Source organism: Culex pipiens, chromosome 1, assembly GCF_016801865.2.
Source record: "Culex pipiens pallens isolate TS chromosome 1, TS_CPP_V2, whole genome shotgun sequence".
NCBI classification, from domain to species: Eukaryota; Metazoa; Arthropoda; class Insecta; order Diptera; family Culicidae; genus Culex; species Culex pipiens.
This window is the reverse complement of record NC_068937.1, coordinates 9,447,356-9,735,713: the sequence shown is the minus strand read 5'-3', so window position 1 is coordinate 9,735,713 and position 288,358 is coordinate 9,447,356. Positions and strand designations below refer to the sequence as shown.

Genomic DNA, 288,358 nt, shown 5'->3' with positions numbered 1-288,358 from the left:
CGTCACAAATTAATAAAGTTGGGCACAAATTCCCAAATGTATTCAAAATTTACGAAGTATAAATGATTTTCATTTTCATTGAGAGCACAAATTCTTTGGAGTGGGCAAATTTATCATACTTCAGGCACAAGCTTATTTCATCTTCAGAAAAGCACAAATCAAAAATATCACATCACTTCGGAGTGCAGATTGGATTTCGCCATGTAAAAGAGGAGTGCTAATTAATCCAATTGGGCACAAATTCCTAAAAGTATTCAAATTGAACTTTTGACCCAAATTCAACAGAAGTCTTAAATCAATCAGTGGGCACAGATTGTTTTGTTTTATATTTATTAATAGCACAATTGTGCACAAATCATTTCGAATGCACATCTATAAAACAGCTGTTTAATCTTCAGGAGAGCACAAATTAATCGAATTGGGCACAAATTTCCAAAAAATACTCAAATTGAAAATTCTACAAAATACGTAAATTAAAAAGTGGGCACAAATTTTCATATTCTTCTTATGCACAAATAACGTGGATTGGGCACAAATCATCCAGTGGGCAAATTTTTCATGCTTCAGGTTACAAAAATTGGGCACAAATTCCCAAATGAACTCAAAATCATCTATGGGCTCAACAAGTTCAAAATTCATAGTTCAAACACTGGGCACAAATTATTATGCATACTCATTGAGAGCACAAATTATTAGGAGGGAGCACAAATCATTCAGACGCCATGTATAAGAAGAGCACAAATTAATCCAATTGGGCACAACATCCCAAAAGTGCCTAAATTGAGCTGTGGGTTCAAATGCAACACAAATCTTCAATCAAACAGTGGGCACAAATTACTTGGAACGGGCACAAATCTTTCAGAAGGCTCATTCAGCAAAAAAAAAATTAAAAAATTAAGCACAGATTTACCTAAATTTTCAAGTTGAACTATGGGCACTGATTCTACATAATTCACAAATTTAACAGTAGGCAAAATTGGGCAGACATTCTTCAGAGCACTGTAATGAAACTATGGGCACCAATTCTTGAAAAACCATGTTTCATAAAATGGGCACAATTTGTTTTGAGAAACGGTCACAAATTTATTGAATGTAAAAATTGTGATCAAGTTTAATGTGTACAAAAAGTTTTAATAAGGGCACAAATTACGTCAAGAGGGGCTGCCCCTCATTGGTCAAAATGCACAATCTTAAATAAAAATATGTATGAGTCTAAAAAAGAGCACAATTTTTTTTAGGCCTGGGCACAAATTCTTCAGAGAACACATTTTGATTTCTATTTTTCATAAAGTGTAAAAATGTATCAAATTGCACACAAATTCGGCAAATAATTTTCTAAAGGGCACAAATGCAACAAATTAGGCACAAATTTTCAAAAGAACTCAACATTCTAAAAAAGTAATAAATCATCTTGTGAGCACAAACTGTTTTATTTCCATTGCAATCACAAATTGTTAAGCTCTGCTACAAATCATCAGAGAGCACAAATTCTTTTAAAATTTTACGAAGAGCAGAAAATTTATCAGAATTTGAGCAAATTTCACGGAGGATTCAAATGAAACAATAGGCACAAGGTTCAGTGCGTCACAATTTATCTAAACTTGAAATAATCATTGAACAAAACTCATCAATTCTACAATTTCCATTCAGCAAAAATAATGATCGTGCAATGGGCACAAATTCATCACATTGAGCACAAATTCTTAAAAGAACTCAAAATCAAAAAATTGGCCTAAATTCACAAAAAAAAATCATAAATCATGCAGTGGACACAACTTGTTTTATTCATATTTAAGGCTACCAACTGTACGGATTTTTTCCTTACCATACGGATTTTCGAACCTCCTTGCGGATTTTTAACAGGCCGAAATTTTTGTAGGGAATTTTACGCATAATACGGATTTGTACGGAATTTTAACAACTTTTAATCATTAAATTGCTTTTTGATTTGGTCGAAGCTTTTGTTAACTAGAAATTTTTATTTTTCTGTGAGTTTGATTCAAAAAGGGAGAGTTTTCCGGGGTTTCCTCTATTCAAACTTGATTATTTATTTTATTTTATTTTTCTTTCATAAGTTAATAGGACCTTTCAAAAAACACTCTAGAATTGTTCTTTTAGAAATCCCTTACTAAACATATTTATCAATTTCTAAAGGCTTTTTAAAACTTGTGAAAACTTTTGAACATTATTGAATTAACAAATCTAGAGTTTTTAAAGGTCCTATAAACTGTTGTGATTCACATGTTATAGAACCTTTTCAATAAAAAAAACTCTGGTAAAGTACTCGTGAAAACACTAAGAACGATATTATTCGTAAAAGCAAACTTGACATTTCGTAAACTTTTAAACGTTTAACAAAAAAAAAAAAAATGACGAACATAATGATTTGATTCAAATCTCGGTTTATTTTATGAATACTTTTAAACGTGCACTCTGCACTCCGATAGCATTTTGTGAAATTTGTTAGCTGTAAAACGACACAGTTTTATATTTTTAATTCATATCGGCATATCGACAAAGTGTACGGATTTTTGCTCAGCAAGAGTTGGTAGCCTTATTCATATTGAATGTTAAAATTTTTAGGTTTTGGTACAAATTGTAAAGAGGGCACTCCTTTTCACTCATAGAAAGAGCAAAAATTGGCATTTTCTGTTAAATCGTCAATTTGTTCAGCACAAATTAATTAAGTTTGTAAAAAAACTTCAGATTACCCATACTGAGAAATGGGCACAAATTTCATAAATTCTTTTATTCTACAGAGAGCACAGAACAGGAAAATTTGTATTAAAGTTTAATTTTAGTTACAAGTTTAAAAAGGGCACACATTCCTTCAAATGGGGAACACATTTTTGAAAGCTTACTCATTGATCAACATAGATTTTTTTTTTAATTTTATGAGTCTAACAAAGAGCACAAATTCTCTAAGCCAAGGCACAAATTATCTGCGCACTTCATCTGAAAGCTAAGCACAATTTGATTAGTTTGTGCAAATATGTGATCCACTGAAAAGGCAAATCCACTAAGAGCACAAAATTGTAATTTGTCAAATCAAATCCAATAAACAAGCAAATTTATCCGACTCGCTCAAATTCCCCAGAAAATTAGGTTAATCACGGCGATAGCTTCATTCCCCGAATTAGCAAATAAACACAAATAAACAAGTCTCACTTTCCCCGCATGGTTCCCAAAAATTAACAACATCCTTATCATGACCCACGCCCTATAGCAAAAGCTCTCCCTCCAGCCCTTCTCAAAAAGTCATCATGCTGCCACCACCCACCGGTTGCCCAACCCAGCTCTAAAAAGTCCAACTTTTATGCTCACATCGTGTCCTGTGTTCACCTCTCTCTCTCTGTGTAGGTGTGTTTGTGTTGTGTATCGTACACCTTTGCAAAAGGCAATAAATTATGAGTCAGAAAGAACTTCCTCTTCCCGGCTGTGTTTTTTTTCATTCTTCTTTTTCCCTCTTTTTTTCATTCAACGGCACTAAGGCAGAGCATAAACAAAAACATAAAAACCTTACGCTACCAAACCGACTCAGAGAGACCGACGACTCTTATCAGCAAATCATATTCTCGCACACCCAGTCCAAAGTCAGTGTGAGGATAAAAATGGCACAGATGGCACCACTGCCAGTTTAGAAGAAGGCGCTGCTGGCCACACCGACTCGGGCGGGGGAGTTGCCCCTCTTTTTTATGGTCGTCTATTACAATTTTATTACTGGGAAAATGCTGGGTAGCCCCTTGGCGCGACACCGGTTTGTGGCGAGAACGGTTTGTTTGTTTGTTGGATTAAATTTGTTTGAAGTTGGGAGCAAAAGCATTTTTGTTTTGAGAGCTAAACAGGGAAGTGATTTGAAACTGCCTTACCAAAACCTCACACAACCACAAAGAACCTCTAATAACCTCACACAACCTCAAATAACCTTGCGCAACCTCATAAGTAACCTCACACAACCTCAAATTACCTTACACAACCTCAAATTACCTTTCAAACTACCTTACATAACCTCACACAACCCAAATAGAACCTCTAATAACCTCACACAACCTCACAAGTAACCTCACACAACCTCAAATTACCTTTCAAACTACCTTACATAACCTCACACAACCCAAATAGAACCTCTAATAACCTAACACAACCTCAAATAACCTTGCACAACCTCATAAGTAATCTCACACAACCTCAAATAACCTTCCACAGCCTCACAAGTAACCTCAAATTACCTTTCAAACTAGCTTACACAACCTCACACAATCACATAGATCCTCACACAACCTCAAATAACCTTCCAGAACCTCAAACAACCTTACTTTACCTCACACAACCACATATAACCTCACACAACCTCAAAAAACCTTCCACAACCTCATGGGTAACCTCACTCAACCTCAAATTACCTTTCAAATTACCTTACACAACCTCACACAACCGCTTAGAACCTCACACAACCTCAAATAAAATTCCACAACCTCACAAGTAACCTAACACAACCCACATCGGTAGAACTTGAGATTCAAAAAGAGGGATTTATACAGTGCTGCCTCTAGCGGTGGAGAGCTCCAACTTTTATAACAGATTTTATAATAGATTTAACCGAGGGGTTGATCAACAGCGCGATTTTTTCTCCAGCCTGAGCAAATAACTCGAAACACAACTTTAGAACCCCTTGACTGATAGAAACTGGCATAAACTGTTATACACATAAAAGAAAACAACATCGTAGCTGGCCATGCAAAAAAACAATTTTCTAATGTTTACAAATTTCCGTCCATCTTCAGGAACCATTTTCGTTCATATTCCATTGCGTCCTAGAAGAAACGGATTTCCATAAAAAAAATCTGATGAAAAATGTTTAGTGTGAACATCACTTGATCGAGAACCAGAGAAGTTCCATCTGAATGGATTATTTTCCGGTGGTTGGGGATAGTTGGATTTGTTACGAGCATTATTTTTATGAATCTTGTACAAAGAAGACATAAGTTGAACTGAAATAAACATTACGCTTGAAAGGTACGGTAGTTATTTGAAAACAAGTGGTTCAATGAAGCAATTTTTAATGTGCCTCCAAGTGATCACTTCTGTTGTCTTAGTTGATGTCACCAGGCCAAGATTTTTTAACTTTCAATCTGTACTCTTGTTAAGATGGTTGTTTATGGAAGACGCAAAACGCAAAACGCAAAACGCTTAACATTGCGTGTGATGGCCAGTTTAACGGAAACACATTTTCACTCAATTTTTAGTTGATAAAAAGGTGCAAATCGTGATGAACTTGTTTGTTTTGATTCGTTGCCACGAATGTCAGTCTAACTGGTATACATTTTCTTTTATGAGATCGTAGTGTGCTGAGAAATCATCCATGACAAATTTATCGTAGAACACTAATGAACTGATTTCTCGTCACACTTTTTGAGCACAAATTTGTTCAAAGTTCCACGGATGTGCACAACCTCAAATTACCTCACACAACCTAAAATAACATTTCGAACTACCTTACACAACCTCAAATAACCTTCCACAACCTTAAATAACCTTCCACAACCTCACACAACCTCAAATTACCTCACACAACCTCAAATTACCTCACACAACCTCAAATAACCTTACACAACCTCACAAAACCACACAAATAACCTCACACAACCTAAAATTACCTCGCCTATCCTAAAATAACCCCTAAAATAACTTCACACAATGTCACAAAACCTCACACAACCACACAAAACTACACAAATAACCTCACACAACCTCAAATTGCCTCACAAATAACCTCACACAACCTCAACTTCATACAAATTTAAATTTTCTCAATTTTAGTAAACTTTTATCTCACACAAAGCTAAGGGATAGCCTCCCTAAGCTGTAAAGCTGGCCAACGTGCAATATGTGGGCTTGACAAATACCAATATAGACCATTAACGGCGCGTGCCTGGTGGCCCACCTTGGCTAGCAAAAAAAACATCCAAAAAACACGAAGAAAAAGCCAATAAGAGGTGCGAATGTACCCAGCGACCATTACATCGTCCTGCACGCACGCATTAAATGCATCGGTCACCAATACTAGAAGAATGATTTTTGCGTGTGCGTAGCTTCCCTTTTGCTTCTATTGCTTCCCTCACCCCAAAAGCACGCAAGTGCGTGTCGGGCGAATAAAGTTTCTTCCCGCGCCAGGAGTTATTGCGATTTTCCCCCAACACAAAACAAAAAGTAATATTTGAAAAAGTAGCATGAAATAAAATAAACGAAGAAAAGTTGGCATGAAAGACCAAAGTTCTTCCCCCTCCCCTCTCCCTGCTTAAACGGATGATGGTGCGAAGCTCCCCAGAGATTCTGTAGAAAAAAAAAAATTATCGGGGCCACAACAGCCCGAAACTTTCCCCTTACGGTCTAGCCGCGTCATGTGAGTGTGTGTTCGTTCGCGTTGACTGTCATTTTACGACAAGTTTTCCCTTAAGAGCAAACAGGGAGTAGCGGCAGGCTATGACCAAAGAAGGACTCTGTTGATAGGCTGGCTGGTATACATTCAGGCGCAAACCCCCGGAAGAGTGTAGTGCAAACACACACACACACAGTCAATGTCCCGTCAAGCCGGCTTTCGATAAAAGGTTTTTCCTCCCGAAGTATCTCTTGAGAACGAACGTGCGAGTGTGTGAGCGGGCAATGATGGATGTGTTCGATTATAAAGTGCAGTGTAGCGCGAGTATTACAATATGGGGAGTGTGTTGTTAAAAGGTAAGTGCGGTGCCGTCAACTGACATGTGTCAAAAGTTGCGGGAAAGTTTGCCGCGTTCGAGTCCAGAAAGTTTCATTTCTGTGAAAGATTACTTGGAAAAGTTAGCGAAATTGTTTTGGAGTGATTTATTTAAGTTTGAAGAGGGTTTCCCTAACACGGACGGCAACATCGAGGTACCCCTTAACGGAAACATTACTTCTGATATGCTCCAGACAACGGATTCGCAAACGGTAAGTACTAGTGAATAGTGTAGAAAAGTATTCAAAATCGATTCCCAAACACGTTCGTCAACATTGAGGTACCTCGAATGGAGCAATTCTTAAGTTGATTTCCAGGGTTAAGGCTGGTACAAATATTTTTAAAAGTTTTTGTCACCCCCCCCCTTCAAAATTGGCCCGAAAAATCAGGGGGCAAAAAAAATATTTTTACAATAAACTTCAAAATTTCAATGAAAATTCAAGTGCAACCAGCTGAAATTAAATTAAAATACATTCTTCTGCGTTTTAAATCATTTTTAGCATGTTTGGGTTTATTAAAAAATTTAAAGATTTTTTGAAAATTTTCGATGCAAAATCTTTTTTTTCGATACAATTTTTGTTTTTGTCAGATCTTAGATTTTTTGAAAACTAATGATTGCAAAACAACTGAACTAGTGTAAAAAGCATTTTAAAACACTTTTTTCATTTAAATGTGTAGACTATGGCTTGTTATTTAAATTTTTATATTTTTTTATTTTTTTGCCCCCCCCTTGACCTCGGCCAGGGCCGAGGGACAAAAACTTTTTTAAATATTTGCATCGGCCTAAGTACTATTGTAAAGTGGTGAAAATCGAAGCTGTATCTGTTTGGGTAAGTACTTTCTGTCAACCTTCCAATAATCTGTCAATCCATCATCTGAAAAATGCTTCAGAATGATTGATTGAAGTTTGAGGAGGGGTTTCCCTAACACGGACGTCAACATTGAAGTACTCAAAATCCCATTGAAGGTAAGTAAATTCTGTCAAACTGTCAACAATCTGTCAAATGTTAGTCAATCCAAAATCTAAAAATGAATTTGGAATGATTTATTGAAGTTTGAGGAGCGTTTCCCTAACACGGACGCCAACATCGAGGTTACCCTTAAGGAAAATTTACTTCTAATATGCTCCAGATTCAAAACGGTAAGTACTAGCCAAAGAGTGTTCAAAAACGTTTCCCTAACACGGACGTCAACATTGAGGTACTAACAACAAGATCGATATAAGCATCGATTCTCAGGGGTAAGTACTAGTGTAAAGTGGTTAAAACTGAAGCTGTATCTGTTCAAGGTAAGTACGTTCTGTCAACAATCTGTCAACAGTTTATCAATTATTAATCAGGGTGACCACTCAAATCCCATTTCAAATTTCCAACTTTTTCCAGACTTTTGCAGAAAGCTCAAATATTTTTTTTTATAAATAATTAATAGCATTTCTCATCTTAAGAATTATTTAAATAAAACTCCCTATAAGAAAAGTCGATATCAACCACCCAATAAAAAAAGTGTAAATTAATTTTTAAAAATCCAACTTTAGGCAATTTGTATAAACCCAAAAACAAAAAAAAAGCATAAAAATGCTTCAAAAATGGAAATTCATTATCTATGAATCAGAAAAGAAACACAAACAATTAGTCCTCAAAAATAAATCGAAAGTTCAAGAATGCTTACAACTTTCATGTTATTTTTTTTTAAATTGGCAAACGAATAGTTTTTGATACTCCGTTTCAATTGGAAACGGCAAAAAGTTAAAGATAACTTAATTTAAAATTTCATTCCAATTTTATTTCTTCCACAATGTTTGAAGAGACATTTGAAAAAAAAATCCTGTTTTCCCAATTTTTGCAAAATGTTTGAAGAGACAAATTTTTAAACAATTTGCAATAAATCAGACATTTTTGCAACTTCAATATTTTCTTCATGTTTTCAAAACATAAACTTTTTTTCAATTTTGGATGTTATTCGATATTTAAGTTTTCCGGAAACTGATAATCAAGCTTTATCTATAAAAGGTAATTTACCCACACTCACCCATACAACACTCACAAAGTTCAAGGGCAACATTTGGAAAAAAGTATATTTGAAATAACTAATAAATTTTGTTGAACAATTAAAAATATTTACAAAAAAAAAAAAACGTTGCCAAACTCAAGTTAGAATCTGTTTTCAAATATTCAGCCTGAGTGACAAAATGAAATAAAATCATAACTCTAAGCTGAACAATTAGGCTCTTTTTTTATTTTAGTTTTTCATGAACTTTACCGCGTGTTGATAAACACAAATTAAAAGAGATCGTTTGATTCATTAAAAAAATGAAAATCTGTGTCAACTGCATCCAATGTTTATTAAGATTTTTAATGTCAGCTTTTCATACTCAAATATATTGCGCCAAACTTTTTTCAGTAAAATCGCTGTATCTCGCAGATAGTTCATTTTAATTTGAGGTCTACATTGATTATTGTGTAAAATTGTCCGGGGAACACGATGGTGATAAAATAAAACAAATAAAAATATGAGGAATTGGTCAAAACTGAATTTTAATACTTAAAACATTAAAATATAATATTAGAGGGCAAACTTGGGATTTCTGTTACCTATCGCTAGATGAACGTTCCCTCCAAGTTTGGTCCAAATCGGTGAAGGTCGAGTCCAAAAGTGTACTCAGTTGACCTGGAATGACCCATATATTGAAATAGTGAAAAGAACCTTAAATTTAAAGTAAAGCAGAATTGAGTGAATTTAATTTGAAAATTTTACAAAATATTAAAAAATTATTCAAGTTTCAACATTAATTTTCAAACAAGAATGCTTGGAATTCCCGACTTTTTGACAAAAAAAAAGATTTACAGAAGTTTGAGGTGGGTTTCCCTAACACGGACGTCAACTTCGAGGTTCAAGATTACTCATTTCTGAAACGTTCCAGATAACTGATTCGCGACGGTAAGTACTAGTGAAATGTGGGAAAAAGTGATCAAAACGATTCCCGAACACGGACGTCAAAATTGAGGTACCTTAAATTTAAATTTTCAAAAGTTGACAGGCAGGGGTAAGTACTAGTGAAACGTAGTGAAAAATGAAGCTGCATTTGATTCAGGTAAGTACTTGTGAAAAATGTAAAAAAAATTTTAAAAACGGTTCCCAAACACGGACGTCAACATTGAGGTACCTCAAATGGACCAATTCTTAAGTTGACTCTCAGGGTAAGTACATTCTGTCAACAATCTGTCAAAAGTATGTCAATTCAAATCTGAATATGGTTTTGGAATGATTTATTGATGATTTAAGAAAGCTTCCCTAACACGGACGTCAACATCAAGATACCCCCAACAGAATTATTTTTCCTGAAACATTTCAGATTATAGGTTTGCAATGGTAAGTACAAAAGAATAGTGTAAAACAGTGTTTAAAATGTTTCCCGAACACGGACGTCAACATTGAGGTATCTCTAGTGAACCAATTGTTAAGTTGACTAGTGTAAAGTGGTAAATGAGAAGCTGCGTTTGTTCCTGGTAAGTACAATCTGTCAAACTGTCAACATGTTTCTTGTGAGAGGTTAATATTTGCCTGCACAAATCTTATCCTCGAAGGAAGTCCTGCTATATGTGAAGAGAAGTCCCTACTGAGGCATTCTGTCAAAAGTCCGTCAATCTGTCACTGAATAAAGCAGCTCAAACTTACCATGCCCGTCGTCCGGTCCACCGCCAGGTGGTTCAGGGTTGAATTAAAAACTATTTGACTAACTAGTCGACTGCTAAGGTTCTCTGTGCCATTTGCAGCTCCCCCGCTCCCACTCGTCCCCGCTGTTCCCCCTCCTTTCAGCGAGGGAAAGCTGCTGCTCGCCAGTGGCTGCGCGCACAGAATCTTGATGAGGATGATAAGGATGATACCGCACCACTGGATTCGCTCCATTGCTATGAGTTCTGAAAAAGGTGGAAAAGAGAATTTGGGTTAGAATCGAACTTTTCTGCGTGTAACTTTGACGACGACGACTCGTGGGGGGTGGCACATTCCGGAACGACGGTTGTAATAGTAGGTTTCGCAACCGGCTGTGACGTTTGACGTAGTTACGGTTCTTGGATGGCTTCCCGGTTACAACCTCGTGGAAGGGGTAATAAGCCGACTCAGGACTCATTCATACGCTCAACGCACACGGTTTCCCACACACGCACGCACAGTATTTCCATAGATCAAACGCGAAGCAGACTTGGCGTAGTCATCCATCAGAGAGGGGAGTTGATGTATCGAGTTCACACGTTCGGCCGAGGAGGTTTCGAGCAGCCGCGCTCCACGGCGGAGGCAGTCAATTATGAGTAATAATTCCCGAACAAAAGAAAATCGACTCGCTTTGTGGGCCTCACCGAATCGGCGAATCAGTCATGGACCAGAGTAAGACCTGAAGGAACGTTGGGGAGACGGTAACCTGAAAAGCTCCTTAAAATGCAATAATACAACGTAGTTGGCGTTGGCTGGTCGTGTGCCACATAAGCCGCAGACGCGCGAGACATATCGTAGTGTGCCATGAGTCTGCACGACACACTCGCTAGTTTGTTGTACACACGAAATCGTAGGAGGCCACGCCGTGGATGATACCTTTTCTGCGCTCTTCGCTGTAGCGCACAACACAACATATCTGGGTTGCCGGGACGGACGGATGGAGAAGGTCGTCTTTGACGACGACGATGCTGGCTGGTCGGGCTATTGTGTAGTGCGCTTCTGCGGGCCAGCCTGGCTGAGCAGCGTATGGCTTTAGATCTCCAATTAGGAGGATTATAATGGGTCGGGGTTGTTGGTTTTCAGGCTTGGAAATTGATAACTTTGAAGAGGTGCCGCCGGAAGTGGTCGTTCAATAACGTTGTTATCTGGATCGTTGGAGGGGATTTATGGCACTAACAAAGAGGGGGGATTTCCCTAACACGGACGTAAGAGTTGAGGTACCCCCTCCTTGTTATTGTTAGAACGCTCGAAATTAAGGTAAGTTTTTCAGCCTCTCTATCACGGACGTAAGAGTTGAGGTACCCCCTCTAAAAATTGTAGTTTCAAGAACGTTCAAGATTGAGGATCCGCAACCGGTAAGTACTAGTGAAAACGGTGAAAATGTGCAGCAAAACAAAGTGTAAGTACCATCTGTCAAATTGTCAACTGTCAAAAACCTACACGTTTCGATAGAATTGCAAACGTTCCTGTTCGAACACTCGCAATTCTATCAAAACCAGCTTACAGAGCTAATCCGTTGCAGAAAGGTGGGCTAACCTCACGCCAGTTATGCAACCAAGCACGGATTAGCGCCTGTCGGATTACCAGGAAGCTTCTTGGAAACCGTGTTCCGTTTCTTTTCAAAACAACCCCCCTCCCCCTTCTTAACGCCAGCCAATTGCGTCACACCGTCGCTTTTATTAGAATAAATGAAGGCATTCGTGCAAATTAAGGCGCGCGAGCAAATGATTTGTCATCTGTCAGAAATCGCTGTCATTTGGGTGCGAGACAAGCGAAGGGTCTTCTCCCTTTGCCGCAACATCCCACAATTTAAAAGAAGAGTGAGGGGGGTACACAAAAGCAATAAATTTGATTGCTCCTCACCCCGGAAGGAGGATGAGCAGAACCGGGTGCGGTAAAAAACACCCAAAACAAGTGATCATTTTAACATAATCAACCTACGTGAGCGCGCACAAAACGTAAACTCAATAATGGCGGGGCGTTAGGGTGATAAGAATTGTATTTTTGATTTTTTTTGTGTTGAACTTCCCAATTACGGACGTCAAAGTCGAGGTACCTCCTGGTACTCACGGAAAAAATACGAGTTCAGGTAAGTTAACTATTTATAACTGTCAAATTTGAGTTGTTTGGAGCTGGAAGTAATCAGAATCGGTAAGTACACTTTAAGGTTAGCTGTCAATCTGTCAACAACCCTAGAATGGCGTAGTTTTTGATGCCCCATCAAAACCTGGTCATCCTAGCGCTCCTTTCCACTAGTGAAAAACTCCAGTGTCGGAGTAAAATGCAAAAAAGCCCCGTCGCCGCCGCCGTCAACGTCACCGTGGTCGTCGTCATTATTCACTTCGTCCTACGAAACCCTGCTGCCAGCCGACGAACAAGTTTCCAACCGAGAAGCAAAAAGGTAAAATTCAATCTAAATCAGTTTCGTTGTCTCATTTCACTCCTTATCTCTCTCTCTGGCCTGCCTCGATTTTCCCGTCTTCCGGCCCTGGCAACCGATCCGTCACCGGATAGGGCATGGCTGCCAGCGCAGCGCAGCGCGGTGAGGAAGGAAAGTAAAATCTGATGAAAATTGCATTCACTTGTGTGTGATCCCACTCCAGTGACGACGACGACGTTCGGGGTTTCAGCGACCTGTGATAGGGTTGGCAGCATAAAAAAAGAAGTTAAAAATAGTGACGCAATCTTGAATTTAGAATCGAGGGACGTCAATTTTCATCATTTCTTGGGTTGGACCTTTCTCAGAAGAAAGGAGAAACCCTATCTGGGCTGGACACATCGGAACCCTGATACAGTGAGCTATTCAGCGCGCAGTAGGCGTGTGAGTGTGTGTGTTCCTGATGAACGGACCCTCCCGCAAGGGTCGTCATAGTCCGGGGCCTTGTAAGCTGATAACAACGTGGCGACGGGAATAAGGCAGAGTTAAGGGAAAGGGAAAAAATAGTTGACATGGTAAATGTGGTGTACTGGGCGAGCTGGGGTTCTTAAGCGGGTTAGAATCGATTCGGGAGTTGGCTTTTGTCGAGGACTTCTCTATTACGGACGTCAGAATCGAGGTACTTGTGGTATGTTGAGAGAAACTGCGAAGTAAAGTTGGAGGAATCGAAGCAAGGGTAAGTACAAGTGAAAGTGGTAAGCAGCGAAAGCAACAGTGGAAGTCTGGTAAGTAGTTCTGTCAAACTGTCAAAATAAACAAGAAACAGGACTCAAGTATCTTCGGGTTATACAGCAGGTTAGAATCATGTTAGGCTAATTCTGTCGAATACTTCTCTATTACAGACGTCACATTCAAGGTATGAGTTAAAAGCACAAAAAAATGACTTCTCTATTACGGACGTCAGAATCAAGGTACCCATGTTAAGTTGAGAGTATCTGCAAAGTGAAATGATAGGAATCGAAAAAGGGTAAGTACAAGTGGAAGTGGTAAGCAGCGAAAGCAACAATGGAAGTCTGGTAAGTAGTTCTGTCAAACTGTCAAAATAAAATGAGTAGAACTCAAATATCTAAGGGTTGTATAGCAGGTTAGAACCATTTTAGGCTAAATTCTATCGAAGACTTTTTTTGGGTAAGTCGTTCTGTCAATCTGTAATAATAAGCTAGTAACAGGACTCAAGAGCCATAGTGTTCTACAGCAGGTCAGAATCATTTTTGGCTAAATTGAATCGAAGACTTCTTTATTAAGGACGCCAGGATGCAAGTGCGAGCTAGAAACAAAAAAGTTAGCTTCTCTATTACGGACGTCAGAATCCAGGTACCTATGTTAAGTTGAGGATATCTCGAAAGTAAAATTGCAGGAATCGCAAAGGGGTAAGTACAAGTGAAAGTGGTAAGCAGCGAAAGCGGTGTAAACAGCGGAAATCTGGTGAGTCGTTCTGTCAAATTGTCAATCTGTCAAAATAAACAAGAAATAGGAATCAGGTATATTAAGGTTATACAGCAGGTTAGAATCATTTTAGGCTAGATTCTATCGAAGACTTGTCTATTGTCAGAATCAAGGTATGAGTTAAACGCGAAAAAAATGACTTCTCTATTACGGACGTCAGAATCGAGGTACCTATGTTAAGTTGAGGATATCTCGAAAGTGAAATTTTAGGTTGCGAAGGGTAAGTACAAATGAAAGTGATAAGCAGCGAATGCGGTGTAAACAGTGTGAATCTGGTAAGAAGTTCTGTCAAACTGTCAAAATAAGCTAGTAACAGGACTTAAGAACCATAGGGTTCTACAGTAGGTTAGAATCAGTGTAGGCTAAATTCTATAGAGAACTCCTCTATTACGGACTTCAGTATGAGGGTGCGAGTTTGAAACAAAAAAGTTGACTTCTCTATTACGGACGTCAGAATCAAGGTACCTGTGGTATGTTGAGATGCCTTCAAAGTGAAATTGTAGGAATCGCAAAAGGGGTAAGTACAAGTGGTAAGCAGCAATCCAGTTATAGGAATCACAAAAAGGTAAGTACAGGTGATAGTGGTAAGCAGCTTTCCTGGTATCAACAAGGTAATTCGGGTAAGTAATTCTGTCAACCTGTCAAAACACCCTAGCAACCCAGGGGGCTTCCGAACCCCTGGCCTAGTTAGACAAACAAAGTTACTGACGCCTACTAGGACCTGCACGCCGTTCGAGCTCTTCCAAAACGGCTAGATTGAATGATAGCTCCGTACTCGCAGCAAGAAAAAAACAGTACGAGTACTTGGACGACGACGACGGCGCTGCGTCCGCGCTTATCTGGAAGTTTTAATCAAATGAAGTCATGAAGGTTGTGTGTCAGCGCGCGCTGCACACATTATCCAGTGTCACCACGTGAATGCTTTGCTCAATCAGCGGAATTAGGTCTGATTCTAAGTATAAATACAAACGCGTGCATTCGCGAAAGCAGGTTGGACCTTTTTTTTCTTGCTGACTGTTGCTGTTTTGTGTTGTTTGAGTCAGCATTCCTGAAGAGATAACGCGCAAAGCCAAATATTTAGCTTTCCGATTAATTTTGTTTGCAGCCTGATGCAATGCCAGGCTAAACCAATCGCCCCGAAAGTGCAGTTCAATTAAAATTCCCAAGCGCTTCGAGAGCTCCGCTTTGTTCGACTCTTTCGTCAAATACAAAAGAGCAACGTGGTGTGCGAACATCGCCATCATTCGGCGCTGAGAAATTGGCTTTTCCGCCATTTTTCCCACTCAACCGAGGGATGACAGCGAGTTGTCGTATATCGATGAGGTGAACGGTGGGTTTTGACAGGTACTTTTTCTCTCTAAGTACTTGTAAGTTGGGTTCTTAAAGCTAAGGATTAAAAAATCAAAGGATATCCCGAAAGCAAATCCAATTATCCTAAAGTTGTACCTATTATCACCTCAAAAGGCCCACCGTGCAACCAATTCTCGTCATTCTCTCCAGTAAAGTCCTTTCCCCGTTCACACAATCACACACGCCACAGACCACAGAGTGCAAAAGACTCGATCCTCTCTCCCCATTCCTTCTCTCTCCCTTTTTCCCAAAACCTCCTCGTGTTGTTGAACACATTTCGGTATATCGGTCTTTTGTTGCCCTATTATGCTTCTCCGGTCGTCGTCGTCACTTATTGTCGTCGCCGCCAACTTTGTTTAGCCTTTTTTTTCCGTCTCGTCATCCTCGCTCTCGTTTTTACTTCTCTCTCCTCGTTGCGCCACCACTCTCTCTCTCTTCTCACCGCTTGCTGCGCTAATAATGTATGCATGCATTCATTCAATCATTTCACTTGACTGCTGCGCTTGCTGCCTTCCTCTCTTTTCTTTCTTTCCCTTTATGTGTTGCACTTTTTGCACAGCTTTCTTCTTCTTCCCACTTCTCTCTCTTGTGTCAAGCCATTGTTGCAGCAGGCCATGCCACAGGGTGTGCGCGATGAATGGGTAAGCGCGATTGTGATGAAATTTCTTTCTGCTCGGGGTTGTGTGTGTGTGACTCTGGGGTGCACACGACAACAACAAAGTCGAAAAAAGCTCTCTGATCGGCGAGTACCACCCGAGTTATCTGATACAGTTACTTTACATATATTGAAAGTGAATAAATTTAGCCGCTTGTCTCGCCTACTCGAGGAATTTGCCGGGCCTGATAGCATGTCGTCGTCGTCGTCGTGTTGTTCTTGTTTATGTCTGTGTCTTAAAGTTTTTTTTTGTTTGCTCCGAAAGGTAGGCGCTGGTGGGGGCACATTATGCAAACGGAACCCACCTCCATTCACTTTTTACTGTTGGGGTGCGCGAGAAAACGGGCAAAGGTTATCGGTGCGCGATTAACCTTTGTGGAAAAGGTGTTAAGAATAATGATGTTAGTTTGATGCAGCCCCCCTGAAGAAGAGCGTGGAACAATGGCGGAAACGTCAGTTGAAAAAAATCTGAAGTAAACCATGCTAGCGAAGAAAAAAATCGCTGAACATGGTTGAAGTCAGCTTCAACCGACTTTCAATTGACAGTTTTATATTTTGACAGATTGACAGATAAACACTTTGACAGGTTGAAATTTACTTACCGATTATGATATCTCTGCACAATGCACTACACAAACTATGTACTTACCGATTATTAGTTCTCACTTCACATTACTCCACGCTTGACACTGAGTAGGTACCTTGATTCCGACGTCCGTGATTGGGAAACCTTAAGCAACGGTTGTGAAAATCATCAAAATTGTTGCTATAGGTTTCCCAAACACGGACGTTGGAATCAAGGTCCCTGCTCCCAGTCAAATTCAAGTAATGAAAATTGTGAATTATAAGGTACCTTAATACCGACGTCCGTGATTGGGAAACCCTAAGCAACGGTTGAAAAATCAACATGTTTCCCACATGTTTTTTTTTTAATTTCCAATTTTAAAATTATAGAATCTCAAATGTTTGAATTATGAAATTTTCAAAAATTTTAGCTTTTTGAAGTTTTAAGTTTTGAATTTTCGAATTTTCAAATTTTCAAATCTTTAATTTTTTTTATTTTTGAATTGTTGAATTTTTGAATTTTCAATTTTTTGAAATATCGAATTTTCCAAATATCGAATTATCAAATTATAATTTTATAATTTCATAATTTTATAATTTTAGAATTTTAGAATTTTAGAATTTTAGAATTTTATAATTTTAGAATTTTAGAATTTTAGAATTTTAGAATTTTAGAATTTTAAAATTTTAGAATTTTAAAATTTTAGAATTTTAAAATTTTAGAATTTTAGAAATTTAGCATTTTAGCATTTTAGCATTTTAGAATTTTAGAATTTTAGAATTTTAGAATTTTAGAATTTTAGAATGTTAGAATTTTAGAATTTTAGAATTTTAGAATTTTAGAATTTTAGAATTTTAGAATTTTAGAATTTTAGAATTTTAGAATTTTAGAATTTTAGAATTTTAGAATTTTAGAATTTTAGAATTTTAGAATTTTAGAATTTTAGAATTTTTGAATTTTAGAATTTTAGAATTTTAGAATTTTAGAATTTTAGAATTTTAGAATTTTAGAATTTTAGAATTTTAGAATTTTAGAATTTTAGAATTTTAGAATTTTAGAATTTTAGAATTTTAGAATTTTAGAATTTTAGAATTTTAGAATTTTAGAATTTTAGAATTTTAGAATTTTAGAATTTTAGAATTTTAGAATTTTAGAATTTTAGAATGATAGAATTTTAGAATTTTAGAATTTTAGAATTTTAGAATTTTAGAATTTTAGAATTTTAGAATTTTAGAATTTTAGAATTTTAGAATTTTAGAATTTTAGAATTTTAGAATTTTAGAATTTTAGAATTTTAGAATTTTAGAATTTTAGAATTTTAGAATTTTAGAATTTTAGAATTTTAGAATTTTAGAATTTTAGAATTTTAGAATTTTAGAATTTTAGAATTTTAGAATTTTAGAATTTTAGAATTTTAGAATTTTAGAATTTTAGAATTTTAGAATTTTAGAATTTTAGAATTTTAGAATTTTAGAATTTTAGAATTTTAGAATTTTAGAATTTTAGAATTTTAGAATTTTAGAATTTTAGAATTTTAGAATTTTAGAATTTTAGAATTTTAGAATTTTAGAATTTTAGAATTTTAGAATTTTAGAATTTTAGAATTTTAGAATTTTAGAATTTTAGAATTTTAGAATTTTAGAATTTTAGAATTTTAGAATTTTTTTTTGTTATTGTTTTAAATTTTGATATTTTTGATACATTCTCGTTTTATAAATCTTTATCGTACTTAGCTTAAGTAGTGAAAATATTTTAAACTATCGTTGAAGAGGGATTCTCAATCACGGACGTCGGAATCAAGGTACCTATTCCTGGTTTAGAATATTCAATGTGAAGTGTGAACGATAATGGGGTAAGTACTAAGTTAGTGTGGTGCAGTCGGTGAAGTTGGCAACAACAGGTAAGTAGAAGCTGTCAATCTGTCAAACTGTATTCTGTCATGTAATTAAATTTGTTTTGATAGGATAGGATAGGAAAAGATCGCTTAGAATTTAAATTGCATTAGGGAGCATTTCGAGGCAAATTTAATCAATTCCTTCAAATCTTCCCCTCTTCCAAAGCAAACCTCTTCGTTAAACGACTCCACCAACCTCTAAATAGGGTCATCTACCTCATCATCCCCCTCTTTCTCGCTGCCAAACTCCATGATGACACGCATCATCTGAAACCGAGAACGAACCCAAAAAATGCTAAAATCTGCTCTCGAAATGCGTTCCCTTGCCCGGATCCCTTCTCGGAAAAAGAAGGTAAAAACACTACCGAGAGAGCTAATAAAACCGAATCCCTCAATCGATCTCAATCTGGAAAGAAAATGTGGAAGCACCCTCTCGAGAGAACGTCATCCGTGTGACGCCGGGAGTTCTGCAATCGAGCGCGACTTTTCTGAGAAGAAGAAGCCCACGAAGAATTCTTCTCGAAAGGGGGCACAGCACCTTAAAAAGATTTACCTACTCGATTTACATTTTTCGCACGGGTCGATGAACCTTTGCGCCTCTCGAGAGTTGAGGGCGTCCTTTGACGACGTAACGGGGAAATTCCCCAACCCCTCTGGCGTCTTCTTGTTCTTCTTCTTTTCGAGGAAAAAGGAATTCTTAAGGCGAAAGCCGTTCCGTCTCGAACGGAACGGCAAAGTTTTATTGCTTCCGGAAGGAAGAAGGTGCGAAAGAATGTGTTTTTCCTTGAAGAATCTTTAACGAAGCACGAGCACACTTTGGAGGAAGAGGAGGAAGTTTGAGAAGATCAGAAGAGGGTAAAGCAGCGGCCTCCTTTGATTGTTTTCTCCGGAGCGGGGTTCAAGGTGGGTAGATTGCGGGAAGGCTGGGAGATGAATTAAGGTGGATTGTTGTAATTTGTTTTTCTTAAGCATTAAAAGTGAGGCGCCTTGATTGACGTTGAGCAATGGTGGCTACTTGAAGGTGGAACGTTCTCACGGTAATTGAAATGGCATGATTTTTTGAAGAGAAATTTGAGAGATATTGACTGGTGGCTTGAACTTTGGTTAAAAACGATAAGTTTTACTTAACCTTCAAAAACAATCAGATTTTGAGCTTTTAGGTGACACCATGCTCTCCAAAACTTAAGGACGCACTCGAGAAGATCTTGAGTTGTTTACAAAATTCTTTTCCAAACTATTCTCTCAACGTTACAGCAAAACAACGCGAAACGATAAAAACGATAACACCTCAAACAATCTCATCCGATCCACGTTGAGCCCGGCTTTTAAAAAAATCCAATCTCTTCCCATCAAAAGCACTAACACACACACAATCGCTAAACAAATTTACACGAACGCGAACATTTCACAAATCAGCGAACGCAAAAGAAAAAAAAAAGTTCAAACAGCTCAAAACAGCAAACGTGAAGCATTTTTTCCGTAAAGCTGCCAAACACCCGCCCACGAAAGCCACCTTAAGCCCTGCTGCCGCTGGAACTCCGTGCATAAATAATGATGAGTAAATGGTGTTTCGTGATTTGCGTGGAGCCTCCACACAAAAAAAAATCACTCTCACTTTAAGAATACATAAATTTAGGCGAACCAGCACCAGCTTATGATGGGAAGCAAAAAAATGCAGCAAAAGCTAGGCCTCGTGAAGACGCGATTTGAAAAATGGGATGATTGATTAGCACGGCGTGCGATTGGGAAGGTTGAAGAGCACTGCACTGAAATAACTCACGAAAGACTCACGAAAAGCTGTCGAAGGTTGGAATAATTTTAGAGTCGATTTTGGGAAGGTCGACCATTGGAAGCAACGCTTCGTAATTGAAGTCGATTTGATTGTATCGAGCAATTTTGAAGGGATTCAGTGAGTCTCTTGCGTGAGCCTTTTCAAAAGTTTAATCCTAATAACATGTTGACAGATTGACAATTGACAGTTACTTACCAGCTGTTGACGACGACTCCGCAAAACTGCTTCACACTTGTTGGTACTTACCCTTTTAATTCACACTACACCTCAAATTTCACTGAAATTAGCATGGGTACCTCGAAGTCGACGTCCGTAATCGGGAAGCTTTGTTCCGAAACTTAAGAAGCTATCAGAAGCTGTTCTAGGTACATAACCAAGTACCTTGAACTGAAATAGATCACATTGAATGTGACAACTGTCAATATCGAGCAGGAAGCTTCCCAATCACGGACGTCGACATCGAGGTACCCATGCAAAATTTCAGTGAAATTTGAGGTGAAGTGTAAACAAAAGGGGTAAGTACCGAAAAATGTGATGCAGTTTTTGGATTCATCAGCAGCTGGTAAGTACGCAACTGTCAATCTGTCAATAAGCTAGTCTGTCATAGTTGTAACTGAGCAATTTTTTACGAAATCTGTCTTTTTAAGAAAGGCTCTATCTCACCCCTGGTGGGATTAAATCGGGTTTTTTCTTCAATTTTAATTTTTGTATTTTATAATCCGGACTACACTGAAAAAAATGATACACGGTACAAAAAAATTGGTGATTTTTAAGTTCCCTATTTTTATAAATTTTCTGATATGTTTTAGGGGACATCAAATGCCAACTTTTCAGAAATTTCGAGAACGGGCAAAAAATCTTTGACCGAGTTATGAATTTTTGCATCATAACCTATTTTTTCAAAAATCGAAATATTGGTCGCAAAAATTTTTGAACTTCATTTTTCGATGTAAAATTAAATTTGCAATCAAAAAGTACTCTAGGGAAATTTTGATAAAGTGTACCGTTTTCAAGTTAAAGCCATTTTTAGGGAACTTTTAAGAAAATAGTCGCAGTTTTTCATTTTTTTTTTAAATTAGTGCACATGTTTGACCACAACTGAAAAAATATTTTTGAAAAGCTGAGAAACTTCTCTATAGTTTGCGTTTTGAACTTTGTTGATACGACCCTTATTTGCTGAAATATTGCCATGCAAAGATTTAAAAACAGAAAAAAAAATTTTTTCTAAGTCTCGCCCAAACAACCCACCATTTTCTTATGTCGATATCTCAGCAATTAATGGTTAAAATACGAAATCTTCGTCAAATTTCCTGATCTTTTCGAAAAAATATTTTCATTATTTTTAATTCAAGACTAACATTTTAAAAGGGCGTAATATTGAATATTTGACCCTTTTGAAATGTTAGTTTTGATTTGAAATAAATTGAAAATATTTTTTCATGGTGCCCAAATCCCATTCTCAGATTACCGACTTTTTCCAGACTTTACCAGAAAGCTCAAATAATACCTAAAGAATTATTTTAATAAAACTCTGTACAAGGAAAGTTAATTTTTTAATACCCCTGACTCAAGGCGGTCCTAAAAACACCCAAAAAGCAAATACTGTAAATTTGGTTTATAGGACTATAAAAAAAAAAATCCAGATATCAACCACCAAAAAAAATTAAATTAATTTTAAAAAATCTTACTTTTGGCAACTGTTATAAACCCAAAAACTGAACAACAAATTAATAAAAAACACTTCAAAATTTGAATATTTTTATATATGAATCAGAATAGAAACAAAAACAAAAAGTCCTCGAAAAAAAAAATCGAAAGTTCAACAATACTTATAACCTTTATGTTATTTTTTTAAATTGGCAAACGTATAGTTTTTGATACTTTGTTTCAATTGAAAATGGCAAAAAGTTAAAGATAACTTAATTTAAAATTTCATTCCTATTTTTCCCACTTATTTTAAGCAAAATGTTTGAAGAGACAAATGTTTTAAACAATTTGCAATAATTCAGACTTTTTTGCAATTTCAATGTTTTCTTCATGTTTCCAAAACGTTTTTTTTTTTTAATTTTGGATGTTATTCGATTTCTAAGTTTTCCGAGAACTGAAAATCAAGCTTTATCTATAAAAGGTAATTTATCATCACTCATCCATACAACACCCACAAAGTTCAAGGGCAACATTTGGAAATAAGTATATTTGAAATTACTAATGAATATAGTTGAACAATAAAAAATATTTACTAAAAAAAACATTGCCAAACTCAAGTTGGAATCTGTTTTCAAATATTCAGTCTTTGTGACAAAATGAAATAGAATCATAACTCTAAGCTGAACAATTAGGCTCTATTTTTATTTTAGTTTTTTCAAGAGGTAACTCTTGTTGATAAACAAAAAATAAAAGAGATCATTTGATTCATAAAAAAAAATCTGTGTCAACTGCACCCACTATTTATTAAGATTTTGAATGTCATAAACAGCTTTTCCATGCTCAAATATATTGAAATAGTGAGAAGAACCTTTAATTTAAAGTTATTTACTAAAGCAGAATTGAGTGAATTTAATTTGAAAATTGTACAAAATATAACAAAATTATTCAAGTGTCAAAATTAATTTTTAAACAAGTTTGTTTGGAGTTCCAGACTTTTCGCGACTTTTTGACATAAAAATCATAAATTACCGACTTTTTGCGAATTTTGACGAATTCCCGACTTCTGAAAGGATGTCAAATCTTCATGTAATTTGTCCTTTTTGTTCTACCCTTGCAGTTTGTAAATTTTAAAGTAGAAGTACCTCGATGTTGACGTCCGGAGTTGGGAAGCACCTTGTCAAAACATAACAACTATTAAAAAAAGCTTAACTATGTTACATTAGGCTTTTCACTGAATCATTAGCTCAAGAAATTATATTGGCTTGTAATTTGATTTTTTTTTCAGTGGAGAGCTTCCCAATCACGGACGTCGACTTCAAGGTACCCAAGCGGATTTCAGTGAAATTCGACCGTGAAGTGTGAACAAAAGGGGTAAGTACCGATCAGTGTGATGCAGTTTTTTGGATTCATAAGCAGCTGGTAAGTACGCAACTGTCAATCTGTCAATAAGCTAGTCTGTCTGTTAAAATTGTAAGTAGAGGTACCTCGATGTTGATGTCCGGAGTTGGAAAATTCCTAGTCAAAAAATGAAAGTCAAGCTAATATATGTCACGTAATGAAAAAAAACTGAAAAATGAGTTCAAGAAAATAGCTTGCCTTGAAATAACATTGATTCAGTGGAGAGCTTTCCAACTACGGACGTCGACTTCAAGGTACCTATGCGAATGTCAGTGAAATTTGATGTGAAATGTGAACAAAAGGGGTAAGTACCGATCAGTGTGATGCGGTTTTTGGAGTCGTCAGCAGCTGGTAAGTACGCAACTGTCAATCTGTCAATTAGTTAATCTGTCAAACTAGTGTCAAGCTGTCTATTTTTCTTCAACCTGTCAAATTTTTCCCGACTGTTCAGTGCAACAACGTCAAGTTACATTCTCAGCAGTGGGAAAAAATCTCACTTTTTTTTTTTAAGTCCGCTACGTCAATTTTCATTAAACCCACTGCAGCGCGGCAACCATTTCATCCAGCATAAATTAACAAACCGCCAAATGAAGGTCACCAGCGGTGATTTTCCGACCGAAGGTCGGCGAAATTCTAATTGGAATTTAACAACCGCAAGCTCACATTGACGAAAGTACCCGCAGAGACAGTGAGAATGACTGACAGACAGACAGAACTAGAGAGAGAGGGCGAAAATTTCCAAACAATCGCAAAACGTTAAATGACACGACCAAGACCGAGAGAGACTAGGTTGGTGGCGGAAGGGTGTTTATTTGTTGTCGTTTGTTGGTAATAAATATAACCGACGACGACGACGACGGAGTCGTCCCCCAGAAGTTGAAAACAAAAGACAGAGCGAGGTAGAAAGACACAACTTGCACGTTTTGCAGGCAGAATTCCAGGTACGTACTACCGAGCGTAGAGGTTAAGTCGGAGGGGACGAGAACGATGACGGCGAAGAAAAATAAAAGTAAAAGTAACTAATTAATGAAACAAACAGAACCTCCATTAATATGAATGAGTCAAATTTGGATGGATGGGTTTGGTGGGCGAGCGCGCGTGGTGAAGGGAAGAGGAAAGTGGAACCAACTAACGTAATTAGTTTCAGCTCCCAGAGCAAAACGACACAAAACAAAAACACATGCACCCTCTCTCTGAGGAGCAGTCGAGGCCGGGGGAAAGAACCGTAAACGGGTGTCTTTTGGCCGGATCGACGCTTGGGGGCGCACATGTGGGACGGACGACGACACACGCAAAGATCTGCCAACTTCCGGCGAAGAAGGTTTTGCGGATTGCGTGTCGAACAGACGTTTAATCATTGGAGTTTTTTGGAGGAAAAAAAACAGGTTTCTTGGAAAACGACAGTGTCAACTAAAACTAATTGTTTTTTTTTGTTTTCTTGAAGTGTTGATTCTTGGATGCTTCTCAACTACGAACTTCAGAAACAAGGTTTCAAGCGATTTTTAGTGAAATTAAAGGTGAAGTGTGAACAAAAAGGGTAAGTACCGAGTAGTTTGATGAAGTTTTCGGAGTCTTCAGCAGCTGGTAAGTACGCAACTGTCACACCAGAGAGCTTCTCAGTCAGTCTGTCCTTCTTGTCTACCGTCGTCAAGTTCATTCCATAGGCAAGCCTGATAATTGTTTAACTTTAAGTAGTGGTATCCAATATTGACATCCGGAGTTGGGAAACCCGTTGTCAAAACTTCAAACATCAACACAAAAGGCATTTTAAGGTTAAAAATAGCGTGGCTTGAAATATCGTCGTTTCAGTGGATAGCTTCCCAATTACGGGCGTCGACATCAAGGTACTCACTCTAATATCAACGAAATTTAAGATGAAGTTTTGTGGGATCAGTTGGGGTAAGTACCAAGTAGTGTGATGCAGTATCTGGAGTTGTAAGCAGCTGGTAAGTACGTAACTGTGAATCTTTCTATACACAGAAAAAAAATCATGGTAATATTACATCTGGGAAGGGGTACCACTTTTATGTTGTAATGTCACTTTTTCAGTCTAAATTGAGGTAAAATTGCATCATAAAAGAGGTAATATTCAACCTTCCAAAATTAAAGCTTCCAAATTTACATTATTTTTTTCTGTGTAAGTTAATCTATCAAACTAGCAACAAGCCTATATGAACAGCGGTAACTTTTTCATGTAATCATCTTCTTTTCTACTAAGTGATTTTTATCTTTTTTTTTTGTTTTTTGAAGTGTTGATTTTGGGAAGCATTCCAATTACGGTCTTCAAAATCAAGAAACCGTATATCCAGACGATTTTTTATTGAATTAACTGATCCAATAAGTCTAACTAGTTGATTGGAAGAGCGGGTAAGTAAAAAATCTATCCTCTGTCACAATTGTTGCTGTTATATATTTTTTTGGGCATCGTTTCGATATTTATTTTATAATTTCCAGCCAAACTGGTCGTGCATCGTTCTTGAGCGATTTTATGCAATATTTGTTAAATTTTGAATTTCAACCATCGTTCATAAGTGATTCAATGTTTTTTTTTTTTGTTTTTTTAAATCACAGCCAAATCTCTCGAGCATCATTCCCGAGCGATTTGGATCGATTTTTACAATTTTTGAATTTCTGTTGAATTGATCTATAGATTTTTTATTTTGGTTAAATCTAAACACTTTAAAAAAAATACTTAATTTGTTATGACGTAAAACATGACGTAAAAACAATATTTTTACACTTGTTTCATACCCAGACAGAGTAAAATTTGTTAATTTTTTTCAACAATGTCATTTCAGTAGGGTTCATAAAATCAATCGCTATTGAGCAATTCCAGCTCAAATCAGGAATTTTTCTGGTACTTTTGTACCCGACCCTCTTCGATTTCAATGAAACTTTGTAGACATGTTATCCTAGTCCTATATGAGCCATTTTTGTGTGTATGGAGCCAATAGTACTCGAAAATAACATTTGAGGAGGGCGTAAGGTATTTAAATATTTTTGTATTTTGTAATTTAAAAATTACTGTATCTCGAAACCGTTGCGTCATATCAAAAAGTGGTCAAAGGCAAACTTGTAGGAAATTGGACGGGCTTTCTGAAAAAAATACACTGAAACCAAAATACACGCCACATCAATGAGATTTTTTGATTTTTAAGTCTTAAACTTAAATTTAAAGGTGATGTCACGAATTATTTTTCGTTCAAATTTTTTGAAGGAATAGCCTAAGATGTAACAAAAAGACCCACGAAAAATGCAGGATGGTATGTCTCTTCTAAAAAAAATACAAAAATCATTTACTAAAACCGTTTTTTGAAAAGTGGTCTAAACGTCAACATTTTTAAAAACCAGTAGTGAGGATCGATTCTCCAGACAATTTTACATAAAAGTCTCCATATTGACCATTGTCCTATCCTTGGGAAGTTACAGCGGCTTTAAAAATAAAAATGTTGAAAAAACGGGATTTTTGGTGGTTTTTGACAATTTCTATATGACAGACTTGGTTTTTCGGTCTCGTAAATATTTTTAACGGAAAGCTCGTCCAATTTCCCATAAGTTTGCCTTTGACAGCATTTCAATTGGATGTAAGGGCTTACAGATATAAGCTTAATTACATTGCTTATAACTGAAAATAGAAGATTTTTTTCAGTGTGGTAGAAACCAGAATAGTAAATTTGATTACGTAAATATAAAAACGAAATAAATCAAAAAGCTGTCAAAGGCACACTTATGGATAATTGGACGAGCTTTCTGGTAAAAATATTTACGAGACTGAAAAACCAAGTCTGTCATATAGAAAATGCCAAAAACCACCAAAAATCCCGTTTTTTCAACATTTTTATTTTTAAAACCGCTGTATCTTCCCAAGGATTGGACATAGGACAATGGTCAATATGGAGACTTTTATGTAAAATTGTCTGGAGAATCGATCCTCACTACTGGTTTTTAAAAATTTTGACGTTTAGACCACTTTTCAAAAAAACAGTTTTAGTAAATGATTTTTGTATTTTTTTAGGAGAGACATACCATCCTGCATTTTTCGTCAGTCTATTGGTAACATCTTAGGGTATTTCCTCAAAAATTTTGAGCGAAAAAAAATCGTGACATCACCTTCAAATTTAACTTTTAAACTTAAAAATTGAAAAATGACATAAAACTGGCGTGTCATTGTCATTGACCACTTTTTGATACGATGCAACGGCTTTGAGATACAGTAATTTTTAAATTGCAAAATACTTAAATATTTAAATACTTTACGCCCTTCTCAAATGTTATTCTCGAGTACTATTGGATTCATAAAACAAAAATGGCTTATATAGGCCTAGGATAACATGTCTACAAAGTTTCATTGAAATCGGAGAGGGTCGGGTACACAAGTACCAGAATAAATCCTGATTTGAGCTGGAATTGCTCCTTTGTTTTTTGAAAAAAAAAAAGCAATTCTCATCCTTTTTAAATTATTTGTTTACTACATTTCATTCATTTCCAAATTGTGTCAATCATGAGCAGATATTAAAAACATAACTAAAAATAAAAAAATCCTCGAGTTTTAGCACTTTGACAATAGTTTGTAATTAATTGTTTTGATTTTTAATTATTTTCTGTATTGTTTCAAATATAAACATCTCTTTTAAAAATTACATTTCAAAAATAAAGAGTTTTTGAAAACGTTAAAACTTAAACAATAAGATAAAAATAAAAAGGATTTTTGAAAATATGTATTGCTAGTTTTTGCATTTTTCAAACAACAGTTCTTTGATTTATTGATAGAATCGATCAATAAAAATTATTGAAATTATTGACTGCGAACGAATTTCTGATATTTTTTACTTCAAAAAGTAATATTTAATGATAAAAACTAGCACGATTTTTTTCAAGAGCTGTATTTTTTCACACAATGATTTCATTCTGGTTGATACAGAAAAGCCAAAAAAAAATCATTTTTTTACATCAAAAGTTTGTAATTTATGTGAATATTCGAATGAAAAACTATACCAAAAAGAATAAACAAAAAAAACTGCTCACATTTACTTAAATAAAAAATACAATTTTTAAGCATTTTCAGCAACAAGTTCAAGTTTCAAGATTACTAAAAACTTCATAAAATGTTTTAAAAGAAAAAAAACTGTGTGTATTTGCATTCTTATGATTAGTAGAAGTGATTCGATTTCCTTTTTTTTTCTTATTATTAGTATAATTCTCAAAGTATATTTTGTTTTAAAACATAAACAGTAACTTGGTTACATAATACAGTCCAGACTAGATTATCCGAAGGCCTATATTCATAATCGAATCAAGAAAAAAAGTTTCTTGTTTTTATTGTTGAGCTTGAAACCCCCAAACATGCTCTGAAGTGATTCAAAACTTTAAAATCGAAGATGGCGGAGTTGAAATACTGATAAAATGTGTTTGGTATGCTAGAAGGCAAAAAAATACTCCAATTTTACTAAAATGAGATAGCAAAACGCAAATTTCATGGTAAAACTAAGAAAATTAAAAATCGAAACTTCGGATAATCGAGTCTAGACTGTAATTGTGTAATTGTTCAATAATGTTATCAATAGCTTGCATTGCATGTTTATTGAGCAGCATTAATTTTCTCAAAACAAACTTCTGTTAGTATTTTCTGTATTTTTTAATTGGTAAAGTTTTTCATTTAAATATGTTTACAAAATTTAATCTTCTGCAGTTTAAGATAATATCTTAAATTTTGCGCTATAAAAATAATTATTATTTTATAAAATTACATTCCTTTCAACAGAATTCCACCACACTACACTACAAAATATGTTTGTTCCGCCATAAAATAGAACTTTTTTAAAGGTGAAAATTCCCAAATTTAATTTTAAAACTAATCGACATTGTTAAGTGAATTTAACAAACTGCATTGTTTAAATATTTTGTCGGCCAGCCCTGCTGCGTTACGTTTACCGCAGAGAGGATTCTGTGAACGGATCACATTTCACAGAATCTACAGGGGAGGAAGGATGCGTGGACTTACCATGGACGTACGCAAACTTAAAATTTAACCTATTACAGTCTACTCTCTGGTTGTCAATATTCAAGGGACCGTCGAGGAAGAGAATCATCAGTTTACAGAACGATGCAAAATGAAGACTCGATTGAATTCTTTTTTTTTTCTTGATATCCAGCTACGGGAGAGAATCATGGCAACGTCCATCAAACAAAAACAAACTAATGTCAAACACCCTTCAAAGCTTCGTTTCGCCAAGAAAAATGTCTATGCATGCCATGAGAATGTGAAATTATTAACAACCGGAAGAGATTTTTAAAGCAAACAGAATCCAAGGGACCGTCGAGGAAGAGATCCTTCAAGCAAGGGAAAATATCGAGGAATGAAGATGATTGAAGTATGCAGATTGAAGGGACTGAAGAATTCATCTATAGATGGAGAATTATTGATATCGAGAAGATCGACAGCCAGAGAGTCGACTGTAATAACAAAATCCTAAAATATTATATTTTTGTATTGATACCAACTTGCTCAAAATGAAGGAAAAAAATCCCAAAAATTAGGTGAGTTAACATTTGTCACACTCTGTCAAATCTGTCAATATTTACTTTAAACCCCGTGTTTAAACAAGGAATTTAGATCGCAGAAATCGCTACAATTCCAGCAATTTAACCCTTCTGCACACACACACAAGCACCGCGTTTAACTTGCCTTGTTTGCCAACACGGCTATTCCATGTTGGTAAAACAAACGTTTCGATTGTTTATGTTTTTCTTTGGTAACTCTTCACAAGGGCGTGTGACTTTTGAGCTTCCTAATTACGGACTTCAAGATCAAGATACCTGTTGGTCAATTTGCGAAATTTGTACTGTCTCATGCAAGATACGTGAATCCAACTCTTTTCTTTCTTGGTAAGTAAACAAAAACCCTTTTCAGGTAAGCAAACATTTGTCAATCCGTCACCCTGTCAAATCTGTCAATATTTACCTTCAAAAACCCGTGTTTACACACAGAGGAGTTTCAAATTGCAGAAATCGCCACAATTCCTGTACACTCAACCCCCGGTGGTTGGTCACTTTTTCGTTTGACACTTTTTTAGTTTGTACCCCGTTAGTTGGTCAATGTCAAACTAAAAAGTGACGAACTGTCACTTTTTACACGGCGCTCACGCACACTATCTAAACAAACGTTTGGTAGTGTGTGTGAACTCCGTGTAAAAGGGGTGTCAAACTAAAAAGTGACCCCGTTCGTTTGACAACAGTTGGTGTCAAACCATCGGGGTTTGAGTGTAATTCAACCCTTCACGGCGTTTTAAGCTTGCTTTATTTGCCAACACGGGGGTCATCATTCCGAGCTGGTTGAACAAGCAATTGTTATCATAACCCGCGTATCAGTTGTCAGTTCCGGAAGTTGTAAACATTGACAACGTCGCCGCTGTTCACAGCCTGCTTCGACTATATCGACTGTTCGGAAACAGCGCGAGCAAGTGACAGTCGCTCGGGGGCTCCGGTATCAATTGAACACATGCGGCTGCTCTGCAGTCCTGCCTGCCAGGGGAGGTTTATCGATAATCAAATTCGATTTATTGACACTTGGAGCGGGGTAGTTTGTGACAGTTGGAATAGTCGCTGTGCGCTGCTGCGGTGATTGATGGGCAAATTGTGTGTGAGTTCCCGATGGGAGTTAAGCTGCATTGGCCTAATTATTTTGATTGGTGCAGTTGACAGATCGATTAGAGGGGGGGGGACGCATGTGTGGGGTTACAAATGTTGTAATTATTAGGTTTGAAGCGTATGTTTAAGTGATAATGGAGTAATTTGTAGCAGGAAATGAGGACATCTGGCGATATCGTGGAGATGGGTTGAGGTTGTCAACAACTCCAAGGCCGACTTTTCACATTTTTCCAACCAAAAAAAAAACGCTAACCCCTTCCGAAAAAGCACGCACCACTTCTTCAATTGATCCGAATTGAGCTTTCCAGTTGAAATAGCGGAATTTTCGCCTCTCCTCCGGTATCGGTTCCCACCTTTATACTCTTTTTTTTTATTTCCCTCTTCAATACCTTCTTCCTTTCCTCCGAGTTCCACACGACTTTCGTGAGATCGAAATCGACCCGAAACGCGCAAATCGCCTCTTTCGGGAAATATAAGAAAGACACATCAGACCAGAGTCAAGAAAGAGAAAGGAAGAAGAAAGCACATCAACTCTCGAACGTCGACGGCGGACGCAGGCAGAAATCGACTAAACAACAACTTCAACTCCGCGCGCTGGACCCCGCCAGTTGGAGCGAGAGGGCGATACCGGTTCGTCCAAAGTTGAAACAACAAAGAGCGAGACGCAAGAAGAAAAAACTGGATTACCTTCACACAGTCAGCGAACGAACGAACGAACGAGCCTTTGGCGAGCACCGGAATAGAGTAAAACCGCGCGCGAATTGCGCCAAACTTGAACGGCACATAAAAATTGAGGTGTCTCTATTCCTGCAGCTATTGCAACTTGAGACAAGTATTGCACTCACTTTCCTTCAATTTCAAAGTGTTTAACCCATGCAGCAAAAGTGCACTAAACTCACAAACTGAGTAATCCCACCTTAACCGTGCACGATGTAAACAAACCCACTTTTTGACAGCGCTTCGAGCTGCACTCTTAGGTGAACTCACGTTCGCAACAATGTGCGCGGAGGGAAAGGATTTTTTTTTCGGAATACCGTTTCTTTTAATCCGGGGGGTCAAATCGACCCCCTTTAAGGTAGGGAGATCTATTTGGCTCCGCGGAGAAATGTTCTAAATTGGACGATCAAAACGCGAGGGAGTGCTTTTCCAGTGCGATTTGAACGGCAATTAACGGGCATAGGTTAATGCAATGAAAACGAGTTTGTTCCTGTTTGCGTGGCGTGTAAGTTCAAGTGGATGAGTCAGTTTTTTTTCCTCTTTCATTATTTTGCGTTGTTTTTATTCACGCGAGAGCGTCGATCTCGGCTCGATCGTGCACAGATGGTTTTGCTTCCAGAGTGTTGTCATTTTCTATGATTTGAAACTTGATCGGATTGTTGTTTTCCAACTCACACGCACACCCATACATTGACGAACTGTGTCAATTACTTTAGGGGATACAGTATAAGATAGAGGTGTTGGATGTCTCCATGAAGCACTATAAGCTCGGATTACGGAGGACGATAGATTTTCATTGGACATCAACAACACAAATAGAAGGTAAGACGATGTGATGCAACAAATTGAAATGTTAGCTTGTCATTTAAAGTGGATTGAGTTTATTTTGCAGAAGAAGCTTGAAAGTGGCTCTTACAAGTTTAACCAGTTATTCATAACCCTATTTGTTTATATTTTGTATCTAGCTCAATCCGCAGTAACAGTTCAAAAGGGCGAATCTGCGTTTGTAAACAAGCAGTCTATCCCCCTCTTACTTGACGTGAACTGTCACTTGAGCAAAAGGGATAGACTGCTTGTTTACAAACGCAGATTCACCCTATATGGCTTTCTAGTCAGAAATTTACCAACACATTCAAAGTATGTTTACACTACAGCTGGACGTTTGTTTGCATCAGGTTTCCTATCTCTTTCTAGCAAAAGTTTTTTGTCAGGCAAATTCTAGCTGGTTTTTTGACTGGCCGCCCGATATGTCAGCAAACATACTTCGTAGGGCAGTGACAATGTTTGTATCAGGACATTGTGACGAGAGGTTCGTAATTTTTGGGTTAAATTATAATTTTTTTCACTGGGCCTAGAAAGCCCAATTATTGAACTGTTACTACGGAAATATGACCATAACTGTGGGAAAATTTTGGTCAATTTCGCCAAGGACATTACTTTGGTCACTGTTATCACTCTTGTGTTATTATAACTGCTAATTTGGGTGTTAAATAACAAATTCTGACCTCCTGACAATAGCAAACTTGAACTTTTTCAGATATTTCCACCTGCTGGAAAATCCGCCTTACCTTATCTAATCTACATAAAATTTGGCTGTGTCTTATCCCTTGCTTGGCCCAGACCAAAACTAGCATAAAGCTGTCAGACCAAAACTGTCAGACTAATATGGGGGTGAAGCTGCCAATCCCCCTGACAGACCAAAGAGAAGAAGATAAACAAACCTAAAATACTGCTTTTGGTGAAAAAATGTTTGACAAAGACAGTTTTGCCATAGAAATATATATATATGACACATTCTCCGGCAATGTACACCTTAGGATGAAATTTTGAAAAGCGTGTGTGAGCTATTTGGATATTTTTCCTCGATTCTAGACTACTTCAAGCTTCAAAAATCATGGTTTTCATTAATTGATCATTTGAATATCATTTTGTACAAGTTGGTTAGGTTATGCATCAATTCGTGATAAAATCATCGTTTTAAAACATTTTTCTAAAAACTCCTGGTTTTCAGCGGAATAAAATCCGAAAAATATTCTTTTGATTGCATTTTGTAGGTTTTTAGTTGTACTAAACGGAAATGTCATGGGTTTGCAGTTTATCTTAAGTTAAGTATTTTTTCAAACTAGTGTAAGTTTACCATTTTATTGCGTTGCAACGTCACGAAAAAGGGACATTTGTTTATGTCAACAAAAAACTAAACATTCAAACATTTTGATATTTCGGATGCTCTTTGTACTTGGAAAGAGACTTCAAATGCAATCTAGAGCGACTTAATTGGTTGTCTAGATCCAAAGTTACAACAGGTTTAAGTTTGCGTTGCAACGTCACGAAATTTTAAATCATATTGGTCACATGACAAAAAAGGTGTATGCGTAGTTGGTTGTTGAAGATAAAAGGGTACTAAATATTATATATTTGTTATATAATGTTTTCGACCATATTTACAGAAGAATTGTATATGGGTCATTCACAAATTCCGTCATTTAAGTTTGATGCAACTCGAAAAAAAAGTATTTTATGAAACTTGTTGAACAAATCAAAATAGACCGATGTTCACAAGGGGGAAAAATCTAAAATTTTCAAAAAAGTAATCACGTGGTTACTGGATGGCCCCTTTATGATAAACTGATTTACGTGAGGGTTCATTCTAATACAACGCAATGATTTTTTTTTATCCCACACCCTTATGTAAGTCAAATTACAGTGAAATGCATTAAACAATAAAAATCACGTGATTCGATTGTTTTTTTTTCACAAACTTTTGTCACTCTGTTGTTGGACAAACCCTTACTTAAATAAGTTGTATGCAACGTTTTGTTGTTCACAATTAAAAATGATATGTTGCGCAGTTAAACAGTTATATTATTTCCTCAAATTTAATTTAAAAAGCACAAAAGTCAACAAAATAAGTAACGTTGTTTTCAGATCACCCCTTAGGGGCCATTAACAAACGATATGGGCACTTTATTTATAAATTCAAAATAAGCCCTCCTGAAACTTGAAGCTCCTCACCTCCCTTCTAAAACTTCCACATGTTTTGTAAGTTGCCCAAAACCATTAAAATATTAAGGGAGCGTTCTTGCATAACGTAACAAAACATTTATATTTTTAGACCCCCTCCACTCCCTGGAAATACATTTCCGATACACTTTTGACAAAGAACTTTGTCCTAAGGGCACTGTCTACGGGTGTCAATCCAAAATTTCGCGAAGCGAAAGTGTAACGAAATTGTGTAGTCTTTTAAATGCTTATATCTTCTACCCCATTCAAGCAATCTGTATGTTCTACCCACCAAACGAAAGGGGATGTCTTAAAGTACAAGTTGACTACCTCATGAAGTTGATAAAACTTTGTTAAAGTACTCAAAAGTTAAGATGAAAAATAAAAATTCAGACCGGGAAAATCCCGGTCGCTGATTGGTTGAGCGCAACCTTTCCCGAACACATTAATCAGATTCAAGTATCTAGCACTTAGCAAATTTTGCTCTCGGCCACGCTTCGAAAACGTCGAGCCGTCACAGCCAAGCGAGGTTATAAAAGAGCGCCGCGCCGCCGGTCGAAGCTCAAACGAGTCCGAAGCTTTGCACGAGGAGGATCGAGAAGCAGCAGCAGCAGCAGCACAGCAGAGCCGCCGAGAGGAAGGAGAGAATTGAAAAATTGGAAAGAGAGGCAGAGCAAGCACGGGAGGGAAAATTGCCGGCAACTTGGAGTGTCATCATCGTCATAGGACGTTAAAATTGCCCTTTTCAGGGCCAATTCACACGAAAGAGTATTCTTTAAAAATCTGGTTGGGTACGGTAGTGAGTGTTTGTGTGTGCGGAAGGGAAATCGAGTGGCAAGTTTGGGGCTTGAAAGAGCACCAAATTATCAACGCATACACACAAACGGGCTGGGGAGCTTCATTTGTGTGCGCCTGGTTTCTGCCGTGCAACTACCCTTCACGAGTTTGCTCATCCGATCGATCTTGGGGAAAATCGATTTTCGATATTAGTGTGGTTCCGCGAACACAAGTTTAGTGTGGTTTACTACACACACACGAGCAAATCCACAGTCGATGGCGCTTTCTTGCTACAAATACACTTGCAACGCACTGTTTGGTGCTCTAGGTGGTGTTTAGTATGTGTAAAGAGAATGAATAAAAAGATCGGAACCCAAATTTTTGAAAAGCGAAATCGTTACGTGGCGATTTCCCCTCTTCGCAGACTTCCCCTCCTTTTCCTTCACGCTGATTGGTTGAACAAACCTTTCCCGATCATCCTCTCCGAGAGACGTGAGATTGATGTATCTAAAATCACCTCCACTCAAGCTCATAATTTTCTGACAGCCGAGGAGTCAACATCGAGTGGCAGTTGCAGAATCAGAAGGGTCAGCAGAAATTTCCACCGGTCAACGACGTGGTGAGGTTGCCGAAATGGCTCGGGCCGTCGCAGGAACGGGACGGATTGTCGCTGCAGGCCATCAAGGAAGAACGTTAGGGACCGATGTGGTCAAGCTGCTGATCTTCACCCGGAAGGCTCCGGTTAACGGCATCAAGAAGGGGTCTCCGTTATATCGAGAACCAGTTCCCTTTGGGTCAAGTTGGTTGTGGTTGCGATAAAGTTTATGGTTTTTGATACTGGACATGAAATTTGAAATTTCGGCAGTAGTGGTCACAATCCGGAATGGTCGGAGGCCCCGCGGATATTCCGATGGGGGACATTTGCCGAACCATAAGAGTTGAGGCAATATGGGTATCAAACTTTATGGTTTTTGATACTGGACATGAAATTTGAAATTTCGGCAGTAGTGGCCACAATCCGGAATGGTCGAAGGTCCCGTGGATGTTCCGATGGGGGACATTTGCCGAACCATAAGAGTTGAGGCAATATGGGTATCAAACTTTATGGTTTTTGATACTGAACATGAAATTTGAAATTTCGGCAGGAGTGGTCACAATCCGGAGGCCCCGGGGATGTTCCGGTGGGGGACATTTGCCGAACCATAAGAGTTAGGGCAATATGGGTATCAATCTTTATGGTTTTTGATACTGGGCATGCATCTGACCATTATCTGAAGATAAGCAGTTAAAATAAATCGCTTATTTTAGGCAGGAAGTAATAAATCGATAACTGCGATTGCCTTTTTATTGAGCCGCGGCGAAAATCTGTTTCTGAAAATGTAGAATAACTATTTCGTATTCAATTAGAGCCCTTGAAAGGGCAGTTTTAATGTTTGCTGTTGAAATTTACTTTGCTGCCGCCAATTGCTTGCAACAGCCTTGCAAAAACATTTCCGCATCTTGATAACTTTCGAGTGGTGAGGGAAAGTCGATTGATTTAACCTTGATTTCTATTGCAGCTCCATTTGCAATTTCCGTCCCCTTAGTTCGATAGGACGTTGATATTATGTCTTAAAACTATTCACAAAAGAGTTGTCTTGTGTAATTATAAGGGAATCATGGGGAAATTTGGACCGGACATTCTAATCGAAAATTTCAAGAATCATCTTGCAAAGTTCTTTGTCATACTGGTCATGTGTAACATAACCACCTGCACCTTTTTTTTGTATAAATCCTCGAACCCTCCTCCCTCCCCCTTTATATTACACCGTTACAAAATGCATGGACGTCCCGTTACATGGATAGAGGACGGGACAGGGGGGGGGGGGTTTCCTTTGTGATAATCGAATAATACAAAAAAAAATATTTTGAAAACCCTTTGGAAAACTTCGTAAATCGTACTGAAACTGTGAAAGCAGAATAGGGGGAGGGGGGGGGGGGGGTCTAACATGGGCAGGCCAATCAATTCACATGTCCTTGTACTGTCTATTAATGTCTTATAATCAAATCTTAACCTACAGTTGTTCAGCCTAACAAAAACTATGATTTATTTTGAAACTATAATTTCGTGACGTTGCAACGCAACGAAAAACCCTGTTTTCAAAAACAGAGCGTTGCAACGTCACGAAATGTAGGGGAGAGTGGGGAGACTTGATCCCCGGGGACACTTGATCCCAAGCCTTTATCTCGTCAGCATGTGGGTAAAACAATTAGCTTTGTTCTAGAAAGTTGTGCGAAATTAACTAAAACTCATTGTAGAAAACAAAGCAAAAAATTATAAAATGTTTAGATTGAGTTACACACATTTTTCTAAAACGAGATGCAAAAAACGTCCAAGAGATCTTTTTATCTTTGTTTTGATATCTATAGAAAACACTCAAAAAATATTCAAAAAAATATTTTTTTACATGAATTGTTTGATAAACTTATCAACTCCAAAACCCTTACGCATTTGATGTTAAATTTATCGTCATACTATTTTTACAATCAATTGTTTAAAAAAGTGCATTTAGGGAGACTTGATCCCTGCATTTTTACAGTCACTGGAATCAGCCTCAAGATTAATTAATTGGGCTGGGTTTTCATACATAGTTTCCTTTAGTATAGTTGTACATAACTAACTGCAGTTTGAACCATTTTTCAAAAGTTTTGTAAACAAAAATTACCAGCTTTTGTAAACATGCTCAATTTTGGCCTAAAAAAGAAAATTTTAAGTTTTTAAATATTTTACATTCTAAACTTTTATATTTTGAACACAAACGTACAGGTTTTATGTGAAATTGCTGTAACTTATAGAAAATTAAAAGTTTGGATGAATAAGAAACATTTTGCTTAAGATTTTTGCAAAATGTTGAAATGGGGATCAAGTTACCCCTAACATTTTTAAAATGCCGGTTTAAAATATTGTTTTAAAACGCTTGGCATGATTCGAATAGTTCATCTGATGAAATACCCTTATAAGCCAAACATAGATGAATGTTTAAGCTTTCAAATCATGCAAAAAGTTTATAGTTTTGTGAGAAATTAACAGAGTTATGTGAGATACAAAAAAAGGGGATCAAGTCTCCCCACTCTCCCCTAAGTGGTCTTCAAAAATCGAGGTTTAATTTTTTCGAAAAACTAATGAGTGCATTCGATTTGTTGGCCAATTTTACACTAAAAATGGAAGAAGAACTCCAAATTTGCCGTTGAACAGAGCAGAGTTAATGCCGAAACATGAATTGGGTCAGGATTGAGAAAAAGTCACGCGTTGCAACGTCACGCTACATATCCCCCTCTCAAAAATAGAATATTCGCTTTAAATAATGTTTCAACATTGTTTCTTATAGGAAATTTAATGCACTTTCCGAATCTGTAATAACATATGTACCTATTCAATGTAATTTTTGAGTTACCGCTGAAATACTGTAAAAAGAAAAGTCAAAGCGTTGCAACGTCACGGCGGAATGTGTCATATATATATTTTTTTTTTATAAAAAACTGATTTTGAATATTTTATAAAGCACATGGTTAAAACATTCCCGAAAATATTGTTCAATGTTTGTGGAAATTTTGTGGAAACAAATAGCTCCTTTGATCTTCCGATAACTTGCAATTTGAAAGGTTATTTTTTTATCAATATATATTTTGTTTAAGTCCTCTCTGCGGTAAACAAAACGTAGTAGGGCTGACCGTTTTAATTTTTGTATTACATTTTCGGGTGTTCTCGGATGTACTGCAAGTATTAACATTAACAAGAAAAGTGCTTAAGGCGTAATCTAATCTTAAGACTTTCCAGCATTCCAGATTAGATTAAATTAGATTAGCTAATTTTTTTTTGGAATGAAATCGGAATTGCATTGAATAGTAATTTAAAGATGTTTTTATTATTACTAAGAATGCCTAGGAAAATGCATTTTTTCAGTTATAATAAAAGATGGTCATAACTAATTTGGCAGTTCTGCGATTTGATGAACAAATTTTTCATTTTCTGAACGCATGTAAAATAAGATCAATCAGTTTTTTGAAACAATTTTTAAATAAAAAATCTACTCAAATTTTGTGTCCATGTTTTTAACAACTTAGAAGTGTTAGTTTGTATGAAAAGATACTTTTTTTTTGCTAAATTCGATTTTTTTTTTTCACAAAAACAGGTTCGTTACAGATCAAAACACAACGAGATACTCAAGAGAAAATAATCCGAAGCATATTGGCTCGATTTTATTACACAATTTCAAACATAGTTTTCCTGGATTATTAATTAAGAATATTTAGAATAATATTCTTATAAAACTTTAATGTTTTATTTTTAACCACAATTGAACCGGACTACAAAATTTTATTTTTTTAATGCTCTATAAACTCTATAAACACATTTTTCCCGAAACATTAAAATTTTAATGGAAATGGTAGACTTATCAACTAAAACACAACTTGAAATGTGCGCGATATTCAGAATATTTTAATTTTTGTGGAAATCCAATGTACGGTGCCGAAAAGAAATCGCCAATGCTTTGATATTTTGAAAACAAATGATTGTTGAATAACTTGACTGGTGTAAAAATTATTTCAAAACTACTTTTTTCGTTCGAATGTTTGGAATGTATGGCCTATAATTTATTTATTTTTTCAATTTTTCAACGTTTTTGGAAAAAAAATATTGGCATCAGATAATCGAGTATGGACTGTGTGAAGGGGTTGTCAGATTTTCAATATCTTTTCATCACAAAAAAAGCTATAAATCACAGCTGTCAAAAATAGTTTCTGCTGTTTCTAAGTAGTTCGAAAGATAGCAATGAACAGTTGTCAGTGAATTTCTATAACAAGTTGTTTAAATAATGAAAAACTGCATTGGTGATTAGAAAGGATCACTTAGCAAGCAATATATAAAAAAACCAAATATTTTTTTTTTTGCATTCACAGTGAAATACAGTGTGTGTGAATTTACCACTTTACTGATGTAAAGCCACTGTTTCAGTCTAAGCTGATGTAAAAATACATCATAAAAAGGTGATATTCATCCTTCCTTTTATTTACTGTGTTTGACATTTGATATCGTTCTACTGAAGGTACCGCGATTGGTTGCAATTCGATTCGAAGTTTATGTTTATCAGCAGTTATCCAATACAGTCTAGACTCGGAAAAATTTCCCTTTGGATAATGGAATCTTCGGATAATCGAATCACAAAAAAAAAATATTTTTGTTGCCTTATTTTTTATGGTCGAGCTTAAGTATGACCCCCTAAACTACGCTAAAATGATTAAGAATTTTAAAATCCAAGATGGCGGCCAAAATAACAATTGAAAAAGTACACTTTTTAATTTAAAAGGAATCGAATTTGATGTTTAAAGTAAGAACATGAAAAAAATCGAAAAACTTTTTTTTTGCTCGTGGTTTGATTATCCGAAGTCCTATACAAAACCTTCGGATAATCGAATCTTTGGATAATCGAGGCTTCGGATAATCGAGTCTGGACTGTATCTTTAAATTACGAAACTTTTCAGGCTAAACATAAGCTTCCCTAACACGGACGTGAACTTCAACCTAAATTGCTCATGAGTGCGTTTCTCAAAACATAATTTAGTTTCAAGTAACGTATTGTACAATCACTTCCAGCCAGCTGGTCTCCAGGTAAGTCTTAGCTATTCCGGCTATGACTACAACATAGCTTCTATGACACGGTCTCTTTTTCACATTTTACTATAATACTGTAAAGTCGAGCAATGAAAAGTTAAAAAAAAAACAAATTGCAAAGAATTATAAATTATAATCCATTTACCGAATTAACGATTCAATTATCAACACCACATCAAAAAGCACGTTGATTTACGATCCCCCAAGAATTAATCCCCATTCTCAAGTACCCGAAACGAACTCGAACGTTCCCCGGAACCATTACAAATCCATCCCATCGCAAAGATGATTAGAAAAGAATGTTCGCTCGATCCATTGCCCCTTCTCAAGATCCAAACTGAATCGAATTCGATCTGCGCGAAAAAAAAAACAGAATTCCATCTGCAAAAACGGATGAAACCCAACCGAAGATCGCGCAGCCTTCTCGATCTCTCTCGACGAAGAAGTAACATTTATTCATGGGCGGCTCACAGCTTGGCTCGGTCCAGCTCCAGATGTTCACTGGTATTTGTGCACCGAAAGCCTCGCGCGAGCCAATTACCTTATCGAGTCTAGTGTACGCGAATTGCAGCCAACAACAACCACAACAACTTCAGCAACAGCAACAGCCTCAATGTTTCCGGCACTACAACTCCACGATTCGCAGCCTCCTCGCATTATCCGAATGGATCAATCAATTCTTCTTACTCTTTTTGCTTTTGCTTTGTTTTCGGGGGGCTTATTTTCACTGATTACTTTTACATTAACGCGAAAGCTTCCCCAACAGGCCGCGAGGGGCGCCTCTGGCGCTGACTTCCAAATCAATCGCTACACCAACATGTTCAATCACACACATATCTCTAAGCATGCTGTGTGCACTTTTTTTCTTCTTCCCTTTGTCGTTCGATTGCTTCTGGTTTCTGTCACTATCGCGCACTGCGTGCGTCGTCTTCCCCGGGTGGGGGGTCAGAACCTTACGGGTTCTGGTCTCTGGTCTGGCCACGGAACACTGCATGCAACCACTAACTTTTACTCTGTCGTTTTTTATACACACACTCTTCTATGCATTTTACATTTTCTTTGATTTTGTGGGTCTTTTTTGTATACCTCATAAACCACCCACCCCATCCCCCACTTATTATAATATACCACACATTAATTTTACAACCCTAACCCCTTCAACACTCTACCACATAAAACCCCCCAAAACCCCACAACCTAACAAACTCCACTACAAACCCTTTAACACATATACATTTACAAATATTCCCTTTCAAAACCCCTCCATAACCTTACCACCCTTACCACAACAACACCCCGTCTCCAAATTTTCTACCCACAATCCCCACCCCCACCCCCACACCCCACCAACCCCCCCATTCCCTCCTAATCCCTCCCTACTCATTCCCTGCCCCCAATTTATTCACCCCCACCTCCCCTCCCCCCTCATATTCTAAAAACAACCCACCTCTCTAATTACACTCCATCATTTTTCTCTTCTTCTCTTCCCTCCTTTTTCACACTCTCCTCTCCCCATTACCTACACATCCTACCTACTAATCCATCCATTACCCATACAATAACTCCACTACTCCTCTCTTCATACCCAAACCACATACATTCTTTTCATAATAATATACCCCCCAATTAAATCACTTTCTCTCACACAATTCCTATTTTTTATCACCATTTATTCAATATAAGAATCATCTAAAAAAAAAAAACCCCTCCCATCAACCACCCTCAAATACAACCAACACCAAATCCACACCCCCCTATATTCAACCCAATTCCAAACTCCATCCTTACTCGCCACCCCCAAAACCCCTTAATCCACCACGCCCTCCCCCTCTCCACATACCACTCGCTAATCCTCGAGCGCCCCCCCACGCCTCATAACACGCTTCATTCCACAGTTGCTAATACTAAAATTTCAATACATCACACATTCACATCGAAGCACCTCCGTCCAAGCATCCACCTCCCTCTCATATCTTCACCTACAGCATCCGATATATCTATGCTGCTGCCCAATTTACTCCCGCGATGCCAAATCGTCAACTCGATCCCCCATTGAACAACACGATTGTTACCACGATTTTGGGAACAATACCCCGTCATCATCCAACCACTCCCCTATACACTTAGAACTACGCATTAAAAGTTTCTCTCCAACCAATCGACTTGACTCCCCAAACACCCCACCCCGTCACACCCATTTTTACAAATTTGGACAAAAATGTTATCGATTTTTCATTAAAAAAAGGTCCTACAAGCTATTGGATCATTTTATATTTAAACGACGATTTCAAATAAAAAACTTGAAAAAATCTGGAATCGGACATTGATTTTACGTGTTTTAAATAAATGGATTAATAAATGGATTAAAAGATGGAAATTTTGTGTCAAAGACACTTTTGTGTAAAATTTGATGCCCGACCTGTTGGCGTACTCAAAATTCCGAAAAAACGTATTTTTCATAGATAATAAAATAAGATTCAAAACCGCTGCAATTTCCCCTCAACTGTCAAAAATCGTGAGACGTGTCCTTTTTTGGGAAATTTAATATACCTTTCGAATCTGCATTTTCATGTTAAAATAAGTCAATTGTAAGAAAAAATAAAAAAATCAAATAGGCACAGGATATTGAGGGTTAATAAAAGCGACCACACAGTAAAACAGGTTTTTTCTTTCACAAGTTGAAAAATGATTTTTGTTGGATATGAACTTGTTTTGGATGAAATTTAAAAAAAAACTTATTTTTCTGACAAAAAAGTCACTATTCCACGATTTAATATTAAGAAGATTTTTTACTGTGTAGGTAATAAACATCATTAATAAATTGTACTAAACAATTAAAGTGCAGTTAAAAAACACAAAACAAAATAGCACAAGACAAAACATGAAACGTACTTTTCCGTGAAACAAAAATGGCTTAAATCATCTGAATTCAATAATTGGAAAATGCACTGGTTTGCTGTGTTTGCTCTATCCGAAACATATAAAAAATATCCAAATATTGTACAGTGACAGAGTTGGATCAGTATGACGAGTGCTGAAATTCCAGTTTTGCAGCGAGTTGTATATTATTATTTTTTTAATTCGGACAAACACCCCTTGAATTAAATTCTTAGCCAATTCGTATGTTTAGTCAACCGTTGGAATTCACATAAAAAATTGAAAAAGTGTTACTTTTCGATACAAGTGTTGAAAACGATCACTTTCGGCTCTTGTTGAGAAAAGTAGGCGGCTGTTGCGTCGTTCGAGCGTAACAGGAAAAGTAAGAACTGTGCGGACTCTCTCTTTGAAGGGACCGTCGAGAGCGGGAGGATTGAAAATATATCTCGACAAAATCAATTGCAAATGATTGATATTTTAGACCAGTTGTAAATTGAAGAAAATTTCTTAGTTCATATACTCTATAACTTGATATAACTTCATTTTTATGTTATAAATAAAAAGTTTTTTTTTTTAATCAGCATCTGCAAGTTTTTTTAAGGAATACTAAAACAAAGACACAAACAAACTCGCAAACTTGCAAACAACAAACTATTCGACAGTTTGCCTGCTTTGTTTGTTTACCTGCATTTGTTTGCAGAAACGTCAGCCTGCATACATTTGGCTTTGTTTGCGAATGACAATTATGCGAGTTCGGCAAACTGTCTAATACAAAAAAGTGGGAGTTTGTTTGTTTGCCATAGTCTAATGCCTCCTTTAGCAGGCATAAAAACAAGTTATTATAAAGACGAGCTAATTATAATTTATTAAGTTTGTTAAATTGTCACAACATAATTGGTTGGTGGTATTGAAAAAAAAAACAATTTTAGATCGGCTTGCTTAAATAAAAAAATTGCAAGCTATTTAAAATCCTAATTAAACTAATCTATTTGAGTATAATAATCTTGAAAGAAAGGAAACAAAGCTTTTAATTCAATTCAACTCAATTAATTTTATTAGTAAATAATCAATTCACAATTCCGTATTTCTTATAGCCTAATAGAGTTTTGGAGTTCCTTTCAACTATGATTTGTACTATAGTTCATTTTGATGCAATTGGATATTCTAACCACGAATTTTTCAAGAGAAGGAAATTAAAAAAAGACTTCTAAATTTACTGAGGAAAAAAATAGAAATAGAAAAACTTAAAGCTAAATCATAGAGTGAATAACAAAGCTTTTAAAAATCAAAGTGTGGACCTCATTTTTAAGTTAAATTTGACTAACTTTATTATATCCTCTTTTGGCCGTTGCATATTTGCCTTCAAAATGTCTCCAAATTTCCCGGGAGCAAAAAAAATATTACTGACTAAAATTTAAATTTTCATTAAATATACCATTAAGGGCGATTTTTAACTTTTATTATAACGCATATTAATGCAGTTTTGAGCGACTTTTAACTGAGTTCATAAATTTTTAATGAAATTATACAAAATTATCTTATCTTCAAAAATGAGGGTGGTTTGAAACTAAGAGGGATGGTCCAAACTTGGAATTTCTATTTCTAATTATCGAAAGATAAAAGTTCAAATCGGTAAAGTTGAGTCCAAAAGTGTACTCAGTTGACATGGAATGACTCATAGGTTTAAGCATGTGAAAATAATTACAATACTGATAACGAAAATTGAACTAATTAAAAAAAATGATTTAAGGGACGACAATATCGATGCTTTGTTTGGTTATTTCACCAAAATGAGTAATAATGCGGCTTTTAAATCAATCCAATTAGAATTCCTCATAACAACAAAAACCACTTCAGAAAACCCTCAAAAAACCGCTTTGCCCGTAAAAATTCCAAAAGCCGAGCTCCTTTTTCAAGAACTTATCATCCTTCCAATCTGACATCCCTGCATTCCGTCCGTAGGTGTCTCGCCTCATTCTCTCTTTCCCACACTCTCTCGCTCTCTCACAGCCACAAGAAGTCCGTCCGCCGCTGGACCACCACTCGCTCTCTCGTGCCTTCCCATAGAGCGCACCACACCCTGCCTGCTCCGTCTCTCCCTTCATCCGCAAATTCGCTCTCGCTCTCCAAACTCCTCATTCACTCCAGCAGACTGACTGTACAGAAATCAAAGACTAAACTGCGAGAGCGAGAAGGCGCACACAAGTCCCTTGTGTCTACCTCCCCCCTCTCCAGGCGTAATCTGTTGCTTTCGGGGGCGCTTTTTTCGCCGTTTCGTCCCGAATGTGCCCTTCGCCGTGGCCAACGCGAGCCCCCCGCACGAAAATTCCCGATTTTTACCTGTGATTTCACTACTAAATTACACGATTGCATACGCGCGCTCTCTTCTCACGCTGCACGTTCTGCCTCTGCTTCTCCTTCTCCCTCTCTTGCACTACGATTTGGGCCCTAGCCTACGGGTGTGAAAACATGGTCGTCGTCGAAGCACTGCGAAAAGAGGGTGCATCTCATCATTTTGCCGAGGCCCGTCGTCGTTCCGTCACCATCACACTAACGGCGCTTCTAATCACACACTCTTGCTCTCTCTCTCTCTCTTTCCCACACTACACACACCCGCTTGTCTTCGAACGCCACTGCCTTTTCCGACAAGAAAAAAAAAAAACACTCACACTCCTTCCGAGCCACTTCTCTTTCTTCACACTGCACTCTGTGTTAAAAATCCCGACGGCGGCGGCGACGATGCGTTCTGTTCGCGGTTCAACTCTCGACTGATCCAAGCAAGCCGCGAGCGGACGCCACAGAGCTCTGAAGAGAACGGCAAAATAGACAAAGAGAGAGCGAGCGGGCGAAAAGAAGTATACGCAGGCGAAAACGGGCGAAGCCATTTTGAATGGATGGCAAGCCTCTGGAGAGGGAAAGAGAGAGCGAGAGCGTGACTCCCATTGGAATGTGCGGCGGCGACGACGATGCTGTGAACGAAGGAGGCGTTGAATGGAACTGTCAAATCGGGCGGCAGTGTCGCGAATTGACAGATACTGGAGAATTTTCGGTGTTTTGGCAAGGATTTCGCTGAAGCGTTCGTGGAGAGTGCGCGCGTTTCCCGAACAAGGACGTCGGGATTGAGGTAGGTGAGTTGAGTTATTGGGTGATTCGTTCTGGAGCGATCACATTCTAGAACATTTTGTGAAGATTTGGTTAAACAAACAAAAACAATTTATCGTTAAGAAAAGGTCCGAAAACGAACGTCGGGATTGAGAAAGGTGAGTTGAGTGTTCGATGATTACATTATGGAACATTTGGTGGAGATTTGGTTAAACAAACAAAAGTTTCATATCGTCAAGCAAAGGTTCGAAAACGAACCCTCAAAAAGTTAGCGTTTCCCGAACAAGGACGTCGAGATTGAGGTAGGTAAGTCGAAAGTGTGGTTGATTCGTTCTAGAATTATCACATTCTGGAACATTTTGTGAAGATTTGGTTAAACAAACAAAAGCAATTTAGAGCCAAGAAAGGTCCGAAAACGAACCCTCAAAAAGTGAGCGTTTCCCGAACAAGGATGTCGAGATTGAGGTAGGTAAATTGAGAGTTTGAATGATTATTTCAGGAATGATCACATTCTGGAACATTTTTATGAAGATTTGGTTAAACAAACAAAAGCAATTCAGCGTCGAGGAAAGGAACTAATAAGTATTCGGAAATTAAATGTAACGCGCTACAAACTGAATCAGATCACGTTGTAAGTGAATTTGGTTAGAAAACTATAATTTTACGTCCGTAATAGAAGAAGCGTCTTGTTTTGCTGATTTCGAATAATAAATATTTTTATATTGGATCTTCGTAAGATTTTTTTAGGCATTTTTCATGAGGTTTTTTTTGAGAGTTAGAAATGCTTCGAATATCAAGATTAAATCAAATTCAAAGTTGCTCGATTCTCACCACCTGGTTTGTGTCTCCGCTAATGTTGCCAATCTTTTCGCCATTCTCCACGCTGTTTTGATTCTGATCTCGTCATGCGCTCTTCGAATCTCTCGCTCACTCCTCAGCCTCCTGCAGTAAACAAACTCAGCCTTCATCGACTCCACCACCCCGTCTAGCCAAGACTCGAACCGCCCGCTCTGACCCGGCGCATTTCAGCTCGCAATCCCACCCTCGGCTGGAAATGTTCGCCGTCGCTGGTGTTCACTCGACAGTGTACAAATTGGTGGTGGAACCTACACATCTCCTACGGATGGCGCTGATACACGCAAGGTAAACACACAACAACGGACTTACGGTGGGCCGTTTTGGCGGTCCGCGAACCGCCGGCCACCCGGGGGACACGGTCCACCGTCGTCCGGAACGACCCGCTGGACGCGGCCGGGCCGTTTTGCGGGCTTAAAACGGCCCGAAACGCTCCTCTTTCCGCATGACTGATTTTCACGTCCGATTTGCATCCAATAATTCGGACTGGCAGGCGTTTTACCTCCCTTGTTGTCTCGTGTCCTCTGCTCTTACGAGACGAGATGAAGGGGATTCTGTGTTGTTTTGAGTGAGTTAAGTGTAGTGTGAAAAAACTGTGAGTACTTCAGAGATTCAACCAACTTCAAATAGAAGTTCCCTTCAATTCATCGAAGAAAATCATTTCAAATCATGCGAAACGAAAAGTCGACCAAACTGCTTGGAAAGGACGGAGCCCACCACTCCGACCAAACGGCCAACCTTTTATAACCTCAACGCAACATTAGCATATCAAAGGGGCCAACCCGACTTAAGTCGAAGGATATCGAATTACAGCTTGAGACGGCGACGACCACGGTCAAGCTGCGAAGAATTCCTTTCCAAAGTGGCGGTTTAGGAGCAGCGTACACCCTGAAAAGGAGCAACATTGTCGTACACACAGCACAACAAAAAACGAACAATTCGTAATAGAATTTCAAAACGGTGCAGCACATGCGCGGTGAAGTGGAAAACGGGCGCGGAATTTAGCGACAGGAAGGTTGATTCCAGGCTAGACCAAATCAAAAAGGGACCTCTTCCAGCACTTACGCTAATTGATATGGGAAAAGAAGAGACACTCACGGAGGTTGGATGCTGCGAGCCTATCGAATTGTAAATGAATTCCTGTACACGCAGTCCCTACTGTTTTACGCCTATGTCGGGATTTATATGCAGTGTGATAATGGTGATTTCAGTGAAAAGGATGTGATTTATAAAACAGCAGTTATGGTAAATGAAAGGCAAAGGTCGCGAATAAAAATGTGATATTGGTGAAGAAAGTGGTGACAGTTGGTGTTTAGGATGGCAGTCAATAGATTTATTTTATCAAGTGTATTTTATTAATCTACATGGCATTACATCTTACCCTTTACAATACAAATTGAATGTGCAGATTGAGTTTTTAAAAAAGTACGCTGATACAAAAATCAGTTTTTCCGCATTTTTCTTATTTATCCAAGTTGCTAAACCTTGTTGGATAAATCCTACACAGAAAAAAAAATGTAAATTTACCCAACACTGAAACTACGTTTTAAATGTAAACATGCTCAATGTAATTTTGAGATTCATAGTAAAAAGTTGTATTTGATGTAAACAGCCTTCTTGTAAAATGAGATTAAATGTAAATGATAAATCTTATGTAAATTGAGTTTTTGGTTCTCGAAAATCGTAAATTTGAAAATGTGAAAAGCATGTAAATTTATTTCAGATGTAAAACTTTCGAAATGTAAACTCAATTAGCATTTAATTTCAAATTAAAAGTTTGTGTTGCAACTGACAGTTCAAGTGGAAGACAAAAACAAACCAGTTTAATGTAAGATGTTCCGTGCGAGGTGAGCGCAAGTTTTTTGCTATAAATGGTGGATTTCGTGAGAAAAACAATCACAGCCGCTCAGGTATGTTGCATAAATGATTCATGATGTAAACAAACAATAATTAGAGTGATTTTTTCTTTAGGATAATCGATATTGCAAGTAAGTAGTGCATCCCATTCAATAACATTAGATGTGGTTAGGATGCAATTGTTTACATTTTCGTCACATCTCGAACAGGTGCATTCGACTGAATGATCTGCACCTTATTAATCGCTCTGGTAACAAGAGGAAAACGGAGAAATCCAGTAGCTCTTCTAGTCCAAACCGGAGAGGCAAGCAAGATCCGGACGGAACGCCGTTTTCTAGTAAAAACTTACCAAGGAATGTTTACGTTGGTCGATTCGTCAAGACGGGACATTCCATCATCTTGCAGGTAATTGCTCCGACACGGCGATGTCACAGAATGACCAACGGCTTGGCAGGGAGCACCTGTTGGAGTCAGACCCCTTCTGGACTCAGTGCGCGGAACTTGGAGGCGGAAAAGCAAAGGAGCCTTCTTTCCGTTTGTGGATTGGTCTGATACGGGTTTGCTCCAGCAAACGTTTTTCCAGACGTCAGCCAAGGAGAATTTAGACGTTCGAACGTTCGCAGTAAATTCGAGCGCAGGTTGCTCAATTTGGTGAGGTAGCCCATGTTTGATTTAACACTTTTTCTTCGTTGTGATCAATTTTAGTTATTAAATACAATTTTTCTTCTTATCTAATCAGAAATTTAAAGATTTTTTTCTAAAGTTCGACTCTCTTCGTTTGTCCGGTTCATCAAAAGCGAAAAAAATATTTTGATGGAATCCTTTTGACAGATCCACGGCCCAGCGGACAAAGCGAAAGTGTCGGAGTTTACACGGTCATGTTGGCATACCAAGGATTTTGATGAATCTTAACTCCGACAAAAAGTGTACAATTTTGGTTTTATACAAATGTGGGTAACAGGTTGGTTGAAAGTAAAGTTTGATATCATTCAATTTTTACTTTTATTTTTGTTAATAGGAATTGCAAGTATCACGTAGCATCAACAAGACTCTTCTTTAAAGAATTTCGTCACCAACACACAGACTTCCATCTCCTCTGAAAGTCCTCGTCATTTGTGAATCGAGCTTTATTTAAAATCTAGCTAACATTTCCAAAGGGTTCTATCAGCATAAAAATCCCATGATGCAAAGGGCCCTTTGAAAAAGTTTTCTACACAATGTGCACCGTAAACTGGGTGACGATGATAGGATTTCAATTTATTTTTCCGCCTGAAAGTTTGCAAATTGAATGAACAATGTCAAATTGACCATTAGTAATGTTACTTTCAATGATTCGTTTGAAAAAAAAATACAATTAAATGTTTGTTTGAATAACTTTTCATAAAATGTATATAATATAATTTGAGGTTATGTTTGGTCAAAACTCATACGTTATTAATTTTTGCATTAAGTATGAATTGTCGATGGCACCAACATAATTTTTACAGCATGATTCATAATTTTTTCTTAAGAAACTAGTTTTATTGAAAATGTCTATAAATCTGAAGAAATTTTTGAGTTTTGTTTCAAAAACACCTAAAATTAGTAATTTAATTTTAATAGTTTAATTATAATACATTCCCTAATAAAGCAGTGTGCCTAACAACTAATTTCCCATATAGTGACAAATTATTTGTGGTATATTGACCTAAACCACAAATAGTTTTCACTATATGGGAAATTAGTAACTCCGGTTTACGATCTTAGAAAAACCAGCCCTTAGATGACGGTTTTCGTGAGATGCGCGTATCCACTGACAGACGGCAATGTAGCCCTCGTCGGAGCTTGCCAGTTTAATATGCATTTCAAATTTCGTATAGGATTTTTTTTTCTTGTCGCATTTCGCGGCACGCTCGTATTTTTAAACAAGTTTCTCTATAAAATGATTTCAAAATGCTTGTTATGATGAATTAACTTGAACAAGGGAAAGTCAATATTAATTTAAATTATTCGACATTTTCAAATGTTTGGCTGGATAATATCAAAGGACGCCTTCTTACATATATGTACCAACAAAAAAGTGAATACGCTATGATTTTACGGGTTCCCGGGCTGAGAAAACTTAAACAAACCTTACAATTTTATTTGCAGCCTTTAAAACTCAAATCAGCCTTCCCCAGCACAACCCAAAACTGGGTAGTTACCACTGAATCAGATTCACACCCCTATGAAATCTTTGACAACTCCGACAGAATCTCATGGCATTCTGCTCGCTTTTAAAATTGCAAAGTCATTGGTGGTAAATGTCAAAACATTTCATCTTTGTTGTGAAAAGGTGTAAAAACAAAAACCGCGAATTTTGGTCGATCAGATGATTTTTCACTACTTCGATTTTTTTATTCCGTTTTTTGTGAGGATCGAATCGTCTATCTGTAGGTGATGTAAGTGTCAACTGCTAGAGCTGGAATCCCACCAAGACTGGCGATTGGGACACCGCCAGGCGGAAAATGATTTCCAACCCTGATAGTCAACTGTCGCATGATGCCGGTTCCTGTAGCCACTACGAGATTATGACCTGCTGAGGAAGCACGGTCCGATTTATGAAACTTAGCACCACTGCGCGAGGCGCTCGACTAGGGCGCAACCGAATTAGTTTAACTTTCGATAAAGGTAAGAAATGGTCTCAGAAAGTTGTATAAGTTGTTATTTTTTTCTTATTTTACGCAGCACGACGCGGAAGTTACCCACGATGCGGGGATTCCGATGGATTTGGTGCCTACTGGGCCGATCTGCTGCAGCTCAACAGCCCTTTCGTATGCCGCCTAAAGTGAAAGTTGGTAATATTTGATTTCTGTTGTGGCAAGGACACACCACAGGACAAAAAGGCGCTGTACAACACCTAACGTATGCTAACTTGGGCATTTCGGTACTGCTGATCAAATACAAAACAGCAACACGGTCGCAAATGCCACCACCAAGTGTATTTAAAGTCCTGTTCGAAGAAGCGGCTCAAAAGTCGCACTCAGTTATGCTGGTAAGTTGTGGTAGATTCTCTCGAATCGGTAAATTTTAATTTTTGTGTTTTTTCCTACGCAGCTCGCCCACGGCGCCGATCAACTATCTTGCTGCAGGACGCTAGCTGGTCTCAAATCTTCCGCCACGGCTACTTACAACGCTGAGTTGCTGTTCAGCAGGTGCATGATGGTGACTACGAGCTCTCCGACGATGGAAATGTTCTCGCATTACTTGAACTTTAACTAAGTAAGTCTTGTAATTTAATAATTTCCTAGTAAATCCGCAGAGCTAAAATCACATCACAATGTACATGGACATGAAATCAAAATCAAAATTATTCCCACAATTAGTATTATTTCACATTACTCCGTTGAATTTAGAATCTGATTATATTTGTTAAGCTATGAGCCCACTGAAGTTTGAAATCATTTGCTTTTGTTTTATTTTTCTGTTTAGTAATTAACTTGAAATGATGATAAAAGTAAGCGGTTTCAATAAACAGAGAGCTCAAAAAGCTTTAACATTTACATCAGATTTAAAATTCAACGGGGTAAAAAAAAATTTGGTTTGGGTAAAATTACATCGATTTCATCGGAAAATTACATGTTTCGAGGGGATCTTTGTTCGGCCGGTTTACGTCGGATGACATTTAAATTTACAATGAAGTTGATGTAAATTAGCATCATTAATGACGTGCACTTTTGGTACATCATTAATGATGTAAATTTACCCAATTTTTTTTTTCTGTGTAGGATAAATCTGTTTCAAACTGGCTTAAAACACGATTTTAATTCAGTTTTGAAATTGACGAAAAAAATTATGTGTCGTGTAGAAACAAAAAAAAAACAAGTTTGATTATCTAGTTATTTATTCACAAAAGCGTTCATTTTAAGAAGCATTTTACATCGTTGGTTCATTAATACAAGTTTCCAAAGAATTTTGGTAGATGTCCAAAGTACCCAGTAGGGCATTGGAAATATTTGAAAATCTATATCTTAAGGGGTTACACACATGTATAAGTCAGAGGTTTGTATGAGCATGCACTTCAACTTTTTTTAATTCTTTTTTCAGGGCATTAAAATATACATCTTCACCTTCTAACAAAATAAATAAATTTCAAGTTAGTAGATTCAAAAAACAGGTACCACGATATCTCAACACTGTCTTGACCAATTCGGCTCAAAACTTTGGTGAAGACTCGTTAAACTGATCCCCTGTGCATGACGCAGCCCGATTTTCAAAAAGTTTATTTTTAAAAGAGATAAACATATTTTTGTTTTTTTCATATAAAAAAAGTTAGTTTTTGATTTAAGTATTTTTAAAAAAAGCATATTTAAAAAATTGGGCCTCGTCATGCACACGGGATACATCTTGAGAGTCTTCACCTCAAATTTCAGCCAATTAGGTCCATCCCCTCTCGAGATATCGTGGCATCCGTAAATCAACTCGGGGTTTAGAGAAAAACGCTCACAAAGCTTGACAGTTAGCTTTGCGCATGGCAAAATTTTTAGGTTAAATCTAAGAGACGATCAAGTTCGATTCAGTTAAATCATGAAATATCTCCACGAAACTTTCAGGAGTGAATAATAATCATCATTTGAGTGGATTTAACAAATATTATGTAATATAAAATTTTGTGATTTTCTACTTGTATGTAACCCCTTAAGCAAGGATTTTTAAATCGATTTGTAGTTTTCATCAAAGTTGTAATACGTTTGTATTGTATTTGAGGTTTACAGTTTAGCCCTGATTTTACTCTATGAAAATTCACCCAATCTTTAATAAAAAGACTATTATCGACAAAAAATTAGCTAAATTTCATAAAAGTGTGTATTTTTTACTGCATTTATAAAATGTTTTATTACTGAGAAATTCTCTGAGATTTCGGCCAAACAATGTTATTTTGAATTATGGATGGATGAAAATTACGCCGAAAAAATGGTAAAAAGAAAAAAAATTGTTGATTTCTTGAATCTTTTTTTCTCACTGAAATTGAACTCCACATTTTTTTTTAATTTTTATACAGTGCACCGTTTTGAAAAGTCGCAGTTTTTCAGGGCTAAGAAAATTTCTAACTTTTGCTTGTTTGAACTTTGTTGATACGGCCATGCAAAGATACCAAATCAGAAAAAAAAGATTTCCAAATAGCCCAACTTGTTTTGAAACTGAAACATTGGTTAATTTTTCTGACTGAATTTTCTACAGATTTTTGAAAAAATACTTGAGTGCTTGTTTGATAGTTATAACTAGGCTTAGTGATTTTTCACGCTCGAAAATTGCAAATTTCATGGGGACCTCAATTTCAAAACACCAAATTTCACACAAATTTCGCGGATCGATAAAAATGTTAAAATAACTCTGAAAATCTTATGTTTAAATCACAGAAACTACTTTTTATGCTTTATAATAAATTATTCTTCCATAAACTAAAAAAATCTTTAATAAATTTGAATGTGACACAAAAAATTCTCCTAATTTTAAAAAAAGATTTCACCTAGTTTATGGATAGGCTCTATCTATGTTTTGAAATAAAATGTAGGGCATGCTTATTCTCATTTAATGAATTGCTTTTTTAAATATTCGACTAATAAAAATATTTTTTTTTCGCTGATTTGCTTTATTTTTTGCATTTCATATCAAAGCAAAATTTAACAATCTTGTCCAGCAAGAGTGAAATAATTTGATTTTTTTTTGCGACATTTGGCACATCAACATTATTTGAGATTTTTATCACCCTTTACAATATTTGAATTTTAAATCAAAAGGCAAAAATCATAAAATTTGTAACGAAATCGACATTTTAATTCAAATAAAAACAAAACAAAAAGTAGAAGTTTATCTTTCACGGGAATCGTCTACCCAAATAATCAAAAATCGTTAAAATTGAACAGGACTCTGAAAATATCTGGAATGTTTTCAAAAGCCGATTTCAAAGCTTTCATTTTATTTAAATAAAACAAAGCTTGATTCTTTTAATTAATTTTGAAACTATACCTTTCAAATAAAATAGCAGTAAAATTTTCATAACAGCGGATGAAAATATTACTTAACTTAGTTACAAAAAAAAACTGAAAAATCGGAAATTTTTTTCAAATGGTTCATATTAAGCTTTTCAATTGAAAACTAATAAAATTTACTTGAATAGTCTGTATGGATGAAATATTTATTATGTTGTTACTTTAAAAAAAATAGAAAATTGATAAATTTTACGAAATTCAAGCCGTCATCGTCTAAAATCATTAACACTATGTTCGTAATTAAACAAGGGTATTCATTCGCTTAGTTCTAAAGAAGTTCATAAGATTATGTTTATTCCTATTTGAGCTTGATAAATCATTTTGAGAAAAATCGTCACAGTTTCTCACAAACATAAAACTCCTCGGGATATCACGGATAAAGCCAAATTTTAAGGATTTCACGCTGTCCGCGAAATCGTGAAATTTTACTAACCCTAGTTATAACTTTTACAAACATTTTGAAAGTGATTGTAAGTTTTTTTTTAAATCCTATTATTCAAAAAAGAAAAAAATGAATCAAGCTATCCTTTTTTGGAATATGGTTATCGAATGATTTTGATTTTTGCATAACTTGTGAAAGTAATTGATTGCAGTTAAATATAAAACTGGAGAACTAGAGATTTTTGAAAAAAAAAATGCTCGATTTTCCAGTTTTTTTTTTAAGTTGTAATACATTTCACAAGCATTTAAAAAACCAATTTTCAAAAATACTTATTTTGTCCACAAAAAAACGCTGTTCAAGTGGTATTCTTCAAAATGCTAAATTTTTCTCAAAACAACGAATTTAAAAAAAGACTCATGCTTTATTTTAGGCAAAATAAATGAATAATATGAGTGTTGAATGGTTTTTAAATTTTGCATAACTTGGGAAAGCAACTGATTTTTAAAATAATAAAATAATCCACAAAGCTTGAGATTGTTGAAAAATGCTAAATTTTTTACCTTATTTAAAAAATAATAGGTATTTAGTTATAATAAATTTTACAAACATTTCGAATACCATTTAATTTTTTTAAGATACAAATTTTTATGCTGTTTTTTAAATACACTAATTTGAAGTTTTTGATATACAAATGGGTGGGTCTCGTGGCGCAGGGGTAGCGGCTTCGGCTGCCGATCCCGATGATGCTATGAGACGCGGGTTCGATTCCCGCCTTATCCACTGAGCTTCTATCGGATGGTGAAGTAAAACGTCGGTCCCGGTTTCTCCTGTCTCGTCAGAGGCGCTGGAGCAGAAATCCCACGTTAGAGGAAGGCCATGCCCCGGGGGGCGTAGTGCCAATAGTTTCGTTTTCGTTTCGTTTCGATATACAAATAATAAATTATAGGAAAATGTGGCAGACATTCAAAATTAATTCGGTATCGATGTTATTATCGGCTGATTGAGTGATATCAAAAGTGAAAATTTTTACTTGCCAAAACATGGAATAAAACTTCAGGTTACGAAAACCAAAACACTGAAAACAAATCAGTATTTTGATTTTCTTAAAAGACTGAAAGCGAACCAAAGCTAACCTCAAATGTATGTTTATAAACGTGGAATTTTTGAAGAATGTTTGAATTCCGTTGAAAGTTTATCTCAAATATTTTCTAAAATAAATAGATCAATCAGGTTCGAGTAGCCTACATGTTCAAGATATGTCCTGTTTTTCTAAAGTCCAATAAGCCAAATATAAACATTCAGTGTAATTTACACAATCCAATTGACTTTTACTGTTGGAGTGAGCAAAATTAACTGAATATTAAAAGCTTTGGATGTTAATATCTGGAGTTTTTTTTTTTTTTTTGAAAAGGTCCAATAAACCAAAATTCCAGTTTTTGCATTTTGGGTGTTTTTTAAAACCCCTGACTCAAGGCGGTTTCAAAAACACCCAAAAAGCAAAAACGGGAATTTTCGTTTAATGGACCCTTTTTTCTAAAAAAAACTCCAGATGTTATATAAAAATGATGACAGTACTTAAAAAATATAAGCATTGCATGTTCAACAGCCTGGAACCCATGAATGCAATTCCGGCTTGAGTTTGTTTGAAATTCTAAATAGACTGTAACGGGTAATACAGGCCTGGATTCAGATTGTTGATGAAATCAAATCTGAGGTTTTCAACAAAAAACTACCTTTGTCTAATACAATCGTTACAAATCGCAAACCACCTCAGCCGATAAGGTTCTAACTCTAACAAATTTCACAAACAGATAAATTTCCCTCCCTTCAAAATCAACTCAATGAAAGATGTTTGCAGGTACCTGTTCCAAATATCCCACCCACCCTGCACAGCATCCCTCGACCACAGACGCGTACTCACACGCACTCACACAGTATGCCATGATGAGGATTATCAGCTCGACGCGATCGCCCCGAAGGGAGCGAAAATCATCTGTCCACAGCAGATTTCAACGCATCATCATCATGGCACACTTCGACTCTGACTCTGACTTTGTACAATTTTCTTTCTCCCTCTCCCCCTTTTTCTCCAATCTGTACGGAACAGACCCCCGAATGTATGCTTTCCCCCTGGTGCCACCACGTGGTGGTGGTGGTGGTGCTGGTGGTTCATCAAAATTCAACAAAATGATAATAACAATAACGATGGTTCCCCCTGTAAGTATGCAACACGTCGTCGAAGACGACACGGACCCCTCTTCGTGCAGCAGAAATGGCAAATAAATGCATTGAATTACTCTATTATTCGGTGAATTGCCGGAACCCGGGAGCACGTGGCTTCTCATTCTTTAGTTGGTTTGGTTTGACAAAAGCAGGAAAAAAAAAATCGAAAAGTGGATAATCTGCTGACAATGTTCTTCTTTTATCTCCCCCTTTTCTCGCACTCTATTAAAATCGCATTTTCACGGATTTGTAGCATGGATTACAAAAACGAAGGTAAAAGCCGGAAGGAACTTCTTTCTCACTGGATTTTTGATGAGTTTATCGTATTATTTAACACTGATTTTATTTTGTTGAACTTCCTTATGAAATACCGATTTGACAATAACCTAACCCCCAAAATTTAGGCCACAGCGGCGTCAACCAGCTGGGTGGCATCTTCGTGGGTGGCCGCCCGCTGCCCGACTCCACCCGGCAACGGATCGTGGAGCTGGCCCACGCCGGGGCCCGGCCCTGTGACATTTCCCGGATCCTGCAGGTTTCCAACGGATGCGTCAGCAAGATACTGGGCAGGTAAGTGATTTTGACAGTTTGCGAGCAAAGGCGTCACCTTCACGTTGAGTCACATTGAACTGCACCGTAAACTGTCAAAATCTTTCAGATACTACGAAACGGGTAGCATCCGGCCGCGCGCCATTGGCGGCTCCAAGCCCCGCGTGGCCACGCCCGAGGTCGTGCACCGCATCTCCCAGTTCAAGCAGAACTGTCCGAACATTTTCGCGTGGGAAATCCGCGACAAGCTGCTGAACGAGCGCATCTGCACGCCCGAGAACATTCCGAGCGTGAGTGGCTGTCAAAATTGCTTTCCAATATGGCGGATTGACGTTTGTTTGATGTTTTTGTTTTCAAGGTATCGTCCATAAACCGCGTCCTGCGCAACCTGGCCGCCCAGAAGGAGTTTAGCAAGAAACCGCACGCACAAGAATCGTCGAGTGACGTCGAGTCCAGCTATCTGGCTGCGTCCGGAAAGTCGCTGAATGACAGTTCGCCCTTTTTGCACTACAAATATGGTGGCGCCGAAAATGGTAGGCGTCAAGGTTATTAACGATAAAATTATCAATTTTAAATTCTTTCTAAAATCGACTTGATTCAACCAAATTATGCTAAATTTTCAATGATTTCACTGAGAATATTTTTTTTGAAAATGTAGTAAGTTTCACGGTATAAATACTCGAAATTGTTCACAAAGTACCGTATTATTAAAAAGAACTCAAATTTTCATGATTTACAATATGGGTATCAAGCGATGCAAAATTTTGTTTGCTTTTTCACTTCACTAGAGTTTTTTTTTTTGAAAAACACTAAAGTTTTCACAAATTACCTTATTTTTTCAAAAGTACTCAAATTTTAAAAATATTATTACAATATGGGTATCAAGCGAAGCAATTTTTTTTTGCTTTTTCGCTTCACTAGAGTTTTTTTTAAATACTAAAATTTTCACAAAATACCCTTTTTTTGAAAATACTCAAATTTTAAAAATTTGCAATATGGGTACCAAACAAAGCGAAATTTGCAAAAAAAAAAAATCACGAATACCCCAGTTACCAAATAATGTAAAATAAAAATTTTCACCTGATTCTTCATTGTTTGCCATGTATTTTCAATGAATAAACTAGGTTGACTTTTTTTTCAAATATATCGGTAAACTTTCATTTTACAGGATTTTTAGCTTAGAGGGGTATTCTGGAGGGGTATTTTTAAAAAGCATTTTTTAAAGTTTTCAGTTGATTGCACGTCTAATTTCATTGAAATGTTCAAGGTTTTTTGAAAAAAAAGGTGCAGGTGGTTATGTTACACATGACCAGTATGACAAAGAACTTTGCAAGATGATTGTTGAAATTTTCGATAAAAATGTCCGGTCCAAATTTCCCCATGATTCCCTTATAATTACATAAGACAACTCTTTTGTGAATAGTTTTAAGACATAATATCAACGTCCTATCGAACTAAGGGGACGGAAATTGCAAATGGAGCTGCAATAGAAATCAAGGTGAAATCAATCGACTTTCCCTCACCACTCGAAAGTTATCAAGATGCGGAAATGTTTTTGCAAGGCTGTTGCAAGCAATTGGCGGCAGCAAAGTAAATTTCAACAGCAAACATTAAAACTGCCCTTTCAAGGGCTCTAATTGAATTCGAAATAGTTATTCTATATTTCCAGAAACAGAATTTCGCCGCGGCACAATAAAAAGGCAATCGCAGTAATCGATTTATTACTTCCTGCGTAAAATAAGCGATTTATTTCAACTGCGTAACTTCAGATAATGGTCAGATGCATGTGCAGTATCAAAAACCATAAAGTTTGATACCCATATTGCCCTAACTCTTATGGTTCGCAAATGTCCTCTCATCGGAACATCCGTGGGGCCTCCGGCCACTCCGGATTGTAGCCAATACTTCCGAAATTTCAAATTTCATGTCCAGTATCAAAAACCATGAAGTTTGATACCCATATTGCCTCAACTCTTATGGTTCGGGAAATGTCCCCCCACCGGAACATCCCCGGGGCCTCCGGATTGTGGTCACTACTGCTGAAATGTCAAATTTCATGTCCAGTATCAAAAACCATAATGTTTGATACCCATATTGCCCCAACTCTTTTGGTTCGGCAAATGTCCCCCTTCGGAACATCCGCGGGGCCTCCGGCCACTCCGGATTGCGGTCACGACTGCCGAAATGTTAAATTTCATGTCCAGTATCAAAAACCATAAACTTTATCGCAACCACAACCAACTTGACCCAAAGGGAACTGGTTCTCGATCAACACGGAGACCCCTTCTTGATGCCGTTAACCGGAGCCTTCCGGGATCAGCAGCTTGACCACATCGGTCCCTAACGTTCTTCCTTGATGGCCTGCAGCGACAATCCGTCCCGTTCCTGCGATGGCCCGAGCTATTTCGGCGACCTCTCCACGTCGTTGACCGGGGGAAATTTCTGCTGTCCCTTCTGATTCTGCAACTGCCACTCGATGTTGACTCCTCGGCTGTCAGAAAATTATGAGCTTGAGTGGAGATGATTTTAGATACATCAATCTCACGTCTCTCGGAGAGGATGATCGGGAAAGGTTTGTTCAACCAATCAGCGTGAAGGAAAAGGAGGGGAAGTCTGCGAAGAGGGGAAATCGCCACGTAACGATTTCGCTTCGCAAAAAATTGGGTTCCGATCTTTTATTCATTCTCTTTACACATACTACACACCACCTAGAGCACCAAACAGTGCGTTGCAAGTGTATTTGTAGCAAGAAAGCGCCATCGACTATGGATTTGCTCGTGTGTGTGTGTGTGTGTGTGTGTGTGTGTGTGTGTGTGTGTGTGTGTGTGTGTGTGTGTGTAGTAAACCACACTAAAATTGTGTTCGCGGAACCACACTAATATCGAAAATCGATTTTCCCCAAGATCGATCGGATGAGCAAACTCGTGAAGGGTAGTTGCACGGCAGAAACCAGGCGCACACAAATGAAGCTCCCCAGCCCGCGTTTGTGTGTATGCGTTGATAATTTGGTGCTCTTTCAAGCCCCAAACTTGCCACTCGATTTCCCTTCCGCACACACAAACACTCACTACCGTACCCAACCAGATTTTTAAAGAATACTCTTTCGTGTGAATTGGCCCTGAAAAGGGCCATTTTAACGTCCTATGACGATGATAAAACCATGCGATGATGACACTCCAAGTTGCCGGCAATTTTCCCTCCCGCGCCTGCTCTGCCTCTCTTTCCAATTTTTCAATTCTCTCCTTCCTCTCGGCGGCTCTGCTGTGCTGCTGCTGCTTCTCGATCCTCCTCGTGCAAAGCTTCGGACTCGTTTGAGCTTCAACCGGCGGCACGGCGCTCTTTTATAACCTCGCTTGGCTGTGACGGCTCGACGCTTTCGAAGCAGTGGCAGAGAGCAAAATTTGCTAAGTGCTAGATACTTGAATCTGATTAATGTGTTCGGGAAAGGTTGCGCTCAACCAATCAGCGACCGGGATTTTCCCGGTCTGAATTTTTATTTTTCATCTTAACTTTTGAGTACTTTAACAAAGTTTTATCAACTTTGTGAGGTAGTCTACTTGCAATTTAAGACTTCCCCTTTCGTTTGGTGGATAAAGCAGGCAGATTGCTTGAATTGGGTGGAAGATATAAGCGTTTAAACGATTACACAAATCGTTACACTTTCGCTTCGCGAAATTTTTGATTGACACCCGTAGACAGTGCCCTTAGGACAAAGTTCTTTGTCAAAAAATATTTTTTTGCACCGTAAAACTTTGCAAAAGATTTGCACCGCCCTGTTTTTTTTTGCAAATTTTTGCGTTGCATTTTTTTGGGTTAATTTCTTTTGTTATTTTGCGTATTAAAAAAAAACCTATTGTTAGAAATCTTTACATTTTATGAATTTTTGGGAGGCAAACAAACGTTGAACTACCTTAAATTTGTTTCAAGAGTTAGTTTGACGTGCCAAGGGTAGCCATGTGGAAGCCTAAGAACGACTCGTTGAATAATGAGGGAAGATGTAACAATCTTAAACCTTACCACTACAGCAGCCAAATTACTTTACAATTCATTCTTGATTTTCTTTTCTTTATAGAAAATTCATATCTCTTCTGTTTAACTCTCCTTAACCTTTTTTGTATTTTTTACTGATTTTTTTTTTCCATTTTTTCCTTTATTTTGTATTTTATATATTTTTTTATACTATCATTTAAAAGAAATGTATGGTTCTGATATGTTTTTTTTATAGCTTTTTTTTTGTTATTTACTTTTGTCATTCTCTTTTCAAAGTATTTTTGTAATTTCTTTTGCTGTCTTAGATGATCCTTTTTTTCTTTTATGATTTTTTATTTATTTCCTATTTCATTTGTTAAAGAAATTTTTATTTGTGGTTTATTTTTCAGTTTGCTTTTGAAATTTTATTTTATATTTTTACAATTTTCTTTCGCAGTTTTCTTTTGTGATTTTCTTATGTACTTAAATTTTGTATTTTTCTCTGTAATTTCTTGTGTAATATGCTATCTTTTTTATGGTTTTATTGAAATTTTCTTCATTTATAACTGTTTTTTGTATTTTGTTTTTTTTTTTCTTTTTTTAAGCCTGCTTTGTAAAAAAATTGTTTTATTGTTTTGTGTTTGCAATTTATTTTGTTTTCTTTTATAATTCTCTTTTTTAAATTAGTTTTGTTTTTTTTTGTAATTTCCTTGTATAAATTTCTTCTAGTGTTATTTTTGTTTATTTTTATTTACCTTTGTTTTTTTTTGTTTATTTCTTTTTATAATGTTATTTTGATATTTTCGTTTGTAAGTAACCTTTTTTATTTTCTTTTGTAATTATTTTGTTTTGTAGTTTTCTTTTTTATTTTGCTATTATATTTTCTTTTGTAATTGGATTTTATATTTTCCTTTTGAAGGTTTGATTTATAATTTTATTTGGTGTTTTTGTTCTTTTGTTTTTTTTGTGTGCTTTCAACTTTCTGTTGTGATTTTGTGATGATATTTGCTCTTGAAATTTTCTTATGTTTTTTAAATTTTCTTTTGCACATTACTCTGGTAAATTTCTTTTGTAATTTTTTTGTGATTTTCTTATGATACTTACTGTTGTATTTTTTTTCAAACGTTTTTTTTCAATTTTCTTATGATAATATCTTTTGCAATTTCTAAGTTTTGTTTCGATGTTTTCTTTTGTGTTTTTTAAACGTCTTTTTCATTTTATTTTATTTTTCATTTTGTTTGATTTTTTATTACGTATTGTATTTCATTGTGATATTTTTTATAGAATTTTCTTACTTAATTTTTTATATTCGTCATTTTCTTTAGTCATCTTTTTTTGCTAATTTTGCTTTGTAATTTTCTATTGGAATCTTCTGATGATATTTGCTTTCTTCGTTTTTTTCAATTTTTATTGTTGTTTCTTTTGCTATTTTCTTGTGTTATTTCTTTTTGTGATTTCTTCAAGATATTTTCTGTTGTATTTTTTTATTTTTTTCAATTCTCTTTTGTTATTATGTAATTTCCTTTTGTTAATTTTTGTTTCGTTGTTATCCTTTGTTATTTTCTTAGGTTGTCTTATAATGATGTTTTTATTTATTATTTTCTTTTTATGGTTTTTCAACTTTTTTTAAACGTATTGTAATGTATTTTTTTGTTGTTATTTTTTAACTTAATTTTCTTTATGTGTAAAATTCTTTCGTAATGTTGTATTGTAACTTCTTAAGGATTTTTTAATTAAATTTTCTATCAGTCCTTTTAGAATTTTGTTTTGTTGTTTTTTCTGGTTGTTTTCAAAGTAATCATCGCTTAACTTTTTGTGCTACCTTTTTGTATTTTTTTTTTTTTGCTGAAATTACGAAATTTCTTTTGTTTTTTTTTCTGTGTTTTGCTTTTGTTGTTATCTTACCTAATTTTCTTGCGATTTTTTGCTTTCATTTTGTTTTTAAAATATCTTTTGTAATTTGTTTTTTTTTTTATATTGTGAAGGGACCATCCGCAAACCACGTGGAAACTTTTTTGGAATTTTCAACCCCCCCCCCCCCTCCTCATGTACAATTTTCCATACAAAAAAATCTTTTTTCTATCGAGCGTGGACAATCGCAAACAACCCCCCCCTCCTCAAAGTGCCCACGTGGTTTATGAATTGTCCCCAAATTTTCTCTAAGGGTCGTTAAAGTGGATTGTTTGTTTTTTGGGTAATTATCTTTTATAATTTCTATTTGTGAATTTCATATTTATTTTCATAAGTTTCTTTTTTAGATTCTTTGTAGAATTTTGTTGTTCTTCGAAGATTTTTCTTGTAATCTTCTTTTATTTTTGAACTCATAATATTTTTGTAATTTTTGTAAGTTTTGTTGTTGTTATTTCCTTATGTAATTTTATCTATGTCTATATTTTCAGCATTTTGGATTCGTCTGTACAAATAAAATAGACGGTTAACTTGCATTTATTTGGTCAAATAATTTTATATTTTAAATAACTTTGGTTTTGCACTGTACATAAAAGCATTGTGGTTTGTTAACTTTTAATGTCTAGTTCCTAGCAAATGAGACAGAGCTTTGAATTTTGTAGAAATATTTCAGCATAGAATCGAAAAAAGTGTTATACAAGATTGCTTTTTTAGATTGTATTTTATGAAAATTATAGTTTTTAACAAAAAAAAATCTAAAGATCATAAAAATTTCACTTCGTTTGATACCCATATTGCAAACTATGAAAATTTGAATACTTTCGAAAAATATGGTATTTTGAGAACAGTGTTGACTATTTATACTTTGAAAAATTAAATACGATTGAGTCCGTTATCGGCGATAAGATCTAGACGATAACGATAACCATTATCGCTAACGTTAGACGATAATATTATCGACGATAATTTATCGGTCAACAACCTTTCTAGGCTGCGTGCAGAAATCTGTTGAACATCCAGCTAATTTCGCTTTTTTTCGCCAGATATCAAACCGTCGTCGGCCGGTCCGTCGGACGAAAACAAGGGCTCTTTCGGCAAGCACTGCTTCACCAACTTGGACTCGCCGGTGGGGCTGGGAACCGCCGGCGGAGGTCTCAAACCGTCCCCTCAACAGCAGCAGCAGCAACAGCAACAACAACAACAATCGGCGCAGGTCAACTTTGACTCGGACTCGGAACGGCTCAGCCTGAAGCGGAAGTTGCAGCGCAATCGGACCTCGTTCACCGTCGACCAAATCGAGTACCTGGAGAAGGAGTTTGAGCGGACGCACTACCCGGACGTGTTCTCCCGGGAACGACTGTCTTCCAAAACCAATCTACCTGAGGCGCGGATCCAGGTGAGTCTCTGGTTTGATTTCCGGAACAAACTGATCCGTATCCCCCTCCCCCCTTCTAGGTCTGGTTCTCCAACCGGCGCGCCAAGTGGCGCCGCGAGGAGAAACAACGCTCCCAGGCGGCATCCGAGGGCGCTTCCGTGGCGGTGTCGGCAACTCCCGCACCCCCCTCCGGAGTGTCCTCGTGCATGAACCTGACTTCGCCGCTCGTCTCGCAGCACGTGTACGACTCCAACATGTGCGTCGAGGACTCCAACAGCAATTATCTGAGCAAGAGCTACCCGCTGGAACCGGGCGCGTTCGCCGGCCTCGATCCGATGAAGTCTCCCCAAGGGCACCAGCAACAGCAACATCAACAGCAGCAGCAACAGCAACAACAACATCCTCAAACCCATTCACCAATGTCCTTCAAGCTGTTCCCCTCGAATCTCACCGGATCGGGTGGTGGTGGCGGCAGCGGCGGAAGTGGCTCCATCACACCCGGAACCAGTGTGCTGCACGAGCCCAACCTGATGGACGCGGTAGCGCTGTCCAACAACGCCGGTTTCGCGCCCCCTACCTCGGACGACAAGTCCCTGTACAACCACTTTGCCTACGCGGCGGCCGCAGCCAACATGCACCACACGGCTGCGTACTCGGCCGCCGCAGCCGATCATCACCACCACCACCATCATCACCAGTCGGCGGCTGCGTCCTACAACGGGATGTACCTCAAGAACCAGCTGTACAACCTGCCGACGAACGCCGTGTCCGGCGTGCTCAGCTTCCAGTCGACCCTCGACTGGAACAAAAGTTAATGGTAAGCGTCCCGAGGCCAGGACGCAGCCAAAGGTCTCTCCCCCCTGCTTCACGAGATGACAATTGCCATAACATGATTTGCCATAAAAGGAAAAGAAAAAAAACCGACCGACATTATGGTGCACTCTTTGATCTATTCTCTCACCAACACAAACAAACATATGAAAAGGTAAACAAACAAACATGGTGAATGTTGACGAGACACAAAATATTATATATTATTATTATTATTAACTATGAAATGAAACACAAACGTGATCAGTTTTTACTACAAGTGATGGTTGTCCGTACTTATTATACATATTATAGCCAGGAGGAAACACAGAGGTGGGTACGAAAAAGTATTATTTTTTGCGTCTAAACTACGTCTTTAAAACACACACACTCACATTATATATGAAACCCTGTGACACAACATAATGTAAACAAACAAAATCGTAATGACAAGTAAACAATGTGTTAGGAAAATTTAATATTTTAAAACGATGAACGGGTGAGTAAACCCGATTTGAAGAAGTATGCATACAAAAAGAAAAACACTCTTATTGAAAATGTAGAACAATATATTCGCATCAGCTCTCTCGTGCGAGTGCGCGGAGGGCAGTAAATGAAACTGGAATGTACAATAAAGTGACAAGAAGAAAGTAAAAAAAAAACATTATTATTGAAAAAAAGGACGGCTGCGTCCATTTTAAACAAATTGGGGTTGTTGTTTTTGTTTGGAAAGAAAATGTCCATTGACATAATGGCGATTTGAAATCGAAAAATAGCAATATTTCAAAAATAGAAAAAACAAACAGAAGTTATATTGCCAAAAAGAACAAATTTGTCAAAAAGACCAAAATCATCAAAATGACAAAAATAACCAAAATGATCAAAATAACCAAAATAACAAAAAATGTCAAAACGACTAAAATGGCCAAATTGATCCAAATGACCAAAATGATCAAAATGAACAAAAACATCGAAAACACCAAAATCATTAAATTCACCAAAATGTCCAAATTCACCAAAATAACCAAAATCACCAAAAGCACCAAAATAACCAAAACGACCAAATTCACCAAAATCATTAAAATGATCATAATCACCAAAAATTACCTAAGTCACCAAAATCACCCAAATTTTCAAATTCAAATTCGGTTTTATTGGTGAATAATCAAGATACAATAAGTTCTTTTTTGGTACAAAACAGAGTTTTGGAGTTCCTTTCAGCTGTGTGTTACATCATAATCTATTTTGGAACAGTTATTGCTTGTAAATAAAGGTGTTACCAAGAGTAAGAAAATTTAAAAAAAAAACTTACTAAACTTGCTAGGAAAAGGGGATAGAAATAGAGAAAGCTTAAAACTAGATCACAGTTTTTTATCCTTTATAGATGTGCTTAATCATTAATTCCCCGAGGGCTAGAAATTGCTCCGCCTTGTTACGGCAGCTCCGAAACCGCGTCATCATCTCCCCCGCGAGAGCAAAGAACTCCGGCAGGGTAAAGAGATCTTCCCCGGTGACTTCTTGCTGGGCCGCATTGCCGCTACCGGCCGTGACCACGCTGGCAAACGATCGCCCCCAGCCAGGAGGGATCGCTGGGTTGTCCGCTGGAACCGTACGCTGGCCAGCTGCAGGAACGGCTGCGCTCGTACTTCGTTGAGGAGGGTGGGACGCTGCTGCTTTCTTCTTCCTCTTTTCCTGCTCCTCGAGGTAGGACTTGCGCGCGACGCATCCGCGGTAATTACCGGTATGGTTACCGCCGCAGTTCGCGCACTTTACGCGCGGCTTGGTTTGTTCTGCGTTTTCCCCCAAGTCCGCCTTTCGTGGCAGTGCGCACACCTCCGAGAGGTGTGACTCATCGCACTTCACGCAGCGGGGCTGGAGGTTGCAGTTCCGCGAGCCGTGGCCGAATTTCTGGCAACGGTGACATTGCGCTGCGTCCGTCGGATTTTTGGAGTAAAACCGCCAGTTTACCCAAAAACCGTCCAACGCCTTAGTCCGCCGCAGGTCTTGAATCTTGACGGTGCCGCGGTCGAAGTACAACAGGTACAGTGTGTGTGTACCTGTGACTGTTGTCTTCCGCGAGAGGACTTTTATGTCTCGCGGCGTTATTCCGGCACCGAGAGGTGCTCCTTGAGGACGGAGATCGGGCGGTCTTGATACCCCTGCAAGACGATCTTAACAGCGGTCTTCTGCACGGGGTCGAATGTGTAGAACTTGAAGTTTTTACGCTTCAATTTCTCCACAACCAGGTCGAAGTTCTTTTGGTCAAATGTGAACACTTGCACTGACGATTTACCTATTTTGAGGCAGTACACGAGGCCTTCCAGCTGCTCGTCAACATCGTCCGCCAACGTGTCCAAAACGAAAATTGGTGGTGGTCGTCGTTCCTTTGGAGTAATTACTTTTTTTGGCGAAATAACTTTCTTCCGTGCACGACCATCGTCGTCGTCGTCGTCGGTAGTGCTACCGTCGGTGTTGTTGTTGTTGCTTTCCTCGTCACTCAGTCTCGCGAACTTGTTACTGGTGGGAATGTTGGCGGATGTTGAAGCGCCATCGGTCGACGGATTGCCGGAAGTAGCTGAACGGAGCCTTATAGGGCTGCGGCCCTGGACACGATAATTAGGGTGTAATAAATTGGGATCGAATCCTTTGGCGCACACACTCCCCGGCGCGATGGCGGTCGACGCGGCGTTGGTTTGTTTACCTTTTTGCACACGGCCGGTAGACGAACTTCGCGGGTTTTTCGAGGCCGCACTCGAACTGCCACGGCCACGGCCGGCCCTTGGCATGCTGTTGGAGCAAACTCGCGGCTAGTCACGGTAAATTACGGCGAAAAACTTCGAAAAAACGATAGAGCACTGAGCACTTGACTGCTGCTTGCACTCGTGCGTACACGGAGGTCCAAAATCACCCAAATCACCAAAATAACCAAAATCACCAGAATGACCAAAATCACCAAAATGATCATAAACACCAAACAAGCCAAAATCCCCAAAATGACTAAACTCACCCAAATTACCTAGATTACCAAAATGACCAAATGACCAAAATCATCAAAATGACCAAAATGACGAAAAACACCAAAATCACCAAAATGACCAAAAACCACCATATGACCAAATTCAACAAGATCACCAGAATGACCAAAATCGCTATAATCCCCAAAATGATCATAATCACCAAACTAACCAAATTGACCAAAATCACCAAAATGACCAAAATCACAAAAGACCAAAATCACAAAAAGACCAAAATCACCAAAATGACCAAAAACATCAAAATTACCAAAATGACCAAAATCGCCAAAATGACTAAAATGACAAAAATCACCTAAATGACCAAAATCACCAAAATCACCAAAATAACCCAAATGACCAAAATAACCAAAATGACCAAAATCACAGTAATCACCAAAATGACCAAAACCACCAACATAACCAAAATCACCAAAATTACCATAATCACCAAAATGACCAAAATCACCAAAAACACCAAAATCACCAAAATGACCAAAACCACCAAAATAACCAAAATCACCAAAATTACCATAATCACCAAAATGACCAAAATCACCAACATAATCAAAATCACCAAAATTACCATAATCACCAAAATGACCAAAATCACCAAAATGACCAAAATTACCAAAATCATCAGAATCACCAAAAACACCAAAAAAGACCAAAACCATCAAAATAACCAAAATCACAAAATGACCAAAATCACCATAATCACCAAAAACACCATAATCACCAAAAGCACTAAAATCACTAAAATGACCAAAATCACCAAAATAACCAAATCACAAAATGACCAAAATCACCAAAATCACCATAATCACCAAAAGCACCAAAATCATCAAAATGTTCAAAACCACCAAAATGACCAAAATCACCAAATTCGACAAAACGACCAGAATGACCAAAATCACCAAAATGGCCATTGTTACCAAAATGACCTGAATGACCAAAATGACCATTATCACCAAAATTACCAAAATGACCAAAATCACAAAAATGTCCAAATTCATCAAAATGACCAAAATCACCAAAATGACCAAAGTCACCAAATTGGCCAAAATGACCAAAATCACCAAATTGACCAAAATGACCAATATCACCAAATTCACCAAAGTCACTATAATCACCAAAAGCACCAAAATCACAAAAAAACACCAAAATCACCAAAATAACCAATATCACCAAATTCACCAAAATCACCAAAATGACCAAAATCACTTTAATCACCAAAAGCACCCAAATCACCAAAATTACCAAAATCATCAAAATGACCAAAACCACCAAAATGACCAAAATCATAAAAATGTCCAAATTCATCAAAATGACCAAAATCACCAAAATGACCAAAATCACCAAATTGGCCAAAATGACCAAAATCACCAAAATTACCAAAATGACCAAAATCACCAAAATAACCTAAATGATCATAATCACCAAAATGACCAAAGTCACTATAATCACTTAAATCATCAAAACGACCAAAATGACCAAAGTCACCAAAAATGACAAAAATGACAAAAATTACAAAAAATTACAAAAATGTTAAAACTGTCAAGAATGACAAACAAAAAAACAAACCATCCACATTAACGACCCCCGGGTCATTTGTGGTCTCTATTGCAAGTTTCTGCTCGAACCTAGGAGTCCGAAGGCTTGAATGGGGAGAGCACCCAAACATCTTTCTACTCCAAGGAACCTTCCACCCCAGTGTTTGAACTGACGACCTTTGGATTGCGAGTCCAACCGCCGCCAGCTGTTCCACAGGAGTAGGCTTGGCGACTCCTACACCTGGAATGACTTAACAGCCTAACAACCAAGGCCGGGACCGACATTTTACTTCCTCATCTGATGGAAGGTTTGAGCAGATGGGAATCGAACCCAGAATCATCCGCTTACAAAGCGGACAGCGTAACCATTCGGCCACGCACTGCGCACTGCTCAAAAATGACACAAACGACAAAAATGACAAAAATCACTGAAATGCGAAAATGACAAAAATGGAAAAACAACAAAAATGACCAAAATGGCCAAAATGACAAAAATTACAAAAATAACAAAAATAATAAAAATGACAAAAATGACCAAAAATGACAAAAATGACGGAATTGAAGAAAATGTCAAAAATAGGTTCGATGGAAAACATATGTCCCAAATGCGAATATATGCAAAAATTGAAATCGTGAAAATAAAAAAAAAACAAAATACTACGCGAAAGAGATTGAATGAAACTCTTGTTGGGAATTTTCATTTCGGAATTTAAATCAAACAAACAATTTTTGTTATAAATAAGCATTATTACTCTTTATTGTGAACTAAACGAATTGTAATTCTATAAACTTGCCTTTTTGAAGCATACGCAGCTCTACCATGTCCTTTATCGTAGGGGGTCGTATAATATGAAGAAAATGCAGAATTTTAAAAGAGCGAACTGATCTCCTTCAGTTCCGGATCAAGTTGTAGGAATAAAGTAAACGCGTTTTATTCGAAGCTTACGGGCTAGGTTTCCTTGGAATATCTCATTGCTATACGGCGCTGTTCTACGATTACTTGTTGATCATGGAATTTCTATCCTAAAACGAAACATAACTCATGATTATTACTGTGGAGGCTTCCACTCTCAATTCTCACCTCACTTAAACGCACGGTTCCACATAATTCCCGGGGAACAACCCCGTAACGCCGTCCATCACGCCCTCCCACCACCCGTCATCATTCTTCTTCAGCACGTACAGCACCGAACTCTCCTGGAAGCTCAACTCGTCATCCTTGTCCGCGTAATAATCGTAAATAGCCACCACCTTCTCGATGTAGTTCTTCGGCACCCAGCCGGGCAGGTTCTGGTCGTCGGGCACGATCGGCGCCACCAGGCTCTGGGTGTTCCGGGGGCGGCCAAAGTCCGCGTGGTCCGACTCCTCCGGCGGCGGTGGCGGCGGCAGCGGCGGTGACTGCGACCCCGGACGGGGCATGTTCCGGCTGAGCGTGTGCATTCCGATGTGGCCGTGGTCGGGCATTTCGTGGGTCACCGTGAGCGGAGACGGCGGTGCTGGAAATTTGGAGGGGAACTTCTGAAATGATTCCAACTCTCGGGAATGGCCCTTTGCGGGGACTGCCGATTTTGCGTCGGTCCGGAGATTTTTGTTTATTTACAGGTTAGAGGGTTAGCTAAAGGTGTGGGTGTGGGGCGTGTTAAGGGTGTGTCAGTGTTGGTAAGGTACGAGTTTTGGATTGTACAAGTGCTTTTTCGGAGAGTTTGAATTTTGCGTCACTTCACGATCACGGACGTCAGAGTCAAGGTACCCTGTGAGCTGTTTTAGTAGTTTCAATGTGAAGTGTGAAATGTAGTGAATCAGGTAAGTGGGGTAAGTGATACTAACATTTTCAGGTAAGTAAACATCTGTCAAGCTGTCAATCTGTCAATATTTACACTGTTGCACAGTGTCAATTTTACTGTTATTTAAAATTGACTCCTGCAACTCTGCAACTTTTTCATTACAATCGCAGGATTTTCCTAAAGAACTGTTTTCTAGAGGGAACTTCCGGGCAATTGTAAATTCCAAACAACACACTCACTACACCACAAACACCAAAACAACAACGCAACGAAGTACTTACGCGGCATGCTGTTCCGCTCGTCGAACGTCGACTGGTGCTGGGTCGTGGCCGGTGGCATCGGGTGCACCATTCCGACCTGCGGCGGATGGTGCATCGCCACCTGGCTCGGCGGCATCGGCAGCGCACTATATCCGGGGCCACGCTCCCCGCCCGAAGTCCGTCTCGGGTGTCCCATGGGGAAGTTTGGCGCGTAGTGCGACGGAACCTGCGGCGGAATGACCACCGGTGGCGTCCGGTACTCGCGGGACGCCTTACCGAGCGTGCCCGTGTTGCTTGCGTTCTTGCCGAGCGTTCCGGTGTGGCCGGCGCTCCGAGACATTTGCGGCGGCGTCGGTGGCTTCGTGGTCGGCGGAGGACCGACCGAGATGTTGGCCGCCAGCGACTGGATCGAGCCCTGGCTCGAAACCCGGTGCTTCTTGTGGTTGTTGTTGGTCAGCGCGATTCCGTGGCCGATCTCGTCCAACAGTGCGTAGTCGATCGGCTTCCGGACGTACTTGATCGGCTTCTCCGGGTTCAGCGGCGCCACGATCTTGTACTGCCGGGTGCTGACCTTGTTCGCGGTCAGCACGCCGATCTCGCGCCGCGCCACCTTCTCCTTGTGGATCATCACCGTCTGGCAGATGTGGTTCATCTGGGACTCCATCTCGGCCATCTGGGTGGCCTGCAGGTCCATCAGCTGCAGGAAGTTGTACGCCAGCGTGTTGATCTGGTACGCGACGCTCGCCAGCGACTGAGTCGTGTAGTTCTTCGTTTCCTCCAGCGAGGCCTTCTTGTTGTCGGATCTGCGGAAGAAAGGGAGAAAGAGACACCGGTTAGAGACGACACTCTCGCTGAATTCCCACCAAGTTGCGCTGAAACAAAAGCCGGCACAAATTTGGAGCGTGGGAGATTTGGGGTTATCAAGCGAAAGTGAAAATGACTCTTAAAATTGAAGATGTGCCGACAACAATTGCCCGCCCACCGGTTAATGACTTGTTTTAGTGGTTGACTGAAACGATAATTGCTCCAATCAGCTGTATCTTTACGCTAAAAGTGGCAATTTTCTTCGGAAAGCTTTTTTTTTGCCCTTTGGCGGCAAGTTCATGGGATTTGCATGTTGGTATGAAGCGTGTATGGTAACATTGTAACGTAATTATCAGCGTTTCATGTCTGAAAGTCGTCAAGTCTTCAAGTCATCAAGTTCTCGAGTCGTCAAGTCTTCAAGTCGTCAAGTCTTCAAGTCGTCAAGTCTTCAAGTCTACAATTCTTCAAGTCTACAAGTCCTCAAGTCGGCAAGTCTTCAAGTCGTCAAGTCTTCAAGTCGTCAAGTCTTCAAGTCGTCAAGTCTACAAGTCCTCAAGTCTACAAGTCTACAAGTCTACAAGTCTACAAGTCTTCAAGTCTACAAGTCCTCAAGTCTACAAGTCTACAAGTCCTCAAGTCGGCAAGTCTTTAAGTCGTCAAGTCTTTAAGTCGTCAAGTCTTCAAGTCGTCAAGTCTTCAAGTCGGCAAGTCTTCAAGTCGTCAAGTCTTCAAGTCGTCAAATCGGCAAGTCTTCAAGTCGTCAAGTCTTCAAGTCGTCAATTCTTCAAATCGTCAAGTCTTCAAGTCGTCAAGTCTACAAGTCGCAAGTCGTCAAGTCTTCAAGTCGTCAATTCTTCAAATCGTCAAGTCTTCAAGTCGTCAAGTCTTCAAGTCGTCAAGTCTTCAAGTCTACAATTCTTCAAGTCTACAAGTCCTCAAGTCGGCAAGTCTTTAAGTCGTCAAGTCTTCAAGTCGGCAAGTCTTCAAGTCGTCAAGTCTTCAAGTCGTCAAATCGGCAAGTCTTCAAGTCGTCAAGTCTTCAAGTCGTCAATTCTTCAAATCGTCAAGTCTTCAAGTCGTCAAGTCTACAAGTCGCAAGTCTTCAAGTCTTCAAGTCGTCAAATCTTTAAGTCGTCAAGCCTTCAAGTCGTCAAATCTTCAAGTCGTCAAGTCCTCAAGCCGTCAAGTCATCAAGTCTTCGAGTCTTCAAGTCGCCAAGTCTTCAAGTTGAAGTTCAAAGTTTTTATATTTTTTAGACTCTTTAAAGTACAGTCATCCCTCATATTAGGAACTGTTAACAGATCGGCCAATGTTAAAAAAATCATAGAAAATCGATAATTGAACTTAATGATTTGCTTTTACCTTCATTTGAAAGCTTTTCTTGCGATATTTCGAATGGTGTATCGAACAACTGCAAATTTTAACATTTATATCAAGTTTTTGAAGAAAAACTTTGACCATTGAAATCCACAAATTCGGAACAGTTTTTTCTTACGGATGTAAACAAACTTTGGTTCTCTCCATGAGTACATAATTTTCACAAAATAAAGACTACACGCACTGAAACCAACGAAACTCAAGCTCAGTTATGTTTTATGAATGGTCTGATAACTTTTTTTGTAAAAATATCAGTTAAATTCAGGTGTTCCACAATTATGGAATAGGCAATTTGGAGGCAGTTTTTGCTGCTCTGGATAAAATAGTCTAGAAATGAGGTTTTTTGTTCAAAAAATACTACTTTTACTAATGAAATAGCAAGAGAATGTCCAAATAAAGGTCCTAAAAATAGTAGGGAAGACAGAATAGATGCATTTGGCATGCTATTGACAAATTATCACAAAAGTGTTCCGAATATGTGGGATGACTGTAAACAAACAGTCCAACTTGCTTGTTCCTAGTGTAAACATCAGCTGACGTAAAAGAATAGACTGGTTTGCGTTGTTTACATGTGAAAAAAAAAAAACAAAACAAAAAACATTTTTCACACATTTTCAGCACAGTGTTTCACACTGCCATTTCTGAAGAAGTTCCACATCAGGAAGCACGATTGCAAAAACCGTCAGACCGTCAAATTTCGGTCAGTTGTTTCCACTCACGCAGAGTGCATTTCTTTTAGAAAAAAAAACTGTCCAAAAGTCAAATTCAATAAACAAATCAAACAAAACCCAAACAAACGCCTATTTTGATGACAAATCATCGTGGGTGTGACCCCCCTCCAAGTACTCCACTTCCCCTCTTTTCCCCTCCAACGCCACTGGAATCCCACCAAATGTGTCAAAATATCGATTCAGATCCACCCTCCGAAACGTCCACAAATCCCAATCTTACCGATGGTACGTGTCCTCGCAGTACTCGGCCACCCGCTCCAGGTTGGTGTAGCTCTCCTGCAGGTTCTGCCGGCCCTCGGGAATCTCCGTCCGGATGAGAGTAATCAGGTCGTCCATTTTTCCAAAAAAAAAATGTCACTTTTTCGCGGAAGATTTCACCGAAAATCACCGGATCAACGCGCACGACCGACGGCTGCGACGGTTCCGGGCGGAATCGGTGACCAGAACCGGGTTTACGGCGAGGAATTTGGCGAAATTGTCGCCGAGTTCCCGATCGCTACTTTCAAGTGGAGAAAATAATTGACTTTTTCCTGGGAAGAGCAAGGTGGGCGCGATGGAAGGTGAGGAGTTACTGACGTTTGTATGGGTGAGTGTAGGAAGAAGGTATGAGAATGTGACATTTTAAAGTAATAATCTTTTTATTTGTTTGCTAATTGAAAAAATCTAGATTAAAGAAAATTTTATTAAATGTATTCAAAGAAAAATTAACAATATTCAAGCAAAAACGTCAGAAAAAACATGTGTTGTCCCCAAAACACTGAACGTTTTGAAATCACACCTTCTTTCAGTGATGCTTTGAAACCGTACTGTCAGTTTGCTCAGGCATGCCATAAAATCAGTGACTGCTTGCAGAGGGCAGAGGTAGTAAGCTATAATTTATGGCTTGTAGCTGTGTCCAATGGGACACGTGCATTGCATTTTGGATTTTTCTTATTAGAAATTGATTTAGGTTTCAACTGTTTGGGAAAAAAATCCCATTTATGTGTATGACAATATTTATCAAACATTTACCGATTATTACTCAATTCCTAGTCATTTTTTGCTGAATTTATGAAATTTTTAAGTTTAAATGTTTAAGACAACAAGAAGGATGATGATATTTGAAACGAAACGATGCTTTTAAATATAATTTGAAGACATAGTCCGAATGGACCTATCATATTTTAAAAATCAATGAAAAAACAACCGTTTGACTTTTTTAAATGTGTCAGTCATTATCACTCTCACCCAGTCGGCTTGGGTTTGATCCCAGACGGTCCCGGTGGCATTTTTCGAGACGAGATTTGTCTGACCACGCCTTCCGTCAGACGGGGAAGTAAATGTTGGCCCCGGTCTAACCTAGAGGGTTAGGCCGTTAGCTCAATCCAGGTGTAGGGGTCGTCTCCCTGGATCCTGCCTCGGTGGAGTCACAGAGTAATCCAGAGGGAGCACTGGTATTTAATTTATGGTTGCCTTACGCGGTACATCGTGGTACATCCCCCCTTCAGGAAAAACTGAGAAGCTATTTCTTTGCTATCTTAGTTCACTGGATTTTTCAGAGGCGTTACGTTTTTCAATGACAGTTTTTCTTGTCAGACATTCGAAACATTACTCAATCCGATTCAATCAGTTGAAAATTCATAATTTTTAGGTTGGTTTCGAACTGTTATCTGTTTTTTCGGTAAATAACGTCATGATTCGAATTCCCGGACGCTTCGAAACCCGGACACTTCATCTTGTTTAATTAGTTATTTGGATATAAGTTCGCATTATGAATGTCAAAACTGTGTTATTTGATGAATTTCAACATCAACTTTCATTTAAATTTTGATTGAACGCTGTAGTTAATGCCAAAACAATTAAATACAATAAAATAATAATTTTACCAAAAATGCGAAACATTTCACTAGAAATATTTCATAGGCGTTCGAAGCACCGGGAAGGCAAAGCAGAAATTTATGGTTTCGATTTCCTTAAATTCTAGCAAATTTTTATATAAACTATCGATTGATTTGATATTAACGGCTTATTTGAGACCTAAAGAATGCCATTCACTAACATTTCAGTCCAAATTTTTGCGATTCATAAGTAAAAGTCGAGTGTCCGGAATTCGAAGCAAAAGTGTCCGGATTTCGAATCAGCTTTTATCAGTGTCCGGGAATCGAAGCACAACAAGTCACTTTGATTTTAAAATTCTGATGAAAAATTGTTAGAAAAGACATAGTTTGCATGCATTTTCTTGAAACTGACTGTTTATGCTACATTCTGATGATGTTTCTACATTTACAACTTATTGCATGATTTTTTGCCAGCTATAACAAAAATGATAGGCTACTAAGTGTCCGGATTTCGAATCATGACGTTATTGGAAAAGGCGTTTCCCGAGCCGCAGGGCGTCTTAACGTCTTGGAAAAAATACCACTGAATGCATGCAGATGTGTAAGTTGACTTGCACCTCGGCTTGCACAGGTTTGCGTACGTCGCCAGTGGCTGATTAATTGCTTGATTGAAATGCTACCGAGAGGTTAATTCCAAGTAGGTGTTGGCTTACGTTTAATGACCAGAGTTTTAAGTTATCGATTCGCAGCCCATTTTTCAATCCACTCTCAAAAGTACCATCGCTCGAAGTTCCAAATTCTGTTGATTTGTGATACATTGCATTTGTGTTCCCGGCCTTGGAGGGGGGAGGGGGAGTTGATGTGACCAATGTTAACTCATTTAAACAGTTTTCTTGCTATCAAAAACCCCGCAGCTCCCAAAAAAACATGTCCCTCGTATTTTATATTTCCTTCGTTTGGTTTTCATTTGAAATTAGAAACAATTTCCATTATATAAATTAAATTTATAGCCGAGTTTATAGCCACTAACAGTTTTATTTGCCAAAATATATTCAAACATATATAAAAAAAACACATAAACATTTCTTCGCATTCCGAGCTTGGCGGATTTCCTCCTTCAGCAAAACAGGACGCTTCTTCAAAGCCGACTTTCCGATGGCCCAGAGACGAGGTCAGTTCGAGGTCTCCTTCACCAAAACAGGACACCTTCCATTTTTTTTTTCACGATCGGCCCGTCGAATATTTTTTTGCTAAACAAAACGAAAGTCAGTTTGACAGGAAATTATTTTTAATTATTGGCTACTAGATTTAATTAAAATATCCGTTCAAAAACATAACGCCTGAAAAAATAAATAACGCCTGCTACCTTTAGGAAAATCCAACAACAACAACCGTAACGCAGCCACAAAATTCGATGACATTTGTTCGGACTGCGTCCTCTGGATTACTCTGTGGTGGAGTCGCTGGTAAGCAGTTGGACTAACCATCCAAAGGTCGTCAGTTCGAATCCCGGGGTAGATGGATGCTTAGTAGTAAAAAGAGGTTTGCAATTGCCTCAAAAATCAAGCCTTTGGAGCTGTAGCGGCTTTGTGGGGGCCTTTCCTATGACCTTCAATTTTGGCAGCTGTTCATACAAATATTGTACGTAATTATTCGAAAATCTGTAACCTTTAAAGTACTTTTCTGATCAATTTGGTAATTAAACTCAATTCCCCAAAATCAGTATTTTTTTTTTTTAGATTTTTTATATGTTTTAGAGGACCAAAACCCGCAATTTTTTTATGATTTTTAGAAAAAAACAGTGATTTTTGAAAAAAAAATCGAAATTTTATGCATACAAATTGTTTGGCCTCACTTTTCATGTAAATTTGAATTTACAGATTTTTTGATAAAGTGCCTTGTTTTTAAGATATAGCCACCAAAAATTTGATTTTAGTGAAATATTTGCAGTTTTTCGAATTTCAAAAGTAACTAATCTTGAGAGACCATTTTTGAAAATATTTTTTCTAAGGTTCAGAAATTTTGCTATAAAATTGTCTAAGAGACATTGAAGATTGGACCTCTGATTGCTGAGATACAGCGGCCTAAGAAAAAGAAATAGGAAACTTGAAGTTTGCTAAGTCTGAGACATTCGTGAAATTTTGCGATCTTTTCGAAAAAAATATTTTTAGATTTTTTGAACCAAAACTAACGTTTTAAAAGGGTGTAATATTGATTGTTTGGCCCTTTTGAAATGTTAGTCTTGTTTAAAATAAAACTCGAGAGTCTTGTGTTTTTTTCAAAAGGTCCAATTAAAAAAATTGACATTTTTTGCTTTTTTTGTTTAGTGAGACAGGAGAATTTGTTTAGTGAGACAGGAGTATTTATTTAGTGAGACAGGAGTATTCTAAAAAATTACTGAATTTTCTACTAACGAAATTTCAGTAAACAATTCGGTAATTTAGATTTTTCTGAATTCTCAGTTAACTGACATTTGTCACTTTGACGGTTAACTGACATTTGACAGTGTTTCCAGTACTGATTTTTATATATTTATTTCATCAATTTTCCAAATAAAAAAAAACAGGTGGTTAGCATTGAAGCATTTGTTTTTCACATTTTTCTTACTTTTGTTTCTAAAGATCATAATACAAAATTTAAAAACACAACCTATACCGTAACCTGGGGTGAATCGGGACTACAGTCTGAATAGGGACAGCAGTTTTTAGAGCACTTAAAGCTTTTAAATTTGGAAATGGATGTATACATTTTGTTGGCCTGAGTCTGTTCTAACCGAAACCAACCAGAAAAATCAAAATATTGTGCTCCAACATGGTTAAAACTGCTGTCCCAATTCGCCCCATGTGTCCCGATTGACCCCAGTTTACGGTAGTTGAAAAAAGGATTTTCTCTCGGCAGCATCCAAACAATAAGTCATAAGTGACATTTCAGTTTGACAGATATGCAGTTACTGATTTTTCAGCAATGTTTTTGTTCATTGCCGAATTTCAGCAATATTGATGATTACTGAATCGCATTCAGTTATTTATTTTACTGAAATATCAGTTCAAAATTTGGTGTGCATGATTTGTTAATTTGTTTTGTAATTATAAAAAAATCTAAATTTTGCTTAGGGTCGATATGCTCTTCAAAAGAAAGGGGGTCAAGAAACAGCTTTACGAACGGCAGAAAAAAAAGAGAGGGAATGTTTTCTTGGGGCTTTTCTTCGCCCTTTCTGGCTTGCTTTCGCTACCGCTGCTTTCCATTTGAAAATTTTCTTGACCGGTTTCTTCCAAAGTGCATACCATACATAACCTATGATCAATGCATGAAATGCTGTATTAAATAAGCAAATACAGAGAGGATTCGTTAATTCGAATTTTGCTACTTCGAATGTCCGCTAATTTGAATGCTCGCTAGTTCGAACGTATTCGAATTAAAAAAAGAAGTACTTAAACGTCAACACCAGTTGTCAAACTGATGCACGTGGTATTAAGCTTTTGACAGCTGTCAGTAGTTCCAATTAGCGAATTTTGGATTTGAAAAAAATCCGTGGCTTATGGATCGCCCTTAAAATGTGATATACAAATAAAACAACGTTCGAAACATACTTTATAATATGGCATAATGCATCAGTTTTTATTTATCATTTAGTTATTGATTCACACATTCAAGTCCCAGATTATCGTATAATAATCTATGTGTAATTTTCTTCTTCATCTCATCGTTTTTCTCTTTCTTTCTCGCTATGCTGTTTTACACTTTTTCTTCTTCTTCTTCTTTTCGTTTAATCTCTTTTTGCTATTGTTCTCCACTCCTTCTCCTCGCTTAGTTTTGCATCATCTCTCGCAATGATTCTGTCTCGTTTTGTATTGATTTAAATTAAATATAATATGGCATCAAAATTTACATCTACTCTCACCCTTTCAGTACGTTTTCACTTTTTAGGAACTCGTCGGTCAGATCCAGCCCGTTCCGCGGCACCGGACTCTGCGAGAACTGATGGCACTCGTCGCTGTTTTGCTGCTGCTGCTGCTGCTGCTGTTGCTGTTGTTGTTGCTGGGCCTGTTGGTGAGCGTGGTGTTCCCTCATGACCGCCCTCAGATGGTCCCCGTTCGGGTCGCCAAAGGGCGGACAGTTCTCGTTGGATCTGCTCTCGTCATTGCACCTGCCCACAAGTGAGTTACCGAGCGGTCCCAGGTGGTGATGGCCACCGGCGCCCGAGTTGATGCTGCCGCCGGCATTCGAGGACACTACGGCCTGGGCCTGCGAAACGGCCAACCGGAGGGCAGCTTCAGCCTGCGATCGGAGGATCGCCTCCGCCTGCTGTATCCGGATGGCCGTTTCGGAGGAAGGTCCGCACGGGTTCTGGCCACTGCCGGTGCCACCGCCCCCTCCCCCACCTCCACCTTGACCGAGCCCACCCGCGCCCACCGGGGAATCCCCCGCGGACGGGTAGTTCTGCCGGTTCGCCAACGGGTACTTCATCTCGTTGAAGTTGATGAAATTACTCTTCTTCTTCAGCGGTCCGCCCAGATTCGGCTGCCCCAGGTGGTGATCCCCGTGCATCGAGTTGTTCTTGAACGTCTGCCCGATCCGCATGGCCGTGGCCAAATTGACAACCGCGGCCTGCACCGCCGACGAGGTTCCATCCGTCGGAAGCATCAAATCCGGATCAAACTTCGGCTCCTGCAGCATCATCATCCGCGAGAACTGGCTGTTGTTATTGTCCCCGGGAACCACCCCGAACGGATGCCCGTGGGCAGCGGCTGCGGCCGCCGCATTCGACAACCGGTGGTTCTCGAACCCTCCTCCGCCACCACCACCTCCGCCTTCGCCGTTCTTCTCGGAGCCCATCGTGGAGGAATTCTCCGAGTAGTTCAACGGCGAGATGCTGTTCTGCGTGAGTTCCTTCACGGAGATCATCGACGGACCGGAACCGTTTCCGTTTCCACCGCCGCCCATTTGCATCTGCGATTCCTTTTCCCGCTGCTCGGCGACCGCCTTCGAGAACATGTACTGGGCGGCGAACTGGTGCTTCGGGTCCATCTTCATGTGCTCGATGTGGGTGATGAGACCTGGGGGTGAGAAAAGATGAAAGTTAAGTTTTTTTTTAAATGTTTTTGGAACATGAAATACTTGAAATACTTGAAATACTTGAAATACTTGAAATACTTGAAATACTTGAAATACTTGAAATGCTTGAAATAGTTGAAATACTTGAAAAACCTCAAATACTTGAAAAACTTGAAATACTTGAAATGCTTGAAATGCTTGAAATACTTGAAATGCTTGAAATACTTGAAAAACCTCAAATACTTGAAATACTTGAAATACTTGAATTACTTGAAATACTTGAAATACTTGAAATACTTGAAAAACTTGAAATACTTGAAATACTTGAAATACTTGAAATACTTGAAATACTTGAAATACTTGAAATACTTGAAATGCTTGAAAAACCTCAAATACTTGAAATACTTGAAATACTCGAAATACTTGAAATACTTGAAATACTTGAATATTTGAAACACTTAAAACACTTTAAATACTTGAAGTATTTGAATTAAATGATACACTTCAAAAACTTTTAAAACATTCAAAATCTTCGAAAATTGAACAAAAACATCAAAAACTTTAAAAACCATAAAATATTTAAAAAAAACTTCAATGAATTAAAAAAACATCAACAACTCAAGCAAAACTATAAAAAACTTCCAAAACTCAAAAACATTAGGCGTCATCCATAAAGTATGTCACGCTCTAGGGGGGGAGGGGGGGTCTGAGCAAGTGTGACATTGCATGTTATAAGTATAGGAAAAGCGTGACAAAGGGGGGGAGGGGGGGGTAAACTTTGGCCGATTTTAGCGTGACGTACTTTATGGATGAAGCCTTAGAAACATCGAAAACATAAAAACTTAAAATAGCTTAAAAATCAATGACTTTAACAACCTGAAATTATTATTTTAAGTTGTTTAAGTTTAACTTAAAATTTAGAAACTTAAACCAACTTAAAAAACTTCCAAAAGTTTAAAAACTTCAAAACTTAAAAAAAACTTTTGATAATTGGGTAACCTTTGAATTACTTCAAAAATTTTAAAACCGTAAAACCTTCGAAATCTCAAAAAACATTAGAAACTTGGAAAAGTTAAAGTAGCTTAAAAATCAATAACATTAACACACGGGTCCCCCACAGACCGTTATTATGAAAAAAAAAAATTCCACCCAAACCAATGATTGGACATGGTTCCTGGGACCATTCTGCACCTCTGGGCCGAGTTTCAAAATATTTGCCGGCAGAAATTTCGAATACGGTCAGTTTTAGTGTTTCGAGTAGAAATTAAGGAGAAATCACATGTAAAATGCGTAGGAAATGAGCAAAGCTTCAATGTTTTAACTCCAAAACATTAGTGTTCATGGTTTTACATTGTATTAACATGTAGCAGAATGATATAAAAACGATTTACAGCACTGACTTAGCTGGATTAAGCCTAAGTCAAGTGACTTAGGTATATAATTTACAAGTTTATACCTTAATATTAAAAAAAAATTCTTACATCAAGAAATTTTAAGTCAAGGAAAACTAGATTGCACAAAAATTACTTAAAATGAGGTGACTTTGAGCCTAGGGGTGACATTTATGTTCCCACAAAGAAATTTGATGATATTGCTACGCAAATCTGCTTGTTCTTATTTAAAATTAAATTAATTAAAATAAATTTAAAATCATCTGGAATCCTCCTAATTTGAAAATAATGCTCACATCTTTCAGTTCTACTGAAATCAAATAAAACAATCAGAATAATAGGGAAACAAATTTTTGTTACGTGGCAAGTTTGTGACATGGCAGTTACAATAAAATTGTCCTTTTTGTTTTAAATCGTTCACAAATTTCAACCTTGCGAATGAAATCCGGAGAGTACTCCAGCCACTAGCGTGCCCAGCTCTTTGAGGAAGGTGGGGTAATAATATGCACGTTTTAGAACAAATTTCTGTGGATGGTGGGGCAGTTGCCCCATGTTGCCCCACCCTGTGCACGCTAGTGACTCCAGCTATCATTTAGCTCATATATTTTTGTTGTCCTGTGTAATGATTATACTTAGCAAAAGTTTAATGGCACAACTTCCCACAGGATTAATATTTCAAACCAACCAATTATTTTCCAACATTGCAGTTATCGTCATAAAATAAAATAACATTTCATAATTGAATAAAATAATGTTGATACACTCATAGTTAGGATTCAATAAAACATAATATTAATAATCAAGAACGTTCACTAATAATGTATTCATCAAAACAAATCCTACTTCTGCCCAATGTGAAAACACAATCGATCTTTTAACAAGCTTGGCATATCTTTTGAAAACATGAAAATAGTACAGTTAAATATCAAATCAAATCAAATTGTTCGCTTTACAACATTACCAGCCAAACTGGGGTGAGAGGCAACCACGTTCAACACTCTAACACCGAAACCGGTATAGTCAAGTATGTACAGGCGATGTAAGTTTTCAATGTGACTTGTGTCCTAAACCCTTGGCGGGGTCAAACGGTAAGGCTTACGAAACTAAAGCTTTATCTATTTTTTTAGTGTTTTTTAGTTATTGAACTTTTTATGCCAGAGGACAACATAATCTTAGAACAATATTTGCAACGCTTATACTTTGCAATTCAAGCTTATCGAGCTTTTTACTAAGCTATCTGGCTATTATAAAATCGTTAAATTTGGTACAATGTCACCCCTAGGCTCAAAGTCACCTCATTTTAAGTAATTTTTGTGCAATCTAGTTTTCCTTGACTTAAAATTTCTTGATGTAAGAATTTTTTTTTAATATTAAGGTATAAACTTGTAAATTATATACCTAAGTCACTTGACTTAGGCTTAATCCAGCTAAGTCAGTGCTGTAAATCGTTTTTATATCATTCTGCTACATGTTAATACAATGTAAAACCATGACCACTAATGTTTTGGAGTTAAAACATTGAAGCTTTGCTCATTTCCTACGCATTTTACATGTGATTTCTCCTTAATTTCTACTCGAAACACTAAAACTGACCGTATTCGAAATTTCTGCCGGCAAATATTTTGAAACTCGGCCCAGAGGTGCAGAATGGTCCCAGGAACCATGTCCAATCATTGGTTTGGGTGGAAATTTTTTTTTCATAATAACGGTCTGTGGGGGACCCGTGTAACAACTTAAAATTTATAAGTTTTTTTTCAATTTGTTAAATTTTGTTGAAGTTTAATTTAAAAATTTGAACTTTTTTAAGTTGTTAAAGTTTCTTAAAGTTAAACTTACAAATTGTTAAAGTCTCAAAACTTGAACCAATTTAAAAAACCATCCACAAGTTTTAAAACTTCAAAACATATAAAACTTGTAATAATTGGGTTACTTGAAATACTTCAAAAAAAATTAAGGCCATAAAAACCTTCGAAATCTCAAAAACATTAGAAACTTGGAAAACTTAAAATAGCGTAAACAATCAAAATCTTTAGCAACCGAAAAAATTGAAGTTTTTTTTAATTTGTTAAAGTTTGTTGAAATTTTACCTAAACATTTGAAGTTTTATACGTTGTTAAAGTTTGTTAATGTTTAACTAACAAATTGAAGTTTTTTAAGTTGTTAATGTTAAAAAACTTAAAAAAAATACTTCCAAAAGTTTGAAAACCTCAAATCTTAAAAAAACTTCAAATAATTGGGTAAGTTGAAATACTTCAAAATCTTTACAACCTAAAAAACCTTCGAAACACACAAAAACATTAGAAACTTCGTTAACTTAAATCTTAAAAAAGCTTTAAAAAATTATTTGTTTAAGGTGTTAAAATTTAACTCTCAAATTTGAAAGTTTGAAGTTAAAAGGCTTCCAAAGTAAAAAACTTACTTGAAATAGGGACCATCCATAAACCACGTGGACACTTTAAGGGGGGGGGGTATGGCGATTGTCCACGCTCCACACAAAAAAGATTTTTTTTGTATGGACAATTGTCCACGAGGGGGGGGGGGGGTTTCGAGATTTTCAAAAAAGTGTCCACGTGGTTTATGGATGGTCCCATACTTAAAATACTTAAAAAAAACTTCGAAAAGTTTAAAACATCAGAGACTTTGAAAACTTAAAACTTTAAATAGTTTAAAAATTAAAGACTTTATAAAGTTTTTTTTTCAAAGTTGTTAAAGTTTAACTTAAAAATTTGACGTTTTTCTTAAGTTGTTAATGTCTGTTCAAGTTCGACTGAAAAATTTGGTGGTTTTTAAGTTGTTGAAGTTCAACTTAAAAATTTGATGTTTTTTACGTTGCTAAAATTTGTTAAAGTTTAACTAAAAAAAATGGAAGTTTTTTTTAAGTTGTTAAAGTTTCACTTTAAAAAATTTAATTTGTTTGCGTTGTTTATAAACGTAAACACTTTCCAAATGTTTAATAACTTTGAAACATAAAAAAACTTTTTCACAATTGGGTTACTTGAAATAAAAAAACTTACTTTAAAACCTTAAAAACCTTCACAAACTCAAACACATTAGAAACGTCGAAACTTAAAAAATTAAAATAGCTTAAAAAATCAAAGACTTTAACAACAATTTGATGTTTTTTTTAACTTGTTTAATTTAAAAACTTAACTAAAAAACTAACAAATTAAATGAATGCTAAAAAGTTTTGGTAATTTTTGGTAGTTGTATTTTTGTGTTCTTGAAAATCATTGCAAAAAACCTGATTGTCTGTAAATTGAACAAAATTAATCAGATTATTTTAGTTTTATAGTAACATACGAGGAAAATTTACCGCTGTCATATAGCTTTAATTTAATCAAATTTAAGAACAACATGAAAACATGAATAACTGGATTTCAAATAATACTTAGAAAAAATTAAAAACTTCGAAAACTCAAAACATTAGAAAGTCTTAAATAGCTTTAAAATCTATGATAACTTAAAAAATTATAATGTTGTTAAAAATTTACTTAAAAAATTAAAGTTTTTTTAAGTTGTTAAAGTTTGCTAAAGTTCAACTTAAAAATTTGAAGTTTTTTTAAGGTGTTAAAGTTTAAAAACTTAAAAACATAAATACTTAAAAAAACTTTAAAAACTTTCAAAAGTTTAAAAAATTCAAAATTTAAAACACTTTTAATTATTGGGTTACTTGAAATACTTCAAAAACATTAAATTTTCGAAAACTCAAATACATTAGAAACTTCGAAAACTTAAAAACTAAAAATAGTTTTAAAAATAAATGACTTAAACAACTTGAATTTTCCAGAAGTTTTTAAAGTTTATCTTCCAAAATATAAGTTTTTTTTAAGTTGTTAAATTTTAACTTACAAATTTGAAGTTATTTTTACGTTGTTTAAGTTTAACATAAAAATTTGAAGTTTTTTTTCACGTTGTTGCAGTTTGTTAAAGTTTAACTAAAAAATTTGAAGTTTTTTTTAATTTGTTCAAGTTTGTAAAAGTTTAACTTAAAAAATTGTTTTTTTTAGTTGTTAAAAATTGTTAAAGTTTAACTTAAAAATTTGAAGTTTTTTTACTTTGTTAAAGTTTACTTACAAATTTTAAGTTTTGTTAAGTTGTTAAGGTTTGTTAAAGTTTAACTTAAAGCTTGTTAAAATTGAAAAATTTAAAAACTCCCAAAAGTTTTAAAACTTCAAAACTTAAAAATCTTTTAATAATTGGGTTACTTGAAATACTGCAAAAACTTTAAATCTTTAAAAACCTTCGAAAACTCAAAAACATTGAAACCTGAAAAACTTAAAAACTTTAAATAGCTTATAAAATCAAAGACTTTAATTAACAATTTAAAGTTTTTTAACTTGTTTAAACTAAAAACTTTAAATAGCTTAAAAAATCAAAGACTTTAACTAACAATTTAAAGTTTTTTAACTTGGAAAAATGGAAAACTTAAAAACTTATAAATTTATTGAATACAAAACACAGTTTTGGTAATTTTTGATATTTTGTTTTATGTTTCAATGTTACTAAAAAAATAATTGTTTAAATATAAATCAAAGAAAATTAATCATATTATTATAGTTTAATAAAAACATACGAAAAAATGTTATAAAACACCATGCAATTTCAACAACACCAGCAAAAAACCTACCCGTCTCGTGCGTAAACACCGCCTGGCACACCGAGCACGGCCACATCTGCAGGTTCGACCGGAACGGGCCGCCCACGCCCCCTCCCATGCCGCCGCCGACGCCCATCCCGCCGAGGCCACCGGGCGTGCCGCCGGGCGTCCGCGGGTGGGTCAGCAGGTGCTTCCGCAGGCATCCCTCGTTGACGTAGTGCTTGCCGCACATCGGACACGGATGGTTCGCGACCCTGCGCTTCACTGGAGTGTAAGAAATGCTATGTTTCAGTTCCTCAAGACATTTAGTGCTGTACTCTGTGACAGGCACGGGGTGGACATTTTTTTTGGTTTATGATGGGAAGGTACACAATAGTAGTAGTAGTGGTAGTAGAAGAGTAAGGTCCGGAAAAAAACAAAGGCAAAAGAAAAACGGGATTTGAACGAATCGGTTAGTATCGACCAGTTCGATTAATGTCCAACTCACTAAACTAAAAAAAACTAACTCTTAGCATAGAATTCTCAGTAAGAAACCTACCAGCCACTTCTTTGTGCGAGTACTTGATGTGTTCGTTGAGGGCGTCCACGCCGAGGAAGATCTTGCTGCAGACGTTGCACGTGACGCTGTTCGAGTTGCTGATCAGGGCCGCGTGCTGCTGAAGAACGCCGAGGTGCAGTTGCAGCTCCTGAAAGCAAAATAACCGCATTTTATCAAATGTAACTAGGGGAAATATACCCATTTTAAGCCTAATAAGCGTTCGTGTTTGAATGATACTGGATAATCTGGAGTGTTCTTTGAAATGTACTAAAACCAAGTACACCAACGAGTAGCGCATCTTTTTGTGAACATTTCTGTTTATTTTTACTTTAACTAAAAGTTATTCTATTCCTTTTACAAGCATTTAAAAAATATTTCCCAAATATATTCTAATCAGTCGAGAATGGATTGGGCCACGCCCATTTTTCTATTTTCAGCTTAGTTCTTTTTGACTTTCAGCGCTCTTTTGGGTCTGCTTAGTGCTGCCAAAATTGATGAAATTTTAAGCGAACACTCACGAAAAGTAGCATTTATAGCGAAAGTTTCCTGGCAGCACATGCTCACTCCAACAGGCACTGCACCAGCATGTTGGTGGTGTTTGTGGCCACCCTTTGTTCGTTATTTGCCTTCGCTCCTCGCTCGGTTTTCTTCAGCGTTCGATTGGAATAGAGTTATCTAAGGCCGAGCTCACGCACACTAGCACACCATTTGTTTTGCTGGGCGGTACAAAATTTAACCTCAATCTGTTTCGTGTACGTACACGCAATACATGCGCACGTAGATAACTCTATGGATATTCAAAATTGAAACGTCAAACGACTTGGCGCGTTTGTTTTTTTGATGGTGCTTGCTAATTAGGGGAAATATACCCATTTTAATCACACTAAGCCGTTCGACCAATTCTCATCACTTTTGCCGTTTTCTTCTATTAAATCAACATTTTCAGATGTTTCAACAATTGAGAGTTGCTTGCTCACTTTTATTTGAGCTATTTATTACTTTGGTATAGTCAAAAACACTTTATAAAAGCTGTAATTCATGATCAAAGTGCTGATAGGCCGATAATAGAAATAGGCTGAGAAAGGGTATATTTCCCCTATTTACATGTTTCGGGATTATTTTTCAAGTGAATGACTAACTAATGGGCAAAAGGACATGTTGCCGGTAGCTGGAAGCAATTTTATATCTTGAGCGCTTTGAAATCGTTAACGCAAGTGAAAAGATATTGATGGCGGCTTTCGTTAAGCAGTTAACCCTGAGTTAACCTCTCATCTTGCGTGTGGATGTGTGTGCCACCAAAATGATGAGAAATGGTCTCGCAAAATAGAAATTATGATCAAAAGTGCATTAAATTTGATCTTTTTGGCCAGTAAGTGGCATACATTTGCGTGCTTACTTGAGGCGGTGCTGTTGCTGGTATGTTTATACCCTGAAAAATATTTTTGGAGCTTTAATCGGTCATCAAACTTTCCATATGGCGAAGATAGGTGTTTGATTAGAAAGGGTATATTTCCCCTAATAATTGCTAAACCAAAGCCCTTAACCGTTTCAGTTTGAGTTTGCTCTACGTCACTGTTTCCTCCTTATAAATATATTGTACGATCAGTTCCTTGCTGGACTCGGACCGTCGGTTCAACGACCGACTAAATAGGCGGCGGGCCAGAAGCGGGCATAAAAATGTCAAAATTCCCTACCCCCCCCCCCCCCCCCCCCCTCACTTCGTCTCACCACCCAGCGTGCCAGAATTAGAGGTGATCATGTGATTAAAAATAAAAGTTTTTTCTCAAACAATTATTCCTGATGTGAAGAAGTGATAAAAACCCAAAATTGTAATCCATAATTTTTCTATAAATTGAACTTTTTAACTCCAACTGGGAACTCCTACCCCTACGTCTATCCAAGACCGTTTCCAATGACCGTGAGAAGATGCCAGAAAATCCAGCTACGAGCTAAATCCACAATAAGTCTCCTTAAAAATTGAAGGCTACAAGCTATGTACAAGTTTTTTAGTGCCATGGAAAAAAACTGATAATTTTTACTTCGGATAATCGAATCAGGAATAAAAAAAATATCTTTTATTATCGAGCTCAATGTAGAGACCATCCATAAACCACGTGGACACTTTTTTGGGAATCTGTTACCCCTCGTGGACAATTGTCCAAGCCTATTTTTTTTGTATGGATCGTGGACAATCGCCAGCTAAAAAAGGCAACTTTTGGCAACCCAGCCGAAGTTTAAAAATTGGCAGTGTTGCCAATGCACAATGGTCCAGATCGCAAAATTAAGTGGAAATGGTTTCCCGAAAAATGGTGAGCTCTAAAAAACAAACATTTTAAATTTTTGACACGTCGATTTGGACTGCAAATTTAAAACTTAAATATCTCGAAAAAGCGCAGGGCAAATTTTAAGCACCACATTGCATTCGAAAGATAAGATCTAGCGAGCAATTCCAGCCCAAAACAGGAATTTTTAGGTACTTTTTTCTCGACCTTCTCCGATTTCCATGAAACTTTGTAGACATGTCATTCTACGCTTTTATAAGCCATTTTTGTGTATATGGAGTCGAAACGAAACTATTGGCACTACGCCCCCCGGGGCATGGCCTTCCTCTAACGTGGGATTTCTGCTCCAGCGCCTCTGACGAGACAGGAGAAACCGGGACCGACGTTTTACTTCACCATCCGATAGAAGCTCAGTGGATAAGGCGGGAATCGAACCCGCGTCTCATAGCATCATCGGGATCGGCAGCCGAAGCCGCTACCCCTGCGCCACGAGACCCACACCCGTATATGGAGTCCACGGTGCTCAAAATACCGTTATTATGAAAAAAAATATGCACTCCGAGATTTTGGGGTATATCGATTCCTTACACCATAGTGCATCTCTGTGCAAAAAATAAAAACATTCGCTGATGTAGTTTTCGAGATACAGCCCTTTTAAGATGTTACATCCGATTTTTAATAAGAAAACCAAAACAATCAATACAATTTCAGCACTTTAAAGAATATGCATTTCGAGATAATGATGTTTTTTGCTTAATATGACTGTCAAGTACCTCTGGGCCTAGTTTCAGAAGGTTTGCTGATGTAGTTCTCGAGATACAGCCATTTTAAAATGTTATCTCCGATTTTTTCAAAGAAAAAAAAAATCCATAAAATCAATACAATTTCAGCACTTTAAAGAATATGCATTTCGAGATAATACATCAGCAAACCTTCTGAAATTTGGCCCAGAGTTACTTGACAGTCATATGAAGCAAAAAACATTATTATCTCGAAATGCATATTCTTTATAGTGCTGAAATTGTATTGATTTTATGGACTTTCTTTGAAAAAATCGGAAGTAACATTTGAAAATGGCTGTATCTCGAGAACTACATCAGCAAACCTTCTGAAACATGGCCCAGAGATACTTGACAGTCATATGAAGCAAAAAACATCATTATCTCGAAATACATATTCTTTAAAGTGCTGAAATTGTATTGATTTTATGGATTTTCTTTGAAAAAATCGGAAGTAACATTTTAAAATGGCTGTATCTCGAGAACTACATCAGCAAACCTTCTGAAACTTGGCCCAGAGATACTTGACAGTCATATGAAGCAAAAAACATCATTATCTCGAAATGCATATTCTTTAAAATGCTGAAATTAAATTGATTTCATGGATTTTCTTTGAAGAAATCTGAAATAACATTTTAAAATGGCTGTATCTCGAGAACTACATCAGCAAACCTTCTGAAACTTGGCCCAGAGGTACTTGACAGTCACATGAAGCAAAAAACAACTTTATCTCGAAATGCATATTCTTTAAAGTGCTGAAATTGTATTGATTGTTTTGGTTTTCTTATTAAAAATCGGATGTAACATCTTAAAAGGGCTGTATCTCGAAAACTACATCAACGAATGTTTTTTTATTTTTTGCACAGAGATGCGCTTTGGTGTAAGGAATCGATAGACCCCAAAATCTCGGAGTGCTTTTTTTTTTCATAATAACGGTATTTTGAGCACCGTGGAGTCAGTTTCACTCGATAATGTCATTTGAGAAGGGCGTATTTTAAATATTTTTGTATTTCGTAATTTAAATATTGCTGAATCTCGAAGCCGTTGCATCGTATCAAAAGGTGATAAAAGACAAACTTGTAGGAAATTTGACGGGCTTTCCGAAAAAATACACTGAAGGAAAAAACGCTCCACTTTTATGAGATTTTTTAACCATTGTCCCAAGTCCAATCCTTGTGAAGTTACAGTGGTTTTAAAAATAAAAATGTTGAGAAAATAGATTTTTTGATGGTTTTTGGAAATTTCTATATGACAGGCTTGATTTTTCAGTCTCGAAAATATTTTTTTTCCGAAAAGCTCGCCCAATTTGCCATAATGGCTTATACAAGCGTAGGATAACATGTCTACAAAGTATCATTGAAATCGGAGAGGGTCGGGTACAACCGATTCCCTATTTGACATGGAATTGCTCACTACAAACACTGAAAAAATCTCAGGGGTATTTTTCTTTGAAATCGAGATATCTTCATTAGAAAATGTCAAATTTTCTAGGGAAAAGTGTATGGGACCACCCGAACGAAATTCAAAAATTGTCCAACTATATGTATTTCCATGTTATTTTGCCCGCTGAATCCAAACCTGCCTTCAGAATTGACCCAAGTTGCCGAAATTTCGATTATTGGTCATATTTTTAGTTTTTATGTAAAATTATCAACTAGGTGGTGGCTAATTGGTTTAACATTGTAACTTTGGATTGATCCGATTTTTAATATAAAAAAATGAAACATGCGAGAAAATTTCTAATCTATTCAATTAAAAAATACATACATATTATTAAAATTTAATCCCAATAATAACGTCATTAGCCTATATCAAATTGCTTTGTATTTTTTTCCACAAATATTTGAAATAACCTTTTTTGAAAATTTGAATTGACTATTACTTGAGGGCAATCCATGTTAAAATGATGATAAAAATGAAGGATTTTTTTTATCTTTTGCTGTCATTAGCAAAGCTGGATATATTGATGAGGACTACATCGAAAAAAATATAGGTCACTTTTAAAATTTTACAAAAATAGCAATAGATATTTTTTAAATGAGCTATCACAGCACACTAAATTTAAATTTAAATACTGCGACATTTTTACAAAATGTTACATGAAAATGGCTATAATTTAAAAACGGTGCTTTTTATCAAAATTTGATTTACTGATCATAAATCACTTTACGCTCATAAAAAAAACTTTTTTTTTTCTTCAAAATTTCATAACATGTTATTCGTTGAAAAGATTGCACTTTATGTCCCTAAAACATGAATCAAAAATAGTGTTTGATTTGGAAATGAATTTTCAGAGACAAAAAGGTACTTCAAAAATAAGCAAAAAATATTTTTCTGGTTGTTTTTTTGTGTATTTCTTAAATTTGCTGACGACACCAAATGGACCAAACATTTTTTCAAATGATACAGATTTTTGAATTTTCACATGTCATTTTTGTACGACAAACTTGTATGGAAAATAGTATAGACAAAACTGATTATGCAAAATAGTCCTTTTTGACATACGAGCAATTCTCCAAGAATTTTTTTTGTTTATTTATTTTTGTCTTTTTTATCTGGCTGAAACTTTGTGGATATTTTCCCTGTGACCAAAGAAGATTTTTTTTTCATCTGTTGGTCTATACAGTTATTCAAACAAATTTGATAGTTGTCCATAGGAAAATGACATGTAAATATAAAAAATGTATACCCCACGAGGAGCTTTATTAATTGATTATAGTAAGGACTATGTTGAAAAATAGATAGGCGAAAAAATACGGGTTTTTAATTTAGCTTTTTGTCACTTTACAGAGAATTCATCAAAAACACTAATTTTTGTTTTTTTATATGTTTTAGGGGATGGCTAAGCAAGACAGGTTACATTTTTTTTGAAAAAAAAAAATCAAAAAAATCGACATTGCAGTTTTTCACTAAAAATATGATTAGAAAAAGGCGCAATGTTATTTTTTTTCAAAAAACATTTTTTTTTCAAAAAATTATGACTCGGTCAAATGATTTTTGTCCTTGCTGAGCCATACATTAAAAGATGGCATTATTTGTCCCCTAAAACATACCCAATAAAAAAAATTCAAATAGTTTTTTGAGTAAATCACTTCTTAGTGACAAAAAGTAAATTGGAAAATCAGTTAGCATCAGGCAGCAGCCATAGCATGACAACCAAATTTTTTTCTAATGTTGGTACCACTGCGTAATTTTGACATTTCTGGCGTGCACCATTCGTAACGCCATCTTCACTTAACAATCTAGATAGTGTCAATTTGATGATTTTGTGCTGGGTTATACGGAGAAAAATCAGTTCTTACAACCTTGAAAAAGCTTCAATGAAATTCGGAACAAGTGTTCCATGGTACATTTTTTTCCAATTGTTGATAGCCTACCTTCGAGGTGTGCGTCCGCAAGCTGGACTCGGTCGCGAAGCCCTTGCCGCACAGGTTACAGTGGAAGGGCCGGCTCTTGGCCCGCTCGACCTGGGCGTCGTGATTGCGCAGGTGCTGCTGCAGGTTCGACAGCTGGATGAACGCGCGGCCACACTCCGGCAGGTGGCACTTGTACGGGCGCTCGCCTGAGATTTTTTGGAGGTTAGGTTTTAAATTAAGGAGATGTTTTTGGTTTATATAGTTGAAAGAAAACCCAATTGCAAAAACCCCAGCACTGGCAGTGTTCGCAGCAACGATCTCTGTCGGCAATGAGGGCAATCGGGGTTAAATATGTTGCAAATCGTTCGAGAATGCTTGTATTGCTGAAATCAGTTATTTCTTGTAAAAAAATGACATTTGAAATGATTTCTTCATTAAATTTCTTCGAAATCTGTGTGGTTAATTTACCTTACACGCTAAACGAGATTTTGCAAACGTTCTGTTCTGGGTTCGTCCATCCACCTAGAGCCTGCTAGTGTCAAAACGAAAAGAAATCTGATTAGCAAAGATTGCCTATCTGCAGGCGCATCTTCCCGGGTTCGCCTACCGGTATGCAGCCGCGTGTGCTGCTGGACGTGCGACAGCTGCTTGAACTTGCGATCACAGTAGGAACATTTGTAGGGCTTCTCGCCGGTGTGGACGCGGATGTGCTGGACCAGCTTTGGGAAGGCGATTCAAAGTGTGAGGTTAGGGTTAGGTAAAGTCGGAACGCGGAATCGGCTGCAACGAAGTTAGGTTAGGTTACCTGGTGGTTGGAGGAGAAGCTCTTCAGACACTGCTGGCACTGGTGCGGTTTGTTCTCGGGGGGTGGGGCCAGCTGCGGCAGCAGGTTCTGCACCGACAGGATATCACCGGTGCAGTTGAGTTCCGCCGCGGCCCCCGGCACCGCGCACAGGTCCCTCACGTGCTGGATCTGCATTCTGACTCTGGAAAGGTTAACAGAGAGAAGGTGGGGGACCCCGAAAGGACCGATGATTAATGCTGTCTAAAACGAGACTTTAGCGACTGGGAGAAAGTCGCTGTTAAATCTAAAAATATTTAATTTTTATCCGCCATGGTTTGTTATCGATTCTTAAACGCTAAACGCACGCATTGTTTTCTTTTTAACCGTGTTGAGCATTCTCCCTCTCTCTATCTCTCTATCGGACCAGGAGTTGTTTAAAACTTGCGACCCCCTCCCCCCCTCCCCACCCTCCCAACGGTTTCGCGCCATTTTTTCTTGCTCTCTCTCTCAGCTGTTGTCGTAGCTTTTTCCGCCATTAAACAATGTTTCTGCTGCTTTTTTTTTGTTCAAAATGAATTGTTGTTGCGCCATTGTTGCCTCTCACTCGTGCTTGTATTAGTGCTAGTGCCGATGGTGGTCGTAGTAGTGCTGCGCGGAAAAGTTTTTGCCTATCATCGGGCGTTTTACACTCCCCTCCCTCCCCTCGTTGGCGCGCGAAATAGTGGGAAGTGAGGGAAAGAGACGGCGCGAAACCACACACGCACACACACCTACTGTGATTTGTTTAAAAAGCCACCCCCGTAATTAGATAATTAGAAGTCGCGCGTTCGTTGTTTAATGAAAACTTTCACCAAGATTTGTGGTGGGAAGGGAGGGAGGGAGGGGATGCTGGGAAAGCTCGCGCTCTCTCCCTCACTCTTTACTGTGAAGGAAAGGATGGGTTTTGTGATAAGGAGGGAAGTGTGTTTAATGGGCAAAGATCGAAGAAGTTTAAGCTAATCGGTGAGCGATTTGACTTGACTGGTGTGAATTATGAAGGGAGGGAACGGGGTAGGGGTTATTAGTTTCTTTTGACACGGAGGTGAACCCCTGGGAAATAATCGCGTATCGATTCGGAAACTTCTTGAATAACATGATAATAAATTAGTCATTATTAATCTTTAAAAAGTTCCAAACTTTGTATTTCATTTCCCAAATTTACCATAAAACAAATTTTGATTTTAAAATTTCATTCTTTTTTAAAAATGTTTAGCGAAATTTTGTAAAACTGAAAAGCATTTAATTTTATAAAAAAAACATGCAAAATATGAAAAAAAAAACATTATAATGGGGTAATTTTTTTCATTTTGAACGAAAATTTTCATTTTTAAATTTCGCCTTTTTCTAACTTTGCAGGGTTATTTTTTTAAAGTGTAACAATGTTCTACAAAGTTGTAGAGCAGACAATTACAAAAATTTTAATATATAGACATAAGGGGTTTGCTTATAAACATCACGAGTTATTGCGATTTTACGAAAAAAAGTTTTGAAAAAGTTCAAGTTAGATTGTAGATTTGAAAAGTACATTAAATTTCCCTTAAAATGACATGTTCCAAATTTTTTTGCGGTCAAGTAACGGAAAATAGGAGAATTTTTAAAACTTTTTTACTGTTTTTTTCGATGAAAAATACGTTTTTTCGGAATTCTGAGTACCCCATCGAATCGGGCGTCTAATTTTACATAAAAGTCCCTTTGGCACCAAATTTCTATCTCATCACCGTTTCAGGCTGCAAATTATTGAAAAACACCTCTTTTTTCGCATGTGCAAAAATGGAAGGGGTCGTACCGCCCCGCCGTCACGAGATATCAAAAAAACGGACCTCGGATTCGTGATCAGGGACAAAAGTTACCCCTTAGGACAAAGTTTCACGCAAATCGAAGAGGGGTCGGGGCAACTGCTGTGTGAGTTGGCGGAGAATTACCCATTTAATATTTTTGTGTTCTTTAGGCATGAGAGAAAAAAACTAAAAAAAACGCCTGACAAGCTTCGTTGTTAATCTTGAAGCCAAAAATATCACAAATTTCTCAAAACATTGTTAAAATTTGGTTCACATTTCAACCGTTACTTTTTAAAGTTTCTAGGTATTAACATAGTTTTTTTCGTTCGGCCATTTTTTTAATTTTTCAAAACTAGTATTAATTTAGCAAAGAAATTATCACAATTTTTTTGCTGCCCCCTTATTTTTCAAGAAAATTTTTGATTCCGGAATTTAAGAATGACCCCCGGACCTAGAAAAAAAAAATAAAAAAAATGTTTTTGTATGGAGCGTGGACAATAGCCGAACCGTCTCCCTCCCCCTTTCCTAAAGCGTCACGTGGTTTATGGATAGCCCCTTACTCTTAAGGGTTAAAAATGAAGACATAAAATAATGTTTGGAAACGATTTCTTCTTATATATTTTAAACATTCATAATGGCCTATCTACAATCACTTAGCTTAGAATAGTCAAGTAAAGTAGAATAAATAAGTAACTTAGAGAAGAACGCAACTTACGGCCGTCATCTGCAACCAACTTAGAAAACTTGCTTGGCTGATATACGTTGCTATGCAGTTGTTTATTTACCTTTGATATGGAAACCATACGTCAAGTTTCTAATTTGATTACTTTTCCATTGTAAAAGACCAGATTCATTTCTATTGATTTGAATTCCTAAGCTAAGTATAATTTCCTAAGTAAAGTGATTTTAGATAGACCATATTTTAAAAAATAACAAGTTCTTGAAGCATCTATCGGAGATTATTTTATAATTTTTTGATGTGGTCCAATGAAATTCTAGCTTGGAAATTACATCAAATTGTTGACGCAATTAAAATAATCGCGTTTTTTGGGGCCATGACTCCATAACTCATGTAGAAACTCGGGAGAGGGGGGTTAATACCGATACAAAAAAGGGGAAGGGGGGGGGGGTCTCAATTTTAAAATAAAGTGTTCACTTAGTTTAAGGATACCCCCTTTACATTAACCTTAGTTTATTTTTTAAAGTTATGAAATGTTGTTGTTTTTTCATCTTTTTACTTGTTTGTCCTTACTCAAATGTAAAAACACCCTTTGAAAATCACTCAGTTTTTGTCAAAAATGAACCTACTCAAAAATGAGTAAATGGGGCATCTGTCAGATTTGAGTGAATTATCACTCAGAATTCATCGAAAATTAGGTGAAATTAACCCATATCTGAGTGAAATTCACCCAAAATCTGACAGATACCCTATTTACTCATTTCGGAGTAGGTTAGATTTTGACGAAAACGGAGCGATTTTTAACGGACGTGTAAAAAGCAAAAACACTCAAACGTCAAATAGCTATCAAACTGATGTTTTCATTAAAATACCTTTGTTTGACGCAGGGGGATGCTAACGGCAGCCATCTTGGGTGATTGAGATTGATAACGCGCGAAAACTGCGCACAGTGAAAACAAAAATATTTCTTTTTTTAATAATTCAATTTTTGTTATAAGAATTACTTTAGTAAAAGTCAAATTACACAGTAGTTAAGTTAAACGTTTCATGTGATAAAAGTACAACTTTAAATGAGGTCATCGGCCCGATGAGTGCTTAATAATCCCAACTTAAGTAGTTTATTTTGCAAAAAAAAATGATAAAAATCACCTCACAAACATACACTAACTCTTAAACGTACATTGCGGTAAAATTTTACATAGAAACAATAATTACTTTATTTCCATTTTATGCCTGCAGTTTTTGTACTTTTTTTTACAGTGCGCAGTGGCTTTGTTTTGGTTCCGTAACGAACAGCTGTTCTTTTGTGCTGGAGCCGAAGTTGACATTGCCCTTTTGTTCTGGTGCCGAAGTTGACAACTTGTGTTGGCTGCGGGCGAGCTGCCTGTAGTGAGATATAGATGTCGCCCCCCTGGTTTGACGTCGGCAAATTTGAATGCAGTGCGTGGCCGAATGGTAACGCTGTCCACTTTGTAAGCGGATGATTCTGGGTTCGATTCCCATCTGCTCCAACCTTCCATCGGATAAGGAAGTAAAATGTCAGTCCCGGCCTTGGTTGTTAGGCCGTTAAGTCATTCCAGGTGTAGGAGTCGTCTCCATGCCATAAGTACAAACAACACACCAAACCAAGCCTACTCCGGTGGAATCGCTGGCGGCGGTTGGACTCACAATCCAAAGGTCGTCAGTTCAAACACTGGGGTGGAAGGTTCCTTGGAGTAGAAAGAGGTTTGGGTGCTCTCCCCATTCAAGCCTTCAGACTCCTAGGTTCGAGCAGAAACTTGCAATAGAGACCACAAAAGACCCGGGGGTCGTTAATGTGGATGGTTTGATTTTTTTTTGCCATTCATATTAGCGAATCTGTTCTGTATTTATCATTGGAAATGCTAATAAAACATGTCTGGAGTTTTTTTGAAAAGGTCCAATAAACCAAATTTCCAGTTTTTGATTTTTGGGTGTTTTTGATACCGCCAAAAAGCAAAAACTGAAAATTTGGTATTTTGGACTTTAAAAAAACTCCAGATGTTTTGCATGTGGTTAAAATTTTCCAATATTTTTTAATGTTTTTTTTTTTCTGAGATTAATTCCCTTTTAACTCCTTTGAATTTTTGATACAATTTTACAGGAGGGGAACCACAAACCGGAATGTTCTTAGACATTTTTGTCGCTAAGCTTGAAACTGTTAGATCGACCAAAAACAAAAACAAATCAACACCCAAAATTCCAAGTCGAGAGAATCGTTCCCTCAAAATTTATTGAGGGCTCAGTCATACATCGACATCTGAACACTCCTTAGACACTAAGCTGGGGAGGGCGAGGCAGTTAAGTCATTGGGTTAGTATGCCAAAGGTCAATGGTTCGATTCCCGTAGTTGTCACTTTTGGTTTTTTGTTTTGACGGATGAACTTTTTTGCAAATGAACCTCGAGAGAATTATTCTTTCGCCCATCTCGAGCTGTGTTCTCTGTGTCCGTAAATGGTACCACTATTGTCTTGTCTCGAGGCCATTATTCTCTCGGACTAGCACTGCCCAGTTTTGGGTGAAGGATAAGATCAACACATTTATCAAAAATCATAACCATGCAATTATGTTCCCCAGTAATGTACTATTTCAAAATTTTCATATGTTTTCTAGAAATTTTATCATAAAAAATATTCTACTTCAATTGACATTGTGAATATAGATATAAAAGTGAAATTTAGCGAAATTACCTAAATTCTTGTTTTGTAGTACTTTTTAATGATTTTTGATCCAAAAGAGAAACGGATTTTAAGAATGTGAATGAGCAATAACAAAAAATCTAGAGTTTTTTTTTTAAATGGCCTTAAAAACATTTGAAACACAATAGCTTATAGGACCTTTTTTAATTCAAAAAAACTCTGGAATTGATTCAAAAAATATGCTCAAAATATTTAAAAACCCGATTTAATATCACCAGAGGTGAAATAGAGCCTTTCTTACAAAATGATGAAACACCGAGAAATATATTGATGCAATTAATTTTTCAAAAACATAATGATACCATCCAGTGAGAATTTTACCTAAAGCTTCGAATCTAAACCTCAAATGCCATTTTTTTAGTTTCAGAAGTACATTATTTGTCGAAAAACATATTGGATTGACATTATTGGAAAAAATAAAGGGTACTCAGTCTATAATGTTAGTCTATCCCCTGTTCAACTTTCGTTGGGTTTGGTCGTCTTTCGAGCTAGCTTAGCGCGTTTTTGACGGTGTTTTGTTAACTTTCGCCGACGGCCATGGCGGCGGCCGCGACGGTGGAGAGTGAGTGGACGGAGCACAGGGCTGAGAATGGAAGGACGTTCTACTGGAACGCGGCCTTGAGGAAAAGTGTGTGGGAGAAACCGGACGGGTTTCAACCCAAGACGCACACGGAGAAAAAAGATTTCCCAAAATCGTGAACAAGCGTTCATGAAAATGAGAACCTCGAACAAAGTGTTCAAATCTCATGGTACGATTTTGAAAAACGTACCATGAAATTTGAACACTTTGTTCGTGGTTCTCATTATCATGAACGCTTGTTCAAGATTTTGGGAACTCATTTTTCTCCGTGCAGGCGGCGACGGGCATGGAGGTGGAAGACTCCGAAGGAGGAGGAGAGGACGGGGGCGAATTTCGTCCCGTGGTCAAGGTTCGCCGCAGGAAGGCTAAGGAGGAGATCAACGTCGGCGATGGCGGCAACGACGGCGATGTGGAGAAACTGCTCAGCAACAACAAGTTCAGCCCGCTAGCGGAGGAGAGCAACAACAACAACAATGCGAACCCAGCAGCAGAAAAAACCATCCCCGTGGTACCAGCAACCGGCAAGTCGGCCGGGGAGAAGAAGCAGCCGCCGCTGGTGGTGAAAGAAACGAGTTTCGCCCGCCTTGCGTAGGTGATGGCGACATGTGATGTCCAGCCGGAACACAAATTGACGCGGTACGGCACCAAAATTACGTGCTTCTCGAGCGACGACTTCGACACGGTGCAAGCCCACCTGAAGAAGAACAAGGTGCAGTTCTACACGCATGGAAAGCGCAGTGCGAGACCGCACCGGGTAGTAATGCGAGGTCTCCCGAACGTGGAACCGGATTACATCAAGGAGCTGCTCAAGACGGAACATCAGCTGGACGTCTTGGCAGTACACGCCATCAGGCGGAAGCAGCAGCTTCCCGCCATCGATGAGACGCCTTTCATCGTGCTCTTCCCCAAGGGGCACACCAGTCTGAAGGAGTTGAGTAGCAAGGTAAAGAAAGTGGGACCAGTCGTCGTCCGGTGGGTGGCCTACCGGAACAAAGAACCGCACGTGACCCAGTGCAAGAACTGCTTGCAGTTTGGTCACGGAACCAGTAACTGCCATCTCAAGCCCAGGTGCAGCAGCTGTGGGGGTGCCCACAGCACGGAAAAGTGCAAAGCAGAAGAAACGGAAGCCAAGAAGTGTGTCAACTGCTCTGGATCTCACGAGGGTCTGGACCGCAGCTGTCCCAAACGTGCGCAGTTCATCCAGTCGAGGCAGCAGGCGTCCACGCCGAAGCCGCCAGCATGGAAGAAGAACAAACAGACTCCGGCAGGAGCTGCGTTCACCGCGGCGGATTTTCCTCCGCTACCTGGAACGGTGCCGTCCGTTGAACCGGAAAATAAACATCCTCGTCCCGCAGGAAGAAGTCGAGAAGATACTAGCGCCGGCGCCGGTGCAACCCCGAAAGAGCAACATGGCGAACGGAAGCTGTACAGCGAGTCGGAGCTGTGGACCATTTACCGAGAATACAGAGCTCGCTTGAGCCAGTGCAAGACACCCGAGGAACAGATTGATGTGATCGCACACTTGCTGACACATGGCACGAGCAAATCATCTAATTCAGTTACGGTTTTTTTTTTTTCTTTTATTATTTTTTGTACTATTGATCCTCGGTCCTAACCTGGTCACAGCACCTAAAAGGACCTAATAAATAAGTTATGAACAAAAAAAAATGTTAGTCTATGATTAACTTAAAAAAATATGTATCGCTATTGCACTTTGTCGATCAATTATGAGAAGCCAGAAAGAACACTTTCACGCGCAACATAAAACGCGCAAGCGTAAAAGCGCTGGCGTTGAAGCTTCGACTTAACGACTTGTCGAGCTTTCGAGCGAGAACGAGCCGGGACTTCGAATTTGATGTTCAGTATATGATTTTGTATAAATCCAAAAATTTAATAGGAAAAATAGGGTAAAAATAAGACGAAAAACAGTAAAATCGCTATATCTCTGAAAATACATTTTGGAAAAGCTTCAAATTTTGGGCCCAATCAGTTTATGGCGCATGTTTTCGAATGGCTTTTTGTTTGAAACTGAATTCTTTAAATTTGATAGTGTTATCTGTAAAATAGTCCAAAAAATACCTCTTAAAATGGCTTTGATCACATTTACTGGTCGAAAATTGTGAATTGAAAAATAAAATGTTTGTCTCCGACCCCACGGCTACAGATCTGACTTATAAAAATTGTGGGTTTTACGAGCGGTTTTCCAGTGATGGAAGACACACATTTTTAAGAGCGGATACAGACATCGCTCATGTATTTCAGAAAAAGAGCTCTCAGAAATCAGACTTTGAGTTCCGGGTTTCGGGCCAAAATTCAATCGAAAGAACGCATCTAAACCTTCAATTTAGTAATAGGATTTTTTCCTGGGACGAATCCTCGCCGTGCACGATTTTTTTTTAGATTTCTGAAAAAAGCGTTTTTTTCCAAAAGCAAACCTTAAACCTTTCTTTTGTAAGAAAGGCAAAAAGTATAACCAAAATTTAACACAAAAAAAAACAAAAACGGAAATGACAAAAATACAAAAAAATCCTTAAGTAAGGCTGTAAGGGTTTTAGTTTGATTTTCGGGGGCAGACTTTTGAAGGAAAAAAGTACTTAAAACCAATATTCCATAACATTTGAAACATTGCTAACAGTAAAAGTTAGTGCCATTCCGAACCAACTTCGACCTCTTCCTCCGAGCTAATTTATTCAACATTATTCTAACCACTTGATATCATCTAATCTGCAATCTCAGTACTTTACATACAAGCACACACACACATGTACACGCACAAATAAACATCCATTACCCTATCGCGCACACACAGCTGCACCAACGAAAACAAATTCGCCTTGATTTTACGACTTCCCCTCCACAGTTTCTCTCTCTGCTCTGAGTCTGAATCTAGTAGGCAACTGCAACTGCTTTCTCAAAACTTTCGGAAAACGGACGTCGCCGTCATTAAAACAACTTTCTTTACCCTCAAGACATGCACACATACAAACGAGCACACATACAGAGGGGCACGCAACTTGCTCGTGGTCCTTCTCCGGTCCAAACTATTTAAATGTGAGTGTCTGTGTGCGAATGAGAGGGTAAGGACAAGACAAGAAGAAGAAGAAGCCCAACAAGTTCTCCCAAAGTGGGTGGCAGTAGGCGAGCTCCATGTTTGGGAGTAATCCCTGGGATGGCCACCCTATCAAAAACTTGCCACCTCACCCAGCCCACCCACTTTCTTAGCAGAAACTCACAGACAGAGACAGAGAACTTCTTGCGTTCGCGTGAGTGTCTGTGTGCGGTGCGGCCTGCTTGGATATCGGTGGGTGGTTAGTTGTTTAATAAAAATTCAAAACCCCCTTGTTTTCGCACAAAATTTCCTTTCCTTGCGACGACGAAGGAAAGGCTGCCGCTGCTAGGGAGAACGCAACGCAACTTACGAACGTCCCCCCACCCCCGATTGGGTGTAGATTTGTGTGTGTGTGTGGCGTAGTGCGTGGAAGGTGCGTGCGGTGGGTGGTGGGTTGAAAGGAGGGAGGAAGTGCATCTTGTGATAGGAAGGCAGTTGTTTTAAAAATTTTCGGGAGGTTTTTTAAAAAGAACTGTTTGCAGATAAAAAGGGAGGAGAATTTAGTTGAATCTTAAAACATTTGTTTAACTTAAAAAAATATTGAGATAAAGTCGGATTCTGCAGATTAAAAAACAAGTTTCATTAATTAGTCTCATATATATTTCCATTTCTCCTTATTTTTTTCCAAAAAATCCAGTTGCAACAATAAGCACTCCTACAGTCCAGACTCGATTATTCTAAGGTTTTGAAAAAAAGTCTTTTCGGAATATCGAATTACAAATTTTGTTTTTTCGTTGTCTAATTTTTGATTGTCTAGCTTAAGTATGACCCCAAAACTACTCTAAAGCATAAATTAACACTCAAACGATCGGGTAGTCATTTGACCCCTATTTTTTTTCTTAAAAATCTCATAACATTTGGTAGAATTGACCAAATTGGATGCTTCTGGTTGCAAAAGATCCAGATTTGTCTATATTTTGAACTGTCAGATGGGGAACAAATATAGTCCACTTTTACCGGAGATATTCCGGATTCCGTTGGGGTACCTCGGCCCTCCTATTTGGGGTTTTGGTCGATAGAACAAAAACCATTACACAGAAAAATGCCGTAAATGATGCAAAACTTCAAGGAATCATTCTAATACATCATTCAGCAAAAATAATTGACATGGTTAAGTCCTACGGGGCACCGGAACCAGTTCCATTTGGGCACCAATCGACATCAGCTCAGTGAACCGTTTCCGGTTGGAACCTGTTTCGGTGCCCGAAGGTCTTGGCCATGCCATGTATCTATGCAAGATGATGTATTAGAATGATGCCTAGAAGTTTTGCATCATTTCCGGCATTTTCTGTGTAATGGTTTTTGTTCTATCGACCAAAACCCCAAATAGGAGGGCCGAGGTACCCCAACGGAATCCGGAATATCTCCGGTAAAAGTGGACTATATTTGTTCCCCATCTGACAGTTCAAAATATAGACAAATCTGGATCTTTTGCAACCAGAAGCATCCAATTTGGTCAATTCTACCAAAAGTTATGAGATCTTTAAGAAAAAAAATAGGGGTCAAATGACTATCCGAGCGTTTGAGTGTTAAAAAATCCACGATGGAGGCCAAAATGGCAGTGAAGAAATGTTCAAAAAATACATTTTGTAATTAAATAGGCAATCAACTACTCAATTTTGACATAAAGTACAAACCTTCGGATTATAAAGTCTGGACTGTATTACTGAAATTTTAAATTTTCATAGAAAACTTGTTAAATCGATTGTGAATTATTCTGAAAAGATTTTTTAGAGTTAATTTTTGCAATTATAATAAATTAAAGACTTTTCCGCTTTTTTTTTTTGGATTTTGGAACAACAGATCGTTTAGGAGTTTAGAAAGTTTAGAAAAAAAAAATAGAACAGATTTTTTTGCCATTTTTGCCAGTAGCATAACTGTAGTAATGTATGAAGCATTTTGTTTTGATTTTATGTTTGCAAATTTTGAAAATCATGCATAAATTTTAATAAATAATTTTATTTTCTTTTATCCTGTTTCTGTAAGCTTTTTACTATGCCCTCATTTATGAAACTTGTAATCATATGTAACAAAATGTTATCCCATACACTTCCTAAGCTTTTTCGCCCTTTGAAATTGTCATCAAAACATCGAGGGCAAATCGAATCAAATATATTTTGTAATGCTTGCTTTCTCGATTTCGGTCAAATTAGATGAATGAATGAAAAAATGAAAAAAAAATTGTTTTGATTGCTGAAAATTAATTGCGGCAAAAGAGTAATAAAAAAAATTAAACTTCATAGTTAAATAAGCTTAAATGCAAAATAGAAAAGGAAAAGCAATAAAAAGAACAAAAAATATCAAATTTAATTACCACACATTCATGAAATACAATTATTATACTGAACATAGAATGAAAGGTAAAAAATAGTTTAATAAAGAAAAACATAGCAAAAAATTAATAAATGGAAATTAAATACACAATAAAACAGAATGGTGGCGTTATAACGGCGTTGGTGGCGTTGTCAGAATGCTGACTCCAAAAAAGTTTATAATATTGCCCCTTTTTAAAGGAGTAAATTTACATCTTTTTATATGTAATTATACTTATTCCACATAAGTTGATGTAAAATTACAACCTTCCAAAATTAAACTTTTTATACTGTGTTTAATCAATAAGTGAACAATCAATACAGTTGCATACATTTTAGAAAAATTTCGAGAAAGAAAAAAAAACAAGAAAACAGATTTTTTTTTGAAAAGTCTTGTGTCATAATTGAAATAAAAATCTAGCAAGTTGAAAACAATTTCAACAATTGAAAAATAAAAAAAGTATAAGAAAAAAAACTTAGAGCTAGAATTGAATATATAGAAAAAAAATTGCAAAACAGTTGATGAGCCAAAACAAAACATTTTCGAAATTGATTTAAAAAATCAGAATTAAAATATTATATTAAAATAGATTGAAATATACAGAATCTAACGCTAAAAATACATCAACTGTTGTACAACGGCCAGAAACTGAAGTTTTCTCTTTTACACAAGTAATATAATTTTCCACCAATCAACATTTCTTAAAAAAACACATAAAAAAAACTAAAAAAATACGCACAACTGATTTTTAAAACCGAAATAAAAACAGAACAAAGGGTTGAATAGGATAGGTAACGATAAAAACTGATGAAAAAAAGTTATTTTAGAAAAAAATAATAAATACAGAAAAAAATTAAAAGTAACTTAAAAAATATATTCAAACATTAAATGCTGCAAAACAATCGTATAATGAATGAAAAAAATGGATAGGCCTTACCAAGAAACACAGAATAGAAACAAAAAATAATGCTTGAAACCTACAAAAACAGAACAAATTCAGCACAAAAAAGCTTTCAATACATATATAAATAAATATATAAATAAATATATATTTTTTTGCAACGAAATAATTAAAAATAACAGTCTTAGTAAAAAAATTAAATAAAAGCAAATTTCGCAAAAAATACCACAAAACATAAATCAAAAAAAGAAAACCTAAATAGAAAAATGCAAAAAAGTATTTAAAAATTTCAAATTCCAATCCAAAATTTTGAAATAAACAAAAATCGCATAATGCTAAAACATTGTAACAGTCATGCTGCTGTGAAACATTTTAAAAATATCAACAAATTCATGAAAATGTCGGTCCCAAAATTAAAATTTTACTTACTTTCTTTTGATTAAAACTCAAATTAAACGTTATTCATTGTTCCCCTTTGTAATTTACAATCACAAGTTTTTTCTATGAAAAATTAATTTTTCGTCAATATTTTTTTTGCCCCTTTTGAAAGAGGAGGTGGAGAAAAGAATATTTTACAAAAATCTTTTGCATTAAAAAAACAATAATTTCACGCCAATTTTCTAAACTAAACTAAGCAAATTATTGATTAATTTATGATTACTTTTTTTTCTCATTGCACGCCTTATTCTGACCTGCTCGAGCAGACGGAAATAACTTGGGAATAACATTTTTTGATATTTGAAAATACTAGGCCAACAACATTTTATGTTATTTATGACAATATTTGTAATTCGCCGTTATGATTTTTTTTGTAATTGGGTTGTTATTGTAATAACAGTCTAATAACATTTTTAGTTATTCTTCGAACAAATCTTTGTTATTATAATCCCAATAACAGTTGGAGGTATTCTTTCATAACAAAAAATGTGATTCAAAAGTTGTTTTGGCTGACAATTAATATCAGACCATTACCAAATTTTGTTATGATAACATAAACAGTTATTAAACCCTTATGCAAAAATTGATTGTTCAAAAAAATTCCATAACAGTTTCTGTTATTTTAGCAGTATTTGTTATTGAAATGGCTTGAATTTTTTTATTACCGTCTGCCCGGGTGTTGACCTAATGTGCCATATTTGAATAAATAATGCGTTATACGATTATTGCAAATAGTGTAATATCGATTGCACAAATTTATTTTCAATGATTTTTTTATAAACATTATTTTTGGCAATTTTCTAAATGATTGCATAACAGTTATAAGGCTGGTACAAATTGTATTACCCTCTTCTTCAAAGTAGGCCTGGAAAATCAGGATGCAAAACAAATATTTTTAATTGAAGTTCAAATTTTCAACGGTAATTAAATTGCAATCAACTGAAATCAAATTCAAATTTGTCCCTGCGTTCAGAATCATCAGTCTAGGTTATTTAAAAATCATTTGAATTTTAGTAAATTTTCGAAACATTTTTTGAAAACTGATGATTGCACATCAACCAAAGTCGAGGGACACAAACTTTGAAAAAAAAAAATGCATCGGCAATAAAAAGCATAAAACAAGGAACTGAACCAGAAGCCGAGAAAGAAAAGCAAAAAGAACTTAAGAATATTTTTTGTTTTTTAAAAGGACCTATAAGCTATTGTCTTTCATATGTTTATACCTTTAAAAACACTAGATTACGGAACGGAATGGAAATATCTAAATTCCAACAAAAATAATGGTAAATAAAGAAGGAATATATCCAAAGCACGAAAAAAAAAGAATAATGAAGTGAAATATATTATGAAAAAACTATTTTCAACATAATTATAATAACTATTTTAAAAGACTTGGTGCCTTAGTAAAACCTCTATAAATGTCCAAATTTACATCTTTTACGTGTAACTTCACATAGATATAAAACACAAAAAATTTCAGTTGAAAAAAACTAAATGATAAAAAGAAACAAAAAAAGACCACAGAAAATTAAAATGCTTTTAAAAAAAACAAAACATGGATAATAAATCAATAAAATAAATAATTAACAAAATAAATCGATTTTATATTAGGCATGATGACTCTTTATATCCCTCAATCATTTTTTTTCATAAAATTATTTTTATTAGGTCCTTTTTGGTGCTGGGACCTGGTTAGGACCGAGTCGGCTTTTGTAATTACATTTGGCTTAATAATTACAGAGGATCTTGTGTGTAAATGTTAGTGGGAGGGGAGCCGATTACCCGCGGCCTACTCGGGGTATCCCTCAATCATGGTCAGCGAAGAATGTGTAAATTTACATCTTTTTCTGTGTAACAGCACTTTGTCATCTGTTATCTGAGGGAATATTAAACTATCAAATTTTAATCCTTCAAAGATTGCACTTTTTCTTATGTTTACGAAACAATCAACCACCTAAATAAAATGACTCTTCAAGAAAGTAATCCATGAAAACGCAGCGACTACTAGACCACCATCGATTTGAGCAACAATCGCCCGTTGGAAACTTTCCTCAACTCTGTTTTGTGTGACCAAAATTACAACTTTTGTTTTGCTCTATTCAGTAGTTTCAACTTTTTTTTGTTAATTTTTGCTTTTGTTGTTTGTTTGTTGATATTTCCTCACCTCGACAGCGTTCAATTGCTTGTTTGGCCGTAACAGTAGCGGTAGTAGCAGTAGTGGTAGTGGTAGTAACAGTGGTAGAAGTAGTAGCAGTAGCAGAGGTACAGTAGTAGTACTGAAAACTGCTGCCGAATTACTAGCAAACATTGGGGGGACCCGCGACGGGGTCCGAGTCTTCATCAAATACCGCCCGTGGTAGAACACGCAAATACTGCTCATATCCCCACTCTGCTTTTTTGTTTTGTTTTTTTTTTTGGCACTAGTTTCGGTTTGTTTGTGTGTTACTTTATTTTGTTTTGTTTTGCTATTGTTTTGTTACTTTGTTGTTTCGGTTTGTTAGGCTTTGTTTTAAAATAGGAGGTGTTTGGTGGTTTTGTTTGCTTTTGTAGGTTTTTGTTTGTATTTTGTTTCGTTACTTTTTTGTTTGTTGGTTGGTTGTTGATTTTTGTTTTGTGTATGCAAACCAGTGCAAACCCTGGAATCTTATCTACACTACCTCTGGGAGATTTGAGACTTTAAAATTGATTCAATCGAAAACATTTTGCTCTTTTGCTCAATTTATCACAATTGCACACCGATTTGAGCTTTTCTTGCGTTTTTTTTTTGCTTTGCTGTGTGTCGAATGGAGACGCGCGGTAGGTTGCTCTTAATTTTGAGGTTAGGGGGAAAATTTTGAATTTTTAAGCATTTTTCCTAGCGGTTTTTTGTTGTTGCTGGTTTTTGTTTTTTCAAAGCACTCTTTGTTTCTTTGCACTTTTTTATTCTTGAAAAAAATTCTTCTCTTTTTTTCACACCATTTTGTTGCAAAGCCGAAAAGTGGGAGATTATTTGCCGAAAATCTCCCAAAATGAGCCAAAAAAATCGAAAAGGGTTGCGCGTTTTTTTTTCTTCCTTCACAATTACTTTTTTCCGCACTTCCGATCGAGGGACCCCCCGACAGAGGGGGGGTTAGCAAAAAAAGAAGTGGACCTAGGGGTCCACCACCACCACCTCCAAAAGGGGGATGGTAGCAAACGACGACGACGACGAGCTCGCACGCACTTTTCTCTCGCTCGAAAGTTGGCGAAGAAATGACGGTGCCGCGCGTAAGATGGCAGTCCTTAAGGTCCTCGCGCCTGAATGTATGCCACCCTCATCACCACCCCCAGTTGTTCAAAATCCCGGGTTTGCTGCTGCTGCGAAGAAATGTGTGACACACGAAAGTTGTTTAATAACTGCATCACAATTTTACAACACAAGAGTTTACTGGCAGCTGGGGGGCAGGTCGTAGTATGGGTGGACCGGACACCAATACAGAGATACGAGCGGACGCAGCAGCAGCATCGAAGGAGGCGAATCACGGGATGAAAGTGGACACGTGGATAATGAGGTGGTGGCGCGCCACCCTAGCGCAGGCCAGTCCTTGGACTTGGAGCGTTCTTAGCTGGGAATGTGGCAGGGTTGCCGGTTTTCCGGTTTCAGTTCTTGACAAATACCAGAAAGAGTTCATTGAAATTTTGCAATTTTTATTAACAGTAGCAAAACTAATGTATTTTATTGAGCCTTTTCTGATAATTTTCGATTTGTTTTTTCAAGCTGTGCCTGAAATTTAATATTTTTTTTTATTTTTCACCTTGAAATGCAGTATTTTGATGAAAAAAAAATAACAATTGTTAGTGAAACAGCAAGAGAATAGGTTTAACAAGATCTTAAAATAAAAGAGTCAATAGAAAAGTTGCATTTTGCATCCTATTGACAAACTGTAAAAAAAATGTTCCAAGTTCGTGGAGTGTTCCGAATATGAAGTATGACTGTACTAAAATATTCAGAATAAATTCTCAAACGATTATTTTTCCATGTTTATTAGGCCGTTGCAAAGATTTTTCAAAGTTTATGTAGCCCCCCCCCCCCCCTCAAAATTGGTCTGAAAAATCAGGGGACAAAAAACTTCAAAATTTCCATGAAGTTAGAAGTCTAATCAACTGAGAACAATTTAAAATTATTTTTTCTGCATTAATTATCATATTTACCATGTTAAGGCTTGTTTAAAAATGCTTTGAATTTTCATGAAATTCCAATGTTATTTTTCGCAAAAAATTAAATTTTCGTCAATACTTAGATATTTTGGAAACTAATGAGGATAAAACAACAGGACAGGTATATAATAATATAAAACATTTTTTTCCATATTAAAACGTTGAAACTATGGCTCGTAATTTCAATTTTTAAACTTTTTTATTTGTTTTTTGATTTTTTGGTCCTCAAACTATTTGTTTTGAATGGTCAACTAAGTATCTTTCATTTGAGTCCAAGACAGCTAAAATCGGTAGAAATGGCGCAGAATTTAATTTTTTTCTAAACCTTTTTCGTCTGTTATTCTAAAATTCAAAATTTGTAAAATGATTAAAATGATTTAATTGGATGATAATAATACACACGTATTATTATGCAATGTAATTTGAATATCTTACAATCGGTTTAAGATTTTTTTTTCAATTAAAATGTTAATTTTAGTCAACAACTATTTTGTTGCATCCTAAAAGTTTTAACATCTTGAAATAAAAAAAGGTCTCCGATCAGGCAAATTTTTTTTCTAGGCACTGGGCAAAAATAATTAGACCCATATTTTTATTTTGCCATTAGGGTGACCTACACCGTGCTAGGGCGGTCCCAAAAATGGCAACTTTCCTAAATTTTCGCAAAAATCAAAATTTTTGCGATTTTTGCGAAAATTTAGGAAAGTTGCCATTTTTGGGACCGCCCTAGCACGGTGTAGGTCACCCTAATGGCAAAATAAAAATATGGGTCTAATTATTTTTGCCCAGTGCCTAGAAAAAAAATTTGCCTGATCGGAGACCTTTTTTTATTTCAAGATGTTAAAACTTTTAGGATGCAACAAAATAGTTGTTGACTAAAATTAACATTTTAATTGAAAAAAAAATCTTAAACCGATTGTAAGATATTCAAATTACATTGCATAATAATACTTGTGTATTATTATCATCCAATTAAATCATTTTAATCATTTTACAAATTTTGAATTTTAGAATAACAGACGAAAAAGGTTTAGAAAAAAATTAAATGTAGTTGAAATTGTTTGTTTTTTTAAAGGAGCGAGAACAAATCTTAATATTTCATTATTTTTAAAAAAAGCAATGAAAGCTAAAACAAAATTAATTAAAATCTAATTATTTATTATTTGAACAAACTATTTTGTTTAATTATTTGGGGGCCACCCTGAACTTTAAAAAAAAAATATTTTCAGGACTGGACAATCATGGACATTGTTTTAAAAAGTAAAGAAACTGGAATTTATCGAGAAAAATTTAACTTTGATTGGCTATATTTTGAAAATCATTTTGAATTAATAAAAAAAAATGTAAAGTATACTTTTCGATTGCAGATTCGATTTTACATTTAAAAAAATGAAGTCAACCAATTTTAAGTAAAGGATTTATTTTTTTACAAAAATTACTATTCAAAAAATCATTATTCGTCGGCAAAATTTTGGTCCTTACTTCTGAAAGATTTAAAAGAAAATGTCCCCTAAACATATAATAAAAAAAATACCGATTTTGGGAAATTGCTTTTTTTGTCAAAAAAGGTAATTAAAAAATCACCTATTTTGTTGGTGTACCTATTTTTTCTTAAAAGTCCTCATCAATACCTACAACTTTGCCGAATACACCAAATCAATAAAAAAAATTATTTAAAAGTTACAGATTTTCGAATATTTACGTACCATTTTTGTATGAACAGACGAATGACACAAAATGGCTTCTTTGGTGATAGGGAAGGCCCTTACTCAGTTTGAGCCAAATAAAAAAATACTAAAAAAAAGTCGAAAAGTTTACCAAAACATATTTCCAACCCCGCCGAACCCCCCATTGCTCTTAAATCTCCTGAACCTATTCAGACTGCATTAGCCCTAATTGGAGGTAGTGACTTAAAGATAATTCTTAAAATATGTTTTAAATATAAAACACAAAATTCTAAACTTATCCAAAGTGATATCCAAAATCCGGAATAATTTTTTTTCTTGTTGTTTTAGACAGTTGCAATGAAATTGTTTATGTATTAAAATGTTTGTATAACATGACTTTGTTATATAAATAAATAAATAAAAGAATTATATTAAAAAATGTGGTTTATTTAAATTCCAAATCACATCAAAGAACATTTTTTAATGTGTTTTAAACTATGTTCAGATTGAAGTGTAGCTTATCACCAATTAACAGTTTAAAGCTAGAAAAACGTAACAAATATTACAAAAACATAGATTTTATGACTTCAAAAATTTCCCGGGATTCAAAAAATATTTTTCCCGTTTCCTGGGAAATTCAAAACTCGGAATAATTGGACGCGCTAAAAATTTCTGAAAAAATGACCGCTGCTTTTTGAGTAAATATTGAAGTGAGAGGGGACATAAACTTTGAACAATATTAGCAAAAAAAGCAAAGCAATCCACTTTAACGACCCCCGGGTCTTTTGCGGGCTCTGTTGCAAGTTTCTGCTCATTTCTAGGCGTCCGAAGGTTATGTGTGGTGAGTCACCCAAAATCTCTTTTACGCAACACTATTAGCATCAACTTATTTAACAGTACACTGAAATTAAAAAATAGTGCCAAATTCCTTTATTCTAGGAATTTTGCCTCTTTTCCTTATTAAGTAATCTGGTTTTTTGGATTACTTAATAAGGAAAGGAGCCAAAATTCCTAGAATTTAAGAATTTAGTACTTTTATTTTTTTTCTGTGTAATAACCATTAACACTACAAGTAAATTCAATAATATTTTGGTACGATATGTTATTATCCTTTTCACTCAGATCTTTTCAATCACGCTTGAAGCAAAATGATCATCGTTCGGTCAAAACGTTCATCGTTCGATCAAAACGTTCATCGTTTGTGCAAAATGAGAGAGAATTGAGAGAAAAATTACTATTTCCGGTCTCTTTTCGCTCAATTCTCTCCCATTTATCATCGAATTCCTTCATTTTCTTGACATTCGCGTCCTACTTCCTACTCCCTGATTCCAGTTTGTGTCTTTTTACATGCATTTGAGTTCATCGCTCATCAATTTGAGTTCATTGTAAGTGCTCGTTTGAAAACCTACAAATGAAATCGAGAATATTTCATTAAACCATACCCTACGCCACATTCGCCATTAAAAACTCGCAACTTTCCAAGGTTTTCCTGCATAGTTTCCATCTGCACTATTATTCTTCCTTTATTATTTTTTCTTAACTCTTTTTTTTTCTCTCAACTTCCTCAGCAAACCGCGCGCGCGGTTCGGCTCTGCGTCGCAGTTTTATTCTTTCGCGCACGCCCCACACACCGCCGCAACCGACGAGGAGATTCAAATAAATTAAATAAACAAAGTGCAATCTGCAATAGCTGCATCCAAGCAGGCCTGCTCACACTTACACTCAGAGATTCGTCGGCAAACGCAAACTTAAATATAGTTTGTTGTGTAAATAAAAGGAGCGAAAAAAGTGTCGGAGGCAAAAAAAACGCAACACTTTTTGTTGACGCTGGAACTACTGGCAGCACTGGTCACTGGTCTTGCAAGAAGTTTCAAACTTTAAACGAGAGCGAGAAGGCAGCATGTTCCTTCGCGCAAGGACATCACCGGAAGGATTGAGGGGGGGTAGGGGGTGTCCAACCCCCACCAACACCACCATCTTGGACGTGAATCTGGCAAGGTGGAAAGGGTTTCCCACTCCACCGTCTTGACCGTCTTGCAACACTGGTCTGCCTTCGAAAAATTGCCTTCTTCTACCCAATCCAAGTAGACAATGCGTCGATGCACTTCTTTTGCATACGAGGAGCGCCGAACACATGCGAATTCTGCACACACACACACGCGCTTTCGGCCTACTGCGATTGCCGCCGCACATGTGTGTCGTGTGTGTGTATGTTATTGCGAGGGAGGTTATGTTTGTGCCTGCAAACTGACCATCGTCGTCGTGTCTTCTTCGTCTTGTTTGCCTTTAGGAATGTCGTCGACGGCGTTGCTGTTGTTGTTGTTGCTATTGTTTTGCCTCCAAACGCATACAATCTTGACCACTCGGACGCATCTCGGTTCCTTCGGACGTTCCAGCAGCATCCGGAATGTCCGAAGCGCAAGGTCCGAAGACAATTTGGCACTTCTTCGAGATCGAAGGAGTCCGCGAGGGGTTCATTCGGAAACTGACCACCGCACTGGACAGCTCACGAAGGTCAGCCTGCTTCGATTACTTCGTAACTCTTTGACAGTGTCGTTTCTTTTCCTTTTGGAGAATAATAAATTAGTTTAGTGGACACACCCGGGTCCACCCGGGTGACCTCGACGGACGGTGCGGTCCTTCGCCCTTAAGTCATCATCACACTATAAAAAAGAGAGCTGCCTGCACGTGTGTGCATCTTTTGTGTAATTTAAACCCCCTGGTCCGGAATGTCTGCAGCGCCGCGAATCGCGGCAGCAACGCACACTACGATTCACCCAAAAAAAAAAACTTACATCTAATGACAGGTAAAAAAACAATGCAATGTATGTACTTGTGCTCTTTTGTTGTAGCGTCGCCAAATGGTCAGCGTGTGTAATCCGTTTTCGGCGACGACGTCACCCGCTGTCAAAGCACTCCGCGGAACCGAAACCGTACCGAAACCGTACCCCGCCGAGATTCTCTGGCCAGCTCCGTACGCCAGTACGCCGCTGCTACTACTACTGCCAGACCGAACCTGGCTGCCTAGAACTACTGCCGCCGCTGGAAAGTATCCGCGCGGGTGTGTGTTTGTGTGACGCAGCTTTTGAAGTTTTATATTTCATCGATTTTCGCGATTCGCGCGTTCCCCACCCGTTTCACCTTAAAACGCGTCGCGTGCCTGTTACACTTCCCCTTAAAACGAGCGGCGCTCGCAGCAGGCCGTGTGTTGTTTAATAAGAATGGTATCAGGTTTTTAAAAAAGTTCGGAAAAATAAATTAAAAAAAAAATTGTTTTGTTGATTTATTTAAACATCTCAAGAAAAACAGACAAACACTTCGTTTGTTTTTGCTTGAATTGTCACCCACCACTCAAGTTTGACAGTTGACGCAAACGTCAAAACAATGCTTTCCAAGGGTCATTTTCGTTAAAACCTGCATAGTGCCACCCTCCAACATCACAGCAAGCGAGCGCAGGAGGGTGGTGGTGGGTGACGCAAATGTGACAGCCGCGAAAGAGTGCGGTGACGGCGGAGAAAGAACGAAAGCGCGCGGAGAAAGAGAGAAAGCATAGTCATAAAAAAGAGGATGGCGGTCCGTTTCTGAAGGGTGATGCTGTCGTGTTTGCTCGATTTCTTTTTCCAGATGATGGCGGCGGCGGCGCAGAATGATTTTTTATTGTACTTTCGCCGCGAAAATTGCGCGGTAGAGTTGTGAGCCGTTTGAACAAAAAAGTATGGAGTTTAATTTTAATAATAAAAAGAAGTTATATGAAACACTTAATAGGCGAAAAAAAAGGTTTAAAATGCTACTACATAAGTTCTGACTCAAACTGCCGTGTAGGTTCGATTAGCCTTGAAATGCTGATAAAACACTAAATCATGCTTGAAATAATGTTTTTTAAGGTTTCCACAGTGTCAAAATATCGATTTTTAACAAAGGGGTCGATGTTTAAAAATTAGTTTGGCAACCCAGTTCTGCCGTTTGAATGCTTTTTAATTCGAATACGTTCGAATTAGCAGACATTCGATGTAGCGAAATGGGAACTTTCTTCAGCAAATAAAAAACCTGTTTTTGTTTCGACAACAAATCAAAGTTTATTCCGCAAAGTTATGCATATGATTAATTCTGCAATCTTACATCCATCTTCCAATTTCCATCGGCATTTTCAGCGAACGGCGTATGACCTTTTGAAAAAGTTATCTAGATAAATGCTCCCCGAACATTATTTTGACAAAATTCCTTCTACATGTTTTATTAGAAAACAGTCCAGACTCGATTATTCGAAGGACTTGGAAAAAATCTTTCACTGCTCAAGGAGCTAATACACTACTTGTTTTCGGCAAACTCGCAAATAAGGCAAAATGTATGCAAAAAAATGCTGCTGTTTGGACAAACAAATAAAGCAGGTAAACTGTCAAAACGTGCGAGTTTGTTTGCCGTAGTGTAATAGCTCCTTAATTAATTTTTGTGGTGATATTCGTGACACGGCGTGGCTACTTTCAGCTTTCCAATGCGAAATGTTTGTTTTATATTCCTTTATTATTAATTGGAAACTTTTTAATAACTGTTCAGGAAACTTGCGAAAAAAATGTGTTTTATGTCTCATTTACTCATCAAAATGTGCAAAGTTAGACAACTCGGGCAGACGGTAATAACAAAATTCATGCCATTTCAATAACAAATACTGTTAAAGTAACAGAAAATGTAATGGATTCTTCTTGAAAAATCCATTTTTGCATAAGGGTTTAATAACAGTTTTTGTTATAATAACACAATTTGTTATTAGTCTGATATTGGTTGAAAGCCAAAACAACTTAGGAATAACATTTTTTGTTATGGAAGAATACCTTCAACTGTTATTGGGATGATCGGATAAGTTGTTGAAATAACCAAAAATAATAACAAAGATTTGAATTCATAACGACGAATAAAAATCTTGTTATAAATAACATACAATGTTATTGGCCTAGTATTTCCAAATATCAGAAAATGTTATTGCCAAGTTATTTCCGTCTGCTCGGGAAGAAGTAACTTTGTACAAGGCTTAAAATCAATAAAAAAATTGTTTTTTTTTTATCCATAAAAATGCTTGAGAAAGTGTTTAGACATTCTGAATTGAAAACACACGGATTTGATTGGTACCTTTAAATGCAATTTCAACGGTAAAACGTTTTATATTTCTTTTTCTTAATTATTCTCATTTAAAATATGACTTATGAAATTTGCAACAATAATTTTTCGTCCATTTTCGATTTAAAACATGTTTAGTATCCATGCACTCGGCTAATACTTGCTTAAGGAAATATGATATTTATTCATAAAAATCCAATAATAGAGACTGACTTCGAATTCCCTGCGTTGTGCTGTTGCTGTTGTCCAGGCGCTTAGAATCTCCGAAATGAATAAAACAATCGTTTTAGGTGACTGCTAAGCCAACCGTCTCGGACGAATTCAGGTTTTCTACATTTGCTTATTTTGTTTTCTCATTTGATCAATCATATAATCCAATCCTGCTATAACCTTTTCAAACAGTTCCGTTATGGTCATATTTGAAATAAATTGGCAGGCAATACTCAACTCGCGTCTTTGATCTGTGGTATAATTTAAGTTACTCATTTCTTGAGTTATTAATTCAATCCATAAATCTCTAATCATTTGCAATACTGTTACCGCAGCAGATGATATATTATCTGCCGTTTCGTTATGCCAGTCAATGGAAAGAAGAGCTTGTAGTAATTTGCCTTGTAGCGTGTCAATTCGTTTGCCAATACAAAGGTTGAAAATTTTGTGCACAAAGTGCGTATGGCCCAAACATTTACGCAAGATTTTGTATATTAAAGGATTACACTCTAGCACAGACGGAACCACTTGTAATTGAACAACGTGGGCAGCGTGATGGTCTGGAATATCTTTGCATACCCGGTCTTTAGTTTCTGAGCGACCAGACTGGAAAATGTTCGTTTTTGGGATGTTAAAATTACCTACAATGTATGTTACTATTCCTCCAACGCGAAGAAATCGTGTCAAACGACGAACCAAATGATAGCTTCCGTTCACTGTGTTTTTAATGTTTTGCGAAGTTCGCTTCAAACTTAGTTCAGACATTCCAGATTTCGGTAAGTAGGTTTTGGTCGATTCCGACGAAATTGAATCAGTATAGTGATCAACTGTGGAGGGTTGTTTGTTTTTAGATTTCTGCTTTGAACCTTTGGTTTTAGGTTTTTGCTTATGTTTCTCTTCCTCATCTTCTGAGCTTGATGAACTTTCGGTGGATTCAGAACTGGTATCGGAGTCGGAGTCACTCTTGGAACCCTCGTCAGACTCATCGCCATTCCCTGCGTCACCATCGCCTTCGCCGTTTTCTTCATTAGAAGTGCTTTCTGTACGTTCGTAGGATTCAGAACTTTGGTCATTGGAATCAGCTTTATACAGCTTGTTTGACTCATCATCATTTGTTTTCCTTCTATCAGTGTGTTCATCGTTTTTAGATGTCAATGCGCTGACAACTGCACTAGCGCCCCACGCTATCGGCTTAAAAAGCGTGCCGACTGTTTTCGTGACAATTTTCGCAGTTGTACGTGGCGCCGTTACTGCAAAAACAGCTGCGCCACCAGCAGTAGCAATGGCAATGGGAGCCAATCCCACAGCAACCGGAACAGCAAGCCCAGCGGCCACACCAACAGTTGCCACACTCTCTACGGCAGTGACGGCCAAGGCTGCCAGTGGACCAACTTTTACCGCAGTCAGCGAACTTAACAAAAATGCTTGAGTGCCGTGAAAAGCGGCAGCTCCAGTAATCAAACCGGTGGTCTGAAAAGAAGAAAAAAAAAAACAACAAACGTGTAACTTGCTACTACGACAATCCGACACATTTTGGTGGATTCGAACTGACGACCTTTTGATTGCGAGTTTAACCGCCGAACGCCGCTGGGTTTTGCTTCTAACAAGTATAATTTTCGAAGTCACGTGGTATAGTGGAAAGCATGGTTGCCTCTCACCCCCAGTTGACCTGGGTTCGGTCCCACTTGAAACTCGCAATCCAAAGATCGTCAGTTCGAATCCAGGGATGGATGAATAAAATATACTTGTAGTGAATGAGTGTGGCAGAGAAGAGAGAGGGAATGAGAAGAGAGAGAGAGTTCATGTAGCGTAATGCGAGAGCAGGCCAGCCAAGAGAGAAGTTGGGAATGTGTGCGTGAGTAAACGAGAAATAAATCAGTCGTGTGTTTTGCTTGGGCGTGTGTTATTATTTGGGTCCGAAATAATAGAAATTCGAGGGAAATCGGGCGAAAGTCACGACAATACCTACACCCAAAACTAGGCAACGCATGTCCGATAGAATTATGGCCTCAAGTCGAGAGAATTGTGGTACCATTCACAGACACAGAGAACACAGCTCGAGATGGGCGAGAGAATTATTCTCTCGAAGTTCATTTGCAAAAAAAAGTTCATTCGTCAAAACAAAAACCTAACGTGTCGACTGCGGGATTCGAACCAGAAATGACTTACCTGCCTCGGCCACCACAGCTTGGTGACCAATGCGTGGTCAGAAGTCGATGTATAACACTTGTTGAAGATTTATTGTTTCAATTAACGAATGAACACATTTGTTATGAATTCAGTGTTGCGAATGAGCGAGCGAGCTAAAATCCGTGCTCGCTCATTCATGAGCACGAGGACTCATCAGGTAGCTCATTCTCGCTCATGCTCATCGCATGCGCTCGCGCTCAATGAGTGCTCATCAGCAAAGTAGGTAGTATTGTTGCGAAAATCGACGAAAATGGCAATTTTTCGGACCACCCTAACACGGCGTAGGTCACCCTAATGGCCAACAAAAAAAATACGGGTCTTATTATTTTAGCCAAGGAACCCCCAGAAAAAGTTTGAGCCCGATCGGAAAACTTTTTTTCGAATCATGCTGTTTTCGTGCGGAATTCCTGTTTTGTTAAATTATTTACAAATAATTGATCATATAAGATGAGGTGCCCAGACATCATAACGTTCCCTATTTAGAAAAAAATTAGTAATGTATTACCAAGAAAAAAAATTTGTGTTCCTTTAAAATACTTTTCAGTTTAATTAAATAGTTGACCTTCACATGTTACTCTTTTATCAACTTTATTTTTTTATAAATCAGACTATTTCTTCAGATAACGATGATAATCCTAATTTTTCATCTCAACTCTGAATCCTCAACAAGCTTCAAAACAAATTAAAAAAAAAAGAAAAACAAAAACAACAAAGCTCTGCTCAAAAATGGATATTATTTTATACCCGTTACAGGCAAAAAAAGAACGCTCATTTTGCTCAATGAGCAAAACATGAGCGCGAGCGATGAGAATTTTCGCTCATAAAATTTATGAGCAAACATGAGCAGGAGCAAACGTGAGCCAGCTCTCGTAGCACTTCTCCTCACGAATGAGCGAAAAATGCTCACTCATGAGCGGATGAGCGCTCAAAATCGCAACACTGGTTATGATAGTGTGAGTTGGAAGCATTATTATTTCGATTTTGGCACTGAGCCCACAATGAATTTTGAGGGAACGATTCTCTTACCTCTGAATTTTGGTTGTACAGTCCAGACTCGATTATCCGAAGGCCTTGACAAAATTTCACTTCGTATGATCGAATAACGAAATTTTTTTTTTCGTTGTCTTACTTTTTATTGTTGAGCTTTCGTATGACCTTCAAAGTACTCTAATGTAATTTAGAATTTTAAATCCAAGATGGCGGTCAAAATGGCGATGATGGAATATGAAAAAAACATTTTTTTAAATTTTACATTCAATCAACCATGTAAATTTGACTAAAATGGGGTCGCAGTACTCGAATTTGATGTTTAACCCTCTACTGCCCAAATTTTTTTTTCGAAAATTTTTATTTTTCCCTTGTTCAGGAGGTCTTTTTGAGCAATTTTTGTTCTACGAAAAACTTCACTTCTCTTGTTTTATGTTTTTCTTGTTTTATTTTTAGTATTTTAATTTGCATTTATCTTGTTATGTTTATGTTTGTTTTTGGTAGTATTTGGCCTATTCTACCACCTAATATAATTACATTTTGCCTTTCTATTTTTTTCATGTTTTTACAGTCACTTTTTCAATTTTTTGCTTGTTTTTCACATTTTCTGCTATAGAATGGCACCAACATCATTTAAATTGCAAAAAAATGCGTAGAAGCATAGTCTGGGACAGTACAAAAATTACTGCATACTTCTTTTTACTGAAAATATAGGAAATGTTAGTAAAAAACACATCCAAAGTTGACCCCTAAAAAAATGACATTTTTAAAAAAATTGGCAAAGTCACATAAAACAAGTTAAATTTTCAACTCTGAAATTTTCTAAAATTTTAAGAGTTCTTCTTTCCAATGCTTTTTAAAGATCAGAAATCGGTTGGAAAATTGATTTTTGGCGATTTTTTAGATCGAAGCCCGTCTAAAGGCGGGGTTGGGTTGTAGAGGGTTAAAGTAAGAAAATAAAAAAAAAAAAATTTTTATCGAGGTTCAATTTCCCCATACAAACCTTCAGATAATCGAACTTCGGATAATCGAGTCTTGTTTTCACCTGAAGCTGATTGCACTTTGCATTTTTGGAGGGAGAGGGGGACAAAAACTTTGAAAAATGTTTTCAACAGCCTAATGAAAATTTAATACGCGATCCCGTAAACAAGACACACTATGGCTTAAGCAGTTATAATAAATTATTTGTACAAGTAAAAGGAATTCAGCTTAGCTCACCGTTTCGCGGTTCATCTTGTTTATTATTGATCACGGCACTCTTCGCACTCCACTTTTGTTCTGTGATGGGAATAAAGAAAAAAAAAAACTGATTAGAACTGGTGGTTTGTTAAACTCTCATTCAATTGTGATGAAATGCCTTTTGCAAAAATATATTTTTATCAAAAGCCATTTTAAATCGTTGATTTCTCCTGCCAAAAAAAAGTGTGATCTTCAACACAAATGGTATTGGTATGATTCGTGGAATTTGACCATCTATTACTGAACAACACAGGGCGCATTTCCATGTTTCTTTTCTCCTGCACGGGAACTTTCTTATTTTTGTTCAAGTTGAGTTCGAAATGGATTACTGAACAAAACAAATAGAACAAACCATATTGAAACAATTTTACTTACTGCGAATAATCTTACTCTTGCGGTGAACTCCAATCTGCAAACTAAATAGACATGTCCACTTCCAAATCTTTCGCACGACTAGAGAAAAGGCATACATGCGAAGTATTTTTATAATCTGCCACATTAGGGTGTCTAAAAATATTTTATTTATTTACTTATACTGCAAATCAAGTATCACTGGGACTTGTTTCATTGAATTCAATACATAATAATTAAACAATATCCAAATTTTCTGAACATTAGCAACACTGAATACTTCTTTGGATGGTTTTAAATTATACAAACTATTTGATTTTTTAGTCACCCTAGCTCGCGATCTCACAACAGTCCGCGAATATATTGAGACCAATTTCTGGGAAATCTTCATCATTCTGTTTACATTTTGGGACGATAGAATGCGTGAGCAATGTGGCGCTTATGTACTCATTCGTTTGCGCAGCACACCAACTATATAATTGCTTATCGTTTCTCAGAATGCAAAAAAAATTATTTGCTTGATATCAAAAATCTATAAACAAAAAATCACTTGAGAACCATAACTAACACAAGCAGGCACCCCGGTTCTTCAAACTCTTCGAAAAGATAAAAATGGTTGTAGGGGAATGTATTTCCATCGGACGCTTAATGTTGGCATATCCGCACTTTGGCGTTCGATTACGAAGTGTGGGTGATCCAAATTTGTGGGCCCCCACATCGGAGAGTATGACGGTGACTCTCAAGTGTTCACTCTCACACTCTCTCTTTCTCGTCTTCTCTGAACAATAACGTGTCAATCGCGAACGTTTTAAATATTCGTGTTTGCTTCAGGTTTGGCGAATTCGCGGCGCAGCGTTCATTAGGCGCTCCAACTGTGTCTTCTAGGAATATAAACCGGTTTAATGACTGTTTGGCTTATTTTTGTAAAGCTTAGTTTGGTGTAAATTTGGTAAGTAGGGTATATGACCCTATTTTGGACCTAGTACCTTTTTTGGACCTATTTAAAGGCTTTTAAAGTACGAACTCACTGAATCCAACCAACAGAAAGTGTAAGCAGGATCGTTTTGTAGCTTACCTCTTCCAAAAATGTTAACATTTTTGATTATTTCCGCTTTTTCAGCCACTTTTTCCAATGCCATTCGTATTTCCTATCATTTTCCAAGCACATCGATTAGGTCCAAAAATTCCGGCCTCGTTGCTTTTCAGATTTGGCTCGCGACACCTTGAAGATTTTTTCTGTTTTGCACTGACACTAAGCAATTTCGTCCGGTTCCCGAGCAATGTAACTGTTGTTTATTTAATTCTTTTATGTTTTTTTGTCGCTGAACCATTGAAATAACTATTCTATTATCGAAAAAAACTCAATTCAAAATAATAACGACTAATAACCGGTTGCCTTTTATGTTCTAATGCTTGAACAATTAGGTCGTAAGAATACGCAAATTGTAAATAGGACAGAGACCTGCTAAAGATGCGTGAGTTTCCATTCAATATAATTAAAACACGTTTTCAAATTCAAATCCATTGTTTTATCATAATTATTTAATTACTGAAATAAATATTTTACAAATTATAATCGTGGATAGGCCCTTTGGTGTATCAAACCGAGTTTTTGTAAGTGTGCGTGTTGCCGCCGCATGCCGCAATTAGGTTTTACGCCGACTCGATTAGGTTAGAAATTTGACAGTTCGGCTGCACTGTTTACATTCATTGCACGTGTGTCTAAGTAAAAATGTGTGTGCGTGTGCGCTCGTGACGTCACGCTGTAAAACCTATTCGAGTTGTCCAAATTTCAACCAACCAGAGTGTGGGTCCAAAATAGGTTCAGCGATGTCTCCAAAATACATTCAATAAGTCCAAAAAGCACCAAAAAAATGTGTTACTTGAAATGCTTATTACAATGAAATGGTTAAATTATTTTCAATTTTCAATAGTACACTTTGTTAAGCATAAGTTATTACTCGTCCATTCTGAGGGTTATTTTATTTTTGAGTTTGTTAATTTTTGAAAATAATACTTTAGAAACACTTACTTGGAATTGTACTGTAATTTTAACTCAAACTTTGAATCAAAGACTTGTGAGAATCGAAAAGAGCAACTTGTTTAATCTAGCTTTTATGCTTAACTGATGAGTTAAGCACACTTAAATATATTACCATGTTGCTTGACATCAAAAATAAAAATTAAACACAATCTCAACTAATACATGCATAACCCTGATGAAACTATTACATCGCTGCACCAGATGCTAAATATTCAAATTCTTGGAAATGATAAAAATGATTAGCCGCACGATTTCTGCTTCATTTGGTAAAAAAAAACTTTTATTGTAAACCAAAATTAAATAAATACTTAACAATTCGACACTTACAAGTTTAGACTTCTTCGTATGTGACAGTTGTACTGTTGAGTCCATCAATTGCCGCTGGGTCCGACCTCAGCACGGAGTTCCTCACAATCCGGATCATCATTCTAGCCTCCAGGAGTCCAACCCGTTTGTCCGGTTGTCTGTGCCAGGACATCGCGTTCCCACTGCCTGGTTTGTACAACCCGTTGAGATTTCTGAAAATATTGAACCTGAGTCATGTCACTGTTCACTAAATCAGGCAGTAGAGTCACTCACGCCGTGTAACAGTTGTCGAACCACCACCCACTGGAGTACTTGCTCGCACATCCGTACTTGTCATCCCGATCTGTCGTGGCAAACGCCATCCGGTTGTGCCGCCCCATACAGTCCTCCGCCGTTCCGTTCATAAACGACTCCACGTGCAGCCGATACTTCTCGAACTCACTGTGCACTATAAACTGTCCATAGCGGGCCGTCCTCTGCTTGCCCGCGTTATCCCTGACCACAACCAACAGCTCGTAATTGGCCGACCGCGTCAGCTGGTGCACCTTCTCCAGCCCCAACCAGAACTCCCCACTAATGTCCCCGAACCCGTTCCGGTAGTCGTTCCAGTTCCGCGTAAAGTCAACGCTGCCGTCGAACCGCCGGTGGATCACGACCCAACCTCCGCCCTCGATCTTCTGGTCGCAGTACACCAAAAAAGCTGGGATCGTGGACAGGCGAGGTTTCGCGTGGTACACCCCGTTGATCCTCACGTACGGATCCTGGCAGCCGTCGATTTCTGGCGATTCAATAGAATTTAATGTGTAACACTTCAGTAGATCATAAGCGAGCCCCCAAAGAACCTACCGTACTCGGAAATTCCATTGAAATCCTCCCTTTCTTTAGCCAGACACAGCGCGGCGATCAAGATCAAGAGCGTAAACGACTTCATGCTTTCTACAGTCTACACATCGTAAACATGCGACCTCCCAAACGATACTGACCCAGCATCAGGTCAAATCTTCGCATTAGAGAAGACTAGGCAAGTTTGGTGAGCGTAGATAAATAGGTCAGCTAAGCACAGCGAAGTAGAGAACCGGCGAGTTGTGGGATCAATTTGATTGATTGGTTTTGGGACTGGAAGCATGTTGGGTCTACTTGTCTAAGGAGTTTTAATTTGTTATCCCATTCACTTTTCTTACCTTTCTGGCGTCGAAGGTAGATGTTGTTTTGCTGAAGTTGGTATGATGTTTCACTTTCTAAAGACTATAGAATTCGTTGGTGAATAGTAGGGTTTCGGGGATATATTTTAAATATTTTGTTTTTTTGTTTTTTCATCGTTGATTTTGTTCGTAGGATGGTCTTCGTCCTACCCTCATGAAGGTTGTTGAAGCGGCTTTGACTCCGTGTTACGTGTTACTCCGACTTTGCCTCTCCTAGAAGACCCGACTCCACCTATTCCGGCTCTACAGCCCTGATATCGTTGTTTTTTGATCTTTTTTGAACTTTTTGATTATACAGAGAAGATTCGTTATTTCGAATTTCGCTACTTCAAACGTCTGCTGATTCGAATGCTCTCCTATTCAAACGATTGAAAAAAAAACTCAAACCTCATTTGAAACCATGGGAAAATTTTGACCAATTATGGCCAATTTTGCGCTAAAATGATGTCCCAAAGCGAATGCTATTATTGAAAACCGAGATTTTCAAAGTTGATTTTCTAAAGAAAACATTTAAAAAAATGTAAACCCGTTAACATTTCTCTAAAGTCGGGATAACAAATGCTTTCATACATTTGATAATAATAATATTTTTTTTAAAGCACTAAAAAATTGCCCAAAACTACGTATTTTCAAAAAAAAATACTGAAATAGTAGTTTATGCAACAAGTTGCAAAAAGAGGATTTTTTCAGCACGAGTCGCACATTTATCCAACGAGGTTCACCGAGTTGGATAAATACGAAGAGTGGTGAAAAAATCAAGTTTTGCAACGAGTTCCATACAACATTTTTTGCAATTCCGAAAAACGCTTCTTGAATGGAATTTTTTGTCAAACATTCTTGTGTTTAGTAAATTCACCGTTCAAAACAAACAATATTGAAAAATGTTACTTTTCGATACTAGTGTTGAAAAGTTTAACTTTTCAGCACCCATTTCAGTGCTGAAAAGTCGAACTTTTTAGCACTGGTATTGAAAGGTATAAATTTTCCATTTAGTTATTTTTGGTAGGGAAAAGTAGGCCGTTTCAATGCTCCAGAAGGACAGGAAATGTTGACAGTTTCACAGCGAAATTGCAAAAAAATGTTTTTCGCAATATGAGTACCAGATGAACGGGAATGTTTCATACATGTTGATGGAATCAATTTTTTTTTGAAAATAAACAAAAAAATATATAAATCTTCGTATATTTGAAAAAGTACTGAAAAAATTGTCCTTACAAGATGCGTATCAAATGATCGGGAATTTTCCATACATTTCGAAAAAAATAATTATTTTTTTGAAAATAGAAAATATTTTTACAAAACTAAGGCCGTTTCAAAAAAATATCAAAGTTTATATCAGTCCCAAAAAACAGGCCAAACATATTTTTTCAAAAAAACTTCAAAATTCGGGTGGAAATATAAGTCTAAACAACTTAAATAACAATCTGAAATGCATTTTCCAGCGTTCAAAATCATATTTTGCATGTCTGGATCGATCAAAAATATTCTGATTTTTTTTAAAGAAAATCCGTTACACAGTATTGCATATAGTTTTTTTCGGCGAAAAAAAATTCGTCAATACTTAGATATTTTTAACTAACGATTGCAAAACTACTGGAAAAATGTCAATACCATGGCTTGTTATTTCAATTTCTATATATTTGTATTGTTTAGCCCTCCCAGAGTCGAGGGACATAAACCTCAAAAAAAAAAATTGCGGTGTCCTAAATAATATAAAAAAAATGCCCAAAATTTTAGTTTTCTTCAAAATTTGGTATCAAACGATCGGGAGTTTTTCATACTATTCGATAGCAGAGCAATTCTTGATTCTCTGAGATTTCGGTCATTCGAGTTTTTTTGTATTTTTTAATCCAGCTGAAACTTTTTTGGTGCCTTTGGTATGCCCAACGAAGCCATTTTGCATCATTAGTTATCCAGATAATTTTCCATACAATGGCAGCTGTCCATAAAATCTATATCTTTTGAAGGATTTTTTTGATCAATTTGGTGTCTTCGGCAAAGGACTACACTAAAAAAAATGATACACGGTAACCATTTATATTTTCATGATTTTTAATATTACTTTTTGTCACTAAAACTTAATTTGCAAAAAAAAAACACTATTTTTAAATTTTTTTTATTTTTGGTATTTTTTAGGGGACATCAAATGCCAACTTTTCAGAAATTTCCAGAATGTGCAAAAAATCTTGGAATTTTTGAATCAATACTAATTTAAAAAAAATCAAAATATTGTAAAATCAATTTTGCAATCAAAAAGTTCGTTAGTGAAATTTTGATAAAGTGCACCGTTTTCAAGTTATAGCCATTTTTAGGTATTTTATCGATAATAGTCGCAGTTATTCATTTTTAATATTATTGCCCATGTTTGCACAATTTCGAAAAAAATGTTTTTGAAAAGCTAATTTTTTGGTCCGATTTTCAGTATTAAAATATGAAGCATTCGTGAAATTTTTCGATCTTTTCGTAAACAATATTTTATTTGATTTTTTTAAACAAGACTACCCGAGCAGACGGAAATAACTTGGGAATAACATTTTTTGATATTTGAAAATACTAAGACAATAACTTTTTATGTTATTTATAACAAGATTTGTTATTCGTCGTAATGAAATTTTTGTTATTGGATTGTTATTGTAATAACAGACTAATTACACTTTTAGTTATTCTTCGAACAAATCTTTGTTATTATTTTTTTGTTATTTTAACAACTAATCCGATCATCCCAATAACAGTTGGAGGTATATTCTTCCATAACAAAAATTGTTATTCCAAAGTTGTTTTGGCTTTCAAACAATATTAGGCCAATATTAAATTTTGTTATGATAACATAAACTGTTATTAAACTCTGTGTGTGTGTGTGGTTATTAAACTGTTATTCAAAAATGGATTTTTCAATAAGATTGCATAACACTTTTTGATATTTTAACAGTATTTGTTATTGAAATGGCATGAATTTTGTTATTAGCGTCTGCCCGGGATAACATTTCAAAAGATCAAAAATTTCACAAATGTTTCGAATTGTTTTGTCTGCGTATTTTCGAAAAAGTACCCCAAATTTTGTATGGGTATTAAACAACTCGATAGTAATAATATTTTTTTCAGAGATTTTCACAAAAATAAGTATTTTTAAATAAAAATAAGTTTTTAACAATATTGGTATAAAACGGTCAGAAATTTTTCATAATTTTCTGAAGTTATAATATATTTTTGAAATACTAAAAATATTCAAGAAAACTACGTATTTAAAAAAATACCTGAAATTTTAGTTTTTACAGCATAAAAAAGTTCTATTAAATTAATTTTGAAATGTTTTCGATCATCTGTATGATTTCTACTCAATGTTTGAAAAATCCAGGCCATTTGATATATAATTGTGAAAACTTTTTTTTTTTTTTAAATACGTTTTGTGCAAATTTGCAGGGTTTTCCAAAACATGTTTCTCTCACTTTCTAAATATGTGAAAAAATCCCAATCATTTGATATCCATAAAGTACAATCTAAAATGCTGTGTTATTTTTTTGAATACATATTTTTGTGAAAATGTTGAGCTTTTTCAAAAAAAATATTATTCTTTTCGAAATGCTTGAGAATTTACCTATCACTTGAAACCCATATTGAGTTGAAAATGATTGCCGCTAGTGATGGAGAAGAGCTGCACATTGCAAAAAGGCCTAGAATCGAGGAGAAATGTGTTCGTGGTTTGCAGCATTAGTATTATGCAAAATTTGGAATAATTAATGTGTTCAAAATTAAAGTATTATGTGTTATTAACTGATTTAGGTACTATTATGTTTGTGTGAATTTATGTTGTAAACAAAAAATACAGTAAATTAAATCTAAAATAATAAATTAATTCTAAATCATATTCCAATCCTTAAAAAAGTGCAGAAATAATACCAGTGAGAATTCTTAACCGGTATTCCGATTGAGCCAGGCGCTCATTCATAAAGTATGTGTGACTCACGGTGTGTTTTTTAGAACAAACTAATGATAAAAATTCGGTATGTCTGATATTTGGCACCGTGAAAGAAGGGCTCTTTCCCGACATTTTGCGGGGTATACCGAAATATTTCGTCGGGGGGTCTAGAGTAACTTTTTTTTTAAAGATTATTTTTCGATTTTATGGGATATTTGCAAGATATTTGTTCAAAAAAGTCACAGAAAATCGGTGCATTTATGTTGGTATCACTCAAATTTCTTATGAATATGCTTTGGAGACTCTAATCAACTATATTTGACCAATATTTGACCTTTACTAAAAAAAATCGAACCAAATTTTCTAGATCTCTAGCTTTCTTTGAAATTACCTCAAAATCCAAGCTGAAAACCCCGAAACGACCAAAAGTAAATCTTTTCTTTGTAAAATTTGTCATGAAAATACTGCAACTTAGTGCCCGGATACGAATTTGAGCATTAAACAATGCAAAACATGGATTATTTAATTAATAAGCTGTTAATTACCAAATAGGCTCAGAATAGTAGCTTATGCAACAAGTTGCAAAAAGAGGATTTTTTCAGCACGAGTCGTACATTTATCCAACGAGGTTCACCGAGTTGGATAAATACGGCGAGTGTTGAAAAAATCAAGTTTTGCAACGAGTTCCATACAACATTTTTTGCAATTCCGAAAAACACCCATTGAGTGAAATTTTAAGTAAAATTTTCATGTGTTTTGTCAATAAATCGTTTAAATCAAAAAAATGTTGAAAAGTGTTACTTTTCGAAACAAGTGTTGAAAAGTTCAACTTTTCAGGACCCGTTTCAGTGCTGAAAAGTAGAACTTTTCAGCATTTATTTTGAAAAGTGTTGCTATTCGATTCTGTTATTTTTGGTTCAGAAAAGTAGGCTATTTCGTCGTTCAAGAATGACAGGAAAACTAAGTAGTTTCACGACGGAATTGCAAAAAAATATTTTTTCAATCCTCTGTTACATTTCACCATTACATTTTAAAACATTTTAGAATCAATCACATTGTGGAAAACAGTTTGCTGAACAAGTTACATACAAAAGTATCAGTTTTGGTTCAATATAAGCAGAGATATGCCCAATTTCCTGAAATAAATATTGCCTTTCTCGAAAATTTCTTAATTTAATTACCTTTTTACATGATGGGCACTGTCTACTATGATATTTTTTATGATGATAATATTTTTTTGAAACATAAAAATTATAACAAGTTTTGACGAAATTCATGAAAATTATTCTATAGCATTCATTTCAAAACTCTGTAGGCAGTGCCCATCATGTGAAAGGTAATTAAATTAAGAAATTTTTGAGAAAGGCACTATTTATTTCAGGAAATTGGGCATATTTCTGCTTATATTGAACCAAAACTGATACTTTATAATGGAACTTGTTCAAAAAACTGTTCTCTACAATGTGATTGATTCTAAAATGTTTTAAAATGTGATGGTGTAATGTAACAGAGGATTGAAAAAATAATTTTCTGAGCCTATTTGGTAATAAACAGCTTATTAATTAAATAATCCATGTTTTGCATTGTTTAATGCTCACATTCGTATCCGGGCACTGTGTTGCTGTATTTTCATGAAAAATTTTACAAAGAAAAGATTTACTTTCGGTCGTTTCGGGGTTTTCAGCTTGGATTTTGAGGTAATTTCAAAGAAAGTTAGAAATCTGGAAAATCTGGCTCGAATTTTTTTTAGTAGAGGTCAAATATTGGTCAAATATAGTTGGTTAGAGTCTCCAAGGCATATTCATAAGAAATTTGAGTGATACCAACATAAATGCACCGATTTTCTGTGACTTTTTTGAACAATTTTTTTGCAAATAACCCATAAAATCAAAAAATAATCTTCAAATATCAGACATACCGATTTTTTTATCATTGAGGTCTCGAAAAAATACACCGTGGACTCAGCTTAAGAATTATGGAATCCCCATTTGTTTGCACTAAAACAGTGAATAAAATAGTGACTAGGGTGACAAGGAATAAAAAAAAAATGTTCAAAATCCTATTTTAACAGTCTTGCTTCAATATAAAAAATGTTACTTCTCAGAAAAAATAATAAATTAAGGAATGACAAGTTAAGATCTACTATACAGAATTAGGAGTAGTGACGCCCTAATCGTTCACCACTGTTTTGCACCATCAGTCATCAGCTCAGCGCCTTGCAAAGAGATTAGTTTAGTTTGATAGTCGTGATTGTTGATTCAACAGTGATAAGCTTGTCAGCAGACAAAAGTAAATTATTTGAACAAAAGAATCTTTAATTCCAAATTAAATCCACCATCAAATTTTCAGCAACTCTCGCGAAATGTCCGACGTGGTAGGAATCGGCAAGAAGACGGTCAAAACCGTGGCCAAAACGACGGAGGCTGCCACCGAAGTGGCCGTGGGCAGTACGGCGGCGGTGGCGGGATTTTCAACGAACTGTGCGCGAACGGCCGGCAATGTCACGGCCAAGGGCGCGACGGAAGTGGCCGACCAGGTGATCGCACCCGGTGTGGAAGCCAGCGCGGAAGTGGCCAGCAGTGCGGTGGATAGAACCGTGGATGTTGTGGAGGATTTAATAAAGTTTTGAAAAAAAAAAAATTAATTCGGTTGGAGAAGTTAGGGGCACATTCAGAAATTAAGAACGAAATCAGTTTTTTTTTCAGTTTTTGAAATCATTTAATGATAGGTTTCAACTTTACAGTACATGTACAGTTTTTGTCTTAGTACTTAGCGTGTTTTTTTTTTTCGAAAGAACAGACTAGATTTTTTTCACTTTTCCTTTAATAATAATAATAATAATAATTTAATTTAAATTAAATTTGGTTTAAAATGCAAAGAAAACCTACTAATCCTTACAAGTTAGTTTCTGTTTGTCTCACAAGCTTTCGTGAATAGCCACACACCTACGTTTTGTTTTTTTGTTGGTTTTGTTTTATGTTGTTGCCCTTTAGTACTCTGATTAATCCTACTAAATGTGTTTCTCATATTGTGTTGTGTTTTTTTTTGTTTTATTTAACTAGCGCTTGCATTTCCTTAAGGTTTTTTTTTCTTTTCTTTTCGCGTGTGAATTAATTTAAGTTCTTGCACTTTCCATTGTTTTTTTTGCTTTGTGTGTCTTTTCTTTTAAATGTTTTCTTTGCCTCTTTGCTAAATTAGATTACTTGTTTTTTTGTTTACTTCCTCCTCAGTTGAGGACGTGCTGCTGATAGTTGTGTTCCATGGGTCCCCCGTCGGACGCGAACGACCCATCGTACAGCCCCTCGTCCTCCGAGTCGTCCTTCAGGTGCTCCAGGATAAGGTTATCGTTGCTGTTGCTACTGTTGCTGGCCCCGCCCACCCCGCTCATCATCCCCAGTCCGCTGAGGCCACTTCCCCCACCCCCTCCCCTGTCGTGACTTTCACCTTTATTTTCCCGAGACTTTGCCAAGATTTCGGATGAATGCAAAACACGTCTGTTCACGCTCAAACAAAACACACGACTGATTTATTTTTCGCTCATTCACGCATACAACATCAACTCCTCTCTCGGCTAATCTCTCTCTCATTTCCTACACGTACTCTCTCGTTTTATTCTCTCTCTCTCTCTTCTCTCTGCCGCACTCATTCACTACATCCTCGTCCTTCCCTACTCTTAATTTTTAATTTGCTATTCTATTTTTTTTATAGGAAAGCTTATAATCGGTGGATTTCTCATAAACACATATTCAGCAACCATCCAATGCTCTGCTTGGTGATCTGTGATATCTTGAAACACTACGCATCGCAAAATCCAGCTTCAGCAGATGCTTCTTCAGTCTCCTTGATCCTAACACGTACAGGCCCAAACGTCAGCATGAATACCTGTAATTAAAGAAATAAAAAGAAAACGACAGCTTCTACAGCCCTCGTGTAATTAATTGATAAAATATACCAGAAATTGGAATCTCACTGTAAAAAACATGATAATTTGACATCTGGAAATTCTGCCAATTGTTTTTTTTTTTGCTCGTACAACTGTAAATTCACATCATTAAATGAGTACTTACACTTATTCCACACACGATGAGATAAAATCACCTCGAAAAAAGGATAGCTAGAAGGATAGTGTCAATTACAAAATTTTCTAAATAACTTTCCAATCAATTGATAATATTTATATTCTATTACATCTTCCCTGAGATTCAATCATGAAGTCAAATTAAAGTCCTGTTGGTTACGAACCTATCGTTGCCTAAATAGTCACTTCAGAACGAATGAGAATCTAAAATTCTGTTACAACTTCAAACAATTGATCCTATCCATATTTTATTCATAACCGAGATCAGAAAAAAATATGGTCAAAGTTTTTTTTTTTCTAAATTACCTGTAATCTCAATCGTTGGCTCAAATTTAAGGTCTCAAGGTTTAGAGCCTGTCGTCTCTTAAATATTCACTTCTTAAAGACTGAAATCCAAAAACAATCTATGTTCAAAGTTTTCTTTTTTTTTCGCTTTTGAATTTTAAGATCTAAAGGTTATTCGTCTATCGTCTCTTAAATTTTCACTGAGAGCTTTAAACTCCAACATTCACGCTCTACCCTCTCAGGGGACTCAAGGGCAAAACTCCAAGCATCATGCTCTTCCCTTTCAAATTGACACAAGCTCAAAGTTCCATCACGCTCTTCCCTCTCAAGGGGACTCAACCTAAAAACCTCTAACACGCTTTATCCTCTCGAAGGTATACAAGCTCAAAGTTTCAGTTTCCACCCTCTTAAGGGACTCAAGCTCAAAGTTCCAACAATCACGCTTTCCCTTCTCCGGGGACTTAATTTGTGTTATTACTGTTCACAACGATAAAGCATATTTTTCTGGGTACAATGACCCTTTTTACGACCTTCCATCGGATGAGGAAGTAAAATGTCGGTCCCGGTCTTGGTTTTTTAGGCCGTTAAGTCATTCCAGGTGTAGGAGACGTCTCCATGCCATAAGTACAAACAACACACCAAACCAAGCCTACTCCGGTGGAATCGCTGGCGGCGGTTGGACTCGCAATCCGAAGGTCGTCAGTTCAAACACTGGGGTGGAAGGTTCCTTGGAGTAGAAAGAGGTTTGGGTGCTCTCCCCATTCAAGCCTTCGGACTCCTAGGTTCGAGCAGAAACTTGCAATAGAGACCACAAAAGACCCGGGGGTCGTTAATGTGGATGGTTTGATTTTGATTTTTTTACCCTTTTTACGACCGCAAAAGATTTAAAATTGATTTTTAAATCAATTTTGAAATATTACCTTCGCGGTCCTTCTTGACAGATAAGGTCCTACTTGACAGCTCGTTCCAAGGGGACCATAGTTGATCCAGCGAAAAAATGTTGTCTTGTCAGAAATGGGTTTTAATCGTGCTTTTAACAGTTGTACACAACAATTTATATAGGGCTTTAGAACCGTATTTCGCTCTGCCCTCGCAGGGAACTCAACAATCACGCCTTACCCTCCCAAGGGACTCCAGTTCAATACTCCAACAATCACGCTCTATCCTCTCAAGGGACTCAAGCTCAAAATTCCAACAATCACGATGTACCCTCTCAGGGGACCTCAAGCTCAAAACTCCATCAATCACACTCTACCCTCTAAGGGGGCGCTCCAAAACTCCAACAATCACGCTTTACCCTCGCAGGGGACTCAAGCTCAAAATTCCAACAATCACGCTTTCCCATCTCAGGGGAATCAAGCCCAAAATTCCAACAATCACGCTTTTCCTTATCAGGGGACTCAAGCTCAAAATCCATCAATCATGCTCTACCCTCACATGGGACTCAAGCTCCAAAAATCCATAAATCACGCTCTACCCTCTCAGGGGACTCAAGCTTAAAAATCCATCAAGCACGCTCTACCCTCTCAGGGGACTCAAGCTCAAAAATCCATCAATCACCCTCTACCCTCACGGGGGACTCAAGCTCCAAAACTCCAACAATCACGCTCTACCCTCACAGGGGACTCAAGCTCCAAAACTCCAACAATCACGCTCTACCCTCGCAAGGGACTCAAGCTCCAAAACTGCAACAACTACGCTCTACCCTCGTAAGGGACTCAAACTCAAAAATCCATCAATCATGCTCTACCCTCACAAGGGACTCAAGCTCCAAAACTCCAACAATCACGCTCTACCCACGCAGGGGACTCAAGCTTCAAAACTGCAACAACTACGCTCTACCCTCTCAGGGGACTCAAGCTCAAAATCCATCAAGCACGCTCTACCCTCTCAGGGGACTCAAGTTCAAAAATCTATCAATCACGCTCTACCCTCTCAGGGGACTCAAGCTCAAAAATCCATCAAGCACGCTTTACCCTCTCAGGGAACTCAAGCTCAAATATACTTCTTTCAAGCTCTACCCTCTCATAGGACCCAAGCTCAATGTTCCAACAATCACTACACGCTCTTCCCTCACAGGGGACTCAAGCTCTAAAATTCCAACAATTCGACGGTAACATTTCAAAAGGCATCATGTACATTTTGACACTTTCTGGGTTATTGTATATTCTGAAAGTACTTCTAATAAGCTACCTCTCCACCAAAAATGAGCAAAAGTTACTTCAGTAAAGTCTGTTTAATCATGATTTTAAATAAAGTAACATAAACAAAATCTCTGCCATCAGCAGTCCCTGTTTATATAGCCCTGTCAACCTGCCAAACAAAAGGCTACATAAACCTCGTGACGAAAAAAAAAGCAACATGAAAAAAGCGCCATGTACATTCGGCGAAGAAAAACGAATCATAACAAAGCGCCCCCCTCAGTGACAGCAGGGTTATATCGACGTTGGTGATTTCAAAAGAAGTTATGTTTGTTTTTCTCAAATAAAATTACGGAAATAATGTTTTATTGAATATGGATGATCAAGTATCAACAAAAGCAACGTTTTTCATCGTTTGTTATCATTAGAACATTTTATTTTGCTTTTATATAAAAATGGTAATTGAAAATGGATGCTCAACATTCAAATGCGTTTTTCTCAAAACGCATGGTTTGTACATGATGCTTTTTGAAATGTTGGCATCGAATTAAGCTCTACCCTCGTAGGGGACTCAAGCTCAAAAAATCCATCAATCATGCTCTACCCTCACAGGGGACTCAAGCTCCAAAACTCCAACAATCACGCTCTACCCACGCAGGGGACTCAAGCTTCAAAACTGCAACAACTACGCTCTACCCTCTCAGGGGACTCAAGCTCAAAAATCCATCAAGCACGCTCTACCCTCTCAGGGGACTCAAGCTCAAAAATCCATCAATCACGCTCTACCCACACGGGGGACTCAAGCTCCAAAACTCCAACAATCACGCTCTACCCACGCAGGGGACTCAAGCTTCAAAACTGCAACAACTACGCTCTACCCTCTCAGGGGACTCAAGTTCAAAAATCCATCAATCACGCTCTACCCTCACGGGGGACTAGAGCTCCAAAACTCCAACAATCACGCTCTACCCACGCAGGGGACTCAAGCTTCAAAACTGCAACAACTACGCTCTACCCTCTCAGGGGACACAAGCTCAAAAATCCATCAAGCACGCTTTACCCTCTCAGGGAACTCAAGCTCAAAAATACTTCTTTCAAGCTCTACCCTCTCATAGGACCCAAGCTCAATGTTCCAACAATCACTACACGCTCTTCCCTCACAGGGGACTCAAGCTCTAAAATTCCAACAATTAAGCTCTACCCTCGTAGGGGACTCAAGCTCAAAAAATCCATCAATCATGCTCTACCCTCACAGGGGACTCAAGCTCCAAAACTCCAACAATCACGCTCTACCCTCGCAGGGGACTCAAGCTCAAAAAATCCATCAATCATGCTCTACCCTCACAGGGGACTCAAGCTCCAAAACTCCAACAATCACGCTCTACCCTCGCAGGGGACTCAAGCTTCAAAACTGCAACAACTACGCTCTACCCTCTCAGGGGACTCAAGCTCAAAAATCCATCAATCACGCTCTACCCTCCCGGGGGACTCAAGCTCCAAAACTCCAACAATCATGCTCTACCCTCGCAGGGGACTCAAGCTCGACAATCCATCAATCATGCTCTACCCTCACAGGGGACTCAAGCTCCAAAACTCTAACAATCATGCTCTACCCTCGCAGGGGACTCAAGCTCGACAATCCATCAATCATGCTCTACCCTCACAGGGGACTCAAGCTCCAAAACTCCAACAATCACGCTCTACCCTTGCAGGGGACTCAAGCTCCAAAACTGCAACAATCACGCTCTACCCTCTCAGGGGACTCAAGCTCAAAAATCCATCAATCACGCTCTACCCTCACGGGGGACTCAAGCTCCAAAACTCCAACAATCACGCTCTACCCACGCAGGGGACTCAAGCTTCAAAACTGCAACAACTACGCTCTACCCTCTCAGGGGACTCAAGTTCAAAAATCCATCAATCACGCTCTACCCTCACGGGGGACTAGAGCTCCAAAACTCCAACAATCATGCTCTACCCACGCAGGGGACTCAAGCTTCAAAACTGCAACAACTACGCTCTACCCTCTCAGGGGACTCAAGCTCAAAATCCATCAAGCACGCTCTACCCTCTCAGGGGACTCAAGCTCGACAATCCATCAATCATGCTCTACCCTCACAGGGACTCAAGCTCCAAAACTCCAACAATCATGCTCTACCCTCGCAGGGGACTCAAGCTCGACAATCCATCAATCATGCTCTACCCTCACAGGGGACTCAAGCTCCAAAACTCCAACAATCATGCTCTACCCTCGCAGGGGACTCAAGCTCGACAATCCATCAATCATGCTCTACCCTCACAGGGGACTCAAGCTCCAAAACTCCAACAATCACGCTCTACCCTCGCAGGGGACTCAAGCTTCAAAACTGCAACAACTACGCTCTACCCTCTCAGGGGACTCAAGCTCAAAAATCCATCAATCACGCTCTACCCTCCCAGGGGACTCAAGCTCCAAAACTCCAACAATCATGCTCTACCCTCGCAGGGGACTCAAGCTCGACAATCCATCAATCATGCTCTACCCTCACAGGGGACTCAAGCTCCAAAACTCCAACAATCATGCTCTACCCTCGCAGGGGACTCAAGCTCGACAATCCATCAATCATGCTCTACCCTCACAGGGGACTCAAGCTCCAAAACTCCAACAATCACGCTCTACCCTTGCAGGGGACTCAAGCTCCAAAACTGCAACAATCACGCTCTACCCTCTCAGGGGACTCAAGCTCAAAAATCCATCAATCACGCTCTACCCTCACAGGGGACTCAAGCTCCAAAACTCCAACAATCACGCTCTACCCTCGCAGGGGACTCAAGCTTCAAAACTGCAACAACTACGCTCTACCCTCTCAGGGGACTCAAGCTCAAAAATCCATCAATCACGCTCTACCCTCCCAGGGGACTCAAGCTCCAAAACTCCAACAATCATGCTCTACCCTCGCAGGGGACTCAAGCTCGACAATCCATCAATCATGCTCTACCCTCACAGGGGACTCAAGCTCCAAAACTCCAACAATCATGCTCTACCCTCGCAGGGGACTCAAGCTCAAAAATCCATCAAGCACGCTCTACCCTCTCAGGGGACTCAAACTCAAAAATCCATCAACTCGCTCTACCCTCACGGGGGACTCAAGCTCGACAATCCATCAATCATGCTCTACCCTCACAGGGGACTCAAGCTCCAAAACTCCAACAATCACGCTTCACCCTTTCAAGGCTTTAACAATTAAACAATCACGCTTCAACTGTTAAGCGCCTTTCAAAACGTATTAAGCAAAAGGTCTTCAAAACTACTCTAAATTTTCCAAAGACGATTTTATATTAAGAGTATACAACCAAGTATTATCATAAACCAGTTTGTGCAATTTCTTTCAAAGTTATAAACCTTATACATTTTTTTCTTATTCAAAAACAACTTAAACTTCCAAAGCCAGGACACAGTATATATGTACCATGACATAAAAACATCTCTGAATAGAACGAAATTCTCCTAAAAAATCACACATCCACCTCTTATTATTGATGAAACAACAAAATTCAACGAATAAATTTTCAACTTAACCTTTCCATTCTGTGGTGGTTCTACAAAAACTATAAAATTACGTCTGACATCAGCCCAACATCAGTCCGACAGTATAGCATTCATTATATGGAGATCGTCACACGAGTCGGTCCTACATCGACCAAACATTCTACTGTCTTACCTTAACAGGGAAAATGAAACTAAAAATGATGGCGTCTTGTTTGTTTTTTTCTTCCTTTAACACGATTAGCTGCCGATAAAAACATTTACAAACCTGTTCAGGATCTCTAGCAGCCGGTAACGGCAAAAAGAACTTATTTTTTTTACAACCGACAAGGGACGCTGACGCCATCTTGCCTGTCACTACACAGCAGCCAGGACGCCGACGCCATCACAGTAGCCAAGAACCACAGCAACAGAAACACAAAATCACTCGAAATAAAACGCACTCATGAAACTTTTCCTTTTTTTTGTATAAAATCGCGGCGGGAGCACTGCGCCATTGTCGTGACTTTCACCTTTATTTTCCCGAGACTTTGCCAAGATTTCGGATGAATGCAAAACACGTCTGTTCACGCTCAAACAAAACACACGACTGATTTATTTTTCGCTCATTCACGCATACAACATCAACTCCTCTCTCGGCTAATCTCTCTCTCATTTCCTACACGTACTCTCTCGTTTTATTCTCTCTCTCTCTCTTCTCTCTGCCGCACTCATTCACTACATCCCCCTCCTCCTCCTCCTGCTCCGCCGTTCCGCTTCATGGCGTCGTCCTTCCACTTGTCCATCGAGCGGCGCCGGGCGTTCATGAAAAAGTTGCCGACCGTGGTCGGTTCCAGGCCCAGCTGCCGGGCGATCGTCACCTGCATCTCCTTCGAAGGTCTCTTAGTTTCCTGCGCCAGGAAGGTGAAGGGAAGAGTGAAAGAAATGGGGGGAAATTGGGGTCATTCTCAAATGCGAAAGGTGATGGGCTAATTGGGGCATTTTGATTGAAACTCAATTTTGAGAACCTATAAAATTTTGATTATGTTTTAAAATAATTCAAAAAATACAAAAATTATAGCCTTTCCTAAGTGAGGAAGGCAAAAAACCAGATTAAAACTGTTTTTTTTTTAAACTGAAGTCAAGGTAGGCTTCCCGTTTCTCATTTTCTTTAGAAAAATATTATTAAACCAAATGAGCATGTTTAGAAACAAACATTTTTTGAAGGTTTTTGCAGCGATTTCGACATTTTTTTAAATTCTCCATTTTCTTCTAAAATATTGTGTATATGTTTACTGTAGGTAAACATGATATACAGGCTAGGGATCAAGTCTCATCACTCTACCCTATGTAAAATATATCTGTATTTCCAATAAAATTTAAAAGATTTTTATATTGCAAATGAAGCATTACTTTTGAATGTTCTCAAACCCTAAAAAACTTATTGATTTTGGCTTCTCATTTTTAAACAATCTGAAATCATTAAAATATTTAAACTTTATAATGATTAGAAAAGTTTAGGAACCCTTTCCAGTCCTGGAAGTAATTTATATTTGCTTTACAAAAAAAAACTTTATTTTTAGTTTGCCATTATCTTATTGGAAAATTGCAAAAAATGAAAAATTAAAAAGGGGTAAAAATGTAATCAAATCAAATCAACTGGAAAATTGCAAAAATGAAAAATAAAAAATAAAATAAGGAAGTAGGAAGGAAATAAGAAATAATTTTAAATTTTTGAAATTATTTCTATAAGGTAAATCGAAATATTCGACAGTAGTCAAAAATGCTCAATTGATGAGAAATATGAAAATGGGCGTTAATTAGTATACTAAATAGTTTTCACCCAATTGTACAAGTTTTTTCAATATAAATTCAAATTTTTAGCAATGATTTTATTTGATCCTTGATTTTTCGATGAAATTTGAATGGAGGAAAAAATATTTGAAACAAAATTTTGCTATGGCCCTAAATCAAATTCAAAATTAATTTAAGAACAAAGGTTAGGCAGTTTTAAATATACTTATATTAAAAATGGTTCGCTTTTTATTGACTCGTGTTTAATTAAAGACGTGAGTTAAGTTTTCCAGTTCTGTTTCTTATGTAACAAAAAATCCTTTGTGAAATGTTTTGCATTAGATTCAACTGCATTAAATTTTACCTCAATAAACATTCTCTACGAAAACAGCATGATTCGAAAAAAAAGTTCTCCGATCGAGCTCAAAATTTTCTGGGGGTTCCTTGGCCAAAATAACTAGACCCGTATTTTTTTGTTTGGCCATTAGGGTGACCTACGCCGTGTTAGGGTGGTCCAAAAAATGGCAATTTTCGTCGATTTTTGCAAAAACCACATTTTTAAAAAAATCATATCTCCGCAACATTTCAACCAATTTCAGCTGTCTTATACGCAAATGAAAGGTGATAAGAAAAATAAAAATAGTAAGAAGTTTTTAAAATCCAGCCGAACATATGAAAAGGTCAAATGAAAACTTGAAATGCTCTTTTGAAGGTCTCGGAACCAAAGAGCCTGTGTCTGAAAATATTTTTATCGGACTCCTCGGAAAATTTTACATAACATATCAAAAAATGCTAAAGTTATGTTTTGAATATTCCGAAATATGATTTTTAGAAAATAAATATCAAAATTTTCGTGATTTCAATACGCTACTTTTGGTACTCAAAGATGTATAGGTCATCGCTGAAATTTTAAAGTTATCGCAGTTTTAGTGAAAAAGTAGTTTTTTCCCCGTTTTCGTCATTTTTCCGTTTTTGCGCGCGACACGTCGAACAACCCAGTTTTATTTTCAAAAAATAATATCTCGGAATATTGAAAACGTAACTTTATCATTTTTTGATATGTTATGTAAAATTATCAGAGGAATCCGATAACAATATTTTCAGACATAGGCTCTTTGGTCCCGAGACCTTCAAATGAGCATTTAACGTTTTCATTTGACCTTTTCATAGGTAAGGCTAGTTTTTAAAAACTTCTTACTATTTTTCTTTGAAAGGCCAACTTATCACCTTTCATTTGCGTATAAGACAGCTGAAATTGGTTGAAATGGTGCGGAGATATGATTTTTTGAAAAATGTGGTTTTTGCAAAAATCGACGAAAATTGCCATTTTTTGAATCACCCTAACACGGCGTAGGTCACCCTAATGGCCAAACAAAAAATACGGGTCTAGTTATTTTGGCCAAGGAACACCCAGAAAAATTTGAGCCCGATCGGAGAATTTTTTTTTCGAATCATGCTGTTTTCGTGGGGAATTGCTGAAAATATTTAATTATTGAGTAAAATTTAAGCATAACTATCATGTGAAAAAAAAATATTTTTGATATTTAAAAATATAATTTTGAATTAAAAATATTTAGCAATATTTCTTTTGATACAAAAGTGAAAAAAATCCTGCTGAGCCAAAAATTTTAATCGAATTTTAAAACAAAACAACTCAAAATTTAGGAAATAAATTGACTGTTTCAAATGTTCAATATTTTACAATAGGTCCTACACAGCACGAAAATTTCCGAATGTTACCACAGTAATGATGCAATTCTTTTACACGTGATTAAAGATTGAAAATTAAATAAAATTTGATGTCAATTTGCAACATGTGGTTAATCATTTCCTCACTCGACACGGATTCACAATTTTTTTCTGTGTATGCATCATTCACAGAAAAAAAAGATGGTAATATTCATCAGGAAATGGTGACAGATTTTGTGTCAAAAATGTGTAATATTACATCAAAGAGTGATGAATTTTCATCAGTTTCTGGTAAATATTCATCAGATTCACATTTTTACAATTTTTTTTGGGAATATTACTGAAAAAAGAGGTAATATTCAACGTACCAAATTTTCAACATTCCAAAATTCAACTTTTTTTTGCTGTGTGTTTCAACAACAGTTCCTAAGTAGTTAGGTTAAGCTTAAAAAACGGACGTAGAGAATAATGCTTTCGAGCTCATTTTTCTAAAGGTCCTGTAAGCTACTGTGTTTCATATGTTTGTAGGACCCTTAAAAAAGTCTAAAAAAAGAAGTTCGCCATTACAAAACAAAAAAACATTATGTTTCTATAAGGGGAATCGAACGTAGAACCCTTACTCACAACATATCTCAATAACATTACTGCCTTGGCTATCATATCGGAGATTTGTAAGTATTAAAAAAAACTGCTGTTCCTTTTTCAGACTGTAGTCCCGATTCACCTCAGTTGACGTTTTGTGTTTCATCAAAACTTTAGAAAATTTGCCTTAATTGAAATACTGATCCGAAATTGGGTTGAAAAGTTCATATTTGGCATTCTTGCAATCGTTATTTTACCCAATTTTGTAAATTTTACCGATGTTTTACTTTTGTACGACCTGTAAACTGAAAATAGCGGAAAACTACCGATTTCGGTAAAATTCAAACAAAATTATGAACATAAATCATTGTTCATCTTACAACCGATCTTAATATTTTATATTTTAACATTGACAGAACGACCATTTTGGTCGAAAATGAGTGACAATTTGATGATGACGTTTTGATAAATGCAATAAGCAATACACGATGCTTTAAATCCCGGGTTATCGCAATACACCAATACACCTTGTAGACTAATTTCTCATCAAAATGATCGTGCACACTTGTGACACGTCATAGGGGAAATATACCCTTTTTAATCACACTAAGCCGTTCGACCAATTCTCATCACTTTTGCCGTTTTCCGCTATTAAATCAACATTTTCAGATGTATCAACAATGGAGAGTTGCTTGCTCACTTTTATTTGAGCTATTTATTACTTTAGAACAGTCAAAAATACTTAATAAAAGCTGTAATTCATGATCAAAGTGCTGATAGGCCAATAACAGAAATAGGCTGAGAAAGGGTATGGTTCCCCTATGTATTGTTGAAAAATACGGAAAATTTCTGTCATTTTTCACCCACTACACCACCTGATACACATTTTTTAACAGCAATTCCATATTTTTGTTTACCCGAGCAGACGGAAATAACTTGGGAATAACATTTTCTGATATTTGAAAATACTAGGCCAATAACATTTTATGTTATTCATAACAAGATTTATTATTCTTCGTTATGATTTTTTAGTTATTTTTTTGTTATTGTAATAACAGACTAATAACACTTTTAGTTATTCTTCGAACAAATCTTTGTTATTATTTTTTGTTATTTTAACAACTAATCCGATCATCTCAATAACAGTTGGAGTTATTCCTCGATAACAAAAAATGTTATTCCAAAGTTGTTTTGGCTTTCAACCAATATCAGACCAATAACAAATTTTGTTATGATAACATAAACTGTTATTAAACCCTTGTGCAAAAATGGATTTTTCAAGAAGATTCCATAACACTTTCTGTTATTTTAACAGTATTTGTTATTGAAATGGCATAAATTTTGTTATTACCGTCTGCCCGGGTACATTATTTACTGTATCTTTCAACTAGTGTAACCAAATTAGTTGAAACTTGGAGCGTTTGTTAAGTGATGGTATACGAACCGATTGCTTCAAAAAGTTTGACTCCATCATGCATAGTTATGAAAATATTTACCATCAAACTTAAAAAACCAATTTTCTCAAAAAATACTAAATGGTCATTGTCACAAGATAGTACATAACAGACAAGTTGGTTTACGAATTTGAGCTTAACTGATTTTTCAACTACTGATTTCGGTGATAAAAATTTTTTAGGTATGATACAGCTTGAAATTCGCTTGAGCATGGTTAGTTAGTGTTAATAAAATTAGTTGAAATATTTTTTTTGTTTAAGGAAAATTAGATAATTCTAACAAAACAAAAAAGATTTTTGAAACCACTCCCTGTCAACCCTGGAAGAAGCATACTTTGAATATCGCCTGAAGTGTCCTCCGCTGCAGATCGGTAAACACGAGCCGGGGCTTCTTGGAGTGGCCCATCGTCATGACGTTCGGTTCCGGTTCCTCGTGCTTTTTGGCGTTCACCGCTGTGTTAGTGTTGCGCATTGTATTAGTGAGAGCGGTAGGTTAGAAGAGACAGAAAAAGAAATGGCGTATGCATTTGTTAGTACTGGTTAGCTTTCTTGTTAGCGACGAATGCGTGAAATGAAATATATGATTAGAATTGTTAAGTAACCTGGTTTCGCCGATTGGGTTGCTTGAAACGAGAAGAAAAAGAGAACGATTTGGAGTTAGTTTTGGGGGGTATTTTGGGGAGGGGAGTTTGGACACATCTACTTACACTGCAAACGAAATGAAAAGAAATCACACTTAAACGTAAACGACTACAACAAAGCAACTTAACGACTAAAATAAAACAAAACGAAATAAGGTTCGAACATCTTTAATATCACAGATTGTGCTTAAGGTAACAACAACAAAAAAAGAAACATTGTGCAGGGTAGCTCTACAAATCGTCACAACATCAAGTCCATCAATACCTGCCAGCCGGAGCGCGGACATCCGCTGGTACTCGGGCTCCTGGATCCATTTGTACATGCGCCGGAACGTTTCCCGGCCGGACTTGAGCTTGGACCACGGTTTCGGGTTGCGCAGCAGGTCGGACAGCGTGCCCTGGGAGCGACAGAGGACGCGCTGCGCAAAGATGGCCTGCGGGATGCTGTACCGTTTCAGCTCGGAACTGATCCGATGGGCGAGCTCTTTGGTGTTGATCTCTTCGCCGTCGCCACCGCTCGAGCTTCCGCCGCCGAGCCCATTCATGCAGCCGACTTCACTGAGCGCCGAAGACGAGGAGGACGACTTGTGATGACCTCCGACTCCGAGCGAGACGCCGAGCGAATCTTCCAGCTTTTTCTCCTCGAGCTTGACGTGATCCAGCTCGGACTCTTCGTAAACATCATCTATAACAATTTCTTTACACAGATTAAGGTCGCTTATGTTTGCTTTTGAACTGAAAGACTTGTTGAGAAAAACGGCCGTGCCTTGGTGGTCCTTGACGACGGAATCGACGACGGAGCCGTGGATCACGTCCGAGCCGCTCGGCTGATCCAGATATTGCACTGTGCTGGTGAACTGGTCCACCGGATCGACCACGACGTCGATCTGTTGCTGTTGCTGGTGTTGCTGCTGGTTGTGGTGCTTTTGCTGGTGTTGCTGGTGCTGGTGCCGGTGGTGATGGTCCGATCCGGATTTGGGCGGTGAGGACGCCACCGACGTCAGGAAGCGATCGTCCACCGAGCTGAGATTCGAGGGAATCGGAGAGGCACGCACCAGAATGCAGTCGTTCTTGCCAACGATGCCAACACTGCCGTCCACCACGTCCACGTCCTTGTCCACCGGACCGGGACTATCCCCGTGGTGACCATGATGGCCATGGTGGTGATCACTCGGCGATAGTTCCTGCACCGAGTTGATGTGCACCGGCGAGTGGATCACGCCCAGCTTCTCCAGATTGTAGCACGAGTTGATCTCGATGTTGACCCCCACCGAACTGTTGGTCATGCCCGGGAACGCCTCGCAAATATTGCCCCCGATCGAGTACGCAAACTTGTCCGACATGGTCGAGATCGGCGGAAGCGGCTGCAACGGGGTCAACGTCGCGTACGACGTGTTTCCCCCGCTGATGCTGACCGGCGAGTCCCGATCGTGCATCGGCGACAGCGTCTGGAAGTCCGCGGCGGACATGATCGAGTCCACCGAGCCCGGGTTGCCGGAACCGCTCAGGCACATGGACGTGATCTGCTGCATGCCCTCCTGCGGGTGGATGATCACCGACAGGGCGTCCTGCTTGTGCTGCTGCACCAGAATGACCTCGATCTCACCGAGTGAGGACTGATCCACGCCCACGGCCGACGGACTGTGCAGGTTCGGGTCATGCTTCTGGGTCAGGTGCTTGCTGATCGGCGGTGGCGAGTGCTGCACGGACGAGATGTGCTGCGGGTGCTGGTGCTGCTTTTGCTTGTTGTTGTTATTGTTCTGGGACGACGGGAAGAAGTTCCCGCTGCTGATCACGCACGGACGATCGTTATTGCATTGCTCCATACTGGACTGCGGGTTTTCTTGATACGAGAGAGCGAGGGGCGCGTCGATTTGGTACCCGTTTTCCAAGGTTGTTCTGGATTTTCTCCAGTGGTCAATTTGAAGCCCGCCCTCGACGGTGCTCGATATTAACGGTTTGCCACACAGACACGCGGTATTATGGTTTCATGGTTCTGGAAAAAAGTAGAGAACAAAGTTTTAGTGAGGCTGTTGTAAATATTTTTTTATAATATTTGCTGCTTCCCAAGCAGAAACTGATAATAGATCATCAAGTTAATGTTTTGTTATATATTTCAGTCCAAATATCCGAAGCCTAGATTTTCCGCTCTTTCGATTTTCATTAGTTCATTTATCCGAAGGTTTCTTCGGTTTCTCCGTGTTTTCAAATATTTTTTAATCAAATATTTCAGCGACCCCCTCTTAGTCTTATTGGGATGGTTGATTTCATTACCAAATGCTTGTTTCATTTTCGCCATTTTGGCCGCCATTTTGGATAACAAAGTAAGTAAGATTACTTTAGAGTAATTTTGAGAAAATATTTCAGCTCAAGAAACCAAAATAAAACAAAAAAAAACTCTACATATAATTTTTTTTTGCATTTTTCATAAATATTACATGATTTTCGTATTATAGCAAATCATCGAATTTTGATATGTTTCTAATCTAATCTAATCGAACACAAGCGCAGCCAGTCCGAAGAAAGCATCCGGGAAGAACTTATGGTTAGATTACGCCTCAAGTTCTTTCTTGTCATTATTAATGATTGCAGTACTTTCGAGAACCCCCGAAATGTATTACACTCACTAAAGCGGCCCGGCCTACTGCGTTGCATTAACCGCAAGAGACAGATTCTATGAACGGAACCCACATTTCATGGAATCATCAGGGGAAGAAGAAGAAGTGGGGACATACCGTACCAACCACTTCGAGTTATTTATAGAATATGGTGTGTAGTGTGTGTAGGGGAATCGTTGGGAAAGGGATTGTTGTATTATATAGTAAATGACCTTGTGACATTATTTCACCACTACGGATTAATTCACTCAAGGGGTGTCAACCCCTCGGTGGCCGAGTGGCTAGAGCATCTGATTACCAATCCAAAGGTGTGAGTTCGAATCCCACCTGATTCCATGCGTTTTTTGTTCATATTCAAAGTTCAATTATAGTCGAATAATTTCAAGGAGACCGGTCGGGAATCGAACCTGGAACCTTCCGCTTATGAGGCGGGAGCCGTAGCCATTAAGCCACGGGCCGGTCTATAGTTTTTCAATTTTTCTAGAACAAACATTTTACAACGTTAGTTTTTGCCCTGTAGACCAAGAAGACGGCACTTTTTGGTCTCAATTTTGTCATATTTGGAATCCTCGGACAATTTCACGTAAGTTAGAAGTATTGGAGTTGTAAATTTGATTTAAAAAATAATTTAATAAAACATTTTTGAAAAAAGAAATAGATCTTGTTTACCCTATGATCAATACGTCAAAAGCTGTATCAAGTGGGCGAAATCTGTTTTACCCCTAACCCAACAAATTGTTAAAAAATATTTTAATTCATTATAAATGGCAATTTTTCCAATCAAAATTACAACTCCAATACTTTTACTTACGTGAAATTGTCCGAGGATTCCGAATATGACAAAATTGAGACCAAAAAGGGCCGCTATGGCGGCCTACAGGGCAGAAACTAACGTTGTAAAATGTTTGTTCTAGAAAAAATGAAAAACTATGAGAAAAACTACGATTGGCCAAAAAATTAATACTGTAGGCTTATAGTGCATGAAATTACCTATCTTTTGACCTATGGGAGTATGGGTGTTGGAGACTGTTGCAAAAAGATATGAAGGTTTTAAAAAAATCTATTTTTGACAGTAATTTGCAAAAGCTATGAGAAAAAGTCAAACCAATCCTGGATGTCTATGGCACATTTGAAAGGGCTTCAAAAGACCTTTCGAAGGCATCCAAGAGAGTTGGAATTAATAAAGTTTTACGCAAATGCGAGCAATTTTAGGATTTTTTTTGGTTTTTTCGACCTCAAACTTCAAAGCCCGTTTTACCCCACTTCCTTTTGTCGTAGAGGGCTTATATTTGGCATGAGTTCATCTCATGTATAGACAAACAAACGCTGAAATTTTCATCCAAATCGGAGCACCTCGATACGACCTGTTACACATTGGTGAAAAACTCGCTCTTAATATTTAGATTAAGCTTAGGTTATTCTCGGCCAACTCACACGAAATCGGAAAAATAGCCCGTAGCCTCTTCGATTTTCGTGAAACTCTGTCCAAACAGGTAGGGGAGAGTGGGGAGACTTGATCCCCTTTTTTTGTATCGCACATAACTCTGTCAATTTCTCACAAAACTATAAACTTTGGGCATGAATTGAAAGCTCAAACATTCAACTATGTTTGGATGATAAGGGTATTTCATCAGATAAACTCTTCGAATCATGCCAAGCGTTTAAAAAAAATATTTTAAACCGGCATTTTCAAAATGTTGGGGGTAATTTGATCCCCCTTTCAACATTTTGAAGAAATCTTAAGCAAAATGTTTCTTATTCATCCAAACTTTTAATTTTCTATAAGTTACAGCAATTTCACATTAAACCTGTACGTTTGTGTTCAAAATATAACAAGTGTAGCATGCAAAATATTTAAAAGCTTAAAATTTTCCTTTTTAGACCAAAATGGAGCATGTTTACAAAAGCTGGTAATTTTTGTTTACAAAACTTTTGAAAAATGGTTCAAACTGCAGTAAGTTATGTACAACTATACTAAAGGAAACTATGTATGAAAACCCAGCCCAATTATTTAATCTTGAGGCTGATTCCAGTGACTGTAAAAATGCAGGGATCAAGTCTCCCTAAACGCACTTTTTTAAACAATTGATTGTAAAAATAGTATGAAGATAAATTTAACGTCAAATGCGTTAGGGTTTTGAACTTGATATGTTTATCAAACAATTCATGCATAAAAAATATTTTTTTGAATATTTTTTGAGTGTTTTCTATACTTATCAAAACAAAGAAAAAAGATCTCTTTGATGTTTTTTACAGCACTTTTTAGAAAAATGTGTGTAACTCAATCGAAACATTTTTTATTTTTTTTCTTTGTTTTCTACAATGAGTTTTAGTCAATTTCGCACAACTTTCTAGAACAAAGCTAATTGTTTTACCCACATGCTGACGAGATACAGGCTTGGGATCAAGTGTCCCCGGGGATCAAGTCTCCCCACTCTCCCCTAACTTAACCTTTCATTTGCGAACTTGCGAAAAAAGACGTGTTTTTTATTCATTTAGCTCGAAATGATGATTGGCAATTGTTTGTTTTAGAAAAAACATTAAAATCTCGATTCAGAATGCATCACTCGAAAAATTAGTTTCTTTATATTGTTTGTAGAAGCATTTTAGATATCGTAATTTATTTTTCATTTCAAATTACTACTGGACCTTGAATTCAGAATCATCAATGACAGTCATAGCTCCACAAGCGAATAGCACCATCTACGACCTTAAATGGCGTACTAAAAATTCCAAAAATCCAATTTTTCACAAAAAAAAATACAAAAGTAGTTTAAAAACCTCTGCCATTTTTCTTTACTCAACTTTGAAAAAACTTGAGTCACGTATGTCGAAGAAAAATATAATGTACTTTGATAGGATCTGCAGTCCGGGCAGACGGTAATAACAAAATTCATGCCATTTCAATAACAAATACTGTTACAATAACAGAAAGTGTTATGGAATCTTGTTGAAAAATCAATTTTTGCATAAGGGTTTAATAACAGTTTATGTTATCATAACAAAATTTGTTATTGGTCTGATATTGGTTGGAAGCCAAAACAACTTTGGAATAACATTTTTAGTTATGGAAGAATACCTCGAACTGTTATTGAGATGATCGAATTAGTTGTTAAAAAAACAAAAAAAAATAACGAAGATTTGTTCGAAGAATAACTAAAAGTGTTTTAAGTCTGTTTTTACAATAACAATCAAAATAACAAAAAATCATAGCGACGAATAACAAATCTTGTTATAATTAACATAAAATGTTATTGGCCTAGTATTTTTTATTAACAAAAAATGTTATTCCCAAGTTATTTCCGTCTGCTCGGGGTATCTCAGAAGGGATTTTTTAATTTAGAGCAAAATTTATCATTTAAAATTTTGTGTATTTTGTATCTTGGTGTAAAAATGTTGTACAAAGTTGTAGAGTTGTAGTTTTGAAAGCTATTTTTTTCTAAATTCCTAAGTCTAAAGAAACATTTTAAATCGATAATTGAACATAATGATTAGCTTTATCCTTCATGTGGAAGCTATTCCTGAGATCTTTCTCTCGATGTATGGATCGACAATACATTTAAACATTTTACGTGATCATTTTCAGAAAAGTTTTTTCTTACATAGAAGAAAAATGATGGTAATATTCATCAGCAATTGGTGAATTTTCAGCAGTTTCTGATGAATTTTCATCAGGTTCACATTTTTACACATTACTTCAGTAATGTTACTCAAAAATAGAGGCAATATTCAACCAAACATATTTTCAACATTCCAAAATCAACTTTTTTTTTGCTGTTAACAGATGTATACAAACTTGTTTTCTCTCCAGTATTAAATATTTTCAACATATTAATAACTACAAATGCTGACAGCAAGCTCAACTATGGTTTTGTAAGTGGCCCAAACATTTTTTTTGTGAAATTCTCAGTTAAATTGAAAGGTGTTTCATGATTATGGGAGGAACAATAACATCCCACAAAGTTTGGTCCTAAAATTAAACTTCACAACGATCACAACGTTCACAACGAATAAGTGTATTTTTCTGAGTACCATGACCCTTTGTACAACCATAAGAGTTAAAATGGATTTTAAATCAATTTTGAAAAGTTAACTTCGCTGCCCTTCTCGACAGAAAATATTTTACTTGACAGATCGTCCCATCGTAAAATATTGTCATGTAGAAAAAATCTGTTAAATCAAGTGATCAAAAATAGGTTTGAAACGTGTTTTTTACAGGCCCGTCATATCGGTCATCCAAATTCAAATAAATATGCCTTTGACATCAAACTTTCAAATCGTCACCATTTTAGGTTTTAAATTCAGGGTTGAGGGACCAAAATTATCCCTTAGGACAAAGCTTTACGATTTTCTGTGAGTTGGCAGAGAATTACCCTTAGCAAACTGAGACTAAGACTTGTCTTATTTTAAACAATTCTACAATAAACTGAAATTATCAACAACTTATTATCGCAGTGTCCCGCCCGTGTGGATCAATCGGACCGCGCACTGGACTCATAATCCAGAGGTTGCTGGTTCGAATCCCGCGGCGGGCGCTCTAAAAATTCTTTGTGTAAATATGGGTATCCGGCGCCGTCGCTCCGTGCCGTACTCAAACACTTAGGAGCCCAGGGCGGCGAAGTCCTTGTAGATGAAAAGGAAGACACTAGTAGTTGGTACTAGCAATGGTGGCCGACAGCTATAAAGTCAACTTCGTTTATTATCGCAGTTTCTGAAACTCCACTTCAGAAGCCGCCTTTTTAAACAAACAACCGTTCTAAACTAGCAATTATTGCATTAATCGTCAAGTTTTCGATTGAATTGGTCTAAAGTAACGCAATTCCACGTTATCAGCTTTCCGGTTTCCACACGATTCCCACGGCTTAGTAGGCTCATTTCGGTGGCGGATTACACGGCCACCTTTCAACAACCGTCCCATACGCCACACAACTCCACCAATTACCCGCATTCTACTTAAGCCCTATTTCCCCTCACCCCCTCACTATAACTCTTAACAAACACACACACACGCAGTAGGCCCCCGTTGCTCAATGGAGACGCATGGCTTCTAATCTCCCCGCACTTATTCGCCTACTATTCTCCACACACCAACACCACCAACACGGAACGTGGAAAACTCACACCGGAAGAGTCCCCTTCATCAAACACGCGCGAGAAGGTGGGGGGGCACTTCACCCCCTCACTCACACACACTTCCTCGTAATAAATGGCGTCAGCTCCTAGAAGTTCAGACGACCCCTACTTCTGCTACGGGCTAATGGTTCCCGAAGGAAGGAAGTTTTATTCTGGAGTTCGACATCCTGGAGAGGAGGGAACACACGCACACAGTCGTGCGGAAACATGACTTCATTCTGGCACGATTCTTTTTTTTTCGGAAACTAATTGCCTTCGTAACCCTTTTTAAGTAGATTTCCCGGAAGCTTACTCCTTGAAGTTGCGTTGATTTGGCGATGGATTCCCCACTTTAAGTGTCATTTTCCGGCTTGAATGCTAGTTTTTCGTGGGTTGATCACAAATTGCGCACTTGGCTGTGTTGTTTTTTCCTCCAAAAACCTTCAACAAACTTGTTTTGACCACCATTTTTCACCTCACAACCCGCGCGCACACACGTTTGTAGCAATGAACTTTTCCTCAGGTGCATTGAATTGTTGATGATCCCTTCTTCCCTTCTGCTGGTGTAGATTTACATAATTTCCTGTATGTGGATGGCCCCCTTCACGGGCGACACGGCACCAATACACTCGCCCGCTGGTGTGCTACACTGCTGCCAAAACATACACATACACCTGCAATCGTAGTAGTCGTCGTCGTCGTCTTCGAAACGGAGAAAAGATATCCTTTTACGAAGATCCTGAAGTCATCAAAGTAGCCGCAACTCCTTGCGCGATCACTTGCGACAATCTTCCAAACGTCAAAAAATGGCACATCGGTCCTTTTGCACACCGCAAAAGCAGGCCGTGGAAAACGAATTTCCACCACCAGTAGTGTGCGCGTGTGTGTGTCTGTGTGTGCGCAGCACACAGGAAGAGACGGAGTAGGCGACGAAAAACTTTGCAAAACTCCAAAAAAACCCACAAAATCCACCGATCCGCCAACCTGCACTGCCTACCTGGGTGCGCGGCCCCTCGGGGGACCTCCTGGCGGCGAATTCGACACGTTTTCCGACCGTTTTTCACCACTCCGGACGTCGACGTTGATCGGTGGAAAATCTGCTGCAATAACAGTCGTCCACCATGATATGGTTCCGTCACGCACGCACGCACGCACACAGTTGTCAGAGTCGTCAGTGTTGGCGATAGGACACTCTGCCGTAGACTGAACAAGTAAGAAGGAAATTCGAGTCGGAACAGGAGTTAAAAGGAGTGAAGAGAGTAGTGTTATGAGGGTGTCCTTTTTTGGCACCCTTGCCCGAGCGCTGCAAGAGTATGAGAAAATGGAGTCGCTCGGTAGGTGTGTGAGTGTGGAAAGTCGTAGCAGGTTAGACGCAGGGTTGAAAGTCCTGAATGGGCAAGGAGTCGTGGTGGAAATGCGCAGGGTTGTTGGTTGGATGGTATGAAATTTTGAGGGTTAGTGACAGTTGACGCAGGGGTGGAATTAGATAATAGAAAATTCATGATAATCATTAAATTTAAAGATTAAAAAAAATTAAGAACTTTTTTTTCGATATCTCGTGACGGAGGGACAGTACGACCCCTTCAATTTTTGAACATCCGATAAAACACGTGTTTTTCATTAATTTGCAGCCTAAAATGGTTCCGATAAAAAATTCTAGTAATATTACATCTAGGACCCTTCCTATGTCATCTTTCATGTCAGAAAAAATGTGTAATTTTACCACTGAAAATGTGTAATTTTACCACTTTACTGGTGTAATGTCACTTTTTCAGTTTTAATTGAGGTAAAATTACATCATAATAGAGGATATATTCAACCTACCAAAATCACACCTTCCAAATTTACAAACAATTTTACTGTGTGGGGGTTTGGAAATTTTGGGGCATGTCAATTTATGGGAAATTTAATGTATATTTCGAATGTGCAAAAACTTTAGAAGGGTCATTTTGCCATTAAGATTAAAATTTTTATTATGAAATTTCGTGTTCATGAAAAAAAATAGGTAAATGCTCATTTTTTTCACAAAACTACCTATTTTTGAAAAAGTACTCAAAATTTCAGTTTTTTACAGCATGGGTATCAAAATATTGGGTTTTTTCATACATTTCGAAAATTATGACACAATTTTTTGAAAATACTCAAATTTTTCACAAAACTGCATATTTTTGGAAAAAAAAACTCCAAATTTCAGTTTTACAATATGGGTACAAATCTAGAGTTTTTTTTTTTATTACGTCCTATATACATACGAAAGACAACAGTTTATTGGTCCTTTTCAAAAAAAAAACTCTGGAAATGATCAGAATTTTCCAAACATTACGAATATATGAAAACAATTTTTTGAAAACTTCCATAAAACTACGTAGATTTGAAATAAAAACTTAAAATTTTAGTTTATTTTACAATGTAGGTATCAAATGATCGGGATTTTATCGTATATTTCGAAAAAAGGTAAAACAAATTTATGAACATACTTTTAAAAAATCACAAAACTACGTATTTTTGAAAAACATACTGAAAATTTCAGTTTTGAGCTGAACTGAGTGAAATTTTTTGAAAATTGTATGAAAATACTCAAATTTTTCACAAAACTATGTATTTGTGAAAAAAATACTCAAAATTTCAGTTTTTCACAGTATGGGTATCAAAATATTGGGTTTTTCCAAACATTTCGAAACTTATGACAATTTTTTTTGAAAATACTAAAAAATTTCACAAAACTACATATTTTCGAAAAAAAAACTCAAAATTTCAGTTTTTACAATAAGGGTACAAATGATTGAAATATTTCATACATTTCAAAAATATTATTTTTTTTTTTAAATATTTCCATAAAACTACGTATTTTTGAAAAAAGAATAAAATTACAGTTTTTTACAATATGGGTTTCAAACGATCGGAATTTTATCGTATATTTCGAAAAAGGTAAAACTTATTTATGAAAGTACTAAAAGTTTAACAAAACTACGTAATTTTTGAAAAAAATACTCAAAATTTCAATTTTGAACTGAACCGACTGTAATTTTTAGTACTTTTTTTTAGAAAATACGTAGTTTTGTGATTTTTTTAGTATTTTCAAAAAAGTTGTTATTATTTTCGAAATGTATGAAAAAATCCCAATCATTTGGTACCCATATTGTAAAGTACTGGAATTTGAGATTATTTTTCGAAAATACATAGTTTTATGAAAATTTTAATTATTTTCAAAAATTTGTGTTATTATTTTTTAAATGAATGAAAAAATTACGAACATTTGAGACCCATATCAAAAAAAATCTGACATTTTAAGTATTTTTAATCGAAAATAAGTAGTTTTGTGATTATTTTTTGTTAGTTCAAAAAATTATGTTATTAATTTCGAAATAAATCAAAAAATCTCGATCATCTGATACGCATAAAAACTTAAATTTGGAGTATATTTTTGAAAACTTTTCGGGGCTGTACGTTAGAAAGCAACAATGTTCTACCAAGTTGTAGAACAGAAAAAAGATGATAAATAATCATAAGAGGTTTGCTTGTAACCATCTCGAGATTTCACGAAAAAAAAGTTGTAGAAAAGTCGTTTTTTTTCAAACACTAGAACATTGTAACACTCTAAAAACTAACCCTGAAAAAATACAAAAAACATGAAATTTTAGCATGAAAATTTTGATTCTAAATTAAAAATTTATCCTTCTCGGTTATAACACATTCAAAAAGTACATTAAGATTCCCATTTTGCAACAAAATTTTTTTTGCGGAGCTGTAAATTGAAAATTCACTAAAACTCAAATTATTGCAGTTAAAATTGCTTTAAAATTTTGAAGCTTCTCGAAAAAAAAAAAAAAATCCTATAATTTTTAGAACCATCTTTAAGGGGAGGTAGAGACTTTCAAAAAAATTTGCAACGGCCTTATTACTTGGAAATTGATAAAAAAAACACTATTTAATATTTTTTTAAATTTAATGATATGTTTTGAGGGCTCATTTTTTCAAAATATTACAGAACAGGCCAAAAAACTTTTCCAAAGTCATGAACTAAAAAAATAGTAAGGCCGTTGCGTAAAAAGTGTTTTAACATTAATTACATTAAAAGTTGTTTTCAAATTACTAATTTAAAAAAAATCTAAAAATCAGCTAGAATTACTGTACATTGGTATTTTATAATGCCGGGACCGTGGTGTAGGGGAAAGCGTGGTTGCCTCTCACCCAGTCGGCCTGGGTTCGATCCCAGACGGTCCCGGTGGCATTTTTCGAGACGAGATTTGTCTGATCACGTCTTCCGTCGGACGGGAAGTAAATGTTGACCCCGGACTAACCTAAAAAGGTTAGGTCGTTAGCTCAGTCCAGGTGTAGGAGTCGTTGTTTGTTATAGTCTAATACCGCCTTCAGAAATGAGTAAATCAAGCAAAACAATGTAAAGGGGCCAATATGAGTTTGTAAACAAAGAGTCTATCTTGCTGTAGAGCGAATAATTTGATTTTTTTTGGTATTTCATAAAAATAAAAAAAAAATGTTTTAACTGGTTCAATCAAGCGATTTCTAAACCTTCGAAAAAAAAAAATAGAAAAAGACTATACAAATATGACTCACTATTTTTTTAAAAGAAGTTCACAACTACATTCGTGATATTTTCTGAAAATAATTTCATAATAAAAACTCTGAAAACCATTAAATTTCATCAGAGGTAACTTTCCTATAGGTTTAAATTAATTATTTTATAGTTTTTAAAATGTTAGGGTTGCAAAACCATTTGTTCCCAAGATATCGGTGATAACAAAATTTACTGCTCCTAAATGTGATAAACCGTAATGTGGAAACTGTATTAGCTCAGTTGCAACTTCAGCCATTTAAAATATTTTTGAATTTTGTGCTTGTGCAGTTGTTCAGCTTTGTTTTGTTGTCAGTAGTTTTAAAATATCGAAAACTTATCAAAAAAGAAGACATAACAAATATTTCAAATATGGTAAACTAAGTTAAACTGTTTTTTGAGATGTTTCCAGTTGACGGTTAAACATTAAGAAGTCTATTGAAAAAAAATAACTGGAAAATTGAACGCCCTCCTTAGCCTACTCCGCTCGTCTTCGACGCTGAAATAAACGAACAGGCTCAGAGTTGAGTGGAGTACGCACTGTCAATTCAAAATTTGTATGGTCTAAGTTTTTGTAAAAGTGTCAATATTTATTGTGTTAACGAAATTTGTGCTAAATGCTTTTGAGAACTTTAATGGAAAGCAATTGAATCGATGATTTAATTACAAAGTGCAATTACATCCTGTCAGAGCCAATCACGTACTAGCCGATCGGAGAGAGGGAGAGCAGAAGAGAGAGAATTCAGTAGTGATTGGTGGTACAGTTTAGCGTCGCGTCCGATTTGTGCTCGCGAGTGTAGCGAAGGAGCAGTCAGTCCACATGATTGAAGTCGCGTAATAATTTTTAATACTTTTTTTATATTTTCGATTGACTCAACTTGTTTTATTGAAAGTTAAATATTTCTGCAGTAAAAAATAAAAAGTAATAAAATGAGTTTAATATTATTTTTATGAATGTGGTGCTATCTAGTGTCAAAATTGAAAACTAAACACCATAACCCTGCTCATTTGCAGCTCTCCCTGCTCACTCATCGCAACTGCTCGAATTCGAGCTCCGCTGCACCCGAGAGAGCTCATCGGAGCAAGTGTGCCGTGCCGCCGCGGGCCCAGTCAATGTAATCTTAAGAATAGCAAACTCAACAGCTTCGTTCGGTGCGCTCGCTGGCAGCCAGTTTTTCGAATGGTTCTGGATCACTTTGGCTAACTATAACTAGTGTTAAGGGGTAGCTTGTAGTGTGGGGCGCATAAAAGTGTTGAAATTTGGTAACGCCGACGGTGAAAAGTGGTCCAAACTGGAGGGCAAAGTTTGGGCCATTTTTTCCCCCAGTCGCAGCAGGCCAAGATTTTTCACCTCTTTGGTGTAAATTTTTCATTTCGAGTTTGCGCCGGTGTGAGTGCAATCGCAGTGTGTGCGCGCGTGAGTGTGAGTGAGTGTTTGCGATTTTTTATTCGTCTCCCTCTCGGTTGGTTTCGAGTGAGGGTGGTTCTTTGTGTGAGTGAGTGAGCGAGTGAGCGCGAGGGGGGTGCCGAACGAGATTCAATTAAAGCATCATTTGATAATGGATGACACTTTTTTTTGTTGGCTCTTCGTTTGATGGTGTGCGTGTGTGCGCTCGCGAGCAGCTCGTGTGTGAGACAGGTTTTTTGCTCGAGCTCAGTGTTCATCGGACAGTTTCGGGCTAATGGCTGTTTTTTCAACACCTATTACGTGCACAGTGCAGCAGCCGAGGACATGAAAATTAAGGCGAACCGTGCCCTTGCACCTTAACCACGCACCGTTAACTGATTATCGCCGAGCCCACCTGTCAAACGTCAAAGCAATAGACGGGGAAAAAAACGAGGATTTCCAATTGGAATCTGTAAGTGAATCTCGCGAGGAGTGCAATTTTTCATCGGGGAAAAAAAACGCAAAAAAGTGAAGCTTCTTTCCGTCATCTTGTTTTTTTTCGCCTTCCGAAGCTCATTATCATAAAAAAGAGTCGTCCCACGATAAAAGAAGAAGAAAAAAAATCATCACCGCACTGTATGTGTGTCCGTTACGCGGCTTGCGTCAAGTGTGTGTGTTTGTGCAAGTGTGCCCGAGTTAATTAGGGTGGCGCAGATTTGGACGGGGCTGGTTGAGGATTTTAATGAGATAATTGGCTTCCCCCTTAATGAGATAATGTGCGCTCCCATCATGGCGGCGGCGATGACGGCGAAGATGACGACGGAGTAGGCCCTGGACTGTGGTCATTAAGCCGGATTAACGTGCTAGAATCGCTGCGGTAGTAGTAGGCTGTACGGAAATGGTGTTGTTGTTGTGGTTGTGGACTGTTAATGAAAAAATCTGTACGATCATGGTCGGAAATTACGGTTCATGCGGGAAAGTTGCGGCAGTGATAGGAAAATTAGAGAGAGTTTTGTGTGGAGGAGGAAACGAGACGGAAATGTTTGTAGATACATGAATATGATAACTTGAATTAAGAAAAAATAAGTTTGTGATATCATGAAGAGTAACTAAGGTCGATAAATCAGTTTCTGGCTCATTTTACAAATTAAAAAAATGGAAACTTAAAATGTTTTCAAAAAATCTGTTTAACATTTCTAGAAAAAAAAAAACCAAAATTAGCTCTGAATTCTTAAGATCTAGAACTAATTTTGTACCTGTCTAGAAATGTTGAGGGTTGATTGCAAACATCCAAAGTTGTCGTGGAATTAATCTGGGAATGTAGTTATACTGTTTTTTGTGAAGTATGGGCAACTTCATGGAATAATGGCAACAAATTTAACAACATTTCACTAATTTAGTTTTTCGAAACATTTTTGAATTGAAGAAATGATGCACAAATCGATTTTTCGACCTTTTAAAATACTTTCTTAGTTTGCTTTTTGGACCTTTTCAAAATTAACAGTCAAAATATGTTCAAATCAGGTCAAAAGACTTAAAAATAGAACTTTTCACAACCACAATAAACATCTACACTTAATGAGTTTTTTTATAAACAAATGGGGAACATTAATCGCCCCAATTCCATCCACTGGAACCGCCCTAATTACAAAAAAAAAAAATAATTCCAGCAAACTTAAGGGAGCGTCTCGTGGATGTGGGAGGAGGGGGAGACCACCAATGAATGTCATTGTGCCGTGATTTCGTTTCAAAGTCCTCATCAAAGTAGTCGTCGTCGTCGCCACAGCGGAGTCGTTCATTATTGGGGAAGGTGTGAAAGAGCAAGTGAGAGAGGGTGAACCTGATTTGCCTACGTCAAAGAAGGAAATGTTTGTGTGAGTGTGAGAGAGAAAGGGATGGTGAGAATGCTCGAATGTTGACAGTGAGCGAGTGCTCGTGCGCGCGTGAAGAAGGAAATTATAATAGGGCGCGTTCAATTAAAAATTCTTCTTTGTGGTGAGGAGTTTAAGGGTAAAGGGATGGAATTTTGGATGGGAACTTTAAATATGGTGCACGTTAAAATAAAAAAAAAACAAATGAAAATTCTAATGTTTTTGTTTTAAAAATTAATATATCGTTAGAATGTAAGTTTGATTTTACTGATTTACTTGAAAGTCTCAGCTCAGTTTGAAACCTTGACCGGTTTGTGCAAATATTTTTCAAATTTTTGTCAGAATTCTATTAGAAAATACTTTTAGGTTTCATCATTGTCTTTTTCAAACAAAATTTTGATTAAAAATGTTCCATAAATAATTCTTAGCATTCCTTATTATTCAAATTTGTTAATTGTGGATAGTCATCAAACAAATATTTTTGTGGAGAAGTTTGCAAAACATTTTTAATTTGTTTTTAAATTCATGCTGTTGGTGAAAAGTTTTTATCATGATATCTTATTTTTATTCAAGTTGATTTTAAAAATCATTTACCACCAAAAAAACTCTTAAAATAGTTTAAAAAAAGTGAAATAACTTTAACTCACATAAATGAATAACATTAAAGCGATTTTTTACAAAATCCTCTCTTAATTATTTTTTTTTAAATTATTCTGATAAAAGGTTGGATCAGTTAAAATTTTGTTCACAAAATTAGAACTGTTTTCAATCCAAAACTCTTAAAATCCACGACATACTATTTAAAAAAAATCTGTTTTAACGTCAAAAACCAGAGAAAGTTGTTCTCAATTTACAACATATACCTTTGAGAACGACAAGTAAAGTAAAAAAAAATGATTTTGACAGATATTATAAATGATTTGGAAAAATTCCAGGGGCACACAAATCTATTTTTACTGAAAATATAGAGATTTAACTCACATAAATGATTAACATAAAAGGGATTTTTTTAACAAAATTCTCTCTTAGAATTTTTTTTTAATTATTCTGATAAAAGGATCAGTTAAAATTTTGTTCATAAAATCAAAACTTTAAAAAAAATCTCTTTTAACGTCAAAAACCAGAGAGAATTGTCCTCAGTTTACAACATTTACATTTGAGAACGACAAGTAAAGTTTAAAAAATGATATTGACAGTTTTTATAAATGATTTGCGAAAATTTCAGGGGCAAATTAATCTATTTTTACTGAAAATATAAAGATTTAAAATACACTCTGAAACTTTTAGTTTTCAAAATGATTATAAAAATTGCATTTTCCTTATTTTATTTAAAAATATAAAATATGATTAAAACTCTTAAACTAAACAAAGTCGTACAAAAATTGAAGAGTGATATTTTTATGTTTTTGGCTTGTGCAAATTTTATTTAAAGTTGTGGCAAACAAACATTTTTTCCAAATTTCAAGCCAATTTTTGAAAATTTTGAAGAAATTATTTTTTACATTAATACAGTTACCACAAAAAAAAATAATTGCAAAATACGAATGAATTTTTGAAAAACAAAAATTTCTTAGATTTTAATGTCTTTCTCCGATTTATGATCCTTAAATTTAAAATTTGCCCTAAATCCAAAAGTGTACTGTTTTATTAAAATAAAAAAGAGGACGTTCTAGAATGTATTTTAAATAGTTTAAAATAGCTTAAAATAGTTTACAAACAATAGTTTTTTTATTAAACATTTAAATTTTCAGTTTAATTTTTTTTAATATTAAAAAAAAGTAACAAAAATACAACGGAAATAAAATTGAAAATGCTGTCAAATTCTTCCTACACAAATTCTTGTTGTTTGTCTGAGTCTCGTTGAAACCGAAATTGAAATTAAATTAAATGAATTGATATTTTGAATTCTTTGCAAGAAAAATCTATGTAAAATAAAAAAACGAAAAAAAAATTATCGGGCAATTTTAACTTTTTACCAAATTAAAAAAAAAATCTTAAATCTCAAGCAGCTGTTCAAGCAAAGCTAGAAATAATTATTCTGAAGTTACAAATTTGCTTGTTACAATTAAAAAAAATGTTGATTCCCAAAAACTTAATAAAAAGCGTTAGTCCGATTTACAATGTCAAAATATGAAACATTCGAAAAAATTTTCGATCTTTTCGAAAAAAATATTTTCAAAAATTTTAAATCGAGACTAACATATTAAAACGGCGTAATATCGAATGTTTGGTCTTTTTGAAATTTTAGTATTGATTTAATTTTTTTGCGACCAATATTTTGATTTTTTGAAAAAAGTTGTATTGATTCAAAAAATCATAACTCGGTCAAAGATTTTTTGCCCATTCTGGAAATTTCTGAAAAGTTGGCATTTGATGTCCTCTAAAACATATCAAAAAATTTAAAAAAATAAAAATAGTGTTTTTGTGCAAATCAAGTTTTAGTGACAAAAAAATAAAATAAATTAAAAATTACCAAAAAATATTTTTACCGTGTATCATTTTTTTTCACTGTAGTCCATATCCATACCTACAACTTTGCCGAAGATACCAAATCGATCAAAAAATTCCTTCAAAAGATACAGATTTTTGAATTTTCACATATCATTTTTGTATGGACAGCTGCCAAATTTGTATGGAAAATTATATAGATAAACTAATGATGCAAAATGGCTTTTTTGAGCATACCGAAGGCACCAAAAAAGTTTCAGCCGGATTAAATACCACAAAAATTAAAATTAAAGAAAAATGACCGATTCCGTAGAGAACTGCTCATGTCGTTTATTGAAACATTTTAAACTGAAATTTCTAATTATTTTACTGAAATCGTCTAAACATTTTTAACTGAAATTTATTCAAATATAAAATTATCACATGATATTTTTTTTCTTTCTAATTTTTTACTGAAAGATTGAAATAGAAATTATTATTGCAAAATTATAATATTCTGTAAGCTCAAATCGCTCATTTTTCTGTATTTTTGATAACTAAGTCACACATTTTTTTCAGAGTTTTCGATTTTTAGACAGACGGATTTAAACAACGGCCAAAAATAAACATATTTTTTTATTTTTAAGCAAAAACGTTTACTCAAAATTTGCTGTAAACATTTCAAAATTTTTACAACCTGTACAATTTCACATATTTTTGTTTGTTTGTTTTTATTTTAAGTTTTAAGAAAACCTTTTGATTTTTGAGAAAGCGGGAAAAAATTAAAAAATCCAATAAATACTTGTGATGATCATATTAAGAAAAAATATAATTAAATAAAAAATACAGTTTATATTAGGAAATGCCAAAATTTGGTACAGTTACCCCATGTTACTTCTCTCATTTCGTTCGACACTTTCGTACAAACGATAAATTCTTGACTTTTTTTTGATAAGGTCCTATAAACAAATGTAAACATTGAGTGTATCCCTTTCACACCTTATGTCAAAGTCCATCGGAGTAAGCGGGATACACTCAATGTTTACATTTGTTTATAGGACCTTATCAAAAAAAAGTCAAGAATTGTGTTTACGCTTTCGCCCCCTGGCACCAGTGCCGATTAATGTGTGTTGATGTGTATGTATGTGTGTGTGTGTGTGTTTGGTTGAATTAATTGCTGTTCTGGAATGATTTTATTTTGTGCGAGAGTGTGATTGCTGTTGAAGAAAGCGAATGGTTTTAATTTAAATGCCTCGCCTACATTTGAAAAAGATCTTTCAATCAAAATTTATTAATTTTGATTGTAACATTTCTCAAATGTAAGGCATCAATATAACTAATCCTTGCATAAATTTACCAAATTTCAGCAAATAAAAAAGAATTCTTTCATTAAGTAACAAGCGTCGGTTTCTGCTAAATAAAGATTGTGTTTCTCCTGCAAATAAATTCTGTGTTTTATTTACTAGATGATCATATTATATACAACTACATACAAAAAAAAAGTGCTGCTGGCTGCTAAAACAAGTGTTTCTCGGCAAAAATTAAACAGTTTTTAGCAAAAAAAAAAAATTATATTCTCTTCCCACAGGAACATTAAAAAAATGGCTGCTTTTAAAAAAATCCTCAATCTTCCCCTTCCAAGTGAAGACAAGAGGGGGATGAAAAAAACATACATATCTCAACATTTTCTTAAAACTCACTCTCTATATCTTTCAGCTCATTATATATTCCGCACCAAGTTGCTTGCTGCGAGGAAGTTTGCTCGCGGACTTTTACATACTAATGTCCTCTGACACCTACACCACATTTTTTTCCCGAGCAGTGTATATAGAAAAAAAAACTGCGAGGAAAAAGGAAAATTTTCACCCCTCGCAGTTTTTTTTTTCTTCTTTCATTTCGTTTCACCCTCATCCTTTTTTTTGCTTTCTGATGGGGAGAAGTTTTTTTATTCTGTGTTGAATTTGGGAGAGGGTGCAGGAAGCAATTTATAGCTGCCAAACCTTGGCGCGCTGCAAAGTGTTTCAAATTTTCGGGGAATTTGCTTAATTTTTTTTCGATTTGGGGTGCTTCCACCCCAAAGGGAGGATGATGTTTTTTAATTTAGATTTTTAAATATTTTTAATTTTGATTTTCAAACATTTTTCATTTTGATTACTTGACGCTGCTGTATTTGCTTTTGCATAAATATTCAAGAATATGTGACAAGTAAACATTAGAATGATTAGAGTATTTTTTTTGAGATTTGTTTTCTCTGAACATACGTAAATTTTCTTATAAAGAATCGTTTAAACAGTTTATAAGGAAACTTGAGCATAATTTGAAAGATAAAGCATTTTGGTAATTCTCAAGCTTGAGGTGGCATTTTTTTTTCAAAACATATACACAGAAATTAAATCCCGTAATCGTAAAATGTGTTCATTAATTTGAGAACCAGGAAGGAATCTATTCATGATTATGGTGCATTTGCACTATAAACGTGAATATATTTCTTCGCGGTTCCCATATTTATGAACACAATTCACGATTTCGAGAATTGACTTTTTTTTCGTGTAGTGTTAACCGATAGCTTGGCTCCCAAGCTCCCATTTCGACGGTAACATTTCAAAAGGCATCATGTACATTTTGACACTTTCTGGGTTATTGCATATTCTGAAAGTACTCCTAATAAGCTACCTCTCCACCAAAAATGAGTAAAAGTTACTTCAGTAAAGTCTGTTTAATCATGATTTTAAATAAAGTAACATAAACAAAATCTCTGCCACCAGCAGTCCCAGTTTATATAGCCCTGTCAACCTGTCAAACAAAAGACTACATGAACCTCGTGACGGAAAAAAAGCAACATGAACAAAGCGCCATGTACATTCGGCGAAGAAAAACGAATCATAACAAAGCGTCCCCCTCAAAGACAGCAGGGTGATATAAACGTTGGTGATTTCAAAAGAAGTTATGTTTGTTTTTCTCAAATAAAATTACGGAAATAATGTTTTATTGAATTTGGATGATCAAGTATCAATAAAAGCAACGTTTTCATCGTTTGTTATCATTAGAACATCTTATTTTGCTTTTATATTAAAATGGGAATTGAAAATGGATGCTCAACATTCAAATGCGTTTTTCTCAAAACGCATGGTTTGTACATGATGCTTTTTGAAATGTTGGCGTCGATTTAACACTTAAAGTTTTGAAAAAATAAATCAAATTGCCTAAGAATTTAAAAAACAAGTTCTAGCTGTCAAAATGCCTAACATCTGCTGCTCCAAGGGGGTCAAGATGATAGATTTTTCAGAATATGGACTTTCGGTTGTTTTTAGGACCTCCAAAAACTCCCCACAATTTTGAAGCGATTGATGGCGTCCAAATTTTGCGCATTACATTTCAATTTTGTATGGGAATTGTATGAAAAACTCGTTTTTACATTTTGATTTTTATCCATTTTTTTATTTTTATTGATAAATCCACTTTTTTTCAAACCAACACAACTTTCCCGAAGAAAGTAAGGTTTTTGCTCGAAAATTGCGTTTTAGACCAAAAAACACCAAAAACCATATTCTGATTTGATTTGATCCTTTTAAAAAAAATCATTATAACTATGAGCCAATCTAGTGTATCGAGGCAAATTTCAACTGATTTCGATAATTCTTCCTGCATTTGATCCGAAAGGTTCTCGAAATTGTTATCCAAAAACGTAGTTCCAAAAGTATTCATTTCCCCCAAGTTGTTAAAACATCTCCACTTAAAATATTACTAAATGCCGTTGAAAATTGTTTATTGTAATCCTCAATGTAACGCATTGCTGCATGAAAAAAAAACAAATTAACTTATCAGATCAGAAGACCCAAAGATCTTAACTACAGGGAGTCCTAGGATGATGCTGGACATTTCAAAACATTAACAAAGTAGTCTACCATACTCACTGAAGCTATGCGGTTATGATCAGTGGTAAAAAATCACTGACCTCTTGCTTGTTACGGCGGTAAACCCACCGGTCTTAACTCCAAGGAGTTCTTAGATGACCCAGAACATCTCAATAAGTTGTTACAAGAATGCACTGTAGCCTTCCATACTAACTGAAGCAGTCTGGGTAGGATCCGTTTTCAAAATCTTCAAGTTTCGACTTGTTTCTAGGGTAAGGCTCTTGCACAAATGGTTCAAACGTATAAAGACAAGAGAAGTCATGTTTCAATCATGCTAAAACATATCAGAACTTATAGTTTTTGCTGATAAGCGTCGAATGAAGTCAAGACGATCGAAATCTATAATAAAATAAGGATTTTATGAGTGACTTTAGAAATAGCAAAAATACGATTTTTTGTACATTTTAACCCAAAATACTCAAACTTCAACAACTTGTTACTTTTGAACCCCGGGGTTTAGAGATTTCGTCCAGAAGACTTTTTTTCATGTCTCGGCGAGATCTTCCGAATAAAGTTTCTCCCATTCGTGCACAGAAAAAAATGATGGTAATATTCATCAGGAAATGGTGACAGATTTTGTGGCAAAATAAATGATAAATTTTACCTCAAAAAAGAGCTAATATTCAACCTACCAAATTTTCAACATTCCAAAATTCAATTTTTTTTTGCATTTTGACAGCTAGAACTTGTTTTTTAAATTCTTAGGCAATTTGATTTATTTTTTCAAAACTTTAAGTGTTAAATCGACGCCAACATTTCAAAAAGCATCATGTACAAACCATGCGTTTTGAGAAAAACGCATTTGAATGTTGAGCATCCATTTTCAATTCCCATTTTAATATAAAAGCAAAGTAAGATGTTCTAATGATTTTTTGCTTGTGTTGTTATTTGTTCACTAAGATAATGCTTCACTCAAAAAAAATGAGTTCGCGTAAACGTGAACCGAGTTTATGCCAACGGGAACCAGGAAGAAAACTGTTCACTTTCATGGTGCAATGTACTATAAAAGTTGAACAATTTTCTTCCTGGTTCCCGGTGGCATGAATTTCTGTTCACGTTTACATTTTTTTGAGTGTTATTTTTCTGAGTACAAAGACCCTTTGTACAACCTAAAGGATTTGAAATGGATTTTTAAAGCAATTTGAAAAAAATTAACTTCGCCGCCCTTCTTGAAAGCACGTTCCAAGGGAATCATAGTTGATCCATCGAAAAAATGTTGTCTTGTAAATTTATTTTTTTGCATTCAAATTTAAAAAAAGTGATCAGAAATGGTTTCACTAAACATAAAAATTTACATTAGGCTTTAGGACCCTATTTCGCAAACCTCTGGGATGCACATGGGGAGCGTTTTTTAATTACGTAACGCAAAAAATAAAAGATTTTTGGCCCCCTCCCCTCCCTCATAACAAAATTTTCATACAAATTTAAAAAAAAATGTACGGGGCGTAACACTACCTTCAACACCTTTTTTGCTTGCATTTGGCTTCTCGGTCAGATTCGAAAAATCATTCGTTCTGGACGCCATTTTTGACATTCCTGAAGTTTTTTAAAAGATCTTATAAGCTATGGGATTCCCTATGTTTATAAATCCTTTTGAAAAAAAATCTAGATTAATTAATTTATAATTCTGATGAACAACATAAATTGTTAATTTGGATAATTTGTTGCCTGCTTTGATCATTCGAGTAATTTTTGATTTTCAATCCAGAGTATTCAGACTCAATTCAGAGTACTTTATGACAAAAATAAATAAAATTGCTCAAATCAAAAAGTATATGAGATTACCCGAAAGAGTACTTAAAATGGGGCCTCCAAACCAAATTTCAGCCCATTTGGTTGAAAACACACTACTGATCGAGGCAGCCTTCTTAAGGAGCCATTACACTACCGCAAACAAACAAACAAACTCGCACTTTTTCGTGTTTGACAGTTTGCCAAACTCGCAAACTTGTTTGCGGCAAACTCGCAAACAAGGCAAAATGTATGCAGGCTGACGTTTGTACAAACAAATCCAGGCAAACAAACAAAGCAGGCAAACTCGCAAACTGTCAAAAAGAGCGAGTTTGTTTGCCGTAGTGTAATAGCTCCTTTAGTGTGCTTTGATTTTTCCCTGCACATTTTGCAGGGGCTAGAGAATTTTGGCATCGCCAGAATGAATCTGCTCCAAGGCAAGACCAGAGGCCTCGGATCGTCTTGCACCCTTAACGAATTGTTCCCCAGACCATCCCCTTGGACCCCATGGTATACAAAAATCGTTAAATTTCAACGACAGACTTGTTTAGAGCAGTGTACCCAAACCCCGGATTTAACATGCATAATGAAATGAAAATCAGAAAATGAAGTCTAGACCCGATTATTCGAAGTACCAATTACCAAAGGTTTCAAAGGAATTGCGGGCAGAAGAATCACGTTTCAATTCATTTTCTTATTTTTAACATTTGTTCGAGCTCAATGGAAATGGCAATATTTTTTTTCAAATTAGAAAGGTCGCCACCTTGAATTCAATTCGGTTGTATTTGTGAATAAACATGTTACAATAAGGTTCATTTGCAGTACATAACAGAGTTTTTGGAGTTCTTTTTAGCTGTGTGTTAAATCTCGATCCATTGTGGAACGATTATTCCTTATAACTAAGAGATTACCAAGAGTACGAAAAAATAGAAAAAAAAAACTTACTTGCGAAGGAAAGGGGATAGAAACAGAAAAAGCTTAACACTAGATCACTGATTTTTTAGAATTGTCGCTTACCAAATGTATTCTCTCAATATTTCATCACCTCCATGTTGGCCGCCATTTTGGATTACAAATTTGCAAATCACTTTAGAGCATTTCTGGGGTCGTATTTGAGCCACAATAAAAAAAAATCCTTATCCAATGATTCGGTAATCCGAAGACTCGGTTATCTAAAATGATTTTTTTCCTAAGACTTCTGAGTATCGAGTCTGAACCATGTCAGAACTTTATTACAATATTAATTAGGTTTGTAACAAATACTTTTAATTGAAGGTACATGTTCAACTTAAAATATGTCAAATTATTGTAAAATACCCCTGACATTTTTCAGCGTTTGCAGAGTAAGATTTCTCCTTTCAAATACATGCAGGTTGGATCACATTTTGGAGATATTTGGTTTTTAAAAGTGTACACTTTTATCTTTTAAAATTACTGTAACTTTTGAATGATATTTAAATCCATAATGATATTTAAAAAAAATATAGAGTCCTTCTTTAAAACAAAAATCAACCCTTGATTGCTAAGTTCAAGCAACTTATTTTGGAATATTTGACACATTCTTCCGTGACGTTACGCTTCAACACCTTAATATTTTTACAGATTTTGAAAGTACGTTGAATTTGCAACTTTGGATTAAGAATTGCTGAGTCGAATGGGTTCATCGAATTTTGAAAAAAGAGCTGTTTTTTGCACTCGCTGTACATTTCTTGATATTGTGTTCGATAAAACTTTCATTATAACACATTATAACAGTTTTCGTTTTTATAAAGTATATGAAAAATTCATAAAGACCATGCGTCTCCATCTTCGGTAAGCGGTAGAATTGGTTGAGGAGACGCATGGTAGAACGAAATAAGTAAGATCTGTTCTAGTTCCTTGTTGTTACTTTAAAGGAGTAATGCAGTTTTATTTTAAGTGCATTCGATTATTTTTAAATATTTTTCATGAAAAATGTAAAAATCCAACAGTTTAAATGAACATCCCATGGTTCAAAATGAATTAATTATTTAGACCAGTCAAAAATCAAAATAGCATTTTTATGAAAACACCAACATTTGCTTTTTTTAAACGTTCCTTACATTTGGAAATCATACATCATTAAAGCTTTTTTGTGAGTAAAATCCATTGATAAAATTGAAGATTTTTTTAAATATAGATTTTCAAATTTATGAGACGTTGGAAATTACAGCCAATTAACTATTGTGTAAATTCAAAAAGGGTTAAATGTTCACCTTCTTGATTTTTTTGTTAAACCGGAATTTTCAAGGAATTGGTTATCATAGTTGAGCTAAAGAATAGAAAGTGAAAAATTGAATATCTTTAACGACACCATGAATTTTATGAACATTTAATCCTATTACTAACAAAAATTCAAAGTTTAAAAATCTTTATGCTCGTTTGCTTTACGTTTATTTATTTTTTTGTAATAATCTAATTTTATTTAATCGTCAAAAACCGTCTATATTTTGTATAGGTTGGGAACTAGCTTTTTGATGAAGATCAATGCAAATCATCAGACATTTCCAAATGGAGACGCATGGTGCTTTAAATTGATTCAGTCTTTCAAAGCAATTATCCTAACTGTAGTCTTTATTAGCAAACAAAAACATTTTCTCAAAACTGCAGTTTGAATTCGCTGCATCGGTTCCACCGGAGCATTTAAATTCAGAAAAAATGGCTGCTCTTCGACTTCGGTCTCCGGTGGTTAAACCAAATAAACCCACGCATAAAAGAAGTAACAAGCTTTGGCTGCCTGCTCCTGAGGTGTTTCGCTCTGCAGTCCCCTGGAACGACCATGCTAACGGTTACCGTCGGTGTCCCCACTGCCGGACTCTCGATGGTTCGCCTTGTTATTCTTCTCTTCCCCCGAAATGGTTTCTTCCACAGATATCCCGTTCGATGAAACAAACACACCTAGCTATAATGAAATTACGAGAAAAAATACATTTTAAGATTTAAACTTTAGAAAAAGTTTTACAAAATCATAAACCTCGCATTATTTATAAATTAATTTTAAACTATAATTAAATTTTAAACAAAAACAAAATTATTATATATTATATTAATTAAACAAAATTGTAAACTAACACACGTAACTCGCAAAAAACACACACAAAAATTCCTAACACACACACAAAACCAATAATCAAACAAACAAAATCAAACAAAAAAATGGCATCCTCGCGGAAGAACGCAAAATTCTCCACCAAAATCCAGTTCTATCTGAAGCACAGGGAGTCGCGGATACTGAAGCTGTGCAACGACACGCTCGGCCCAGTCCCGAACGACTCGCTGAGCAGGGCCATCTTCAAGCTGCTGTCGAAGCCCCAGGTGGACAACCGGCGGATCATACAGCTCCTCGCGGACAAGGTGAGTTCGATCAGGAAATTTAACGGTCAATTTGAATGGTTGGCAACTCACCACGGCGATTTTGAATTCACCATCGCGCGTTTGCACACGCGGTTGACAGTTGAATCTGTAAGCATTCAAAATGGCCGTTAAATTGATGTTTTGTGGATTTTGTATGAGTTTTGAGGACAAAAATGAAATATTTGCCTTCCAGAAACGCTCCTCCACCAAATCGACTGCCTCGCACAGCACCCTGAAGATCAGCAGTAGCAGCAGCGCCCCTTCAGCAACGTCATCCACCACATCGTCCGCCGCAGCCAGCGCAGCCGCAGCGGCGTTATCAGCAGCCGTCGCAGCCGCCGCCTCGACACCGGCGCCTGCCACCAACGCCAGCAACGCCCCTGCCCCTGCCACCACCGACTACCAGAAGGACGTCGAGCGGTTTCGCGGCCGGATCATCTGCCAGGACAACACGTGCATCATCGACCCGGCGGCCTCTCCTAAGAACGACAACAATTCGAGCTCCTCGAATCCTCGCACACACTCGTTTCGAATTGTCTCGTTCAGCAAGGAGGGCGGAACGACCGCCGGAAGTAGTAGCAATGGAGGGGACAGTGGATCGACGACGTCTTCACCACCGCCGCCACCGGCACTGGACCCGAACTCGACGGCTGGGCCTGAGCAGCAGAGCAGTCCTCAGAATCTGACCACGACCACCAGCACGGGTGGTCTCAAGCCGATTCTGATGTGCTTCAGCTGTAAGCTCAGCTTCGGGACGTGCCGGTCGTTCATCGCTCACGCCAAGATGGAGCACAGCCTGGTGCTGAACGACTACGAGCGGATGCTGCTGGAGAAGAACTACAGCAGCGCCATCATCCAGACTGCGACGGAGAAGCAGTTTTACTTTCTGGTTCCTTTCGAGGAGAAGTCCTCAGCCAACAGCGCCAACAACGGTAGCAACAGTGGAAGCGTTAGCAGTAACGTTAGTATTAAGGAAGAGGAACGGTTTAAGGGAAGCAGTAGCAGTAGCGGTAGTAACGGGGCGCAATTGTCCCCGCAGCAACAACACCAGCAACAACTTCCACCACAATCAGTAGTGCCAGCGCCCGAGAAGAGTCCAAACGCCTTTGACGCAGCCAGTTTCCCGAAGCTCACGCCCAGCAGTATGCTCTACGACATGGACAACAAGCTGCAGGCAAGCTGGAAACTGGCCGCGGAAAAGTACAGCAACGCCATGAACGAGGCCGCAGCCATGGCTGCGGCACAGCAGGAGCAGGAAAAGAACGCAGCCGCGGCCGTGGCGGCCGCAGCCAGTGGGAAACTGCTGACGGATTTCCTCACCCAGCAGAAGATGTTCTCCGCGGCGGAGAACCTGTACAGCAAGCAGAACAAGTTCCTGGAGTTGATGAACTCGACGAATCCGCTGGCTGCGGTCGGAAACGATTCGCAAATGGCCGCCAAGAAGTACAATGCAATGGATCTGTACAAACAGCTGATGGCGGCCAACAACTTCCGGCCGGAACCGTTGGATTTGAAGGAGGAGTTGAAGGGCGGTGGGATTGATCAGCAACAGCCCCAGCAGCAGCAGCAACCGCAGATTAGCGTGAAGAAGCTGGAGACTGATCCGTCGGCAGCGGCTGCGTTCCGGAACGCGAACAGCTTCGCGCCGAACATCTCGACGCGGAACTCGTGCAAGACGCTCAAGTGTCCCCAGTGCAACTGGCACTACAAGTACCAGGAAACGCTGGAGATTCACATGCGCGAGAAGCATCCGGACGGGGAGACGGCTTGCAGTTACTGTTTGGCCGGTCAGCAACATCCGCGGCTGGCGAGGGGAGAGTCCTACACCTGTGGGTACAAGCCGTACCGTTGCGACATTTGTAACTATTCGACCACTACCAAGGGCAACCTGTCGATTCACATGCAGAGCGACAAGCATTTGAACAACATGCAGGATCTCAACGGTATGATGGGAAAGGGTAATCCGGGTTTCTTGAATTTGGCAACCCTGCAGGCTACCGAAGCGAAGGTTAACACGTCTCGCAACCAGTACATGCAAGCGACATCGCCGATGTCGTTGTCCACGAAGATCGGACAGGTTCAGCAACAACAGCAGCAGCAGCAGCAACAGGTACAACAGCCACTTCAACAGGCGAAGGAATCTCCCGGAAGTTACGACCAGCAATCGGGTGGTAAGTCGTTCCTCAAGTGTGACATCTGCAACTACGGAACGAACAGCCCGCGGAACCTCCGGATCCACATGACCAGCGAAAAACATATCAGCAATCTGAACTCGCTCCAGTCTAGCTATGCCCAGCTGAAGAACCTCCAATCCATGCCGGACAACCTGGACTACCTGAGCGCGCTCAGTCTGAACGCCCTCAAAGCCCAAGAGCAGGATCCCTCGTTGAACCGCGTTGAAGACTACAGTGCCAACTCGCTCAAATCCCTCTCAATCCCCTCGTCCCCGTTCGCTCCGATCGACCCAACTACGGCCAGTACCGCCAACAGCGGCGCCCCCACCCCAGAGTCCCTCTTCCTGAACAACCCCTCGCCCTTCTCCGCCGGCAGTGAACCCGATCGCAGCAACGCCGCCGACTTCCACCAGCATCTCCACGCACAGCAGCAGGCGCACCACCACCAGCTGGACGAGGACAAGAACCCACTCCACTTTGAACCCCCGATCCGGGTGTCGCTCGATCCGACCTGCTACTACACCTGTCTGATCTGCACCGACTTCGACACCAACAACCTCGAGGAACTCAAGAAGCACGTCATCAAGGACCGACTCACGTCGAACATTGCAATGGATTCGATCGTGATCTCGGCCGCCACCGGCGAATGCATGCTCTGCTCCTTCCGTTCCTCGTCGGCCGACCTCGAGCGGCACCTCAAAACCGAAACCCACCTCAAACGGCTCGACCTGATGATCCACCTGCTCGAGGGTCGCGAAAAGGCCATCTCCAAGCTCAAATCCTTCACCGGGCCCGACCTCTTCAAGAAGCTCTCCCTCATCTTCCCACTGGCCGCCACGGCAGCCGCAGCCGCCGCCGCGGAGGAAGCGAAATTTCCGTACGAAGAAATGCCAAGCATTAGCGATATTTCGCGTTCGCCGCTAACGCTGCTGCTCGAGCCCAAAACCGAACTCGTCGAACGGGGGGACGGCTACAGCAACGGCGGGCTCGACAGCACCGCCACCGATCCGGACAACGTGCAGATCAAGTGCAACTGCTGCAACTACTACACGACCTCGCTGGAGAAAATCGGCATCCACAGTCTGTCCGAGAAGCACATCTTCCGGCGGATCTGTTTCGACTACCTGCTGCTTATCTCCAGCGAGAAGAACGGCGCCGGCTCGGGCGGTTCGCTCAGTCCGCTGAACTTGCTGAAGGGAGAGGGTGAGTGTTGAGGTCGCCGCAGTTTTCGTTCGAATCCAAAAGCTAACCTCAATTTCATTTTGACAGATAATCGCGCGGGAAGATCTGCCAACGGGCAACAGCTGCAGCTGACGTGCGTGCCGTGCGGGTTCAAGACGGACCACATCTACTACATGATCCACCACCTGAAGAAGAGCTGCAAGGTCGAGCAGAACATCAACCTGCTCGGGCTGAGGAACATCTTCAAGCTGACTCCGAAGGGTGAGTACCGGCAAACGAAGAGGTTGTGAATTTGTTCGTACCTTTTCTGAATAAATTTCATGGAATCATCAATCAATTGGTTTGTGATTTAAAATCATGACATTTTAGCAAACTCAATTTTTCAAATTTGATATCTTAAAATTGTTCGATCTGCTAAAATTCAAAAATTACCACATAAACCAAACTTACAAAAATTACCGAAATGTCAGAAATTACCGATATTACCGAAATGTCAGAAATGACCGAAATGTCTACAATGACCAAATTACCAAAATTACCAAAATTATCAAAATTTTCAAAATTATCGAAATTATCAAAATTATCAAAATTATCAAAATTATCAAATTTATCAAAATTATCAAGATTATCAAAATTATCAAAATTATCAAAATTATCCAAATTATCAAAATTATCCAAATTATCAAAATTATCAAAATTATCAAAATTATCAAAATTATCAAAATTATCAAAATTATCAAAATTATCAAAATTATCAAAATTATCAAAATTATCAAAATTATCAAAATTATCAAAATTATCAAAATTATCAAAATTATCAAAATTATCAAAATTATCAAAATTATCAAAATTATCAAAATTATCAAAATTATCAAAATTATCAAAATTATCAAAATTATCAAAATTATCAAAATTATCAAAATTATCAAAATTATCAAAATTATCAAAATTATCAAAATGATCAAAATTAACAAAATTATCAAAATTAACAAAATTATCAAAATTATCAAAATTATCAAAATTATCAAAATTATCAAAATTATCAAAATTATCAAAATTATCAAAATTATCAAAATTATCAAAATTATCAAAATTATCAAAATTATCAAAATTATCAAAATTATCAAAATTATCAAAATTATCAAAACTATCAAAATTAAGAAAATTATCAAAATTAACAAAATTATCAAAATTATCAAAATCATCAAAATTATCACAATTATCAAAATTATCAAAATTATCAAAATTATCAAAATTAACAAAATTATCAAAATTATCAAAATTATCAAAATTATCAAAATTATCAAAATTATCAAAATTATCAAAATTATCAAAATTAACAAAATTATCAAAATTATCAAAATTATCAAAATTATCAAAATTATCAAAATTATCAAGATTATCAAAATTATCAAAATGATCAAAATGATCAACAAAATGATCAAAATGATCAAAATTAACAAAATTATCAAAATTAACAAAATTATCAAGATTATCAAAATTATCAAAATGATCAAAATGATCAAAATGATCAAAATTAACAAAATTATCAAAATTAACAAAATTATCAAAATTATCAAAATTATCAAAATTATCAAAATTATCAAAATTATCAAAATTATCAAAATTATCAAAATTATCAAAATTATCAAAATTATCAAAATTATCAAAACTATCAAAATTAAGAAAATTATCAAAATTAACAAAATTATCAAAATTATCAAAATTATCAAAATTATCACAATTATCAAAATTATCAAAATTATCAAAATTATCAAAATTATCAAAATTATCAAAATTATCAAAATTATCAAAATTATCAAAATTATCAAAATTAACAAAATTATCAAAATTATCAAAATTATCAAAATTATCAAAATTATCAATATTATCAAAATTATCAAAATGATCAAAATGATCAAAATGATCAAAATGATCAAAATTAACAAAATTATCAAAATTAACAAAATTATCAAAATTATCAAAATTATCAAAATTATCAAAATTATCAAAATTATCAAAATTATCAAAATTATCAAAATTATCAAAATTATCAAAATTATCAAAATTATCAAAATTATCAAGATTATCAAAATTATCAAAATGATCAAAATGATCAAAATGATCAAAATTATCAAAATTAACAAAATTATCAAAATTATCAAAATGATCAAAATGATCAAAATGATCAAAATTATCAAAATTATCAAAATTATCAAAATTATCAAAATTATCAAAATTATCAAAATTATCAAAATTATCAAAATTATCAAAATTATCAAAATTATCAAAATTATCAAAATTATCAAAATTATCAAAATTATCAAAACTATCAAAATTAAGAAAATTATCAAAATTAACAAAATTATCAAAATTATCAAAATTATCAAAATTATCAAAATTATCACAATTATCAAAATTATCAAAATTTTCAAAATTATCAAAATTATCAAAATTATCAAAATTATCAAAATTATCAAAATTATCAAAATTATCAAAATTATCAAATTATCAAAATTATCAAAATTATCAAAATTATCAAGATTATCAAAATTATCAAAATGATCAAAATGATCAAAATGATCAAAATGATCAAAATTAACAAAATTATCAAAATTAACAAAATTATCAAAATTATCAAAATTATCAAAATTATCAAAATTATCAAAATTATCAAAATTATCAAAATTATCAAAATTATCAAAATTATCAAAATTATCAAGATTATCAAAATTAGCAAAATTATCAAAATTATCAAAATTGTCAAAATTATCAAAACTATCACAGTTATCAAAATTATCAAAATTATCAAAATTATCAAAATTATCAAAATTATCAAAATTATCAAAATTATCAAAATTATCAAAATTATCAAAATTATCAAAATTATCAAAATTATCAAAATTATCAAAATTATCACAGTTATCAAAATTATCAAAATTATCAAAATTATCAAAATTATCAAAATTATCAATATTATCAAAATTATCAAAAAGGCCAGAACGGTCAAAACGACCAAAACGACCAAACGATCAAAATGGCCAAAACGACCAAAACGACCAAACGACCAAAATGGCCAAAACGACCAAAATTACCAAAGTGACTAAAATTACCAAAATGACCAAAACGATCGAAACGACCAAAACGACCATAACGACCAAAATGACGAAAATGGCCAAAATGACCAAAACGACCAAAACGACCAAAATGGCCAAAATGACCAAAATGATCAAAACGACCAAAATGACCAAAACGACCAAAATGATCTAAATAGCCAAAACAGCCAAAATGATCAAAATGGCCAGAACGGTCAAAACGACCAAAATGACCAAAACGATCAAAATGGCCAAAACGACCAAAACTATCAAAACGGCCAAAACGACCAAAACGATCAAAACGACCAAAATGACCAATATGACCAAAATGACCAAAATGACCAAAATGACTCAAATGACCAAAATTACGAAAATGGCCAAAATGACCAAAACGATCAAAACGGCCAAAACGACCAAAATAACCAAAATGACCAAAACGACCAAAACGATCAAAACGGCCAAAACGACCAAAACGATCAAAACGACCAAAATGGCCAAAACGACCAAAACAACCGAAACGGCCAAAACGACCAAATTGACCAAAATGATCAAAATGAACAAAATGACCAAAACGTTCAAAACGACCAAAACGACCAAATGGCCAAAACGACCAAAATACCAAAATGGCCAAAACGACCAAAACGACCAAAATAACCAAAGTGACTAAAATGACCAAAATGACCAAAACGATCAAAATGACCGAAATGACCAAAATTACGAAAATGGCCTAAATGACCAAAACGATCCAAACGGTCAAAACGACCAAAACGATCAAAACGACCAAAACGACCAAAACGACCAAAATGGCCAAAATGACCAAAATGATCAAAACGACCAAAATGACCAAAACGACCAAAATGATCTAAATAGCCAAAACAGCCAAAATGATCAAAATGGCCAGAACGGTCAAAACGACCAAAATGACCAAAACGATCAAAATGGCCAAAACGACCAAAACTATCAAAACGGCCAAAACGACCAAAACGATCAAAACGACCAAAATGACCAATATGACCAAAATGACCAAAATGACCAAAATGACTCAAATGACCAAAATTACGAAAATGGCCAAAATGACCAAAACGATCAAAACGGCCAAAACGACCAAAATAACCAAAATGACCAAAACGACCAAAACGATCAAAACGGCCAAAACGACCAAAACGATCAAAACGACCAAAATGGCCAAAACGACCAAAACAACCGAAACGGCCAAAACGACCAAATTGACCAAAATGATCATAATGAACAAAATGACCAAAACGTTCAAAACGACCAAAACGACCAAATGGCCAAAACGACCAAAATACCAAAATGGCCAAAACGACCAAAACGACCAAAATAACCAAAGTGACTAAAATGACCAAAATGACCAAAACGATCAAAATGACCGAAATGACCAAAATTACGAAAATGGCCTAAATGACCAAAACGATCCAAACGGTCAAAACGACCAAAACGATCAAAACGACCAAAACGACCAAAACGACCAAAATGGCCAAAATGACCAAAATGATCAAAACGACCAAAATGACCAAAACGACCAAAATGATCTATAGCCAAAACAGCCAAAATGATCAAAATGGCCAGAACGGTCAAAACGACCAAAATGACCAAAACGATCAAAATGGCCAAAACGACCAAAACTATCAAAACGGCCAAAACGATCAAAACGACCAAAATGACCAATATGACCAAAATGACCAAAATGACCAAAATGACTCAAATGACCAAAATTACGAAAATGGCCAAAATGACCAAAACGATCAAAACGGCCAAAACGACCAAAATAACCAAAATGACCAAAACGACCAAAACGATCAAAACGACCAAAACAACCGAAACGGCCAAAACGACCAAATTGACCAAAATGATCAAAATGGCCAAAATGGCCAAAATGACCAAAATGTTCAAAACGACCAAAACGACCAAAACGATCAAAATGACCAAAATGACCGAAATGACTTAAATTACCAAAATGACCAAAATGATCAAAATGACCAAATAAACCAAAATGACCAAAATGACAAAAATGACAAAAATGACCAAAATTACCAAAATGACCAAAACGACCAAAACGATCAAAACGACCAAAATGGCCAAAACGACCAAAACGACAAAAAGGACAAAAATGACAAAAATTACAAAAATGATAAAAATGACAAAAATGACCAAAATTACCAAAATGACCAAAACGACCAAAATGACAAAAAATGACAAAAATGACAAAAATGACAAAAATGATAAAAATGACCTAAATGACAAAAATGATAAAATGACAAAAATGACCAAAATGACCAAAATGACCAAAATTACCAAAATGACCAAAACGACCAAAACGATCAAAATAACCAAAATGACCAAAATGACCAAAACGACCAAAACGACCAAAATGGCCAAAACGACCAAAACGACAAAAAGGACAAAAATGACAAAAATTACAAAAATGATAAAAATGACAAAAATGACCAAAATTACCAAAATGACCAAAACGACCAAAATGACAAAAAATGACAAAAATGACAAAAATGATAAAAATGACCTAAATGACAAAAATGATAAAATGACAAAAATGACCAAAATGACCAAAATGACCAAAATTACCAAAATGACCAAAACGACCAAAACGATCAAAATAACCAAAATGACCAAAATGACCAAAACGACCAAAACGACCAAAATGGCCAAAACGACCAAAACGACAAAAAGGACAAAAATGACAAAAATTGCAAAAATGATAAATATGACAAAAATGACCAAAATTACCAAAATGACCAAAACGACCAAAATGACAAAAAATGACAAAAATGACAAAAATGATAAAAATGACCTAAATGACCAATATGACCAAAATGACCAAAATGACCAAAACGACCAAAACAACCAAAATGGCCAAAATGGCCAAAACGACCAAAATGACAAAAATGACAAAAATGATAAAATGACAAAAATGACCAAAATGACCAAAATGACCAAAATTACGAATATGGCTGAAATGACCAAAATTACCAAAACGATCCAAACAACCAAAACGATCAAAATGACCAAAATGATCAAAATTACCGAAATGACCAAAATGACAAAAATGACAAAAATGTCGAAATGACAAAAATGACCAAAACGATCAAAACGACCAAATCGACCAAAACGACCAAAACGACCAAAATGACCAAAACGACCAGAACGATCAAAACGACCAAAATGACCAAAACGACCAAAATGGCCAAAACGACAAAAACGACCAAAACGACCAAAATGACCAAAATGACAAAAATTACCAAAACGATCAAAACGACCAAATCGACCAAAACGACCAAAACGACCAAAATGACCAAAATGACCAAAATGACAAAAATGACCAAAACGACCAAATCGGTCTAAAAGGCCAAAACGACCAAAAAGACCAAAACGACCAAATCGACCAAAACGACCAAAACGACCAAAATGACCTAAATGACCAAAATGACCAAAATGACCAAAATGACCAAAACGACCAAAACGGCCAACATGATCAAAGCGACCAAAACGCTAAAACGACCAAAACGACCAAACTGATCAAAATGGCCGAAACGACCAAAACGACCAAAATTACCAAAACGGCCTAAACGACCAAAACGACCAAAATTACGAATATGGCTGAAATGACCAAAATTACCAAAACGATCCAAACAACCAAAACGATCAAAATGACCAAAATGATCAAAATTACCGAAATGACCAAAATGACAAAAATGACAAAAATGTCGAAATGACAAAAATGACAAAAATTACCAAAACGACCAAAATGCCCAAAATGACCAAAACGACCAAAACGACCAAAACGACCAAATTGACCAAAACGACCAAAACGACCAAAATGACCTAAATGACCAAAATGATCAAAATGACCAAATAAACCAAAATGACAAAAATGACAAAAATGACAAAAAATGACCTAAATGACCAAGATGCCCAAAATGACCAAAACGACCAAAACGATCAAAATAACCAAAATGACCAAAATGACCAAAACGACCAAAACGACCAAAATGACCAAAATGACCAAAATGACCAAAATGACCAAAACGACCAAAATGACAAAAATGACAAAAATGACAAAAATGACCAAAATGATAAAATGACAAAAATTATCAAAACGACCAAAATGACCAAAATGACCAAAATGTCCAAAATGACTAAAATTACCAAAATGGCCAAAACGACCAAAACGACTAAAACGACCAAAACGACCAAAGCATCAAAATGACCAAAATGACCGAAATGACTAAAATTACCGAAATGACCAAAATAACCAATATGTCCATAATGACCAAAATGGCGAAATGATCAAAATGATCAAAATGACCTAAATGACCAAAATGACCAAAATGATCAAAATGACCAAAATGATCAAAATGACCAAAATGATTAAAATGACCAAAATGATTAAAATGACCAAAATGACCAAAATGATCAAAATGACCAAAATGACCAAAACGACCAAATGACCAAACGGCCAAAATGACCATAATGGCCAAAATGACCAAAGTGACCAAAATGGCCAAAATGACCAAAATGACCAAAATGACTAAAATTACCAAAATGATCAAAATAACCAATATGTCCAAAATGATCATAATGACCAAAATGGCGAAATGATCAAAATGATCAAAATGACCTAAATGACCAAAATGACCAAAATGATCAAAATGACCAAAATGATCAAAATGACCAAAATGATTAAAATGACCAAAATGATTAAAATGACCAAAATGACCAAAATGACCAAAATGACCAAAATGATCAAAATGACCAAAATGATTAAAATGACCAAAATGATTAAAATGACGAAATGATCAAAATGATCAAAATGACCTAAATGACCAAAATGACCAAAATGACCAAAATGATCAAAATGACCAAAATGATCAAAATGACCAAAATGATTAAAATGACCAAAATGATTAAAATGACCAAAATGACCAAAATGATCAAAATGACCAAAACGACCAAAATGACCAAAACGACCAAATGACCAAACGGCCAAAATGACCATAATGACCAAAACGGCCAAAATGACCAAAATGACCAAAATGACTAAAATTACCAAAATGATCAAAATAACCAATATGTCCAAAATGATCATAATGACCAAAATGACGAAATGATCAAAATGATCAAAATGACCTAAATGACCAAAATGACTGAAATGACCAAAATGACTGAATTGACCAAACTGATCTAAATGACCAAAATGATCAAAATGATCAAAATGACTAAAATTACCAAAATGATCAAAATGATCAAAATGACCAAAATTACCAAAATCACCAAAATCACCAAAATTACCAAAATTATCAAAATGACGAAAACTACCAAAATAACAAAATGGCCAAAATGACCAAAGTGGCCGAAATGACCAAAATGACTCAAATGACCAAAGTGACAAAAGTGACCCAGTAACTAAAATGGTTTGTGATGCATCTTCTCAAGTTTTCTCGATTTTTAGTTATAGAAGTTTAGCATTCTTTTCAAGATTTTTTATAACAAAAAAACTGGTTTGTCAACATTTTTATCAAAGTTTCAAATCGTTCATGAATTTTCTGGCAACAACTGCCAGCATTTAGTCGTCACCCAAACCTTTTTATGCTATCCCTGCGCGTAATTTCGCAGCACCCTTCGCTGCTATCTGGCAGCCATTTTCATTCAGTTCAATGCTAATACATTCATGCTTGCAGTACAATATGCTCTCCCTTTGCCTCCTCTCTCTCTCTCTCTCTCCGCACTGCCAGCATACTCTCCGCTCACCGCTCTTCAACCCCCTCTGTCCGGATCCCGATCATCATATTCGTCATCGTTATTGTGTCTTCTTCATAATTTCATTTCATTTCTCTTCTCCTCTTCTTCTTCTTTTCCCTTTGCCTGCCTTATGGTCTCGCCTCTTCTATCCAGTTCCCATTCAAATAGTTCTCTTCTGCCTCTTCGTTTCGACGAGCAAGCCAACAACGCACATTCCAGCTCCTTTTGTTTACTTTTGTAGCAAAAGCCCGAGCCGAGGGCCCTCTTTTTCGGTTCGTTCGTTCGTCAGTTCGTCTGTTAATTCGGTTTTTAGGATGATGGGTTCGAACGGGCTTGCACCTCCGGCAGGCGTTTAGTTACCAGCAACATTTAGGATAGTCAAGAGAGAGAGATAAAAAACGAATTCAAGGTTTTGCTTCGTTTTTTTGTTTGAGGAGTAAAAGTTATCAAAATTCAAATAATTCTGGATGACACGACTGGATTACGAGGCGCTAAGTGAGTTAAAAGTGGATACATGTTAAGTTTTAACTTAAATCTAGTGAAACACATTTTCTAAAGAAAAAATCTTCAACAATTGTCGAAAAAATTCCACGCAATTGAAGCACCCCTTCGTAACGAGCCACATCCGATTCAATAATTGTGGATGATTCGAGTTTTTAAAAAAGAAAATGGAGAACGAATTCACACCCTTGGCGCGCGCACACACAAACTCATCAGCGCACGCACACACACTCAGTTACACACACCGCCAATGAGTCACGGGAAATTGGAAATTAATCGAATTTAAGCCCGCGATTTTGCGCGCCACCCTTTTCTTTAATTGCAAACGGCGGTTTTTTCGAACCGGTTTCCGTTTCAAAAGGGCAACAAGTAGGCTGATTCATCGTGAGTGAGAGAGTGAAAATCACGTGGAGCCTGTGCCCACCCCTCGATCGCAGCAGCCTGCTCAGAAGAGAGAGAAAGTGGGGAGCACGCGCGGTGGCTTTTGTTTTTGTTTTGGCGCTTCTTTTGTTTTAGTGCGCGCGGTTCTCTCGCGAGCGAAAGGAGGGAAGAGATTAATTTTAAGGGTTGCTGCGACGACGACGACGACGACGCGCGTCGATTGGGTGGCGTCGCGTGCTGGGAGATTTGGATGAGAGGGGAGAGATTTGGCGAAGGAAGATACGTTTTAAATGTTTTTAGAAATTATTATTTTTTATGATGTCGATGAGTAGTTTAAGGATATGTATTTATAAAAAAACTGTTCACAAGTATTCAGGTGGCATCATATTTCGTCATCAACTTAGAAGATCTGGTCACCAAACTATAGCCACTTAAGTGATATTTATGTATCTGTAAACTTGATTAAACTCTTGTTCGATTCCATCTCTCGAACCGTCGTTGTTAATATTTTTGAACGACTTTTTGAAAGAGCCAAAAACAATTCAATAAAACTACTTTTTAAGGTGTGATTAAGCCATTTTACCAAAAAAAATAAAAAAATAATGGAATCCATAATAAATTTTCACCTGTTGTTTTTGGCTCCAGGTCAAAATTAAAAAAAAAACTAGCCAAGTGCCGAAAAAATCAGGACAAATCTGGCTAAGGAATTTTACCAAAATTTATTCAAAATTAGAGGTGGGCAAAACCGCTCTTTTTTAGGAGCCACTCATTTTTGTTCGCTCATTAAAAAGAGCCGCTCTTTTGAACGGATCTTTCGCGCTTTTTCAAAATTTGGATGAAAAGGTTTTTTTTAAAGAACTGGACTTTTTTAAATTATTTCATAAAAAAATTAAAACTGAAAGCGAGAAGATGCCCTGGAAAATCAAAGGTCTTGGTGGTCTCTATGTCAAGATTTTTACTCAAACCAAAACAGTAATTGAATGGCATCGAAACTTAAATCTAAGATGCTGGAAAAATTGCTGTTATTATTAAAAATGTGTTTATTTCTGCAAGAATTGAACTAATGCTGATATTTTATTTGTAGAAAGTATTCTGAAAATGTTTTCTACATTCTGATTTATTCGATAAAGTTTCAATCGGACAAAAGGATTATTTTTTTCCAAAATCTCTAAACTATTTAGTAGATTTTTGGTAATATTTGACAAATGATGCAATTTGAAATGCTCAAATTTGTATTCCGGTAATACTTTAATGTACAATCAATTATGGAGTTGTTTTTGAAAAGGCCTATAAAAATATAAAAAGACAATAGCTTATTGGTCCTTTAAAAAAAACTATGGAATTGTACAATAAAAAGTTTTTTTCGGTCCATTACTTTTGGGATTAATTTTTATAAGCATTGAAATACTTGAAATTACATTTTAAATTCCCAAAAACAAATTTAATACTACATTTTTTTTAATTCTATAAATCATACTTATTACAAAATCATGCCATCTTGAAACGGTTCATTCAAAAGACCGGAGTTAATAAAAGAACCGCGGTTCTGGTTCTGGAGTTGCTTTTTTAATCTTTAATTCTAATACAACAGAAAATAGTTTAATTCGTACCATATAAATGTAATTCAAAAGCTCAAAAAGATCCTTGAAATGGCTTTTTAATCCATTCAGGGTGTTTTCTAAATCTGCAATTTTTTTAAAAAGTCAAGGTAATTATTAGAATCTTTATGATAAACGTTCAGAAAACTTGTCAAATTATGTATTTTATATGTCATTTACTTATCGCAATGTGCAAAATTAGACAAGAATCAATTTTGTTATAGGTTGCAAATTGCTAAACATTTTGAAAGCTTGGTTTTAGTTAAGTTTTTGTATATTTGGGATTTTTTTAATAATTAAAATAATAAAACCTTATTAAATTATAATATTATCAAGAATCAATAAATTATTACATTTTTGTAGCTGATACAATCGAAATTTTAGCAGTTTGTTGATTGTTTTAAGAGGGTTTTATTGGATGTTTATGAAAAAATATCCTCAAACAAGCATTAACCAGCTGCATGGATACAAAACATGTTTTAAAATCCAAAATAGACTACATATTACTGTTGTAAGCTTGTAAATTTCTTCATGAAATATTACGTCCTTTAAAGCATTGGAAAGCTGAGAAAATTTCCTATTAGACACTTTTGAAAGAAGCCTTGACTATTTTTTTCCTAAAGGTTGCTCAGAAAACACACCGTGCTCTTTTAATAAATTAATCAAAAATCAATATTTTCAACCATTTTTAAAACTTTGAAAAAGTTTGTGAAGAAAAATTATTATTATTTTATAAAGTTTAGAGTTTGTTGGTTTGAATTACTTTAATGTGACTTTGCCAATGTTTTGAGATAATGTCATTTTTTGGCGCCAATGGCCTTTTTTTTTGTCTTAGATTCCCTATATTCACTGTCAAAATCAATATGTATGCTTTAATCTTTGTAATGGGCCCGATTTTTAAAAAGGAATTGATAAAATCAAAAAATTAACAAAAACACACAATTAAAATATAAAATGTGGAAAAATGTAAAAAATCATCACAACCCTAATGATATCAGAACATATCTTAACCAGTTAAATACAACTAGAAATTCAGCAAATCACCACGAAAACTGAAAGTTGCGTCTTTCAATTACGAAAATTTTGGTACCCAGACATGCATAGGTCTGAAATTTTAAAGTTATCGCAGTTTTAGTGAAAAAAGTTGATTTTTTGCCGATTTCGTCATTTTCCGGTTTTTGCGCGCGGCGCGTCGGTAAACACGGATTTTATTTTCAAAAAATCATATCTCGGAATCCTGTAAATGAACTCTTCCCATTTTTTAGTATGTTACGTAAAAATCCGTTAAAAATATTTCCAGACATATACTCTTTTGTCCAGGCACCGTCAAAATGGCATTTTAATGTTACATACGCCCTTTTCATATGTTATCCTAGATTTTTGAAATTTCTTATTATCTTCTTATTATTTTTAAAAGGCTGACTTATCACCTTTCATTTGCGTATAAGACAATTGAAATCGGTTGAAATGGCGATGAGTTATGATTTTTCGAAAAAAGTGTTTTTTGCGAAAATCGACGAAAATGGCAATTTTTCAGACCACCCTAACACGGCGTAGGTCACCCTAAAGGCCAAACAAAAAATATGGGTCTAATTATTTCAGCCAGGGAACCCCCAGACAAAATTTGAGCCCGATCCGAGCACTTTTGTTTTTTCCATGCTGTTTGCGTGGGGAATTGGATACTAAAGCCCTATGTCAATTGGGTCCTAAAATGAAGCTTAGATTGCTGATATTATTGTTTACAGCGATAAAGCTTATTTTTCTGATATAATGACCCTTTGTACGACCACAAAGAGTTTAAAATGGATTTTTAAATCAATTTTGAAAAATTAACCTCGCGACAAAAAAGTTCCTACTTGACAGCTTGTTCCAAGGGGACCATAGCAAACTGAAATGAAACATCATGTCTGCAAATGTCATTTTGCTTTTCGAGTTCTACAAGCATGTTGCATTGAGGTCAGAATAAACTTCAAAATGAACTGTTCGTAAACCGTTGCTAGATTTGGCATTTGTGTTACACAGCCATGTTGAACAATGGTTTTTTGGTCAAAATGTGAACAATAGACCAAATTTTTTGACACTTGTTCAATAATTAACGAATAAAAACACTTATGCAGCAATTGTTGAACAACAAAATAAGGAGCGATGTTTTTCTTGCTACTTGGGAGTTGATCCATCGAAAAAATGTTGTCTTGTCATTATTTTTTTGCATAAAAATGAAAAAAAAAGTGATCAGAAATGGTTTTTGATCGTGTTTTTTACCGTTGTACATAAAAATTGACAAAGGGCTTTAGTACCCAATTATGTACAACAATGACAAAAAACACGATTAAACCATTTCTGATCACTTTTTTTCATTTTAATGCAAAAAAAAAAATATTGACAAGACAACATTTTTTCGATGGATCAACTTAATTCCCTTGGAACGAGCTGTCAAATAGGACCTTTTCTGTCAAGAAGGGCCGCGAAGTTAATTTTCAAAAATTGAATTAAAAATCAATTTTAAATCCTTTAAGGTCGTTCGAAGGGTCATTGTTCTCAGAAAAATAAGCTTTTTCTTTGTGAACAATAATATCACAAATTTAGGCTTAATTTTAGGACCCAATAGCTGAATTTTAAAATTCCGAGAAGATAAACATAAAACTAGATTTTTTATTCCTCTGGAAAATTGACAGCATAGGGTAACGGTGCACTAGACTTAGATAATGTAACTTTAGTTGATTTATACGAAAATACATTCTTGTAATCATGAACAGCTTTCATGAGTGAGTTTGGGAATCAAAAAAAAAGTTCATGAGGGAACAGATTTGATTTTTCTGGTTATCAATAGATATTTTAAGTTCTTCGACAAACTTAAATAATTTTCAATATGCTAACAGAAATCGAACTTTTTTTTTCGTCAGGCGCCGATTCCCAAGATGCAATGGACTCGGCATCGGCGGCCATCGGAGACAACAACCACGGCACCGGTTCCGCCGTCAGTGCGCTGTGCAGCATCCTGCAGGAGAAGAAACCCTGGAACGGGGAGAACTGCAACGGCAACAGGAATAATAACAATAACAACAACAACAATGGCAGTGGAAACAGCTCGGCGGGTGGTGGATCCGGTGGAACCGGTGCCGACGGCGGAGCGGGCTGCAAGGATCGCTGCCTGGTGTGCAGCGTGTGCAACAACTTCTCGTCGAAGAAGATCAACGTGATGCAGCACCTGCTGGCGAACCACAACGTCGGCAACGAGCTGCTGGCGCAGGACTTTCCCAACCTGAACGTGCCGTCGTCGGCGATCCAGAAGAAACCGTTCGACTACCTGCGGACGCTGACGGAGGCGCGCAGTGCCCAGAACCTGCGACTGATCGAGAAGGTCACCTTCATGAACGACACGTTCGCTCTGAAGGAGAACTGCAACGATCTGAAGCACGGGAATTTGGCGGAGATTCTGGAGAGCGTGATTGGGGGTGGGAAGGGCGGCGATGGGGAGGTGGGGGATGGGGGGAAGTTGGAGAAGAACCAGGTGCAGACGGTTTCGTGTCCGCTGTGCCCGGAGACGTTCCTGGATCAGGTGAACGTGGAGACGCACGTAATTCGCGTGCACAACATCAAGATGGAAGGCTTGAACCGACTGCTGAAGCTGGTTGATACCTCGCAATTTCTTAAGACCACCAAACAACAGCAGCTTGGCAGTCCGGACAAGTCACCGCCGGCGAAGAAGGAAGGCTCGCCCTCGCCCGAGATCAAATGTTCCTTCTGTAAGGTTTGCTTCGACTCGATGGTAGACCTGAAGATACACTGCAACGAAAGCAATCACTTCAAACGTAACGCCGAATCGGAGGATCTCGCGTGCTTCCTGAACGACTGCAAGGACGCATTCGACAACCTCACCGATTTGCACCAGCACTTTAAGGCGAACCACCTGAACTTCCTGATCTCGGAGAACCACACGTACAAGTACCGCTGCAAGCTGTGCCCGTTCGCGTTCAAGACGCACGAGAAGCTGAACCGGCATCTGTTTTACCACTCGCTGCGGGAGTCGACCAAGTGCTTCTACTGCGATGCCCACTTCAAGAACATCAACTCGCTGACGGCTCACATCACGGAGAAGCACCCGCAAGAGTCGCAAGCGCAAAAGGGCGAAGCGAACCCGCAGGACGCCAGCTCGATACTGTTCTTTAAGGATTTGAAGCGCAAGATGATGAACAGCGGAAGCAACAACAAGAACGGCATGAGTCCCAAGTCGGATCGTAGCCAGACGCGGGACAGCGCCGACGAGGATCGGCTGAGTGAAAAGTCCATGAGCAGCAAGAGCAGCCTCTACTACGACAAGAGTCTGGACGGTTCGATGGACGGGGGTGGGAAGTTCTCGTGCAGCGACTGTCGGTTCAGCTTTACCGACTCGGCAGCGCTGGAACGACACGCAACTACGGTGTTCCACATGCCGAAGGAGAAGGACTGCAAGGGGGTGGGTGGTGGAGGTGGTGGGGGAGGGACGGATGGAATCGGTGGTCTCGCCAACAAGCAGCAGCTGTTCTACGACATCAAGTCGGAGAAGTTTACGAATCCGAATCGGCCGTTCAAGTGTACGATCTGCATGGAGAGCTTCACGCAGAAGAACATCCTGCTGGTGCACTACAACAGCGTCTCGCATCTGAACAAGCTGAAGAAGGTCAAGTCGGAGAAGCAGCCGCCGTTCCCGTTCTCGTTCGACGGAGGAGATGCGTGCGAGCACGGGGAGAAGCAAGACTTTAAGAACTTTGGCTTGCCAATGTTCGGGGAAGGGGGAGTGGGAGGAGTAGGGGAGAAGCGGAAAGACCTGGACGAGAAAGAGACTGCCCGGAAGAAGTTCAAGTGTGACATCTGCAACGTAGCGTACACCCAGGGAAGCACGCTGGACATCCACATGAGAAGCGTGCTGCATCAGACGCGAGCTTGTCGACTGCAGGAGCGGAGCATGTTTGGGAACGTTGGAGGGGTTGTTGGGGAGAAGAAGCCGTCGGACTTTCCGCTCATCAAAACGATACCGGAAAGTCACGAGTCGCCAAACTTTATCGACGATACTCCGATGCGTAAGATCAAATCTCCAGCGGAGCAGCAGCCGCAGATGCCACCGCAGCAACAACAGCAACAGTCGCCTCAACAACCGGTTCAGCTTCCGCAGCAACCACCGCCGATGCTGAACCCGATGCTGGGAGCACTTGGGATGGGAGCGGCTCAGCTTGGAGGCATCGACAAGCCGGAAATCGTCCTGTGCGAGTGCTGCTTCCAGGTGTTCCCGAACAAGGCAACGCTGGAAAATCATCTGGAACTCAGTCCAGAGTGTTTTGCGCTGAAAAAAAAGATGCTGGAGAGCAACGCCATGCCGGAGACCTTTGCCGACAACTTCCAGCAGCAAGCGCTGAACGAACTCGCCAAGGTGAACGCTATGCCAGGGTTCGACCTTAATCCGGAAGCCCTCCTCGGGAAGACCCCATTCCCGATGGATCCGACAGCGAACCTGATGGCGGATCCCAACTTCCTGAAAAACGCCTCGCTACTCCAGTTTGCGACCGACCCGAACAACAAACTCGGTCCGAACGCCCTCAACGTACTGAACTTTATGCACTTCCACCACCTGATGTCGCTGAGCTACTTGAACCTCGCACCGCAGCTCAACTTTGGCGGAGTTCCGCCCAAAGGTCAAGACATCAACGCCAAAACCGACCTGGAGAAGATCATCCCGGTGGACAAGACCAAACTGCCCCAGGTCAACCTGCCGCAGAATCTCAACGGCAAGTCTCCGCTCGATCTGAACATGATGCAGCACGCAATGGACGGCAAAATGCTGCCCCAACCGCCGCAACAACAGCCGTGCACCCAGAAACGCGCCCGAACTCGCATCACCGACGATCAGCTGCGCATTCTGCGGTCCCACTTTGACATCAACAACTCGCCAAGTGAGGAAAGCATCCAGGAGATGTCGCTGAAGGCGAACCTCCCGCCGAAGGTGGTCAAGCACTGGTTCCGGAACACGCTGTTCAAGGAACGTCAACGCTCCAAGGACAGTCCGTACAACTTTAGCATTCCGCCGTCCACGAAGCTGAACGTCGAGGAGTACGAGCGCACCGGCGAGACCAAGGTGACCGACCTGGACGCGTCGTTCAAATCGAACGACTCGCAGGAAACCTCGCAGAACTCGGCCGATTTGAAGATGAACGAGATGAAGCAGAATTTTAGCAAGTCGTTGATCGAATCCTTGTCCAAGCACCAGGCTAGCCAGGAGCTGGGAAACTTTCAACTAAATAAGAATCTCTTCCCGGACAACTTCAACGCCGACTTCCAGGTCCAGCACGAGCAGGCCCAGTCCCAGCTGCAGGCCAACGTGGCAAGCTTCTTCCAGCAGCAGGCTTCCGATCTCAGCAAGGAACTCATGTCGAACAAGAAGAAAAAGATCAAGTCCGAATCGTCGAACGAGTCGCCGATTCCGGCCGATCTGCAGATCGATTCGACCACCTCGAGTCCGCTGCCGATGCGGCCGCCGAGTGCGATCTCGCTGAAGAAGCACATGGAGAGCAACCGTCAGCTGGGTGGAACTCCGGGCCTGCTGGACGACATGAAGATTCCGAGTCCGATCGATAGTCCGGTCATTTCACCGCCCGGCTCGATCACCGGTGGAATGATCTCGCAGATGGGCGGCCAGAACCAGTCGATCACGTGTTCCAACGGCAAGCGGGCGAACCGGACGCGCTTCACCGACTACCAGATCAAGGTGCTGCAGGAGTTCTTCGAGAACAACTCGTACCCAAAGGACAGCGATCTGGAGTATCTGAGCAAGCTGCTGATGCTCTCGCCCAGAGTGATCGTCGTCTGGTTCCAGGTGAGTACGCTAGTGGCCACCAGCTGTCGCTAGAACTGGTAAGGAGACACGTTTGACATTGTTCTCTTCTTTTCCCTAGAACGCCCGCCAGAAGCAGCGCAAGATCTACGAGAACCAGCCCAACCCGACGTTCGAGGCGGACGACAAGAAGGCCATCAACATCAACTACACCTGCAAGAAGTGCAACCTGGTGTTCCAGCGGTACTACGAGCTGATCCGCCACCAGAAGAACCACTGCTTCAAGGAGGAGAGCAACAAGCGCAGCGCCAAGGCCCAGCTGGCGGCGGCCCAGATTGCGCACTCCTTCACCAGCGGCAGCGAAGACTCCGACTCCAGCATGGACGTCAGCCGGCGGGAATTTCAACCACGGGAAAATGACTGCCCCTTCTAGGACGATCCCGCCGTTTTAGTTCAGCGCCCCTTTGCGCACCTTTTCTATCACCCCTTTGACCAGTGACTTTTATTTTAAAGACTTGTAGCGTGCTTCATTTCTAGCAAAACAATGCAAAAGAGCCGTTTTAGGTTTGTAAACAAATAGCGTATCTTGCTCATACACTCTTTGTTTACAAACCCACTACGGCCATTCTGCATTGTTTTGCTAGAATTTGACACTTTGATAATGACTTTACTCCACCTCAATGATGACGAACATTCAATTCAAGGTCAAACAACATTCAGGTAACGTAACGTCACTCACAAACTGTCAAATTTAAGCGCAAATAGTACCAGTGCAGCCAGTTTTCCTTTATTTCGCCCCTTTCTCAGGATTTAGTTGTAGCATTCCCTACATTTTCCCAGTGATTCAAACATTCCAGTAATATCTTATGTTTTTAGTAAAATAGCGCTGGCGCAATTACTTTCGCCCCTTCCTTCGGTTCCAAAATTTCCTAACCTATACAAAAAAAATCAAAACATTCCTCCTAACCTTACTATTAGCGAACAAATTATTTACAAAAAAAAAACAAAAACACTTCCACACACTCAAATCTCGCAAACAGAACGGTGAAAAACTTTTAAGTTTTCCTCTGAAATTTTTAGGAAGAGAAGCATATTTTTTGATATACACAAAAAACGCAAATGAAAAGAAAGAGAGAGAAACGATTCCCCGCATCAAATGTAATGTGAAAGTTCCTAAACGAAACAAAACAAAAATCAACTAAAAGCAACAAGCAAGAAGAAGAATAGTAAGAAACACACACACTGTTTGTAACTTATTTGCCATAAATCGTGAAACAATGCATGAACGTGAACGCGCGTGAAGAGAGAGCGCAGACGCAAACAGGAGAGAACAATCGAAACAGCAACAACATTCAGCGACTGCTAAGCCTAGTGAAAGAGAGAGAGAGCGCGCGATAGATAATTATATTGTTTTTTTGTCAGTCTTTTTTGTATTATTGAAGAATTTTATTGAAAGATGAGAGAGAGAGAGAAAGAAGACAGAGCAGAGTTAAACATTATAGCAGGCGATCCAAACAACATCATGGAGATTGTTATCGAAAAAAAAACACTAAAAACAAATGTGAACGTGGCTTGCTTCGATCCGAAATGTCCCGCCGAAAGAGTTGCTATAAAATTATGACCTGCGGAAATAACAACGCGTTTGGTATTCCGAGAATGCTGAATGATTTTCACATGCCTCAAATCACGCCATGCTGCGTTATCCCATCGGCATTATTGAAATATTTTCAAACGTCATCGCAGCGAAACGTAAACAAAGTTACGCGACAGTCGGTCAGCCGCCATTATGGCAAAGTTGCAGCGCGCTGATTATTTTACTAACAGCCAACGAAAGTGCATTGAGAAGATTATTTTGAGCAGTTACATAAATGACGTAAAAAGATTTATCCACGCACGTGGTCTTGTTTTGTATACATGACGAGAAAGAATGTTGATAACAACGCTCTCACAATTATAGCATCGTCATCCGAGACGTTCTGTTGCTGTTTTGAAAAAAAAAACTAATTGAGCATGTTGTTGTTTTAAGGTAAAGTTTTCTAGTATGTTATTGTTTATGGATTTTGCTATAAATGCTGTCAAACTGTCATTTATCAATTTATAGCACTTAGGATGAGCCGACAATGTCCGTTTCTACCCTGCCAAAATGATTCACTCAATTGTATAAATATCAACCCACTCGAGACCAACCGTTTAGTCCAACTCCATCTTTCACCATGATCGCGTCCGCTCCAGCCAAATCGTGCGCTATAAAACGCGCCTCGCCGGAAGTGCAACTTCCGGCCGAACTTTGGGAAAAGGTGCTCCTCAACCTCAACACGTACCAGTTGGCGCAAGCTCGCGCCACTTCCCGGTCACGAGAAATTCTAGCAGAGTTTGTTCTGCTAGAATCCTGCTAGAACGGTTCTAGCAGGCCTGCCAGAATTATCTAAGAATTTTGTTAGAACATTCTGACAGAGTAAAATCTGTCGAAAATGACGTCATTTTCGCCAAACCGCATTGTTGTCGCCATCTTGGAAAAAAAAACTTGTTGCCAAAAGTGGCAATTTTCCCATCAGTGAAAAAATGTCGATTCGGTGGCGTTCCGTTTCTAACCTGATCTTCCGGAGTTTGGTAAGAACGCGTTACATTGAAACAACTATTTTGTTTATTTTTATATATTTCACAGGTACTAATCCCATTACATACGCCCGGAAGACGCGTCAGAACATCACCAACCACAACCAACTTCGATCCCAGCAGCCGTTTACGGACATCATTTCTGGAATGCCCTCAGGCCTGCTACGATTTTTGAGTCCAGGTTGGTAAGAGATGAGTCGTAGAGTTCGGTGCTTCCGCTCCTGCCATGTCAACGCGGACATCAACCGTAGAAGAATTAAGAATCAACCGTAGTGAAGTAAATGGTGCACAAAAAAAACAAGTGTAAATGAGACCGTTGTATTTTTCTGTGAATGTTTTTGTGAGTAATAAAAGATTAAACATCTTGTTGTCTTTCATCTGAAATCCAACAGAAAAATTACTTCTTTTTTCTTATCAATTTTTAATTAAATTATAGATTCTACCAGAAATATTAGCTGGAACATTCTTACTGAATTCTAGCAGGATTCTAGCAGAAAATTTTGCCGTCTCGTTCTAGCAAAATTCTTACAGAATTCTAGCAGGTTGGCCTGTCAGAATACTCTAGCAGCATTCTAGCAGGATTCTTACACAACCGGTTGATTTCGCCGTTCCTGCTAGAACCGGTTATTGCATTTGAGCTAGAATTCTTTGAGAATTCTTACAAAGATCTGGCAGGATGATGGCAGTGTTCTAGTAAGAATATTTTCGCTCTGTTAGAATTCTGTAAGAATCCTGTGAGAACGCCGTGACTGGGTTGCCGCCAGTGGAACGAAATTGTCCGTCGGTCTCCGGTTCTGATGAACCGGTTCGTGGTTCACTTTCCACAGCGTTCCACGCTGGAACCGGAAGCGGAGTCGGTGCGGGTGTTTGCCGGGTCGAAAGCTCGATATTCGCGGGTAGTGTTGGATTCGTTGACCATTACGGAGCAGGTGGATCGGTGGTGGCCCGTCCTGGGGCAGGAACTGGAAACGCTAACGGTGGAAGGGTGCCGCGTTTCGACGGAAACGGTTCTGAGGATCTTGAGCTTGTCGCCGAAGCTGAAACGGTTCACGTTTCGGTGCGGTTCGGAGCATGATTTTCGGAGTGGTTCAGTGGCGGATTTCAAGCTGGGAAAGCTGGAAGTGTTGCGATTGGATCGGATTGAACTGCTGGAAGTTTTGCGGGGGTGCTGTCCGGGACTTAGGCTACTCAAGCTGGAAGATGGCTTCAAGCCAATTAGTGAGGGTTACGAGAGAACTGTGCTGGAGTTCGTCGAAACGGTTCAGGATACTTTGGAGGGAATCAAACTGGAGCAAGTGTCCGCTTTCCTGTTGGAGAAAATTGCCAACTTGAGCCGGTTACACCTGCAGCGAATTTCTCTGGAAGGTTCCGGTCAGTACGGCGAGCAAGATTTGATTGAGTTCAGTCGGCTGCAAAGCAGCATCCAGCACTTTAACGTGACCAGCCTGGAGGCGATATCTGACGCAGTAAGTCACTTATCTTGAGTTTCAGTGATTCACGAGATCAACTGTGTAGTAACAGCTGACGCAACATGCTTCAAGTGGGGCGTCAAGCTTTCTACGAGGTCTGGCTTGACCGTTTTTCTATTTTTATCTCAGTCTGGACTTTCGTTCTGAATCGAGACCGATTAGAATAACCCGTTTAAAGTGTCTTTCAAGGCTGCCTCTTGTATTGCTTACCTTGATCATTTTGACAGCTCAAAATCTTAAATTCTAAAGGTAAGTAACTGTCAATTTCATTGCAGGGACTCCGAGCAATTGGGACAAACTTACCGAACTTGAAGCGTCTAAAGATCAGCCTACGCGAAGTGTCCACCCCCTTGCCCCCGGTCCTGTTCGCCGTAGAATGCCTCGCGATCCGAAGTTCGCGCACTTTCAACCACCTTCAGATAGATTTCGGTGGCCACATCAACTACAACCTGCGCAAGATAACGCTCGCCGGAATGCGAATCCCGCGGAACAGCCTGATCCGGCACATGATCGACTCGCGGAACATCCGCACGATCCACTTTGAGCGCAACTTCTTCGAGAGCGGATCCTGCCTGTTCGAGGCTGTCCGCTCGCTGAAGTATCTGGAGAGTCTTACGCTGGAAGGAATCAACGTGGACCGGATGATGGACTGCCTTTCGGAACGGTCCACGGATTCGAACGTCCAGCGACTTCATCTGAGCCGGTGCGTCTTCCGGAAGGAGGTACTGGTGGCACTGTCCCGGTTATTTCCCTGGCTACAGGAAGTTCGGCTGACCGGCGTCCGGCACGTGGAGGCCAGCGAGATACTTCTGTTGTGGTGCCAGGGATTGCCTCGGTTAAAGCGGTTGTCGTTTGAGGATTGCGTCGGGTTCACAGATGCCTCCGCTGGGCACATCCGCCGGTTCTGTCCGGTGCTGGAACGACTCAACCTTTGGAACTGCCACGGTCTTTCGACGAGCAGTCGAGAACGGATGACGGCCATTGCAGGAGTACAGGTCGATATCAGACCGGAACTCTGCTTAGAACTGTGAAATTTCTCAATATTTTCAATTTCCAATCGAAATAAACCGTAAAAAATCACTTTTTGTTTTGATTCACCACGCTTCACACAACAACAAAACCCACGCGCGCCAAACTGTCAAACTGTTATACGATTCTCTCTCCGGCTTCAAATGACGCCGCTCTCTCTTCCACGACAAACAGAGAGCATGACGTCATGGCGGCGGCACCGCCGCCGACTCCAGAATCAAAACAACTGAAGCGTAAACAAACCGTGCCGGAGCCCTGCGCATTTTGGCATGGCATACTGCTCCGCTGTGGAGGTGTGTAGAACAGTCAGAGCGAACGAGTCGTAATACGGGACGGGTTTTGTGGGTTTTTGCACTTGCTGGTCGTGTTCGTCGAAAATAAAAGTGTGAAATAGTTATGCAGTTTTAAAAAAGTGGTTTAGAAATACGAAATTTTGTTACAAGTTTGTGTAAAGTTTAAGGTGACGCGTGTTGTGTGAAACTGGAACACATTTGTGCAAAGGTTTGCTGGGAAATTTTCACCTTCTCGATTTGTCAGGACCAGGATCCTTGCCAAAGAAAAAGACGTTTTGAAAGATGTTTGAATCCGGGCTAATAAAAATCGCAAAAATCGCTTTTTTTCTACGTGTTTCATTTCAAATATCCCCAATAATACAAATATCCAACCAAAAATTAGCTGATGAGGTTCTAACAAATCAGGGAAAAATCCCTGCCAAAAAGGGACGACGGAGGAATGGCCACGAAAAGGGAGCACGTGTTACGGTTGAGTGGCGCCAGTACGCGCCTGTCAGATTGCAGCAGTACCGTTCGTCCTTTTTGGAGGAGCAACAGCTCCTGGCTGGTATATATCACGGAAATTTAAATTTGATTACCCGCGCCAGGCAGAGCCAGAACATATTTTATGCTTGGGATTTTGAAATAAAAAAGGGGTTCGCTCCAGTCAATCGGGGCAGCAACGTAAAAGTGGATGTCCTTTTGTGTCCTGGAGGGAAGATTTGCTGGAGGGGCAAATCTTGAGATGGACTTTGATTTATTATTTACCGGTTCGATACATTTCAAAATAGGAAGAATGTGCAGGTTGATCAAGGAAAGAATTTCGAAGCAGATTAAAGAGAGATCCAACTGTTGAGAAATCTTAGTTATAAAATCTCTGGTTTTGAGATTAAATCATTTAATTTTGCTCATTTGATATGATTTTAATCATTTGATCAAAAAGGCATAAAACTACTTAATTTTCAGCTAATATGTAAATGATTTATTTTTATGCATAAATATAGTTTTGCAAAAGTTTAAAATTTCATTCAAACATAAGGCAGCGAATGACAAACATGTTAAAGCTGCCTGAAATAAATTAACCACCACCACCATTCAAACATAAACTTAAAAAAAATTGCAATTGCAAGGGATGAAATAATCGTAAAAAAATCATTTTCACTTGCGAACTTCCTTCACCCGCGAAAAAGAGAGGAAGCGAATCACGTAAAAGAAAATCGCTCCCGAACTTCTCCGAAAAAATTAGTCTATTGAGGATTTTTTTGTGAATTTCCTTGTCAGCACCACTTCAAATTGTTTATTTCGCTTTGTTTACACATTTTAAAAAGCGACAGGTCTCTTTTCGACGTGTGACATTACACTTGCAAGTGTTGTAGTGAAAAAGATTTTCCATTTGATTGATTTTTGGAGATTCCTTTAACCGAGTTTTCGTGCGCGAGAGAGGAGAGCCATGCATCCTACGGATTTTTTCTCTTGATGAACGTCAAAAGATTTTCTTTGATGATGATTCTTCCATCGCTGGTCTCAATGCAATTTTTTTGTGTTTGAAAATTGATATTTATATTGATTTTATGGATTGACAGCTAATATTGTTTCATGTTTTTTCATCGACATATTTTTTTTCTTTTACCCTTGTTTAATATTAGAAACGAGGCCTGAAAAAATGAATCTTTAATTTTATATTTCAAAAGCTTACGCCTTTCTAAGACAAGTTGAAAATTGCCTTTGGCAATCTTTGTACAATTGAGTCCTAAAATTATGCCTAAATGTGTGATGTTATTGTTAATAAAGATAAAGCATATTTTTCTGAGTTCAAACGAGTACGACCACAAAGGATTTGAAGTGGATTTTTAATTCAATTTAAAAAAAATAAGCTTCGCACCCCTTTTTGACAGAAAAGGTCCTACTTGACAGTTTGTTCTAAGGGGACCATTTTTGATCCATCAAAAAAATGTTTTTTTGCATTAAAATGCAAAAAAATGTTTTTTTTTTATCATTAAAATGCAAAAAAGTGATCGTAAATGGTTTTTAATCTTGTTTTTTACTTGTTTTTAACTTTTGAAGACAAAAATTTACATAGGGCTTTAGGACCGTATTGAATAATTTTTTATTTTTTACAATTCAAACAATACGGTACAAAAAATTATCATTCAATTCAAATTTATCTTTTCGATCATTACTGATATATTTAAGAAATAGTAAATATCAAGTTTTTGTAAATGATTTAAAACTTTTTGAAAATTTGACTTGACTTCAAAAAGTTTTGATATTCTTATCTGATCAATCAGAAATTTTCAAGAATTTTTGACATAATTTTTACTGAATATTGGACGCACTCAGAAAAATTGAAAATTAATTTAATCAAAAATTGTTTATAATACTTTTCGATTGCCATTCCGATTTTATGTAACAAATTAAGCATTTCTAAATAGTTTACAAAAAAATATTCCGAAAATTCTGGATTTTTGTAACATACTGTGCCCTGTAAAAGATGTTTTCTTTAATACCAGTTCCGACACCCTAACCTTAAAAACATCCATTTGCTTTGAAAAAAAAAAAAACTAAATGAAATGTGGCTTTTGTCGTTTTTACTTTTTCTTTCAAACTTTGTTAAATTTAAGTAATTTCTATAAACTTATTTTTTGTTATTTATTTTATGTAAAATATAAAACGTTTTTCAGCTAATTACACTACTCGACAAAACAAAACTTGTGTCAAGGGATTGACGATATCTCATCGGTTCCTCAGAGAAAAGGCATCCCCGAATCCGATGCAATCGACAGAATTTGATTTTATGTCCACGCGGACTGACGAGAAGCTGGTAAATTTTTTAACATAAAAAAATCGAACAATTTAAAAAAAACTTGCGTCTCCTCCCAACTATATGAGCCATCTACAAAAATATGGAGGCGCCTGGTGCATAGCCATTTCCTTTAAGCACAACGGAAACAACCAATACAAATGTATAAAAAAGTTGTCAAGTTCGGGGGGTCCACAGCTAGCATTTTTTGTACGATTATAAAAATAAATATTAAAAGTTTAAAATTAAAATATTTGAAAAACATTTTTTTTAAATATACTTGTTTACTAAAATTTTATGTTTCTCAAAGGTCTATGGGTACTTCGGGATGTCCATGGTAATCCAAGGACTCCCTAGAGTTAAGATCTATGAGTCTACCGCCGTAACAAGCAAGAGGTCGTCGGATTTTGACCCCGGATTATGTGCGTATAGCATCAGTGGATATGGTAGACTACTATATGAATGTAATGGGATGTACATGGTCATCCAAGGACTCCCTGGAGTTAAGATCTACGAGTCTACCGCCGTAACAAGCAAGAGGTCGTCGGATTTTGACCCCGGATCATGTGCGTATAGCACCAGTGGATATGGTAGACTACTATATGAATGTAATGGGATGTACATGGTCATCCAAGGACTCCCTGGAGTTAAGATCTACGAGTCTACCGCCGTAACAAGCAAGAGGTCGTCGGATTTTGACCCCGGATCATGTGAGTATAGCATCAGTGGATATGGTAGACTACTAAATGAATGTAATGGGATGTACATGGTCATCCAAGGACTCCCTGGAGTTAAGATCTACGAGTCTACCGCCGTAACAAGCAAGAGGTCGTCGGATTTTGACCCCGGATCATGTGCGTATAGCATCAGTGGATATGGTAGACTACTATATGAATGTAATGGGATGTCCATGGTCATCCAAGGACTCCCTGGAGTTAAGATCTACGAGTCTACCGCCGTAACAAACAAGAGGTCATCGGCTTTTGACCCCGGATCATGTGCGTATAGCATCAGTGGATATGGTAGACTACTATATGAATGTAATGGGATGTACATGGTCATCCAAGGACTCCCTGGAGTTAAGATCTACGAGTCTACTGCCGTAACAAGCAAGAGGTCGTCGGATTTTGACCCCGGATCATGTGCGTATAGCACCAGCGGATATGGTAGACTACTATATGAATGTAATGGGATGTACATGGTCATCCAAGGACTCCCTGGAGTTAAGATCTACAATCGATGTAAAGTTATCGAAATATTTAAGTTTGAACGATGAACAAAAGTCCTTGCTTACCACTTTAGCCAAACGGCGACCTCTTTTTTGTTACGGCGGTAGACTCGTAGATCTTAACTCCAGGGAGCCCAACACATTTATATAGTAGTCTACCATATCCACTGATGCTATACGCACATGATCCGGGGTCAAAAGCCGATGACCTCTTGTTTGTTACGGCGGTAGACTCGTAGATCTTAACTCCAGGGAGTCCTTGGATGACCATGGACATCCCATTACATTCATATAGTAGTCTACCATATCCACTGATGCTATACGCACATGATCCGGGGTCAAAAGCCGATGACCTCTTGTTTGTTACGGCGGTAGACTCGTAGATCTTAACTCCAGGGAGTCCTTGGATGACCATGGACATCCCATTACATTCATATAGTAGTCTACCATATCCACTGATGCTATACGCACATGATCCGGGGTCAAAATCCGACGACCTCTTGCTTGTTACGGCGCTAGACTCGTAGATCTTAACTCCAGGGAGTCCTTGGATGACCATGGACATCCCATTACATTCATATAGTAGTCTACCATATCCACTGGTGCTATACGCACATGATCCGGGGTCAAAATCCGACGACCTCTTGCTTGTTACGGCGGTAGACTCGTAGATCTTAACTCCAGGGAGTCCTTGGATGACCATGGACATCCCATTACATTCATATAGTAGTCTACCATATCCACTGGTGCTATACGCACATGATCCGGGGTCAAAATCCGACGACCTCTTGCTTGTTACGGCGGTAGACTCGTAGATCTTAACTCCAGGGAGTCCTTGGATGACCATGGACATCCCATTACATTCATATAGTAGTCTACCATATCCACTGATGCTATACTCACATGATCCGGGGTCAAAATCCAACGACCTCTTGCTTGTTACGGCGGTAGACTCGTAGATCTTAACTCCAGGGAGTCCTTGGATGACCATGTACATCCCATTACATTCATATAGTAGTCTACCATATCCACTGATGCTATACGCACATAATCCGGGGTCAAAATCCGACGACCTCTTGCTTGTTACGGCGGTAGACTCATAGATCTTAACTCTAGGGAGTCCTTGGATTACCATGGACATCCCGAAGTACCCATAGACCTTTGAGAAACATAAAATTTTAGTAAACAAGTATATTTAAAAAAAATGTTTTTCAAATATTTTAATTTTAAACTTTTAATATTTATTTTTATAATCGTACAAAAAATGCTAGCTGTGGACCCCCCGAACTTGACAACTTTTTTATACATTTGTATTGGTTGTTTCCGTTGTGCTTAAAGGAAATGGCTATGCACCAGGCGCCTCCATATTTTTGTAGATGGCTCATATAGTTGGGAGGAGACGCAAGTTTTTTTTAAATTGTTCGATTTTTTTATGTTAAAAAATTTACCAGCTTCTCGTCAGTCCGCGTGGACATAAAATCAAATTCTGTCGATTGCATCGGATTCGGGGATGCCTTTTCTCTGAGGAACCGATGAGATATCGTCAATCCCTTGACACAAGTTTCGTTTTGTCGAGTAGTGTTATTGAAGCCAATATAATTTTTATTTTATATTTCTGTCCTGGTTAACTATTTACAAAATGCTTTATACTTCAATACAATGGCATTTGCATTTTATCGTTGATTACAAATAAAATAAAAATGTTTATACATTTAAATTTGTAAAGATTTTTATTTTATTTGTAAAAAGACTACATAGTTTAATCATCATACGATTTGACAAGTTTTTTTTTCAACTTTTTTTTAGCAATATAGTATGTTTCCAGATCTTTTGATACAATTGTGAAAGTATGGAACAACAATTTGAAATAAAATTTGTATCAGTCTCTCGTTATATTATTGACATTAAATGTAAATTTAAATTATCATCAACTTGAAATGGATTATAATCTACTGAACAAAATTCAGAATTTAACATCTCTAACCACAAATGCACCTGACCCTTTTCCAGCCTTTTAAATTCCAGCACCACGCCGCCGAACAATGCTCTTTTGGCTGTCCCTTCATTCTCCTCTGTTTCCTCCACGAAACCCTCAAAACAAACTCATGACACCCCGCTCTCCCTCCCAGGAATATGATCCCTTTTCCCAAGTTCCAATTCCCTTTCATCTTCCTCGAATCGCGCCAAAAAAAACAGAGTCAACGGACGAAGTCTCTCACATTTGTACGGAGTCTTTGGAGGTCGCCCCGTGAGGCAATATCCGATTTCCAGCCCGATTCTGAGGTTGCTGGGACAAGCCGCGTGAGGTTCTAACAAAACCAACAAGTGTCCCCCCTCCGAACATTAACCGCAACTTTGATCTCTCTCTGTCTCGTTTCCTTTTGTTCGTTTTTCCCTCTGCATTTTTTTTTCAGCTGCAGACAATGCATTACAATTCGTTCAATTGTAAGCAGAACATCCTGGAGTACTACACCTGTAAGTTTTCCTACGGCCTAGCTTGAAAGGCAATGTATTATAAATATGCTGGAGGGTTGCTTGCGGGGAACGGGGGGAATGGTCTCAACAGGTTGAAAAGGAAGAAACTACTGAATGACATTTGCATCTGGTTGGATGGTAACACGTGGACGATGGAGGGAATTGGTTGAATCTTGTATGGAATGAATAATTCAATAATTGAGCTTTGCTTAGCAAGTTTGGTATTTAAATTCTGAATCAGTACAGTTGTTTCAATAATTTTTTTTTGAATAATTATATTTTCTCATGAAAAAGTAACTTCAATTGTTTGCAAATTCACAATGGATCGGTTTCAATTTGTTTATTTGAAAAAAAAAACAAATTATTCATTTGAAAACATTATTTTTCTAAACTAAATTATTTTTTAGCCTGGTTTGAAATATCAGATTTTTTAAAGTTTCCTATATTTTTATATTGTTATATTTGTATGACTCTTTTTTTTTTGATAATATAATTATGGTTTGAAATGTTAACTTGCCTTTTAATATATTTTTTTTGCTCGATTTATTAGGTTTTAAATTTAATTATAAATCTGTTATTTAGTTATGATAATATAAAACAAACAACTCTATGTTTATTATCTAATTGGACAATTTCAGAGAAAAGAACAAAAACAATTTTTAAGTCTTTTTCTCTTTAGATATATTCTCTGTTAAATTCCATTTAAAAAAAAGATTGTTATTTATTTATTTTTTTTTTTCAATAATTTTGTATAGTTTTCTTATCTGTTTCAACTTCTATTTATCAAAATTTTATTTTTGAGTATTTTTCAGTTCATTTCAGATAATTCAAGTGCATTATTTGCATTTAGTCATCAGAAAAATCTAACATTTCAAGACTAAATTAAGAATGTTCTACACGAGCTTTCAATTGTCTCTATCTAATAGTAACTAAATCTTTCCCAGTTCCTGAGGGGAACACCCTTAAAGAGTATCGGGGCCGGCATTTACAAAGCGGATTCAGTGGCAGTTTCATTCTCAACGTAATGTTAACATGGGCCTTTTTAATTTTTTTTTCTATCTTTTTCCGGTCATTTTATTATATAACCATTATAATTTAAATTATAAAAAAATTTGTAGAGGCATAGCCTGGCCGTTACAAAAATAACTGCATGCTTATTTTCATACTTAAAATATAGGAAATGTCAGTAAAAAACAAAGCGAAAGGTGACCCTTAAAAAAGCATTTTACAACATTGACAAAGTCACATAAAACTAGTCAAAATTACAACCTAAAATAAAAAAAAAAGATTTCTTCTGTCCAACGCTTTTCGACGATCCTTAATTGCTGGGTGCTGAATAGTGGTTCGAAAAACGGCCTCAATTTTGAACTGTCAAAGTGGAACCAATTTACTGTTCGCCAAAAGTGGAGAGTATTGTTATCGATCAATTTTTGTTTTTTTTAGCAAGAATGATTTCTTTTGGCTTTTAAAGTCAAGTAATCTTGAGAACATTGAAGGCGAGTTCGTCATTTTTTTATAATTATGAATGGAAGTGTTTATAGATTCCGTTTTCAAATCTACTGATTTAGTCAAAATCTTTTCTGTTTGTTGGTTCAGCTTTGCTAGAATTAGCGATGATTTTTCGCTGGCCCAGGAAGAGCTACATGATTCCAAAATAAGCCAAGGTATTTATCTTTGACATCGCAGAATGACAATTTCGTCGTAGTTCTTCGTCATCCGTAAAATAGTTGAACCTTACACAATTTTCCAGCAAAATAATGTAGAAAACTAGACATAATAAAACGCATACCACTAATTATAAAACAGCTCATTTACCAGCAAGAAAAAAGTCATGCTTGTGCTTGAACAGCCTCCTAGTTTGTAGATGTAAACAAAGTGGGATCATTCGAAAATCACGTTACGCATTCTCTCTATTCATCACCCAGCTAAATTGTTTTAAAATAGATACTTATATCAAAGCCCGCCTAGAAGCGAGGTCAGATTTCTGAGATTAATAAAATTTTCACATGTCGATTCCGGTGTGCTTTTTTGTACTAAACTTGCTGGGATTCCTATCTAGATAGTACAAGAGAGAACACGGGCATCAATATATAGAAGAAAAATAATCAATTTTTTAGCAATCTACAAAAATCATTTTTTTCAAAAAGTCATAACTTGGTGGAACCCGAGCAGACGGAAATAACTTGGGAATAACATTTTTTGTTATTTGAAAATACTAGGCCAGTAACATTTTTAGTTATTCTTCGAACAAATCTTTGTTGTTATTTTTTGTTATTTTTACAACTGATCCGAACATCCCAATAGCACTTGGAGGTATTCTTCCAAAACAAAAAATGCTATTCCAAAGTTGTTTTGGCTTTCAACCAATATCAAACCAATAACAAATTTTGTTATGATAACATAAGCAGTTATTAAGCCCTTATGCAAAAATGGATTATTCAAGAAGATTCCATAAGACTTTCTGTTATTTTAACAATATTTGTTATTAAAACCGCATGATTTTTGTTATTACTGTCTGCCCGGGAAGATTTTTTTTACCATATTTCTCTATGGCTCAAAAGTTGTGAATTTTTGTCTGCTGCATGTATTTTGGGAAAGCTATTTTTTTGTGAAATTAAAGTTAATAACAAAATCGGCATTTTTTATGTACCTATTTTTCTGAATATTCCTCAACAATACCTACAACTTTGCCGAAGACACCAAATTGTTCAGAAAATTCATTCAAAAGTTACAGATTTTCGAATATTTACGCACCATTCTTGTATTGACATCTGCCAAGATTGTATGGAGACTTGTATGGGTGAACCAATGACACAAAATAGCTTCTTTGGTCATAGGGAAGGCCCCAACAACGTTTGAGTCAAATAAAAAAATACAAATAAAATCCATTTCCGGTTTTTGTAGAGAATTGCTCATAATTATTGTCAAAATAAAACCTCCTTTATGGTATCCTCAAATCTTATTAAAATATGGGTAAATCTCCATGAATTTCACGACTGTCGTAAAAAATCCATCAAAAAAATAAATAAATAAAAAGTTTAAAAAATTAAATTACGAGCCATGGTTTCAAAAAAAAGTGTTTTAAAATGTATTATACTGAACTGCATTTATAACTCAAAAGTGATGAAAATGAAAATCTGTCCAGTTGTTTTGCAACCATTAGTTTCCAAAATTTATAAGTACAGTCTAGACTCGATTATCCGAAGTTTCGATTATCCGAAGTTCGATTATCCTAAGGTTTGAATGGAACTTCAAAACGAATCTGTAACATGTTTTTTATCTTTTTCTTGTTTTTGTTTAACATCAAATTCGAGTTCTGCGACCATTTAGTTCGATTTGAATAGTCACCGCCATATTGGCCGCAATTATGGATTTAAAATTTTTGAACCACTTGATCGTATTTTAGGGGTCATATTTAAGCTCGATAATCAAAAATTAGACAACATAAAACATTTTCTCCTGATTCGACTATCCGAAGTGAAAATTTCCGAGGCCATCCGAATCGAGTCTGGACTGTATTGAGGTATTTTTTTACGGAAAAAATGGTATTTGCTGAGCTATACACTGGAATTTAATAAAAATTCAAAATATTTGAACATGTTCAATATGATTATCAACCCGGGCAGACGGTAATAACAACATTCATGCCATTTCAATAACAAATACTGTTAAAATAACAGAAAGTGTTATGGAATCTTCACGAAAAATTCATTTTTGCATAAGGGTTTAATAACAGTTTTGGTTATCATAACAAAATTTGTTGTTGTTCTGATATTGGTTGAAAGCCAAAAAAACTTTGGAATAACATTTTTTCTTATGTTATAAATAACATAAAATGTTATTGGCCAAGTATTTTCAAATATCAAAAAATGTTATTCCCAAATTATTTCCGTCTGCTCGGGTAATGCAGAAAAATGCATTTTAAATTATTTCAGTTTATTGGACTTCTATTTTCATAAAAAAATTTGAAGATTTTTGAAAATAAAAGTTTTTGGAAAAAGGGGGAGGGCGAAATAAACTCCAAAATGTGCAAAGTGTGTCTAAATCACCCACAAATTACATGCCAAATGCAGCTTTTCTGTCGACCCTACTATTTTTAGGACCTTCATTTGGACATTCTCTTGCTATTTCACGGGTAAAAGTAGTACTTTTTGAATAAAAAACCTCTTTTCAAGACTATTTTATCCAGAGCAGCAAAACACTGCCTCCAAATTGCCTGTTTCATAATTGTGGAATGTTATAACATATAATATATTGTGCCTCCCACAATTGTGGAACACTCGATTTTCACTGATATTTTTACAAAAGAGTTATGAGACCATTCATAAAACATAACTAAGCATGAGTTTCGTTGATGTTAGTGCCTGAAGTCATTATTTTGTAAAAATTATGTACTCATGGAGAGAACCAAAGTTTGTTTACATCCGTAAGAAAAAAGTGTTCCGAATTTGTGGATTTCAAGGGTCAAAGTTTTTCTTCAAAAACTTGATATAAAAGTTAAAATTTGCAGTTGTTCGATACAGCATTCGAAAGAGCGCAAGAAAAGCTTTCAAATGAAGGTAAAAGCAAATCATTAAGTTCAGGGATGGCTGTACCAATCCCACCCCCTTTTACGGTACCATCCAACCACTTGTTCCTTCCGCCAACCAACCAGCCGGTCAGGCGCTCCCTCCTCAAAAGGACACTGCTGCCTTCACAACTCGCGCTCTTTTCAACGGACTTTTATTATGTTGCTTAGCCACTTGCCTGTTTATGCTCGTTTTTTTTTTTCATTTCATTCTCCCGTCTTTTTTGTTCTTTTTCCCCCTTTTCCTCCCTCACCGGTTACCGTTACCACCGCAGGTAGACTTACCTGCGCATTTCAAGTTGCGCTCTTTGCTCTTTCTCTCGATTCGTACGCCATTTTAGCCGTTCGCGCATCGCGCTAGTCGGAGCGGCCAAGTCAGTCTCTCAGTGGTCGTGCTCGCGGATCGTCGTCGTCCAAGTAGGCGCGCACGCGTTACGTCGCGTTGGTTCTTTCGCGCAAACAGCAGTGCACAGTGTGTGTTGAGTTGAGAGTTCCAATCCAAGCAACCTGAAGTCCGTTCCGCTTGGAGTGTTTCCGTTCGTCGGTTCTTTGGCCGCTTACTACGATTATTGGAAGGAGGATTGAAAATCTCCGCCGCGGGCGTGTGTTTGTGTGGATTTGGGTTCGAGAATCGCGCCTGTGTGCTGGGGATGTGGTCCGGGATGGACACTTTTAGTGATTCGCGGAGTAGACGGAGACGGAGACTTCTCGGGAGAGGCGGCTGCAGCCGCCGTCGCTGAACAACCGGATTAGTACCCTCTAGTAAATGTTACAAATTGCTAAGTCTATTGCTATACCCTGAGTCTATTGCTAACCCAAACTAAGGTGTGGTGAACAACCTAAAAAAACAAAAAGCTTTTATTTCGGGTCATAATTTTCGGGGTGATCGGCTTAGTAGACGCGCGGTAGTCGCGGCGGCGTGGATGAATCAACAGGTCATCCACAAGTTCAAGGTCCACGGACTCTACACAATCTATACGCCACCACTACGCCCTGTGTGCAGAACGCTGTACAGCAGCGGTGTGGTGAAGAGCTCTCCAGAGAGCTGTACAACACGTTTTTTGCTACTCTACGAGTTGAAGTTGGTGTCGCTTAGTCGGACTCTTCCTGAGCCCGACTAGAGGGCTACACCACTCTGCCTCAGTTCCCCCATTGTTTTGTCGACAGCGCAAACTTAGAGAAGTGATTCTTTTCCGTTCCTTACCTGGAACTCGGCGATGGGTTGAGTATTATTCATACCCAGCTTCGACGATCCGACGTCGTCGTCGTCGTCACATATTACCGAGCAGTTCTTCGTTTTTAGCTTCGTTTTCGCTTCTTCCCCCCACTCGGTTGAGTTTGGTTCACTTCCACACTTCTTCTCCGGTTGAGCTGGGGGATCCAAGGGGAGTGAGCGGTGTGACTTATGCTCTACCCAGCTTTGCGGTTGATAGTGCCGTCGGAGTTGCGATGAGTTTGGTTTCAGCAATGGAGCATGCCTTGACATTCGGAGGCGAGACCTTGCCGTTTGTAGCGTTTGTAGCGATCGTGGATTACTAGATCGATTTTAACTTGGTGAAAATTACTAACGCAGTCTAAATTTGACTACCACGTGGTTTCGAATTGGAAGAGAGCACCTTCTGCGCGCTGTTCAATTAAAAATTTAGATTGACCGAAGCGTGAGTAATTTGAAGTTGTTGTTGCATTTTACTACCCATCACATTCGAATTTGGTGCACGGAAATCAACAACCAGGGGAAGAAATTGAAACTCTGAATTCAATCTATTTTGGGGGAAAATGTTTTGTTTATTTTATTTTCGAAAACTGACGGTTATCATACGTGGAATAATTTCCTAAACTAATCCAATTGATGCTCAATTTGATTTTTTTAATCTTGTTCGATTTCATCGACTCATCGAAATTTAAAACAATTTTTGATAGGTATAACACAGACTGTGAGTAAATCATCCACAATTATTGCGTTTTTCTGTGTTTAATAACAACATTACAATAATTCTGTTAGTAATTTTTAAACAACAATAAAGGACGTATTAGACAATGACAAACAAACAAACAAACTCGCAAACACACATGTTTTTTTTGACAGTTTGGCAGTTTTCCTACTTTGTTTGTTTGTCAAACAGGAAAAAGTGCGAGTTTGTTTGTATGTTTGCCATAGTCTAATACCTCCTTAAGAACACTGGGCAAACCAAATTTGAACTCAAATTTGGCAAAAATATAAAAGCAGAAGGCATCGCCAGTAACCAATAGAGTTTTGTCAAAAGATCAAAATATCAAAGAATAATCAAAATCTGTTTTAAATTTTCTGAAGAATTCACATTTTGATAAAAATAAAACATTAAGAATAATACAATTGTTTGAATATTATTAAATTTCAGAAGGTACAAAAAAAAATATTATAATTCTGAAATATAGTCTCGGTCGAGGGTCGAGAGGGGAGGGGGGGTTGAGGGCAAGTACATATAAAAAATATAAATTGAAATAACAAGCCATAGTCTCAACACTTAAATGAAAAAAGTGATTTAAAATGCACTAGTTCAGTTGTTTTGCAATCATTATTTTCAAAAAATGTAAGATTTGACGAAAACAAAAGTATTAAACATATTTGTACCAGCTTTACAAAATTACAATAATTCAGTTCGCTCTATTAAACAACAAAACACACAAAAAATTAAATAAACTAAATTTAAACTAAAATATCAAAAAAATATAAAAGCAGAAAGCATCGCAAAGCACATTTGTAATCAATGAATTGTTAAAAGATCAAACTATCGAAGAATTGTTAGAACATATTTTGTTTTCTAGTTCCATGGTTCAAATAATCATTATCGAAGTTAAACGTTCTAAAGAAATTATATTTCATAATTTTTTTTTTTAAATGATAGGGAAGCTACAAACAAGTTAATATTACAATACAGTAGAAAAAAAATCGTAAATTTAATTTATAAACGTTTATTCATTAATTTTTCATCAGTTTGACCACCTGTTGAGCAATTTTTGATCTAAGACATCAATATTGAAAGCAGACTTCAAACATGGTGGAAAGTATATTTTTGTATTTATATGAATTTCGTGGACATTTACAGTATTATAACTGTAATTTTGTTTCCTTCGAATTTCGCTGTTGTATTTTTTATAAGGTGAGCAATTCTCTGAGTTTTCGGTCATTCGATTTTTTTTGTATTTTTTAATCCGGCTGAAACTTTTTTGGTGCCTTCGGTATGCCCAAAGAAGCCATTTTGCATCATTAGTTTGTCCATATAATTTTCCATACAAATTTGGCAGCTGTCCATACAAAAATGATATGTGAAAATTCAAAATTCTGTATCTTTTGAAGGAATTTTTTGATCGAGTTGGTGTCTTCGACAAAGTTGTAGGTATGGATATGGACTGCACTGAAAAAAATGATAGACGGTAAAAAAAAATTTGGTGATTTTTTATTTAACTTTTTGTCACTAAAACTTGATTTGCAAAAAAACACCATTTTTATTTTTTTTATTTTTTGATATGTTTTAGAGGACATAAAATGCCAACTTTTCAGAAATTTCCAGAATGGGCAAAAAATCTTTGACCGAGTTATGATTTTTTGAATCAATCAACAAAGTTCAATAAAGCAAAATATAGAGAATTTTCTCAGCTTTTCAAAAATATTTTTTTCAAAGGTGGGCAAACATGGGCACTAATTATAAAAAATGAAAAACTGCGACAATTCTCAAAAAAGTTACCTAAAAATGGCTATAACTTGAAAACGGTGCACTTTATCAAAAATTCACTAAAATACTTTTTGATTGCAAATTCGATTTTACATCGAAAAATGAAGTTGAAAAATTTTTGCGACCGATATTTCGATTTTTTGAAAAAATCAGTATTGATTCAAAAAATCATAACTCGGTCAAAGATTTTTTGCCCATTCTGGAAATTTCTGAAAAGTTGGCATTTTATGTCCTCTAAAACATACCAAAAAATAAAAAAAAAATTAAAAATAGTGTTTTTTGCAAATCAAGTTTTAGTGACAAAAAGTTAAATAAAAAATCACCAAAAATTTTTTTACCGTGTAGCATTTTTTTTCAGTGTAGTCCATATCCATACCTACAACTTTGCCGAAGACACCAACTCGATCAGAAAATTCCTTCAAAAGATACAGATTTTTGAATTTTCACATATCATTTTTGTATGAACAGCTGCCAAATTTGTATGGAAAATTATATGGACAAACTAATGATGCAAAATGGCTTCTTTGGGCATACCGAAGGCACCAAAAAAGTTTCAGCCGGATTAAAAAATACAAAAATTAAAATTAAAGAAAAAAGACCGATTCCGTAGAGAACTGCTCAGGTATTGCAAATTTTATTTCAGTTTTTTGCCCAAACCCCTGCAAAAGTTTCCAAAATATCAGGAGCAAAAATTATTGACTTAAATTGAAAATAAAATCTTAAAAAATAACTGAATTCATAAAACAATTTTAAAAATTATGAAGCAAAAGGTATTTTGTTATAATTTTTGCTTCAAATTAAGCATCAGATTAGAAATTTATTCATTGTTACAGTTATGCTTCTATTCAAAATTAGCTTAATATCTTTGAATTTTTGAAAATATATTTCAAATTCAAGTTTTATTTTCTTTTTTGTGGTCCCAATAAATTTTTTTGACAATAAGTTGGATAAGATTTATCATACAAATTTTAATTTTCAGCAACACTTTTTATTTTCTTATTTTTGTTGATTTTTTTAAAACTAAAGCTAGTAATAAAATTAGCAATAGTCTTCTAACTTAGTTGGTCATTGAACAAAATTAAAGTTTTTGTCAATTGACTTTTTTCAAATTAAGAACAGTATTCTACTTTTATATTTTAGAAGTTTTATATAGTTTTTTTTTACTTTATACCGTTTTATAATTGTTTTTCAATGTTTGAAAATAAATAACTGAGTAAAATGCGATTTTATTTTGATGTTTGTTTTTAACGCGATTTTTTTAATCTGCCATTTTTTTATGTTTTGCTTTTAATATTCTTATTTTTTGTTAATCAGAATTTTTATTCAATTCCAATTGAAAGTTTTTAGATTAACTTGTTAAGTGATTTGCTCAGTTTTTATTGTTCAACAAAACAATTTCTAATAATATTTGTTTTAAAGGTTAGGCCGATGCAAATATTTAAAAGGGCTTGTTCTCTACTCTGGACGAGATCAAGAAGGGGGATAAAATAATGAAATCACAAGCCATCAGTTCAGTTGATTTGCAATCATTAGTTCAAAAAATAGATTCAATAGATAGAGGAACAGCATCGAATTCCATCGTGCCTTTAATGTTGGCAGATCAGAACTAAAACTTTCAATTACAGCTCATAAAAAGCGTTTCCAACTAACATCGAGTGCTAAATAGCTCAATATAAAGTGAGCAAACAAGCTTCTATCAACAGTTTCACAAAATAAGTAGTTTAAATAGTAAAAATCACCAAATTTTGGAAAATTCAATGAAATTCAAATGATTTTTGAATAAATCCGAACACGCTAAACATTATTCTTAAAGCATAGAAATGAATTTCATTTCAGCTGATTGCATTAAAATTTCCTTTGAAATTTTGAAAATTTTTAATGAATATTTATAATGTCCCTAAATGTTTAAGCCTTCTTCGTAGGGGGCTGACAAAAGTATTGATAAATATTTCAAACAGCTTTAAGTTTTTTGAAAATCTACACGAAATGAGACTATTTTTAGATAGTTCCCAATTAACAAAATAATTCTAAAATCATAAAAAAAGTATTTCAACAAATTTTGTATAAGGTGGTCAAGCCCTCCGTTACTCAAAAAATTTCTACAAACAATTTTGAATAAATTAAAATTAAATGTTTAAAAATTTCAAGTAGTTCAGTATGTATTTAACTATTCAGCTATCTCAATTTTGTTTAGTTTCTATACAGTAACATTATTCAAATAATACATCGAAATATCAAAAAACAAACGCATCACACTCTACTATTTGCTAGAAAACCATTAAAACGAAATGTAACTGTTTTGTTTGTCTTACAGCAAAACTAAATTTTCGGTTTTGCGAAGTTTAGGCATAATTCAATTCAAACCTTGTTTAAACGTTTTCAATGTAACATGTTAAAGCTGAAATAAACAAATTGAAATTTGATGAGAACTAACATGAATTTAATCGAATTATTTCTCAAACTACTCGAGGTTTTCTTTATAATAAGAATTCATGCTAAATAAATTTTCAAGCAAGATTTTTGAATGAAATTCATACTCAGGATTTTTGACTTTTTTACTGCTCCAGTAACATTTTTTTATTTTTATTTTTTTCGTTTTTGTTGTCGGGAGGCAAAAATGACAAAAATTGATTTAAGCTTAGTTGAAGAACAAGGGAGTCGATTTTCAACTATGAGAATACATTTGAAAATATTTTTTTTACATTTTGTATCAATCACAGTTCGAAATATGACGTATAACTTTAGGAAATAATGGTAAAAAAATTCTTAGATATTTCAAATGTAATCGACAGTAACAAATTTCTTACCAAACATTTTTTTGAAAAATGATGTTAAAATTCAAGTGGTTTATAATGGATTCAAGTGTTTTGACGATATTTTCTTTAAATTTCCCACCCGAGAAAAACTTGAGTTCGTCACTTCCGCTCAATCACCTCCGTCGAAATCACTCTCGCTCACTCATTCACACCAATCGATCCGCCCTTCTCCCGTTGGGCATCAGCTCTTCGATTATCTCAATTAGGTTAACCTTTTTCGCGGTTGAGCCGGTACTGCTTCCCCAGTCCCAACCAAACTGAACCGGATCAATTTTCCGCACATTCTTGCTGCGGCCCTGACCAACCCTATTCGGATTCAAACACACTTTTTTTTCCAAAGCCTACTGTTATTTTTTTTTCGTTTCTTGCGAGGAGCACATCCCTCTCCAGAAAGCTTCAAAACCTCAACTCCATCGGCGCAACAGTTTTCTCCAGGCCTACTTCGCGCCAAGGGGTCGTTTAATGAGACCCTTTTTTCCGCTGCCAGACCCCTCTAATTAAGGCAGCACCTCACTTCCACACAAACACATATGTGATGTGTACTTGTGTGCCACACCCTGCACAAATACACACGCAATGTAGAGGAGGACGTGAGGGACCCCTCCTTCGCCTCCCCCTTCGATTTTGAGGTTATTGTCGCCTCTTTGTGTGTTTGTCTCTCTCTCTCTCTCGTCATCATCAACGGATTCGAGACTCTTGGTCGTCGTTATTGTGTTGGAGTTTTTTTTTCGGTTTCTTCCACGAGGAAGAGAAGCCACTCTGCGACGACGCTGTTGATGTGCTTTATTAAAATACACCTCACCCATCAGTTTCTTGTGCTTCCTCGTGGCCTCGCACCCTCGTGCAAATTAAGTCAACGCACCTACCGACGTGCGAGGGGTCCACCAACACGAGCGCCGCACAGACATTGTTGGAGGTCAGTTCTCTGGGAAAATTAATCGGTTACCCTGAATTCAATCAGACGATAACGTTTAACTACAATTCCAGAATTTTTTTTAAAGGTCCTATAAGCTATTGTTTTACTTTTCTTCGACCATTCCTTTTTGAAATTGATGTATAAAAATAGATTGAAGAGATTAATTTTTTACCTATAACACCTAAACTCCAAAGCTCGAGAAAAAGGGGAATTTGTATGGAAATTTTCTCTTTTTCTGCAGCTTCCATTATTGTCTTTAATTGCCCGATAACTCAACATTAAATCTGCAGGATTTTTTTGAAAACCATAACAATTTAGAAACATTTGAAAAATTAATAGTAAAATACGAAATATTCTTTTGCCTTGTATCTGAATTCATTTTCGCCTTCAAATTTTCAATCATTTATAAATCATTCGAATACAAAATTTAATTTTATCGATGCTCATTAAACGACTTCTAAACTTCATTATAGACAGGATTTATACTATATTTGTGGCATTTGAACCCCGGAAGAATCTATTCAATTTTATGGTGTAAAATCTTGTACAAAAATAATTTCAAAAATCAAACTAAAAAGTGACCCCGTTCGTTTGACAACAGTTGGTGTCAAACCATCGGGGTTTGAGTGTACTCAACTGTAAAAAATCTGGGACACATCATGTTAAGGGAAATTTAATGTACATTTCGAATCTGCAATAACCCAGAAGGATCATTTTTTCATGTAGAAAAAAAAATCAATTTTCTATTTTTTTGTTTTTTTGTAACATAATTTTTTATGATATTTAAAGTATCGAAAGAATTGTTTTCCAAATTTTGCCAAAAAATAATGTTACGTTCTTTGAATCAACTTGATTTATGACTTCTATTTTTTTACCAAAGAAGCAAATATTTCGCAAAGTTATCGCTTAATAATTTCAAATATTCTGCTAAGAAATGTTTTGAAAAATCTTGAAAATTTATCTAGATATTCGTCTTCAAGCTGCTAGTTTGTTTTTGATTTTACTACAATAAATATACATTTAAAAAAATAAAATTTGATGATAAATTGGAAATATATACAAAATATACAAATATATTTCCAATGCATTGGAAATTAATGCTCATCATCAAATTTGAAAAAAAAACTTTTTGTGCTTCCTGATTTTTTAAGTTTTAAGTTTTTATTCAGGAATCATTGTTTTTTGAATCATTGGTTGAAAAGAATAAGTACTATTGAAAAACATTTTAAAATATGTATAAAAAAGAAACATTTTATATTATACGAGTATTTCTTCCTAAACAAGAGAGTAGGAAAAAGATATTATTTCAAAAATCAGCCCAATTCATTTCAAAGAAGTAATTTGAAAACAAAAATCATTATTATCATATTTACAGATTGTCTCGCTGTCATTTAAAAAATAACCAAAAATCTTACGATTAAAAATAAATAAAAGAAGAAAAAATAATATATTTTTCATAAATAAATTATATGTTTTCAATTAACTAGAGCTCTTTTATTGATAAATAAATATTTTCTAATAACAAATTCAGAACATCCATAAAACTTGGTCAAATATATTTTTTTAAATATTTTTTTTCAAGCAGTATTATTTAACGTTATTATTTGATAAGCTTTGAATATGAAAGTTAGAATTTTTAATATTTTTGCATTCTTCTTCTTAAAATCATTGCAAACTTTATTTCAAGTTGTTGTCCCCCCCTTAAAAATTTCCCTGACAAATCAGGGGGCAAAAAATAAGTTTTGACAAAATTGACATTTTCATTGGAAAAAACTTATTAAAACGATTGTAAACTATTCAGAATACTTTGCCTAACGTTTGTTTGTGTGTTTTTATTCAAATACAGGATTGGTATTCTTTTCACATTTTTTTAATTTTGAGGCAACAGACAGATTGATAATATTTTTTTTCATAAACTCTTTGATAGTTTGCAATTTTTTTTATAGTAGTACAACTGTTACAGTAGTGATGGGTAAAACATTTTGTTATACTTTTCGCCCAAATTAAAAAAAAAAATGCTTGAAATTTGGAATTTTGTTTTGGTATTAAATACAACCAAGTCAGAATTTAAAAAAGGATATTTTTTTTCATGACTTCAGATGGTGTTGTTTTTATTTTTGTAATCAGAGTTTTCTGTTGCTGACCACGTAAAGTAAAGCAAGTCATTAAGAACTCTAAAGAAAAAACAAAATCTTAACAAATTGAAAAATTAAAAAAAAAATTATCGCAGATTACTACGAATTCTTTTTTATTAGGATGGTAAGATAATTTATTTATGCTAAAAAAATAATTTATTTAATGCAACAAAAATTAAAAGTTCATAACAAACATAACTTTATTAGCAACAGGTCCTTTGACCCTAATTACAAAAAAAGCGATTGATTTTTTTTCAATTATTTTGATAGCAGGGTTTTTTTTATTATTACATTAATCTTTGATTTTTGAAACCATTGAAATATATAAGAAATCATATATTTTAAAATCATTAAATTTGATTTAATTGCAAAAAGCTCTCTCAATTGCAGTTGTTCAAAAGTTTCTAAAATTCTTGATCGAAAGTTTGTTTAGTCAATGGTTTGTGAAAAAGAATTAAAAATAAATTGAAATGAAAATCCCAGCTATCAAAAAAACTTCTGCTATCCAATTCAATTCAATTTATTTTATTAGTAAATAATAAATTGACAATTCCGTATTTCTTATAAACTAATAGAGTTTTGGAGTTCCTTTCAATTATGATTTGAACTATAATTCATTTTGATGTAAATGGATATTCTAACAAAGGATTTGGCAAGAGAAGGAAAAATAAAAAAAAAACCCTTCTAGAAACCCCTGCGATCCAAATAATTAAAAAAAATCATTTGCTTATTTTTTTGTAATTACACAGAAAAAAATATGTGAATTTACTCGACACGGAAAAAATGAATCACATGTAAACTCAGTTGATTTAAACTTGAGTATAATTTGTTGCAAATTTACATCAAATTGCATTTAAATTTAAATGTTTAATGACGTGCAAAAGTGTTACATCATAAATGATGTAACATTCGGAAATATTTTTTTGTGTGTAGGGTCGAAGGACCTGTAGCTGATAAAAAGTTTCTTATTAACTGTAAATGTGTTTTAGTATTGGTTTTCCTTTTCTGCGTAATGAAATCTTTAATTTGAATATTTAACTAAAAGTTTCATAAAAAGACAACATCGCCCTAATTGTAATTATTTTTCAATATTAAATAAATTTCTAACAAAAACCCATTTTTTAAGTAGTAAGATTTTACAAGTTATAATTTTAGTTTTTTTATGCTCCCGGATTTTTTGACGGAAGAAAGTGGGCGGACAAAAACCAGGAAAAAATTGTAATATTTTAGTATTTTCTACTTTGACTCGATTGTTATAATCAGGAATGATTAAAAAAAACAGGTAAAAAGACTTAATCGATTTTTTATTTTTATTTTTTACTTATTGCTCAGATATTTAAACAGAAAAATAAAAGGAATCAGTCTTTCAGCTTTTGAGCCAATTTGTTTAAAAATTCTGAGATATATCTTGATAGTTGCGCAGGAATTGTCACTCAAAAAATTATTAGTTCGATTCATTCAAAACGTTCCAATTTCCCAGAGAATCCCTCCCGTTCACCGGAAAGGAAGATCAACGATCAGACACTGACTTGGCTCCCGGTGGAAAGGGCTTCTCGTTTTTATTTTTTTTTCAACTTTTTTCGACTGTTCCTTTTTCACGCGCTCAAAATTGTACGTCTGTTTATAGGTCGTAGTAGGCATTTATTATCGCACACACACAGAAAAAAACACATGAATTATGTGTTTAACCTGTCGGTGCGCGCCTGCTGCGATGTTTAAATCCCCCCTTCCGATGAAGTGCGCCTGGCTCTACCTGGTGACTTTTCAGTTTTTTTGCTCTTTTTCCCTGCTCAATTCCTTTTTTAATTCGTTTTTTTTTGCTGTTGTTGTTGCTACCTTTGCATGTGTGTTGGCTCTGCCATCACCGCCGCGCAGCCCATGTTTATTTATTCACGTTAACTTCGTTTTTTTTTATCCATCTTTTTTATATTTTCTGATTATTATTCCGACCCCACTTCCGTCGCATAACTTTACATTCGATTTTATGCTTTTGTAATGGAACATCTTGTCTATTGCGCTCAAATGTGTGTGTATGTTTCATTATAATAATTTTTGACCTTTATTTTTTAGCAGCCGTCTTCCTTTGTGTTGATACCCAATTATGAATATTTTATTTATTAGCCGCTTTAAACCGTTATATATGTTCTATTTACTAATTTTTATCAGATTTCTCATATGTTCGCTTGCATTTATGTAACCATTTATAACCAAATTTTTATTTACTAAATTTCCTCAACCCCGCCAACCAACTTCACCCTTACTAATCGAAACTTCTTCCCCGTTTTTTTCTTATTGTTGTTATCGTTTTTCTCCCACAAAACGAAAATCTCTCCCAAAAAAAAAACAAAAACAGGTCACGGTGGAGTAAACCAGCTCGGCGGAGTCTTCGTCAATGGGCGGCCCCTGCCCGACCTGGTCCGGCAACGGATCGTCGAACTCGCCCACAACGGGATCCGGCCGTGCGACATTTCGCGCCAGCTGCGCGTCAGCCACGGCTGCGTGTCCAAGATACTATCGAGGTGAGATTTCCGCGCAAGGGCGTCTATGTGATGTAACCCTTAGTCCGCAAACAGTGCTATAAAAACTCGCTTTTGCCTCCAGATACTACGAAACGGGCAGCTTCAAGGCGGGCGTCATCGGCGGCTCCAAGCCGAAGGTGGCCACCCCGCCGGTGGTGGACGCAATCGCCGCCTACAAGCTCCAGAACCCAACGATGTTCGCGTGGGAAATCCGCGACAAGCTGCTCGCGGACGGCATCTGCGTGCACGACAACGTCCCCAGCGTGTCCTCGATCAATAGGTAACGAAATTCGCCATTATGGCAAAAATTATAGCAAACTGACGTTTCTCTGTTTTTCGCACAGAATTGTTCGCAACAAAGCGGCGGAAAAGGCCAAGTACAGCTCCCGCATGGACACCAGCATGGACGGCGGTAGCCCGCGGGGAATGTCCCGCGGACAGGGTCAGCAACAGCAAGCTCAATCTGGACAGAGTGGATCTCAACAGCAGCAGCAGCAGCAAGCCTCCGGCCAGGAGTGCATGAACCAGCAGTCCATGTCCGATTCCGAGGGAATGATGAAGAGTTCGCAGGCTTCCGGCGACAACGTCGCCTCGGCTTCGTACAGCATCAACGGGCTGCTTGGATTGTCGCAGAAGTCGCTGTCCGGAAGTAGCTCGAAACGGCGCAAAATTAAAGAGGATCCGGGTTGGTTTGCCATAAAGGTTGCTATAAAAGTACTATTTTCTCACGTTTTCTTTTGTTCGCGCAGATTTGAAATCAAACATTCTTGGCTGTATTAAACGGGACAAGGTACTGAATCCGCACGGCTGGCAATCTGTAAGTTTCGGGATCTTCTGGAAAGATATCTCAAAACTAACCTCAACCTTTTAATTTTGACAGGAAACCAAAGACATGCAAGAAATGGCTCACGATGGCGGACAGGACAAGGGAAATAACAACAATAACAACGATATGTACGTGGGGGGGCCCGTGGACTTTGTCAGCTCGATGGCCATGGCCAATGAGGACAACTCGGACAACCAGCAGAGCTTCTCGTTGAGAGGTACTTAACCTCCAAAACCCACTTGACAGATTGAGGTTAATTTCAAATTTCCGTTTACTTACCAGCTGAGAAACCGCACAAATACCACCGGGAGGACGCCCTCTCGGTCGGGGTCATCATCGAGGACGACTCTTCCGGAAGGAAACACCAACAGCAGCATCACCATCCGCAGCACCCGTCCGACCTGGGCAAGAGCCCGGGCGGGGGAACGGCCGGCGGCTACGAGAAGATCCTGACCAGCGAGATGCTCGCGTCATCGGCAGCCGCTGCAGCTGCGGCGGCGGCAGCGGCGGGCGTCGGCATTGGCCTCAAGCGCTCCCAGGACGCGTCCCCCTCGATGGCCCAGTCCATCGAGTTCCTCAGCGACATGAACAACAACATATCGCAGAACCAGAGCTTCCCCACGACGAGTTACGAGACGGCGGGTGCGGGCGGAGGCGGTGGGTATAGTACCGGAGGGCCGGGCGAACCCGGCGCGGAAACGGCCGTCCTGAACCCGCACATTGCCTGCTCGTCCAACTACTCGGCGTTCCTGCAGAACACGGACCAGTTTGCCGGTGAGAGAACTATGCGTTTTTTTTATGGTGAAATGTGACAGTTGAAGTCTCACTTTAAGTTTCTTTTGTTTACCTTTCGTAAACGTCAAACGTTACAAACCTGCTAGTTGATTTTTTTCTGGATCAAATCAGATTTTGAAAAAACGAACTGGCACAAAGTTCTATGTCTGAGTTCGACGGATAACCATATTCTAATTTTAAAAGATTATATAAGTTTGACGTTTGAGTGAGGTTAAACAAAAAGCTGTCAAAATATTCAGCTGAAACCTTCAAAGCCAATTGAGCAATTCTCTACGAAATCGGTCTTTTTTCTTCAATTTTAATTTTTGTATTTTTTAATCCGGCTGAAACTTTTTTGGTGCCTTCGGTATGCCCAAAGAAGCCATTTTGCATCATTAGTTTGTCCATATAATTTTCCATACAAATTCGGCAGCTGTCCATACAAAAATGATGTATGAAAATTCAAAAATCTGTATCTTTTGAAGGAATTTTTTGATCGATTTGGTGTCTTCGGCAAAGTTGTAGGTATGGATACGGACTACACTGGAAAAAATAATACACGGTAAAAAAAAAATTGGTGATTTTTTTATTTAACTTTTTATCACTAAAACTTGATTTACAAAAAAACACTATTTTTAATTTTTTTTATTTTTTGATATGTTTTAGAAGACATAAAATGCCAACTTTTCAGAAATTTCCAGGTTGTGCAAAAAATCACTGACCGAGTTATGAATTTTTGAATCAATACTGATTTTTTCAAAAAATCGAAAAATTGGTCGCAAAAATTTTTCAACTTCATTTTTCGATGTAAAATCAAATTTGCAATCAAAAAGTACTTTACTAAAATTTTGATAAAGTGCACCGTTTTCAAGTTATAGCCATATTTAAGTGACTTTTTTGAAAATAGTCGCAGTTTTTCATTTTTTTAAATTAGTGCACATGTTTGCCCAGTTTTGAAAAAAATATTTTTGAAAAGCTGAGAAAATTCTCTATATTTTGCTTATTCGGACTATGTTGATACGACCTTTAGTTGCTGAGATATTGCAATGCAAAGGTTTAAAAACAGGAAAATTGATGTTTTCTAAGTTTCACCCAAACAACCCACCATTTTCTATCGTCAATATCTCAGCAACTAATGGTCCGATTTTCAATGTTAATATATGAAACAATTGTGAAATTTTCCGATCTTTTCGAAAAAAATATTTTTGGAATTTTCAAATCAAGACAAACATTTTAAAAGGGCGTAATATTGAATGTTTGGCCTTTGTGAAATGTTAGTCTTGATTTGAAAATTCCAAAAATATTTTTTTCGAAGAGATCGGAAAATTTCACAAATGTTTCATATATTAACATTGAAAATCGGACCATTAGTTGCTGAGATATTGACGATAGAAAATGGTGGGTTGTTTGGGTGAAACTTAGAAAACATCAATTTTCCTGTTTTTAAACCTTTGCATTGCAATATCTCAGCAACTAAAGGTCGTATCAACAAAGTCCAAATAAGCAAAATATAGAGAATTTTCTCAGCTTTTCAAAAATATTTTTTTCAAAACTGGGCAAACATGTGCACTAATTTAAAAAAATGAAAAACTGCGACTATTTTCAAAAAAGTCACTTAAATATGGCTATAACTTGAAAACGGTGCACTTTATCAAAATTTCAGTAAAGTACTTTTTGATTGCAAATTTGATTTTACATCGAAAAATGAAGTTGAAAAATTTTTACGACCAAAATTTCGATTTTTTGAAAAAATCAGTATTGATTAAAAAATTCATAACTCGGTCAGTGATTTTTTGCACAACCTGGAAATTTCTGAAAAGTTGGCATTTTATGTCTTCTAAAACATATCAAAAAATAAAAAAAATTAAAAATAGTGTTTTTTTGTAAATCAAGTTTTAGTGATAAAAAGTTTAATAAAAAAATCACCAAATTTTTTTTACCGTGTATTATTTTTTTCCAGTGTAGTCCGTATCCATACCTACAACTTTGCCGAAGACACCAAATCGATCAAAAAATTCCTTCAAAAGATACAGATTTTTGAATTTTCATACATCATTTTTGTATGGACAGCTGCCGAATTTGTATGGAAAATTATATGGACAAACTAATGATGCAAAATGGCTTCTTTGGGCATACCGAAGGCACCAAAAAAGTTTCAGTCGGATTAAAAAATACAAAAAAAATCGAATGACCGAAATCCTAGAGAACTGCTCAATTTGAAGACCCCCTGACGAAGATGCCTTTAAATTGCTTCGTGCAAACGATAATTTCTAGCAATACAAAGAGTCTAACTATCCTGCTCGTTCCTAATGTAAACATTAACTAACGTAAGCAGGATAGACTCTTTGTTTACACTTCAACATTGTTTGATTTACATTGTTTTGCTTGATTAGGTCCCTCAATTGAGTTTTAAAGGATACTTTTCAAAGCCCAACAACATTCTGAACGTCTACAAAAGGTTAAAATTATTTGTTTGATTAATTACGAAAAAAAAACTTTATGGTCTTTCGTGCCAGATTGTCACTTCTTTGGCAGCCTGTTCCACTACACTGAAACCCCGATGGTTTGACACCAATTGTTGTCAAACGAACGGGGTCACTTTTTAGTTTGACACCCTCTTACACGAAGCTCACACACACTTCCAAACGTTTGGTAGTAAATGTGAGTCCCGTGTGAAACGTGAATGAGAAATTGTTTTGCAAAGGCATTTTTTTTTTCAACAATTTGCATGAAAATTCCAAAGAAAATTTAACAATGTCAAACGACCACTATGACGTTTGCTTGAAATTTACTTGATCTAATAATAATCTAATAATATTTTTCTTTTTTGACAGGAGTAAAAATAAGTAACGGTGTCAATTTTGAGCTAAATCGGTTAAGGTTTAAGGGTCGCTTTTGATCGTTGAAGTTTGTATGGGAAAATTTGCAAAAATGTCGGGAAAAGCAAAAATTTCAAAAATCCTCCAGAATGGTGCGTTAAATGTGTTGGATCATTGTCAAGTATGGAATTCTTAAGTAAAATTCTATGACAATCAACTTTGTCTAAGACCGCAAAACGATCCGAGGTAACCCTGACGAGTTATTAGCGATTTACAGAAGACGATTTTACATAAGTAGATTTTTTTTCATCAACTTTAACGATCTATAGCGACCCTTAAAACTTATCGGAATTGGTTCATAATTGGCACAGTTACTTTTTGTTGCCTAAGGTAACAAATTTTATTTAAAGTTTTTTTCTCTGCCCCCCCTTCAAAGTCGGCCCGAAAAATCAGGGGGCAAATTTTTTTTATCAAAAAACTCTAATATTTCGATGAACATTTATGTGCAATCAGTTGCAATCAATTTAAAATGCATTTCCCTGCGTTTAGAATCATTTTTAGCATGTTTGGGTTGATTTAAAAATCTTTTAAATTTTTGGAATTTTTCGATGTTTATTATCCCAAAATTTATTTTTTTCCGATTTTTTTTTTGTTTTCGTCAAATTTTACTTTTTGAAAGCTAATGATTGCAAACTAGTGTAAAATGCATTTTAAACCACTTTTTCCATGCGAATGTTGAAACTATGGCTTGTAATTTCAATATTTATATTTGTTTATATTTATATCATAGAAATTCATTATACTATGAGTATTAAAAAATTCAAATAATTTGAAAAAAATAAACCGGAATTAGGAATTCGAAAATTTGGAAAGAAAAAAACATAAACATTGAAAAAAATTAATTAGGAGAATTAAAAAAATTAAATTTTCAAATTCAAATTTCAAAGTACAGAAATTAAAAAAAAAAACAATAAAAATCCAATATTAAAAAAGTCAAGATTAAAAAAAAATAAAATCGTTTAAAATTTTTGTTGTTGTACATTGGAGTTTTCCCAAAAATTATATGTTTTTTGATCGATCCTAAACATGCTAAATCTGATTTAAAATTCAGAAATATGTATTTTAAGTTTCTGGAAAAAATATTTTTATTGCCTCCTGATTTTTCTGGCCGATTTTAAACTTTGAAAAATATTTTCAACTGCTTAAATCTAAAATTTAAATAATTGTAAAATTTAAAAAAAATACATTTTGAAAATTTAAAAACAGATTGATCATCCAAAGTCCTCGCCAAAATTTTACTGTGTAAATTTGAACTGCGATTTTTTTTATCTTTCTCAAATTTCGGATTTCGAGCATAAAATATATCTCAAAAAGTGCTCCAAGATTGAGGTTGATTTTATATTTTTTGAGATGGCAGACAACATCGAAGTATTCATGAATTTAATAATTTAAGAACTAAACGATTTAAAAATAAAGATTAGAAAATCCAAGATTTTAGACGTTAGGAATTTAACCCCTTTCCGCCTAGAGCAAATCGAGATTTTTTTTTCGTTTTTCTACATAACTCGTGACTTGATCGAACTTATCTAGGTTGAACCAAGATGAAAAAATGCATGGTTGCAGAAAAAAATAATTTTGACTGTAAATATTTGTGGGGCTCTGGAGTAACTATGGTGGGCGTTAGAGGGTTAAGGATTTAGGAATTGGTTAATTTAGGAGTTAGAGAATTTAAGAAATAAATAAAATTTAAAAACTTTAAGAATTAAAAATCCAGAATTGGGTCCTAAAATTAAGCTTAAATTGCTAATATTATTGTTCACAACGATAAAGCTTATTTTTCTGAGCATAATGACTCTTTGTACGACCGCAAAGGATTTAAAGGATTTTAAATCAATTTTATGAAGATAACTTCTCGGCCCTTCTTGACCGAAAAGGTCCTACTTGACAGCTCGTTCCAAGGGGACCATAGTTAATCCATCGGAAAAAAATTTATCTTGTCAATTGGGTACTAAAGCCCTATGTCAATTTTTATGTACAACGGTAAAAAACACGATAAAAAACCATTTCTGATCACTTTTTTTTCATTTTAATGCAAAATTTTTTTTTGACAAGACAACATTTTTCCGATGGATCAACTATGGTCCCCTTGGAACGAGCTGTCAAGTAGGAGCTTTTCTGTCAAGAAGGACCGCGAGGTTAATTTTTCAAAATTGATTTAAAAATCCATTTTAAACTCTTTGTGCTCGTACAAAGGGTCATTGTACTCAGAAAAATAAGCTTTATCGCTGTAAACAAAAATATCAGCAATCTAAGCTTCATTTTAGGACCCAATTTATTGTTTGCGTTATAATAAAAATAAGTGATCAGAAACGGGTTTTAATCGTGTCCCTATTGAGAAATTTGTGAGTTGAAGAATCTAAAAATTTAAAATCATGGTTTCTTTTAAATTTTAAAATTCAGAATTTCCGATTTTCTGAATAAAAATTTTTTAGGTTAAATATTTTTATTCTAATTTTAATCTTTTTAATATTTGTTGCACTTTTGAAGTTTTAAAAGCTTTATGTTCTTACATTTTTGAAATCATTTTATCATTTTTATAGAAAATTTAACTAAAAACAACTCCCTCCCTTCTTCCAGCAAACCCGGAGCTCATCTTCCCGACCGCCTACACCCAGTACGCGCCCGGCTACGGCTCGTTCAACTACAACGCCCCCTTCACGAACCAGAACCTGTGCCGGGACCTCGGTCAGATCCACTACCCTGAGGAGCAGTGATGACCGATCTGATCGGGTGACAACTCAACCAACCAACAATGAATCAATGAATCAGCACAAAGAAGAAGAAAAACAACAAACAAAATCAGATTTGAAACATGACAAATTATATAAGTGACATTACAAAAACAAATTGGGAATGTTTTGACGTTTGTGCTTTTGAAAGAAATGTTCGGATTGGGAGGGAAAGGCCTGCTTCGATCTCTCTATACTGCTTTATACGCTTTACTTTTCTCTTTTGTTTTGTTTTATTTTTGTCATAATTCTTGCTCATCATTCGGGGATAAATTAAGAGTTGAGAGTAGCGGCAACAAGCTCTATTGCTGCGTCAGCGTCTGCGTCTTCTGGTTGCGGCGGCGGTTGTTGGTTGTTGGTAATAGTAGCATTATTAGGAGTAGTTGTAGTTGTAGTAGTAGTTGTGGTAGTTGTAGTAACAATAGGAGCATTGGTAGTGACATTGTTAACAATAGCACTCGTCGATGTGTTGTTGTTGTTGTTGTTTTGCTTGCTGCTATGTTGCTGCTGGATATTCTTCTTGGATGCGTTTTCGGAATGTTGCTCCCCCTTCCAGAGGCCGTCGGTGGAGTCGTCCGAGTCGTCAAACTGGCTCTTCCACTGCGAGGCCAAGGTCAGGGCGCCCTGGTACTTGGGCGTCTGGTGCTGGCTAGCGTTATCGTCGTCGATGATGGCGTGCTGCGTGATCGAGTAGTCCCGACAGCTCTTGTCGTCCGCCACGCTGCGGTACTTGGCCGACTGGGTCGCAAACGACCGCAGACTCTTGCCGCCGAGGTGCAGCGATTGCCGCTGGGTCAGCTGCGAGTTGCCCAGGCCCTGCTGGAGACTGTCCGGGCCGCACGTGCCCGGCGACTGACCGTCCGTATTGCCCAGGCCTGGCGTACAGCTGACGTCGTCCCCGTCGGCGTTGTTGCCCGCCGACGTCATCTTCAGCTTGGCCCGGGTCGCCTCCGACAGGTTCAGATCGTTGGCCTGCGAGTGCTGCTGGTGCAGGCTGGCGTCCATCGACGACGCAAAGTCTTTGATGTTGACCGGCGGTGCCGTCAAGATCCGTAACCGGCTACCACCGTGCTTCGACGACGGCTTGTTGACATCCGTGTGGGCTCGCAACAGCGGAATCTCCGGCTGAAAAGAGATAAAAAAAAGTTTCCCAATCACGGACTTCAAAGTCAAGCACCCCGCAACAGTCACACTCGCCTGTCGACTTTCCTCAGGTAAGTACGTGTCAAATGTCGCCGTTCCCACTGGTAAGTACAACTGTCAAAATTCTGTCAACCTCTGTCAACTCACCTTCACCTTGGTGCCCGCCTCCTGGCTGGCGATCAGTGCGTCCTTGAACGCTTGCCGCAACCGCGGATCCAGCGGATCACCGGCGGCGTACTTTTCGTTCTGCCCGTTGGCCTGTGCCGTGGTGATTCCGTTGCCGGTTGCGGTCCCATTAGCCTTGGCCACGGCATTGTTCTGTTGCGCCTGCTGCTGCTGCTGCTGCTGGAGCAGCTGTTGCGGCTTTATCGACTCAATGGGTTCGGTGTGCATCACCTTGACCGAGTCTGGAATCACTTTGCGTTTCTGAAAAGTATCCTAAACTTAGCATATTCATCCCGACAGAGTAAAAGTCGGCCAGAATTACCCTCACCTCCGTCAGTTCGATATCTTTGTGTTTCTTAATTAGTTCACTCTTTGGTACGGCTGCGTTTACTACTTTGGCTTCGCCGCCGACGTGGTCGGCGTTGTTCTCCTCCACCTTTTCCCAGTCGAACGGATCGGTTTCCTTGACGCCGCGGCGCTTCATGCACCGCTCAAACAGGGTTACCAGCATCTTCAGCAAGAAAAACATCAATTTAGTTCAATCCAGAGTCAAGAAGACTTCTAGAAGTAGCAAATACTCACGGCATAGTCGGGCTTGTCGGCGTAGTTTAGCGATTGAATGTGATCTAAGAAGTACTTGAAATCTGAAGGCAAGTGCTTGAGTAGCAAACGATGATCGTACTTTTCCTTTAACAAACCAACCTGAAACGGAGTGAGACGCTTACAGATCTATTGGCAGTGGTACAGGGAGTTGTGCGGGGGTGGTGACGGAATGAGGGAAGCTGCTAAGGGTGGGTTTTTTTTTTCATAAAATTATTTTTATTAGGTCCTTTTCGGTACTGGGACCTGGTTAGGACAGAGTCGGCTTTTGTAATTACATTTGACTTAATAATTACAGAGGATCTTGTGTGGCGATAGGTTTGTTCGATAGTTGATTAGTACATTTTGAAATCAATTTTACATCAATTGATACATTTTTGAAAAAAAATCGTCCCGTTTTCTATGGATTGATTTTCAACCTACAATATTATCATTAGCATTTTTTTTTCAATATTTAGCGCAATTTTTTTTTTCAAATCATACATTTTTATCAAGAACCAGATTTATTAGTTTAAAGAAAAATGTTTGAAATAAAATATTTTTGTAAGTTCAAGACAACAGCTCTTTTTTTTGGAAAATAGAAAATCTCTAATTCCATTAAAATATGTTAGCTTTGAAAATAATAATAATATGAATATGAAAATATTGTTAAAAAAATATTCAAACTGGCAAACTTTTGAACATTTTCGGAGGGGTGCCACTCAGATGCTTTACCTAGGTCGCCGTGGACACAATATTTATTAAAATTTATTCGAACAAATTTATGAAGCATGCTTTGAATCCAATTAAAAACAACCATAGCAATTTGAAAACATGATTTTTTTTTATTTCGTGAACAATTTTTTAATGTAATTTTTTAAAACAGTAGTTTTCTACGTTTTCGCAAAATGATTTTTCATTGTATAAACTATCAATTTTCCAAGTTTTCCATACAAACTTGGCAGCAATATATATAAATTGCTATGAAAACGTTCAAAAATCAGTGTCTTGAGAAGAGAATTTCCGATCGATTTGGTATCTTTTGCAAATTTGTAGGTTACGATTAGGCTGGTACAAATATTTTTAAGAGTTTTTGTCACCCCCCTTCAAAATCGGCCCAAAAAATCAGGGGGCATTTTTTTGTCAAAGGCTTCAACATTTCAATGGAAGTGTAAGTGCAATTAGCTGAAATCAATTTAAAATGCATTCCCCTACGTCTAAAATTATTTTTAGCATGTTTAGGTTAATTCAAAAATCCTTTGAATTTTTGAAAATGTTTGGTGTACAGAACCGCAAAATTTTTTTTTCGCTAAAATTTTTGTTTTCGTCAAATCTCACATTTTTTTAAAACTAATGTTTACAAAACAACTGAACTAGTGTTATATACATTTTAAAAAACTTTTAAAATACAAGGCCAAGGGACAAAAACTTTTTTTTAAATATTTGCAATGGCCTTAAGACTTTACTGAAATAAAGGTTTCCCAATTTTCACAAATAATTCACAAAACTAGCTAAAACATGTTTAAAATGATTATAAACGAAGGGCAATGCATTATAAATTGTTTTCAGCTGATTGCACTTTAAATTCCATTGAATTTTTGAGTTTTTTTTCATATTGTTTTGCTGGCAAAATCTTCAAAAATATTGGAAAAAGAGTTCCAAAAAATACTTCAAGCCTAATTTTTTTTTACCAAAAGCATCCCAAAAAATTATACATGAATACAATTATGCTACCGTCAAAAGTACTTAAAAATATCAATAAAATCATGAAAATATTGTTTTTTTTAAGTGTTGTGTAGTGCTCTACATAGTATTTTTTTTTTGTGAATTTGGAAGGTGTAATTTTAGAAGGATTCATATCACCTCTATTATGATGTAATTTTACCTCAATTTAGACTGAAAAAGTGACAACACAAGAAAAGTGGTAAAATTACACATTTCCAGAGGTAAAATTACACATTTTTTCTTACATAATTCTAATCTAATCTAATCGAACACAAGCGCAGCCAGTCCGAAGAAAGCATCCTGGAAGAACTTGTGGTTAGATTACGCCCCAAGTCCTTTCTTGTCATTAACGACTTATATATTTAAACATGTTTTAGTTAATTTTCCAAAACTATTCAGATGTTCAAGTAAATTTGCCAAAACTTTTCAGAAAATAATATTTAAAAAAACAAATAAAAAAAATCATCTTCAATAAAAAAAACTTCCTCATGCACTTTAACTCAAAAATCGGCAAATGGTCCCAAAATATAACAAAAATAAGAATAAAGAATAGGATAAATTTTACTTGTCCTAATCGTAACCTTCTATTTTGCAGTAGATTGGTAATGATTAAACCAAACAAAAATCGTGAGAGACATTCCGAAAACTAGAGAATTCCGTAGTCAATCTTCAAAGGGCAATACCTTAGATCACGGGTATGAATCTTCAAGCAATTTCAATATGGCGATTTGTATCAGAAGGAAGTGAAGCATTTTCGCTAGTTCTCACTGTTCTGTGTTCTGCGTGCACGTCCGCAAACATAGACCACACACATACTAACACAAAGCGCCACCAAGAGGCAAAAGATGATTGCAAATATTTTTGACACTTTCGTTTAAAATATGCGGTTTAGCAAAAACAAATAACAAAACTAACTTTTAAGTGTAGTTCGACTGTCAAACTTGTAATTCGTTGCTGATTTGTACGAAAATGTGTTAAAAATAATAAGTTTTTTTGCAGCATTTATTTTGGACGGACATTTCTGTTGTCACCTTCTGGTTCCTTGGATTGGCCATGGATAATTTCACAGTGTAATAAACAGGGCAGCTACCACCACGTGGCGCCACTGTTTCGAATGAGAAAATGATACAGGTTTTTCAGACGAGTTTCAATCCCGTGCTTAGATTCAACTTAACGTGACAGTTCACTAGAGCAAGAGGGATAGACTGTTTTTTTTTCATCCAAGGTTTCGTCCTTTTGAAAAGTTATTGCGGAATTGTTCAGTAGTGGTTTTCCACTAATTCGAATCCACATCAGGGTGACAACAGAGACCCTCTAAATCATAAACGATTTGTCTCAACATTGACACAGATACACTTATGATTTTCTAAAATTTTCGTTTTTCATTGTTACCCTAATCCACATCCAGTTTAGCTCCATTTGGTCAAAATTTTATTCTTTGTTATTAAGTCATAGTTGTAGCCTTTCACTTTACAGATAATTATTTAATTCTAAAACGACTCATTCTAGTAGGAAATCTCCTCACCATTACAGTTTTGTAAGGTTTTGTTGAGTTTCAATGGAGATAAATACAACGATTTTTCCAAATAAGCATTTTTTCCTAAATAGCTTGCATGCAAGTTGCTAACGAGAAAATGTAACTTTTATCAGCGTTGGAAGAATCTTTATCAGAAGAAAATCTTTTGACGCTCATCAACAGAAAAAAAAATCGAAAGGGAGTATGGCTCTCCTCTCTCGCGCACGGAGGTTCGGTACAACCAAACTAAAAAAATCATCATAGGGAGCGTTCTTTTATTACGTAACGCGAAAAATCGGACTTTTAGACCCCCTCCCCCCCCCTCGTAACAAAATTTCCATACAAATTTTAAAAATTATGTATGGAGCGTAACACGGCCTCCGACCCCCCCTCCCCCCCTACTGCGTTACGTAATAAAAGAACGCTCCCATATGGAACTTTCGGCGGAATCCCGATTTCACTACTACGTTTTCAGTTGTAACATCACACGTCGATAAATGACCTGTCACTTTTCGTAGATGAACAGTGTTTGTAAACAAAACGAGATAAATGAATCTAAATCTTGCTAACAATGAATATAGAAAAATACAAAAAATCATCCACTGCTTGATTTTTTTTTCGAAAAGTGTGTTAGCGACCTCATTATTTGCCCATTTTGAAGTTCTTGGCGAAAAAAAAAACTTTACGATCATACGGCCTTCTTAAATTGCCTGTAATCAAGCAATTTTTCACCAGTGCTTCAAAAATGATAAATTCAAAAGCGTATTTTACCAGCAAAACAAGGGCCATGACCCGATGTGATTGCAATTATTATCCATGATACCAAAAGTATTGAGTAAACAGAAAATCAAAACTCTGTTCTCCGAACTCACCTGCTCCTTATCCTTAATTTTACGCCACGGAAGCTGGCCGGTAACAAACTCAACAAGCATATAGAACAAAGACCACAGATCGTCCTGCCGACCCATTTCCCGATTTTTGTGCGCGTTCAGCGATGCATATCTAAAAAAATAGAATTTGATATTATTAGTAATACTAACTTTGAATAGAAGGGTCAATTTTACCTCACAGTACCACGGAAACCAGCGGCCGCCCGGGGACATCGAACCTCTCCGGTGCCGGTAGTATACTGTCTAGCTAAACCAAAATCCAACATGTAAATTTTACGATTATTGCACGGTAACCTCCCGATGGCAAAGTTGCTCTGAAAGAGGTTAATTTTTTAGGGTAGAATTACATCGTCTAAACAGGGTGCCAACTCAACACGCACTGGCTTAATATCACGATGAAGAAACCCGACCGAGTGGATCGACTCGATCGATCTGAGTATCTGCAGCCCGATCCGGAGCGTGGTGCTGAGGGAGAACGCCCCGCGGGCCTGCGAGCGCCGCAGCTCGGCCAGGTTTTTGCCCTGCAGCTGCATCACCACGTAGTTGAAGCGATCGTTCCGGCCACACCCGATGAACCGGCAGATGTGCTCCTTTCCTGAAAGTTGTGGAAACAAATTTAAGCTTTGTTTTTAAACAAAGTGCAATTTTAAGAACTCACCCTGCAACTTCTTCAGGACGGCCACCTCCATTTTGAGGACCTGCTTGGGCTGCCGGGCTGACTCGACCTGGAATATTTAAGAAGGTTTTTTTAAACCAATAATTGAAAATTAAATTTGAGAACACGTTACCTTCAGGGCGACCTGCTCTCGAGTGATCAGGTCCTGGCCCTCGTAGATCTCGCCGAAGCCACCGCCGCCGATCTTTTTAAGGACCTGCGAGGGAAGAAAATCAGAGATATTATTATTAGGTTTCATTGATTACTCAAAATTGGTTATTATTAAATAATAAAGCATTCTATCGAACTATATTTTATTGAGGAATTTCTATTTAAGAAAATATTTTAGACATTATTAAATAATTTGGCTTGATTTTTTTTATACATAAAATTGCGTTTGTTTTCACCTTTATCTTAAAATTAGAGTAAATCTCATATCCTAAATTGAAAAAAAGTAGGGTTTCCAATAGTGAATGTGATAACCTAAATTTGAACTTGATGATCTCTAAATTTTATTTTTGAATTCACAGAACCAAGAGTGAATTTTTTCGTTTGTTTTAAATATTCGAGATACGAGTAACTTAATCAATTACCAATCAATTACCACATTTTATACGGAATAATTAAGCGTTAATTAGCAGTATTTTACCGCGGAATATTTTGTTAGCAGACTCCACAAACACAGCTCTGAGTCACGAAAATAGTTCAACCTGAGTTTCCTGCAATGGAATACCTCCTTTATTAAGGTTCTAATTCCACGAAATGCAAAATGTTTGGCACACTTGCGTCCATATTGGGACATAAATTCTCGAAACTTTCAAACCAAGAATCCTGAGATTTTTTTGTGTTTTTTCTAGTCTTTATTAAAAAAAATAACAGTGAGTTTATAAAAATGCCAGTGCAAATGTACCTTCCTTTAAACAAGAAGAAACGAATGAGTTGTTTGTTTTGAAGTAGTTAACTTTTTTATTATGCTTTATAAAACATAACAAGAAACGAAATATCATAATCATACCACATTGTCTGTGATCATACATTCGTTTGACAAAAGGTCAAATGCCATAAGGTCGAATGCCAAAGGGTCGAATGGACAAAAAGGTCGAATGGACAAATCGACGAAAGGAAAAAAAGGTCGAAAGTTTTAAATATTTTAGAAGTCAGACATTTTATTGAAAGAACTGCTCATGTTTGAAAAAGTGGAAAATCTCATTTTTTTAGGAGGATCGAGAATAGGTTGTTTTTAAAGAATGGAACATAAAAAAAATAGAAGTAACTTTTTCCAATCCAATTTTTGTCCATTCACCGATTGGTCCATTCGACCTTTTGTTCACTTTCGACCTACTATCGATTCGAATATATGTCTTTCGACCATTTGGCATTTGACCTTCTGTCAATTCGACCTTCGGCACACATCCTATACTGAAAAACTATATTATTTAAACTGGTTTAAAATTCAGATATTGGCCTTTTCAAATGTTTTTGCTTGTATATTATTTTTAATAATTTTAATTCAAAAAAATATTTTTTTCAAAATTTAAAATCAAATCAAATGATTAGACGACCCGTCACAAAGAACCTTTTTTTCTTCATTAAAAAAATTATATATGAATTATCTAAAAAACAACGCATCTTATTTCAAATAAAATTGAAAAAAATGATTGTTAATGTTTTATCTGAGCAATTCTTTGAGATTTTAGTGATAATTAAAAAATCATTAGCTTGGAAGGAATTGTTGGATTGATTTGGTGTTTTCGGCAAAGTTGTAGGTGAGGACTACACGGAAAAAAAATATACACGGATTTTTTTGTTAATTTTTTTAATTCACTTTTCGCAACTAACATTTTTTTCCCAAAAAAAAAAAAATTTTGTGTTATGTTTCAGGGAACTTGAAATGCCAATAATCTTTGACTTAGTCAGAAAATATGAAAAACAGCGATTTAAAAAAATCAAAAAATGTTCAAAATACATGTTTACTTTATTTTTTATATAAAATCAAATTTACAATCAAATAGTATAATGGGCAGCTTGGGTAACGTTTTCAGCCTCAAGGCCTCAAAAATTCCCTATATTTTGCCTTTTTGAACATTCTTGATTCGGCTTAAACAAGATAAAAAAAAGAAGAAAAATAAAAAAAAAATTTCTCGGTGTTGCTAAACTACCCCACGTGTTTTGAACACCGATATCTCGGAAATTAAAAGTATAGTTTTCAAATTTAAAAAAATGTAACAATCGTGAAATTTTCTTATCATGCTAAAACCAATAATAAATGAATTTTCTTAGGTTATTCAAAATATTAACTTTAAAAAAATCATAATTTGGTCAAAGATTTTTAAACAAATCTGTTATTTTATGAAGAGATAAAAAAAACATAAAAAAATAGTATTTTTTGGAAATATTTTTTGAGTAACAAAAAAAAACATTTTAAAATTCATTTTAAAAATCCTTGTATCAAATTTGTTCCGTGTAGTCCTCATTCATACCTACAACTTTGAAAAGATAAACCATATCGATCAACAGTTCTTTCAAAAGAAACAGCTTTTTGAATTTTCACTAGCAATTTTTGTTGTGGACAGATGCCGATTTTGAATAAGCACATGGAATGTACCCACAAAGTTTAGGCCAGATTAAAAAAAATACAAAAAGTGAAATTTAAAAGTATGTTCATTTCGTAGAGAATCACTCAGTTTATAAATAACATGTAAATACTGTTTTGAGGAAAATTTCAATCCTTATGAAAATAAAAACTTTTTTTATGTTAACAATACGAAATATACGAAATTTCGAATTCCGATCACCTTACTCATGACTGCATTCAAATGATTGCTCTCACCACGCGGCACCCCACAAACAAGAAAGAAAGAGAAAGAGCATGTGCCGTGTGGCTGCTTGAGTGTCGAGCTCAGCATTCGTTCGTTTCCACTTCGTGTGCGTTCGCTGACGGTCTCCTTGGTAATGACGATCATGACAGGCGCGCAATCGAAACGATGATGAAAGCTGACGGGCAATCACTGTCATTTTCCTACAACTTTGCTTAGTATATCAAATTTATCAGAATACAGCTATTTAAAAATATTTATTTACAATTTTTGCATGGACATTTGTCAAAAATGTACGAACCAATGATGCAAAATGGCTTGTCTTAGGGAAGATTCCAACAATGTTTACTTTAATTGTTAAACATCAATTTTCAAGAGCTTCAAATAAAATTGAACTGACAATTATCATGAGGTAAAAAAATAAATTTCTGAAAATTCATTTTTCATTTTTTTTAATGTCGCATAGTTCAGAAACCAAAATTGTTGATCAACAAAGTTTCAAAAATAAAATTGTCAAAAATTTACTTCATGATACAAGTATCAATAATTTTCAAATTCAAACTCACCTTCCACCGCTCCTTGACGACGTGGCCGCCCTGCAGCAGGTCCTCCATGGTGTTGTCCGTAATTTTGGGGCCGTTTGCTTTATCGGTCTGCGTCGCGAATTTGGTTTTCTAAGCCGCTTGCAACACGCGGTGCGAGCGGCCCTATTCCGGATAACTGTGAGAAAGAGAGGTTGGTGGCTTTTAGGGGATAGCCGCCGCCGCCGCTGTCGTTTTCGCAGAGTTCCGGAACTTGGGATTGACGTCGTCCGCGACTACTAGCCTGTCAGTTTGCCGAAGACTGCGATGCGATCCGGTTCCCGTTGCTTCTTCTGCAGGCAGTGATGACGACCGTCCAGTCACGGGGAGCAGCATTTGAGTGAGGGCTTGAGATTAGTTGGCTTAAATTTCTACGGAGGGGGTTTACTACTACGTAATTAAATATTATTCTTGAACGACAGGTTGGCGTACACTGTCTGCTTGATACTCGTGGCGAGCGGTTGGGGATCACTGTTTTGGTCTTATTTTTAATCTACTCCTAACTGTCATGTTCGCTCATGCAAATATCACACTGTTTTTGTTGCTGTTACAGAAATTTTGTAAACTTTATTCGCTAATTAGATCGTTGTACGATTGACTAGATTTGGGTCAGTCCGGGTGGCACGCTAGAACGAAAGAAAAAACAAACAAAAAACAAAATATAAATAAAAAATAAACAAACAAAAGTCACTAACTCTTATCACACTTCACAATCACAGCAACCCACGGAATTCTTCGCACTAACGTCGCCAATCAAAACACCGATCGAAACAACCAGCTGCTGCCTGTCGAACCAACTGAGACCAGACAACACGTTGAAGCTCCGTTAATGGCTCCCGCTGACCACAAGGTTCGGCCCTTACGCCTTGACCGGAACGACGCCGCCGCCGCCGCCGTCGGGACATTCTTTGTTCTCTTATTCTAACTGATCAAATTGTCTCTCAGCACAAGAGACGAGATCATCGTCCAAGCGAAAGGGTAACGTCACCTTTGGTCGCCATTTTGAAGTTTCTCGAAACGTCAAAAAGGTAAACAAACCTAACCTCACTTTCAACCAGTCGTCCCAAACAGTCGAAAATAGGAGCATCCACCCCCGCGGAAAATGGGGGAAAATCGGAAAACCCTCATCTTCATAATGCCAGAAGTGACGACAGACCAATTCAACTGCCAATTGCGACCACGTGCTACCGCTACCGCGCTCGTGAAACGTAAACAAATAAACAAAAACAAGCGAGAGCAAAATGATAACAATCACACATTGAGGAGGCGAAGTGGCGCGCGGATCATCTCGGACAACGCGGCGGGAAGGGGTTGAACGAATCGCAGCAACCTTGTTGTGTGGGAGGTAGACTAACAGGGGGGGAGGAAGGGGGTAGATTTCCTCAACCACCACCCCTCCTGCGCCAACTTGGATTGGATTGGGGCAAAGGTGATGGCAGCTGGTTGATTATTTTGTTAATTGATGGTTTAATTGGATTTCAGGGGTGGAGGAATTTTTCGATTGCAATTTTGTGGGGGGCTACCATAACTGCCATTTTTGGTGGATATGACAAAATAGTAATTATAAAAAATATGACCAAACTAGCCCAAATTGTCGTACGGTATTGTTCAATAATTCTCTATGTCAAAAGAAGCCATGTTTTAACTTTTCCATACAAAGTTCTATAAAATTTGGCGGGCTGCTAATACAAATTGGTCAAATTTGAGTTGTTGATTGCCTATTAAAAAATAATTTGATTTTTCAATCTTGCATCACCGCCATTTTGGCCGCCATCTTGGATTTAAAATTTTTAAATCTTTTTAGCGTAGTTTAGGGGTCAAACTTAAGCTCGACAATCAAAATTTAGACATCGAAAAAAAATCGTGATTCGATTATCCGAAGTGAAATTTTTCCGAGGCCATCGGATAATCGAGTCTGGACTGTATTAGAAAATCTGATCAATTTGGTATCTACAGAAAAGTTGTAAGTTTTTAGGAGTTTTCGAAATCCGAAAATAAATCTACGGAAAAAAGATCCCATTTTTTTTGTTTAAGTATCATCAAAAGTTGAATTCATGAAATAAGTTATTTTTATTATAGAATTTTTTTGATATAATTCCAATATTTTTTTTAAACCTTTTGCACTAGAGCTTAGGGTGGTGCAAAATCTGGTACCGGAGCAATGGTTTTTTGAAAAAGTTGTGATTTAAAAAATTTAAACTTTCACAATATAATAACTAGCAGTCCGAACAACAAAATCAAAAAGAAAAAAATAGGAAATTTTCTCAGCTCTTTGAAAATATATTCGCAAGGGTTGCTTTTCCATCATAAAGTACTTTTGACCGATTCTTAGCGAAGCTACACCAAAATGGCACTTTTTTAAATTTTCTTTGTGATTTTTCAAATGAAAGATTTTATTTTTATTATGATTCAATAATTGCAATGTGCTTTAGATGTGTTTTCTTACCTCAAATGCCAAAAATATTAACCAACTAAGGTCTGCAAGCGATTGAATGGAAGTGGGAGGTTTTTTTTCATAAATCTATCCCAACGAAACACGCAAATATCTGGCAAAAAAACAAATTTCAAATTTTCGTTCTGTTCAAGGAGCAAAAGATTCGACAAAAGTCTTTAAAAAATGGTAAAAATCAATTATCTTTCCAAATAAGTAAAACATTAGAGGTTTCTTCTTTTATTGGTTTTTTAATAATTATAAAAAAAAACATGATTCGAGTACCAGATTTTGCACCACCCCAAACTCTTCTCATGATTTCTTCATGATTTACAATATGGATGTCAAACGAAGCGAAATTTTGAATGTTTTTTTACTTTTTTATAGTTTTGTTTTATATATACTATTTTTTACAAAATGCCGTATATAATAAAAAACTTAAAATTTTCAAATTTTGTAAAATATTTAGTTTTTAACCAACAAGAAACTCTAGAGCAATTCTCTGAGATTTCGGTCATTCGACTTTTTTTTGTATTTTTTAATCCGGCTGAAACTTTTTTGGTGCCTTCGGTATGCCCAAAGAAGCCATTTTGCATCATTAGTTTGTCCATATAATTTTCCATACAAATTTGGCAGCTGTCCATACAAAAATGATTTATGAAAATTCGAAAATCTGTATCTTTTGAAGGAATTTTTTGATCGATTTGGTGTTTTCGGCAAAGTTGTAGTTATGGTTATGGACTACACTGAAAAAAAAATGATAAACGGTAAAAAAAATTAGGTGATTTTTTATTAAACTTTTTATCACTAAAACTTGATTTGCAAAAAAACACTATTTTTATTTTTTTTTATTTTTTGATATGTTTTAGAGGACATCAAATGCCAACTTTTCAGAAATTTCCGGGTTGTGCAAAAAATCTTTGACCGAGTTATGAATTTTTTAATCAATACTGATTTTTTCAAAAAATCGAAATACAGTGGACTCTCTCGTTGTCGATATTGAAGGGACCGTCGAGAGCGGGAGTTATCAAATTATAGAACGGAAAATCAAAGCAATCTATTTGAAGGGACTGAAAAATTTATTGACAGCTGGAGCAATATTGATATCGAGAAGATCGACAGCCAGAGAGTCCACTGTACTAGTCCCAAAAATTTTTCAACTTCATTTTTCGATGTAAAATCAAATTTGCAATCAAAAAGTACGCAAGTGAAATTTTGATAAAGTGCACCGTTTCTATATATTTTGCATTTTTGATTTTCGTTGATACGACCCTTAGTTGCTTAGATATTGCCATCCAAAGGTTTAAAAACATGAAAATTGATGTTTTCCAAGTCTCACCCAAACAACCCACTATTTTTTAACGTCGATATCTCAGCAACTTATGGTCCGATTTACAATGTTAAAATATGAAACATCCGTGAAATTTTTCGATCTTTTCGAAAACAATATTTTCAAAATTTTAAATCAAGACTAACATTTCAAAAGGGCCAAATATTCAATGTTACGCCCTTTTAAAATGTTAGTCTTGGTTAAAAATTTCGAAAATATTTTTTTTCGGAAGGATCGGAAAATTTTACGAATGTTGCATGCAATATGATCCATACTCTTAGACAAAGAAATCTGCTTGTGTAATAATTGAAAAACGCAAATAAAAAAAACTCCTCCAGAATTTAATCATCATTCGTCGCATTTAGCTCTTTTTTATCCTGTTTATAGTTTGGTTAATCCTGCCTGAAACATGCCATGTTTTCTTTCTCCTTTTGTTATGTTTTGAGTAAAGCAATCAATTATCCCACCAAAAAGATTTTTTTTTTTGTTAATTGTTTTCTTGCTTTTTTTCAAAATAATATTAAATTGAATCACGATTTTTTTAATAAATTCGACCAGCTTGGATTTATTCAACTAACCAAAAATAGCCAGAATCCCCCTAAAATTCGTACATATTTATCTCTCTTAGTGAAATTAATTTTCTCCAGCTTGTTTTGCACCGAAGCGTCTTATACCTATATATTGATTTATCTTGGCTGTGGTGACATCGTCGCCTCGTACGAGTCACAGGCCCTTTGCGTGTGTGTTACGGTTAGTCACTCCGACTAATGGTTCGTGTTGTGTTTTTGTTTTTCGGGCTTTGGGCTACGCCATTCTAGCCAGGATGGCGTGACACAATTCCGTCGAGGTAGCTTTACATAATTGACTTCTTTTTTTTGTGGCAAAATCGAGCAAAAGTTTAGCACGACAAAAGATTGTAAAAGTTTTAAAACTTAAAAGTTAGAAATAATTAGTTGAAATACTGACAGGGAACGCAACGCAAGTAAATAAACCAAAAAGGGATCAAGTTTCCACCTATCAGCACAGCCTACTTGGTTCGTAATGTCACCGTCCATGTGCACACTCACGTGGGAAACGGGTGAAAACAGAAACCATGTTCGTTTTTCTGTACCCTTTTTATAGTTTCTAGTTATATACCTCTACTTAATTAGATCAAGGTTGGCTCTGGCTCCGGTAACTTGGCGACCAACAGGGAGGCCAGTATTACGGAGGTTTGCTTGCTGGAATGGGTAATTAATAGGTGGCTCACGAGCAGGATGAACATTACGTCAGCTTTGGACCTTCTTGCGGGATATTGTATTGCATCAATTTAAAACTCATTAAGGTGGGATTGAACAATGCTTGAAAAGCTTTAAATTTCAACCAGATAATCAATCGTGCGTCTCCATCACCCCTCCTCAAATCGATGCTAAAAATAACCCCTTCGAGTGCAACTAAGTCGAATTGCCCACCTTTCCCTAAAGTAGGTGAGTGAGTGCTAACGATCTTAAACGGGATGCTTCGCGGTCTCAAGTGGGATAAACAAAAACATTATCTTAATGCGGTCGGGTTTTATCTTTAGTACGAGCGAAAAACCACTTGAAAAACAGACTCACACAAAAATACAGACACTCTCAGCTTAGCACAGGTCGATTTGTACACGCGAACGCACTCTTCCGCAAGATTTGAGGTTAATTTTGGCCCCGAGTCGGGTACTAGGTATATATGCCGGCACGCTCAGAACATTCAAATTAAATTTTAGTATGTTGGATTTGTTGGATCTCGTCGCTCTCTGTCTCTGTTTCAGTGTGTAGGTTGAAGCGTGTCAGTCGTTACAGGTTTTTCAGGTGGGAAAAGACCACCCTTCCGCCTACACGCAGACGATTTTTTGACACTTGGACGCACACGTCACAGAGCATCGGCGTCATTTTCATGCAACAGTGAAAAAAGTAATTTTACATGATTTTTTATGCATCTTTTATGTGTATTTCCAAAATCATTGGGAAATAAACGTTTATTCAAAATCAATTTTTTTCTCAGTGCACCCACTGGCCACTTGTCATCGCAGCAACGTCATCATTTGAAACCTGCTTCTTTTTCTCGCTTGCTTCTTTTTGTTGGGGGGAGCGAAACGGAAAAGTGTTGTTTTCCTCATTTTCCAACCGCAAATTTTTGTATCGGCATCCTAGTAGACCGGGTGGATGCTGCTGCGGTGGGAAAAAGGGGTAAAGTCACGAGGAAAATTCCTCCCGCAGTGATGGGTTTTGAGCACTTGCGGTGAACGCACAGACACTTTTTTCAATGTTTTTTTTTTTGCTGATTACAGTGAACTGCAAAAAATGCGTTTTCACGAAATTGTGATTTTTTTGAATTTTGAAGATAAATATTTTGTCAGGAATTACAATTCCTATATTTTCAAAATCAACTATATTTCCTAACAGAAAATTGCCAAACAACATTTTTTACTGACCAGTGTAAACCTCAAAACACCGCCAATCTTTGGTGCATTGCTCAACTTCGGTCAACATTTCATCTAGCATCTTCTGGTCAAGCGAACTCTACGGCTACTGCGATTTGAAATGTCGCACAGTTTGAGATGAATGTTTTTCGAGTTTTTTTAGTGAGTTTTGAATTCACAGCCAGAAAACCTGGTCACGAAGAATTCGCTTGTTGCGTGAGGTACGGGATTATGTTTTGAAATGTGTTCGAGGTGAAATGGTGCATGTTTAAGCGTTTGTAGTTTTATTTATTGCAACATAATATGCGACGAGGTGGAACTCCTCTGCGTTTCGGGTACCTCATTAGTGCTTTGAACTAAATATATTTGGAAAATCATTCCTGAAGATATTTATTAAGTACTTAGTACTTAGATTTAATCTCGTAAAAAAAAATTATATTATATTTATGTTCAAAAGAAACAAAATAATCAAAAACATTCAACTTGAAAATTACAACTAATTTGACAGCTTTTGATTCTAAAACTTTGAAATTTTCTCTCACGTGAATTTCCCTTTTACATTTAACACCTTGCGTTTTTGAAAAATTCAAATTTATTGAATTGCCAAGAAAAATAAAAATATCAAATTGAAAAAAAATGGTTTCAAAGGAAAAAAACAAAAATACTCTGAAACTAATTTAATAACCGTATTTTCGAAAAAAATATTTTTATTGCAGCTTTTCCTTAAAAAACAGCGCGAAGTTTTAATTCAACGAAAAACCCAATAATAAATCTTTGCAAAATACATTGACAACAAAATATGGTTTTGTTATCATTTTATTTGCGATAAGAGAATTTCACAATTTTAGAGGTTAAGAAAAATTATGTCTTAAATATGTTTAGGCTGTTGCAAATATTTTTCAAAGTTTATTTCACCCCCCCCCCCCCTTCATAGTTGGTCCAAAAAATCAGGAGGCAAAAAAAAATATTTTTTTCCAAAATCTTCAAAATTTTTAATGAAAATAGAAGTCAAATCAACTTAAAACAATCTAAAACGCATTTTTCTGCATTTATAATCATATTTAGCAGGATTAAAAGTATTTTGAATTTTTATAAAATTACAATGTACAGCACCGCAAAAACTTTTTTTTGCAAAAAAATATATTTTCGTCAATACTTAGGTATTTTGGAAACTAATGATTGCAAAACAACTGGGCATGTGTAAAATGCATTTTTAAACACTTTGTTCATTCAAATGTTGAAACCATGGTCGTAAATTCAATGTTAAAACTTTTTTTTTGTTGCTCCCCCCCCCCCTCGACTTTGGTCGGAGTCGAGGGACATAAACTTCAAAAAATATTTTCAACGGCCTTACTAACATTAAACAAACATGAGACAAGCTAATCATTCCTTTATTTTGAACTTTAAGAGCAATTACAATTCAAAAATCAAAATTTTAGAAAATTTTCAGTTTTTTAGTCATATTTATAAATATTTTTTTAATTTAAATTAAAAAAAATTTAGTTGTTTAACATATTTTTGAAATTTACCATGCATGCAAAACAATTTAAAATAGTTTTTTTTTCATTGAAATGTTAAAATTCTGGCTTGTATTTTTTTTGTCCAGACCTCGGCCAGCCAAGGGACAAAAACTTTGAAAAATACATTTTTACATTGGTCTAGCCAAAAAATACATTTAACTTGAAAACAGAGCAGCTTATTCAAAAAATGTAATATAATTTTCAATTCAAATTTTTACTTTAATGTTACTTTAACAAATTTTTCCAAAATATTCTCATCAAAAAAATATAGTTATTATATTTTTGGTCACCCTACTTCCCCCATGAAAGTTGGCCCAAAAAGTTTTTTTAATACTTTATATTTTCAATAGAAAAAAATAAAAGTCTATTCAACTGAAAACAATTTAAAGTGCATTTTCCTGCGCTGATAATCTAATTTAGCATATTCAAAACGACACCTAATTTCCAAATCATCACCATTTAAGGCTGCAAATTATTGAAAAAAACACGTATTTTTTATGTTAAAAAACGTCGTACCGCCCCTCCGTAACGAGATATCAAAAAATTAAGCTCAGATTATTGATTAGGGATAAAAAATACCCCTTAGAACGAAGTTTAACAAAAAACAAAAATATAAATATTGAAATAACAAGCCATAGAGTTTTAACATTTGCATGGAAAAAGTGTTTTAAATTGCATTTTACACTAGTTCAGTTGTTTTGCAATTATTAGTATTAAAAAAATGTAAGACTTGACGAAAACAAAAATTTTAGCTAAAAAAACCTTTTGCGATAATAAACATCGACAATTTTCAAAAATTCAAAAGATTTTTAAATCAACCCAAACATGATAAAAATGATTCTAAACGCAGGGGAATGCATTTTAAATCGATTTCAGCTGATTGCACTAAAATTTCTATTAAAATTTTGAAGTTTTTTGAAAAAAAAAAGTTTTGCCCCCTGATTTTTCGGGCCAACTTTGAAGGGAGGAGATAAAAACATTGAATAAAATTTGTACCAGCCTTAGAGGTTTATGAAAAAAAAAAAAAAAATAATAGTAAAATTGTTATAATAACAAGACAAGACTAAACAGTACCACCCTTTTTTCGATGAAGTAACCAAAAACCAATCAAATCGACTCACATGACATCCCGAAAAAAAACCTAATCGAAAAACCCTTCGATCTGTCATTTATCCTCCAACAGCAAGAAAGCAAAAAAAAACACCACAACACACTCCCAACTCAACCAACCAAATCGACTATCCACCACCAAACAGGACCAACTCCCTGTCTCTATCTCTCAATCTCTCTCCCTTTATATCCCGTTGTCACGACCCGACCCGACACCAGCCACCACGGGTCAACTTCTCTGTGCTGTTGCCAGACGTGCATCGGCACTCAATAGCACTTGACAGTTTTTCTTAGGCCATGGCTTGGCAAAGGCACCAAATCAATTTGTTTTATACAATAAGTATGTTTTTTTCATTGCACTATAAGTTACTGAACGACCGAAACCTTTATCTTCACTTATTCGCCAGTTTTAGCGATGAAGTGCTATTTGAGTGCTAAATAGCACATTTAGCACTTGAAATATTTGTGTTATTCAAATCACTACTAATTTGTTGGTAATGCGCATTGTATAGTGAAAACCGATAATTATAGACATCGAACTAAAGTTTGATGTGTTGCACAGTGAGCAAAGATTCACTCTGCCGGTTTGCTTAGGCCATCATCTCAAAATGTGGTGAAGTGCTATTAAGTGCCGATGCACGTCTGGCTGTTGCTTCTTGTTCGTTTTTCTCGGGTTTTTGCTCCGAATTTTCTTCTGCTCTATTCGCCCAAATTGTGGTGGCCCGCAAAACAACGAAAATTTTCTAAACGCTTGAACGAACCTTTTGTGTCGCACTCCACGCGTCCCCAAAGGGGAATTCTCGCTTTATTTTTGGATTTCACTCGCAAAATCGATAAACTTTCAATTAAATCACACTAAAAATAATCACTTTTCACAGTAGGCCACTGTTTTTCCCACACACCACAGCCTTCACGACTTTCACTTTCGGCCTTTGTTCCTTCAAGTCGAGAGCCTGCCTGCGCCTGCAGGGTAGGCAACTCGCACTGCACCGAAAAGCCACCACGCCTGCTACGTTATGCGGACTGCGGACGACTCCGCAAGGTGCGGTGCTTTCCAGCACTGCGGTCAAAATCAATAATTCTGGAGCCTGCTGCGATGTCCTTTCTCGTGCAGCCGCTTCTTCGTGGTCGATTGGTCCCCGATTCTGACAGCTGCTGGCTGCCAGAGAAGGGACAGTGTTTTGGGGGTCACCAACGCTGGACTAACGGCGCGGACTTCAGCTGTTCCGTCCGATACCCTTGACGAACTTTTTTTTGTCAGAACTTGCGCGAGAGAGAGAAGGCTCTGTCACATTTTTCACGAGAAACACAAATCACGAACGCACACGAACACACGTGCGCCCATCGCAGTAGCCACGTACGTCATCAATCCTTGCTTTGACAGAGCTGTCAAAAGGTCCTTAAGGGCGCAGCGCTGGAAGGCTCTCACGAAAGAAAGAAAAAACACACGAAAAAGAAAAGAAACCCTTCAGGACGACATGGGAGAGCTAGTAAAAACACTTATCAGGGTGGAAAAAATCTGACTGCTAACGTCATCCGGGGTGGAAACCACCCTCTTCCTAATCGCCCGCACATACACACTCACACATTGACACCCTCACATTGTGTGACACATGCTGGAAAAAAGGACGAAAAACGTGCTCGACAGCAGCAGCACACTCACACTGGGAAGAGGGTCGCGCTCTCTCTCAGTAGGCTGAGAGAGGGAAGTAAAGAGAGAGAGCGATTTTCCTTTACGGAAGGACATGAATCGGAAAAATTTTTGCACACAAAGAATTATTTTTGGAAAAATTGAGAGAGCGAGAGAGAGACATTTAACCCTCAACAGCCCAATGAACTTCAATAATTCGTTGTGAATGTGCTGTATTGTCACATGTCACTTTTTGACGTTTCGGAAAAAAAAAACTTGCTTCGATTTTGGATAAGATACCAATACGAAATCAATAAAATTTTAAACGATTCCTTAAACAACTTTTTTTTTTAAAATTATGCCCCATTGACTTAGCAAATCGACTTATAAGATTTCTAAGTTTCACATGATTTTTTTTTTTTCAAAAAAACGCACTTGCGACAATATAATTCGATTGCGACGAATTGCTGTGACGACAATGTTGCAGCATATGCTTTGAGCCATAAAGGCTTTAATAAGAGCACAAAAGTGAGAGAGTTTTCCTTCTATTTTTCCAGAGAGAAGTAGAGAGAGAAAACAAGGAACAGGCACATGTGCAACACCACAATGACGTGACAAGGATGCACGGAAATCAATGTTTAGAAATAAATAATTCTAGATTAAATTTTCAACACAACCTATCCCTCATGGGTTTCCTATGAAGATAGGGCCTTTTGAAAATTTAATCGAGAATTAACTAAAAAAAATGTGCACTTAAAAAACTCTACTAAACATATTAGTCAATATAAGAGCGATTTATATGATATTTTAAAGTATTTTAGAGAATTGCTTTTCCATCCCACGGAAAAAAATGTTGTTATAATCAAATTTATTAACACGTGATAACTATTTTTTTTATCATGAAAAAATGCGTTTAGCTTAAAAACTTGAATTAGTAAATTTAAAACAAATTTTATTCATTCGCCAGAACGGTCAGTCCTCTTAATTCCTTTGGAAAAGATCAATCTATGTTCAAATCTATGCAAAATAAATCATAAATATTTAGTTAAATAATTCTAAATCTCAATCAACTCAAAAACGGCCTAGTGTCCTCGTATTTTTAAAAAGGATTTAAAATGTTAAGCATGAAAAAGTACTTCTTAAGGGGTTACATACGTGTAAAAAATCTCATAAATTCATATTTCCGATTATTTATTAAATCCTTCCAAAAGCTTATTTCCAATCACTCCTGAAAGTTTCATAAAGATATTTCATGATTTAAGTGAGTCTAAGACGATCTAAGTTGACACCGAGTTGATTTGCGGATTGCCACAATATCACGAGATAAAATGAACCAAATTGGCTGAAATTTTGAGTATATCCCGTATGCATGAAGAAGCCCGATTTTGAAATTTAAGTTTTTAGAAAAATCAAAAACTGGCGATTTTTTATGTTAAAAACAGAAAAATAATTTTATCTTTTTTTAAAATAAACTTTTTGAGAATCGGCCTTCTTCATGCACACGTGACTCGTTTAGTGAGTCTTCACCAAAATTTTGAGCCGATTTGGTCAACGCATTGTTGGGATATCGTAGCATCCGTTTTTTGAAACTGCTAACTTAAAAATAGCTATATCTCGGCATTTGTACATCCAAATGTCTTCATATTTATTTTGTTAATAGATGAAAATGTTTATTTTAATGCCCTGAAAACAAATTAAAAAAATATTAATTGTGTTCTCATACCAACCCTTGACATTTTTGACAAGTTACACGTATGTAACACCTTTAGAAATTGTCTAAACTTTAACAAAATGACTTTCTTTGAATGTTTTTATTTGAGTAAAATCTGATCCATTTGCATCTGCATTAGTTTTTCCATGCAATTTTGCGGGTTGGTCGTACAAAATAGGCATGTGAATTTTCGAAAACCTGATGTCTTCGGCAAAGTTGATTTTTTAACTAAAAATTTTCGATTTTTTAAAACTTTTGATGACTTAAAGTTAAATTTGCTTAAACTTTTTTTATAATTTGATACTTGAAATTATCATCTATGGAAAAGGTTGGACATATTTTAACAACAAAATGTCCAAAATATTTTGAAGACGCAAAATCAAATTTGCAAATGAGAATGTCATTTAAATGTTTTTTTTTTATAAAATCAAGACAAAAAATAAAAGTACTTTTTTCAATTTGTAAGCACCTATAAATAAAAATAAAAAAAAAGTATTTATTTTGCAATTTAAAAAAAAACTTTTTTTAAATTCTATGTCAACTCTGTTGATCAGAATGCTGATTGCTAAGAAACAATCTGTTAAAGTTGAAAATACATGAACAATACGATTTTTTCAATGTCTATCACAGAATTTATTGGTATGATTTCCAATATTTCAATTCCAAACTTCTGTGGAATTTTCAGGTATCTTCAATAAAATTTAAAATCTAAATTTAAAAATCAGGCTTAAAAATAAAACCAAATGTTAAATAGACTATTTGAAATGTTGAAATTTCCAAAAAAATATTTTTATTGGAAAGAGTAGAAAAATACCCAATTTTTAAAATCTAAATTGGAACCGATTATTTCCAAGACATCGCGAATTGAGCATTGAGAGCTAATTAGTTGACACTGAGAAATATTAACTTTTCATTAAATTCAAACCTAAAGTGGTTACATCTCAGCAACCAGCAGTCCGATAAGTCAAAAGTCAGCTCTCCCTAAATATTTTGTACACAATTTTTTTAATAACATATTTTTAAATCGCAAAATTAAAAAAAAGGAGAAATCAACCGAAATTTTCCCATAACTTGAAAATGGTTACTAGACCAAATACAAATAAACTATACATCTAAAAATAAAATTTGAAGTTTTGTATGACCGTTGTTACACAACAATCTTTTTTTTTTTCAAAATTCCGGCAAAAAATTTTGCACCTCTCAAGCGCAATAAAGCTATTTATGTGCCCTTCAAACGTAAAAAAAATAACTGTTTTAATAATAAATTAAGCATTTTGCGATACTTTCAGGTTTACAATTTTGAAAATTAGGCTTAAAATTAGACATTTGTTTTAATTTTTTTTAAGAACTCGGCCATAGCCAAGGCAAAACACTTTAAATACTTGTGGGTAATTTTCCGCCAACTCACACGAAATCGGAAAAAGTTGCCCCGACCCCACTTCGATTTTTTGAAACTTTGGAATTTTGGTTCCTGATCACGAATCTAAGGTCAATTTTTCGATATCTCGGAGGGCCGATAAGACCCCTTTCATTTTTTCTGGATTTTTATTAAGACACGTTTTAAGTGATTTGGAGCTCAAAACCGTGAAGAGATTTAAATTTGGTGTCAAAAAGACTTTTGTGTAAAATTGGACGCCCAATTTGATTGCGTACTCAAAACTAAAAGAAAAACATATCTTTCATAAAAAAGTTAAAAAATAGTCTTAAAACGCTGCCATTCCCCGTTAATCAACTTTCGAAAAATCGATAGATATGACATTTTATGTGAAATTTGATGTACTTTTCGAACAGCCCTCCGTTACGATATCTTGAGAAATTGCCATGAATGTTTGTTTTAGAAAAATATTCAAATTTTGATTCAGAATGTTTCACTCTAGAAATGGGTTTCTTTGTGTTATTTGAAGAATAATTTTACATATAGTGATTATATTTTCATTTCAATTTTGCTATATCTGGACCCTGAATTAAGAACCATCATTGACAGTCATTGACTCAAAAGTGAAAGACACCACCCATCCCCTCAAGAGAGAAGAGAAGAGGGTCGGGGCAACTGCTGTAAAAGTTTAAAAATCGGAAAATTTCCTAAACATCTCTGAAGTCTTTTTAAAAGGTTTAATAAACAATATTGTTCAATATTTGATTTTAGGGTGATTCTTGAAACTGCCTAAATTCAGGAGTATTCAAAAACACCCTAAAAGCAAAAATTGCAATTTCGTTTATTGGACCTTTTGAAAAAAAAACTCCAGATCTTAACTACAAGTTTTTCGAGTACATCAAATTGATCAAAAATCTCTTCTCAGAAAAAGATTTTTGCATTTTACATTTTTGTATGACCAATCCACAACATTGTATACAGACTTGTACGAGACATTCATTATATCTTTTGTATACTATTTTAGACCAGTAAACTTTATCTAAATCTCAAGCAATCAATGATTTTGCACATTCTAACAATGACTTCCACCTAACAAACGCTCAAAAATTCGGCCTCTGTACGTATCGTTCTGCCATAATTTACGTCAATTCGTCAACTGTTTACGCGCCGGTCTCTAATCCTTGCCCGACGACGATATAAATAAGCATTATCAGCGCGAATTACTTAACACGCCCCTGTCACTACCCCTTCTCGCCTTCCCCTTCCATTTCGTCAATGTCCTTCCTCCAAATTGGCCTAGCCGTCGCACTTTTCGCAACGCCAAAAGCACAAAAAAATTCAATCTAAATTACCACTCATAAAAACATACACCGCCGGACGGAAAAATTGGGACGAGGGGTAAAATTTTAAAATTTATTGATCACTAAAATCAAGATTACTTTAAATAAACCAACCAAGGTTCAACAAATAAAATTGAAGAAATTTGTTTTAACAATCAAATGCAATAAATGTCTTAGTTTTTCAAGTTTTAAACATTTTCAACCAGCACTGTTTATGATCGTCAACCATCCAAGCAAGCGTTATTTATAACTTTTTTTTTTATTTATTTCGCACCCACTACCCACCAGCAAGACTAGGAAAAAAAAGAACAACAACAATAACTCGGCTCTCTCCCTCTGCTAGAGTGCAATCACATCTCTGCGACGTCTGCGGCAGTTTTTCCGACACATTTTTGACAGCCAGCAACAACACTCTTAACATTTTCCCGCAGCGCAAGTTTTCCGTGCATCGTTCGATTTTCCACCTCGTTAGCTGAATCACACACTAAGCACCGAAGCAAGCAAGAGAGAGGCAAAAAATACTCTGTTATCTGCCAAATTTATGCGATAAATCACCAAACGACACTCACTCACGGCAGTAGGCCGGAAAATCTTCTTGTTTTTCTTCTCTTCACTGATTTTCACACTTGGTTTTTCACCTCACTTGAACAGTATCGATTTCTGTGTTCTCTGTGTGTGTGTGGTTGTGTTTGTTGCCGCCACTCAGCTGCCCAAATTCCGGACAAGACTGTCAACTTCCATGTCCATGCGAAAAAGGAGCCTTCTTGGATTCCGCTCTCTCAGCACTGATTGAGGGGGGAAAAAATCGCCAACATTTTTCCGGCTTGCTCAGTTTTTCTCTTCGCCAATCGATGGGAGGCAGGGTGGTGACTCGGATTTGAAAAGTTGGCAAAAGTCCTTTTGAAGCATGCTTGGATGTGTCAAACTCCTGAACAAGATTGGTGCAAGACTTAAATCAGAAAGGGGCCTATTGCCCTTGAGGACAACTCCAGGAACATCTGATTTTCCTTGACACGGGGTAGACACCATAGTCGCGAACAAAGAGAGAGAGAGAGAGCCCGCTCGCTCACTGTTACTAACTAGTGAGAGCGCTCTGAGCATTTTGCAAAGTGACAGCAGGTCGATACAGCAAAGTACCTCCCACCTTCTTCTGCACCTAATCGTTCATTATTAGCAAAAGTAGCCCCCCTGCAGCGACCGAAAAAAGGCCATCCTCCCCTAATTTCACTCTCTCCCGAGAAACTCACACGAACATGCCAAACCTAGTCCTCCCTGAATCGAATTTTCCCTCCCCCACCCCCAGCAAAAATTCAGGAAAATCCAGGATCAGGAATCCTCACAGAACCACCATCCGGAACTGGCCCCCGCGCGTAGCAGGCCAACTGGCCGTCCACTTCGCACCTGCAACCCGTCCGAACAAGGTGCAAAATCAGCGCAATTCTTCACCCAACAGCAGGCCACGAAAAAAAACCCCAGCAATTTCAGACAGCACAAGAAAAAAAGAAGCGAATTACCATCCCGTCCAACTGGGTTTAGACCATTTTCACAGCGAAAAGTGAGAGAACTGACACACGACTACCGTGAGACAAAGACGGCCACGACTTTTCCTTGCGCACCCGACGAACGCAACTGAAGACTGACTGGCCCCGAGCGACCTATCGAACGCCAAGAACTTGAAACATGGAGTGAAATGGGCCCACCCCGTTTGACAGCTGCACGGAAGAAGGTGTGCCGCACCGCGATTTGACGGTGTCGTTGAGATTTGCACGCCATTCAATTGTCAGAACTCACGGAAATCTCCGTCACTTTAGAACCGCCATTCAATCATCAGAACTCACGAAAATCTTCGTCAAAACAGTCGAAAACTTACCTCCGCGACAACAAAGTTGTCCACCACCAGCACACTTTCCTTTTGACATCTTCCTCGCTGAAGCTAACTGAAGTGACAGCCACTTCTGTCAATCGAGCAAACCGCGATCGACGTTCGTCTCTTTCCCACCCACTACAAGCGCAAAGCATGCCGTGCGCGACGCACCAAAACAGAGAGAGAGCGCGCGCGAGCACGCTATCAGTGGGGTGCGTTCGCAGAACGAGAGAGCGCGCTCTCTCGCAGCGCCTGCTGCGACTTTGTCGCTCATTCGTTGAGTTGGCCGTCGCGTCGTTGAACGTGCTTTGCTCGCGCGGAGATTCAAAGGGAAAATGTGCAATTAGAAATAGTGTTTTTTACGTGAAATTTGGGGTATTTTTAAAGTTTTGAAAAGTTGTAGTGAAGAGAATAATTAACATAATTGAGTTGAAGTAATTTCTCCAAAGAAGTTAGACTGGTAAGTACGGAGAATGAGGTGAATTTGTGGGTGATAGAACAAACGAGGAACCCGATTTGCATTTTATGTTTGAAATGCAAACATCGAAAAACGGTTTTTACTGAAAATAGGTCATTTTTGGATGTTTTTTGTTCTAAAATTGTTTTAAATTTTTCAAAGTTTTTGACAAGTATAATTGAATAATGTACATAAAAAAAAATATTTTAAGAATAACTTTTTTTTTGAGAAATAGAAATGTAAAAAAAGATGTTAGCATTTCAAACATTATGAGTTATGGATTTTATTTTATTGCATGGAGTTGGAGTACGGTCTAAGGTGGGACGATAAATAGATCTGGCTTTTTTTGTTTAGGCTTTCATCAAATAATAGATAACATAACAGACCTCAAAATTGTATGTAAGTTTTAATAACCGAATAGTCAACAATCATATACCTTGCTAATGTCAACTTTTTCTGACCTTTTCCAAGTGCGACACAAACTCCGCACAGTTTCTCCATCGAGAACATATTTGAAATTGAAATCAACTTCCACCAAATTTTCACAGTGCTCCGTGAAAGATTTTAAGGTCTCTAGAGACAGATAACAATGCGCTATTTTGAGGTATTTTAAATTTCTAAAAAAGTCAGACATTGTAATATCAGCGGTAGGAGTTCTGATCTTTCCAAAGTCCAACCTTTCCAGCGACTGCAATGATGCAAATAAAGTAAAAATTTCAGACCAGGCATTGAAATGGCAGTAATGAAGCGTCAGATCACGAAATTGGTCAGTTTTTTGCAAAAATTCTTTCAAGTTGAGAGGTTGTACGCGAGTAAGATGTAGCTTTTTGAGCTTGGTGAGCCCTTCGAGATCGCTGAAGTCAGCGAGTACGGGGCTGTTCTGACGATACTGTCCAAAAATGGTCAGAGATGTGAGTTCGGGCATGAGGTTGAGAAATGTTGGCGAAAGGGATGACGGCTGCCATTGTAGTGTCACTCTGAGGTTGCTTAGGGTGGGAAGTGCTGCACCGATTTGTTCCAAAGTCTAAAAAAAAATTTTTAGAAATTGACAAATTTATTTAAATATTTCAAAACCTACCTCATTTCCAAACGTGTCAGCCTGAACGTCCAAACTCGTGAGTACCTTCATCTGCAGCACATCATGCAAAATATTTTCGATGGAAATGAGTTGGACAATTTCAAGTGAGGTTTTCTTTTTCTGAAGGAACTCGCCCAACTTTCGATCGTTTTGTGACTGACCAAACCGGAACTGCTTCAGCCGTGGACAAATGCGATCGAATATATCCAAAATTTGTGTTTGCGCACTGTACACTTCAAGCTGCTTCAACTTATCCAATGTAAAGTCACTTTCAGTTTCAGCAACATCATTATCACAAGCGTAGCTTAAATACCTCAAGTTTGACGTTTTACCCAGCAGGGCTACCAACGTTTCAGTCGAAATGACACAATTTTCTAACCTCAAAAAGGTCAACTCTGGCCCGATGGATTCCCACCACGAGTCGATGGTCAGTACGGTTGTATCCTTTAGGGTAACTGCACGAGCCGGTATCGAGCAGATTGGTGTACAGTTGCGGTCCATTACCAATAGCGGTGGTTTGAGATGAACCCGGCTCATCAAGGCCGGACTTCCGTCGACGATCTGCCTCCAGCGGCGGCATGTGCGACGAGCTGATAGTACGCCTTGCAGGTTTAGGTTTTTGAAGATTTCTTCGCACACTTCGACTGGTAGTTGGTTCATCTTGATGAGGAGTTGTTAGTTGATTCAGGGAATTTTAGAGGTTCTGTAATTATAAGATGAAATAGGTAAAGCTATAATATTCTACCTATTTTTTGGTTTTGAGTAACAGTGTTGCCAACTTTACTGACTATTTTAAAAAAAATCTTCTTCCAGAACCATGTTCTCCTTCCCGGCCCTGCCCGTCGAGTACAGCAACTTCCACCGTTCGTCCCAGCTGGTGTCCAACGCGCTCGCCATGAGCAACACCCCGCCGGGCTACCCGTCGCCGTGGCTCGTGCCCGGCCAGGACTACTCCCCTCTATCCTACTCGGCAATCCAGTCGCACAACTCAGCCGCACCCATCAATCATCCCCCCGTTGATCCCAAACAGCTCGAGCAGCGCAAGGAAAAGTCCCGCGATGCTGCGCGATCCCGAAGAGGCAAGGAGAACTCCGAGTTCTACGAGCTGGCCAAGATGCTACCGCTGGAGGCGGCCATCACGGGTCAGCTGGACAAGGCGTCGATCATCCGGCTGACGATGAGCTACCTCAAGCTGAAGGAGTTCAGCGAGCAGGGAGTTCCGACTTGGCCTAGGGAATCCATACGATCCAACGACATCTTCGAGAACCACATCGGAACGCACATCCTGCACCTGCTGGACGGGTTCTCGCTCGCCACCAGCGTAGACGGACGCTTCCTGTACATCTCCGAGACGGTCACCAACTGCCTGGGGTTGTCCCAGATCGAGCTGACCGGAAGCAGCATCTTCGACTACGTCCACAAGGACGATCACGCCGAGCTGGAGCACCATCTCGGCATCAAGAAGAATCCCGACTACTCGGACTACGTGTATCCGGAGCACTCGACACCTTCCCCGTCCAAGGACGTCAAGCCGGAGCACCTGTCGGAATCATTCCAGGGAGACGATCGAGCCCTCTGCATCCGGATGAAGTCCACGCTCACCAAGCGGGGTTGCCACTTCAAATCGTCCGGCTACCGGGTGATCCTGCTGCTGTGCCGACTCCGCAAGCGGAACGCCGACATCGATCAGCGCCAGTCCATGATCGGATCGGTCGGCATCGGCATGGAACTTCTGCCTCCGGCACTGCACGAGATCAAGCTGGAGTCGGACATGTTCACGTTCCGGACGGGGCTGGACCTCGTGATTGTGCACTGCGAGGCGAGGATCACCAGCTTTTTGGGCTACTCGGCAGAGGAACTGCTCGGGAAGAGCGTCTACTCGCTGTGCCACGGCCAGGACATTGAGAAACTTCGGCGGAGTCACAGAGAGCGTAAGATTTTCACCCTATCCCCAAAACCAAATTACTCAAACCCAACCCTCTTCCCGCAAACAGTGATCGAAAAGGGCCAAATCCTGACCCCATTCTACCGGATCCTGCACAAAACGGCCGGCTACTTCTGGATCCAAACGTGCTACACGATGGTCTGCCAGTCTAAGAGCGCGGCCGACCAGACGGTGGTGTGCGTCAACTACGTCATCAGTGGGCCCGAGCGGGACAGCCCGATTCTGGACATCACGCAGGTGCCGAACCTGAGCGCCGAGGACTGCGACAGCGGATTCCGGGTGAAGCGAAGCGCAACGGCCACCTCGGCGGAGGTGGAGATCAACGGTGAGGATCACGACCTGAACGGGAATCAGCTGTGCAGTAAGGTGAGGAGTCTTGAACGGGAGTTTTGGATCATGAAATAACCAAGTAACTTCTCAATTTCAGAAACCACGAATCAAGGCAGAAAGTCCTGAGCGCGTCTCCATTATCGAGCACCACGTGCAGACTGAGAAGAAGTCTTCGAGTGGCAGGAAGAGCTCCTCGAACCGGGCCAGTGTAATCCGGATGTCGAACAAGACGTCCTCCAAGAAGGTGCTTCAGGAAAGCGAATAGAGTTCACAAATTGTAAGGTCCTGAGTAATTTTGAAAGATTTTTTATATAGTTTTTAAAGGGATTAGGAGTACGAGCCACTTTTGGTTTTACTCAGGAACTAAGTTTAGTACAAATATGCAATTTAAAGAATACTTAATGGAAATGCCCACTTCATCAGTTAAAGTAATAGGGAATTACGTGCAAAAGTTAATCGTCCAGTGCCAAAATGCAACTGTAGTTATAAAGCAAAAATACCAATAAGATTTAGAATAATAAAAATAAACTCTTAAATTTAATTTTCGCGAATGTTTTCAATCCAAAAAATCCCGTAATTTAAAACTTTGAGAAGCTTTTTGACTACCGTTATCTGGGGTGAATCGGGACACAAGTGGCGAATTGGGACAGCTGTTTCAACAATGTTGCAGCCTAATATTTTGATATTTTTGAGTGGTTTCGGGTAGACCAGATTCAGAGCAACAAAATGTGTACATTCATTTCCAAATTTGAAGCTTTTAACTGCTCTAAAACGTGCTGTCCCTATTCAGACAGTAGTCCCGATTCGCCCCAGATGACGGTACATCAACTCTATCTTGAAAGATTTGATTCACCGATTTCGACTCCAACTGCAACTCTTATCAATGCTTTTGACTCCGAGTCATCAACTATCAACACAAGTTCAGAACTCACGAAAATCTTCGTCGATTAAAGATTAACCTCGAGATTAACTCACCGTAACTTCACCACTAAAATGTACTCCATTATTTCTGTCCAAAAACATTCTTCACTTCACCAAAATCAACCGTCTCCAAATGAATAAATCAAACTTTGACAGAACTCAGTATCAAAACAACAACGCTCCTTCTCCGTTTGTCTCGTCTCCATGTCATCGCTCCATCTCTTTTTCTCCCTCTCGCAAACCAAAGCAAGCCTCTCTCCAGCAAATCAAAACAAACCAAGAGAGTGAGAGCGAACTCTCAAACTCTCTCAGCGCGCGCGGTCCTCCCGCTATCACCTGTGGTGGGGTCCGTTCTCAAACTTCTCCGTGTGGCCTACTGCCTGCTTCATTCGTTGGTTCGCTCGCGCGCTCGCCAAACGTGTTTCCAGAGAATACAAAAAAGTCCGAAAATGTGCAATTAGGAGACTTGTGCGGTTGGAAAGTTGCAGGAAAATTCGAATTTAAATTGAGTTTTTAGTGGATCCAATAGACAGAAATCGAACCCTGCTAGAGTGTCCTGACTCGGGAAGAAACCTGTGGAACCGGAACCGACGTGGAAGCGAATTCGTAAGTGTTTTCTCGAAGGATAAACCTTTGGGACTTGGCCGAGCGAGGAACCTGATTTGCGTTTTCGGCTCGAAATGCAAACATCGAAAAACGGTTCCTTATGGGGAATTTTTGGGGGGGTGTGTGATTGGGGGCGCTTCGTGGCAGTTTTTTGAAGGGACAGTAGTTGTTTAAACAATTATTAAATCATATCAAATGTGTGAAAATAAAAAAGTGCAAGAAAGATTTCACTTTTACGACCATGAAGCAAATCAATAATTTTAATCTGTGAAAATATCAACACAATAAAATAACATAAACTAACATCAAATTATAAGATGATTTGTATTTTTTAAGAAATTCCAATATAAAAAATGATTAAAATAATAATTCATTTAAAAATATCAAAAACCAAAACTTAAAGTTTGGCTACTATATAATATTACAAAGAAGAAACTTCTTTTTAGCTTTTATTAAAAAAAAATCTAACTTAGTAGTTTTGAATGAACTGGGCAGATCCCAAAAAACTAAAAATAACATTCTTTGAAAAACCTGAAATGCATTGACCAAGCCCATTCTGGGGGGGTGGAGAAAGTACTCGCGCGCGAAAAGCGGTGTTGGCATTTCAAACACCGAAATTTATGGTCCATTAACACCTCTGTCAGTGTGTCTTTTTTCTCCGCATGCATCCCCAAATCATGATTTTTAAGTAAATTTTTTTCTCAAAAATTCTCACAAGATGTTCTTCAAGTTTGATTCAATTTGTCTTGATTTGTGATTTAAAATTTATTTAAAATTAATTGGAATGTTGGTGGTTTTGGAACACTATTATCAGCTCTTCAAAATAATCGTGATTTATTGGAAATCAATAAAGCAAATATATTTGGATTAAAAAATTGAATATTTAAAAAAAAATGGTTATTCTAAATCGTTTGATAAGATAGTAATAATTTAAAAAAAATCATTAGTGTTAGGCCAGAGCCAAATTTCCCAAAATTTACATTTCAAAAGATTTTGTATTGTTGTTTGTTTAAAAATATTTTGAAAACCAATGATCGAAAAACAAGTTGACTTTCAATAACTGTTGTATCTTTTTCCTCGAATTTGGTCAGAGTCAAAAGATATAAACTTCTTTTATATAAAAAAAAAAATTAAAAACAATCAAGAATCAAAAAAATAAAGAATTAATGAAAACAAAAGAAATAGAATTTTATTTTTTCTAAAAAAGGATTTTTTTAATTAAACAATTTAAACGACAATTAAACAAAAATAAACAATTTAGGAATTTATAATTTGTTTTACTTTAATTTTTAGAATGTGAAGAATTTTACATTCTTAAAATTTAAATTTCAAGAATTTTGAAAATTTTAAGAATTTTAAAAATTTTAAGAATTTTAAGAATTTTAAAAATTTAAAGAATTATAAGGATTTTAGGAATTTTAAGAATTTTAAGAATTTTAAGAATTTTAAGAATTTTAAGAATTTTAAGAATTTTAAGAATTTTAAGAATTTTAAGAATTTTAAGAATTTTAAGAATTTTAAGAATTTTAAGAATTTTAAGAATTTTAAGAATTTTAAGAATTTTAAGAATTTTAAGAATTTTAAGAATTTTAAGAATTTTAAGAATTTAAAGAATTTAAAGAATTTTAAAAATTTTAAGAATTTTAAGAATTTTAAGAATTTTAAGAATTTTAAGAATTTTAAGAATTTTAAGAATTTTAAGAATTTTAAGAATTTTAAGAATTTAAAGAATTTAAAGAATTTAAAGAATTTAAAGAATTTAAAGAATTTAAAGAATTTAAAGAATTTAAAGAATTTAAAGAATTTAAAGAATTTAAAGAATTTAAAGAATTTAAAGAGTTTAAAGAATTTAAAGAATTTAAAGAATTTAAAGAATTTAAAGAATTTAAAGAATTTAAAAAAATTAAAAAAATTAAAGAATTTAAAGAATTTAAAGAATTTAAAGAATTTAAAGAATTTAAAGAATTTAAAGAATTTAAAGAATTTAAAGAATTTAAAGAATTTAAAGAATTTAAAGAATTTAAAGAATTTAAAGAATTTAAAGAATTTAAAGAATTTAAAGAATTTAAAGAATTTAAAGAATTTAAAGAATTTAAAGAATTTAAAGAATTTAAAGAATTTAAAGAATTTAAAGAATTTAAAGAATTTAAAGAATTTAAAGAATTTAAAGAATTTAAAGAATTTAAAGAATTTAAAGAATTTAAAGAATTTAAAGAATTTAAAGAATTTAAAGAATTTAAAGAATTTAAAGAATTTAAAGAATTTAAAGAATTTAAAGAATTTAAAGAATTTAAAGAATTTAAAGAATTTAAAGAATTTAAAGAATTTAAAGAATTTAATGAATTTAAAGAATTTAAAGAATTTAAAGAATTTAAAGAATTTAAAGAATTTAAAGAATTTAAATAATTTAAATAATTTAAAGAATTTAAAGAATTTAAAGAATTTAAATAATTTAAATAATTTAAAGAATTTAAAGAATTTAAAGAAATTCAAGAATTTCAAGAATTTAAAGAACTTTAAACTTTTTTAGAATTTAAAGAATTTTAAGAGTTTAATTTTATAATGAAATTTTATTTTTTAAAGAACTCATATTTGAAGAAATTTAAAATTTAAGTAAATTAGAAATAAAAAAAATTAATAAAAAAATGAGAATTTAAAGAACTTTTTATTGTTTTGTTTTTTTTGTTGTTTTTTGAAGAATTAGAATTGGCTCAAAACTAAATAATTAAAATAACATAAAAGGGAAACCACGCAAGAAAACTTATTTAAGTGGCCAGGTCTACTGCGTTGCATTAACCGTAGAGGCTGATTCTGAGAACGTTTTCCTCGGAATCAACGTGGTAGGAAGGATGCGTGGACATACCGTATCAAATGCTGCAAATCAGTTATGATGTGGTATGAAAGTGGACAAGGGATAAATCATTTGATTGTTGAACTACAAAAATAACTTTGTTTCTTCCCTTATTCCAGCATTATGTTCCCGTTTTCCTCGCTGCAAGTCGAGTACAGCAACTTCCACCGTTCGTCCCAGATCATGTCCAACGCGCTGAGCATGACCAACTCGGCGGGCTTCCCCCACTCGTGGATCGTGTCGGGGCAGGACTTCTGTCCGATCACGTACTCGTCGATCCAGAGCCACAACTCGGCCGTTTCCAGCAACCTGCAGCAGGTCGAGCCGGGGCTGATCGAGCTGAGGAAGGAAAAATCGCGGGATGCGGCGCGATCGCGGAGGGGGAAGGAGAACTTTGAGTTTTACGAGCTGGCGAAGATGTTGCCGCTGCCAGCTGCGATTACCAGTCAGTTGGACAAGGCGTCGATCATCCGGTTGACGATCAGCTACCTGAAGCTGAAGGAGTTTAGCGAGAATGGGGTGCCGTCGTGGTGTAAGGAACCGATCGGGTTTCAGAACTACAACTCGCCGCAGTACTTTAACGAGATGTTTGAGACGCACTTGGGCACGCACATTCTGCAATCGCTGGACGGCTTTGCGCTGTCTACGGGGGTTGACGGACGCTTCCTGTACATCTCCGAGACGGTGTCGATCTACCTTGGCTTGTCCCAAGTGGAGATGACCGGCAGCAGTATCTTCGACTACGTCCACAAGCAAGATCACGCCGAGCTTGAACACCAACTGGGCGTCAAGAAGAACTCCGAGTACTCCGGCTACGTCTACGCGGACGACCCACCCGAGAAAACCGTCCTAAAAATCGCATCCTCAAAAGACCCGAAACCAACCCAGTTTGCCGAATCCTACGAAGGTGACGATCGCGCCTTCTGCATCCGAATGAAGTCAACCCTCACCAAGCGCGGCTGCCACTTCAAATCCTCCGGCTATCGGGTGATCCTCCTCCTTTGTCACCTCCGCAAACGAAACGCCCACTCAGACGTCGATCACGTCTCGACCTCGTCCTCGTCCTCCTCCGACAGACAAACCGTCATCGGAATGGTCGGAATCGGGATCGCGCTCCCACCACCCTCGCTGCACGAGATCAAGCTCGAGTCGGACATGTTTGTGTTCCGGACCAGTCTGGATCTGACCATCATTCACTGCGAGAATAGGTTTGTTATATAGTGCGAGCGCGCCCCCTTAAAAACTGATAGGTTGGTTAAGAACACTCACTTGGCATCGTTGCAGGATCGCTAGCTTTCTGGACTACACGGCGGACGAGCTGAACGGGAAGAGCATCTACTCGCTGTGCCACGGGCAGGATGCGCACAAGCTGAGGAAGAGTCACAGTGAATGTGAGTATCTTTTCTAGATTTGTGGGTAATTTCCATATTTAACACTCTGCTGCTTGAATTTATTTAAAGACAATTTTTGGGATGTCAATTTGAGCACTTTTTTGTCAAAAACTTTACTTTTGTAACAGTAGAATAAATTTTTCAAACCGTTCAAATTGTTGCCCCACCACCTTCCTCGAGGATCTGGGCACGCTAGTGGTCGAGATTGCCACCAGATTCGCATTCGCATGGAGTTGGTGATTTTAGCGGGTTGCAGACTGGATTTCGTCATGTGTGTATAATGATTAGCAAGCCTAGGTTGCTTAGAAATTGATTTAAGGGAATTAAAACCGGTTATACCAGAACAGAACAGGCAACAACATGATGAAAGACATCCATTGCCGGTCGCTCCCATTTCCACCATTCACCCGCTTAGAGTTTTAACTTAGAAAAAAAAATTTAAAAAAAAATTCAAGATTTTGTTGTTTAATACTCAAATTTTTATAACGTACATTATGGGTATCAAATGACACAACGTCATTTTCACAATGTTAGTATCGTTTAATTAATACTACAATTTTGCATAATTTAAAATGTTGGTATCAAACGACGAGTCATTTTTTAAAGATTTTCACTAGATTAGAATTCTTTATATATTTCTTAAATTTTCACAAATAATTGTACTTTTTTTAAATACTAAAAATCTCTTAATTTGATAACCGGGTAAAAAAAACGCAAAATTCTGTATAAAATTTCAGCAGATTAGACTTTTAGTTTCGAAAGATTTAAATTTTCACAAAACCGTATTTTTCCTTATTTATAAAATTGTCAAATTTGTCTAAGGCTGATGAAAATATTGTTTGAAGTTTATGTCCCTCGACTCTGACTTAAGTCGAGGAGGGGAGTGGTGGGGTGCGGTAATTACAAATTATAAAAGTGGAAATTACAAGCCATGGATTCAACATTTTAACGAAAAATTGATTTTAAATGACTTTTATCCAGTCCAGTTATTACGATATCAATAGTTTTCAAAATATCATAGTATTGACGAAAAATTTCTATTTCGCAATAAAAAAAACATTTTGCGGTACTGTACATCGAAATTTTCTCAAAAATTCAAAAAATTAACGGTTTTAGACAAATGTATGCCAAAAAGTTGAAAGACATAAGGTCGAATACCAAAAAGTCGAATGGACAAATGGTCGAAAGTGGACAAAAGGTCGAATGGACAAAACGTCGAAAGAACAAAAAATCGAATTAAAAAAAAACATTTTACGAAACAAAACTTTTCATGTGAGCAAATAAAAAAAAAATACACAAATATTGAATGTTTTTCTTAAATTTCACTTCTTTATTTCAGAGATATATTTTTAAAGTCAGATTTGTCTTAGGATCTATTGTGACCGTGAAAGATAGATTAAAAAGGATAGAAAACTTGGAAAAATATTTGAGTAGAAAAACTTTTTCATTTTTCGAAAATTTCGGAAGGACAAAAACTTTGAAAAATATTCGCAACGGCCAATTAGGCCATCATAAATTTTATTTCAAGTTTCCTTTAAAATTGCTCAAAAAATCAGAGGGCAAGATTGAGTAAATTGACATTTTTATTTAAAAAAAACCTGTACAATTGATTGAAAATTAATTTAAATATATTTTATTACAATTTGAAAAAGAAATAAAACTTTAGGAAACAAAAAATTTCATAAATTAATTGATATTTTGCCCTTGATTTGAGCAGAAAGACAAAAGCTTTAAATTATGATGAAACGATGAAAATTATGATTTCTATAAAATGTTCAAAATACATCAAAAAGAAGTTTTCAGCAAATTTTAAAATTTCTTAAAAGTTTTATTTTTAAATAGGATTGTTTGAATACTTTCTCAATGAAAATGAGTTCGAATTGGAAAGAAGAATGCATTTTTGAATTCTTGGGACAATTTCACACGAAGAAAATTTAAAATTTATTTTTAAGTTTCAAGAGGCCAATTCTCACTGGCCGATTTCGAGCATTTTTTTTTATTCAACTCAAACTTTTTGGGGGCCTTTCTTATAACCAAAGAATACATTTTGTTTCATTGATTCACCCATAAAAATCTCCATATAATTTTGGCAGCTATCCATACAAAAATGGTACGTAAATGTTCGAAAATGTGTATATTATGAAGAAATTTTCTGATCGGTTTGGTGTCTTCGGCAAACTTGTAGGTATTGATGACCCGAGCAGACGGAAATATTTGGGAATAACATTTTTTGATATTTGAAAATACTAGGCCAATAACATTTAATATAAATTTATATTTATAAATAACAATAACAAGATTTGTTATTCGTCGTTATGATTTTTTTTTGTTATCGAATTGTTATTGTTATAACAGACTAATACTATTTTTAGTAATTCTTCGAACAAATCTTTTTTATGATTTTTTGTTATTTTAACAACTAATCCGATCATCCCAATAACAGTTGGAGGTATTCTTCCATAACAAAAAATGTTTTTCCAAAGTTGTTTTGGCTTTCAACCAATAGACACCAAACCAATAACAAATTTTGTTATGATAACATAAATTGTTATTAAACTCTTATGCAAAAATTGATTTTCAATGAAGATTCCATAACACTTTCTGTTATTTTAACAATATTTGTTATTGAAATGGCATGAATTTTATTATTACCGTCTGCCCGGGAAAGACTATTCAGAAAAAAATGGTACACGGAAATTAATTGCTGATTTTTTTATTAATTTTTTTTTACGAAGATGTAATTTTGCAAAATCTATGTTTTATATTTTTTAAATATTTGGATATGTTTTTTACGGGGACAAAAAACCGCAACTTTTTAAACATAGAAAAGTATGGAAAAAAATTGCCATTGAGTTATATTTCTTGAAAAATAATTGCAATTCACAAAAATAAAAGTTTTACATAAAAAAGTTTGACTGCAGTTTGTAAAATCTAGTTTACAATTGAAAAATACTCTACAGTTTTTTTCAATATAAAGTCCACAATTTTCAAGGTATAGCCACCTAAAGTTTAATTTTACCTGGAAAATTTAAGTTTTTCGATTATTTTTTAAAATGGTGTTCATAATTTTCCATTCCTGCAATGTTTTTTTTTATAAGCCTGATGCAAATATATTTTTCAAAAATCTTTTGAATTTTAATGAATTTTCAATGTTTTAAGCCAAAAAAAGTTTGTTTTCTGTAAAAATTGAACTTTCGTCGAATCATTTTTTGAAAACTAATTATTGCAATGTTGAAATGTTGAAACTTTGGCTTGTAGTTTTTTTTATATAAATACAGCGAATTAAATAAAAAAAATACCAAAAATCTATTTTCAATCAATTTTTGATCTTTAAAAAGCATTGAAAAGAACAACCTTTGAAATTTAAAAAAAATTAAGGTTGGAAATAGAATTTGCAAATATAAAAAAAAACATTTAGGGGTTAAATTTGGATGTGGTTTTTAATAACATTTCCTATTTTTTAGTAAAAATAAGTATGCAGTGATTTTTGTAGTGTCCCAGACTATGCCTCTACGCATTTTTTACATTTAATGATAATGAGCAGAAAATGTGAAAAACGAGCAAAATATTAAAAAAGTGACTGTAAAAGCATGAAAAAATTAGAAAGGCAAAAGAAAATGATTGGCCAAATACTACCAAAAACAAAGATAAACTAAACGTGATAAATGCAAATAAAAAAAACAAAAATAACACAACAACAACATAAAACAAGAAGAGTAAAGTTTTTCGTAGAACAAAAGTTGCTCAAAATGATTTCCTAAACACAGGAAAAATAAAAAAAATCGAAAAAAATTACCAGTAGAGGGTTAAGTCTCATCCGAATCTCAGAAACTTATGGTTCTTTTTACAATGTTATGTTATGTTAAACAAAATTGTTTAAACACTTTTTTCAATTTTCACTCCCCACCAGTAATCCAAAAGGGTCAGGTCCTGACGCCCTTCTACCGCATCCTGAACAAAACGTCCGGCTACTTCTGGATCCAGACGTGCTGCACGATGGTCTGCCAGACGAAGAACATGGCCGACCAGACGGTGATCTGCGTCAACTACATCATCACCCGGCCCGAGCGGGAAAACCTCATCCTGGACATTTCGCAGATGCCGAACGTGGTCCACACGGACTATCACGCTGCGGCCAAGGCCAAACGGGCTGCGGCCGCCGCCGCTGCTGCAGCTGCTGCCGCGGCCGCCATCGATTACGAGCTGGCCGGAGAAGTGAAGGATGACGCCGGTTACATCGGGGATGACCACAAGGAGCTGATTGAAAAGTCGCCGCACAAGGGGCTGATGTTTGAGAAGAAGGATCGGGACGAGCTCAAGTCGACGAGCAAGCGGTTGAAGGCCGGCAGTCCGATCCTGTCGTTGGCCGCGCACGGTGGAGTGGCCACCGGAGGAGGAGCGGGTGGGCTGGTCGGGGAGAACCACGTAGCGGGGGAGAAAAAGTCCTCGAACGGGAAGAAGAGCGCGTCCTCGTCGAATCGGGCCAGCGTGATTCGGGTGCTGAACAAGACGTCGTCGAAGAAGATTCTGCAGGAGAACCATTAGAATTTAGTAGCATTATTGTTAAACAAAACCTCTACAATTTCAGCTGTGCTTGAGCATGTACCAATAATGGCCGTATTTATTGCTTGCTACCAACTCTACTGTACCGAAAAAATAAAACAAATACTCTTCTTCCTTGTGTAACTTAAGGGGCATTTAAAATCTACCAGTTGTAAGGTATATTGTTATTAATCGCACTCGTACTATTACAAACTAAGTGAAATAACTTACCAACCAGTGTCAGTATCATTAGAGGAGGATAAACATCTATCTAGAATACTCTATCAAATATTAGAAATTAGAACACTCAAAGTATGTTTAGTAACATTATTGTAAATCATTATCTTTTTAGGATTATCAAAGCTAGACAGGACAACGTGAATTGATAAATAATGTAAAACTATACTAGTGGAAAACAAAATGCTATATTATGTTTTAGGACTATTGGATATTAGTCAAAATTTGATATGATTTGTATTACTTGTGTGTGTTTTAATTCATCCGAAAACAAAAAAAAAGGTTGATTATCGACTTTTTGAGAGTTCGAGGGAGATTTTTCTATAACAGTGTGGAATTCGAGAGAGAAGAAGGAAAGCTTTGCTGGCTCGCGAGCGAGGGAGGAAACCTAGTAATACTTTTCTCTCCTTGCTCGCGCTCGCGAGCGCAACGTGCTAGCCGTTCGTTCTAAGCTAGTAATTTGTTTATCGAACTTATGAATGCGGGTAATCGGTAAGTAAGCTCAAGTGACAGTGCTTGTTTACAATCGCAGATTCGCCCTATTGAACTGTTACTATGGAGTTGCTCTCGGCAGCTCTGGACTCACGACGAGAACACAAGAGAGAGAATTGTTTCTCGCGAGTGCGCGAGAATACCAACACTGGAATCTATAATGAGCAATTCTCCAAAAAAATTGCTATTTTTTATTTTATTTTAATTTTCTGATTTGTATCAAATTTATGGGCACATTTTCTATTACCAAAGAAGTCATTTTGCATCATTAGTTCGTCCATACAAGTTATCATACAATTTTGACAGCTGTCCATACAAAATCTCCATCTTGGAAACGGATTTTCTGGTCTGGTATATACCGCTTAAAACTTAAAACTTCACACAAAAAATAATTACACTCGTATTTTTTGATTTTAGAGATTTTTTGATATGTTTTAGGGGACAAAAATCCGCTACTTTTGAGCCATAGAGAAACATGGTCAAAAAATCTGCCGCCGAGTTACGATTTTTTGAAAAAATAGTGATTTTAGGAAAAAATCGAAGTTTCAAGCAAAACAAGTTGAGTGACCATTTCTAAAAATATTTTTTTTGAAAAGTTCAGAAAATTTGCTATAAAATTGTCTAAGAGACATTGAAGATTGGACCTCGGGTTGCTGAGATAGAGCCGCTTTAAGAAAAAGAAACACGAATATTGAAGTTTTTTAAATCTCACCAAAACAACCCACCATTTTCTAATGACGATATCTCAGCAACTAATGGTCCGATTTTAAAACATGAAACATTCGTAAAATTTTCCGATCTTTTCGAAAAAAATATTTGGGGGGGGGGGGGGGGGCGTAATATTCAATGTTTTGCCCTTTACAAGGACAATAAAATGCCATCTTTTGAGCTATGGCCAAAGTTGATCAAATTCATGTTGTATTCTTAAAACCTTATTTATCGACCATATCAAATGTAAGGGTTAATTTAAACATTTTGAAAATGTTTTTATTCAAGAGATCGTGAACAAAATGACGCAGAATTATCGTCACTTTAAAATTATAAGCTATTTTGGTGATGTAGAAAAACCATCGTTTTTCCCTTGGTTTTTCCTAAATAATTTTCTTTCGGAGGTTTTATCTCAGCAAACATTAGTTCAATCTTCAATATCTTTGAAGCATATTTTTTTAAATATCCGATATTTTCGAAAAAATGATTTCGAGTTATGGCCTATCTACAATCACTTAGCTTAGGAAATTTCACTTAGCTTAGGAATTTGAATCAATGGAAATGAAGCCGAGCTTCTACAATGGAAAAGTAATCAAATTAGAAACTGACGTATGGTTTGGAAAATTTCAAAATCTACGGTAAGTTGACGTTTCAATATCAAAGGTAAACAAACAACTGCATAGCAACGTATATCAGCCCAGCAAAATTTCTAAGTTGATTGTGGATGACGGCCGTAAGTTGCGTACTTTCCTAAGTATCTACTTTACTTAGATGTTACTAAGTGATTGTAGATAGCCCATTAATCAAGCTTGGTCACGATTTTTACAATGTAGAAATAGTCAAGCTATCAACAAGAAAAGATTTTTTTGTGAATATAACTCGAAAATGATGCACGATTTGTTTAAAATATTTTAATATTTTTTCGACTTTTCCTCCACGTTTTCAAAAATCATATTTTTTTCGAAAAATTGGCAACACTGCCAAGTGAATTTTGACCACTTTATACAGTATCTCAAGATGTTTTTTTTGTCATCCAAAACATCCAAATATTTGATTAATGATTGTTTTACGCAGTCCATTTTCAAGGGCTTAACTATTTTTTCATGAGAAGTCCTAAGCAATATCAACATATTTGCCGAAGACACCAAATCGATCAGAAAATCCGTCCCAAGATACAGAATTTCAATGTTTTCAATGTTAAATACTTTTGTAAAATTTCCTGATCTACCCAAAACAAAAAAATTAAATTTGGTCCGAAATATGAAATTGGTCTTATTGAAAATATCGGAAAATTTTGGAAAAGTTTAATTTTTCAACTATGATAATCCAACCAATAGTTTCCAAGATATAGTCAGTTGCAAATTACATGCTAATTAGGTGACAGTTGAAAAAACTCATGTTCATCGATTTGAATTCTTTTGTGAGGCTGTATCTCAGAAATTAATTGAGCAAATTTTTCAGAGAGAAATCTGTAGGAAATTTATTCAGCTTTTCAAAAATATTTTTTCAGGGCTGTAATTCCAAAACAGAGCACCTTATCAAAAAAAAAACCAAAGTACTTTTCGATTGCTATCAAAATAAGGTGAGGAAGGCAAATTGTTACCACATTTTCAATATAAAAAAAAATCTTCTTTTGAAAAAAATAATATCTCTGGAACCAGATTTTGCATCATCCTGGCTCAAAAGATGTCTTTTTGGATCCCATATGATATATCAAAATAACATTCTAAAATAAAAAAATGTTTTTGAGAATCCAAATTTTACTGAAATAAATTTAAATAAAGAAATTATAACTTTTTAAAGAGTGTAACTATTTTTTAATGGTTCTGATTCTAATTTACAACATTGCATGAGACATCAAATCGATCAGAAAATTCCATCTCAAGATTTTCATAATTGTATGGAAAATTGTATTATACAGTTCAGAATCGCAAATATTTTTTGCGTTGGTTTTCTTCTTGTTGTCGAGGTTAAGTATTAGCCGCAAAATATGCTGAAGTGATTTAGAATTTGTGAATCCAAGATGGCGGTTAAAATGGCAGTGTTGAAATGTTGAAAAATGCATTTTGTAATTTAATAGGCAATCAACTATTTAATTCTACTCAAACTGGGTCGCAAAACTCGAATGTGAAAAGAAAGAAAATTAAAAAAAAAAACTTTTTTTTCGGATAGTCGAACTTCTGATAATCGAAAGTTCGGATAGTCGAATTTGGATTGTAAACTAATTATGCAACATTGCTACTTCTGACATAGGGAATGTATGGAAAAAGTTTCATCCAAATCAAGAACTACAAATTCGCTAAAAATTTTACGAAAATCTGGAAACAAATTTGAGTCTTATCGAAAAATACGAGAATTATTACAATAAAAAAAAGTTACTTAAAATCGTCGGGTTTTCGTCAACAACATTATTGTTTTGATAACGATGACGATACTTCTATCGCAAACGTTCCAACGTAAAATTATCGACGATTACCAGTGTTGGTATTCTCGCGCTCTCGCAAGCAAAAATTCCTCTCTCTCGAGTTCTCGCCGCGAGTCCCGAGCTGCCGAGAGAAACTCGCCGATTGCCCGTGCTCTCCTCCACTTGCGAAACTCAGAATTGCCCGCGAGCGAGGAACAACGTTGACATGCCCTCTTTGGTTGAAGTCTCATAGTCAAGTCAAGGGATCATTTCCGGTCGGCCATGTTTGTTTCAGAAAAAAAACCATTAAAATTTTATTCAGAATGCATTAATAGCAAAAAAACCATGTTGTTCATGAAATGATACCTTCTGCAGCCTTAAAAAAGGAACGTTCAATGACGGTGATTGAACGAAATTTGTATGAGCTTTCAGTCAGCTTTCGTCATCGACAACGATACTTGAATGCTCACACACAACGCCTGCCATGATCGTCATTATAAAGCGACCGTCAGAGTGAACGCACACGAAGTCACTATTTAATTCTCACTTATCTTACACTATTTATGAAGGAATTGCGAGCGGAGAGAGGGAATGAGGCTTAGAAAAGAGTAAACACGTCCGTACTGTGTGAGCGAATAACTTGGATTGATTTTATTTAAAGTCATGTTTGACAGCTAGGGCTGTCTCATTAGTTGTGTGGTTGTGTGCGTGTGATGTTGATTACTGCAGGGTTGGACATCTGCTAACACTCCTCCTCAACGTCGACGCACTTTACTCCAATCGCCGACCGGAAATGTTGAAGTTTCACAGCTCCCAGGGGCTTGGTCAGCAAGTCAGCTTCCATCTGGTCTGTTGAACAGTACTTGACCGCAACCACTCCTTCGTTGACCAAATCCTTCACGAAACAGTACTTTGTGTCGATGTGCTTCGATCTACGCGAAGTCCTGTCGGCAGCTGTCAGAGCGATGCAACTCTGGTTATCCTCGTAGACCACCATCGGCTCAGGAAGTGGTTCCGACAGATCCACCATCAGTTTGCGGAGCCACATGAGCTCCTGGAGACACTCCGCGAGCGCCACGTATTCTGCTTCGGTACTGGACAGCGCAACTGCTGTTTGCTTCCGACAGCCCCAGCCGAGCAGTCCTCCTCCGAGTTTGAAGATGAACCCAGTGTTGGACTTGCGATCGGATGCCTCACCTGCCCAATCCGCATCGACAAAGCACTCGAACTGCAAATTCTGCTTGCCTCCCAGATGTAACTCGTAGTCTAGAGTACCTTTCAGATACCGCAGCACCTTCTTGCCTTCGGTCCAGTCTGCTGTTGTTGCGGTTGTCACACGTCGTCCGAGAATGGAAGTGGCGATGCTAATATCCGGACGAGTGTTGACGGCGATGTACAACAAAGCTCCGATGAGGCTCTGGAACTGTCCTGTGTTCAAAAGAGCTTCGCCATCCTCCTCCCTTTGTTGTAGAAAGCCGCTTGCCATCGGGATCTTCGACGTCTTGCACTGGTCCATACCAAATCGAGCGAGAGTTTTCGAAATGTACGACTTCTGGCTCAGGACATAGTGGCCATCTCCCTTCCTGACGTGGATTCCCAGGAAAAACTTGATGTCACCGAGCTCGACGATCTTGAAACTCTGGCGCAGCAATTTCACAATCGATTCGTATTCCTCAGATGTGTGGCAAGCGACAACGATGTCGTCGACATAGATGAGGACGCAAATCGTGCCTCGGGTGTAGAGGCATTGATCTGCAGAAGAACGCGTGAACTCCATGCTTTTCAACGCCGTGTCGATGCGGTTGTTCCACACACGAGCCGCCTGCTTGAGCCCGTACAAACTCTTCACCAGACGGCAGACGACACTCGGATCTCCGTTGCTGTACCCGGGCGGCTGTCGCATGTATAGCTCCTCCTGCAGCTCACCGTACAGATACGCCGTCCGGATGTCGATGTGCCGCACTATCATCTGCCTCTTGCTTGCCAAGGTGAGTACAGCCCGCAGCGTCACCTGTTTCACAACTGGAGCAAACACCTGGTCGTAGTCGCTTCCGTACTGCTGCGAGAAGCCTTGTGCGACCAATCGTGCTTTGAAGCGGGCAACTTCGCCAGTTTCGTCCTCCTTCCGCTTGAACACCCACTTGCAACCAATAGCTCGTCGATTTGTTGGTAATTGTGTGAGCTTCCAGGTGCCGTTCTCTCGGTGGGCGGCCATCTCCTCCTCCATAGCGGTCTTCCATTGCACACTTTCAACACTGTTCACCGCTTCGTCGTAGGTGCGGGGCTCTGCTGTTGAACCAGCTGCGATTCCGATCGACCCTTCGTACCTTGCAGCTGGAACACCCCGTCCTTCTCGCGTTGACCGTCTGGGACCAAGCGGCACTGGTTGAGCAACTGGCGGGTTATTTTGGTCCAACTGCTCCTCCTGAAGAAGCGCAGGTTCCTCTTCTTGGGCAGCTACATCTTCGTTCGGTCCATCCGGACCGGGTGCAGCTTCGTTCGGTGGTTGACCTCCAAACTCGTCGCCCGATTCGTCCGTTGTCTCATCAAATCCGAAAAACTCGTCGTCGGATTCCGATTCGTCGTTCGCCGCGTTCAAGTGGACAGGAACTTCTTCCGGTTGATCGATTTCCTCTGCTTCACTTTTCTTGCTCGGTGGGGTTAGCTCCAGGAACTTAACATCTCGGCTCACGACGATTTTACCGGATTTCGGATTGAGCAGTCGGTACGCTTTGTGCTCTGACGAGTAACCGACGAACACCACACGCAAACGAGAAATCCGTGAGGGCGGCCCTCCCAATTTGAGTTATGTTGGACAACGCTGAAATCGCACGGAAATCCCTCCCGACTTGAACGGTCTCGAAAATTCACGCACACTATCACAGGAAAATGTCGAAATGTTTCAATTTCATTGACCAAGAACGTAAACACTCGAAAGGAAGCTTTATCTCACACGGCAGTGCTGTGCACATGTATGCGTGCTTAATTTGTATCGCCGATCAGCACAAATTCACTTAGCAGTGTGGTGCAGGAGTGACATGACTAAAATAGATTGAACAATATTGAAGAATTGACTGTTCTTTAATTGTTTTGTCAAAATGTCAAAATGTCAATATGTCAAAATGTCAAAATGTCAAAATGTCAAAATGTCAAAATGCCAAAAATGTCAAATTGTTAAATTGTCAAATTGTCAAAATGTCAAAATGTCAAAATGTCCAAATGTCAAAATGTCAAAATGTCAAAATGCCAAAAATGTCAAATTGTTAAAATTGTCAAATTGTCAAAATGTCAAAATGTCAAAATGTCAAAATGTCAAAATGTCAAAATGTCAAAATGTCAAAATGTCAAAATGTCAAAATGTCAAAATGTCAAAATGTCAAAATGTCAAAATGTCAAAATGTCAAAATGTCAAAATGTCAAAATGTCAAAATGTCAAAATGTCAAAATGTCAAAATGTCAAAATGTCAAAATGTCAAAATGTCAAAATGTCAAAATGTCAAATTGTCAAATTGTCAAATTGTCAAATTGTCAAATTGTCAAATTGTCAAATTGTCAAATTGTCAAATTGTCAACTTGTCAAATTGTCAAAATGTCAAAATGTCAAAATGTCAAAATGTCAAAATGTCAAAATGTCAAAATGTCAAAATGTCAAATTGACAAATTGTCAAATTGTCAAATTGTCAAATTGTCAAATTGTCAAATTGTCAAATTGTCAAATTGTCAAATTGTCAAATTGTCAAATTGTCAAATTGTCAAATTGTCAAATTGTCAAATTGTCAAATTGTCAAATTGTCAAATTGTCAAATTGTCAAATTGTCAAATTGTCAAATTGTCAAATTGTCAAAATGTCAAAATGTCAAATTGTCAAATTGTCAAATTGTCAAATTGTCAAATTGTCAAATTGTCAAATTGTCAAATTGTCAAATTGTCAAATTGTCAAATTGTCAAATTGTCAAAATGTCAAAATGTCAAAATGTCAAAATGTCAAAATGTCAAAATGTCAAAATGTCAAAATGTCAAAATGTCAAAATGTCAAAATGTCAAAATGTCAAAATGTCAAAATGTCAAAATGTCAAAATGTCAAAATGTCAAAATGTCAAAATGTCAAAATGTCAAAATGTCAAAATGTCAAAATGTCAAAATGTCAAAATGTCAAAATGTCAAAATGTCAAAATGTCAAAATGTCAAAATGTCAAAATGTCAAATTGTCAAATTGTCAAATTGTCAAATTGTCAAATTGTCAAATTGTCAAATTGTCAAATTGTCAAATTGTCAAATTGTCAACTTGTCAAATTGTCAAAATGTCAAAATGTCAAAATGTCAAAATGTCAAAATGTCAAAATGTCAAAATGTCAAAATGTCAAAATGTCAAAATGTCAAAATGTCAAATTGACAAATTGTCAAATTGTCAAATTGTCAAATTGTCAAATTGTCAAATTGTCAAATTGTCAAATTGTCAAATTGTCAAATTGTCAAATTGTCAAATTGTCAAATTGTCAAATTGTCAAATTGTCAAATTGTCAAATTGTCAAATTGTCAAATTGTCAAATTGTCAAATTGTCAAAATGTCAAAATGTCAAATTGTCAAATTGTCAAATTGTCAAATTGTCAAATTGTCAAATTGTCAAATTGTCAAATTGTCAAATTGTCAAAATGTCAAAATGTCAAATTGTCAAAATGTCAAAATGTCAAAATGTCAAAATGTCAAAATGTCAAATTGTCAAAATGTCAAAATGTCAAATTGACAAAATGTCAAAATGTCAAAATGTCAAAATGTCAAAATGTCAAAATGTCAAAATGTCAAAATGTCAAAATGTCAAAATGTCAAAATGTCAAAATGTCAAAATGTCAAAATGTCAAAATGTCAAAATGTCAAAATGTCAAAATGTCAAAATGTCAAAATGTCAAAATGTCAAAATGTCAAAATGTCAAAATGTCAAAATGTCAAAATGTCAAAATGTCAAAATGTCAAAATGTCAAAATGTCAAAATGTCAAAATGTCAAAATGTCAAAATGTCAAAATGTCAAAATGTCAAAATGTCAATATGTCAATATGTCAAAATGTCAAAATGTCAAAATGTCAAAATGTCAAAATGTCAAAATGTCAAAATGTCAAAATGTCAAAATGTCAAAATGTCAAAATGTCAAAATGTCAAAATGTCAAAATGTCATAATGTCAAAATGTCAAAATGTCAAAATGTCAAAATGTCAAAATGTCAAATTGACAAATTGTCAAATTGTCAAATTGTCAAATTGTCAAATTGTCAAATTGTCAAATTGTCAAATTGTCAAATTGTCAAATTGTCAAATTGTCAAATTGTCAAATTGTCAAATTGTCAAATTGTCAAATTGTCAAATTGTCAAATTGTCAAATTGTCAAATTGTCAAAATGTCAAAATGTCAAATTGTCAAATTGTCAAATTGTCAAATTGTCAAATTGTCAAATTGTCAAATTGTCAAATTGTCAAATTGTCAAATTAACAAATTGTCAAATTGTCAATTTTACAATTTTACAATTTTACAATTTTACAATTTTACAATTTTACAATTTTACAATTTTACAATTTTACAATTTTACAATTTTACAATTTTACAATTTTACAATTTTACAATTTTACAATTTTACAATTTTACAATTTTACAATTTTACAATTTTATAATTTTACAATTTTACAATTTTAGAATTTTACAATTTTACAATTTTACAATACAATTTTACAATTTTACAATTTTACAATTTTACAATTTTACAATTTTACAATTTTACAATTTTACAATTTTACAATTTTACAATTTTACAACTTTACAATTTTATAATTTTACAATTTTACAATTTTACAATTTTACAATTTTACAATTTTACAATTTTACAATTTTACAATTTTACAATTTTACAATTTTACAATTTTACAATTTTACAATTTTACAATTTTAAAATTTTACAATTTTACAATTTTACAATTTTACAATTTTACAATTTTACAATTTTACAATTTTACAATTTTACAATTTTACAATTTTACAATTTTACAATTTTACAATTTTACAATTTTACAATTTTACAATTTTACAATTTTACAATTTTACAATTTTACAATTTTACAATTTTACAATTTTACAATTTTACAATTTTACAATTTTACAATTTTACAATTTTACAATTTTACAATTTTATAATTTTACAATTTTACAATTTTACAATTTTACAATTTTACAATTTTACAATTTTACAATTTTACAATTTTACAATTTTACAATTTTACAATTTTACAATTTTACAAGTTTACTGATTTTTTAAATTTATTATAAGGAAGTTTTGATATTTGATTTGAACTTTAAAAAAATATGAGATAGAAAATTTATTGCATTTCATTATGATTTATTTATATTCTTTTTTCTCAAAATGACAATACTTTTCCTACGGCAATTTAAGAACAGTAACTAAGGGAACGCCCACCTTTCAGCTTGAATATTAGAAGGTATGATGGAACATTTTCCTGCTAATTTATGATTTTGTGTGGATTATAATTTGACTAGAAATATATTACATTTTTGGACAATATTTAACTAGAATCATAATACAATTATATAATTATTTTCCTAAAAATACCCTCACTAAACATTTGCCTCCCATGTTCCCATTTTCTAAAAACTTTCATAAAGCGAAAAAATCCGTCATACCTTATAGTACCCGATTTTCTTGAACAGCACCTGCTGTTTTTTTGCCTGACAGTTGACAGTTGAGTGATGCCGATGTTGCACGCGGTGGTTTTTGGCAAAATCGGAAGCAAATTTCCAAGATATTTCATCCGAAATCGTTTGAAATCTTAAGAATCAACATCATCGGAACGTGTCACAAATTATGCGGATCAAAAGGTGAGATTTTAAAGAATAAATCGAAATCAGCGTGAGGTTAAATTCGTCCTCTTATTTCCGTGCTCAGGTTCATCGGAGCTGGTGCGCTGTGTCCAAGTTCCGGACAATCTTTGGACAAGCCGTGGCAGAGGCGTTGGCCAGGTTGCGGACAAGACATGGCCATGAATACAGGAAGCAGATTCCGGCAACTTCGCTTCGTGGGGTGCTGATCCCCTCCCGGCTCCCGGGCGCGATTCGCTTCCCGATGGCAAAAAAATGTGGCAAATTTAGTGAAAAGTGTTAAACAATAAAAATGCTGAAGTGTTATAAGTGTTTTTGTGAATAAAGCTTTTTGAACCTATTTTTGTGGTATTTTTTATTTGATGCAAGAGGGAGGGCAGCCATTTTTACCGACGAAGCCTACCAATACCAATAAACCCACTAAAATCCTCACTAACACACTCACAATGGATGTGATCCGAAAATATCACCAATACATGTGCAAAAGCACGCATGTGTGTGTTTATTCCCGCTTATTCAAGCTTGAAATAATTCTTGCGGGTTTGCCGCAAGAAATTCGTGAGGGTTTTCTCGCCTGTCCGTGCACGGAAGTAATTCCCGTTCGATTTGAGAGGGATTTTGCACGATTTTCAGCCGAGCTCGGTTGCGTGCATCTTTTCGGATTTTGCATCCAGCTTCTTTCGCTTTTGCGAGGGCGTCCAAACGTAGGCGTGGCATCCGAAGATCTTCATGTGCTGCAAGTCGGGCTTCTCGCCGAACCACATCTCGAACGGTGTTGTCTCGATGGCCTTCGTCGGCAGGCGATTCTGGATGTAGGCCGCCGTGTTTACTGCTTCAGCCCAGAATTGTCGATCCAACCCGGCATCCAGCAGCATGCACAGCCCCATCTCGTTCAGCGTCCTGTTCTTCCGTTCGGCACTTCCATTTTGCTGTGGAGTGTAGCCGGCCGTAAACTCCGCCTTGATTCCTTCGTCTTCGTAGAATTTCCGGAGTGAGTTTCCCGTGTACTCGCCGCCACGATCCGATCGCACGACTTTCGGCTTCCGGCCGAACTGGGTCTGCACGAAGCGTACGTACTGGCGGATTCTTTCCTCAACCTCGGATTTAGCTTTGAGGAAATAGACAACAGTGTAACGGCTGTGATCGTCAATCATTGTCATGTAATACTTACACCCACCGGGTGTTGGCGTCATGGGGCCGCAAACGTCGCTGTGCACGATGTCGAGGATCTCCTTGGATCGTTTAACCGCGGCAGCCGGAAACGGAGGTCGCGCCATCTTGCCCTCGATACAGCACTCGCATGTCACACGGAGGCCACACTTCTTGACCTTGATTCCCGAAGCAAGACCTTTCCGCTCCAGGTGCGAAATTGCCTCCGGGTCTCGGTGTCCCAACCTGCGGTGCCAGGTGTGCAAGCATTCCGCACTGTGTTTCGGTTCATCCACCAGCAGGGATTTTCCGCTCGCCAGGTTGAGCCGATAGAGACCGCCACTTTTGCGCGCTGTCGCAATCACTCTTTCTTCGAACATGAGTTCGCACTTTTCTCCAACAAACTTCACGTGCACACCTTTAGCTGCCAGTTTGCCGATGGACATCAGCTTTCCCTCCAGTTCCGGCGCGTAAATGACGTCCGTGAGGGTAAGATCGATCTTCTGTCCGTTTCCATCAATGCACTGTAGCAAACATTCACCAACCCCTTCGGTGCGCAACACTTTCCCGTCCGCAGTTGACATCACTGGCCGAACACTGCTGTCCAGTCGCACGAAATCACTTTTTGCACTGGTCAGATGGGACGTCGCCCCTGAATCAACCACCCACGAGCTCAAGACACTATGTCCGTTCTTCACCATAAACGTGAACGAACCATTCTGGTCGTTTTCGCGCACTTGTTTTGCCTTTTCTTTTGGCTTCTTCTTCGAAAACTTCTTGGGTCCCTCGTCGTCCGACTCGTCGCAATCTGCCTTGCGATGCCCTGCCTTACCGCAGCGGTAGCACACCAGCACCTTTGGCCGGTTTTTCACCTTGAGCGCTTGCTCGGCCTGCCCACGTGCCTGCTGGTGCTGGAAGTTGTTCGCCTCGTCTAACAGCTTCGCCTTGACCATGGCCAACGTCAGGTCCTCTTCGTCACGCGCTTCCAGTGCCATAATAAGTGGGCGATACGACGGTGGCAGCCCCCGTAAGATCAGCCCGACCTTGATGCACTCCTGCATCCGCACACCAGCGTTGTCCAAACGAGCGTAAAGCTTTTCTATGGAGCTCAAATAAGTCTCAATACTGTCGCCATCTTGGTAGTTCTGAGTGGCGATTTGTATGATGATCGACACCATCTGGCCGAGCCGCAGCTTACTGTGGTGTTCCTTCAGTGCCTCCCAGGTGGCCTTCGCCGTCACCTTATCGCGGATGACGCTCTGCTGGCTTTCCTCCACCACCAATTGGATTGTCGTGAGAGCATCCTCGTCTCCGTTGGACCATTCCGCACTCGGCGCGGCGGGGGGAGTACCCGGCTCAACGTACTTCCAGAGTTTCAGACGGCGCAAGAGCGCCTTGACCGAAAAAGCCCACGTTTCGTAATTCGTGTCACCCAATTTAGTAACTCGCGCCAAATCCATTGTTCACTCAACAATCCCGGCCAAGCACAAAAAAAAACTTTTATCTCTTCACGCGCGAAACCACGTGCTCCAACTTTTCCGAAACGATTAGAAATAAAACGTAACCTCAATCTTCCGCGGGGCTCGGGCTGCGCCCATAACCTGAAGGAATTGCGAGCGGAGAGAGGGAATGAGGCTTAGAAAAGAGTAAACACGTCCGTACTGTGTG

At 36.9% G+C, this 288,358-nt stretch overlaps 15 protein-coding genes across 31 annotated transcripts in view; 7 read left to right on the top strand and 8 right to left on the bottom strand.

The window, feature by feature from the left end:
* Positions 1-47,082, bottom strand: part of LOC120413310 (plexin-A2) — an 83,902-nt gene extending 36,820 nt beyond the window's left edge. For 2 of the 4 annotated variants that reach the window (XM_039574072.1, XM_039574075.1), the window contains exons 1-2: positions 46,661-46,983; positions 10,430-10,671 (exon numbers count right to left, since the gene is read on the bottom strand). In XM_039574072.1, the coding sequence (XP_039430006.1) occupies positions 10,430-10,660 (231 nt within the window). In that variant the 5' untranslated portion in view covers positions 10,661-10,671; positions 46,661-46,983. The other 2 variants (XM_039574073.2, XM_039574074.2) reach the window with 2 other exon arrangements.
* Positions 47,083-48,466: 1,384 nt separating this feature from the next.
* On the top strand, positions 48,467-68,067 carry LOC120413295 (paired box protein Pax-6-like). Of its 2 annotated transcripts, none has more exons than XM_039574053.2 (7): positions 48,467-48,565; positions 59,004-59,023; positions 59,155-59,320; positions 59,409-59,589; positions 59,658-59,832; positions 66,220-66,572; positions 66,632-68,067. In XM_039574053.2, the coding sequence occupies exons 1-7, from the start codon at positions 48,477-48,479 to the stop codon at positions 67,364-67,366; spliced, it is 1,719 nt and encodes a 572-aa protein (XP_039429987.1). In that variant the 5' UTR covers positions 48,467-48,476; the 3' UTR covers positions 67,367-68,067. The 2 variants fall into 2 exon arrangements, with proteins under 2 accessions (XP_039429987.1, XP_039429988.1); XM_039574054.2 differs by lacking the exon at positions 48,467-48,565 and adding an exon at positions 57,202-58,744.
* LOC120413296 (uncharacterized) lies at positions 49,784-51,360 on the top strand. Its single transcript, XM_039574055.2, has 3 exons — positions 49,784-50,187; positions 50,249-50,265; positions 50,344-51,360. The coding sequence occupies exons 1-3, from the start codon at positions 50,149-50,151 to the stop codon at positions 50,684-50,686; spliced, it is 399 nt and encodes a 132-aa protein (XP_039429989.1). The 5' UTR covers positions 49,784-50,148; the 3' UTR covers positions 50,687-51,360.
* Positions 68,068-72,651: 4,584 nt separating the features above from the next.
* On the bottom strand, positions 72,652-77,435 carry LOC120413299 (abl interactor 2). 4 transcript variants are annotated; one of them, XM_039574058.2, is made up of 4 exons: positions 77,102-77,435; positions 73,991-74,772; positions 73,006-73,484; positions 72,652-72,974 (listed from the first exon to the last, which is right to left on the bottom strand). In XM_039574058.2, the coding sequence occupies exons 1-3, from the start codon at positions 77,215-77,217 to the stop codon at positions 73,012-73,014; spliced, it is 1,371 nt and encodes a 456-aa protein (XP_039429992.1). In that variant the 5' UTR covers positions 77,218-77,435; the 3' UTR covers positions 72,652-72,974; positions 73,006-73,011. The 4 variants fall into 4 exon arrangements, with proteins under 4 accessions (XP_039429992.1, XP_039429991.1, XP_039429993.1 ...); XM_039574057.2 differs by having other exon boundaries at positions 72,652-72,948; positions 73,007-73,484; XM_039574059.2 differs by having other exon boundaries at positions 72,652-72,943; positions 73,007-73,484.
* Positions 77,436-82,285: 4,850 nt separating this feature from the next.
* On the bottom strand, positions 82,286-118,929 carry LOC120413289 (uncharacterized). Of its 4 annotated transcripts, none has more exons than XM_039574028.2 (7): positions 118,673-118,929; positions 97,502-97,682; positions 97,304-97,415; positions 96,718-96,902; positions 90,280-90,427; positions 89,772-90,059; positions 82,286-83,755 (listed from the first exon to the last, which is right to left on the bottom strand). In XM_039574028.2, the coding sequence occupies exons 2-7, from the start codon at positions 97,673-97,675 to the stop codon at positions 82,596-82,598; spliced, it is 2,067 nt and encodes a 688-aa protein (XP_039429962.1). In that variant the 5' UTR covers positions 97,676-97,682; positions 118,673-118,929; the 3' UTR covers positions 82,286-82,595. The 4 variants fall into 4 exon arrangements, with proteins under 4 accessions (XP_039429962.1, XP_039429961.1, XP_039429963.1 ...); XM_039574027.2 differs by having other exon boundaries at positions 118,711-118,925; XM_039574029.1 differs by lacking the exon at positions 118,673-118,929 and adding an exon at positions 112,199-112,682.
* Positions 118,930-120,286: 1,357 nt separating this feature from the next.
* On the bottom strand, positions 120,287-126,072 carry LOC120413274 (uncharacterized). The gene is made up of 3 exons (XM_039574003.2): positions 125,991-126,072; positions 125,595-125,654; positions 120,287-122,669 (listed from the first exon to the last, which is right to left on the bottom strand). Exons 2-3 carry the CDS (start codon positions 125,607-125,609, stop codon positions 121,320-121,322), a joined length of 1,365 nt encoding a protein of 454 aa, XP_039429937.2. The 5' UTR covers positions 125,610-125,654; positions 125,991-126,072; the 3' UTR covers positions 120,287-121,319.
* Positions 126,073-128,341: 2,269 nt separating this feature from the next.
* LOC120413314 (ficolin-1-A-like) lies at positions 128,342-129,308 on the bottom strand. Its single transcript, XM_039574082.2, has 3 exons — positions 129,163-129,308; positions 128,590-129,094; positions 128,342-128,528 (listed from the first exon to the last, which is right to left on the bottom strand). The coding sequence occupies exons 1-3, from the start codon at positions 129,245-129,247 to the stop codon at positions 128,342-128,344; spliced, it is 777 nt and encodes a 258-aa protein (XP_039430016.1). The 5' UTR covers positions 129,248-129,308.
* Positions 129,309-136,637: 7,329 nt separating this feature from the next.
* LOC120413293 (one cut domain family member 2) lies at positions 136,638-158,509 on the bottom strand. 4 transcript variants are annotated; one of them, XM_039574048.2, is made up of 5 exons: positions 158,331-158,509; positions 149,869-151,599; positions 149,565-149,585; positions 149,297-149,415; positions 136,638-144,354 (listed from the first exon to the last, which is right to left on the bottom strand). In XM_039574048.2, exons 2-5 carry the CDS (start codon positions 151,427-151,429, stop codon positions 144,175-144,177), a joined length of 1,881 nt encoding a protein of 626 aa, XP_039429982.1. In that variant the 5' UTR covers positions 151,430-151,599; positions 158,331-158,509; the 3' UTR covers positions 136,638-144,174. The 4 variants fall into 4 exon arrangements, with proteins under 4 accessions (XP_039429982.1, XP_039429983.1, XP_039429984.1 ...); XM_039574049.2 differs by lacking the exon at positions 158,331-158,509 and adding an exon at positions 157,647-157,929; XM_039574050.2 differs by lacking the exon at positions 149,297-149,415 and having other exon boundaries at positions 144,212-144,354.
* A 4,509-nt stretch (positions 158,510-163,018) lies between these two features.
* Positions 163,019-199,164, top strand: LOC120413275 (zinc finger protein 2). Of its 2 annotated transcripts, none has more exons than XM_039574005.2 (6): positions 163,019-163,089; positions 176,126-176,608; positions 176,802-179,985; positions 180,052-180,225; positions 194,221-198,164; positions 198,244-199,164. In XM_039574005.2, the coding sequence occupies exons 2-6, from the start codon at positions 176,411-176,413 to the stop codon at positions 198,553-198,555; spliced, it is 7,812 nt and encodes a 2,603-aa protein (XP_039429939.1). In that variant the 5' UTR covers positions 163,019-163,089; positions 176,126-176,410; the 3' UTR covers positions 198,556-199,164. The 2 variants fall into 2 exon arrangements, with proteins under 2 accessions (XP_039429939.1, XP_039429938.1); XM_039574004.2 differs by having other exon boundaries at positions 163,020-163,765.
* A 1,079-nt stretch (positions 199,165-200,243) lies between these two features.
* Positions 200,244-202,351, top strand: LOC120413300 (uncharacterized). The gene is made up of 2 exons (XM_039574061.2): positions 200,244-200,732; positions 200,788-202,351. The coding sequence occupies exon 2, from the start codon at positions 201,536-201,538 to the stop codon at positions 202,220-202,222; it is 687 nt and encodes a 228-aa protein (XP_039429995.1). The 5' UTR covers positions 200,244-200,732; positions 200,788-201,535; the 3' UTR covers positions 202,223-202,351.
* A 1,171-nt stretch (positions 202,352-203,522) lies between these two features.
* LOC120413305 (uncharacterized) lies at positions 203,523-233,908 on the top strand. Its single transcript, XM_039574066.2, has 9 exons — positions 203,523-203,737; positions 209,951-210,011; positions 226,512-226,677; positions 226,760-226,957; positions 227,022-227,362; positions 227,427-227,494; positions 227,558-227,720; positions 227,786-228,277; positions 233,734-233,908. Exons 2-9 carry the CDS (start codon positions 209,960-209,962, stop codon positions 233,868-233,870), a joined length of 1,617 nt encoding a protein of 538 aa, XP_039430000.1. The 5' UTR covers positions 203,523-203,737; positions 209,951-209,959; the 3' UTR covers positions 233,871-233,908.
* Positions 233,909-234,066: 158 nt separating this feature from the next.
* On the bottom strand, positions 234,067-260,506 carry LOC120413285 (tau-tubulin kinase homolog Asator). 2 transcript variants are annotated; one of them, XM_039574022.1, is made up of 11 exons: positions 260,354-260,506; positions 243,941-244,248; positions 240,692-240,775; positions 240,562-240,628; positions 240,284-240,498; positions 240,078-240,217; positions 239,886-240,015; positions 235,776-235,895; positions 235,516-235,704; positions 235,176-235,454; positions 234,067-235,010 (listed from the first exon to the last, which is right to left on the bottom strand). In XM_039574022.1, exons 2-11 carry the CDS (start codon positions 243,986-243,988, stop codon positions 234,159-234,161), a joined length of 2,124 nt encoding a protein of 707 aa, XP_039429956.1. In that variant the 5' UTR covers positions 243,989-244,248; positions 260,354-260,506; the 3' UTR covers positions 234,067-234,158. The 2 variants fall into 2 exon arrangements, with proteins under 2 accessions (XP_039429956.1, XP_039429957.1); XM_039574023.1 differs by having other exon boundaries at positions 235,522-235,704.
* A 484-nt stretch (positions 260,507-260,990) lies between these two features.
* Positions 260,991-265,054, top strand: LOC120413287 (protein trachealess-like). Its single transcript, XM_039574024.1, has 4 exons — positions 260,991-261,163; positions 263,052-264,169; positions 264,233-264,549; positions 264,611-265,054. The coding sequence occupies exons 2-4, from the start codon at positions 263,056-263,058 to the stop codon at positions 264,776-264,778; spliced, it is 1,599 nt and encodes a 532-aa protein (XP_039429958.1). The 5' UTR covers positions 260,991-261,163; positions 263,052-263,055; the 3' UTR covers positions 264,779-265,054.
* Positions 261,547-265,688, bottom strand: LOC120413288 (uncharacterized). The gene is made up of 3 exons (XM_039574025.2): positions 265,489-265,688; positions 262,239-262,941; positions 261,547-262,184 (listed from the first exon to the last, which is right to left on the bottom strand). Exons 2-3 carry the CDS (start codon positions 262,896-262,898, stop codon positions 261,582-261,584), a joined length of 1,263 nt encoding a protein of 420 aa, XP_039429959.1. The 5' UTR covers positions 262,899-262,941; positions 265,489-265,688; the 3' UTR covers positions 261,547-261,581.
* Positions 265,689-265,783: 95 nt separating this feature from the next.
* On the top strand, positions 265,784-275,290 carry LOC120413313 (protein trachealess-like). 2 transcript variants are annotated; one of them, XM_039574081.2, is made up of 4 exons: positions 265,784-266,040; positions 269,011-270,099; positions 270,185-270,282; positions 274,193-275,290. In XM_039574081.2, exons 2-4 carry the CDS (start codon positions 269,015-269,017, stop codon positions 274,825-274,827), a joined length of 1,818 nt encoding a protein of 605 aa, XP_039430015.1. In that variant the 5' UTR covers positions 265,784-266,040; positions 269,011-269,014; the 3' UTR covers positions 274,828-275,290. The 2 variants fall into 2 exon arrangements, with proteins under 2 accessions (XP_039430015.1, XP_039430014.1); XM_039574080.2 differs by having other exon boundaries at positions 265,787-266,040; positions 270,176-270,282.
* Positions 275,291-288,358: the final 13,068 nt, after the last annotated feature.

What these genes read in the sequence shown, in the direction of transcription:
- LOC120413300 (XM_039574061.2), top strand. Translation starts at nt 201,536, where the DNA reads ATGAACCGGTTCGTGGTTCACTTTCCACAGCGTTCCACGCTGGAACCG.
- LOC120413275 (XM_039574005.2), top strand. Translation starts at nt 176,411, where the DNA reads ATGGCATCCTCGCGGAAGAACGCAAAATTCTCCACCAAAATCCAGTTC. An exon ending in TACAGCTCCTCGCGGACAAG is followed by an intron (nt 176,609 to 176,801) that starts GTGAGTTCGATC and finishes TTTGCCTTCCAG; the next exon opens with AAACGCTCCTCCACCAAATC. An exon ending in TGATCGTCGTCTGGTTCCAG is followed by an intron (nt 198,165 to 198,243) that starts GTGAGTACGCTA and finishes TCTTTTCCCTAG; the next exon opens with AACGCCCGCCAGAAGCAGCG.
- LOC120413314 (XM_039574082.2), bottom strand. Translation starts at nt 129,247, where the DNA reads ATGAAGTCGTTTACGCTCTTGATCTTGATCGCCGCGCTGTGTCTGGCT. An exon ending in CAATGGAATTTCCGAGTACG is followed by an intron (nt 129,095 to 129,162) that starts GTAGGTTCTTTG and finishes TTGAATCGCCAG; the next exon opens with AAATCGACGGCTGCCAGGAT. An exon ending in TTCGACAACTGTTACACGGC is followed by an intron (nt 128,529 to 128,589) that starts GTGAGTGACTCT and finishes CAATATTTTCAG; the next exon opens with AAATCTCAACGGGTTGTACA.
- LOC120413299 (XM_039574058.2), bottom strand. Translation starts at nt 77,217, where the DNA reads ATGGACGACCTGATTACTCTCATCCGGACGGAGATTCCCGAGGGCCGG. An exon ending in TGCGAGGACACGTACCATCG is followed by an intron (nt 74,773 to 77,101) that starts GTAAGATTGGGA and finishes TTTCTTCCGCAG; the next exon opens with ATCCGACAACAAGAAGGCCT. An exon ending in CGAGCGGAACAGCATGCCGC is followed by an intron (nt 73,485 to 73,990) that starts GTAAGTACTTCG and finishes CAAAATCGGCAG; the next exon opens with TCCCCGCAAAGGGCCATTCC.
- LOC120413305 (XM_039574066.2), top strand. Translation starts at nt 209,960, where the DNA reads ATGCATTACAATTCGTTCAATTGTAAGCAGAACATCCTGGAGTACTAC. An exon ending in CAAAATTAAAGAGGATCCGG is followed by an intron (nt 227,363 to 227,426) that starts GTTGGTTTGCCA and finishes TTGTTCGCGCAG; the next exon opens with ATTTGAAATCAAACATTCTT. An exon ending in ATCCGCACGGCTGGCAATCT is followed by an intron (nt 227,495 to 227,557) that starts GTAAGTTTCGGG and finishes TAATTTTGACAG; the next exon opens with GAAACCAAAGACATGCAAGA.
- LOC120413295 (XM_039574053.2), top strand. Translation starts at nt 48,477, where the DNA reads ATGTTCGCCGTCGCTGGTGTTCACTCGACAGTGTACAAATTGGTGGTG. An exon ending in GTCAGCAAGATACTGGGCAG is followed by an intron (nt 59,321 to 59,408) that starts GTAAGTGATTTT and finishes AAAATCTTTCAG; the next exon opens with ATACTACGAAACGGGTAGCA. An exon ending in ATATGGTGGCGCCGAAAATG is followed by an intron (nt 59,833 to 66,219) that starts GTAGGCGTCAAG and finishes TTTTTTCGCCAG; the next exon opens with ATATCAAACCGTCGTCGGCC.
- LOC120413296 (XM_039574055.2), top strand. Translation starts at nt 50,149, where the DNA reads ATGGTGGATTTCGTGAGAAAAACAATCACAGCCGCTCAG.
- LOC120413313 (XM_039574080.2), top strand. Translation starts at nt 269,015, where the DNA reads ATGTTCCCGTTTTCCTCGCTGCAAGTCGAGTACAGCAACTTCCACCGT. An exon ending in ATCATTCACTGCGAGAATAG is followed by an intron (nt 270,100 to 270,175) that starts GTTTGTTATATA and finishes GCATCGTTGCAG; the next exon opens with GATCGCTAGCTTTCTGGACT. An exon ending in GAGGAAGAGTCACAGTGAAT is followed by an intron (nt 270,283 to 274,192) that starts GTGAGTATCTTT and finishes ACTCCCCACCAG; the next exon opens with TAATCCAAAAGGGTCAGGTC.
- LOC120413288 (XM_039574025.2), bottom strand. Translation starts at nt 262,898, where the DNA reads ATGAACCAACTACCAGTCGAAGTGTGCGAAGAAATCTTCAAAAACCTA. An exon ending in CTGACACGTTTGGAAATGAG is followed by an intron (nt 262,185 to 262,238) that starts GTAGGTTTTGAA and finishes ATTTTTTTTTAG; the next exon opens with ACTTTGGAACAAATCGGTGC.
- LOC120413293 (XM_039574048.2), bottom strand. Translation starts at nt 151,429, where the DNA reads ATGGAGCAATGCAATAACGATCGTCCGTGCGTGATCAGCAGCGGGAAC. An exon ending in AACCCAATCGGCGAAACCAG is followed by an intron (nt 149,416 to 149,564) that starts GTTACTTAACAA and finishes ACACTAACACAG; the next exon opens with CGGTGAACGCCAAAAAGCAC. An exon ending in CACTTCAGGCGATATTCAAA is followed by an intron (nt 144,355 to 149,296) that starts GTATGCTTCTTC and finishes TTCCTGGCGCAG; the next exon opens with GAAACTAAGAGACCTTCGAA.
- LOC120413289 (XM_039574028.2), bottom strand. Translation starts at nt 97,675, where the DNA reads ATGCAGATCCAGCACGTGAGGGACCTGTGCGCGGTGCCGGGGGCCGCG. An exon ending in CTCGCACAAAGAAGTGGCTG is followed by an intron (nt 90,060 to 90,279) that starts GTAGGTTTCTTA and finishes TGCCTGTCACAG; the next exon opens with AGTACAGCACTAAATGTCTT. An exon ending in GGTGTTTACGCACGAGACGG is followed by an intron (nt 83,756 to 89,771) that starts GTAGGTTTTTTG and finishes TCTCACCCCCAG; the next exon opens with GTCTCATCACCCACATCGAG.
- LOC120413285 (XM_039574022.1), bottom strand. Translation starts at nt 243,988, where the DNA reads ATGGAGGACCTGCTGCAGGGCGGCCACGTCGTCAAGGAGCGGTGGAAG. An exon ending in GAGAGCAGGTCGCCCTGAAG is followed by an intron (nt 240,629 to 240,691) that starts GTAACGTGTTCT and finishes TAAATATTCCAG; the next exon opens with GTCGAGTCAGCCCGGCAGCC. An exon ending in TCGAACTGACGGAGGTGAGG is followed by an intron (nt 235,455 to 235,515) that starts GTAATTCTGGCC and finishes GATACTTTTCAG; the next exon opens with AAACGCAAAGTGATTCCAGA.
- LOC120413287 (XM_039574024.1), top strand. Translation starts at nt 263,056, where the DNA reads ATGTTCTCCTTCCCGGCCCTGCCCGTCGAGTACAGCAACTTCCACCGT. An exon ending in TCGGCGGAGTCACAGAGAGC is followed by an intron (nt 264,170 to 264,232) that starts GTAAGATTTTCA and finishes TCCCGCAAACAG; the next exon opens with TGATCGAAAAGGGCCAAATC. An exon ending in GGAATCAGCTGTGCAGTAAG is followed by an intron (nt 264,550 to 264,610) that starts GTGAGGAGTCTT and finishes TCTCAATTTCAG; the next exon opens with AAACCACGAATCAAGGCAGA.